Genomic DNA, 215,743 nt, shown 5'->3' with positions numbered 1-215,743 from the left:
TTATGTACTAAAGTCAAGGACTGCCTGCAGTATCCTGGGTTTTAATAATAGCAGCATAGAGTACAAGATGAAGGAGGTGATTCTGAACCTGTGTAAGTTTGGCCTCAGCTGGAATATCCATCCAGTTCTGGCTGCTGCATGTTAGGAACAATGTGATCGCATGATTGCATGTGAGTGCAAAAATGTTTCGTGAGAATGGTTCCTAAGATAAGGAAGTTCAGTTATGAAGTTAAATTGGAGAAATTAAAATTGTTTCCTAAAAAGCAAAGAAGACTGAAAGGAGGCATTCAAAATCACGAGGAGTCTGGATAAAGTGGAGTTAACTGTTCTCTGCAGAGGAAAAGAGGAAGTGAGAGTACTTAACTGTCTTTGATGTGCTCCAGGGGCTCTCAGTCAAAGCTAGATGCTTATAAAAATTGCTAGTTTCACAGCTGATGACTTGAGATCCACTCAAACATAAAGGAAGATGAATTAAACAATCCAGACTGCTGGGTGTGGGTGGAGGCTGTCAATCACAACGTAGTAAAATCAATTTCACATAGCTAGAAATGAAAGCTTGCAGATCAAAGATCTGAGGGGGGCTTAAACCAACTGACTGGTTTTCTCTTTCCAGGTATTTGCAGGTGCTGCTTCCTCTGCCTGAGCCAGCAGGTCTATTATTAAGTGAGTTTTAAAGCAGTGTTTTTTTTTCATTGTCTCTGTCTGGACTGCTTTCTAGTTCCAGACAGTGACCCCTCGTATGGGGCTTTCTAGCCTGGAGTCTCACTTATGGAGGAGATCTCTGTAATTGGGGTGCCTCTGGTGGAGATTTCTGTAATTGGGGGACTCTGGTGGCGGTCTCTCTTATGGGCACTCTCTGGTGGAGGGGGGGGGGGCGGGTAGAGGGTCTTGTGGGGGTGGAGTGGGCTGGATTTGCATTGTGTTGTGGAAGGTGGCCCTCCAATTGACTTTGGAGGCAACTCCTTTAAAGAAAGAGCTCCACTGCGTCAGGGCCGTGCTTGTAAATCCCTGCACTAATTCCCGCCTATGTGAATCCTGGCCCAGAGGATCGGAGAATCACGTGAGCTTGGAGAATATGGGGCGGGATTGTCCCGTACACGGCTGGGCGGGGGGACCCGGCGGGACGGAGTGGCATGAACCACTCCGGCATCGGGCCATCCCAAAGGTGCGGAGGTGGGGTTAGGCCCTCCCCGGAGTGGTTGGCGCCCCGCCGGTCGGCGTGGAAGCCCTTTGGCGCCGCGCCAGCCGGGGCCGAAGAGACTCCACCGGCCGGCGCGGGTCCGCGCATGTGCGGGAACGTCAGCGGCCGCTGACGTCATCCCCGCACATGCGCAGGGGAGGGGGGAGTTCACCTTCGCGCCAGCCATCGCGGAGGCTTACGCGGCCGGCGCGTAGGAATAGAGTGCCCCCACAGCACAGGCCCGCCTGTGGATTGGTGGGCCCCGATCACGGGCCAGGCCACCACGGGGGCACCCCCCGGGCCCAGATCGCCCTGTGCCCCCCCCCCACGCCCGAGGACCCCGGAGCCCGCCCGCATCGCCAGGTCCCCCGGTAAGGGACCAACTCCAACTTACGCCGGCGGGACCTGCATAGAACCGGGCGGGACTTCGGCCCATCCCCCCCCAGAGAATCGCTAGGGGGTGCCCGCCGACCGGCGCAGCGTGATTCCCGCCCCTGCCAAATCTCCGGTGCCGGAGAATTCGGCATCCGGCGGGGGCGGGATTCACGCCGCATCCCGGCGATTCTCCGACCCAGCGGGGGGAGAATCCCGCTCATGGTTCCCAGCCAGTTAATACCCGTTGGTATTCGAATCTCCATTCCACTGCCAGAGGGGTATCAGAGCATCAGAATGCGATCAGCGCCTGGCGCCAATCCCGTTTGTTGCCCGATGTTGGATTCTCCACTGCATTGGGAACTCTGCCACCAGAGACGGAAGGTAGCAAATCCAACCCATCGTCCCTAATTATCTACTCCCAGAAATCATCACAAAAATCCATTAGGCTTGTCCTTTCATACATAAGCATAGTTCAAAATAAGGATGATCTAATTTTTACGATGCTTAATTATACCTTCTGTAGCCACAGTGCCTGTCTGTCTTTTAAACCAGGATTTAAAAAAATATTACTGCAGCAGATATATACGCATAATAACCCAGGCTTTTAACCGTTACTGCACCAGATACATATAATACAATAAATATCTGAAATTCCTACATTCATCACACAAACTTGTCCATTTTGGCAGGAAGGACAAATAAACAGTATATTATTTAACTTGAGAGAGATTGCAGAACTCTGAGGTACAGAGTGATCTGGGTATCCGAGTACTTGGATCACAAAAGGTTAGTATGCAGGTACAGCAAGTGATTAGGAAGGCAAATGGAATGTTGTCGTTTATTGGAAGGGGAATGGAATATAAATGTAATGATGCTTTTCTTCTATTGTATAGGGTATTGGTGATATCACATCTAGAATACTGTATACAGTTTGGGTCTCCTTATTGAGGAAATGACATAATTGCATTTGATACAGTTCAGAGAAGGTTCACTCAACTGATTCCTAGAATGAGGGGGTTGTCCAATGAGGAAATGTTGGGCTGCCTGGTCCTGACTAGATTGGAGTTCAGAAGAATGAGAGGTTATCTTATTGAAAGATATAAAATCCTGAGGGGACTTGACAGGGTGGACACTGACAGGATGATTCCCCTGTGGGATAAACTAGAATGAGGGGACACAGTTTAAAAATACGGGGTCTCCCTTTTAAGATGCAGATGAGGATATTTTTCTATCTCTTAGGGGCCATGAGTCTGTGGAACTCTCTTCCCCAGAGAATAGTTGAGGCAGGGGCTTTGAATATTTAAAAAGCTGAATTAGCTAAATTCTTTTTTAAAATAAATTTAGAGTACCCCCAGTTATTTTTTTTTCCAATTCAGGGGCAATTTAGTGTGGCAAATCCACCTAAGCTGCACGTCTTTGGATTGTGAGGGTGAAACCCACGCATACATGGGGAGAATGTGCAAACTCCACTCGGACAGTGACCCAGGGCAGAAAAGGGAGTCATGGGTCAGAGGCAGACTTACAATGAAACAAACCATGCCTGGGTACAGGGCCCTGACCAATGCGGTGGGCCCTGTACCAGTCGGTGTCTGAGGGCACTAATCAGAGCCTGATAGCTTTGCATTTTCTGATTGGCTCTACAAATGCAAATGAGCCTATTAGCAGGCACTGCAGAGCGATTTCAGACTCTGATTGGTCAAGTCCCCTTCGAGCGGAAAACACTGGTGAATGCTGAGGTGACTAAGAGGGAGAGAGGTAACTGTCAAGGCGAAGATCTCCTGTGTTTACCTCTTTAACATTTTTGCAAATTGGCAAAAGAAGCCACAAAGGAGGGAGGTGGTGAGCCAGCCAGCTGGTCAGGACTCGGGAGCAAACCATCATTGAGGGGGACTTACGTGTTGTTGTCAGTCTTCTTTGGGACTACCTCGAAGATGACATGATAAGTCATCACTGTCAACTCGAAGAGATAATTTTTTAGCCTGCCTTGAATATCTCAGTGAATTTGATGTGTTTCTCAAAGAACTTTTGAAAAGTTATCAACATTGTGGCTCAGGGAAAACCAACGTTTTAACGCACAGAACCTACGATGATTTCTCACTATAATGGCAGAGCAGCTCAGACACCAATTCACCAATGAAGTAAAAGAACATAAAACATACAGTGCAGGAGGAGGCCATTCGGCCCATCAAATCGGCACTGACCCACTTAAGCCCTCATTTCCACTCTATCCCCATAACCCAATAACCCATCGTAACCTTTTTGGACACTAAGGGCAATTTATCACGGCTAATCCACCTAGCCTGCACGTCTTTGGATTGTGGGAGGAAACCGGAGCACCCGGAGGAAACCCACGCATACACGGGGAGAACTTGCAGACTCCGCACAGACAGTGACCCAGCAGGGAATCAAACCTGGGACCCTGGCGCTGTGAAGCCACAGTGCTAGCCACTTGTGCTATCGTGATGCCGAAGATGGCAAATAGAATAATAATAATAATCTTTATTATCATGAGTAGGCATACAATAATGCTGCAATGAAGTTATTGTGAAAAGCCCCAGGTCGCCACATTCCAGTGCCTGTTCGGGTACACTGAGGGAGAATTCAGAATGTCCAAATTGCCTAACAACACGTCTTTCGGGTCTTGCGGGAGGAAACCAGAGCACCCAGAGGAAACCCACGCAGACACAGGGTGAATATGCAGACTCTGCACAGACAGTGACCCAAGCTGGGAATCGAACCTGAGACCCTGGCGCTGTGAAGCAACCGTGCTAACCACTGTGCTACCGTGCCGCCTTTTGGTGAAAGGACCAGGAAGAGTGGGGTGCTGGGGTGGACGGAGCGGAGGGGAGAGGAAATTATTCCATAATAGTTGATTAAACACCACATGTGAGTCAGGTGGACCAATTAACATTCATTTTAAGATATGTAACCTGTGATGGTGAAGTTGTAGAGCAATTTCTTTGTTTAGTCCAGCTACAATCCCACACTTCTGGGTGTCTGCTGACAATTGTTTTGGAAGTCATTTCAAATTTATGTTTGGATATCGAAAATTCTCATGGGCAGAGTTTCAATAATGCCGCAAATATGGCCAGAAAATATTCAAGCCTATAAGAAAGACTGAACAATGCAGGCCCCTTTGTATTATTTATCCCATGTTCCGTCACTCCTTGAATTTAATCTGTGATGCTGCAGCTGAATCCTGTCAGGCAGCTGTGCATTTTTTCACTTTGTTCAAAGTGTATGTACCATTTTTCCGGCTTCCACGCATCAGTGGAATTTGCTTGGAGCAGGCAAATGCAAAACATTTGATGGCCAAAGGAATTTGTGACACCAGTGGTTCACTCGTGCAGATGGTGTTTTGGCTTTGAAAATGAACTTTGCTGATATAAAGGAAATCTTATCAGATACAGCCGCATAAAATTCTGAAAAAATACATGGAAAAGGTGAAGCAAAATCTGTAGCAGATTGGTTTGAAAAGTACAAAATTGCTGTTTGTACTGTTTTTGTGGAACCGTTTACTTCAAATAATTAATGCCATCAACAAATTGCTGCAAAATGTTGATACAATTTTATTGACTGCTGCACAACTGTTAGCCCCATTAGCCATTTTGTCATGGAAGATAGAAATGGGTAAAGCTCACTGGAAGCAGAGGCACTAACATTATCAAAGAATATAGGTCCCACTAATGATGAGAAGCGTACAAGATGCAGGAAGTTATTTTTCAATGACTCTAGAGACAATGAAGTCACTTTAAAAGGGAAAGAGAAGATCATTGTTGCGACTGTCAATGTTACTTGTGACACAATAATGGAGCAATTGCAGTGTGGAAGTGAATCTCTCAAGAAAATTGTTGATTTATGTTGTGTGCTGTTCAACAAAAGTTTAGATGAGAATGCTAAAAGCAACTGCAGTAAGAAATTAAGTGAATTCCACGGGGGGACATAGACACAAATCTTTTTGAATTGAAGTGGAAAAATTCATTCATTTCATCGATAATGATGAGCTTTGTGCTTCGAGATCACCAGCTGATTTGTACAGACTTGTACTTGATGGTTTGCAGGCAACCTTTCAAAATGTGAAAATATTTTTAACAATACCTGTCACAAATGCTTCTGGTGAATGATTTTTCTCTGTATTGAAAAGAGTCAAAAATTATTTGCAAAATACACATTTGATAAGCTCAGTAATATTGATGATTGAAACTATGTCGTTACAAGGTTTTACCTACAATGATGCAATTGATGATTTTGTGAAGAAAAAGTATAGATAAAAAGCTATCTAAGGAATGCAAGAAAATCTTTAAAATCTGTCCGTCATCCATATTCTCTTGTTTAAATACAGTTTTTCAAAATGGACCATTGCTGGTCGGATATAATGGCTGCAGCTGGTCACATGCTGATAGTTCCAACCACCATCACTCTCAGGACTGGCCTTCAGAAAGTCTCTTCTAGGACAAAGAATGGAATCCTGCAGACAGAGCCATTGATATCGGACATCGACTCACTGGACATTCCACTCTCATGGATTGATGACAATAACTTCTTTGATTTTTTTAAAAATGAAGTTAACTTTTGAGACTCTGAAATATACTGAACGGCAACATATGCATCTTGTTGATTGGTGTATTTTCTCCTGCATTAGACTGGTTCATTCTGCATTAAGCAGATAGAACATGGGACACAGTATCCCTACAGTGCAGAAGGAAGCCATTCGACCCATCGAGTCTGCACCGACCCTCTGAACAGCACTCTACCTAGGCCCATGTCTCCACCCTATCCCCATAACCCAGTAACCCCACCATTTGGACATTAAAGGGCAATTTAGCATGGCCAATGCGCCTAAACCGCACATCTTTGGACTGTGGGAGGAAACTGGAGCACCCAAAAAAAACCCACGCAGACGTGGGGAGAATGTACAAACTCCACACAGACGGTCACCCAAGGTTGGAATTGAATGCGGGGCCCTGATGCTGTCAGGCAGCAGTGCTAACCACTCTGCTGCCGTTCTACTCTCTGTCCTGTACTGGCATGTGCTGCAGTGATGTTATTGGCTTATTTTCCCATCTCGTTGCTCATCAACAATTTCATGTTACCCCGCCTGAAGATACACACATTGCAATATCAACTATCTTTACCATCATTCTGACAAGAGGTAAGCTTGGATTTCAATTTAGCGATTATTCATACAAGAGTGTTTTTACAAATTAAAAAGCACGAAAGCAGTTAAGCAGCGATAAATTTGTATATATTTGTGGCTTGCGCCTTTGCGTTCTGTGGTACGAGGGGCCATTACATCATTGGGGGAGGGGCGTGACATAATTGGGGGAGGAACGTAATATCATTGGGGGGGTGGGGGCAGAAATGAAGGTGAGCGCAGGGCCCCAAAAAGTCTGCCACTGCAAAGGGTATAGGGTGTATATGGAAGGAAAGTGGAGTTGAGGCCACAGTCAGTCAGCCATGATCTTATTGGACAGAAGAGCAGGCTCGAAGAGCAAATGGCCTGCTCCTGCTCCTAATTTGTATGTCAGGAGTGTAGGAACATAGGAACAGGAGTAGGCCATCCGCCTCCTCAAGCCTGACCCACCATTTAATGAGATTGTGGCTAATCACTAGCCTAACTCCATGCCTTTGGCTCATACTCCTTAACACATTTGCTTACAAAAATATATCTCAAATTTAAATGGGAAGTATTTGTTAGTGTGTTCACAGGGTCCGAGTGCAACACAGACTCAAGTCCAGGTTTTGCTGCTCTGAACACTAAGATTTGGGCCTTAAACTTGTCCCAAATTCTCATTTTGAATGGGCATATTGTGTGCTATCTTGTCCTGCAAGACAGAGGGAACAGCATAATTGAGTGAGCGTTCCGCAGTGTGTTTGTGTGACTCACCTGTCGAAGTTGAATAGACAGAAGCTGGAAGATGTGAGTGTGGGACTTGCAACTGTGGCAAGTATGTCAGCGTGAGGTGGAGGTTGTGAATGTTGGGCGTGAGTCCTGATTGCTAGAGATTGCTAATAGATGAGTAATGAAGGCGTGTGTGGCTGATTGAGAAGTTGGTAATGCAGTGGGCACGAGATGGCACTGACCGTAACAACTGATGTGGGGGTGTCTTGAACTTATTCCGGTATTGCAGCCAGGTTCTCAGGGCCAGAATCCTTGCTTTGACCTCTGTGATTGCTTCCTGGCCTCCTGTGTAAAAAAGAACTCTCTCCTTTTCACCTCCTGCACTGAGAGACTGCATTGGAGAATCTGGGAGCCTTGGCTTGGCGCTTCTTTGATCCCCTTTCCTCCTTGTAAGAAATACTTGTACAAGCATTCCAATGCTTCCTACAGCCAGAATACACCACCACATAGATTATCATAGAATTTACAGTGCAGAAGGAGACCATTCGGCCCATCGAGTCTGCACCGGCTCTTGGAAAGAGCACCCTACCCAAGGTCAACACCTCCACCCTATCCCCATAACCCAGCAACCCCACTCAACACTCAGGACAATTTTGGACACCAAGGTCAATTTATCAAGGCCAATCCACCTAACCTGCACATCTTTGGACTGTGGGAGGAAACCAGAGCACCCGGAGGGAACCGACGCACACACGGGGAGGATGTGCAGACTCCGCACAGACAGTGACCCAAGCCGGAATCGAACCTGTGACCCTGGAGCTGTGAAGCAACTGTGCTATCCACAATGCTACCGTGCTGCCCAGATAGAGAAGAGCCGTCTGGTTTTAACTGGTATTAGCCTTGCCTGAACCTGAGCCCTCTTCTGAGCATGCAACCAGTCAGCAGTGAGTCTGGCTTTGGGCTTCCGGCTGCAATCATGGACATGAGCAGATATTAAAGCAGAAGTTTGTGTGCTTCCTTTATCACGTCCATCTGGCATGGAGTGATCATGCATCATGACCCATGCACCCGCTAACTTGCGATGTCAGATTTTTAAGCTCTGATATTTTCAGGACACACTTCACAGGGTGAGTTGTTCATTTAAAAAAATTGAAACACAAGGTGGGCATCATTTGCAAGACTTCTTGCCCACCCTTGAGAAGATGGTGGCGGTGAACCATCGACTTGAACCGCTGCAGTCTGTGTGTTGAGGGTACGTTCACAGTTCTGTCTGGTAGGTAGTTTCAGGATTTTGTCCCCCTGGTGATGAAGGAATGGCACCATGTTTCCAAATTAGCAGAGTATGACTTTCATGGATTTAATAGACGCAGGATTGCCAAAAATTAAACGATCCATTGCATCCATATCTTGGTGTTGTCTTGAAACTAGGGTCACCAATCGAAGACCCAGCTTGACTTTAGACTTGGTTTGAATACAGGAAAGACAAAATGTGAAAGAATAGGAGTAAAAAGATATGGTAATAATGTTGGAATATGAGGTTAAAAGAGTTACTTCCCTGTAAACTTGACAGCAGTGGGAGCAGAGAATCTCACTGCCAGTGAATGGTGCTCCACCTCCCACCACTAAGAAACATGATGCTGGGGGGAGGGGGCAGGAGAATCCCGCCCATTATTTATTTTTAAAAAGACAAAAAGCAGCTTAGAAAAGACAATTTAGGGCTCAGCTAACTTCACAACAATGTGGCGTCACTGATAACTGGATATACTCACCCATAAAATTGTATCATATTCTTGTTGATTCTACAAGCAGTCGGTAAAACATATGGTGGGAGCAGTGTATAGCAGAAAATGGATGTTTGGAAACATTGTTCTCTCTCCTCTGTGGGTAAATTAGACGTGGAGTGTTGTTGGTGTAGCTGTTTGTGGTGCAGGTCTGGCTCACACTCCTGATACTGTGTCACCTGAGCCATCTTCTACTTTATCTGAAGGTCAAGGGTAGCTTGTGCCCACAGGGGCATCATGTACAAAGCTCTGGATAGAGGGTGGAAAATCATACCCAACATCACCCTCATCCTGATGGTCACCTCCATCATCAATGCTTGAACCCTCGGTACGCAAACACCAAATATCATTGCATGTTAATTTTCTAATTGTCCCCAGTGTTGCAAAGGATGGGTCTGGTCATTTTGCTGTGGAATGCTTGCTGTGTCACCTGTCCCTCATGGTAAGGTTTGTACAGTGTTAGGACTGGCCTCCAGGCAAGGTCCCCCAATTTATGATTCCAGATGAGATACCCCAAAATTGTTATGTTCCTAGTTGAGGAGGGGTGAACTGGAATCCCTTCTTTATTCAACCCCCTTGGTTGGTCATAGTAAGATTAATTTGAAATGGCTCCATTCCCTCCTGGATACCTTTTCCCAGTCCAAATGTATTTATGTTTTAAAGAAAGCCAATTTAACCAGGGTTTATTGAGTTAAAGAAAGAGTAAGTTTACTAGTTACTTAAATGCGGGAGGAAAATAATAAAAACATACATATATACACGCAGATCAAAATCCAAAAAATAAAAAGACGTATGAATCAGCATTTGGTTTGTCCATGAGGTGCACATGGAAACACGTTGCGGTCATTAAGTTGAGTGATTCTGATCACTGACTTTTTGCGGTGGGGAGGAGACACATTGCACTCCTCCGTCGCAATGAAGGCCTGGAAAGAGATGCCATGGTCATTGATGAGGTTTTTCGTGAGCATCTCCATCACACATGACTCTGTTTGCATGGGCTATTCCCAGAATTGCACACCAAGATAAACATCACCTGTGGCTGGAAAGATGCCCATTTGTCTTCCAGTGCAAAGAGTTGTCCCCGACCAATTGTTGCAGACTGGCACATTCCAAGGTCCAGAGATATGTGCTGAGGGATGCATTAACTCTTGGGGCAGCCAGCGCAAAGACGCAATGGAAAAAGGCCACCTACTAATACCCTTACAAGATAGTGCATCGAGAGACTGGTAACTGTATACTTGCCATTGAATGTATAAAGTAAATGCAATTGTATTGACCTCACGAGTCCAACAGATTCTATGGAGAAAGGTAAATATTAATGGACTTTCCATACTGTTCAGTTTGAAATGTTTTTCAATGATCTTTTAGATATTTTATGAATAAAGTATAATTTTGGAAAAAATACAATGTGGGCATTGACAACTAAAACCACAATCAGATAGAAGAAGTATAGTGTCTGAGAGGCATTATCACACTTGAAACTATCCTATGACTAAGGAAACATGTCGACAAACATAACTGGACCTCATTCCAAAGACACGTCAATATAAACTCAGAGAATTGGACGATTACATCAGGTGCAATAGGTGGTCTTTTCACCAAATATGGGAAATTAATAGGGGTGGCCTCACTATGAATAAATAAATACCTGTTTGAATTAGAATTTACAGTCTCAATGTATTATAAGTATCGGAAGGCAATTCAGAGGGATTTAGATGTGTTTCAGGGAAGCATGGTAGCACAGTGGCTAGCACTGTGGCTTCACAGCATCAGGGTCCCAGGTTCGATTCCCTGCTGGGTCACTGTCTGTGTGGAGTTTGCATGTTCTCCCCGTGTCTGCGTGGGTTTCCGCCGGGTGCTTCGATTTCCTCCCACAGTCCAAAGATGGGCAGGTTAGGTGGATTGGAAGGGCTAAATTGCCCTTCATGTCCAAAAAGGTTTGGAGGGGTTATTGGGTTACGGGGATAGGGTGAAAGTGAGGGCTTAATGTGGGTCAGTGCAGACTCGATCGGCTGAATGGCCTCCTTCTGCACTGTATGTTCTATGTTCTATGAACTGAGTGCATTTCATTCACTGGGGAATTGAAGTAACCTTACTTCAATATTTGATGGATATCCTTCTTAAAATATTATCCCTGTAACAAGTATAGCTTAAACTTGGATTCTGTATTAGAAATAAGACCTAGCTATTTTTCTTTTCCTGGATCTATCTAGTGTTGTGATTTTTGTGTTCTACCTAAGCATTGAATTGCACGTTTGGTTCTTTGAATAAACTTGTATGTACTCTATTGTCTCACACAGTTTTCTGTATCAATATCTCAAAGAGCTCGACTCCGTACTCCCTTCTGGTCAGGGAATACATAATTGATGTTGTGCCAAGTAAAGACATGGCAACATTTTCAACTTTCAATATGGACTGAGCTTGTATGGAAGCTTCCGGTACTATATTTTATTTGTTTAAAATGGACACTGATAAACTGTTCAGAGAGCTGCCAAAGGATCAGGATATTTTGTTATTCAACACAGACTATCAAGCTTTCAAAAAGTTCTGAGTTTTCAAAAATTGATTAAGCCTGAGTGGGGCCACCTCCTCCGGAATGGGTATATACAGACAGCACCCCTCTGTGGAATTCATGTGTACCATTGTTTGAAGATTACTCAAAACACATAATCAATGGACTACTAGATTCTATGTCTCCAGGTTCGCAATTTAACACACAAAAGCTGTTGAGACCAGTTATCCACAATTTAAATGTGAAAGACCACCACCTATCTCCAATTGTGCATTGATGACTCTGGATTTCCAAACCATTCTGGTTGAAAGATGCCGGCATTGATCATGTGATCAAAATCAGCTTGAGGGAACAAGTTTTATCCAAAGCCAGTAACACGTTGGAGAATGGAGCTTTAGCAGTGGACTCCTCTCCCTCTTAACTCTCAAATTCTGATGAGAGGTCATCCCAACCTGAAATGTCAAATCTGTTCCTGTCCACCGATACAGCCCAACCTGATAGGTATTTCCAGCGTTTTTGTTTTTTATGTCCAGCTCTGCAGTATTTTGCTTATGCTTCAATCATAGATCTTTGTTACTTTCTAAATCAGTGACATGGGTTAATATATTTGTACATGTTGTGTGCAGGTTATCTTTGCCTGTAAAATTTAGAAGATGAATTAGAAGGGGCAGCACAGTGGTTAGAACTGCTGCCTCACAGCGCCAGGGACCCAGATTCAATTTGGACCTTGGATGAGTTTGCACTTCCTCCCTATATCTGTGTGGATTTCCTCCGGATACTCCGGGTTCCTCCCACAGTCCTTGGATGTGCAGGTTAGGTGGGGTTACGGGGATAGGGTGGGGAGTGGATCTAGGTAGTGTGCTCGTTCAGAGGGCTGGTGAAGACTGGATGGACCGAATGGCCTCCTTCTGCACTGTAGGAATTCTATTATATGAGAGAGATTAGGACAGCCTGCAGAAAAACACTGCAGAGGCATCAACTGCTGAAACACAATGTCTTCTCTGCCTTTTAAGAACCAACCTCCTAAATATTCAACTACAAGCCAACCTGCTGTGAATCCTTCACTTTGCAAGCCTCCCACTTCAACATTAATATCAGCAAATGCATTCAACAAACCACAGGCCTGACACATGGGAAACTATAAATTATAAATCAGAGACCGAACTAACTGTCATCTGTAAAAATGCACTATCTTTATCTGTATACATCTTTGTATGTGTATGCACACGTGTGTGTTGTTATGACCAGTGAGAACATATGTCAGGACTCGACCTTTCTTTACCATTCCCTGATTGATCATCACAGGGTTTTTTTATAAGGATGGAGGTATCAATTTAGTATCGGTACTTAACCGTTTAAATGGTGATTGCAAATAGCTCAGTCTGACAGGCTTTCTTGAATCTAAACACAAAGGGGTTAGTTTTTATTGAGCAAAAAACCCACTCTAACTACCCAGCCTCACCATTTAAGAAACACAGTGGGAGGGATTCTCCGATGGGCGACTCCAAAATTGGGAAATGCGATTGGGCAGAGAATCGGTTCTGATGGCAAAATCGAGGCGGGCGCCGATTTGACACCAAATCGCAATTCTCCATCGCCTCGACAGCGGCGCCAATGTAATCCAGAACGCACGTAAAGTAAACACCATTTGCAAATCATTGGCAGGCCTGACATGGTATTCTCCGGGGCCTCCGCGATTCTCCACCTCTGATGGGCTGAATTCACAATGCCGAGTACCCAAGTGGCCAGGGATGGGGGGCATGCGAGGGCAGAGCCCACACTGCCAACCGGGGCAACTGTGTAGCACGTTGGACCTGATTTGGAATGGGGATATGCACCATGCTAACATGCCGGCATTTCACCCCTTGCAGACAATGGATATTGGAATTCAACCAGCAATGGTGGCCTTACTGCTAGTCGCCATAGCCCTGGGGGATGCCCTGCGGCTGTTCAAGCTGGAGCTGCTCGAGGAGGAAACTGCATCAGCGGAGAGTGAAGCAGCAGAGCCTGCCCCAGTGGAACAGGTGACAGCCGCCCAGGATGGAAAGCCGGCCGCCCAACAGGCCAAGCAGGAAGAGCTGCAAAGGAGGTGCCGCATGAGGCCTCGTGTGAACCGGCAGCGCCTGTCATTCGAGGACCTGCCGGGTGAGCAGGGAGACAGTGTGACATATCTGCCAGATCATGGTGTACCTGGAACCGCGTGGGAATGGGGGAGGACACCCGCTCTGGTGGCCGTCAAGGTGACGGTCACCCTGAATGTTTACACCATGGGGTCCTTCCAGACACCGAGTGGGGACCTGTCCTGGATCTCATAGGCCTCCACGCCGTCATGGAGGCCCTAATGCCCAGTCGGCACAATATATCCACTTCAATGTGGACCAAGCCCACCAGGATGCCCAGGGCCGACATGCTCTGGATCCAGGGGGTGATCCAGGGTGGGATGCCTGACCCTTACGAGCAATTACAGATGACAAGCCTTTCTATTCAAGGCGAAAGGGGTTCCACTTGAAGGTGCAGCTGATATGTGACCATGAGATGTGCATCATGCACTTCTGCACCCGATACCCGGGCAGTTTGCACGACGCCTTACCCTGCCACAGTTGATGATTCCTGACGCACCCTCCTAGTTGGGGGGTTGGCTCCTGGGCGGCAGGGGTTAACCACTGCCATTGTGGCTGATGATGCCACCCGGAGGCCACAGACTGATGCGGAAACCCACTACAATGACGCTGCAGCGAGCAGGGGTGTGGTCGAGCGGTGCTTTCCTTATGCCTCCTTTATGTGTTTTTTCTCCTTTCCCTGCTTCTGTACTTACTTAAAACCCGTCTAATTTGGTTCAGTTCTGACAAAAAGTTCATTGAACTGAAGTGATAACTTTGCCTTCCTTTCTTCACAAACACTGCTTAAAGTGACCTGTTGAGCATTTCCAACATTCCCTGCTTTTAATCGAAGGCTGCGCTTGCCGAAAGCCTTGCATGTTGTCTCACACCATGATGCCATTGCGAGTGCTGGAGTATAAATAGCCACATGTTAGCACAACGGCAATGAACACATATGTGTTTGTCCAAACTGAAAGTTCAGTACTGTATTGTCATTTACTGATACAAGTAGCTCATAGAGTTACTCGGTATTAATAGCACAGGGAAAGAAAACACGACTCTTAAACTTGTGTCCATTAACCTTCAGTCCCAGAAGAGTGCAGAGCCAACGATTACTTTGAAATAATTGAACCATTTAACAAAATTGCTTGAACATGCGGACAAGTGCGCGTGCACAAACAGGTATCAGTGGTCATCTGGCATGGCCACCTTTCTTTCATTGGCAGCATTGTTTTTGAATTAGAGGAAATATTATTGAAGAGATTTACTTCAATGTGGCACTAGGTGGTGCTATTGCACATTATATATGGAGAATGTAGGAAAGGTTAATTAAAAGACTTCTATTGATGGGAAATGCAATGGCTGAGTAATTACACTGTTCAATAATACTTTACCCTTGCATATATTTCTAAAAAGATTAGTCATGTCTTAAAACAAGGAGTTGACTTGCATAAGGGGCAGCATGGCAGCACAGTGGTTAGCACAGTTGCTTCACAGCTCCAGGGTCCCAGGTTCGATTCCTGGCTTGGGTCACTGTCTGTGCGAAGTCTGCACGTTCTCCCCGTGTGTGCGTGGGTTTCCTCCGGGTGCTCCGGTTTCCTCCCACAGTCCAAAGATGTGGATTGGCCATTCTAAATTGCTCTTAGTGTTCAAAACGTTTTGGTGGGTTTACTGGGTTACGGGGATAAAGGGGATAGGGTGGAGGTGTGGGGCTTAAGTGGGGTGCTCTTTCCAAGGGCTGGTGCAGACTCGATGGGCCGAATAGCCTCCTTCTGCACTGTAAATTCTATGATTCTATAAATAAGATAATTTGTCATTTGAGGAATAGATTCACTGCAGACTCAATTCAATGAGGAAATCAAGAATATTCAGGCCACAAGAGCTGCAAATAATTGACTTGTCCTACAGACTAAGGATAAAAGGAGCAATATTCATCTGTTCATCATTGAGTCTGTTGCCAAGGCAACTCGTACCTTTTGAGTCCAAATTTCCTACCTCTTCTCCCTATTTCTTAGTGGTCTTAGTTACCAATTAAGTATTAAGCTCCTTCTGAAATTCTTCAATTTATTTAGTATCTTTCATCTCTATTGATGCCTTCAACATTTTAATTTCACTTTTTAACTGTCTTACAGTTATCTCTTATGTTAGTGTTTCTCTTGTTCTAGGTTCCACTAAGAAATGGAAAGGCCATTTATAACAGTTCATGTCGTTGCCTGGAGCACCTCAATCACTTCATTTTTTCACCTCATTATCGGCAAGGAATTTAACACACCTTTACCCACTCTCTCATCGTAGCTTGGTTCCCATTCTGCACAGAATCAGAATCATAGACTTGTTACGTTGCAGAAGGAGGCCATTTGGCCCATCGTACTGCACTGGCTCTCCAAATGGGCAATTCACTTAGTGCCATTCTCCTGCCTTTTCCCCGTAACCCTGCACATTCTTCCTTTTCAGATCGCAGTGAATGGTTCGATTGAACCTGGCTCCACCATACTCTCACGCAGTGCATATCATTCCAAACCCTAATCACTCACTGCTTGGAAAAGTTTTTTTCTCATATCTCTTTTGCCAATTATTTTAAATCTATGTCCTCTCATTCTCAATCTATTCATGCGCCAGAACAATTTCTCCCTATCTAGGTTGTCTACCCCTTCATGATTTCAAATGCCTCAAATCTTCTCTCAGCCTTTTTTTCTGCAAGGGAAACAGTCCCAACTTCTTCAATCTATCTTCACAACAGAAGATTCTCATCCCTGGGACCATTCTTATGAACCTATTCTGCACTCCCTCCATTGCCCTCTCATCCTTCTTAAACTGCGGCACCCAGAACTGAACGCAATACTCAGCATAAACTCTTGCTTTTGTTCATACATGAAATGTTCTGCATCAAAAGGCAATTACTTTACAAGTAATCAAGCATGCGCACCCTTCTTAAGCTACTTTAATTGATTTCAAGAAACTCCCACTGCAGTGAGGTACTTCAGAGGTACTTCAAAGCGTCACGGTTTAAATGGAATTATTCCCCACCCCACAATTGTCCCAGTCTGTTTTTCTTACTGTGGTAATAATGTAACAAGTTAACTTACAGAGAATGGAGAAATGCAGTAAAAGCTCCTTGCCCCATTATTCCATAAAATCCATACAGTGCAGATGGAGGCCATTCAGCCCATCGAGTCTGCACTGACCCTCCGAAAGAGCACCCTACCTAGGCCCACTCCCCTGACCTATCCCCATAAACCCACCTAACCTGCGCATCCCTGGACACTAAAGGGCAATTTTATCATAGCCAATCCACCTAACCTGCACATTTTTGGACTATGGGAGGACATCGGAGCACCCGCGAGAAACCCACGCAGACAAGGGGAGAATGTGCAAACGACACACAAAATCCACCCAAGGTTGGAATTGAACCCGGGTCCCTGGTGCTGTGAGGCAACAGTGCTTTTTAAAAAAAAAAATTCCAATTAAGGGGCAATGTAGCGTGGCCAATCCTGCACATCTTTGCATTGTGGGGGTAAAACCCACGCGCACATGGCGATAATGTGCAATTTCACACAGACAGTGACCCGGGGCTGGGATCGAACCCGGGCCTTCAGCACCGTGAGCCAGCAGTGCTAACCACTGTGCCACAGTGCCGCTCCTGATGGATCTGATTCAGATGGATCATTTTTGCTCCATCACTTATGACGATGAAATGTCAAAGAAATATTCCAGATTGAGATCAGACTATCATTATGTGTAATTGTTGCATTAGTTCCTTGTTTTTATATTTATACCTGTTGAGATGAAGCCTACCTGCCCATTAGACACTTTGATCACTTTTTCCAGTTTATGAGCACTTAATGACTCAAGTACTTCGTCCTGAAATCCTATTGTTTGTTTATCTCTCATGAAATGTAGTTTCATATTTTTGACAGTAAACGACTGTTACGTTGCTTGAGATTTTCAACCATCTTTTCACAGAAGTGATTTGAAAAAATGGATTACTTTTAAATGTTGTAGTTTTATAAGGAAGTGCATTCAGGCATTGTAGAAGAATAATTGAAACAGTAAGTATTTAACATGTTCGCTCATGAGCTAAGCCTTGCTGCTGTTTCCCCACACATTGCCAATATCAAGTGTTTTGTCATCAATTGAGAAACACCTCACGCCCACGCCTTCCCTCTGGCCATGAACAGAGCCAAATACAAAAGCAAGAAAGCTTCAAGGATTGTTAGGTTCAGTAAAACCTGTGAAATCGGTCAGGCTTTTAGCTGAAAACTATGAGCGTAAACTTTGCATATGTTCAGAAGAATGCAGATGGGTAGTTAGAAATTATTGAAATATTTAAATGCAGAGTAAAATCCTCAAGTAAATGAATGATAAATTAAAATTTTAGAAACTCTATAAATACATGAATTCTCTATCAAAACTCTGAAATGTGCCCAATTATACAAAAGCTGATTTCTCCTAACCTTGATCCTGATCTACCCAGACATCAAAAAATAGGACATTCTGAAAGCCAGAATATAAATAGTTTCAAGCATCTTTTTGTCTAGAATCTTTACCATTGGCCTATGACCACGATCTGGATGAAAAGCCTGATGCTGAAACGTGCAAAAATCATCCCCTACCCCCAAAACTCTATGTCTGCTTTGGATGATGATGAACAATAGACGGCTACATGCCCATCTTGACGCCAAAGTCAGCTCATCTCGATCCCTTAGCAACAGACAAAAAACTACAAATATAACAATAAAAAATATATTACAGATAAATGAAAAAAAACCAAAAGCAACAGACATTCCAATGCGTATATTATCCAAACTAAACTTTAAAACCTTTACAATTCAAAAGTTTTTTCATGATAATAAAATAGTAAAAAGGAACAAGAGACCTTGGGGTGATTCCCCCATGCCGCGCAGTCTGGGAGAATCGCTGCTCACGCCAGTTTTTCGCGCGACGCCGGTCCGACGCCGTTCTGCCATTCTCCCAACCGGTGAGAACGGCTTCATCGGGGTCGGCGCCGCGCATGCCGGAGAATCCGCCGAGCAGGCAGTGCAGCCGATTCTCCCAGACCCCGCTATTCTCCGGCCCGGATGGGCCGAAGTCCCGCCGGCGTGACCCCAGGTCAAGCCGTCGCCGTTCACCCCTGCTGAATAAATTCGTCAGCCAGCGGAAGAGGGAGGTGCGTAGGCGGGCCCATCCCAGCAACCAGGAAGTAGCGTCCATGGCCGGTGATGGCGGGTGGGGGGGGTGGGAGAGGGCTGTAGGAAGCGTCTGACGCGATCCCCCATGGGGGGGGGAGGAGGGCTGGGGGGTTGGAATGGGCTGGGGGGGGAAGGGCTGGGGGGAATGATCTGGGGGGGGAAAGAGCTGGGGGGGGGGAAGGGCTGGGGGGGGTTGGGGGTGGCATGGGGGGGAGTGGCGAAGGGTGGACGTGGTTGTGGGGAGGGGGAGAGAGGGGGGAAGTGTGGTTGGGGAGGGGGGAGTGGGGAAGTGTGGATTTGGTTGGGGGGGGAGGGGGAGTAAGGGAGGAAGGGTGGACGTGGTTGGGGGGAGGGGGAGAGAGGGGGGAAGGGTGGACGTGGTTGGGGAGGAGGGAGGACTGGGGAAGTCTGGACGCTGTTGGGGGGGAGGGGAGAGATGGGGGAAGGGTGGACGTGGTTGGGGGAGGGGGAGAGATGGGGGAAGGGTGGACGTGGTTGGGGGGAGGGGGAGTGGGGAAGAGTGGACGTGGTTGGGGGAGGGGTAGAGAGAGGGGGGAAGGGTGGACGTGGTTGGGGGGAGGGACGGAGTGGGGAAGGGTGGATGTGGTTGGGGGAGGGGGAGAGAGGAGGGAAGGGTGGACGTGGTTGGGGAGGAGGGGGGACTGGGGAAGTCTGGACGTGGTTGGGGGAGGGGGAGAGATGGTGGAATGGTGGACGTGGTTGGGGGTGGGGGGGAGTGGGGAAGGGTGGATGTGGTTGGGGGGAGGGGTAGAGAGAGAGGGGAAGGGTGGACTTGGTTGGGGGAGGGACGGAGTGTGGAAGGGTGGATGTGGTTGGGGGGGGGAGTGGGGAAGGGTGGACGTGGTTGGGGGAGGGGTAGAGAGAGGGGGGAAGGGTGGATGTGGTTGGGGGGAAGGGGAGAGAGGGGGGAAGGGTGGACATGATTGGGGCGGAAGGGACGGAGTGCGGAAGGGTGGATGTGGTTGGGGGGGGAAGGGGAGAGAGGGGGGAAGGGTGGACATGATTGGGGGAGGAGGGGTTTGGGATGGGTGACGTGAGGGCTAAGGAGAATGTGTAGTGTAAAGGGGTGCAGGGAAGGGTGGCTGGGGTAGGAGAACGGCGCGGTGGTGAATGATTGAGAAGGGGGAAGGAGGGGGGGGTGGGGCAAAATATGCCACCATCCTGCCGGGTTTGGGGGGGGTGGCGCGCGGCCCCCCACAGTTGCCCCCGGGACCGGGACCCCCAGCTGGAATGCCGTGGCAGGAAGGTGACGAGGACACCCTTCCAAAGCGAGGGCATGGTGAAGGGCTGTGTCCGCTGGCGCTGCGATGAGGAGGGACGGGGTGAACTTTGGGGGATACGGATACTGTCGGCAGCTGGCACGGTGCGTGCCTGAATGAACAGTGGCCAGGCAGCCGGGGCACCCATTCATCTAAAGGGCCCTGGCTGCCTACCTGCCCAAGCGCCCTCCTAACAAATGTCGTATCCTCTCCCTCCCAAAAAACAAATCCCCCCCCCCCCTTCAAGTTGATGATGTATTCGCAGCAGCCATCGATGTTCGCCGCCGTGGAGGCAGCGGCAGCCATGCAGATGTCCAACCGTCAGGGCCGAGCAAGGCGGCTCAGGGAGGGTGCTGCAGAGGGAGTGGCTGCGGAGGGCCCCGTGCCAGCCGCTGCTGCTGCAGGCCATCATGCCCGACAACTACAAGAGGAGGCGGAGGGTGCGGATCACCTCCACGTCGTCGCCCAGGAGGAGGGTGACGAAACCAATCCTGATGGGTCACCAGGGGATGACGAGCAGGTGGTTGTGCCAAGGCAGCGGAAGCGTCCCATGCGTCACCGTGTGTACAGGGACCGCATTTCCTTCGAGGACCTAACGGAGGTGGCATGCAGGAGGAGACTCCGAATTGAGCCTTGAGACGGTCGACCATATATGCCACCTAATGGTGCACCTGGAACCATGTGGAACTGGGGGAGGACATGCCATCCCAGTGAGGGTGAAGGTGCCCTCCCAGTGAGGGTGAAGGTGCCCTCCCAGTGAGGATGAAGGTGCCCTCCCAGTGAGAGTGAAGGTGCCCTCCCAGTGAGGGTGAAGGTGCCCTCCCAGTGAGGGTGAAGGTGCCCTCCCAGTGAGGGTGAAGGTGCCCTCCCAGTGAGGGTGCGTGTGCCCTCCCAGTGAGAGTGAAGGTGCCCTCCCAGTGAGGGTGATGGTGTCCTCCCAGTGAGGGTGAAGGTGTCCTCCCAGTGAGGGTGAAGGTGCCCTCCCAGTGAGGGTGAAGGTGCCCTCCCAGTGAGAGTGAAGGTGCCATCCCAGTGAGGGTGAAGGTGCCCTCCCAGTGAGGGTGACGGTGCCCTCCCTGTGAGGGTGAAGGTGCCCTCCCAGTGAGGGTGAAGGTGCCCTCCCAGTGAGGGTGAAGGTGCCATCCCAGTGAGGGTGACGGTGCCCTCCCAGTGAGGGTAAAGGTGCCCTCCCAGTGAGAGTGAAGGTGCCCTCCCAGTGAGGGTGAAGGCGCTCTCCCAGTGAGAGTGAAGGTGCCCTCCCAGTGAGGGTGAAGATGCCCTCCCTGTGAGGGTAAAGGTGCCCTCCCAGTGAGAGTGAAGGTGCCCTCCCAGTGAGGGTGAAGGCGCCCTCCCAGTGAGGGTGAAGGTGCCATCCCAGTGAGGGTGAAGGTGCCCTCCCAGTGAGGGTGACGGTGCCATCCAGTGAGGGTGAAGGTGACCGGCGCCCTGAATCTCTTCGCGACCGGCTCCTTCCAGTCGCCGAGCGGGGACCTTTGCGGTATCAGCCAGGCCTCGGTGCACCGGTGCATCCGGGCAGTCACCGATGGCCTTTATTCAGTCGCGGCACGATACATCAATTTCCCGGAGGACCACGCGCACCAGGCTGCCAGAGCATTGCAATTCGCCTCAGTGGCCGGCATCCTGATGGTACAGGGCGTCATGGATGGGGTGCACGTAAACTTGCATGCACCAACGCGGGACAGGGACGTCTTCATAAACAGGAAGAGCACATATTCTATGAACGTCCAGGTGGTGTGCGACCAACGGATGAGAATAATGCACGTGTGCGCCCAGTACCCAGGAAGCGTGCATGCGACTTTATATCGGCGCAGTCGTACATCCCCGCAAATTTTGAAGGACACCCACCCCGGATGAGGAGCTGGTTGCTGGGAGACAGGGGTTATCCGTTGCTGATGACACCCATACGGAGGCCACAGACCAACGCGGAGTGCCGGTACAATGAGGCCAATGCGGCAACCAGGGATGTAGTGGAGAGGTGTTTTGGCCTCCTGAAAATGAGGTTCCGGTGCCTGGACCACTCAGGGGGCGCCTTGCAATATGACCCCGACAGGGTCAGAAGGATCGTCGTCGCCTGGTGCATGCTCCACAAGCCCCGTTGCACCACCGACACCTGTCACTGCCAGTTCTGGAGGCCCACTGTGGAATCGACCAGGGTCTGAACGTTCCCGGCGATGGAGCTGAGGGAGTGCGACATCCCTGTCAGGGACAGCGCTACCTCCCGCTGGGTTTGGGCGACGCCATCCATCATGTGGACAAGGCCGCCGATGCTCTCAGCTTTGGCCTGCTGGGACAGGGTCATGGCCTGCTGAGACTGGGCGATGGCCTGCTGGGATAGGACCATGGCCTGCTGGGACTGGGCCATGGCCTGCTGAGACTGGGCGATGGCCTGCTGGGATAGGACCATGGCCTGCTGGGACTGGGCCATGGCCTGCTGAGACTGGGCCATGGCATGCTGGGATAGGACCATGGCCTGCTGGGACTGGGCCATGGCCTGCTGAGACTGGGCGATGGCCTGCTGGGATAGGACCATGGCCTGCTGGGACTGGGCCATGGCCTGCTGAGACTGGGCGATGGCCTGCTGGGATAGGACCATGGCCTGCTGGGACTGGGCCATGGCCTGCTGAGACTGGGCCATGGCATGCTGGGACAGGACCATGGCCTGCTGGGACTGGGCCAGACCCCAGAGCGCGGCGGCAATGTCCATGTGGAGCATGGCTGTCTGTGAGTGGGCAGCCCTGTCATGGGCACGGATGACGCGTGGGCAGCAGCTGTTTTCTGGGGCCGATCTGCCCTCCGACCGTTCAGCCCCTCGGCTGCTCCTACCTTCACCTGCTGTACCGATTCGGCTGTGTGGTGCGCACCAGTCTGTGAACCAGAAGGCTCGTCACTTACTTGCCCAATCGAGGTGAGTGTACCTGCGACGTTGGAGGGTGTGGGTGACAGCAGTGCCGCGGCCGCTAGGTCCTCGTCTGTCCCCAGCTCTGGTGGAACCTTGGCCCGGTGCATTGAGACCACGGCCGATGCCAGGTGCCGTGCCCCTGTGCCTCGAATGTCGCGACGTCCTCTGTGGGGCTGGTTCAGAGTCAGGTGGTGGGGTGTGAGGGTGTGGAGTGTGGGGCTGGTGCAGTGTCAGGTGGTGGGGTGTGAGGGGTGGACTGTGGGGCTGGTGCAGTGTCAGGCGGTGGGGTGTGAGGGGGGTGGGGAGAGATGGGATGAGGGACTGCATGCATACAGTGGATTCTCGCTTGGAGTTTCCCTCCGACCTGGCACGGTGCTACCTCCCGGCTGGCGGCTCCCCCAGCAAGGTCCAGAGCCCTCTGCTCGTAGACGGTCAGGGGGTGCAGCTCAGGTGACCCCCCTCCGGTTCTTGCCCGCTCCCTGTAATTGTGCGCTGTCTTGTCCTTGCGGGGGGGGAGGGTGGAAGGAGATGAACCTCAGGGTTAGGCGGACATTGGCAGGACACACACATGAACAAAACATTATCACAAGGTGGGGACACTACGGCCCACGCCATGGCACCTGCCCACTGGGTGGGGTGGGGGTTCCACATGTGTCCGGGGAGCAACGTTGGGCCCCACCGCCCCCACCCCCCCCCCCCCACCCCCGGCATGGGCGGGGGGCGGGGGGGGGGGGGGGGGGGGGCTTTGTCCGGGGTAGTGTCAGGGTACTTACCCTCGCTGCCCTCATGAGGTTGTGCAGTTTCTTCCATGCGGGGGATGTGCCCCACAGCGCTGACTGCCGTCCCGACCTCTCGCCATCCACGCCTCATGGTGCTGCATGGCTGCCGGTGTCCACGTCTGGGGAAGAGGATGGCCCGCCGCTCCTCCACTGCCTCCAGGAGTGCCACCAAGTCGCTGTCCCGGAAGCGGGGTGCGGCGCGACGGGGCTCTTCCATGTCGGGCCTCAGTGTGTCTGTGCACCCCATGCACTTCCTTATACGTAGCGCGGCATCATCGTGGCGCCGCGCGATGACGCCGCCGTTCCTGCGTACCGCCCACCGTGTTTCTCGCAGCGCTGCTGCTGGCCCCTTCTCAGCCAGTGAATCGGTCGCGGTGGGGGCCCCTTCGCGCCATCGTGAAACGCGACGGCATTCACGACGGCATGGGCACTTAGTCCGCGGATCGGCGAATCGCCCCCCATAAGTTATTACCTTGTGCAAATATCTAAAAGAAGTAAAAAGAAAAAACAAAATGCAGTAACAGACATGCACATCCTTACATCGTCCTAACTAATTTTACTTCCTTGACTTTAGATCTGCAATTTTCTTACAGCATTTTCCACGTTTACTTTTCATTTCCTTTGACAAGTGTAATAACCTGTACAGGACACATCCAGCTGGGGATGATGTTTTTCCCTATGTTCATTGGGACTGCAAGCTCCCCCGCTATGGGCAGGGTAGCTTACCAGCACTGGTATAAAAAGTTAGCCAGTGTGGAGCCGACCAAAAAGGAGAGAACACCCGGTGAGGTGTAACCGGGCCTCGTGTAGATAATATTGTTGTTAAATAAATGCTTTACTGCGACTCGCTATGGACTCCCCGTGCCCTATTAAACTGGCGACGAGGGTAAAATTGTAGCTGTCAATGTGCAACCTGTCCAGCTGATCCACCTCCCTGAAATTTATTTTTGGATGTAGGTACAGAGTTTTTTGATTTATGTTGCTGCTGTTTGGGTGTTTGGATGTTTTTGGTATTGCCTGGAATCGGTGCTCAGAGTGTCTGCGGCGCTTTTTCAGAATCAGTAGTGCCGTGGAAAATGAGCGCAGGGTCGAGGATTTGCTGCCGGTCTGTGGAGCACGTACGTTTAGAGTGGTCCAGGGCGTTTCGTGTCCAGTCGTACCGGATGCGATATGATCTGACCGGCCTATCTTGATGGTGACGCAACATTTCAGTCCATCATCTTTTTGTGATACTCGTTCAATGCGGCAGAGTGGTCTACCGGGGTGAGCATTGTCGAGTTTGCTGCTGGACTTTTGTAACATCGCCGAAGATGTGAGATGTGAGTGCAGCACTGCGTTGGCTGACATCTTCAACGACTGATTGGTCTGCCAGATGCACAACAATGACATTCAAACAGAGAGCTGATGATTATCATGCGGCTGCACGTTTTGCAAATAGAGACGCTGACGGATTCTGCGCTGCAGGAGCAGGCGATTAGTGCACACATGCGCTGACCCTCATTTTGAGCGTGTTGAAGGGTATTATCGAATGACTGATATGCATATTGATGACACAATTATCATGGTGTTGTCTGGACTGTTCTGAACAGGAATGCTAACCATGTGGCAGTGTACGACAAACTGCTATTTTATTGCAATATGGGGCGGGATTCTCCGCCCCCCGCCGGTTCGGAGAATCGCCGAATTCTCCGGCAATGGATATTCGGCGGGGGCGGGAATCGCACCGCGTCGGTCGGCGAGCCCCCCCCAGGCGATTCTCAGCCCCACGATGGGCCAAAGTCCCGCTCTGGAATGCCTGTCCCACCGGCGAGAATCAAACCACCTCTCTTCCCGGTGGGACTAGGCGGCGCGGGCGGACTTCGGAGTCCTAGAGGGGGGCGCGGGGCGATCTGGCCCCGGGGGGTGCCCCCATGGTGGCCTGGCCCGCGATCGGGGCCCACCGATCCGCAGGCGGGCCTGTGCCGTGGGGGCACTCTTTTCCCTCCGCCTCGGCCACAGTCTTCACCATGACCGACATGGAAGAGACCCCTCCCCTGAGCATGCGCGGGGATGATGTCAGCGGCCACTGACGCTCCCGCGCATGCGCAGACTTCCGCCGCCCGGCGAAGTCCTTTCGGCCCCGGCTGGCGTGGCGCCAAAGGCCTTTCCCGCCGGTCGCCGGCCCGCCAACCACTCCAGTGAGCGCCTAGCGCCTCACGGTGAGAAACCCGCACCTTTGGGGCGGCCCGACGCCGGAGTGGTTCACGCCACTCCATCCCGCCGGGACCCACCGCCCCGCCGGGTAGAGGAGAATCCCGCCCCATGAATTTTCTGTGGGATGCGGGACGGACAATGAGCTTCGGGGGACAGCTTCCTGACGTTTCGATAGGTGCTCCAGATCTCCTTTATCCACGGTAGCGTTGTAAGGGACAATCAGGAGATACGGGACTTGGCGCTCGACGTTGTCGGGCACTGCCCCCCACACGGTCCCTCTGTGGTTTGGAAGGAAGAAAGCGGTGATTTGAGTCGATGGGTCAGATGCCATGCCGCACGCCATCCCTGGGGTTGGCTGTTAGCGACTTCGCCCCGCTTTGTGAGACGTGGGTTGGCCGTAATCATCGACAGGGTATACACCGACCGATCCTGCTCACCTGCTCTGTGGCAGCCTACTTGGAGCCGCAATGCTTTTATTTCTTGTGGTGAATGTATTATACCAATAATCCACCATTGTATCTGTACCATGCTTTGCCCTTGTATTTGTATCTGTGCTATGATGTTGCCCTTGTGGGCTCCACCTATGGGCCATTGTATGGCATTATCCATAGGGGAACATGTTGGAGCATGTATGGGCTCCGCCCATGGCTCCTCCCTTTGAAGGGAGGTATAAAGAGCAGTCGACCTGTAGGCGGTTCTCAGTATTGAATCAGTCGCAGGCAGGCACTGTTCTAAGTTGATTAAAGCCACAGTTTACTTCTACTCTTGTCTCGAGTTAATTGATGGTCGCATCTTCTTCGTCTGGTCACTACAAGGGCTGCACCAGTTTTTGTCCTCTTCTTTTTCCTCGCCCTTTTCGTCTTCATCATCTCCACCTCCACTTCATCCTTTTTGAGGGTCTTTGGACTTTGGGGGGGTGGAATGTCATAACCTGCACGGGACACATCCAGCTGGGGCTGATTTTTTTTCCCAATGCTCATTGTTACTGTGAACTCCCCCACTATGGGTGATACCAGCACTGGTGTAAAAGGTCAGCCAGTGTGGAGCCGACCAAAAATGATCGAGGACCTGATGAGGTGTAACTGGGCCTCGTGTAGATAATACCGTTGTTAAATAAATGTCTTTACTACAACTCGCTGTGTACTCTCCGTGCCTCCTTAAAACAAGATTACAAGAGAATTTGGTCACCCCCCCCACGTAGAAATTCCCCCCTCTCCGGTGCGATGTCACGTCGGTGAGATTTACAACTGCTTTTGAAAAACATGACCCAGGCGAAGGCAACCAGCCAGGGGTGCACAGCCAAGTATACCCCCAGGGGGAAATGGACGTGCCCAGGCAGTACCCTGCCACCCGGAACTGCATCGGCACTGCCCCATAGAAGTCCTTAAATAGGTCTCTGAGTTTCAGCTTTCTGGAGCTGCTTCTTTCTGTGGCCACAGTTATTGGATTTGTATGCAATTCCCTAAATGCAACCCACAGATTTGGCATTACATCCTACAACTTGTTAGTGTCGATAAATCTAACTGCTGGCATTGGGGACTTTTCACCTTCCGGGAACATTACATGTGGAATTTCCACTTCACCCAGTAAGTTACAGCCAATAATATCACTGATTTCTTGATACCTAAACATACCCTCGAACCTTTGACGTACATTTGTTTCTGAGCAACGAAGGATAGGCATTTCATATTTGCAAGGATGACATTTTAGTGCAGTAAAGAATAAAACTGTGGTTTCTCAGAAGATATAAATTGTGAAAATATATACCATCCAACCTTACCCACCACATGGCCTGCATCACCACTAACATTACTAGTTTAAGCACAATGTGAGGTATATGAATCCCTCTTATCTTGTATAAGTATAGTCGATAATTGTTGTTCACAAGCACAATATGGGCAAAGGGATGGCTGGGTATGGTAACGTGGCCCCTTTAAGAGGTGATACTTTGCAGGCTACTGCCTCGTCGATTGTCTCGTAATATAACACCGCACTGCCCCACCCTAAGTCACATGATGGATTAAGGCGACTTTAAGTGTACTGTGGGTTAATGTAAAGCTAAATCAAGATTGTAATGCAGTATCAAGTACCTTGGATAATTCTATTTATTAAGTGATTCATTTTATTCATTTATTTATTTTCTCTCTCCCTCTCTCCGTTTTCAGCAAACGACCTTTCGTGAAGATCAGTGAATTAAGGAAAACAAATCCCTCCGCATCCGCCAGGGCATCATTAACGTCCCTCACCTCTGCTTGAAGCCCTTTTAGACCCATTCACACAAGCTCAGGCAATGCGATTTCAAGTCTGAAGAAGCTTTCAAAAAATGACTGGTCCTCACAAGAAGTCACAAGCAAAAACCTCGTGAAAGATCCACACACAATGCCCATGATTTTGAATTCCCGTGAGGTTCATGGGCATTCCTAAACAGCATCCATACCAACCTTGGAAGATGCGGAAACCTCATTCACAAATGGAAAATTAAAAACTCTCCTTTGTGTCTGTGGCCATCAAGAAGAGGCCATGGAACACATGATGACCCATAACTACGGAGGAGAATTATAGTGATACACATTGCCACTCTTAATGTAATATCTTGACTTGACCATCTTGATGTAAAGTTATAGTTGCTGCTCTTTCTTCAGCCATACCAAAGAAGAAGTCAAGAATTACCTAATTAATATCAGGCTTGTTGAACTGTGGAGTACTTTTCCTCTATACTAGTCCTCTTTATATCTCTTCTCTATTTCTACCTTATTGTACCGTCATTATTTAGTGGCTTCTGGTTTAGCACAATGGGCTAAATCGCTGGCTACCAAGGCAGGCCAGCAGCACGGTTCAATGCCCGTACCAGCCTCTCTGAACAGGTGCAGGAATGTGGCGACTAGGGACTTTTCACAGTAACTTCATTGAAGCCTACTTGTGACAATAAGCAATTTTCATTCATTTTCATTCATAATTTGGTTTATCACACTATAGTCCGAGTGTTGTTGGTGTTGCAGTGGCCCCTCCCAGCTGGAGGCCAGGGGCACCCCCACCTCTGCAATTTGCGGGAGCCCCGGCAGGATTCTATAGCAATCTGCGTCCTGGCCTTCCGCCCCTTAAAGGGATGAAAGCAAAGCCCATCTTCAGGAGCTGCTGACCACTCGATGGGCCTGCAGTTCTTCACCCCAGCAGTGCCACCAGAAGCAGTGGTCCCTGCTGGTAATGTGCCCAGCCACAGAAGCAGTATTGACACTCACCTTGGAAGAAGGTAAGTGGGGTCAGGGCTGCTGGGGTCAGTCAGGCAGGTTCTGACCAGAAGGAGTTGATGCAGGGGTGCCTGAAGAGGAGGATCCTCCACCCCAAGCCCACAGAGAGGGAACCAGGGTACACTAGATAGTCTCCACAAGGAGTGGAGGGCCCCCCTTCTACTGCTAATAAAATGACAATGGCAATGGGAAACAGGACCTTAATTGGCTGCTTAAGTGTCACAAGTGGCCTTTGGGCAGGAGACTTGTCTTCCATCTTCCCTGCCACTGACAGAATGCCATGATAGAAGAAAGGCAACGGCATGCCTCCCCCTGCTGTCCTTTCTGAATTTTTGGCCCTTATTCCCACCCACTCCCGCATCCCTCTAACCCGACCTCCCAGCCTCCCCTTAAAATTCAGTCACATTTCTGTTAGTCTAAAAGACACTCATTAGTAGAGATTACGTATTTATGGTTTTTTTTCTTTATTCATTGAAGGGATGTGAATGTCGCTGGGAGGGTCAGCATTCATTGCCCATCCCTGAGAGCATTTAAGAGTCAACCACATTGCTATGGGTCTGGAGTCAAATGAAGGTCAGACCAGGTAAGGTGACACATTTCCTTCTCTAAAGAACGTAAGTGAACCAGATGGGTTTTATGGCAATTGACAATGGTTTCATGGTCATCTTAGATTTTTAATTCCAGATTTTCTATTAAATTCAAATTCCGCCATCTGCCTTAGTGGGATTTGAACCCAGGTCCCCAGAGCATTACCATGGCTCTCTGGCTCCAGCAACAATACCACTACACCACTGCTCCCACAAATGGGAAAACCTGCATTATTATATATTTTGTTCCACTATCATGTTGTTAGTCAAATTCTATTTTTAAAAATTATTTTATTTTATTTTTATTCGGGCGGCAGGGTAGCACAGTGGTTAGCACTGTTGCTTCACAGCGCCAGGGTCCCAGGTTGAGGCACGATCAATTTGGCTGGAGACGAAGTTGAATTCAAACCGAGGCTTTATTAGTATCTGAAGTGTGGCCTCCTACAGCAGCTGACGGAATGGCTGTGAGCTGAAGGCCAAGCATATTTATAACCCGGCTCCTGGTCGGAGCTAGCATGCAGGGGCCCAGGTGAACCTGTAGTGCAGGTTCTACCGTACAACCCTTAATATAGGAACACAGTGGTTTACCACATTCACCCCCTGTTAAAATTGAGTCCGGCGGGGGTGGTGGATAACTATATACAATTCACAATCTTTAATATTTACAGAACAGTGAGAAAAAAAATGTCTCTGGTCATCCGGTGGGCCGGTCAGAGGTTCAGCCGGTCCGGCGCCTTGATCGTCCTCTGGGATCGACGAAGTGGAGCCGGCGATGTTGGTGCTGTCGTGGTCGAAGTTGGCTCCGGGAGCGTGCCAAAATCCTCTTCATCAATGGGGGTGGGCAGGGGGAGGACGGACAGTCCTAGGGGGGGTGGCGGGGGAGGGGAGGGTGGCGCCGGGGGTGACAGGGGTGGTGTGGGGGCAGAACCTGTCGGTGCCAGCTCCCTCAGGGATACAGTATCCTGGCGGCTGTCGGGGAACGCCACGTAGGCGTACTGTGGGTTTGCGTGGAGCAGCTGCACCCTTTCCACCAACGGGTCTGCCTTGTGAAGCCACACACGGAGAAGCACGGTTCCCGGAGCTGTGAGCCAAGTTGAGAGTGATACCCTGGATGTGGACTTCCTGGGGAAGGCAAAAAGATGTTTGTGCGGTGTATTGTTAGTAGCAGTGCAAAGTAATGAGTGAATGGAATGTAGTGCATCAGGAAAGACCTCTTGCCAGCGGGAGGCCGGGAGATTTCTGGACCGCAGGGCCAGCTGGACTGCCCTCCATACCGTCCCATTCTCCCTTTCTACCTGTCCGTTTCCCCGGGGCTTGTACCTCGTTGTTCTGCTGGAGGCGATACCCCTGCTGAACAGGAACTGGCGTAGCTTATCACTCATGAATGAGGATCCCCTGTCACTGTGGATGTAGGCGGGGAAGCCGAACAGAGTGAAGATAGAATTAAGGGCTTTAATGACGGTGGCAGACGTCATGTCGGGGCATGGGATGGCAAAGGGAAAACGGGAGTATTCATCGATCACACTGAGGAAATACGTGTGTCGGTCGGAGGAGGGGAGGGAGCCTTTGAAATCCACGCTGGGGCGTTCAAAGGGGCGGGCGGCCTTCACCAGGTGCGCGCGTTCCGGCCGGTAGAAGTGCGGCTTGCACTCCGCACAGACCTAGCAGTCCCTGGTGACTGTCCTTACTTCCTCGACGGAGTAGGGCAGATTCGGAGTTGGTCTACCTGTGCGCTGGCACATGTACCCTGGAATAGGGCATCTGGGGGCTCGTTGAGTTTGCCAGGGCGATACTTAATCTCGTAGTTATAGGTGGAGAGCTCGATTCTCCACCGCAAGATTTTATCATTTTTGATCTTGCCCCGCGGTGTGTTGTTGAACATGAAGGCTACCGACCGTTGGTCAGTGAGGAGAGTGAATCTCCTGCCGGCCAGGTAATGCCTCCAATGTCGCACAGCCTCAATGATAGCCTGGGCCTCCTTTTCGACGGATGAGTGCCGAATTTCGGAGGCATGGAGGGTGCGGGAAAAGAATGCCAAGGGCCTGCCTGCCTGGTTGAGGGTGGCGGCAAGGGCGACGTCCGATGCATCGCTTTCTACTTGGAAAGGAAGTGTTTCGTCTGCAGCGTGCATTCCAGCTTTGGCAATATCAGCTCTGATCCGGGCGAAGGCCTGTTGGGCCTGTGCCCTCAGGGGGAAATGAGTGGACTGTATGAGTGGGCGGGCCTTGTCCGCATAGTTTGGGACCCACTGAGCGTAATACGAGAAGAACCCCAGGCAGCGTTTGAGGGCCTTGGGGCAGTGGGGGAGGGGAAGCTCCATGAGGGGGCGCATGTGGTCGGTATCGGGCCGCAGAACTCCATTCTGGACCACGAAGCTGAGGATGGCTAAGCGTTTTGTACGGAACACACACTTCTCCTTGTTATACGTGAGGTTGAGGAAAGTGGCGGTGCGGAGAAATTTAGCAAGGTTGGCGTCGTGGTCCTGCTGATCATGGCCGCAGATGGTCACATTGTCTAGGTACGGAAACATGGCCCGCAAGCCGTACCGGTCGACCATTCGGTCCATCTCCCTTTGGAAGACCGAAACCCCATTAGTAACGCTGAAGGGGACCCGAAGGAAGTGATATAGCTGGCCGTCTGCCTCGAAGGCGGTGTATGGCGGGTCCGATTTACGGATGGGGGGCTGGTGGTAAGCGGATTTCAGGTCCACCGTTGAGAAGACCCGGTACTGTGCAATCTGGTTAACCATGTCAGATATGCATGGGAGGGGGTACGCGTCGAGCTGCGTGTACCTGTTGATGGTCTGGCTGTAGTCCACGACTATTCAATTTTTCTCCCCAGACTTAACCACGACCACTTGAGTTCTCCAGGGGCTGTTGCTGGCCTCGATGACTCCCTCCTGAAGCAACCGCTGGACCTCGGACCTGATGAAGGCCTTATCCTGGGTGCTGTACCGTCTGCTCCTGGTGGCGACGGGTTTGCAATCTGGAGTTAGATTGGCAAAGAGGGAAGGAGGATCGACCTTTAAGGTTGTGAGGCCGCACACAGTGAGGGGTGGTAAGGGTCCGCTGAATTTAAGGGTCAGGCTCTGGAGGTTGCACTGAAAATCCAGGCCAAGGATAAGTGCAGCGCAGAGGTTAGGGGGGACGTAGAGGCGAAAACCGCGGATCTCTATGCCTTGGACTGTGAGCGTGACCGTGCAGTACCCCCGGATCGCTACGTGATGGGATCCGGAGGCCAGGAAGATACTTTGGTTGGTAGGGTGTACCTTAAGGGAGCAGCGCCTTACCGTATTTGGATGCATGAAGCGCTCGGTCCTCCCGGAGTCCAGTAGGCAGGTGGTCATGTGGCCGTTGACTTTCACGCTGGTGGATGCATTGGTCAGAGTGTGTGGTCTGGACTGGTCGATTACCATGGATGCGAGTCGTGGTTGATCGTCGGGTAGTGAGGCGGCCGCCGCGTCGGCGTCCTGAAACGCCGTTGGCCTCCATGTGCTGTGGGATGGACAAGATAGCAGCACCTGGAGGTCCTGGGTGTCACAAAATGGCGGCGCCAATGGAACGCACGTTGCGGGGGTGGAGGAAGATGGCGGCATTCATGAAACGCACGTGTTGTGCGGGGGAGAAGATGGTGGCGCCCATTGCTCGCACATGGCCTGGGGAGGAGGGGAGGATAGCGGCGCCCATTGTCAGTGACCGGGGGGGGGGGGGGGGGTGGGGGCGACCGCTGCCGCTGAGCGGGCCTGGCACACTGCTGCGTAGTGGCCCATCTTCCCGCAGGCCTTACAAAGGGCAGCGCGGGCCGGGCAGCGTTGTGGGGGTGTCTTTGTTGGCCGCAAAAATAGCATCGGGGCCCCCCCGGAGATCACTGGCTGGCGCGTAGCGCAGGCGTACTGGGTGGGTAGCGCCCCCGCTGGGGCAGCTGCCTGTGGGGCACATGAAGCGTAGGAGGAGTGGGCTGCGCGGTTGGGTGTGTAGGACTGTACATTGCGCAGGGTGACCGTCATGGAAAGCGCTAGTGTTTTAGTCTCTGCGAGGTCGTGTGTGGCACCTTCTAGGAGCCGCTGCCTGATAACATCGGACCCAATCCCAGTTACAAAAGCGTCCCTCATAAGGAGATCTGAGTGCTCCTTATCTGTAACGGCCTGGCAGTCACAGTCCCGAACTAGTGGGATCCGGGCCCTCCAGAAGTCCTCGATTGACTCACCAGGTAGTTGAGTACGCTTTACGAGCGCATGTCTGGCGAAGAGCGTGTTCGTCTTCTGCTCATAACTCTCTTTGAGTCGAGTCATAGCGTCAGCATAATTGGGCGCATCCTGGATCAGTGGGAAGATTTTAGAGTTGAATCTTCTGAGCCTCTGGAACAGGGGTCGGCACCGCGTTGATATACGCTTCAAAACAAGCTAGCCAGTGCTGGAAGTCCTTTCTGGCGTCGCTTGCGTGTGGATCCAGCTGCAGTCGATCTGGTTTAATCCGGAGGTCCATCTTCTGAATCAGATACTAATAAATGGAGGCACGATCAATTTGGCTGGAGACGAAGTTGAATTCAGACTGAGGCTTTATTAGTCTCTGAAGTGTGGCCTCCTACAGCAGCTGACGAAATGGCTGCGAGCTGAAGGCAACACATATTTATAACCCGGCTCCTGGGCGGAGCTAGCACGCAGGGGCCCAGGTGAACCTGTAGTGCAGGTTCTACCGTACAACCCTTAATATAGGAACACAGTGGTTTACCACAAAGGTTCGATTCCTGGCTTGGGTTACTGTCTATGCGGAGTCTGCACATTCTCCCTGTGGGTTTCCTCCGGGTGTTCCGGTTTCCTCCCACAAGTCCCGAAAGCCACGCTTGTTAGGTGAATTGGACACTCTGAATTCTCCCTCCGTGTACCTGAACAGACACCGGAGTGTAGCGACTAGGGGCTTTTCACAGTAATTTCATTGCAGTGTTAATGTAAGCCTACTTGTGACAATAAAGATTATTATTAATATTATTAAATACACCAAACCACGACCCGGGTTCGAATCCCGGCTCAGGGTCACTGTCCATGTGGAGTTTGCACATTCTCCCCGTGTCTGCGTGGGTTTCACCCCCAAAACCCAAAGATGTGCTGGTCAGGTGGATTGGCCACGCCAAATTGCCCCTTAATTGGAAAAAAAACAAAAAATTCAAAAAATACAACAAACCTCATTCTAATGGTTTGATAATGAAGTGTCTTAAGTGCAAAGCTACCGGTTAGAGACCTTTGGCACCGGTTGGTTCAGCTTTGCTTTAAGTCAGGGGCCGGGAATCTCCGAGCCTCCACGCCGCAATCGCGCGCATCGCGGGGGTGGAGAATGGGCGTCAGACCCGTGATCGGGTCCGATGCAGCTCCCGCAATTCGCCGGGGACCGGAGAATCGCCGCCAATCGTGCGCGCGAGGTCGACGTGGCGCCGGTCGGGGGCCATTGAAAGAGGCCCCCACGGCGATTCTCCGCCGACAACTGGCCGGGTTCCCGCCAGCGTGGTTCACTCATGGTTCCACCCGGTGGGAGATCGGAGTGGTGGCTGCGGACTCAGTCCGCGGCCACCCTGTTGGGGGGGGGAGTTCATCTGTCACCGGGGTGGGGGAGCCTCCAGGACGGCCAGTCTCGCGCTTGGGGGCCACCGATTGGCGGGCGTGCGCGATCTCGGGGGGGGCCTATATTGTCGGGGCCAGCCCGCGGTGTGGGTCTGCCATGTTGCGCGAGGCTGCCGGAAGTGCAGGACCCCATATCAGCAGCTGGAGCTGCAAGGAGCACTCGGGGGCTCTGCTAGGCCCTTGCAAAACGGAGAATCCTGGAGAAAGTCCAGAGTGATTCGCGGCCGTTTTCTCGCGGATGTGGCGACATAGCCCCGTTATCAGAGAATTCCGCAGGGCACTACCCGCGGGTGGGCCACGGCGGCTGTCAGAGCGCTTGCAGCGATCAATTCTGTACATTACAGGGAGAAGCTGCTCGCCTGTAAAAACAAGAATTTAACAAGCCATCGACTTAATATAAAGTTCAGGGGTAACACCATTGAAGAGTGTAAGTGTGCCGCAGCCACCGGCACTCCCGCACAGTGTCAGTGTAGCCATCTGGGATGGCCACTTCCAGAATACAAAATGGATGTTTGCAAAGATTGCAGGGAACTATGGACAATGCTAAGAAAGCAAGCAGGCACAGGGCCTGTATGTGTATTGGAACCTCAACTCCCAGACGAGACTGAAACTATAGGTCCATTAGCATATTGATGGCCCATCTCCGGGAACAAGGGGAGATACTCAAGTAACCGATCTGGCTCCAGACCTCACGGCGCCAGTTCCCCAAACCGAAAGCACAAACAAAGCCAGGCCAGCGGCCACCTAGGACACGCCCAGCCATCAGGGCACCCACCCCTTTATTGGTCAAGATCAATACAAGTGATCAAGATTGGGGCCAAGTTCAAGGCCCGCCCAAAAACGCGCAAAGCCCCTTCGGGTATAAAAGAAGGCCCCGAAAGAGAATCGCTCTCTTGGAATCTGCTCTCAAAGCGGAGAGACCCTTCCACCAGCTACACCAGAAGCAGGTAAGTCCAAGGTCAACGCACGCTACCAGACGGACGACCTTAGCTGTTCCCCTTCACCAGTTCGACCCCAGTAGCCTCAGATTCGAACAACGGCCATTGTTCCTCTGACTGAGTGGGCGCCCGAAGCTAAGTATAGGCTTTACAGTAGTAATAGTTTAGTCTGTAGTATTTCGTGCATGAGTAGATATTATTCTGTGTGTAAATAAATAGCATTGACTTTGAACTACTAACTGGTGTATCGGCTCTTTGATCAGTATTCGGGTTTGAACCTTGTGGCGGTATCGAAAGATACCTGGCGACTCTAAAGAAAACATAATTAGGATTAAGGAAGGCGACCATATTGACCGCCATATTGAGAACCAAATAAACAGAGCAACACCAAGCCACTCGACATTCCACAACCATTTCTCTCAGCGACTGCCCGGTTCCAGTTGTAGCTGCCACTAGAATGCTGCATTCAAAATCCGTTCCCTTCCCAACAGCCCCCCTCTCCTCCCTGAGTTAGCATAGCAACAATCTCCAGGTGTTAGCACTTTTGCTATAAGCACAAAGGAATCTTTGATTGAAAGCCAGGTAGAACGGTCTTTCATTTCCTTGTCTTCGCAACTGCGACAAATGTTTGGACTGAATATTAAATTCAATGGACATTAGGCGAACCCACTTGATTTTTCACTCAATCACTGGTCACAGGTTTGTTTAATAGTGAGAACCACATTCTGTTATTGGCAGATTTTTTTTGACATGCTTGACTTGCAACACATTGGAATAAAACAACATTGCCACAGAATGTTTCCATTTCGGTGCCTTGAATGAGCTTTGTTCTGTACAATTGGAAAGTCTTCTGGAAAGCAACTCCGAGTGGGCAGTATACACTGGTCATGCAGTGAGTGGACGGTGCAAACTCTGTGCACAAGTCCCCCAGGTATTGCTGATGGGAAATGGTGCAGCTGGTGGTTTGCATTGGACAGAATGATTTCAACAACCAGTAGTGTGGAGCTGTTACTGAGCTGTTATCCAACTTAAATTGGATAATGGTAAAACTTAGACTGGTCTGGGGAAAGGAACATCGATGTAGTTCGCTTGTGACCTGAATCTTTGATTTGTAAAAGGTGAATGTTCTCATGTTCCAGTTTGAGTTCCACGGTGGAGGGGAGAGATAATGTGGTCCTGGCGGGCACGGGGGTTGACGGGACCGGCCAAGGTTGTTGCCATGGAACCGGAGGGATCGAGCGAGTCGGCCCAATCTTTAATGGAGAAAATACCCTGCAAGAATATGCTGCTGCTCCTCTGCTTCCTGGGAGTCTTCATCCGTTAGTTTTATTCCTGGATTTTACAGGAGATGATGTAAGTACTCGGAGCCCAAGACAGAAAGCACCCGATGAAAATGGATCTTTCATTGAACATACACAAAATGTCCTTCCCCCAAGGATGAATGATTTATTAAGGCAAAATACTTCCAGTATCTCTCAAGAGTAACCATTCTTCATGTGTGACCCTGGACAGTGAACCTTTATAGATAGGAGGCATGTCTAATTCTGTCCTCACTCAATACTGACATAAATTCAATGCACTAGGGGGTTACTGAATAATGATTAATAACAGGAAAACTAGATGATTTTCTTTCCTTCCCTTGCCTTGGGACAAGAAAACTTTAGTGTCCCAAACACTGCTTTGACTCAGGATAGACTGGGTAAGCAAATATGGCATAGGTCCCGAAGGTCAGCCGGCATGGGTCCCGAAGGTCAGCCGGCATGGGTCCCGAAGGTCAGCTGTCGTGGGTCCCAAAGGTTGGCCGTTGCAAGTACCGAAGGTCAGCCAGTTGGCAAAAGTGGGTCCCAGGGAAAAATAGATGAAAAAACACAGCTTTAAGCGAACACGAAGGTCAACAGGCATATATATGTGTAACTACTTTAACAGATCATTTGATATCCTTTAGATGCTGAAAGAAGATAGACCCCAGCTGATACAAACAATTAGTTTATTTCTTTCAAAACAAACCAGCCATGAATCCCAAAACCATTAATTATTCTTTTCAGGTCTTTGCGAATGATCATGCTTTTACTGTCTTTTGTAAATAAAAAGCTTAAATTTTCATGATGTGAGCAGGTGCAATGTACAATTGTTTGTAAAAGAAAATGAAATAACCAAAGCACATAGGGGAAATAATGACTAAAAAAATAGTGAAACATGGGGCGAAATTCTCCCGAAACGGCACGACGTCCGCCGACTGGCGCCCAAAACGGCGGCAATCAGACGGGCATCGTGCTGCCCCAAAGGTACGGAATGCTCCGCAGCTTTGGGGGCCGAGCCCCAACATTGAGGGGCTAGGCTGGCGCCGGAGGGATTTCCGCCCCGCCAGCTGGCGGAAACGGCCTTTGTTGCCCCGCCAGCTGGCGCGGAAATGACATCTCGGGGCGGCGCATGCGCGGGAGCGTCAGCGGCCGCTGACAGTTTCCCACGCATGCGCAGTGGAGGGAGTCTCTTCCGCCTCCGCCATGGTGGAGACCGTGGTGGAGGCGGAAGGGAAAGAGTGCCCCCACGGCACAGGCCCGCCCGCGGATCGGTGGGCCCCAATCGCGGGCCAGGCCACCGTGGGGGCACCCCCCCGGGGCCAGATCGCCCCGCGCCACCCCCAGGACCCCGGAGCCCGCCCACGCCACCTTGTCCCGCCGTTCAAAAGGTGGTTTAATCCACGCCGGCGGGACAGGCAATTTATCGGCTGGACTTCGGCCCATCCGGGCCGGAGAATCGAGCGGGGGGGCCCGCCAACCGGCGCAGCCCGATTCCCGGCCCCGCCGAATATCCGGTGCCGGAGACTTCGGCAACCGGCGGGGGCGGGATTCACGGCAGCCCCCGGCGATTCTCCAACCCCGCGGGGGGTCGGAGAATGACGCCCATGGTGCGAAGAACATAGTGTAGCGGCGAAAACGCTACGTCCAGGATACTCCATTGGCTGATGCCGAAAACACAAAACACGATTGGGCGGAGAATAGGTTTTGAATCCGTTCCGTCGGGCAGGATGAGACGTGTTCGCATTTCTTCTTCTAAAAGGTACACAGAGAGAGCTCTGTGATCAGCAGCCAAAAGAATTACACTCAGTAACGCCATTGCAATCTGACATTTTGAGGACCAGCAAATCCTTTTATGCCAGTCTGTATGGTGTGAAGCCCATAGACAGCATGGCCTCTCAGTCCTTCGTCCTCTACCACAGAAGTCTTAGAGGACAGTGAGCGGGAGAGATGGGATATACCCTTGACTGTGCATGAGATGGTTAAGGCCCTTGAGCCCTTGAAGAAGAGTAAAACCACCGGAAGAGATAGCTTACTGGCTGCATTGCAATCGGTTCTGTGGGACTGGATCGACGCTGACCTGCAAGAAGCTTATGCGAGTATGCTTCTGGCCGGGAACATGTCAGAATCCATGAGGAAAGGAATCATTACCCTCATCTCCAAGCGGAAGGGGGAAATGGAAGAAATTAGAAATTGGCGACCCATTTCATGTTGAATGTGGACTATAAAATTATAACCAAGGTCATCCCCAGTAGGGCCAAGTCTTGGTGGGTACCTTCTTCAGATGGTCATGGAATATTTGTGTGTGGTCCAGCCAGACTCAGGACGGGGGTCACTAGACTCAGCTGACCAGACAGCACTCCAAGTGCAATGTGCTAAGGGGTGCCAGAAAATGGAGAGGAGAGAGAAAAAATAAATGAGTAAAAAGAAAATAAATTAACATTTTAAAAAATCTTGTTTATGATACTGCATTACAATCTTGATTAGTATTATTTAACTTTATATTTGCCAATAGTACACTTAAAGTTGCCTTAACCCATCATGTGATTGGTGCGGGTAATTGTGGGAAAGAGCGGGTTATCCTTGTGCACATATGTGCTTGTGAACAACAATTATATGGGTGCATGTCAAAGGTTGGAGGGTACGTTTAGGTATCAAAAAAGCAGTGATTTTATTGGCTGCAACGTATAGAGAGAAATTCCACATGTAATATTTCCCAAAGGTGTAAAGCCCCCAATACCAGCCGTTAGATTTATTGACACTAACACGTTGCTGAGGTTATGCCAAATCTGTGGGTTTCAGTAAGGACAATACGCGCTGTTCCATTAACTGTGGTCACAGGAGAAAGAAGCTTTAGTAAGCAGAAAATAATAAAGACATATTAAAGGATTTCCATGGCGCAGTGCCAGGGACAGTGTCAGATGGAAGTGCCAGGGTACTGCCTGGGCATGTCCCTTTCCCCTGGGAGCTATACTTACCTGTGCACCGCTGGCTGAGCACAGAGGGCAGGCAAGTTCTTCAATTATATTCTAATTTGTGGAAATTAGATTCCGCATTACATCACCAGCAAGGTTCTTGTTTTCCGAGTCTCACGAGGTTTTGTGCACGACGCCATCAGCGCTCGCGGCTGACGCAGGCGGAAAATTGCCACCTCTGTCTCTGAAAGTTGCTTGACAGGTGGCAATCACTTACCATTTTAAAAGGCTTGATTAGATTCCCACTCAACCCTCTGAACCACGATAAAAATAAACCAGATTGAAGCAAACATTTCTCATAATTTAACCCTTTAAGCTCTGGTACAATTCTGGTGAAACTGTGCTCTAGCCCCTTAAAGGCTGATATAACTTTCCTTGGGGAAATTTTTGCTGGATTTGTAAGTAAGGGGCCCATAAAATTCCCCAGGTTTCACTGTTTTCCTGCCTGCCCCTGACCTGTCCACAAATCTTTGGGAGAACAGATGAGGCCTAGGGAAGCCCACCTACCCTCACCCCAGTTGAAGCTCTTAAGTGTCCATATAATGAATGGCTAAAACATTTTTTGCTGGTAGGAGGCCTTCATGGATGGGTTGTGGGAGAGGGTCATTCCATCAAGTTACCTTGCTTGGGTTTCGGGCAGGGCGGGGATGGTGGTGCCAGTAGTATACAAGCCCTCTTTACAATAAGGTGCTCCTACCACAAGGTATGGGTCTTCGGACCCCACCTGCCCTCCAAATCATGAGCCTGTCCCTTTAACCCCTGGATCTCGCCTCCCATCCCAACCTTGCCAATACTTACCTGCATTCTGGCTCCAGCCTGCTGACAAATAGTGATGGCACGGGGACTGTAGAGCAGCCAGCCAACCAGATTCTATGGAGCTCTAAATGGCTGTAGGGCAGCAGTGGACTGCAGGAATGAGACCTGCACCAACATCTCCCATAATGGGATGGGGAACTGTGCCATCCAAATTTTTTTTCCCTGAGGTTCAGTGTGCAAAAATAAATCTAATGTTCCGGATGGAATCTGACCAAGACTCTGTACATTACATTCTCATGTTTGTATTACAACTCTTGTGCGATAATGGCCAACTTTCCATTCGCCTTCTTTGATTACCATTTGATCATGTGCACTAGCTTTGAATGGATTTGTGTGCATAGAAGCCTAAATTCCTTTGCTCCTTGACAGCTCCTAGTCTCATTATTATTTGTCTTTTAGATTTGTCTTTCTCCTATCCAAAGTGTATGATCTCATTCTTAGTAATGTTGAATTCCATCTATTAAAGTTTTGATTGCATACTTCGCCTGCTTATGTCCTTTTGTAACTTTCTGCTTCCGTATACACAACTTATTGTACTTTGTGATTTATCGTAATCTGTAAACCTAGATTATGCAACTTTTATTCAAGTCATTTGTATATCTGGTGAAAAGTGAGGTTCCAGGCCAGATCCTTGGACGCCAGTTGTCACATTCCATCAATCATAGACCGTTTCCTTTATTCCGACTCCCTGCCTTTTATGTTCCAACCTATTACCAATTAGTGTCAATTCCGCTTTCCCCACATTCACACAGTGTTTGCGTGGGTTTCGCCCCCACAACCCAAAAGATGTGCAGGGTAGGTGGATTGGCCACGCTAAATTGCCCCTTAATTGGAAAAAATTAATTGGGTACACTGAAGTGGGAAATGGTTCAGAAGGGCACTTGGCACAGAAGATGGCTGCCTGACACACAAGATGGAGACACAGAGAATAAAGCAGACATACCTGATGCCTGGAGCCCAGCGGGGTGCCAGTGGGACAGATAGGAACAGATCCAGGACAAAGGGAGACAGACAGGAAGATTAAGAAATACATAAATGCGGGACACCACTTGAATAAAGCTGACTTCAGCCAATGTGTACACAATGATATGCTAATACGAATGTCTTGGGCCATTTCCTAAAACAAAGGGACAATCGATACTGCTTTCCTGCTGCTACCTGTAACCTGTAAAACCTCTTTAACTATAACCATGTGTAAATGGCAAAACGCTTACAAATAGCGATGTACAATCTATAAAATGTTTAAAGATAACAAGGTGATAATTGTTTTGTATCTGGGCTCATTGTGAACCCAAAGTATAAAATGAATGACTGCCATTCAAACCATGAGAAAGGTTGGCTACCGTACCGCGGGGTATGTACGCTTTCTCCCGAAGCTTTGTGTAACAATAAACTGCACTGATTGAACACAGCAAGTCTGACTCCCCAAGTGGTTGATTTTCCCACAACATACATTAAATTTATTTATTTAAAAAAAAAAATTAAATTCCGCTTTCCCAATGTTGCTGTTCTGTGGAGAGATACTTTTGCTGGTACTGACTCTGCTCCTTGTTCTTACAAATAACACTTTTCAGTGTGTAAGGCAGACTTAGTTACTTACATATATTATAATATGAAATCCAATGAGAAACTTTGCTGAACTTTGATTTATTAAAAAGCGCTGTATAATAACACAGATCTAGAAACCACACTGAAAAGTGAACCTGTAGTTCTTTGGATGTAAATAGTTGGTATTCCTCTATTAAAAAGATGAAGTATATTGATGTATAATAATTCATCAGAGAGTGTTTCTGTGACCAGTAAAGAGGTTTACTTGTGTATTAGCAGAAACATATCTATTGGAGCCAGCTGAACCATATTTCATATGAAATTATTTCCATATTTTAAAACATTTTTGTACAAACGCAATACAACTCTTACTTTGTTAGCATTTAAAATAAACCTGAAATATTTAATGTTGCATATACAATATTGAAAATTAATTTGTAAAATTAATGTAATGTAAAAATGTAATTTATACACTGCTGTCACACACATTTTTGTGTTGGAGCCTCAGTCTCAGCTGCATTTACACAGGATCGTGGGAAAGGGTAACTTATTGGTGCTTAAAATCTCAAATCCCACCCACAGAAGATTTCCAGCAGATTTACAAATGCCTGTTTAATCTATTTGAAATTCAAATTGTTAAAAAGACGTTTAAATAAGTGTTTCCTGTCAGTTCTTTCAGGAAAATTGGCTTGATCGCTATTAAGACAGCCCGCAGTTTAAAGGGTCAGGTTAACTTGCCTGGTGATGTTACTCAAAATGGTGATGACTTCATTATTTTCGCTAGATTTTTCTTTGGACAGTCAAGCAGTTTATGGGCTTGAGCAATTTATTTTTCCTGCTGTACCAAAATATAAAACTTTTCCCCCTTATCTCTGGTTGCACGTGGGAAGCTCGCATCAATGAATAAAATTGGATGCAGAATGGGTGAAGGGAGTGGGACTATTGGGGTGTGAATTACCAGCCACGTCGTGCCTGACTTGGTGTCACGATGAGGTCATTGAATCTCGCGAGAAGCCTCTCGTGAGATTCTCGATGCTCACGAAGTCCCGCGTGATTCAACCAAACCAACGTCGCAATCTGGATCTTGCCCACGCTGTGTGAGATCCAGATCAGCTTATTTAAATTATCCATTAGGTTCATTTAAATATGCTCCTGCCAGATTCTCCCGGGGCCCGGGATTCACCGGCCATGCTTTGGAGACCTTGTTAGGACGCCGTTTATTACTGGTTCACACAAACGTGGACCAGGCCATTGGAAACCCCTGGATCGTGAGGGACATGGTGGCACCCTGGCACTCCCATTGGTACATGGGCACCTTGGCACTGCCAGGCTGGCAGGGGCACTGTCATGATTCCAGCTTGACAGTGCCAAGGTGCCCGGGTGCCAGGTTGGCCATGCCAGTAGTCAGGCCCTGGAGTGCCTTACCCATAAATGGTGGGGTGAGGGAGGGCTTGAGGATGCCAGAAGAGGTAAGGTGGGTGAAGTGGGGTGGGGGCTGGGGGCTCCAGAGACCCCAGTGGGGTCACTGAAAGGGGGTCGAAAGATCTTTAAAAATGGCGCCAGATTCTGATTCCTGAAATTACTAAAGCGCGGCCTTGACGGGGAATTCCTCGCTGAAAAAAAACGGCAAAGTGCTGTTGAATAGCAGGGTCTTTCTCGGCACTGAGAATCACCCTGCTTTTCCATTGAATCGCACCCTTGGCCTCTCTTCTGATTTTCATTCTTTAAGTATTTGTGAAAAGACTGCCACCTTAGTCAGGCAATCATTAATCTTCCCTTTTTAAGAAAAGGATCCTGCAATCGTTTACTAACATAGAGGGAATGGAAGCGAGCTACACACAAGTATCAGGTTCAATTTAATTGGTGTCAGCTGACACACCACAACCAGACCTGGTATCCTCAAACCTGGGGAAAAAATTGGCGGTGTTCCTCCTCCAGACCGCTGGTGGGATCCGTTGGAAAATAGACATTGTTTGCAGTTGGCATAGGACCAGCAGTAATGGTAAAAGCCCAATTAATACGGTAAAAAGCAGTTATTTTGATGCAGTTTAGGAAGGGACTGCAATGGCCTGGGGTGCCGTACCCCAGTCGGATTTCAATTCAGGAGAGAAGGTGTGAGGTGAGAAAATTCAAACGCACGATAAAAATCCTCTCAGCCGGAGTTCTGTTTTAAACAAAGCCTCTGGTCCCGTGTTCCAAGCAGGCAGTACAAAAATTATTTCAGCTGTTACTTGTTGGGCCCCATATATCACTGGAATAAACATTCAACTCATCCATCACTCAGAGCAACAGTAGCCAGAAATGTCACCCTGCAGACAATGACATAATTTAATTTGTTAGCTGAAAACAGTCATGGGAACCCATAAAAGCACAAGACAGAGAACAGGGTCACGGCTCATCGAATAGTTACACCTCCAAAGCTGGCCTTTCAGCCCATTGTTTCTGTGCTGGCTCTCCAGAGGAGCAAATCACCTACTGCCACTTACTGCCACCACCAAAGGTAAGCCTAGGCCAATGTTTTTTCTATTTGGCACCTGGTCTTTGTAATTGTGGAAAACATTGTGAAATTATGGCAGTTGCGTATGTCATTTCCCCATCATCAATTTCAAAATTCCAGAAGGGCTTGTGGTTCATAAGGAGGAGGTGTTAGCAATTCTGAAAAGTGTGAAAATAGATAAGTCCCCTGGGCCGGATGGGATTTATCCTAGTATTCTCTGGGAAGCTAGGGAGGAGATTGCTGAGCCTTTGGCTTTGATCTTTAAGTCATCTTTGTCTACAGGAATAGTGCCAGAAGACTGGAGGTTAGCAAATGTTGTCCCCTTGTTCAAGAAGGGGAGTAGAGACAACCCCGGTAACTAGAGACCAGTGAGCCTTACTTCTGTTGTGGGCAAAATCTTGGAAAGGTTTATAAGAGATAGGATGTATAGTCATCTGGAAAGGAATAATTTGATTAGAGATAGTCAACACGGTTTTGTGAAGGGTAGGTCGTGCCTCACAAACCTCATTGAGTTCTTTGAGAAGGTGACCAAACAGGTGGATGAGGGTAAAGCAGTTGATGTGGTGTATATGGATTTCAGTAAAGCGTTTGATAAGGTTCCCCATGGTAGGCGACTGCAGAAAATACGGAGGCATGGGATTCAGGGTGATTTAGCAGTTTGGGTCAGAAATTGGCTAGCTGGAAGAAGACAAAGGTTGGTGGTTGATGGGAAATGTTCAGACTGGAGTCCAGTTACTACTGGTGTACCACAAGGATCTGTTTTGGGGCCACTGCTGTTTGTCATTTTTATAAATGACCTGGAGGAGGGCGTAGAAGGATGGGTGAGTAAATTTGCAGATGACACTAAAGTCGGTGGAGTTGTGGACAGTGCGGAAGGATGTTACAAGTTACAGAGGGACATATATAAGCTGCAGCGCTGGGCTGAGAGGTGGCAAATCGAGTTTAATGCAGAAAAGTGTGAGGTGATTCATTTTGGAAGGAATAACAGGAAGACAGAGTACTGGGCTAATGGTAAGATTCTTGGCAGTGTGGATGAGCAGAGAGATCTCCGTGTCCATGTACATAGATCCCTGAAAGTTGCCACCCAGGTTGAGAGGGTTGTTAAGAAGACGTATGGTGTGTTAGCTTTTATTGGTAGAGGGATTGGGTTTCGGAGCCATGAGGTCATGTTGCAGCTGTATAAAACTCTGGTGTGGCCGCATTTGGAGTATTGCGTGCATTTCTGGTCGCCGCATTATAGGAAGGATGTGGACGCATTGGAAAGGGTGCAGAGGAGATTTACCAGAATGTTGCCTGGTATGGAGGGAAGATCTTATGAGGAAAGGCTGAGGGACTTGAGGCTGTTTTCGTTAGAGAGAAGAAGGTTAAGAGGTGACTTAATTGAGGCATACAAGATGATCAGAGGATTGGATAGGGTGGACAGTGATAGCATTCTTCCTCGGATGGTGATGTCTAGCACGAGGGGATATAGCTTTAAATTGAGGGGAGATAGATATAGGACAGATGTCAGAGGTAGGCTCTTTACTCAGAGAGTAGTAAGGGCGTGGAATGCCCTGCCTGCAACAGTAGTGGACTCGCCAACACTAAGGGCATTCAAATGGTCATTGGATAGACATATGGACGATAAGGGAATAGTGTAGATGGGCTTTAGAGTGGTTTCACAGGTCAGCGCAACATCGAGGGCCGAAGGGCCTGTACTGCGCTGTAATATTCTATATTCTATGTTCTTGTTTAAATCCTTCAATGACATCACACTTCCCTGTTTCTGTGACCTGTTCCATCCATCTCAATAACCTGCCCCAAACTCTCCATTCCTCCGTATCCTTCCAATCCCAACTCCATCTACCCGCTCATTGACTCATCATGCTTTCAAACAACTAGGCATCATACTCTGGAAATCAGCCCCCACCGTCCTCCCATCTACATTTCAATGTCTCGCTGGCTTTAAATTCTCCTGGAAACCCACTGCTATGACAAAGCTTTTAGACAACCTTCCTAATATTTCCATCTTCGACATGATGCCCATTTTAAAACTATTTCACTATGAAGCACTAGGGGTTTGACTGCTCCATTTTGGCGTGCTTTTACTTTTTATTACTGTCAACATAATGGGACAATCAGTCTGACCCTCAGCTTCACAGCAAGAACAACTTTCATCAAGTGAAAAGATTTTGGATGTAGGGAAACTGAATATCCATTGTGGGTTTTATGGCAGTTCTCAATTGAAAATACTTACTCTTTGGCAATATCTTAATCCGATGAACAGGACTCAGGCTCTTGAATGGAATATTATTTCTGAACTGATACATGCATTTATTTTAATTTTATTTTTAAAATAAATTTAGAGTATCCAATTTTTTCCCTCCAATTAAGGGGCAGCTTAGCGTGGCCAATTCACCTACCCTGCACATCTTGTTAGTTTGTGGGGTTGAGACCCATGCAGACAAACTCCACACAGACAGTGAGCCGGGGCCGGGATCGAACCCAGGTCCTCAGTGTCGAGAAGCAGCAGTGCTAACCACTGTGCCACCGTGCCGCCCTGATACATCCATTTATAATAATATATGTAGGTCCAGCATTGTAGGTCTATTGATAATATTTTATTGGTCAACTTACTGTTGTTAAACCGGTGTGTATCACTCTCAGTAAAACATATCACTTTTTAATATATTTGGCTTTTTTTCCTTAATATGACTGGTAACTTTATGAAAATACTGTGACATTAATTAGGCTTTGTACTTTTGTAAATAAGATCTTTAAAAAAGAAAATATAAATAAGAATAATTGTTAAGAAGCAACAATAAGTACTGAGTCTGAATTACAGAATGTGTGTAGATGGCCAATAGGTGCCACACTTTACTTGTTGAGTATACCAGAGCTCTGTACTGTAGTTAGCACCATGAGTACAGGAGGATTAACATAAACAGTCCAGTGGATGGGAAAAAGAACCCATTCAACAACAAAAAATGAATATTAATATTTAGCGTATATCTCAGTTATGATCTTCAGTTTTATTCCAGAAACCCAAAGTAAACGTTTTATCTCTGGGAATGACAATCTGTAAGCATTGCAAGTTTGGACGAATTTTGCTGTGTGCCTTTTCTTCCCCAGTGTGTACGATTGCTCCAGTAATTGTTATAGATCAGTCGGCTCATTCAGATGATCAGGAATTTTGACTTGCAGAAGTTAGTCCTTAAAACTGGCTTGCAACTTCTGACTCTTCTGACATGCACCATTGGTTTTGAGGACATTCTTTGACCCAATGCGGCATGTGTCTCTGTTGAATCAAGAAAAAAAATGATAAATGCATGACACTTCCGCTGGAACCTTGGGCCCTCCCCATGGCACGTTCGGTTGCGAGGGCCACATATCAAAAGGGAGGGGGGTGAGTGGGGAATTATTGATACTTAAAGAAAACGGTTTATCACTATTTTCACACCAATTGTGCATTGAACAATCCTGTTTTGATTGGGTAATGATCTTCCAAAGAAAAGTGAAGTGGCATCAAACACATGAGCAATAAGATCAAAAGATTGAAAAGCGAGAAACACTTCACCTTCAGTCATGTTAACATTTGTGAAGCCGCTTTATACGATGAAGTAAGTTTGGTGTGAATATATATCTTAGGCATGGGACATGAAACAAGGGTAGTTAAAACAAGATAAAAACTTTATGGGAAATGTAATAGCCCTCACTGGGCGGGAGTGATTATCTTCTCCGTGGTCCTTGCGGAGTGTCTGCTCCCTTGCTAGGGGAGGGGGATCGCTATGAAAGCTCGGCCAGTAATGCACTGACCATAACAGGAACACGGTAAGGGTTTACTGGGCAGTGTATATATCGTGTTGTAAATAAAACTACATTTCTTTATTTTACTCAGTGTGAAATCCTTGTGCCCTTATTAAACAGGAAAAATGCAATAGGAAAGCATGCATAGGTCCAAGAAAAGATTATTTTCAGAGGCTTTCGGAAGCAGCTGCTGACAGATCTATGGAGGAAGTTCTGGAGTGATCGGACATTGTTCTGAAAGAACGATCATGAGAGTTGGACAATAAGGAGCAATCTGCTGTCAATGAAGCCAAGGTTGCACGCAGGGACATACCTGGAGCAGATCACTAAGGCAGGTTGCAGAGGGATTTTAAAGCAAAAAAATAGAACAACATCAGGGTGGTGTTCAGCCTTAGCTGCATGCCTGAACAATATGGAATTACAAAGCAAAGATGAACTCAGATGACCCTTGAAATGGAATGTGACCTTTGGACTAGTATAGCTATAGACATTTGCATGCACATTTAACCCTTTATTTCACATAGTTTCCTTTATCTGGAGCAAATTGCAATTTTGTGTATTAGCAGAACGTATTATTATTTATCAAGGCTTCGGTTCTTTCAATTCTGAACCTTTTTCTTTTGAGGTCAGTTAGTATTACTCCCTCCTTCTGAAGGTGTTAAGCCTTGTTCGACTATGGCTTCAGTTGAAACCAGCAACCCCTCCCCCCCACCCTCCCCCCCAGTACGTGGGACCATTTCTCATGTGTCTGTCTGGCCATTGTGTGTTGCCAGGCCATGCAAACAGGCGAGATTCTCCACTCCCGCGCCGGTTGGGAGAATCGCCTGGGCCGCCAAAATTTCCCGGGACGCCGGTCCGACGCCCTCCCGCGATTCTCCCAAGCGGCGGGAACGGCCCGGTCGAGTTCCGCGGGCCGCAGGCCGGAGAATCGCCGGAGACACCCAAAATGGCGATTCTCCGGCACCCCCGCTATTCTCAGGCCCGGATGGGCCGAGCGGCCAGGCCAAAACGGCGGGTTCCCCCCGGCGCCATCCACACCCGGTCGCTGCCGTCGTTAACGGTGCGTGAACGCTGGGGGGGGCGGCCTGCGGGAGGGCGAGGGGGGATCCTGCACCGGGGGGGTACCTGAAATGTGGGGTGGTCCGCGATCGGTGCCCACCGATCGTCGGGCCGTCCTCTCTGAAGGAGGACCTACTTTCTTCCGCGGCCTCGCAAGATCCGTCCGCCATCTTCTTGCGGGGCGGACTTAGAGAGGACAGCAACCACGCATGCGCGGGTTGGCACCGGCCAACCCGCCAATGCACGGATGACGGCAGTAATGCGGCGCCGGCCGCGTCATCTATGCTGCGCCGCCTTTACGCAGGCGACAAGGCCTGGCGCGTGTAGATGACGCGGCCCCGATCCTAGCCCATTGTCAGGGCCTGAATCGGTCGGGATCGGGGCCGTTTTGCGCCGTGGTGAACCTCGGGCGTCATTCTCCGACCCCCCGCCCCGTGTGAATCCCGCCCCCGCCCCCGCCGAAGTCTCCGGTACCGGAGATTGGGCGGGGGCGGGAATCGGGCCGCGCCGGTTGACGGGACCCCCCGCTCAATTCTCCGGCCCGGATGGGCCGAAGTCCCGCCCAGAAATTGCCTGTCCTGCCGCCGTAAATCAAACCTGGTATTTACCGGCGGGACCAGGCGGCGTGGGTGGGCTCCGGGGTCCTGAGGGGGGCGCGGGGCGATCTATCCCCGGGGGGGCCCCCACGGTGGCCTGGCCCGCGATCGGGGCCCACCGATCCGCGGGCGGGCCTGTGCCGTGGGGGCACTCTATTCCCTTCCGCCTCCGCCACGGCCTCCACCATGGCGGAGGCGGAAGAGACTCTCCCCACTGCGCATGCGCGGGAAACCGTCGGCGGCCGCTGACGCTCCCGCGCATGCGCCGCATTTCTGCGCCAGCTGGCGGGGCACCAAACGCAATTTCCGCCAACTGGCGGGGCAACAAACGCCATTTCCGCCAGCTGGCGGGGCGGAAATCCCTGCGGCGTAGGCCTAGCCCCTCAATGTTGGGGCTCGGCCGCCAAAGATGCGGAGCATTCCGCACCTTTGGGCCGGCGCGATGCCCGTCTGATTGGCGCCGTTTTTGGCGCCAGTCGGCAGACATCGCGCCGTTGGGGGAGAATTTCGTCCCTCGACGCCGTTCACGACGGCGCGGCCACTTCGGCGCGGGAATGGAGAATCCGTTTCTCATGCTTTCAGCTGATTCTCACTTCCAATTGTAGCTGCCTACCTTCTTTCCCACCAATCATCTCCTTCAGTTTTTTGTCCAAAGGCAGCTCTGACCGACAGCACCAAAATCTGCACCGTGAGTTAGGCAAGGAGGCATGTTCCGAATCCACTTCAACCAGAACGGGATCGAACCCTGTGCTGTTGCCACCAATCTGATCCACACTAGCAGTCCAGCCGTGAGCCAACTGGCTGCCCAAGGAGTCCAAGTTGCCATTGCAACATGCAGTTTTACATGCATGTTGCAGCCTTGGAACTACAAATAGTGATGGAAGTGGATCCAATTTTCTTTCCATTACATGGCTGTCCGGGAATCTCTCCCACTCTTGCAGCCGCCAGTGCCATGTTTTGAATGTATTTACAAGTTGACACTCAACCTGTTTGGTCACTTAATGAACCTGCCTTCTTTGGCCAGCGGGATTTGAACCCAGAGCTTGTAGATCAGTGGCTGAGGTGCTATCCAGTGCTCCCCAATACCTCCTTTGCCCCAGAAACATTTCTTACAATTCCAGTCAAAACTTGCTTGTTGTTATTAATCTTTTGACAACTGCACATGAATTTATACAATTGGAGCGGGATTAACCGGTTGTTCACACCAGCGGGTTTCCTGGCGTCGAGAGGTGCAGTCAACGGAAAATGCTGTTGACAACGGCGGGACCAGTAAATCCTGCTGACAGGCTGCCTCTGCCACCGAAAAACATGCGGCAGATTGGTTGGTAAATCCCGCCCTTGGTTTCTGCCATGCTACGTAGGCTGGAAACTTTTATGTTTGGATGCGGTTTTATGCATCCGAGAATGATCTGCTCCCATCACGGCGTCCAAAATGATGGGAAGTAATATGACAGCCGCAGAAAGTTCCAGCACCTGGAAAGATCACCTTTAATTTCAATGGGACTGCTATTTGTTCTAGCTTGCTTTGTATGCTACGAGTAGAGGTTGCTAAGTAACACTACAACCTTTAAGCACGCATTAAAACCCACATCAGTTGAGAACGGGTGATAAACTTGCCTGAACACAGGTCTACTTTGAACTAAATTGAATTGCTCAATTAAAACGTTTCAAGCTGGAAACTGTAGCACTAAGAAAAATTCTGAAAATAAACTGTAAAAATGCATATTAAGTAGTTTGATAAAGTTTGATACGCGGCATGATTTTGCTTGTGATTTTGATTGCAAGTAATCATTTTTTTGCTACCATTTTTGTTCAACTCAGTCTTTTGGATCGACTCGTTAAACTGAGTGGTTTATCTTATTCCCTTTTAAACAAAATTGTGTTCTGATTTACTGACAAAATCAATGGTTCTGGTTTAACCAAGTTGAGGTAATTTATGTTCACAGACCAAAAAGACAGATAAGGAGTTCAGAATGAACAGGGACTTTGTGAAAAAAAAAGCAGAATGCTCAGCAATAATAAAAGAAAAGCAGATTGCATTAAGATAAAACACTTCACGTTTTCTCAAATAAAGTAACTATTGCTTTTTGTTTTAAGGAGTTCAGGTTATTTCTGCTGGTGGGTTTGCTTTAACAAGCGTTCATTTTATGCTTATTATTAATCTCCTTTTATTTTTTCTTTCAGCATGTCCATTATAATTTTCAGCACGGTGGCACAGTGGTTAGCACTGCTGACTCACAGAGCCAGGTTTCTGGGTTCAATTCTGGCCTCGCGTGACTGTCTGTGTGGTGTTTGCACTTTCTCCCCGTGTCCGCGTATGTTTTCTCCCGGTGTTCCGGTTTCCTCCCACAGTCGAAAAATGTGCAGGTTAACTGGATTGGCCATGTAAAATTGCCCCTTAGTGTTCAAATATGTGCAGGTTAGGTGGGGTTATGGCATTACGGGGATAGGGCGGAGCAGTGGGCTGTGGGAGGGTGCTCTTTCAGAGGGTCAATGCAAACTCAATGGGCCGAAGGGCCTCCTTCTGCACTGTAGGAATTCTATGGATCTATAAGACCAGAATTTTCCGTCTGTTCACGCCTGAGGGATCTTCCTGCCGACGGTACACACCCACCACGGGTTCCACAGTGGTGAGGGGTTCATTCAGTGGGAAATCTCGTTGACGACTGTGAGGCCAGAAGATCCCACCACTGTCTAATGGTAGGCGGCCTTCACTGCCATGTGTTGCGTAGAAATTCCTGCCTATGGGTTCTGAATTGGGGTTGGCACGGTGGCACAGTGGTTAGCACTGCTGCCTCACAGTGTCAGGGACCTGGGTTCAATTCTGACCTGTTGTGTGGAGTTTGTATTTTCTCCCCGTGTCTGCATGGGATTCCTCTGGCTGCTCCGATTTCCTCCCACAGTCCAAACGATGTGCAGGTTAGGTGGATTGCCCGTGCAAGAATTGTCCTCTAGTGTCCAAAGATGTGTGGGTTAAGTGTGGCTACGGGGATAGGGTGGGTGATTGGGCCTAGGTAGGGTGCTCTTTCAAAGGGTCGGTGCAGACTCGATGGGCTGAATGGCTTCCTTCTGTACAATGGGGATTCTATGGATTTTCATAGGGTAAGACAGGATCTGGCCAAAGTGGACTGGGAGCAGCTACTTGTAGGAAGATCAACATTAAAGCAGTGGGAATCATTCAAAAAGGAAATAGAGAGAATAGAAAGCCAACATGTTTCTGGAAAGGTAAAAGGGTGGGACCAAAAAGTCCAGGGGCGAAATTCTCCGTAATCGGTGCGATGTCCGCTGACCGGCGCCAAAAACGGCGCAAATCAGTCCGGCATCGCGCCGCCCCAAAGGTGCGGAATCCTCCGCATCTTGAGGGGCCGAGCCCTAACCTTGAGGGGCTAGGCCCGCGCCGGACTGATTTACGCCAGCTAGCGGGAATGTCTTTTGGTGCCCCGCCAGCTGGCGCGGAAATGACATTGCCGGGCGCGCATGCGCGGGGGCGTCAATGGCCGCTCACGGCATCCCCGCGCATGCGCAGTGGGGGTCTCTTCCGCCAACCGGTGCGGCGCGATTCCCGCCCCCGCCGAATCTCCGGTGCCGGAGAATTCGGCAACCGGCGGGGGCGGGATTCACGCCAGCCCCCGGCGATTCTCCGACCCGGCGGGGGGTCGGAGAATCTCGCCCCAGATGTCAAGGGAAATACAGAATTGGATAAAGGATAAAAAGGGAGGATTATGGCAGATGTAGGGGGCTCAAATCAGTGGATGCTGTGGAGGAGTCTAGAAAGTGCAGTGGGGAAGTTAAAAAAGAAATTAGGAGATCATGGGCGGGATTTATCCGACCCCCCCACCGGGTCGGAGAATCGCCGGGGGGGGCGGCGTGAATCCCGCCCCCGCCGACCGCCAAAATCACCGGCACCGAAAATTCGGCGGGGGCGGGAATCGCACCATGCCGGTTGGCGGCCCCCCGCCCGGCGATTCTCCGGCCCGCGATGGGCCGAAGTCCCGCTGCTGACACGCCAGTCCCACCGGCGTGAATCAAACCACCTACCTTCCCGGTAGGACTGGCGGCACGGGCGGGCTCCGGTGTCCTGGGCGGGGGCGCGGGGCGATCTGGCCCCGGGGGGTTCCCCCACGGTGGCCTTGCCCACGATCGGGGCCCACTGATCCGCGGGCGGGCTTGTGCCGTGGGGGCACTCTTTTCCTTCCGCCTCGGCCACAACCTCCGCGATGGCCGATGCAGAAGTGACACCCGCCCCTGTGCGCATGCGCGGGGATGACGTCAGCAGCCACTGATGCTCCCGCGCATGCGCGGACTTCCGCCACCCGGTGCAGTCCCTTCGGCCCCGGCTGGCGTGGCGCCAAAGACCTTTCCCGCTGGCCGGCGGCGTGCCAACCACTCCGGCACGGGCCTCGCCCCTCAAGGTGAGCGCTTCGCCCCTAAAGGTGCGGAGAAATTCGCACCTTTGGGGCGGCCCGATGCCGGAGTGGTTCCCGCCACTCCATCCTGCCGGGACCCCCTGCCCCGCCGCGTAGGGGAGAATCCCGGCCCATAGAGTATGCATGAAAAAACACTGTTGGGCAAAATAAGGGAAAATCCCAAAGTGGCAACCTGTGTGTGGATCCAGAAAACGTAGGCGAGGTATTAGAGGAATATTTTGCATCTGTGTTCATTATGGAGAAGGATGATGTTGATATAGAAGGCAGGGAGAGGAACTGTGATATCATTGAACAGATTAGCATTGAAAGGGAGGAGATGTGAACGGTTTTAGTGGGCTTAAAAGTGGATATATCCCCAGGCCCAGGTGAGATGTATTCTCAACTGCTGTATGAGGCAAGGGAGGAGATTTCAGGGGATCTGACGCTAATTTTCAAATCTTCTCTCGCCATACGAGAGGTGCCAGGGGATTGGAGGACCAGCTAATGTGGTACCATTATTCAGAGAGAGAAGTAGGGAAAAACACAGTAAGTGAGTCTAACATCAGACTGAGGGATATTCTGAGGGATAGAATTGATCTCAACTTGAAGAGGCAAGAATTAATCAAGGATATCAACATGACTTCATCAGAGGGAGATCAAGTCGAACAAATTTTGCAAGGAGGTGACTAAGCTATGTAGGGAGGCTGGTTTAGCTGGAGTTGTTTTCCTTAGAGCAGAGAAGGCTGAGGGGGGACCTAATTGAGGTGTACAAAATTATGAGGGACATGGATAGGGTAGATAGGAAGAAACATTTCCACTTAGTAGAGGGGTCAATAACCAGGGAGCATATATTTAAGAACAAAGAACAAAGGACAAAGAAATGTACAGCACAGGAATAGGGCCTTTGGCCCTCCAGGCCTGCGCCGACCATGTTTCCCAACTAACCTGAAACCGTCTACACTTCCGGGGCCCGTAACCCTCTATTCCTATTCTATTCAAGTATGTGTCAAGATGTCCTTAAATGTCACTATTGTATCTGCTTCCAACACCTCCTCCAGCAGTGAGTTCCAGGCACCCACTACCCTCTGTGTAAAAAACTCTCTCCCTAACAGCACGCTGGGTGTACCTATACCACATAGATGGCAGCAGTTCAAGAAGGCAGTTCCTCCCACCTGCTCCAGGGAAATTAGGGATGGGCAGTGAATGCTGGCCTAACCAGCAAAACCCCATTTTTTGAATGAATGAAAATAAGTAATTTAAGGCCATTGGGATATGAAGCAAACTTTCTACAGACAACCCCCCCCCCCCCCCCCCCCCCCCATCCCAGGAGGCCTCAGGTCCCAACAGCAACACCAGCTACAGCCACCAGCAAGTAGCACCCAGTGGCGATCGTTGATGGAGCTGGGTGCAAATGTAAGCCGGGGCGGGGATATCACCAGGAATAGGCAGTCAGATTTGGTGAAAGGACCAAGAAGATTGGGGTGCTGAGGTGCTGAGATGGACAGGGTGGAGTGGAGAGGAAATGGTGTTGGTGGGAATACATGGCGGGGCCTCCAATGAGCTCAGTGTTCCATAATGGAGGTACCTCCTCCCTCCTCCCATCCCTCTGACCTGGCCACCAGTCCAAGCAGTGAAAGCTTCTGGGCTTTGCTCTTGACACCAGTTGCCACCCAACATAGGTCAAACCCCAGTAGCAAGTGTGAGGTTATCTATTTTGGACCAAAAAAGGATAGAGGAGTATACTTTCTAAATGGGAAGAGGTTAAGTACATGAGATATCGAAAAAGACTTGGGGTTCAGGTGCATAGATCTTTGAAATTCCATGAACAAGTGCAGAAAATAATTTAGCCTAATGGAATGCTAGCCTTTATATCGAGAGGATTGGAATATAAAGACACAGGGGTTATGCTGCAGCTATACAAAACCCTGGTAAGACCCCACTTGGAATACTGTGAGCAGTTCTGGGCACCACACCTGAGGAAGGATGTTTTGGCTTTGGAGGAAGTGCAATGTAAATTTACAAAAATGATACCTGGATTACAGGGGTTGAGTTACGAGGAGAGATTACACATATTAGGCATGTTTTTGCTGGAATTTAGCAGGTTAAGGGATGATCTGATCAAAGTCTTCAGATATTAACAGGAAAAGACAGTGTAGATAAAGATAAACTATTTCCACTGGTTGGAGATTCTAAAACTAGGGGGCATAGTTTAAAAATTAGAGCCAGACCGTTCATGAGAGATGTTAGAAAACACTTCTTCACGCTAAGGTTTGAAACCCTCTCCCACAAGCAGCAGTTGAAGCTAGAATATTGTGGCAAGGGCAGATAGGTAGGTACTTAGAATGGTGCTCATGGCATGGTGCCCAATTTTACACCCACTGCTCTACCCCCTCCCTCTCCCAACCTGCCAACCTGTGCCACACCTGGGCCGGTGTTGGGGGGGCGAGGGGGGCAGAGGGTGGGGAGGGGGAGGTGGGTGAGGAGTAAAATTTCACCAATAATCTCAAACTGTTCAGCATTGCCGGATCCAGTTTCACGTGCACCACTTTAGAGATTACCCTAAACACCTCCTTCCAGTAATCCTCCATCTGGACTTATTTTAATGGGTCAATGCTGAACAGTTTGAGATGCAGTTTTGGTTTTGGTGAGGTATTGAACCAAGCCCCCTCAAATGCACATTGAATATTCTGTGGCTCTTTGCAAAGATGAAGAGATACGTTCTCCTGGCCAATATTTATCCTTCAACCAACATTACCAAAGTGAATTATCCAGTTTTTAACTCATTTGAGTTTGTGGTATGTTACTGTGGCTGCCATCTTCTCCTACAATACGATAGTGCCAACACTTCAAAAGTGCTTTATTGTCTGTGCATTGCTTTGGGGCATTTGTAGATTACGAAAGGCTCTAAAACAGTGGGCAAAATTCTCCAGAAACGGCACGATGTCCGCCGACTGGCGCCCAAAACGACGCAAATCAGTCGGGCATCGCGCCGCCCCAAAGGTGCAGAATGCTCCGCATCTTTGGGGGCCAAGCCCCAACCTTAAGGGGCTAGGTCGGCGCCGGACGAATTTCCGCCCCGCCAGCTGGCGGAAACGGCCTTTGGTGCCCCGCCAGCTGGCGCGGAAATTACATCTCCGGGCGGCGCATGCGCGGGAGCGTTAGCGGCCGCTGACGGCACTCCCGCACATGCGCATTGGAGGGAGTCTCTTCTGCCTCCGCCATGGTGGAGACCGTGGCGAAGGCGGAAGGGAAAGAGTGCCCCCACGGCACAGGCCTGCCCGCGGATCGGTGGGCCCCGATCGCGGGTCAGGCCACCGTGGGGGCACCCCCCGGGACCAGATAGCCCTGCGCCCCCCCCCAGGACCCCGGAGCCCGCCCGTGCCGCCTTGTCCCGCCGGTAAGGTAGGTGGTAACGCCGACGTGACAGGCATTTTAGTGGCGGGACTTCGGCCCATCCGGGCCGGAGAATCGCGCGGGGGGGGGGCCCGCCAACCGGCGCGGTGCGAATCCCGCCCCCGCTGAATATCCGGTGCCGGAGACTTCGGCAACCGGCGGGGGCGGGATTCACGCCAGCCCCCGGCGATTCTCCGACCCTGTTTCATAATACGAAACTCTGCACAGGGGGCATTACATTATAATAGTTATCTATCTTGCAGAAGAGGAGGAAAAGATTAGGAGAGAGAGAGAAAAATAATATGTACATACTAATCAGCCATAAGGAATGTCTCTGACACGATACACTCTGTGAGATGTGATAAGAATTCACAATTTAAAACAGAAAATTCTAAACCTGTAACAATAGTCAGTCATTGGATTGTTAGGCATTATGGGGAGTCCAGACCTCTTTTTATTTTCAGTTCCTCGGCCTCATACTTCTTTTTGCTCTGTGCCATTCTTAATTAATACAGCGTGTATATTCGGAAAAGAATTATTCATGAGTAAAATATTTCAAATGGCTGGATTTTTCAATTCCTACATGTGTTGGCCTCAAATTGCCTCAAAATCCTTTTAGATTCACAGCCATTAAAATAAGTCCAGATGGAGGATTACTGGAAGGAGGTGTTTAGGGTAATCTCTAAAGTGGTGCACGTGAAACTGGACCCGGGTCCCCGGGAGGCCATATTCGGACCAGCCGGGGTTGGAAATGGGCGCGGAGGCAGATGTAGCCTTCGCCTCGTTGATCGCCCTGAAGGCGGATCCTGTTAGGGTGGAGATCAACCTCTCCACCCTGTTCCCTGGCGTGGAGGGGGGACCTGCTGGAATTCTTGACGCTTGAAAAGGCCAAATTTGAACTGAGGGGAAGGATGGAGGCATTCTACAATTCATGGGCGTTATTCATTATGCACTTTCGAGAATTGGATCACATCGAACATTAGGGGGCTTGGAGGCTGGGAGGGTTGGGGGGAGGGGGGAACTGTATGTGTTAATGGTGACTATGGGTGATTCCTGATTCCTCTTTGTCATTTGTTTATGTTCCCATGCGGGCTAATGTTTGGGGGTTTGGTGGGAATATGGGATCGTTGTTATTGATATGGGGATTGACATTACATTCATTACTGATTATTGTTTATTGTTGGGTGTAAATTTGGGAGAAAATTATACCATGGCCACGAGGGGCCAACGCCTATAAAGATCTCCATACTAGATCTATGGATCTATAGTTCTGCCCAGTTCATTACAGGTATGAAATATTTGTTTTGTATAGGAACAGGAGGTGGCCATTCAGCCCGTCAAGCCTGCTCTGTCATTCAATACTATCATGGCTGATGGGACATTTTAATGTCTTTTGCACTATCCCCATACCCCTTTTCGTATTGTTAATCAGAAATCTGTCAATGTCTGCTTTAAATATTCTCAATGACTGAGCTTCCACAGCCCTCCTGGGTAGAGAATTCCAAACATTTGCAATCCCCTTTGTAAGGACATTTCTTTTCATCTCTATCCTAAGTGGAATCTCCTTTATTTTGAAATTGTGCTCCCTGGTTCTAGACTTCCCAACCAAGGGAAACAGCTTAGCTGCATCTACCCTGTCTATTCCTTTTAAGTATTTTTAGATTTCAATTAGATCACCTCTCATTCTTTGAAACTCGAGCGAATACAGGCCCAGTTTGCCCAATCTCTCTTCATAAGACAGTCCCGCCAACCCCGGAACAAGTCCGGTGAACTTTTGTTGCACTCTCTCTATGCCAATAATATCCTTTAAGAGATAGGGGACCAAAACTGCAGACAGTAGTCCAGCTGAGGTCTAACCAAGTTCTTATATAACTGAAGAAAGACTTCTCGACTCCTGTAGTCAAATCCTCTTCCGATGAAGACTAACATTCCATTAGTGTTCCTAATAGCTTGCTGTACCTGCATGCCAGACCGCCAGACAAGGACTCCCAGGTTCCTTTGTACATCGACACTTTCCAATTTCTAACTATTTAGGAAATACTCTGCACGTCTGTTCCTCCCACCAAAACGGATGACCTCACATTGTTCCCCATTATATTCCATCTGCCATGTCTGTCAAAATCCACTTGTAGCCGCTTTACATCTTCCTCACAACACACATTCCCACCTAACTTTGTATCATCCTCAAACTTGTAAATATTACATTTGGTCCCCACCTCCAAATTAGCATGCACAAAATTATAAGCTATTTCCACATGCAATCAGGAACAGCGCAAAGTTAAAATTCTACTTTATCGGAGCTTATTATTTAGTTTCACTTAGATTATATCCAGGTATGTCTATTTATTTTAGCTCATTTACCTGATCCACTCAATCTTCTAGAAATCTCTCCCTTTTTCATAGTCTCACCTGACCAGCGTAAATTGGCCGACGCATGTACTGCTCTCGACCTCTGCCCTGCGTACGTGGACCACGAATGGCGCCCTGTCTGTCCAATGAGTGAGGACGCCCGTTCCTCTGCCTGCTTCGTTCATGCCATGACTGTAGCTCCTCTGATACAACTTCCCTTAGCAAACCCCTGTTAGGGTATTCTTTTAGAGAAGGAGTCCGTACGATCCTGCAGTGGGACGGTGTAATTCGCTGCACAGTCAGTGAATTCTTCTCATCAGTGAATTGGCACTCTCGGTATAGTGAAGGGTTTAAGTATTGTACAGTGGTATATTGTCGATTTGGATCCTTTTCCCACAGGTGGCCCGGTGCGTTTCCCTCCGTGCGCTCAACTGCTCTATAGTGGGAGAAAGGTTGGCTTGGATTGTAGTGATAAAATCCACTGCCGTGTAGCATGGATGCTTCCATGTTTACAGGTGAGTTGTACATTTGCCAGTGCCTGGGTGCTGCTGCATTATGTTCATGTGATATTGGCATATATGTTGGAGTAGAGGTTCCGGAGCTATTACACTCTGAGCTGGCGTATCCACTCAAAGAATATGGCATTGTATGTAAATGATCACTGTTCTTACTCCCCACGGCTCGATAATCTGGCACAATAACAGTATAATTTGTCGGTCTTCTCTGGGGGAACAGGCTACGGCCTCTTTGATCAGGAGGTGCTGAGAAAGGATTCACATCCACGTATCTGTTTGGCATCAAAAAAGGTTGAATAAGTTAAATATAACTTTATATTGACTTTAATTAAATGCTCTAGTCATTTGTCCATTTATCTACAAACACAAAACAATTGACTCCAGTTAAGGTCTCCATTGCAGTAAATAATTAGTTCATACCTGGCTATTCCTGTGTTCTAATGCTGTAGCCCAGGGCTACTGTATATTCAAGATAATGGGTGCAATTCTCCCATCGGGAGACTAAGTCCCGGCGCCGGAGTTAAAACCGGAGTGTTTCACTCCGTTGAGTGAAACTCCGTTGGGTCGGCCGGCGCCAACCCGCCCATGCGCGGTTGCCGTCCTCCCCGCAGCCGCCCCGCAAGAAGATGGCGGATCAATCTTGCGGGGCAGCGGAGGAAAGGAAGTCCTCCTTCAGAGAGGCCAGCCCGCCGATCGGTGGGCCCCCACCCACCAGCGTTCCCGCACTGTTCCCGCCGGCAGCGGCCAGGTGCGGATGGCGCCGGCAGGAACCTGTCGTGTCGGGCAGGCCGCTCGGCCCATCCGGGCCAGAAAATCGCCGCTCGCCCATTACCAACGGCAAGCGGCAATTCTCCCAGCGGCCAGCCGTGATTCGCGCCGCGCCGGTTTGGGGGGGTGGGTGGGAGAATCGCGTGCGGGCGTCGGGACGGCGTGGCGGGACTCGCGCGGCGCCCGGGCGATTGTCCCACCCGGCGTTGGGGGGGGGGGGGGGGGGGGGGGGGGAAATTCCGCCCAATATGTCTAACTCATGGTATAGTTCACTTTTTAGTCAAAACACAAGACCATTTTTATATTTAAACATAAGCCACCTTAGACCTTCATGGTGATGAATCCTCAAGCCTTGCATTTACTCTATATTTAATTTTCTGAGTGAAATGTTATTGTATAATTTCTTGGGGAAAATCGTGTTTAACTAAGTTGCTGGAGATTTTTGAAGAGGAAGCAGAAAGGCTTGATAAGTGTAATGCTGTTGATGTGGTGTACATGGACTAGACCCAGATGACCATAGGCTGCTTTCCCCTTTGAGGAGAGCTGACTAGTGTTGGTTTAACCTGAGGATCAACACACCTCATGCGAGGGCAAGGTTGAGAAGGCAGGGTCTTCATGAATAACCTCAGCCGGAAGGGGAATTGAACCCACGCTGTTGGCCTTTATGGCGACTTTGACTTTCCGTGCGCTTTCAAAAGGCATTCGATACAGTGCCACATAACAGACTTGTTGAAAAGTTCCAGCTTATGGAATAAAAGGGACAGTAGGAACATTGATGTAGAATTGACTGAGTAATAGGAGCAGAGAGTAATGGTTAATGGTTATTTTTCATCTGGAGAAAGGGCCGGGATTCTCCGAGCCCGCTCCGGCTCAGAGAATTGGAGATGATGCAGAGATGGCCTGCGACACCGGTCTGACGGCGGGACTCAATTCTCCGGTGACCAGAGAATCGCCGCCAGCCGCATGCGCGCGGTCGGCATGGCGCCGGTTCATCGGCCTCCGCGGCGATTCTCCGCGGTCGACCAGCCAAGTTCCCGCTGGCGTGGTTCTAACATGATTCCAACCGGCGGGAGCTTGGACCCACGGCCACGGTGGCTGTCCTGGTTGGGGGGGGGGGGGGGCGGGGTTCAGACCACGGGTTGGGGGGGGGGCTCCACGACGGCCAGGCCCGCGATTGGGGGCCACCGATCAGCGGCCGTGCGCGATCCGTGGGGACCTATCTTCTTCCGCGCCGGCCCGCTGTGTGGCTCCGCCATGTTGCGTGCCGCTGGCGAGCAAGCGGCCGCCGCACGCATGTGTACAGCAGCGCAGAGCAGCGCAGAGCACTCCAGCACCGTGCTGGTCCCCCTGTGGGCAACAGAATCGCTGGGCCAAGAGGTCCATTGACGCCGGCGTGAAACACTCCGGTGTTTACGCCGGCGTCAACACTTGCCCACGTTTTCAGAGAATCCAATCCAAGGTTTTCAGTGGAGCTTCCCATTGGGGTCTTTCCTTTTCCTGATATATGTTAATATGATCGATCTTAGTGTGCAGGGTGCAATTTCAGAGTTTGCCAATGATTCAAAACTCAAAAGCATTGAAAACCATGAGGAGAATAATGCAGTACTTCAAAAGGTCGTAGGCCAAAAATGCACGGTGCTCGGGCGGGTGCGGAGCCGCCCTGGATGCACATGAAATGGTGCAAGAAGTCGTCGGGCATGCGTATTATTTTGATAGAGGTGTTCAAAATCATGAGGAAACTGGTCACAATAGATAGGGAGAAACTGTTGCCGCTTGTAAAAGGATCAGAAATGAGAGGGCACAGATTTAAAGTGATTTGTAAAAGAAGCAAATGTGATGTGAGGAAAAAACCTTTCCACATGGGACTGGGATGTGCTGCCTGGAAGTGTAGTGGAGGCGGGTTCAATTGAGGCATTCTAGAGGACATTCGATCGGCACGGTGGCACAGTGGTTAGTACTGCTGGCTCATAGCGCCAGGGGCCCAGGTTCAATTCTAGCCTTGAGTGACTGTGTGAAGCTTGTACGTTCTCCCCGTGTCTGCGTGGGTTCCCTCCGGGTGCTCCAGTTAGGTGGATTGGCCATGCTAAATTGCCCCTTGGTTTCCAGAAGGTTAGGTGGGATTCCTGGGTATCCGAGCTTAGGGTGCGGTGTGGGCCATTGTAGGGTGCTCTTTCAGGGGGTCCGTGCAGATTTGATGGGCCGAACGGCCGCCTTCTGTACTATAGGGATTCTATGATTCGACGATAATTTGAATTGAGACAATATTGAGACAGTACGGCGAAAAGGTAGGAGATTGGCACTGAGTGATAACGCTCACTTGGAGAACAGGGTGGGCTAAATGGCCTTTTTCGGCACCATAACACTTGTGATTCTGTGAAATTTCAATGCCACACTTTAAAAATAAAATAATTTTTTTAAAAACCATTTGATGGCCCAAAAGTTGTAGGCTCCTCTCAAATAGTCCAGGTGCTTTTCTCTTGCTAAGCTGCTGCCCTAGATGTGGCGGAGTTTAATCGTGCAACATTTTTATCTCTCTGCAAAGCTAAATCTTACATGTATATTAAAGTATTGTGTCCATCATACTGCCATGGGGTAGAACCATGACCAACAAGCAACTTTGAAATGATTCATCACTGTCTAATTCTAGGAAGGAATAGTTACCACACCTTTCAGCTTTAAAAGGTACAAAGCTGCACCATTAGCAGTAGGCTATTACATTAGGTTTTGCATAGTACATTGCTCTGATCTTTGCAAAACTGTTTAGCCACCTTAGACACCGTAAGAGCTTCACTAGTGTATGAGCTACGTCAACTAGCTATCAATCTGCCCAATAAATGCCACTGATTTAATGTCAGCTGGTTCCCTAAATGTATTTAAAGAAATCCATCATTTATTTTGTGCATTTTTAGCCTCCCTTCTAGGCTGTGATATCAATTTTCCCACACACTTCCTATTGAGTGCAGACCAGCAGCTCTGAACAGGTTATAACTTGCACAAGTTAGCAATCCTGTTCAGAGATGACAAAAGAATGGCTGACACAGGAAATTGGGAAAATAAAATCACACCAATGAGTTTGGGTGGAATATAATAGAGTATGCATGATTTTCATTTTGCTGCATCATGTCTGACCTGGAAGTATTTGATGACAAAGATGCTCAGGCTGCTTATGTGATGTCAGCAGCAACTCAAAGTACTTGCATTTCATTTTTGGCCAAGTTTTTATTCAGCATTTCTAACACCTGGACTTAGGAATATAGTTGAAGTCTGTTGCTTTGGAACATTTTGTTTTTGATAGACAAAGAAGAAAGATTTGCATTTGCATAGCACCTTTTATGGCCCCAGGATGTCCCAAATTGCTTTACACACATTGAATTATTATTTCAAGTGGTAGGAAACATGGCAGTAATTTTGCACACAGCCAACTCCCACAGACATCAATCTGATAATGTATTTTTGTTTAGTTATAAAAGCAAATTACTGTGGATGCGGGAATCTGAAACCAAAGAGAAAATGCTGGAAAATCTCAGGAGGTCTGGCTGCATCTGTAGGGAGAGAAAAGAGCAAGAGTCCAGGTGACCCTTTGTCAAAGAGTCTGGACGTGTAATGTTAGCTCTTTTCTCTCCCTACCGATGCTGTCAGACCTGCTGAGAGTTTCCAGCATTTTCTCTTTGTTTCTTCTTAGTTATAGGTTGAGGAATAATTATTTGTTGGGACACTGAGGATAAGCTATGCCCACCCCCACCCCCACCCCACTCCCTACCTCCACACATGCACCACACACTCTTAAAAATAGTTCAATGTTTTTTTAGCTACCTAAGAGGAAGCAGCACTTTGTTTCACCGTTTCATCTGCAAGACAGTACATCCGACATTGCAGCCTCCATCAGCTCAGGGGCCATGGTGCTACCAGCTGAACCACTGCTGACTCTGTTTTGAGTATTTGTCAATACTTGATGAACATGCTTTAAATTAGGGGCGGCTGCTGCCTCACGCCGCCGAGGACTCGGGTTCGATCGCAGTCCTGAGTCACTGTCCGTGTGGAACATAGAACATAGAAACATACAGCACAGAACAGGCCCTTCGGCCCACGATGTTGTGCCGAACCTTTGTCCTAGATTAATCATAGATTATCATAGAATTTACAGTGCAGAAGGAGGCCATTCGGCCCATCGAGTCTGCACCGGCAGTTTGCTCATTCTCCCCTTGTCTGCGTGGGTCTCCTCCCCACAACCCAAAGATGTGCAAGGTAGGTGGATTGGCCATGCTCAATCGCCTCTTAATTGGAAACATTTTTTTAAAAGAAAATTGAGAGAAATAAGAAAAATTAATCCCCGAATTTACAGGTGATGGTGATTGATCCATTTTATGGTTTGCTAGATTTTTTTTGTATATAAATCTTTTGTTGCGGTGCAACTTGGAAGCCTAAGTCTGGTTAGTTTGATATTGCATATCTAAGGTAATCTGTAGCTACTCAGGGCATGTTTACAAGTTTCACACATAAACATTCAGCATAACAGGACTTCAATACACACATAAGTGGCAATATATGGAGGGATTTGCTGGCAGATTATCTAATGTTTACCCCACAGACAAGCTAAATGGCTCTTTCATAGAGTTTTAGAATATACTTGCATCTAGTGCTGCGCTGGTTAAAACGGATTCCTGTTACGAGATCAATTATTTATCTTATTCCTTCTTACCTCGCTGTTTGATGGTGGATACGCCCTCGCAGTTCTGGGGTTGCTGGTGCACTTACTGAGTTTTGATTCTGATACAGATTGTTCCTCATTTCAAAATGTTGAACAGTTAAGAGATCACCTAGTACAGAATCTGATGGAGTCACCGTTGGACTGCTGAAAATTTTTAAAAGAAAAAAATGACAATGTAAATACACAGGTATCTCTTAAAAGTATAATTATATGAATTGTACCTCAGGTTTTGGAGAATTGTTTGTCAATGGACCATCATGGGAACAAAGGGGAAAATATTCAATCATGCCTATCGTCTGAATTGTGAAAACTTCCACAAGTTTAGTAATACACTGAGCTTTTAAGGTAATGCTAAACACAGAGTACGATGTTTCACCAATAATGTTTTTCTGCAAATAAAAACTGGAGTTTATTGTACTAATATCATTTTTGAAGTTATTGCTAAGCTATATAAACATCACACATGTAACCTTCGTAGATTCCAGACTGACAGCAAAATTGTTAACTCTCAGTTGGCCTCTGAAATAGCCCAGCAATTCACTTAGTCATCTCAAAATTGTTCCAAAAATCTATAATAAGAATAACATTGGACAGACCACCTTGACACCAGGTTTGGACACAACAAAGACACACCATGCTTAGTTAGCCTGGCAAAGTCCTCCTCACTAAGATCTGGAGATTTTTGCCAAAACTGGGAGAGCTGTCCCACCCATAGACCAGTCAAATAAATGTCTGGCATTGCCATACTCACAAAATCATATCTTTTAGCCAATGTCCCAGACTCCTCAATCACCAAGTGGTATGCCCTGTCTGACTGGCAAATGAACCCACCAGAGGTGGTGGCACAATGGAAGACAGTCGGAATGGGGATCTTCAATATTTAATGGACTCCATGAGGTCTCATGCATCAGGTCCAAAATGAGAAAGGAAATCACTTACTAAATACCACTTATTGTTCTTCCTCAGCTGACGAATTAGTCCTCCAAATTGCTTGGAAGAAGCAAAGATGCGAGTAAGGGCACGGAATGTACAATAGGTGGGGAAATTCAATGTACATCATCTAGAGTGGCTCAATAGCACTCATTATTATTGACCAAGCTAGCTGAGTCCTGAAGGGGTATCTGTCAAACTGGCCTGTGGTAGGTGCTGAGAAAAGATAAGGGGCCGAATGGTCTACTTCTGGTCTTATTTTGTTTGTTTGTATGTATTTGACCTTGTTCTCACCAAACTACCTGTCATAGATACATCTGTCCATGACAGTATTGGTAGAAGTCACCACAGCACAGCCCTTCTGTGAAGGAAGTCCTGTCTCCTCTGGACACACTTTCAATCATGTTGTGAGGCACTACCGCAATGCTAAAGTGTTGTGGGCCATCAATGAGGTGTTGTGGGCCATCAGCAGCAAAACAATTGTATTCCCCTTCATTCCATAGCCTCATATTCCTCATTTTACCATTATCATCAAGCCAAGGGACCAATTGCGGTTCAGTGAGGACGAGTGTAGGAGACCATGTTGGAACATCACTAGGCATACCTACAAATGAAGTGCCAACTTGGTAAAGGACTACGTGCATGCTAAACAGCAGAAGCAGCATGCAATATACATGGCTAAGCAAATCCCCAATCAGTGATTAGAGAAATCTCTGCAACCTGCCACAACCAGTCATGAATTGTGGCGGACAATTGAACAACTAACAGAAGGAAGAGGTTCCACGAATAACATCTTCAATTGGTGAAGGTCAGCATGTACTTACAAAAGGCAAGGCTGAAGTGTTTCCAAACATGTCAAGTGAACCATCCAACTTGGCCTCCTGCTGAGATCCCCACTCTCACAGAAACTAGTGGTCAGTCAATGCAGTTCACTCCATGTGATATCAGAAAATAGCTGATTGCATTGGATAAAGCAAAGTCTGTGAGCTATGACAATATCCCTGTTGGAGTGCTTGTTATGGGCCAGGGTTTAGAGAACCCCAAAGTGTATCATGGAGTTCACCTGACCCACAACTTTTACTAGATTGTGGTATGGGGAGCACATGGCCCACTCTACAGGTGTGGTGGAGCAGAAATGGAAAAGTATTTTTTAAAGCAAAACAAGGTTTATTCTATGAACTCAAGTTAACCTTTTTAAAACACACAGTGAACATCTTAGCAACCATCAATTCAAATACAACCTCCAAAGAATACTTAATAACTTCCCAAACACCATCCAGAAGACAAAAGAAACATCTTTTAACAGAAACACATCAGGTTTACATTCACTACTGAAACCATTTATAATTCTGAATTCACAAAATGATCAAGAGATAGTCTTTTAATGGCAGAGAGAACAACAGTACACCTGCTTTGTCTGGCTTCATCTCCAACACTGAAAACAAAACTAAAACACACCCTGCAGCAAACAGCCTAAAACGAAAGTACAAAGCTGACAGACAGTCCAGCTTCACCCACTCTCTGACATTACTGCAGTAATAAACATCCATTTCTTAAAGGTACTCACTACAGGGGCGAGATTCTCCGACCCCCCGCCGGTTCGGAGAATCGCCGGGGGCTGGCGTGAATCCCGCCCCCGCCGGTTGCCGAATTCTCCGGCACTGGATATTCGGCGGGGGCGGGAATCGCGCCGCGCCGGTTGGCGGGCCCACCCCCGCGATTCTCCGGCCCGGATGGGCTGAAGTCCCGCTGCTAAAATGCCTGTCCCGCCGGCGTAGATTACACCATCTACCTTACTGGCGGGACAAGGCGGCGCGGGCGGGCTCCGGGGTCCTGGGGGGGCACGGGCCGATCTGGCCCCGGGGGGTGCCCCCACGGTGGCCTGGCCCGTGATCGGGGCCCACCGATCCGCGGGCGGGCCTGTGCCGTGGGGGCACTCTTTTCCTTCCGCCTTCGCCACGGTCTCCACCATGGCAGAGGCGGAAGAGACTCCCTCCACTGCGCATGCGCAGGAATGCCATCAGCGGCCGCTAACGCTCCCACGCATGCGCCGCCCGGAGATGTCATTTCCGCACCAGCTGGCGGGGCACCAAAGGCCCTTTCTGCCAGCTGGCAGGGCGGGCCTAGTCCCTTAAGGTTGGGGCTTGGCCCCCCAAGATGCGGAGCATTCCGCACCTTTGGGGCGGCGTGATGCCCGACTGATTTGCGCCGTTTTGGGCGCCAGTCGGCGCAATTGCGCCGATACCGGAGAATTTCCCCCCCCAGATACTTATATACACACCCATTTATAAACACCCATTTCTTAAAAGTACTCTCACATGACACCTCCCCCCCCAAGAAAAAATAAATAAACCATCAACTTCAAGATGGTTTCAAGAAGCACATCAGATTTATGTTCACTACTGAAAACATTTATAATTTGAATTCACCAAATGATCAAGAGATAGTCTTTTGATGGCAGAGAGAACAGCAGTACACCTGCTTTGTCTGGCTTCAGCTCCAACACTGAAAACAAAACTAAAACACACCCTGCAGCAAACAGCCTAAAATGAAAGTAAAAGGCTGACAGACAGCCCAGCTCCACCCACTCTCTGACATTACTGCAGTAATAAACACCCATTTCTTAAAGGTACTCTCACTACAGATACTTACATACACACCCATTTGTAAACACCCATTTCTTAAAGGTACTCTCACATGACATGCTAAAGACCTGTGCCCCTAGCCACCCTGTTCCAGTATAGCTGTAACACAAAAGTTGAAAATTGCCCATATGCATCCTGTCCAGAAAAAGCAGGACAAATCCAATCCAGCTAATTACTGCTTCATTAGTCTAGTCACCAGTAAAGTGATGGAAGCTGTCTTTGACAGTCCTACTCATAGCTGGCTTACCTGGCACTCAGTTTGGATTCTGCCAGGATCACTCAGCTGCAGTGTTCACCTTCGCCTTGATCCAAATGTGGGCGAAAGTGCTGAACTCAAGAGGTGAGGTGACAATAGTGACTGCCCTTGACACCAAAGCAGCATTTCACCAAGTGTGGCATCAATGATCCCGTTATAATGAAGTCAATGGGTATTGGAATGGAAACTCTCCAGTGGTGGAAAGCATATGAAGCACATAGGTTATGGTTACTGGAGATCAATCATTTCAACCCCAGGCATCGCTACAGAGGTTTCTCACGGCAATATCCTCGGCCCAATCAGCTTCTGCTGCTTCATGATGACCTTCCTTCTGTGTTGGTCAGATTAATTTCATTTCTACACCAGTGCAATGGTTCTTCCTGTTTATTCCCTTATTTCCTCTTTCTTTTATTTGGCCGTTATTATTTTTGATCCATGGGTGATTAATGGACATGTACCTTTAAGGCAAGCAGCAGAATTCAGCAGTTACAGGACAGAACACTCTGCTGGCCTCCGCTGGTTTAAACAGGAGCTGCTTCTCGGCAACAGAGGGAGAGATCGGGTGGGACTTGGTTTGATTGATTGGCTGGTGGGCAATGAAGTGACCCAAAAGGCCTTACTCTACCCGGTTACAGGATGTGATTTGGTCCTATCCCAGTGAATGATTTCAGAGTCCCAAGGAGTTTCAGTTTGACTCCTGGCAGCACAAAGACCATGGGTGGGATTCTCCCCTACCCGGCGGGGTGGGGGGTCCCAGCGGAATGGAGTGGCGTGAACCACTCCGGCGTCAGGCCACTCCAAAGGTGTGGATCTCTCTGTACCTTTAAGGGCCAAGCCCTCACCTGTAGGGGCTTGACCCGCGCCGGGTGGTTGCCGTCCCGCCGGCTGGCGGGAAGGCCTTTGGCGCCACTCCAGCCAGGGCTGAAGGGACTCCGCCAGCCGGCAGAAGTCCGCGCATGCGCGGGGGCTTCAGTGGGTGCTGACGTCATCCCCGCGCATGCGCAGGGAGGGGGTCACCTCCACGTCGGCCATTGCAGATGCTATGGCCGACGCGGAGGTGAAAGAGTGCCTCCACGGCACAGGCTCGCCCGCGGATTGGTGGGCCCATTACAGCAGCGGGACTTCGGCCCATTGTGAGCCGGATAATCGCCGGGAGGGGCCCGCCGAATGGTGCGGCGCGATTCCCGCCCCCGCCGAATCTCCGGTGCCGAAGAATTCGCCCGCCGGCGGGGGCGGGATTCACACCATCCCCTGGTGATTCTCCGACCCAGCGGGGGGTCGGAGTATCCCGCCCCTTCTCTCTCTTTCTCCAGAAAGGCTGTATTCTTGGGCTGCAGTGAACCTGAAGGAAGGAATCTACAGGAAAAACATTACAGGCTGCAAAAAAAGACAAGACCCTTCTCTCTCTCTCCAGAAAGGCCTGTGAGTGCTGTATTTCTAAAACTACAGAGACTCGAATGAACCTACAGTAAAACCACAAACTGAAAGCAAGGTTTGAAAAGGAGTAAGGTTCTGGAAACCACCGTCTGAAACAAATACATTTTTTCCCCTTTTACTTATGATTTTTTTCTTACCCCTTTCTACCCCTCTGTGTTTGTCTGTCAGGTGTGTGTAGAATGTGGCGATGGGTGCTGAGTTAAAGTGGGGAATAAGGGATTAGGAATTAAATAAAAGTTAATCAGTTGTATTTGCTGAATATTCCATTACATTTCTTGTTATAAATAAACAGTAATTGTGTTTACATTTACAAACCTGGTGACTGTAATTATTGGGCAGCCAAGGACTAAAGACTTTGGGTATTTTCTATGAATTATTGGTTAATTCATTTGTGTTGTGACTCCGGGTCAAGTGGGCTGGGATTGACCACGCACTCGCCCATGGTGATAAACTGACACTAGAGTTGAAAGCCATGGTCAACCCACTTTCCAGTTCATTATCCTCAAGAGTGTCACATATCTTACTGTTTACACACAGATTCTATCAGAATATCTGATTGCATGATAATGCAGTCACGCATGAAACAACTGGTTCACAACTATAGAACAATCAGAAATTGGCAATTTAGACAGAAACTAACAACCTGTGCCTGTTTTTATTTTGGTTTTATCTGGTGTCAGACACATTTGATGTGGTTGCAGTACGCAACTTGATTTCTGATCACCAAGGTGAGATCTAATTAAAGTATCAAGAGGACAGTAACACATTTAGGGTCTTGACACTGCAGTGAATAACTCACCTCCTGATTCCCTAAAGCCTGTCCACCATCTACAAGCCAAAAGTCAGGAGTGTCAAGGAATACTCTCCTTTTGCCTGGATGAGTGCAGCTCTGTAAACGCTGTAAAGGTTTGGCCGAAGGGCTTCTTTCTGTGCTGTAAAACTCACTGACTCAATGACATCCAAGCCCACTTGACTGGCACCCTGTCCACCATCCCTAACATCCACTCCCTCCAGCACACACACACAGTGGCAGCAGTGAGTATCATCTCCAAAATGCATTGCAGCAACTTGCCTCGGATTCTTTGACAGCACATTCCAAACCTGTACCACCTAAAAGAACAAGGGCACAGACTCATGGGAACACTACCAGCAGTAAGTTCCCCTCCAAGCCACGCATCATCATGATTTGAAACTATATCACCGCTTCCTCACTGTTGCTGCTCAAAATCATGGAACTCCCTCTCAAACAGCACCATGGATATACCTCTACCACATGGAACTCATGGATAATAATAATAATCTTTATTATTGTCACAAGTAGGCTTACAATAACACTGCAATGAGGTTACTGTGAAAAGCCCCTAATCGCCACATTTCAGCGCCTGTTTGGGTACACTGAGGCAGAATTCAGAATATCCAATTCGCCTAACGAGCATGTCTTTCGGGACTTGTGGGAGGAAACCGGAGCACCCAGAGGAAAACAACACAGATACAGGGAGAACATGCAGACCCCGCACAGACAGTGACCCAAGCTGGAATCGCGCCGGCCCCGACGCAACATGGCGCAGGGCTACAGGGGCTGGCGCGGAAGAAAGGAGGCCCCGAGCCAGAGAGGCCAGCCCGCCGATCAGTGGGCCCCGATCGCGGGCCAGGCCACATTGGAGGCCCACCCCGGGGTCGGACACCCCCCCACCCCACAGGCCCCCCCCCGCCCCCTGACCATTTCACGGCAAGTTCCCGCTGGCCGAGAGCAGGGGTGGACGGTGCCGGCGGAACTCAGCTTTTTTACGACGGGCCCAGAATCGGCGGGGAGGGCCGCGTAGAAGGGCCCCCGACCGCTGACGCGCCAGCCACGCCAACGCCAATGGCACCGATTCTCCGCACTGGGAGAATTGCGTGCCGGCGTCGGGGCAGCATGGCATGATTCGCGCTGGTCACAGGGATTCTCCGGCCCGGCCCTGGGCTGTGAAAATCCCGCCCCCAATATTCACTATTGTCAGGACTGTGTGTAATTTTAAAACAGACGACATACTGCCATTATGTTGACGTTTGTGCTTTCTGTCTGTGTCTTACTTCTTCATTTAGTTTGCTCGGCTTCAGATTGAGTGTATGGTGCTGACATCTGTCAGAATGGTTTTCCGAGAAACAAAGCGCATTTGGCACGAGAAATGGTTTGTCCTGAAAGGTGTGAGCCGTCTCTAAGGAGAAAAGCCGACAGAGCTGCAGCGTCTAGGTTTTCGGGGCCTGTGACCCATTTACAAGATTGTTGTAAGAGAGAGCCATTCATAAAAAAAAATATTACATTCAACCGATGCCAGCCATCTCCAGATATGCATTACACATTAAAAGAGAGTTTAGTGAATTTTTAAAAAGTGCTGTAGTCATATTGTTAAATCTTTGACGTACATTTTCAGTTTCTATTCCAAGTTTTCTCTTGAATTATACAAAAGTTACCTGTATGTCAAGCCTGGGGCACCCTGTCAACCTAGCTTAATAGTATTTGCATCGAGATGAAACTTGTTTAATGCTAAAGTGGTCAGAGCAGGAGTGCTCCCCCACATGTATAATGTAGTCACGCTGGTCCACTCTTCAATTTCCCCTAATACACCTCTCCTTCTGACAGCTCCTCAGATAAAGGAGCTGTAACACCAGCCCTTTTGCCACCTCCTTTCTTTCTGTCCAAGGCACTAAACACCCCTTCCAGGTGAAGTAGCCATTTACTTGTACTTCTGTTAATTTCATCTACTGTATTAGCTGCTCCCAATGAGGTCTCCTCAACATTCAAACCCTCCACCACTGATGAACAGTGGCAGCAGTGTGTACCATATACCAGACGCACTGCAGGAACTCACCAAGGTTCCATAGACAGCACCTTCCTAATCCACCACCACTACCATCTAGAAGGACAACAGCAGTAGATAAATGGGAACATCACCACCCTCCAAGTCACTCACCACCCTAACTTGGAAATATATCGCCGTTCCTTCTCTGCCGTTGGGGGAAAAAAAAATCCAGGAACTCCCTCCCTAACAGCACTGTGGGTGTGCCTACACCTGAGGGATTGCAGCGGTCCAAGAAAGCACCTTACCACCATATTCTGAAGGGCAACTAGAGATAGGCAATAAATGCTGGCCTAACCAGCGACGCCCACATCCCGTAAATGAATTTTAAAAATAACATTGAGGTGACCGAACACAGGCCGGCTGACCACATGGTCAAACGATTCTATTCATTCTGCAAACATGACCCTGAGCTTCTTGTTGCCTGTCATTGTAAATAAAATCCAAACTGTACCTTGACTTGCTGCTCAAAGAGGAGCTTCTTTTCGCTTTCTCGTATGGTTCGTCAAGATTAGACTCCATCCATGCTGTGTCCATGACAGGTGATTTTTCATAATCATTGTATTGATAACAGACTGGAGTAAGCCCTTCCAGAGTCTGGGGTGGGGTGGGCCTCCTGGGCAGAGGAGGCTGCGGCGAGTCATTCCTTTGCATCACATGCCCAGCTGTCAAGAACTCTGTTGATGAATTTTGGCCGTGATGGCGACCGGCGTCTGTGGAAAGCAAACAATAACATGGATCAAAATTATTCAAAAATCATCAGTTCGATACTTAACAGCATTTTTTCATTTTGGGCAACATTATATATAAAAGAATTTTACATTTGTGACGGAGGAAATTGTGGAGTGTTTTGGTCCTACGAGCTCATTACTTTAAAAAGCATGTTTACAAACTACTTTAAAAAGTCCGATAAGAAACAAATTTTACCATCAAGTTATTAGTTACGAATAAATAATAATAGTTTTACCAAATTTAACATTACAGAATGTTTTGTTACGGGATGTCGGCCGTCACTGGCTAGGCCAGCATTTATTGCCCATCCCTGGGCCTTTAGCTCTCTTTCTACAGATCGTCCTGCCCTGTGGAGTAGTTCCAGCATTTTCTGTTTGCATTAAAGTTTAATTTGAGGGCAGCATGGTGGCACAGTGGTTAGCACTGCTGTCTCACGGCGCCGAGGACCTAGGTTCGATCCCGGCCCTGGGTCACTGTCCATATGGACTTTGCACATTCTCCCTGTGTCTGCGTGGGTCTCACCCCCACAACCCAAAAGATGTTCAGGATAGGTGGATTGGCCATGCTAAATTACCTCTTAATTGGAAGAAAAATGAATTGGGCACTTTAAATTTATAAAAAAGAAAAAAAATAAAGTTTAATTTGACTCGAATACTAAACAGAACCAAAACTTCCCCAAATGACATCATACCCTTAATGGATATATTTCTCATAGATTATAGTTATAGTAATACAGAATTAACATGTTGCACCAACTTTATAGGTGTAAAACAGACACAAAAATGACCAATTTAGCAGAATCAAGGTGTTCGGGCTGCTGCCAAATTTGTCTCAGCTCTTTTCAGGAGGCCCTGGTGCCTCTCTGAAATCAGGGCCGGGATTCTCCCCTACCCGGCGGGGGGTCCCGGCGGGATGGAGTGGCAGGAACCACTCGGGCGTCGGGCAGCCCCCACATTGAGGGGCTAGGCCCATGCCGGAGTGGTTGGCACTCCGCCGGCTGGCGGGAATGGCCTTTGGCCCACGCCAGCCGGGGCCGAAAGGACTTCGCCGGCCGACGGAAGTCTGCGTGTGCACGGGAGCGTCAGCGGCTGCTGACGTCATCCCCGTGCATGCGCAGCGGGGGGTGTCTCCTACGCGTCGGCCATGGTGAAGGCTGTGGCCGAGGCGGAAGGAAAAGAATGCCCCCACGGCACAGGCCCACCCACGGATCGGTGGGACCCGATCGCGGGCCAGGCCACTGTGGGGGCACCCTCCGGGGCCAGATCGCCCCGCGCCCCCCCCACCCCCCCCAGGACCCCAGAGCCCGCCTGCGCCGCCTAGTCCCGCCGGTAAGAGAGGTGGTTTGACCCGGCGGGGGGTCGGAGAATCCCGCCCCAGGCTCTTGTGCACATTTGAGGAATTTGTTGCTAAATTTGTTTGAATTGTTCAGTGTAAGCGTGCTCCTCTTGCTTCCATTTTAACCTCAATCTTACTTTCATCTTAATCTGGTAGCCACACCCTAGAACCCACTCTTCCAGCAGTCATCGTGTTCCCACGGCACCTTTTCATGTAACTGTAGGAGACGCTTATCTTCCCTCTTACCACTTCCCTTCTCACTGTCCAAGACTCCAAACACTGTTTTCAGGTGAAGCAGCAAGTTACATGTACTTCTTTCAATTTAGTAGACCTGTGTTTCCTGCTCATGATGTGGTCTCCTCCAATTTGGGGAGACCAAACTCAGATTGGGTGACTGGTTTGTGGAACATCGGGCGCGATTCTCCGACTGGTTTGTGGCGACGGCGCAAAACTGGCGCGGGCAGTAGCGATTCTGGCCCCCACAGGGGGCAAGCGTGGCGCTGGAGCGGTTCATGCCGCTCCAGCCTCACTTCCTGGTGTGCACTGGGGGCGGCGCCAACCCGCGCATGCGTGGTGGCCTTACTGAACGCTCCGGCCCTGCGCAACAAGGGGCCGGACGTACAACAAAGTAGTCCCGGGGGGGGGAAGAGGCTGGCCCGCCGATCGGTGGACCCCGATCGTGGGCCAGACCCCATCGGAGGCCCCCCCTGGGGACGGAGCCCCCCCCCCCCCCACAGGCCGCCCCCCGACCCTTCGTGCACGGATCCCGCCAGCAGCGACCAGGTGTGGACAGCGCCGGTGGGACTCTGCTTTTTCCGCAAGGCCGCTCGGCCCATCCGGGCCGGAGAATCGGCTGCCCCGCCGCGTATAGCGGCACGCGACGCGCCAAATGCGCCGGCGCGAAAGGCACCGATTCTCCGCACCTCGGAGAATCGCGCGCCAGTGTCGGGGCGGCGTGGCGCGGTTGCAGCGATTCTCCAGCTCGGCGCGGTGCTGGGAGAATTGCGCCCCCCATTTTTCATTCTGCAGGCGCAGTCCCGAGTTCCTTGCAACCTGTCATTTATTTCTCCACCTTGTTCCCACTCTGGCCCCACTGTCCTCAGCCTCTTGCAGTGTTTCAATGAAGCTCAACATAAGTTCAAGGAACAGCACTCATCTTTCAATCAGGTCCCTTATTGTCTTCGGGACTCAACATTAGGCTCAACAATTTTGGATTGTAGCCTCCTGTCCCTTTTTTGCCTCCTTTTTCTCTGCTGTTTTGGGTTTTTCTCATTTTTGCTTTGGGATGGCAGTCGTCATGAATCTGCCATTCACACCTCCTCTAGTCACATTTTTTTGTTTCCTTACCATTCCCTTTGATGTCGTATCACTAACACTTTTGGCATTTAATCTCTTCTGTCTTCCACTCTCTCACGCCTTCCCTCTTGTTTTTTTATCCCACCCTCCACCCAAACCCTCACCAGCATAAAACGTCTCTAACTTTTTCCCACACCTGTTGAAAGGTCACTCGCTGAAACATTAACTCTGTTTCTCTCTTCGAAGATTCTGCCAGACATGGTAGCCACTTCCAGCATTTTCTGTTCCTATTTAATATTGTGGGTCACTGCTGGCCCTTACTTGTTGCCCTCCTGTTTGCCGCACTCCTCCATCCCTGGACCTTCCTACAGACTGCGCTGAAACGTGAGAGGCCTAGGCTGACAATTTATTTCTGGGGTGGTCAAATGGTGCCAGTAGATTTATTCCACTGAGATCCAAGGTGCACCTTGGTATTCTCCATGCTGGTGTGTCATCACTGCCATCATCAAAATCATGTCCAGAGAATCCATACAGTGCAGAAAAGACCATTTAACCCATCGAGTCCATACCGGCCCTCTGAAAGAGCACTCTACCTCGGACCACTCCCCCGCCCTATCTCCATTGCCCGTAACCTCTGCTAACCCACACATCTTTGAACATTAAAGGCAATTTATCAGCCAATCCACCTAACCTGTACGTCTTTTGGACTATGGGGGGAAACCGGAGCACCCGAAGAAAACCCACACAAACTCCACACAGTCACCCAAGGCCGGAATTGAACCCGGGTCCCTGGCACTGTGAGGCAGCAGTGCTAACCACTATGCCACCATGTGCCCACTGTGTCCAATGGGTACTAACAAAAGTCGGCCCCCAGGGAAGCATAGAGGCACAAGTGAAGACTATTTGAGTCATGTAACACGTGATTAAAGCCGAAATGAGCTAAAAGGACAAGCAAAAGATTGATCTTCACAAATTTAATTCTGTCCACAATTCTGTCTCCGCATCTTTGGGGGCCGAGCCCCAACCTTAAGGGGCTAGGTCGGCGCTGGACGAATTTCCGCCCCGCCAGCTGGTGGGAAAGGCCTTCAGTGCCCTGCCAGCTGGCGCGGAAATGACATCTCCGGGCGGCGCATGCGCGGGAGCGTCAGCGGCCGCTGACAGCATTCCCACGCGTGCGCAGTGGAGGGAGTCTCTTCTGCCTCCGCCATGGTGGAGACCGTGGCGGAGGCGGAAGGGAAAGAGTGCCCCCACGGCACAGGCCGGCCCGCGGATCAGTGGGCCCCGATCACGGGCCAGGCCACCATGGGGGCACCCCCCGGGGCCAGATCGCCCCGCGCCCCCCCCAGGAGCCCGGAGCCCGCCCGCGCCGCCTTGTCCGGCTGGTAAGGTAGGTGGTTTAATTTACGCCGGCGGGACAGGCATTTTAGCGGCGGGACTTCGGCCCATCCGGGCCGGAGAATTGCACGGTGGGGCCCGCCAACCGGTGTGGCGCGATTCCCGGCGGGGGGTCGGAGAATTTCGCCCCAATCTGATTTCCAATTCGCCATTGTCCCTTGTTCAACCCAAGACCAATTGCAACCCCTTTGCACTCTACACATTGAGCACTTACCATCGTCTAGAGAACTGTCATCAGAAGCAATCAATTCTGAAAACAAAAAGGGTTTTGAGAAATGAGGATTTAATGCAGTCAAATGAACTGTTTACTCTTTATGTTTCTATTGAAGCAAAATATAATTTTGGAAATGTGTAAGTACCATATTTAATTTTCAACTGATTTTTTATTACTATTTATTGGGCCACAGTGAAAAATCTGATTAGGGTAGAAAGCTTGGTCTAGAAATTTGATCACGTCCTAAATGAGGCCTGTTGGGATGGTGCACAATGCATCTGCCCGTTCTCTTGGTTGGAGAAACTGTGTTAAATTGGTGCTGCTAGCTCATTAAGATGAATCAGATATGCAGCAGTGACACTCAATCCATCATTGGCTAAATTCTCGTACGGGTGGAGAGGGGATATCAGATTTCACTGACACCACTTAAAAGAGAACTGCACTTTAGATGTAGATAGCAAAGAAATGTTGTCAAGGTTTACGATGGCTGGAAGATGTTCAGAGAGGACACTCAGGTTCTCGGTCGCAACTTTGAAGGCCTGACTGTAGGCTGTCGCTGAGCTGGAAGACCAAATAGGTAGGGACTTTACTTGGCTTACTGAAATTTAGCCTCCCACAGATCAGCAGGGATGTACAGGCCAGTAATGGGGTTGGTTGTGGAAGGTTGATGAGAAATGATACCGTCATGATGACAACAACTCTGTACCCTGCGGCTCCATCCCCCCCGAACCAATACCCACCACACCAGCAGAAAGCAATCTAGACCCAACTGCCCTGGTGACGAATGTGATATAAAATAGTTAGTTTAAATATATTAGTTACAGTAATGTAGATGTCGGCACTTTTCAGCCCTGTCCTGGTGGTTCCTGACCATGGGCTTCTGTGATCCTTTGATTGAGATAGCGCAACCTCCCTCCCCCCATGCTGAAATTACTGAGCACCCACAGAGGGCCGGCCATCAGTATAACCAATGATTCCCTAGTTTTGGGGGGAGTATCTAAATCACAGTGATTCCCAGCACGCTTTCCTATTCATTTTACACGTCCATGGGGAAAGCAATCAATCTGTTTGATTTAGGAGACAGGGTATCAGTCAAAGCATAAACTACAGACTGATTTTATTGTGGATAACCCTGTGGAAGCCTCAAAGGAGTTGGACCTCTTTATTTTTGCCCCAGCAACCCTCTTCCTCCCCACCCTCCGAAGGACCATCTGTCACTTGTTCTTTAGTTTTGCTTTCACTGAGCACTGACCTTTGTTTTCCTTTTAATACATTCTGCTTTCTTACCTTTATGCCACCATCAGCACCTTCTTTAGTCTTTAATGCACACTCCAGATCTATGGCCTCTTTGTCAATCTCTCCTTAGCTCCCACCCATCCTTGACTTCCTATTGTGCTGCACCTCTCCAACTATATAATCCATCACATTTTTATCCCCCTTCAGCTCTGAAGAAGACTCATATGGACTCAAAACATTAACTTGGTTTCTCTGTCCACAGATGCTGCCAGACCTGCTCAGTTTTTCCAGCATTTTCTGTTTTTAGTTCATGAAACTCTTGCTGGTTTCAAATTGGTGCTTTGGCCACCAGGAATTATCTCCCACACCCTGAGAAAATCAGGATCGTTCTGCAAACCAGAACTGAAACTCCATTTTGTGCCTGCTGCTTGTCAGGTTGTTTGGGGTGGTAAAGAGATCAAAATTGCTCCATTAAGTCTAAATTATAGAATCATCGAATCTTACAGCATAGAAGGAGGCCGTTTGGCCTGCCGTATTTGTGCTTGCTCTTTGACATAACTCCACTATTTAGTCCCACACTCCAGTTTTTTCTCCATAACCAGCACATTAGTCTTCTTCAAATATGTTTGTACTGCCTTTTGACAATTACAGTCCGTGTGGGGTTGGCACATTCAACCCACGTCTGCGTCGGTTTCACCCCCACAACTCAAAAGATGTGCAGGGTAGGTCGATTGGCTACACTAAATTGTGCCTTAATTGGATACTCAAAATAATTGGGTACTCTAAATTTTTTTTTAAAAAGTTTTTTAAAAAGTGGGCATTAAGGGTGTGTCAATTGGTGGCAGTGCGGGAGAGGACAGAGTGGGACAGGGCAGAGGTAGGAAGGCAAAGGAGTCCCCAATTGACACCCTCCCACCCAATTCAACACTCTCCCCACCATGAGGGCAGGCAATGAATTCTGTCCAATGTTTTTTTCTTCACAAATGACATGGGAAAGATGGATTATTAGAGAAAAGGTAAGGTCCACATTTAAGATTGGTGATTGGGCCTGACATGAATTGCCATTGTATCTTTTGTCTTTGCCCATGTTTTCCTGGATTTATAAGCTGCCCAGTCAATAAAAATGACACCAAAGTCACATCATGGGCGAAATTCTCCCCCAACGGCGGGATGTCCTCCGACTGGCGCCAAAGACGGCGCCAATCAGACGGGCATCGCGCCGGCCCAAAGGTGCAGAATGCTCCACATCTTTGGCGGCCTAGCCCCAACATTGAGGGGCTAGGCCGACGCCGGAGGGATTTCCGCCCCGCCAGCTGGCGGAAATGGCATTTGTTGCCCCGCCAGCTGGCGCGGAAATGCGGCGCATGCGCGGGAGCGTCAGCGGCCGCTGACAGTTTCCCGGCGCATGCGCGGGAGCGTCAGCGGCCGCTGAAAGTTTCCCGCGCATGCGCAGTGGGGGGAGTCTCTTCCGCCTCCGCCATGGTGGAGGCCGTGGCGGAGGCGGAAGGGAAAGAGTGCCCCCACGGCACAGGCCCGCCCGCGGATCGGTGGGCCCCGATCGCGGGCTAGGCCACCGTGGGGGCACCCCCCGGGGTCAGATCGTCCCGCGCCCCCCCCCAGGACCCCGGAGCCCACCCACGCCGCCCGGTCCCGCCGGTAAATACCAGGTTTGTTTTACGCCGGCGGGACAGGCAATTTCTGGGCGGGACCTCGGCCCATCTGGGCCGGAGAATCCAGCGGGGGGTCCCGCCAACCGGCGCGGCCCGATTCCCGCCCCCGCCCAATCTCCGGTACCGGAGACTTCGGCGGGGACGGGATTCACGGCGGCCAACGGCCATTCTCCGACCCGGCGGGGGGGTCGGAGAATGACGCCCACCATATCATGGGCGGGATTCTCCAATAATGGGGCGATGCCACACGCCCGTGAAAAAACAGGCGTGAATCACTCCGGACTTTTTTCTAGAAAGTCCGGAATGATTCTCGGTTTTTAAGGGGGCTTTCAGGGCTCCGGAGTGCGCCATGCAGCTCTGGCTGCCGATATGGGGCTCTGCACGTCGGCCGCGGGTCCGCGCATGGCCCTGCGGTGCCGGCCCCGCATGACATGGCGGATTCACACGAGGGCCGGCGCGAAAGAAGTAGGGCCCCCCCTCCCCCCAGATCACACGCGCCTGCCGATCGGTAGTCGTGGAGGCCTACCCCTGGTGATGGTTCCCCCCGTCCCCACCAGGATGGCCACTGCAGGCGCGACTCCGAGCTCCCGCCCGGTGGTACCTTACGTGAACCACGCCGGCGGGAACTCGGCCGGTTGTCCGCGGTGGCCTCTTTCAACGGCCCCTGACTGGCGGCGCGCAACTGCCGCCAATTCTACGGTCGTGGGAGAATCGCGGGAAGGCGTCATGGGTCCGACGTCCCATTCTCCGCCTCCGCGCCGGGCGCGATTGCGGCGCGGAGTCGCGGAGAATCCCGGCCCATGCTTCTCAAAGCATTAATTGGTTCATTTTAATGAATGTGCCCCAGGATACTTGACTTTAGTCCATCTACATAGTGTGCCATGACTTCATGAAATTTGCTCAATGTGGTTAGCCTGAATGGAATGTGATGCTGATAACCTTATATTTTTATACTCCTTAAGAATTCTTAGATAGTTACTCAGTTACATAAGGTTGGGAGTGGTGTTGCACAAGGATTAGTGCTGGGCCTTTCCTATTCACCATTTGCGTGAAGAATTTGGACTTGGGAATCAAAGGTACAATTTCAAAATTTGCAAACAGCACCAAATTAATCAGAGTAGGGCTGTGACAAAATACAGGAGAACTTTGATAAATTTTCAGAAAGGGCATGGAACGATGAAATGAGCTTCAACAGAGATAAGTGTGAGGCAGTACATTTTGGCAGGATGAATACGGAGGCCACACACTCCTTGGGAGTAAAAGAGCAAAGGAATCTAGGGATACAGATATACAAGTCACTTTAAGTAGAGACATGGGTGAATAGGGCCTTCAAAAGGTACAAAGGAGTTGGGTATATTTTGACAGGGATATAACTCAAAAGTAGAGAAAATGTATAAAACATGTATAGAACCTTGATTAAACCACACTTGGAATATTGTGAACATATCTCTATATTATAGAAAGAATATAGGGGCATTGGAGAAGGTGCAAACAATTAATAGAATGATACCAGAACTGAGATGTTATATCTACCAGGAGAGATTGAACAAGTTGGTCTCTTTCCTCCAGACAAGACTGAGAGATGATCTGATGGAGGCCCTTCAGATTATGTGAGGGTTTGATAAGGTAGGCATGGAGAAAATGTTTCCACTTGTAAGGGAGACATAACTAGAGCTTAATGGTATTCACTAATAAATCTAATAGGGAACTCAGGAGAAATTCCTTTATCCAGTGTATTACAATATTGAATTAGCTATACAACAAAGAGTTGTTGAGACTTTAGATGTATTTAAGAAGAAACTCATGAGGGAGAAAATCATAAGAAATATGTGCTGATACAGTTAAGTGAAGGGTGGGATGAAGCTCTTGTGGAGCATAAACACCAGCAGTGGCCTGCCAGGCCAAATAGCCTGTTTCTGTGTTTTAGAAATACTTTGTAATACTTTTCAGTATATTCCTTCGCCACTACAAGTTTGAATGTTTTTGCAGCTGTTCATTGCTTGAAGGATGGGCTGAAATCTCTCAGTGATCTCAGCCATCAAAAGAATGCTTCAAGTGAGGCAACCTCCCTTTGTATTCTTCGCTAGGATTAGAAAGCTTGTGTGAATTGCTACTAGTGATGTCCTCATACATTTATTGGATGTATGATCAAACACTGTGCCTCCAACAATTATGTACTTTAATATGTAATGAGAGATTCAATAATGTCATTAATGCCATGCGTCGTGTAAGTATTACTAAATGATTATTATTTTGACACAGTAAATATTAAAATAACTAAACACATCTAAAACATCAAAACACACACTACAAAGTAATACAAATGGTAAAGTGATGCTGTGTTTTGAAAGCATAGAAGGTACTCAGTTGTAAGGCAATCACTTTGATCATTGATATTGGCTCAGAGTTGTGACTTCTATCTGTAAAATAGATCATGTGGTTGAAGAACTTTATCTAAATGCTTTTGAAACAAAAATAATGCATCAGTTAGGGATAATCAAGCTTCTATGGGGAACCTATCTGTTTACATGGTCAATGAATGGCTGATATGATTAATTAGCTAATTATAATGTTAATTATGCTCAATTCTGGTATGATTGTTTTGTCAACGCATAGTTGCACTGCCACTGAGTTTGATTCATGTGGTTATTTGGATAAGGTACCAGAGAGATTCTGATGCTCACTGGGCCATATCCCCACCTAAATTCAATACTTCAAAGGGAGAAATTGAAACTAAATTGAGGTTCTGGGAAGGTAAACCAATGTCCGACAAAATATGTTGCTTCACTACAGTAAAAGAAAATATGAAATAAATTATGTACAGAGCCCAGACACTCCAATCTCTGACCCTTGTTAAATGGATAATATAATAATAATAATAATAACCTTTTATTGTCACAAGTATGAAGTTACTGTGAAAAGCCCCTAGTCGCCACATTCCGACGGTAAGCTGGTATGGGAATTGAACCCGCTCAACTGGCCTTGTTCTGCATCACAAACCAGCTGTCTAGCCCACTGAGCTAATATGCAGGATTGGCTGGCCGTTGCATGTTTTTTTGGTCATCCTTCTGCACTATAAATTCTATGATTCTCTGATTCCCTGTCTTTAACCACAAACCAGCTCCTGTTACCAAAGCCTGCAGAAAAAGTTGTTCTACTCCAAGAAAGAAAACTACCTCATAATATTCTTGTGGTGACAAGTAATATTACATATCATACTGGAGCCAAGTTAAAAATGTAACATACCTTCCATTACATTACTTGTCTGCAGTGTCCTTCCACCAGCCATGTCTCTGTGCTCATTTATAGTTTTTTTGATATCGTTGAGTTTCTTTTGTTCTTTTACAAATGTGTGTTTTCTTTGTTTCTTTATGTGCCTGCTTAGATTTCCTTCTTGTGACAGGCGCTTGGCTGCCTCCACAAATTGTAACTGCAAGGCAAAGTCCCTCTCCAGACAGGCCAGTTCAGAGTCCTAGAAAACAATAAAGATTTAAAACAAACTACATGCTAGTCTTTCTTACTTTGATGTCCATGGGATTAAATAGTGAAAACCTAGGGGATCTGCACTGTCTTCCTTTCAAGGCAACTGAATGTTCTGGTTTGTAATAATCTGAATTTTGTGTCGAGAAGTCAAGTCAATTGATAAAACAAATTAAGTTTATGTGAGATCTTGGGCGGGATTCTCCCCTACCCTACGGGGCGGGGGGTCCCGGCGGCGAGGAGTGGTGAGGACCACTCCGGCCCGGTCCGCTCCAAAAGTGTTCCGCACCTTCAGGGGCTAGGCCCGCTCCGGAGTGGTTTGCGCCACGCCGGCTGGCGAGGAAGGGGCTTGGCGCCACGCCAACCGGCGCCAAAGGGCCTCCGCCTGCTCGCGCGAGTTGGTGCATGCGCGGGAGCACCAGCGTGTGCTGGCGTCATCCCGGCGCATGCGCGGGAGGGTTCGTCTCCGCATCGGCATCGTGGAGGACCACAGCGGCTGATGCGGAGGAATAGAGTGCCCCCACGGCACAGGCCCGCCTGCGGATCGGTGGGCCCCGATTGCGGGCCAGGCCCACCGTGGGGGCACCTCCCGGGGCCAGATCCTCCCGCGCCCCCCCGAGAACCCCGGAGGCCGCCCGCACCGTCAGGTCCCGCCGGTGAGGACCTACTCTAATTTATGCCGGCGGGACTGGCAAAAAACAGGCGGCCACACTGCCCATCGCGGGCTGGAGAATCGCCGGGGGGGGCCGCTGCTAGCGGCTGCTGACCGGCATGGCGCGATTCCCACCCCCGCCAAATCCCCGGTGCCGGAGAATTCGGCAGCCGGCGGGGGCGGGATTCACGCCGCCCCCCGCCGATTCTCCGACCCGGCGGGGGGTCGGAGAATCCCGCCCCTTGACTTGAGAACAGTGAAGAAATAATGGAGTATTTCAGGATTAGGTACAACATAAATCATGTCATGGCTGGGGTATTCTAGCATTGTTCCCAAATTACCTTAATTACGTCCCCCAGTCATAACTCTATTCTGTGTCATAAAATGACATATTGGTAAATCTGAGATTTGTTTTGTCCGATAGATTACTGTTTAATTGGCTAATAAGGGATTCTGACTCTAAATTAATCTTCATCAAGGTCCAGTTTTATGTCCCAACATCCTGCACATCAAGGAAGTCCGAAGAAATATCTGACCCAAAACATTTGGGCGGCACAGTGGCACAGTGGTTAGCACTGATACCTCACAGCTCCAGGGTCCTGTTTCAATTCTGGCCTAGGTGGAGTTTGCACTTTCTCCCCGTGTATGCATGGGTTTCATCCGGATGCTCCGGTTTCCTCCCACAGTCCAAAAATGTGCAGGTCAGGTGGATTGGCCACACCAAATTGCCCCTTAATGTCCAAAGATGTGCAGTTTAGGTGGGGTTACGGGATGAGGGCAGAGGAGTGGGCCTTGGTACAGTGCTCTTTTGGAGGGTTGGTGTAGATTCAATAGGCTGCGTGGCCTCTTTCTGCGCTGTATGGGTTCTATGATTCAAATGGATTTAACACTGCATTCTCCATTGTCCATGTGTCTTCCCCTTTGTACAAGTATACCATCACATTTTGAAAATGGTTCAGGTATTTCTGAATCCAAAGTGTTTTAAGTGATCAACTATTGCCCTAATTTGGACTTTGAATTTAAATGGCACTTATTGTATTTGTTTTCTTATTCTATAACAAAATGACAACTGGTCATGAAATGAAAACCATTGCTCAAACAAAGCATGTATTTTTATTTAGACCAGAAGAATGTCATACTTATCATTAGCATCAGTGCTAAAGCACTGAAAAATATAACCAACTGTTTGTACATTTGTCATGCTTGTGAGTGTAGAATCAGTCTCAGAACAACGGGTAGGCCATTTAGGAATGGGGTGAGGAGGAATTTCTTCACTCAGAGGGTGGTGAATCTTTGAATTGCCTGAGGTTATTCATTATTCATGAGGTTATGCATGAAGACCTCCCTTTCTCAAACTTTCCCCTCGCCTGAGGTGTAGTGATCCTCAGGTTTCCCTCAATGGGGAAAGCAGCCTATGGCCACATGCGACTATGGCGACTTTACCTTAGCTTTACCGTTCCCCGAGGGCTGTGGAAGTTCGATCATTGAACATGTTCAAGACAGAAATCAATATATTTCTGGATATTAATGACAGCAAGGGATATGGGGATAGTGACGGGAAATGGCTTTGAGATAGACGAGCAGCCAGGATCTGTCTAAATAGTGGAGCAGGCTCAATGGGCTGAATGGTCTGAGATGAACAGATTTTTTTAATCAGTAAAGGAATCAAGGGTTACGGGGAAAGGCAGAAAAGTGTAGTTGAAGATTATCTCATCAGATCAGTCATGATCTCATTGAATGGCAGAGCAGGCTTGATGGGCTGCATGGCCTTCTTCTTCCTACGTCTTAAGATCTTACTCCCACACTTTTATCTTACATTGTTATGAAGTCGTGGAATCTTGTTGGGATTGAAATGTTAACCTAAAGTGGGCTATAATCAAACATTGCGAATTACCTCTCCTTTAGCTATGATTGTCTCCTCATCCAACTGAAAGGTTGTTCCGATACGGCGACGGACAGTGGGTGGCTTTTCCCCTTCTGCTAATGGGTACTCTTTTGGCAAATTCCCTGTCAACTCCTAAATGTGAAAAACGTGGAAATATAAATAATTAAATTTGCATCGATAATAAAGATCTCCTTGTTTATCTAATTAAGTAATAAACTGAGAATATAAAAAACCCTCAATCAAAATGTTTAATTAAATGCATTCTTGACCTGCAATAATAATATGAACAGCTTATGTTTTCATTCAAGAGTATATTATGCCACTTATTTTTGCTTTAATGCCCAATTCACAATGTAATTTATTACTACAATGCGTTAAAGAAAAATCCCTGCCGCATTAAGTGCCAAGCAATGAGCATCTCCAACAAGAGAAAATCTAACCATCTCCCTTGGATATTCAATGAAATTACCCTGCTGAATCCCCCACCATCAACATCTGGCCAGAAATTTAAGTGAACCAGCCATGTAAATGCTGTGGCTGCAAGAGTAGCACAAAAGGCAGGAAATTCTCATGGAAGTAACTCACTTCCTGCCTCCCTAAAGCCTGTCCACCACCTACAAGGGAAAGGCAGGAAGGAGGGTAGTGGCATGCTCCTCAACTTGCCAGGAGCAGTGCAACTCTACAAAAACCCAAGAAGCTCAAAACGTTGCAGGACAAAGTAATCAGTTTGATTGGCACCCCTTCCACCACCTTAAACTTTCTCTTCATCCACCACTGACATACCGTGGTGGCCGTATATACCATCTACCATGTGCAGTGCAGCACCTTCCAAGTCCACAATCTCTACCATCTGGAAAGGCAAGGCTAGCAGATGCCTGGGAATATTGCCACCTGCAAATTGCCCTCCAAATCACAGCCCATCATGACTTTAAAATGTTGCTGCATCACAATCCTAGAAATCTCCCCCAAAATCGCGACGTAGATGTACCTCTACCATGTAGATTGCAGGGGCACATGAGAGTGCCTCACCACCACCTCCACAAGGCAATTAGGGGTGGGTAATACATTTTGGAACTGGCAGTGACACTCCGGAACCCATGGAGGAATTTGCCACAATTAACATAACCATAATTGCAAAACACTAAAATCAGCAGCCTTTCATATGCTGGTACTCACAGATTCGCGTAAACACAGTTTTTTCAGTTCATCCAAATAAATCTCAAGTGTTTCTTCCAGCATTTGCTTACGGGAAATGACAGACCGATACCTATCTTTCGTCGGTGACTGAGGACTGTCTGACCCTGTGAACAGAACACCAGTTATGAACTAATGATGATGTGAGCTTGATAGCTTCTTTGTGCACCAAGTTATTTTTGTCAGTTTTGGAAGACATTTTTTCTCATGGACCCATTTCTCCTTGCTCCCTCTCTTCCTGACCTAAGTTAAGCCACTTCTTAGCTTTCCCATTTCAGGCACATTATCGTCTCAAACCTATCCTCAGCCTATAGCTACTCCTCGGCTCCTACCTACCCTCCTGCCACAGTGCCAAGCTTGAATCTCCTTTGAATAAGCCCACATCTTCCCTTTGTTCATCTCGACCAATTCAGGAAAGCTTGTCGAGGCATTGATCGATGCTTTTCTCCTGAGCTACCCAATCCTTCCCTCTCTCAGTGACATTCCTACATAATACTGGCACTGGGGGATATCCTCATCATCCGTTTCTGTCTCTCCCACCCCAACTACCACCACCAGGGAGAATGCCAAAGACAAATATAATCAATGTCAGCACTTTCCTCCAGAATGTTCCCGACAAAGTGCTTGCCACACATTATCTTATTCTGGATGATTTAATTGATGGCTTTTTAAACTTGCATCTTATTCAAGGTTCAGCACTTATCTCTATTATCTCACAATTGCCTCCCTAGTCAATATAGTGGTGTGACTTTCATTATCAAACCACAATTGTTTTGATTCCCTGCCCCTCTGGATCCTCTTTCTCCTTCAAAACCTTCATCTTATTCAACCCTCTCATCTCGTTTTTAAAATTCGCATTCCCTCCCATGCTTTTAGTTACTCCTCCTGATATCGCCATCTTTAGCTCGGCATTTATTGATTATTTTCAGTAAGGCCTCGGTGAAGCCCATGGAGAATTTTTCCAACCATAATGGTGCCAGTTGTTTGTGCTCAATATGATTTGTTGGAAGCAATAGCCAGCTGTACTTTATGGAAGCAAGAGCAGGTGTCATCGAGGTGATCAACAAAGTTCACATTTCAAATATCTGCATATTTGCTTAAATAGTCTATTTCTATTGGAAATGTGTGTATTATTTTGAAGTTTGAAATGGGTTCACCAGCAGTTGCAAAGTTACTTTCAAGTTTTGTTCCAATCTTGGGCCCATGAACTCAGCCAAGGGCCTAATGGCGGGTAATATAATTTGCTTTGGTGCCCATAGATTAGGGAGGTATACAATTCTTCAGGCCACATTATTGCTGTTTAATGGCTCTTTTAGGAAACGCCCATTGAATGAGGACAAGGTCTGGCTTGTCTGTAATGCCTCCCATAATTAGCTATCCTGCTGACACCCTGTATTGCCTACTTTCTCCTGAGTTTGCATTTATAGGATTTAGAACTCTACCACCCACATTCTATCTTGCCCTAAGTTCTGCTCATCCTGTTTGCCCAGTCCTCTGGTTTCCTGTCCATCATCCATACTGATTTCAAAATCCTTATCCCCACTTGAAAACCTATTCACTGCATCACTCTTACCCTATTTCTCGAATCTCTTTCAATCGGTATGTCTCAGCTCCATCTAGGGCATCTCCCTGGCCCCCAGCCAGCCCTTTACCTTCAGTCATCTCTCACCTGCACTTTGGAACTTTTCTCCCAACCCACTTGTAGTTTAGAAGAATACACTAACAGCGTCCCACCATGGTGTGTTTTTTGGCAGTGGAGGGAGCACACACATTGGCCAGTGATGGGATCATCCACTCCCGCTGATGTCAACGTTGTTTTGCATTGTTCGCCAGCCAGGCCGCAAGGAAACCCATCGCGGAGGGTTGCCATTGGTGGGACCAGATGATCCTGCCAGTGGGAAGGACTGGAAAATTCAACCCTAAGTCTACCTCTTCAAAGTCTTCCCTTAAAAACTCCCTGTGACTAATGGTACTCCATTATGAAGCACATTGTGAAAGTACTATACAAATGTGTCACTCTCAAAGTTTAGAGGTGAGGAATAGCAATAGAAGCAATATGTTGGAAGGCTGCATGTTTTTGGCAAACCACATAGAATCATAGAATTCCTACAGTGCAGAAGGAGGCCATTCGGCCCATCGAGTCTTCATCAACCCTCCTAAAGAGCCCCCTACCCAGGCCCACTCCCCTCCCTATTCCCTCAACCCCATAACCTAATCTACACATCTTTGCGTAAGGAGAAATTTAGCATGGCCAATTCATCTAACCTGCACATCTTTGGACTGTGGGAGGAAACCAGAGCACCCGGAGGAAACCCACACAAACACGGGGAGAAAGTGCAGACTCTGCGCGGACAGTCACCCAAGGTCAGAATCGAACCGGAGTATTTGGCGCTGTGTGGCAGCAATGCTAACCACTGTGCCACCCATTATCTCAGCATAATGTACTGTCTTCAGGAGAGGAGGGGAGAAAATTCAAAGCAAGCAAGTTTAAAACACGCTCATCGACAAAGGCAGTAGTAACATCCGTTATGTTGCAATGAGTTTTTATGTGACTCATTGTTAAGTTGCCTATCCCATCTGTCTGTACATTTCGAGATACCATGTCTGAGCAATACTTAGATAGCTCCCTTTCATTGTGCTCAGTTAATAATTAACTCTGCAGCTGGAGAATTGAAGCCTTTTAATGACATCATAACTGCCATGATATTCATCTGTTTGTTTGTTGCTGTTACCAAGTGACTCAAGGACAGACCTAACATCCAAGAGCTTGGTTGGGCAAACAATAGTGGGATCAGGAAGTGGCCCTCTTTAGACAGACTTATGCCAGTTCATCCATCGTCTGTAGCAATTTTGTTATTGTCTCTGAATAAATTAGTTTAACATCTCCAGAATTAAAATTTCTCTAACTTGTATGAAATACACCTACATTGTGTCAGCCATTTCAAAGATGCAGTATAATTTTTAAGCAAGCGAGTTCACGTCTCAGAATGCTTTTCTGGGATTGTTAAACAAATCAAGGTAGAGATGAAATTGCTGGTAAGCAATTGTTCCTTAAAGAATACAATCTGTAAACGGAGGATAGTGAAGATAGTAATCTTTCACTGAAAATAATCGGCTGAGTGGGACAAGTTAGGTTATTAAAGACTTGATAACAAAATAGAAAATGTGTAAAAGGAGGAGAATGAAACATTTTTTTTTAAAAACAACATGATCACAAAACAAAACACCGTGGATGCTGGAGATCGGAAAAATAAACAGAGGAAGTGCTGGAAAAACTCAGCAGGTCTGGCAGCATCGGTGGAGAGAAACACAGTTAGCATTTCGAGTCCAAGGTGACTCTTCATCAGAACTCCGAGGAGGGGATTTCTGAAGAAAGGTCATATTGGACTCCAAACATTCAGTCTGCTTCACTCTCCACAGATGCTGCCAGACCTGCTGAGCTTTTTCAGCACTTTGTCTTTTTATTATAGTCTGTGGTCACTTTGTGAAGGACCCTATCAGAACAGGAAAATGTTCTTCAATGCATTTCATAAGGGTGACATTGCCAAAGATCATTCAATTCAGCAAGAACATCCTTGGTTTTGTTTTTAACCATTTTATTGTAGCAGGTGTTGTCACTGCTCTGGCAGAATCTGTTTTGGTAGCCAATATGAAAGGGTACATTCACCAAACATTCTTATTTATTACTTTGTCTTATCCCTTTGTTTAGATTATTCTCATTCACTGGCAACTATCCAATATACCCTGTTTATCATAAGTTACCATCTACTACTGGTAATTAACATACTTCATGCACAGTATCTTCAGAGATATGAATTCGCAGAAAACCTGGTGAAATCAAAATTACAAAGATAAATATTGATGTGTTGGGTGTTCTGGATCGCATACAGGTCACCAACACTTAAAATAGTGCAACACTATTTTATTGAAACGTTAACTATTTAAACATACTCAGACTGTGAGTTGATACGATACTAGCTTTAACTAAAGACCTTTGCCTTGACCTAACCAATCGATGCACTCAGCACATGGTGAATGTCTGTGTTGCAGGCTGTGAGCTCTGTCCTCCTAGCTAGCTGCTACTCGAATGAGCGGGAACTCTGATGCCCCCTGTCTTTATAGTGCGTGTGCTCTCACTGGTGATTGGCTGCGGTGTTGTGTATGTTGATTGGTCCCACTGTGTGTCCATCAGTGTGTGTCTGCACCTATACTGGTGTATATTATGACAAATATAAAATAGCCGAATAAATGCTACTGACTCTGGTACATATGCTGAAGCAGACAAGTTCTAATAATGGGTATAATGTTTTGTAGAAGAGCTTTCACTAACAATGTCAAAAGGAAGTGTTTCTTTTCCTCCTAATTTTAAAGTATCTTGTTGCTCCTTAACACTCATCAACCACCCCACCCCCCCCAAACTCCCGCCCACTGATCGCCCCCACACCAAAGAAAAAGATATTCCGTCCAGTTCCAAAGGTGTCATGTTTCATGGCCTCTGCCCAGTGGAACCATGATGATGGTGGATCAGAAAAGGAAATGCATCACTGTTCTCATTGCCAGCGTGATTGCTGCCATCTTCACTGGGTCTTTACATGGACGCTCCAGGTAGGAACCTACTTTCAATATGCTAATGAAGGTCCCATGAAATTGGCAAGAACTCAATGCAGTCTTGAGATATCAATAGATGGGGCGTGCACCAAAGATGCACTGCCGATTGATACCAGATGTACAGCGACTTAACTATGTTCTTTAAAAGGTTTAAAAGGTAGGCTGCTCAATGTAGGCCATTTAGCAGATGGCAGGTACAAGTTGATTTTTTAAATAGATTTTTATGGGACATAAATGTTCCTAACTTCTCTAAAAAATCTTTCAGTTTGACTGCATCCAAACCATCCCCTGTGGAGTTCTGAGAGGTCATCTGACTGAAACATGTAAGAATCTGAAAGGGCTTGACAAGGTACACACAGAGATTCTAGAAAACAGGGTCACAGTCTGAGGATGAAGGCCAATCTTTCCGACTGACGTTGAAGGAAGGACTATGACTCTTTGGACTTCTCTATCTGAGGGGGTTGTGTTCCATTATTGAACACAGTTAAGGCTGAAGTCGATTTTTTTCTTGGTTTCTCAGGGAATCAAAGGATGAGGGAAGCAGGTGGGAAAGTGAAGCTCAGCATTGATCGTTCTGAATGGTGGAGCAGGCTCAGGGGCCTGTATGGTACTCCTGCTCCTGTTTCTTATGTTCTTATGCAACTTAATACTTTTTTACCTTTGGGGAAGATACTAGATTTTCCACTGTTCATCGAGCTGTGGGTGTTGATTCAGAATTTGAAGATCAAATGTTAATGAGGCATGGGCCTCCAAAGAGCTCAGGGTCCATGCCAAGCACATCAGGCAAGTTGGCACAATCCCATAGTTAAAAGCCCTACAAAGCCCCAGGCCATTAAATTGTGCTGCATAAATGTTTGTTCACAAGTGATTAATATTTTCATACAAAATTCTTTTTGTCCCCCATTTTAACTGATGTTATGATTTGAATTGGATTAACACCTCTGCTAAGGTAACAGGGGTGGGATTCTCCAATCCCGCGGCAGAGTGTCCACGCCGTCGTAAACATGTCGCATTTTACGATGGTGTGAACGGGACGGCCCCACGACTAATTCTGGCCCCTACAGGAGGCCAGCACGGCGCTGGAGCGGTTCGCGCCGCTCCAGCTGCAGATCCTGGCGTGAACTGTGTGCCGCAGGATCCGCGCATGCGCAGTTGTGCCGGCGGCAACGTGGATATGCGCAGTGACAGCGGCGCCAATGCTAGCATGCACAGTGGCCTCCTTTAACGCGCCAGCCCCGACGCAACATGGCGCAGGACTACAGGGGCTGGCACGTAGGAAAGGAGGCCCCCAGCCACAGAGGCCAGCCCGCCAATCGGTGGGCCCCGATCACGTGCCAGGCCACATCGGAGGCCCCCCTGGGTTCGGGGGTTCGGACCCCCCCTCCGCCCCAAAGGCTGTCACCCGACCCTTACATGCCAAGGTCCCGCCTGCCCAGAGCAGGTTAGAATGGCGCCGGTGGGACTCGGCTCTTTTCTTACGGCACGGGGGGGGGGATGCGTAGAGCGGCCCGTGACCGGGGCCGCGCCAACCACGCCGGCGCCAATTCTCCGCTGAATTGCGTGCCGGTGCGGCGCGATTTGTGCGGCCCGCCGGCAATTCTCCGACCTGCCGCGGGGTCGGAGAATCCCGCCCCAGACGTTTAAGCATTCTTACATTAATATGTTGCTGTTAAAGAAGAGACAAACAAGTTAAGTGTAATTTCAAATGAAGGTTTGTGGCTCACAATGGGAAAGTGATTATTATGCAACCTGAAATACAGTTGGTGCAAATCATCACATATTTCCCTGGCTTCTACAAGTCACAGCACAGTACAGTGTTGAAGTAATCAAACCTCACTGAGGAAGTGAGAGTTTATGCTGCTTTTCAAAATACGTATGATTGCAACAGCTAAAGACAGGTTGTGACTTGTTTTGTCAAACATGCTAAAATGGCTAGAGGTTTGCTAAAAACCAAATGGCTTGATTAATGAAAGATTATGTGACATTTGAGGTGTGGAAATTAATATGTGACCGCGTTCCAAATTTCACTTGTGCACCAGAATATATTGACTATTTGGAAGCCTTAATACAGAGCCTTAAATTTCAAAATTAGGTATACATATTTTCACATGCAATGTCTTCTTCTATCTGACTGGGACAGTCTAATTGAAACAAAATGCCTTAAAAGATTCAGCGTCTCATGCAGCACAAAAAAAATCTAAAATGCATGACAATTCTTGATCTGCAAGCTCTTCCATTATAGTTCCAGTTCTCTGCCCCAAGGCCCGTCTGACCCACAACTTTCGCCACATATAGGCCAGGGGGAGTCAGGCCCCAAATCCTCCAAAGCGGAACAAAGGTCAAACTCAAACAAATCCATAACGGCTGTCTGGCCAACTGAGCCAATCAGCACGTCCAAAGGAATCTAAGTTGCTGTGGCAACATGCACTTTTACAGGCATATTTTCCAGAGTCATAAGCAGTGATGGTATGGGCTCTGATTTTCTTTCCATCTTGTGGCTTACCGAGGATCGCTCCCTCTCTCACTGCCTGCCATTGGCATATGTTGGAAGGATTTGCAGGTTGATGCTCAACTCATCATGTTTAACCGTGTTAAGAATGTACGTTTTTTGGGCAGTAAACCCTGGTGTGGGTCTTGAGCTCGGAGTCTCTGACTCAGAGGCAGTATAGCTACCCACTGCACCACAAGACCTCCCTGATAGTTTCCTATATCCACATTTATAATAGAAATGTTAATGGAATCTCTTGTGTAAACATGTTTCCTTGTACTTACAACCTCCCACCAGTGGCACTGCTGTACTGGCTCAATTTTGTGTTTTATAGAGGAACTCTATGCTGCAGCCTCAGTTTTTCTGCTTTCCAATTTGCTACACGTTTTTCTAATTAACTATAAATATTAATGTAATATCAAAGTATAAACAAAATTTTGGTTATACAGCTGTATCAGAGTTGCCTAAATAAATATGACAGAGGCATAGCTTGGAAATATTTTTGATATGGTGCCGATATCATAATACCACCAGCATATAGTTATCACAAGATGATAGCTATTGCCAAAGCATTCACCCACTGAAGCAGACTCCTCTCTCATTCCCTAGAACTAGATCCAGCACTATTTCCTACCTCGTGGAGTTAGAAATGTGCAGATTAAGAAAATGCCCCTGTGTAAATTTGTGGAATTCTTCACCTTCCTTGCACTTTGTTGATCAATAAATCGGTCTGTCACTGTCTAACAAACCAATATCAACCATGCCATGAGTCAGATGTAAATAAGGACCCATTCTCGCCAATGGATCTGACTCTTAATGGAAGAAATGCGCCCCTCAGTATATCAGCGTGAAATTTCCATTTTCCCAAGTTCAATAATTAATACCGGTTTAATGACCTAAAAGATAGGAAATACCACAATCAAATTGCTGTTGGCAAAATGATTAATTCAACAATGTTCTGCTAAAAGCTGGAAAACTGAAGAGCTTTCCATTGAAACAAAATGTCTTTTATAACAGAGCTGGAGGAGTGATTCAGAATATTGCCAAATATGCCATCTTCAAGCCACACTAATCTAAAAGACTGCAGCTACAGATTCCGAGTACTCTCCAACCTACCCTATTATCATGACATATGCAATACAGACACAATCAAAGCACTGTTGTTACTGTCCTTGATAGAGATGAATTGAGGTTTCACTCGCTCCAATATATTTTAAAATATTCTTTGTTTCCATTTTTTTAAACAAAATAAATCCTTTGAAGAATTTATTTTAGTAATGGAAATTTTCTTTTATATTCATGCATCAAGTGTGAAAGCATTGCTTTTTTTTTATCGGTTGAGGCGGAAGAACTTGCGGATTCTGGGCCTCTCGCAGGGGCTGGAGGGGCCGGACGTGGGGGCCTATGTGGTCACCATGTTGAACTCAATGATGGGAGCGGGGTCCTTCCAGGGGCCCCTGGAGCTGGAAGGGGCCCATAGAGTGCTGGCGAGGAGGATGACTACAATCGAGCGAAGGCGATGCTGCACAGGAAGGGGGCATGTTGCAGCCGGCGCGACTGTGGGTCACCTACAAGGACCGGCACCATTATTTTGAGTCTCTGGGCCTTTGCTCAGGCCGAGAAGTTGGACACAGATTGAGGGTCGGGATGGGCGTTTGAGGATTGCGGTTGATATGTTACTTTTTGAGGGGGGGTCCTATGCTCTTGTTTTTTTTCTTTCTGGTTTGGTGAGGGTGGTTAGGGCGGGTTGGGCACTGTTTTGGTTGGGTTGGTCGGGGGGGCTCTTGGAGGGGGGTAAGCAAATGGAACAGGGGTGGATGGCCGGCAGTGTGATGGGGCCCCACGGGGGAGGGGGAGGCCCGAGTGGGGGGGGAGGGGACTGGGACTGTAAAAGGAGCTGTGTCAAAGGTGGCGGGGCTGGCTAGGTGGTAAGCGCGGGCTTTTTCCCGCGCTGAAGACTGGAGGAGGCGGGGCCGGGGAGGGGAAGCGAGGGTTGTTTCCTGCGTTTGGGATGGAAGGGGGAGGTGGAGAGCCTGCGGAAGGGGAATGGAAGAGGAGGGTGTGTCACACAATGGGAGGAGTCGAAGGAGAGGCAGGAGTGGTCAGGGTCAGCAGGAGTCAGTTGACTTGCGGAAGTGCAATGGGGGTAGTAAAGCAGCTAGGAGGGGTCCTAGCCAGGGGTGGGGGGGAATCGAGTTGCTGCTGCTATGGTCAAGGGGGAGCTGGAGCGAGTGGGGGGGGTCGAGACGGGGGTCTGCCACCGTGGGGAACGGGCCGGGCAAGGGGTGCGGGTGCGTGGCTGGCTGAGGAGGGGTTATGGCTAGTCGGCGGGGGAGGGGGGCGGGTAGCCCCCTGATCCGGCTGATAACCTGGAATGTAAGGGGACTGAACGGGCCGGTCAAGCGGGCCCGCGTGTTCGCGCTCCTGAAGGGGCTGAAGGCGGACGTGGTCATGCTCCAGGAGACACACCTGAAGGTGGCAGACCAGGTAAGATTGAGGAAAGGGTGGGTAGGTCAGGTGTTTCATTCGGGGCTGGATGTCAAAAATCGAGGGGTGGCGATCTTGGTGGGAAAGAAGGTGTCGTTCGAGGCGTCGAGCATTGTGGCAGACAATGGCGGTAGGTACGTAATGGTTAGTGGTAAGCTGCAAGGAGAGAGGGTGGTACTGGTCAATGTGTGTGCCCCGAACTGGGACGATGCGGGTTTTATGCGGCGCATGTTGGGACGGATCCCAGATATGGAAGTGGGTGGGCCTGATAATGGGGGGAGATTTTAACACGTTGGATCCGGCACTGGATCGCTCCAGGTCTAGGACAGGTAGGAAGCCGACAGCGGCTAAGGTGCTGAGGGGATTTATGGACCAGATGGGAGGGGTGGACCCTTGGAGATTTGCAAGGTCGGAATTTTCATTCTTCTCACATGTCCATAAGGCTTATTCACGGATCAACTTTTTTATTTTGAGCAGGGCGCTGATAGCGAGAGTAGAGGATACTGAGTACTCGGCGATAGCCATTTTGGATCACGCCCCGCATTGGGTGGACTTAGAGCTGGGGGAGGAGAAGGACCAGCGCTCGTCGTGGCATTTGGAGGTGGGGCTGTTGGATGAGGAGGTGAGTGAGCAGGTCCGAGAGGAAGTTTAAAGAGGTACCTGGAGGCCAACGATAATGGGGAGGTCCGAGTGGGGATGGTATGGGAGGGGCTGAAGGCGGTGGTTAGGGGAGAGCTGATCTCCATTAGGGCCCACAAGGAGAGGAGGGAGCAGAGGGAGAGGGAGAGGCTGATGGGGGAGATGGTGAGGGTAGACAGGAGGTATGCGGAGGTGCCTGAGGAAGGACTGTTGAGGAAGAGGCGCAGCCTCCAGGCCGAATTCGACCTGGTGACCACCAGGAAGGCGGAGGTGCAGTGGAGGAAGGCCCAGGGGGCGATTTATGTGTATGGGGAAAAGGCAAGCCGGATGCTGGCGCATCAGCTTCGGAAGCGGGACGCAGCTAGGGAGATCGGGGGAGTTAAGGACCGGGGAGGGAGTGTGGTGCGGAGTGGGGTTGGCATCAATGGGGTCTTCAGGGATGTCTATGAGGAATTTTATCGGTCCGAGCCCCCATTGGAGGAGGGAGGGATGGGCCGCTTTCTGGACCAATTGAGGTTTCCGAAGGTGGAGGAGGGACTGGTGGCGGGATTGGGGGTCCCAATTGGGCTGGAGGAGCTGACCAAAGGGATAGGGAGCATGCAGGCGGGGAAGGCACCAGGGCCGGACGGTTTCCCGGTCGAATTCTACAAAAAATATATGGACCTGTTGGGCCCGTTGTTAGTTAGGACCTTTAATGAGGCAAAGGAGGGGCGGGGGGGGGGGCTTTGCCCCCGACGATGTCCCGGGCACTGATATCCTTGATCCTGAAGTGGGACAAGGATCCCCTGCAGTGTGGGTCTTACAGGCCGATTTCGTTGCTAAATGTAGATGCCAAGGTGCTGGCGAAGGTCTTAGCCACGAGGATTGAGGATTGTGTGCCGCAGGTCATCCACGAAGACCCGACGGGGTTCGTGAAGGGGAGGCAGTTGAACGTGAATGTGCGGAGGCTTCTGAACGTTATCATGATGCTGGCGAGGGAGGGGGAGGCGGAGATAGTAGTGGCGATGGACGCTGAGAAAGCCTTCGATAGGGTAGAGTGGGGGTACCTGTGGGAGGTGCTGAAGAGGTTTGGGTTTGGGGAGGGATTTGTCAGGTGGGTCAGGCTGTTGTATGAGGTCCCAATGGCGAGTGTGGCCACGAACAGGAGGAGGTCTGAGTACTTTTGGTTGCACTGAGGGACGAGGCAGTGGTGTCCCCTGTCCCCCCTGCTCTTCGCACTGGCGACTGAACCCCTGGCTATGGCACTGAGAGAGGAGAGGAACTGGATGGGGTTGGTGCGGGGTGGGGAGGAGCATAGGGTGTCGCTCTATGCGGATGACTTGCCGTTATATGTGGCGGACCCGGTGGGGGGAAATGCCGGAGGTAATGAGGATCCTCAGGGAATTTGGGGATTTCTCGGGGTACAAGCTCAACATGGGGAAGAGCGAGCTGTTCGTGGTACACCCAGGGGACCAGGAGAGGGGGATTGGCGAGCTCCCATTAAAAAGAGCGGAGAGGAGCTTCAGGTATTTGGGGGTCCAGGAGGCCAAGAGCTGGGGGGCCCTGCATAGACTTAATTTCACAAGGCTGGTGGATCAAATGGAGGAGTTCAAGAGGCGGGACGCGTTGCCGCTGTCCTTGGTGGGTAGGGTGCAGTCAGTCAAAATGACGGTGCTCCCAAGGTTTTTGTTCTTGTTCCAGTGCCTCCCCGTGTTTATCCCAAAGGCCTTTTTTAGGCATGTCAACAGGAGCATAATGGGGCTTGTGTGGGCGCGAGGGACTCAGAGGGTAAGAAGGGTGTTCCTGGAGCGGAGTAAAGATGGGGGGGCTGGCGCTGCCCAACTTCTGTGGGTACTACTGGGCCGCCAATGCGACGATGGTGCGCAAGTAGGTGATGGAGGCGGAGGGGGCTGCATGGAAGAGGCTGGAGACGGCGTCCTGTGTGGGTACGAGTCTGGGGGCGCTGGTAACGGCCCGCTGCCGCTTCCTCCAAGGACTTATACCACGAGCCTGGTAGTGGCGGCTGCCCTCAAAATCTGGGGGCAGTGGAGGCGGCACAGGGGGTAAGTTGGGGCCTCGGTGTGGACCCCAATACGGGGGAACCACCGTTTCGTCCCAAGGAGGACAGATGGAGGGTTTTCGGGGTGGCACAGGGCAGGGATATAAAGGTTGGGAGACCTGTTTGTGGACGGGAAGTTCGCGAGCCTGGGTGAGTTGGAGGAGAAGTATGGGCTCCCCCCGGGGAACACTTACAGGTAAGGGCGTTTGCCAGGCGGCAGGTGGTGGAATTCCCGCAGCTGCTGCCACGCACAGTATAGGACAGGGTGCTCTCGGGGAGGGTGGGCGGGAGTGGGGAAGATCTCGGAAACTTACCAGGTGATGCAGGAGGAGGAGGAGGCCTCGGTGGTGGAGGTGAAAGGTAAGTGGGAGGAGGAGTTGGGAAAGGAGATCGAGGAAGGGACGTGGGCAGATGCCCTAGGGAGGGTGAACTCTTCATCTTCGTGTGTGAGGCTCAGCCTCATACAGTTTAAGGTGCTGCACAGGGCACACATGACCGGGACACGGATGAGCCGGTTTTTTGGGGGTGAGGGCAGGTGTGTTAGGTGCTCAGGGAGCCCAGCAAACCACACCCATATGTTCTGGGCATGCCCAGCGCTGGAGGAATTTTGGAAGGGCGTAGCGAGGACGGTGTCGAGGGTGGTAGGATCCAGGGTCAAACCGACTGGGGGCTCGCAATATTTGGGATGGCAGAGGAGCCGGAAGTGCAGGAGGCGAAAGAGGCCGGTATTCTGTGTGAAAGCATTGCTAACCTAAAATAACGTGGGCGGGATTCTCTCAGCCCACGCCGGGCCGGAGAATCGCGTGACAGCGGTCCGCCGATTCTCAGGCGAGCAGAGAGCGGCATGGGTCGCTCCAGTGCCGTGCTGGCCTACTGAGGGGCTCGGAATTGCTGCTCCTGAGGCCCTGTTGATGCCGTTGTGAAACGCGACGGCATTTACGACGGCGTCAACACTTTGCCTCAGGATCTGAGAATCCCGCCCATGTTCTGCTGCAATTTATCATTAATAAAGACATTGAAATTACACTGTGGACTCCTAGTGTATGAATGAAGAGCATTTCATCTGAAATTTCTCACTCTACTGTTTGGTGGAGGATTATCCTTATTATCTTAAGAAGGTTGGGACCTTCACTGGAATAGTGGAGGGTGGAAATTGAGGTAACTGTGTTAAACAGTCAGACCCCAATGTTAACAATAATGATGTTAAATTGGATACAGAGCATGGCCATATAATGGCAAAAATCTGTTCATGAAGCTCTCTCATTGATGAACATTTGCTTAATGAGACTGTTTCCAATTCTCTTCCTGCACCAATGAGACTGTTTACTCAGACACTAATTTTTTGTATTCCATTCATAGAATCATAGAATCCTTACTGTACTGATAGAGGGACATTCAGCCCCTTAGGTTTGCACCGACCATCTGGAAGAACACCCCACCTAGGTTCACTCCCCCTGCCCTATCCCCATAACCTCACCTAACATATACATCTTTGGACAATAAGGGGAAATCTTTTAGCTTGGCCAGTCTACCTAACCTGAACATCTTTCGACTATGGGAGAAAACCCACGCAGACTTGGGGAGAATGTGCAAACTCCACACAGACAGTCACCCAAGGCCGGAATTTGACCTGGGTCCTTGGTGCGATGAAATAGCAATGCAAACCACTGTACAACTGTAATTCGGTAATGTTTGCTTAAAGTAATGATTGGTTGAAGCTAAAGTTTGCATTTTTCAGTTATTTCAACAACTATGGCTCCTCTACTGTACACAGATAACAAGAGAACCATTTTTTAAAAGTTCTGTGCAATATCATTGCACAAAGGCTAAAGAATCGACTTACATACTGAAATTTAGCTTCAAATAACCAGACCTCATGAAGTCTTAATTTTGACTGTTCAACAATTCTCACTGACTATCGTAGTATTTTTAATTGTCATGTGCAAATTATCAGAAAATCCTCTGATGCCCACTTCTCATGTTTATATTTGTGTGAAAATTGTCAAAGCATGCAACTAAAACTTTACTGAGTAGGCAAACAAGAGGACTTTTCAACAACTCTGCAGACAAAGGACAAGTTGCATAATAGAGTTATGTATCTGGGAACACATTGCTGGTTCTGCATTACATGATGTACAGTGACATCAGCAGAGCGTTTGTGGAGCTTTGGAGCAGATCACTATCTTGATTGTATGAGCAAATACTTTAGTAAGCCTCTCATTGTGTTTTTGCAAGAACCCAAAGTGTGGCCACCTTCATAACTTTTCTCTTTGCGGCAACAAAGAAATATAATAGGAGAGAAAATTGGCGACAAGGATTGAGGCAGAAAGATTGCTGGAAAGAAGAATTTTGTCGCCTAATTGTGGACGGCAGCGGGAGCAAAGTTAGATACTTGGGATCGAACCCACGCTCACAGACATCAAGTGAATCACTACCGCTGATGTGAAGGTTTAAAAAAGATTTTTGACAGAAAATGTGTGTTGAAGTGAGTAGGGTAGGGGCTGCAAGGACCGCGCACGTGGCGAAGCTACATGGGTTGTGGGGAACGGGGATTTTGAAGTCTGCAGACTCTGCACAGGCCACTATTCAGAAGAAAAGTCAAAATACTCAGGGAAAAGGGGGAAAGATTTACTTGTTGCTTGTTCAAGGGATTATTGTGCATACTTTACATCACAGTCGGAAAGGAGGAAGTGTAGACCCTAGGAGCCTGGATCCATAAATGGTGGGAGAAACAGGTGCCATGGACGTGTTTGGTGAGCTCAGTTGGCCATAAAATGTTTATGCCGCTACAGAATCTTGTTCACCCAGCATTACCTTTATGGGCTCCATTTTACTCTTTTGAAAGATCATCAGCCCTTGACTGCAATCTTTGGGTCATATAAAGATAAACCTTCTTTGGCAGCTAGTAGATTGAATAGATGGTCATTGATATTGTCAACACACACTTAGGATATCCTGTATTGCAAGTCCGAGCAGCATGCAAATGCTGATGATTTATCGTGATTGCTGGTGGAAGTCAAGCATGACCCAGAAGAACATTTTGTCAATATTTTGTATTTCTTGCTCATGGATAGTGTACCTGCGACTTTATCACAAGTTCGAAGATATACACGAACCGATCCAGTGATGGAGAAGGTGATGGGCTTGGTTCACAAAGGGACGCTGTCAGATTTCCATCGGAAAAATCCAGATCTCAAGTCCTACATCACACAAAGCCTTGAGTTGACAGTACAGAATGAATTTCTATTGTGGGGAATCCATGTGATTATTCCTTTGTGCTTATGTAGTAGAATCATTGACCAACTCATGAGGAACTGGTGTGGTGAGGATGAGGTCATTGGCATGCAGTTATTTTTCGTGGCCAGGATTAGATGTTCAAATTGGAGAGAAAGTTGGGCAATGCCAATCTTGTGCAAAACAAAGGAACGTGCCACCATTACAACCATCACATTGATGGGAATACACATCGATAATGCTGGTGCACTGGAGGGACTCATGTTCTTAGTGATTGTGGCCGCACACTCAAAATGGCCAGAAGTCGCAATAATAAAGTCAATGACGACTGAGCAGACCATTGAAAAACTAAATATTCGCAAGGTTTGGAACACCGGAGCAGATTGTCAGTGATAATGGTATACAATTTACTTCAAAGGAGTTTGAGGGCTACTTGAAAGGGAACGGTATACAACCATTTCAACTCAGCTCTATATCATCCAGTAACAAATGGATTGGCTGAACATTTTGCGCAATCATTAAAGCATTCTATCAAAGCATCGAAGGATCAGGGGCATTATCAAGAAGAGTAAATGAATTTCTAATGTCTTATTGGAACCACGCAGTTCCCCAACATTGCTGTTGTTTAAGAGGGAACTACGAACACAATTTGATTTGTTATCTCCAGCTGATACATTAGAGATGGTCAAACGACAACAACAAGCACAAACTGCTAGAAGGGAGAAAATCTCTAAAAGGTGAGCATTCAACCAGGGAGAGCGAGTGATAGCTAGATGTTACACCACTAACGAGAAATGGGTACCAGCTATGGTCCTAGCAAAGACTCCAATATCATACACCGTACAGATGGATGAGGAAAGAGTTCAGTGATGTCATGCTGATCAGTTATTGCTGCATCAAAAGGTTCTACCTTTTGAAGATCTAGACAGCTATACTTTGGAATGGAGACTAGAAATAGTGACGAGTTCAGATTCTGTTTCTGAGGACTTTTCAATGCCTATAGTGACAGATATTGAAATAACTACTCAAGAAATACCATTTAAAAAAGGAATGAGGGGCGGCACGGTGGCACAGTGGTTAGCCCTGCTGCCTCATTGGATTGGATTGGATTTGTTTAGTGTCACGTGTACCGAGGTACAGTGAAAAGTATTTTTCTGCGAGCAGCTCAACAGATCATTAAGTACATGAGAAGAAAAGGGAATAAAAGAAAATACATAATAGGGCAACACAACATATACAATGTAACTACAAAAGCACTGGCATCGGATGAAGCATACAGGGTGTAGTGTTAATGAAATCAGTCCATAAGAGGGTCATTTAGGAGTCTGGTGACAGTGGAGAAGAAGCTGTTTTTGAGTCTGTTCGTGCGTGTTCTCAGACTTCTGTATCTCCTGCCCGATGGAAGAAGTTGGAAGAGTGAGTAAGCCGGGTGGGAGGGATCTTTGATTATACTGCCCGCTTTCCCCAGGCAGCGGGAGGTGTAGATGGAGTCAATGGATGGGAGGCAGGTTCGTGTGATGGACTGGGCGGTGTTCACGACTCTCTGAAGTTTCTTGCGGTCCTGGGCCGAGCAGTTGCCATACCAGGCTGTGATGCAGCCCGATAGGATGCTTTCTATGGTGCATCTGTAAAAGTTGGTAAGAGTCAATGTGGACATGCCTAATTTCCTTAGTTTCCTGAGGAAGGATAGGCGCTGTTGTGCTTTCTTGGTGATAGCTTCGACGTGGGTTGACCAGGACAGATTTTTGGAGATGTGCACCCCTAGGAATTTGAAACTGCTAACCATCTCCACCTCAGCCCCGTTGATGCTGACAGGGGTGTGTACAGTACTTTGCTTCCTGAAGTCAATTACCAGCTCTTTAGTTTTGCTGGCATTGAAGGAGAGATTGTTGTCGCTACACCACTCCACTAGGTTCTCTATCTCCCTCCTGTATTCGGACTCATCGTTATTCGAGATCCGGCCCACTATGGTCGTATTGTCAGCAAACTTGTAGATGGAGTTGGAACCAAGTTTTGCCACGCAGTCGTGTGTGTACAGGGAGTAGAGTAGGGGGCTAAGTACGCAGCCTTGTTGAGGACTATTGTGGAGGAGGTGTTGTTGTTCATTCTTACTGATTGTGGTCTGTTGGTCAGAAAATCGAGGATCCAGTTGCAGAGTGGGGAGCCAAGTCCTAGGTTTTGGAGCTTTGATATGAGCTTGGCTGGGATTATGGTGTTGAAAGCGGAGCTGTAGTCAATAAATAGGAGTCTAATGTAGGAGTCCTTGTTTTCGAGATGCTCTAGGGATGAGTGTAGGGCCAGGGAAATGGTGCCTGATGTGGACCGGTTGCAGCGGTATGCGAATTGCAGTGGATCAAGGCGTTCTGGGAGTATGGAGGTGATGCGCTTCATGATCAACCTCTCGAAGCACTTCATTACGACTGAAGTCAGGGCCACTGGTCGGTAGTCATTGAGGCACGTTGCCTGGTTCTTCTTTGGTACCAGTATGATGGTGGTCTTCTTGAAGCAGGTGGGGACCTCGGAGTGGAGTAGGGACATGTTAAAGATGTCCGTGAATGCCTCTGCCAGCTGGTCCGCGCAGGCTCTGAGTGCACGACCAGGGATCCCGTCTGGGCCCGTCACCTTCCGAGGGTTCACTTTCAGGAAGGCCAATCTGACTTCGGAAGCTGTGATGATGGGTATGGGTGAATTATGGGCTGCTGGGGCACTCGCCAGCGGATTGTTGGTTACCTGCTCGAACCGAGCATAGAATGGCACCAAGGTCCCAGGTTCGATCCCAGCTCTGGGTCACTGTCTGTGTGGAGTTTGCCCATTCTCCCCGTGTTTGTGTGGGTTTTGACCCTACAACCCAAAGATGTGCAGGCTAGGTGGATTGGCCACGCTAAATTGCCCCTTAATTGGAAAAAAATAATTGGGTACTCTCAAAAAACATTTTTTTTTTAAATTTAAAAAAAGGAATGAGGGCACTTCTGAAATTGCAAGTAGCTGAGTTCAAGAGCGCTAAATTCTACCAAAAAGGAATAGGCGTCCACCACAGAGACTGCCTTATTTAATTGTAAATATGTCCAGGGTCCCAGGATCAATTCCCCGCTGGGTAAGTGTCTGTGCGGAGTCTGCACGTTCTCCCCATGTCTGTGTGGGTTTCCTATGGGTGCTCCGGTTTCCTCCCACAGTCCAAAGACGTGCAAATTAGTTGCATTGGCCATGATAAATTGCCCTTAGTGACCAAAAATGTTAGGAGGGGTTATTGGGCTACGGGGATAGGGTGGAAGTGAGGGCTTAAGTGGGTCGGTGCAGACTCGATGGGCCAAATGACCACCTTCTGCACTGTATGTTCTATGTGTTCACAGTTCCAGGGTCCCGGGTTCGATTCCTGGCTTGGGTGATGGTGTGCGAAGTCTGCACATTCTCCCCGTGTCTGGGTTTCTTCTGGGTACTCCTGTTTCCTCCCACAGTCTGAAGAGATATGCAGGTTAGATGTATTGGCCATGTTAAATTATAACTTCGTGTCCAAAAATGTTAGTGGGGTTATGGGGACTGTTGCAGGGCCGGTGCAGACTTGGTAGGCCGAATGGCCTCCTTCTGCACTGTAAATTCTATGCTTCTATGATTCTAGGAAAAGCAGAGAGGCTAATGCTTGCAGGTGGTGAATCACAGCTTGAACGCTGCTTTCAAAATACATAAACTTGATATAAAAATCCCCAACTGAAATTCGAGGAAGTTACACAAGGAAAGAGAGACTGAGATGGACAACTAAAATATCTAATGTCTTTGGATTGATTAAGACTATTATTTTGGAACAACATTCAACACTTAAATACAGGCCATCCTTCTAATGAGATAATACCCAGAACCATAAATGTAGAGGAAATTAAAGTGTAAATCAATCTTACGGGCTCCAGTTAGCAATAAGGACAATAAGAAAGTGGATTGATCCATTCAAGAATAAATGATATTATAAAAAGAAACAGAAATAAAATGGTTACCTGACTGGAGAATGACTCCACTGTCCGAATCACTGGTTTCATCTTTGCTTTCCATCTCGTGGAAGAGTATATTGTCTACTCTCCCTTTGGTCCAGAAATAATTTATCACAAGAAAGCTGGAGGCATTTACCTGATAATTAGAATAACAACAAAAAACAGATTGAAGGCACATTATTGTGTTTATGTTGTTTTGATATAAAATACACAAGGATCGGGGAGTTGAAAATATGCTTTCAAAGATAATTTTTCCTGTTTTATAACTATTTGGATTCTGCCTATGTTGACCCAATTACTAACCTCAGTGACTGCAAATGAACTTTTGTTCAAATATAAAATCAGAGGCCTTACTTATCCTGGATGCCTTTCATCTCAAGCCTAAATGAGGGATTACCTCAGTACCTAAAAAAAGCATTGTGAAAATAAACTCACAAATGCAAAGTCCAAATCATGTACATTGGTTCACATTATGAGATATGGTAGTGTTCCCAAATGTGCACCTGCACAAATGAGGACATGTACACTATCTTTAACTGTGCCTGGCAGTGCTTGGTCGAAAAGAAAACAACGTGCTTGGCAGTAGTTTTCTTTATTTTTTTTTCATAGAATTTATAGAATTTACAGTGCAGAAGGGGGCCATTCGGCCCATCGAGTCTGCATCGGCTCTTGGAAAGAGCACCCAACCCAACCCCACATCTCCACCTTATCCCCACAACTCAGTAACCCCACCCAACACTAAGGGCAATTTGGACACTAACGGCAATTTAGCATGGCAATCCGCATAACCTGCACATCTTTGGACTGTGGGAGGAAACCGGAGCACCCGGAGGAAACCCACGCACACACGGGGAGAACGTGCAGACTCCGCACAGACAGTGACCCAAGCCGGGAATCGAACCTGGGACCCTGGAGCTGTGAAGCAAATATGCTAACCACTATGCTACCAGGCTGCCCTAAACAAAAATCGAAACAAACCTGTTGGACTTTAACCTGGTGTTGTAAGACGTCTTACTGTAAACAAAAATAACAAAGCAGGTGCCAAATGTTGTTTACAATGAAGCAGTTAACACGCTTATGGGTTGTGCTTTACATTCATTTATACCGAATTAGCCAACAATCCTTCTTGATTTCAATAAATGACGGTCATTGTCTTAATTAACTTCTTATCACCTCGCCCTGTTGTTATCTGATTGCAGATGCGATTTTCAGTCATGCCTGATCTGTTTCTATAATGTATTTCGCATGGTTACTGTTCTCCTGATACGTTTTGTCACTAATTCCTGGTCATATCAAAATAGCAATGTGGAAATATTTATTCCGCGAGATCATTCTCTATATTTAAATGTAACCCAAATTTGGCCGCCAAGGTTTGTCATTGGAAACAGCTATTGCTACAATCCAAAAATGGCTTGCATTGAAAACCTGCTTGATCCCAGAAACCTTACACTTAGATATCACTCCTCTTAATACCGGTGCATCAAATATGGAGTGAGAAAAATGGGTTGGGGATGGTGGGGGTGGCAGTGAAGGGAAATGGGACAGAAGAGACCAAAAGATAAAATCCTTAGGAGACTTTTGAAGTCAAGGCAAAGTTTGTTTTGAAGACGGGTCCTGAATCGCACTGGAAGGGTAGATGAGCAGTACTCTGGAATCAGTGATTGGAGGATGCAAGTTCAAAAATGTAGATGGAGAAGGTTTTCCAAAGAGGCTTTCATGTACCATGGGGTGGATAATCAAGACACGCTCTTCATCATAACAGTAGCAAAAATATAAGAATGTAACCAATGCCAAAAAGTTCAATTGTTGGGGGATAATTTTGTTGAAAACCAGCTTGTTGGGCGGAATTCTCTGGCCGTGCCTACCCGGCGACTGGAAATTCCTGCTCGAGGTCAATGGACTCTTACATGGTCATGGCGATCATGCGGCCGGCGGAAGAATCCGGCCCGTTGTTTCCTTTTCCACCAAGCTTGGCCAACAATCATCTGAGTTGCTTTAGAATTCTGGTTATTAAATTTACACCCAAAAAGCTGAAACTAAAACATGACTGAGTGAATTAATTCCAAGCAATTACATTAGCCGACATCTGGGGATGGAGAGGTGAACACTAAAACACACAGGATAAACATTAGAGCACACATGTCATTCACCATGCACCCTTTTATTGAAATTATATATTATAAAATAAAGAATATTGCCACTTTCGTTTCTGACTGTCCTACCAAAAACTACCTAAACATTCTGCGGATTAAAAAGTCTGGACTAACTTGGCATGTGCCCAAGAAATCACTTAAACCTCCTTCCCACATAACAAATCTAATGTCGAGCATGAGAGCAAAGCTATAAGCAAACCACAAGTTGAGGTTTTTCAGATTAATGATATAATGTTAAGTCAGTGGACATGTTCCATCACATTTAAACCTGTCTGACTGAAATGCCTGGGGTAGTAACAACTATTTCTTTTTGAAACAATGATTATATGTCAATCTGTGAATCTGGGCAACTGACACTGTTACTGAAAAAAATAACCCTAGAGTGTGTTAAATGTGACAATACATGCTGTGGAAAATAATTAGGTTATCTTTTCTAAATTCTATGGTGCACCCATTCTCCTCCATCTTGTCCATATGTGCTTTTGTTCTGCAACCTCTTTGAGGTTTACCTGCAAATGTTTGCTATAAACTAGAGTGTAAGAGTATGTAAGATTGGGACGGTACATAAGAAATAAAGATTTGTTTTAGTTAGGTATTTCTTTTAGTGGCACAATTTTACAAAGTGATAGAATATGATGATAAAGCTTAAATGGTCAGTATGTAACTTAACCATCCACTGGCACCATGGACCTGAATTTCTTACCAGGAGGGTTGGTGGGGAACACATCCCTGCCGACTCCAACATGCCTGCTACCATTTTAGGCTCTAACGACCATAGATTGGCAACAGATAGGAGGCCCGACCGTCATGAGGAGGAAATCCCACCTTGGAGAGCTGCCACCAGTTTGTCTGGAAGAGGCACTGCAGCAACATACCTGGAACTTAGGGCAGATCTTTTCCAATCCCCTGCTGGCAGGTTCAATGGTGGGCGGGAGGGGAGAATTGGACAGGAAGCCCAAATATCAGTTTTACCGACATGAATTTACAACGGGACCATCCATTGGTGCCCACCATGGTGGATCGGGAAACCAGCTGGAGACTGGGTTGAAACTCATTTGTATGCCACTAATGGATGCAGTTGAAGGCCCGACCTCCAGCGTCCAATTCTCCGCAGCACCAGCAGGAAAAGATGCTGTGGCAAAACATATTTGGAAGAATGTGGCATGCACATGTTGGGACTCACCCAAACAATCCCTGAGGCTAGCTCCAGAGTTCAGGATGAAGGTCGATGGCAACTCTAGACCGCAGAATGCCACAGGAGTGGATGGGAGAGCATCGACAGGTGGACTTTCCAGATTCGGTGTCCTGGAGGGAACCCATCTTCCAATCTCAGAATGTTCCTGGAGATCTATCTTCTTTCTCAGAAGGTCCACCTCCTGCCTCAGAGTGCTCACAGAGATCCATCTTCATTTCCAGGAGGTAAGTTTTCTTTCTTCAATAGTTGGTCAGTGATGTTGAGCGTCGTTTCAATTTTGTGCCTGGATTGGAAAGCGGGCTACAAGCCATCAGGCTTGCTCCGCCATCTAATACAGCACAAAATATTAATTGCACAATGAATGAGATCAGGGCCAGAAGATTTGGCGTGTTTTCCAGCCGGCCTCTGCAGCGGGAAATGCTCTACTTTCCCACCCCTGTCACGGCATTTAAAAATGGCATCCCGATCGCTCGCTACAACGGGGAGTGCCGGCGAGCAGAGCTCCCCGTTGTAAAAAGCGGGACTATGTTCGGCCACACGTTCCCCATTCATGCCCCTTATTCAACACGGGTCGCGTTGAATATCCATGTGTTTTTCGGCACTGCGAGTGCCGGGAAACACGCGGCTAAACGCGCTCGTTCGGGGACTTTGTTCCCTTTTTGGAAGATCATGGCCGGGATTCTCCAAGCCTCCATGCCGATATCGCGCTCGGCGTGGGGGCGGAGAGTGGCGTCTCAGACCCGCGATGCCGGGTTGCGATTCTCCGCAGACCAGAGAATTGCCGCCAGCCGCGCATGCAGTCGACGGGGCGCCTGTCGGGGGACATCAAAAGAGGCCCCCGCGGCGATTCTCTGCGATCGACTGGCCGAGTTCCCGGCGAGTTCCGCCGGCATGGATCCAACCTGGTTCCACCCGGCGGGAGCTCAGACTCGCAGCTGCGCTGGCCGTCCTGGTGGGGGAGGGGGGCGGGGCGATCAGACTCCGGGTGGGGCCTCCACGACGGTCTGGCCCGCAATCAGGAGCTAATGATCGACAGGCGCGCGCGATCCGGGGGTGGCTATCTTCTTCAGAGCTGGCCTGCTGTGTGGCACCGCCATGTTGCACGGGGGCCGGCGCGAAAGCTGGAAGTGCAGGGCCCCGTATCGGCAGCCGGAGCTGCGGGGCGCAGGCCGGGGCCCTTCTAGCCCTCTTAAAATCGAAGAATCACTCCGGACGTTTTGAAAAACGCCTGGAGTGATTTGCGCCCGTTTTCCGGCGGGCGTGAGGACATTGCCCCATTTTCAGAGAATCCCGGTCCATGCCTTTGGACAAAAGAATTAGATTTAAAAAGGAGGTCAACTGGAAGGAGAGAGTTCATGGTCTGAACTTGGTCTGAATGGCGGGTGCGGGGATTCTTTCGGGGGCCTTGGAGATCGAGACACTATTTAAAAATGGCATCCCAAACTTTTGCCACAATGGGGAGTTCCGGTGAGTGGAGCTCCCCGTTGTAAAAAGAGGGGCTATGTGCAGCCTCAGCTGCGCATTCCCCGTTCAGGCCCCTTATTAAAAGTGAGTCGCATTGAATGGCCATGTGTTGTTCGGCACTGTGAGTGCCGGGAAACACGCGGCTAAATGCCGTCGCTAGGGGACTTTGTTCCCTTTTGGGAAGATCGCGCCCTATGTGTTGGCTAAATAGTGAGAAACTCCCCCGGGCCTACAAAACTGTGACTAACTGTCATTGAATCGCGGTGGGGTACTCGATTTCAGATTGCCAGGCAATGAAGGATAGACTGGAGCCTTATCTTTACAAATGGACGAGCTTTCATTTACAGAAACGTGCATTACAAACGTACGTGTCCTTTTTTGAAAATAAATTTAGAGTACCCAATTATTATTTTTTCGAATTAAGGGGAAATTTACCGTGGCCAATCCACCTAGCCTGCGCATCTTCGGTTTGTGGGGGTGAGACCCACGCAGACAGGGGGAGAATGTGCAAACTCCACATCGACAGTGACCCGGGGCCAGCATCAAACACTGGTCCTCGGCGCTGTGATGCATCAGTGCTAATCACTGCGCCATCGTGCCACCCCCCACAAACACACATCTCTTGACCCAACAACCACAGATTGTCTGCTCCTGCAGGTATGAGTCCAAGAGAATCCCCAGTTAATTCCCACCATCTGAATACAATTAAAGACTCAATATCTATACAATTAAATACCTAATTACTATAAAATTAACAGTTGCGGCCTTGGTTCAATGTTTCATTTGAAAAGGTGACACCCCAGAAGATGTACAGTGCTGGCATGGGCCTTGAACCTCACTACGTCCTGATTCAGTGGTGAGAGGGCAGCCATTGAGCAAAGCCCCCATTATTCAAGTTGTATAGATGTGGATTTAAAACCAAAGTCTGAAAAAATACATTGTTAGTTGGATAAATTGAGACGTCTTCTGAAACAAGATGAGAAAAAGTCACCTCAGACACACTGAAGTCACTCCACCACCAGTAAAAGAGATGCCTCATTCATGACTACCACTCTCAGCTGGGTTTGGATCCCCCTATACAATTGCTTAGATCCACCAGACAAATAGATACATTAGACAGTTACTCATCGAAACTGAAGAAATTCATTGCGTCACACAAAAAATAAATTCTTGGAATGAATTGTAAAATTACAGCTCCCTTGAGGGTTTGGATGATGTCATAAAGCAGGGTCAAGTTGGAGCAGTTTGTGAGAAGCTTTTAACCGCAAAGACTAAAATGCAGTCTTCAATCATTCATTTTTTGAAAACAAGAAATTCATTGAGTGATTTCTTCCTATCTATATTCAGTTTGTCACCCTTAATTAATATGACTATCAACGTTGTGATTGGAGAATGTAATACCTAGGGTTCCAATAGTAGTGTCCAACCTGAAGGTAAATTTGGATTGGTTGGGGATATTACAACTGCTAATCAATTGCTCCCTGCAGCCACCAAAGCCCTGCACAATGTTGACCCCTCCTACAAAGGTCTGGCCTGGTAGCCACAGAATAACCCGGGGAGCAACAAATATACCATTTTCTTGAAGTGCAGACCCTTCCAAGGCTTTCCCATCTGACTGATCAAATTCAGATTCATGCAAACTTCCAACGATGGTATAATGATATGGAACTCACCGTCCCCCCTCAAACCACCAGTATTTTTCATGTTTTAATAAAACTCAAACAAAAACCTGCAGATGTTAGAGGAGTGAGCAAAAAGAAAATATTAAAAATATCAGCAGAACACTCCGCACCTGCGTCGATGCTGACTGTGCTTCATGTTTTAGTTGGGTTTGAAATTACCTAAAATCACAGAATACTAGTACAGAAGAGGCCCTTCGGCCCATCGAGTCTGCACCGATGCATGTAAGACCCTGACCCTCCTCTTCCCACTTGCTAGCACTTGGCCCATAGCATTGAATGTTATGGCGTGCCAAGTACTCATCCAGGTACCTTTTAAAGGATGTGAGGCATCCCGCCTCTACCACCCTCCCAGACAGTGCATCCCAGACCGCCACCACTCTCTGAATAAAAAAGCTTTTCCTCAAATCCCCCCTGAGAATTAATAGCGTTATGACTCTTGCTTTGGATGGCATAAACCCAACTACAAAAAGTGATGGGCAATTGGTGATGATGAAAGGACACTGCAACAAAGACAAGCAAGGATTTAGACTGTTCTGCTGGTTTCAAACACTTCAAAACAACCCCGATGGCAGACTTCGCAACACTTGAATCTTCAAGCAGTCATATCACCAGAAGGTTTGTCGGAGATCAAGTTGAGGTATTCTATTACAAATAAGGGACATATAGGGTGCTATTCTCCCCCCCTCCACGCTGGGTGGAAGAATCGCCGGGGCGACCGCGAATTGCGCCACGCCGCCCCGACCCCCGCACGCGATTCTCCAACCCCCCAAAAACCAGCGGTGCACGATTCGCACCGGGCCGCTCGGAGAACCGGCGAACACCGATTCTCCGGCAGGATGGGCCAAGCGACCGCTACGACACGAAAGGTTCCAGCCGGCGCCATCCACCCCTGGTCGCTGCCGGCGGGAACTCTGAGGAACGCTGGGGGGCTCCTTCACTGGCATGGCCTCTGATGGGGTCTGGCACCCGATCCGGGCCCACCGATCGGCGGGCTGGCCTCTCCCCCCCCCGGGCCTACCTCCTTCTGCGCGCGGCCCCAGAACACCGGCCCCATGTTGGTGAGGGGCCGGCGTGCGTAAGACGTTCCCCACGCATGTGTAGGGTGGCGCGGCCCAACTGCGCATGCGCAGGTTGGCACGGCGCCCATTTGGCACCGTGTAAGGACGCTGGAGCGGTGTGAACTGCTCCAGCGCTGGGCCAGAATAGGTTGTGTCTGGGCCCTGTTTGCGCCGTCGTGAAACGGCCCCCATAATTACTAGCTAGCAATCCAACAAAATACATTTGAGTTCTCATGTTGTTACATTGCAAAGTAAATGCTTAGGTAAGTAATTAACCACAGTCCACGAAGAACCATAAGCATCTCCCCCAATTAGAGAGAGATGGTCGGAGAATGGCCGTTGGCCGCCGTGAATCCCGCACCCGCCGGTTGCCGCAGTCTCCGAAGGGAGAAAAGTCGGCGGGACGTTAATGGCGCCGCTCCCGTTGGAGAATGGCACGGGCCTGCGCAAGGCAGCCGAATTTCGGCCTGCCGATATTCTCCTTTCGGATGGGCCGAAGTCCCCTCGACGTGATGACCGTTCATGTCGACGTAAATTAAACCTCCTTTTCATCGGCGTGACCCTGTGCTCCAGGGTCACGCCGACCAGCGTGGAGGTGAGTGATGGCCTGGGGGGTTGGCTCTGGGCAGGCGATGGCGTGGCCGCAGTCTGAATGTGTGAGGAGGGGTGTGTCTCGGGTTGTGTGTGTGTGTGTGTGGCGGGGGGGGTGGTTAGAGTGTGCTGGGCTCCGGGGGAGTGCCGGGAGGGGGGTCCGTGCCGGGGAGGAGGTTGGGGTCCGTGCCGGGGAGGGGGATGGGGGGTGCGTGCCGGGGAGGAGGTTGGGGTCCGTGCCGGGGAGGAGGGTGGGGGGGTACGTGCCGGGGAGGGGGATGGGGGGTCCGTGCCGGGGAGGAATTTGGGGTCCGTGCCGTGGAGGAGGTTGGGGGGGTCCGTGCCGGGGAGGAGGTTGGGGGGGGTCCGTGCCGGGGAGGGGGATGGGGGGTCCGTGCCGGGGAGGAGGTTGGGGGGGTCCGTGCCGGGGAGGAGGTTGGGTGGGGTCCGTGCCGGGGAGGGGGAGGGGGGTCTGTGCCGGGGAGGAGGTAGGGGGGTCCGTGCCGGGGAGGAGGTTGGGGGGGGGTCCGTGCCGGGGAGGGGGATGGGGGGTCCGTGCCGGGGAGGAGGTTGGGGGGGGTCCGTGCTGGGGAGGGGGATGGGGGGTCCGTGCCGGGGAGGAGGTTGGGGGGTCCGTGCTGGGGAGGAGGTTGGGGGGGGTCCGTGCCGGGGAGGAGGTTGGGGTTGGGTCCGTGCCGGGGAGGGGGATGGGGGGTCCGTGCCGGGGTGGATGTTGTGGGGGTCCATGCCGGGGAGGGGGTTGGGGGGTCCGTGCCGGGGAGGAGGTTGGGGGGGGTTCAGTGCCGGGGAGGGGGATGGGGGGTCCGTGCCGGGGAGGAGGTTGGGGGGGGACCGTGCCGGGGAGGGGGATGGGGGGTCCATGCCGGGGAGGAGGTTGGGGTCCGTGCCGGGGAGGAGGTTGGGGGGGTCAATGCCGGGGAGGAGGTTGGGGGGTCCGTGCCGGGGAGGAGGTTGGAGGGGGTCCGTGCCGGGGAGGGGGATGGGGGGTCCGTGCCGGGGAGGAGGTTGGGGGGGTCCGTGCCGGGGAGGAGGTTGGGGGGGGCGTCCGTGCCGGGGAGGGGGATGGGGGGTCCATGCCGGGGAGGAGGATGGGGGGGTCCATGCCGGGGAGGAGGTTGGGGGGGGTCCGTGCCGGGGAGGGGAATGGGGGTCCGTGCCGGGGAGGAGGTTGGGGTCCGTGCCGGGGAGGGGGATGGGGGGTCCGTGCCGGGGAGGGGATGCGAGGGCAAGTGAGTTGGTCCACCTGGCCAGGTGCCAGCCTCCAACAGTTGGACCCATGCGGTCCATGCCACCTGGCTGGGGGGAGGAGGGGATATGGGCAATGATGACATGTCGTCGTTCCCCTCCCCCCCACCAGGCCGTCATGTTTTCCGATCATCCAGCGATGTTGGCCGCCGTGGCGGCAGCCGCTAATGTCTATGTTGCCCTGGATGAGGAGGAGGAGGAGGACGAGCGTGCCAGAGAGGCGGCGCAGGCTGCCGCAGAGGGACAGGCAGCAGCCGCCCAGGCTGGAGGGACACCTGACCGACAGGACGAGGAGGGGAGGAGGACGTCGCGGCCCCACGGCAACGGAGGCACCCGAGGGCGCCCCATGTGTACCGGCCCCGGCAGTCATACCAGGACCTCACGGACCGGGAATGCAGGAGGAGACTCCGGATGAGGCGGGAAACCGTGGCACACATCTGCCACCTGCTGGCACACCTGTCACCGCGTGGCACTGGCGGGGGACACCCTCTCCCCGTGTCCGTCAAGGTTACGGTGGCCCTGAACTTTTATGCAACGGGGTCATTCCAGGCACCGAGTGGGGACCTGTCCGGCATACCGCAGACATCGGTGCATCGGTGCATCCGGGCAGTGACAGATGCCCTATATGCCATGGCGCACCGCTACATCCGCTTCCCTGTGGACCGGGCCAGCCAAGATGCCCGGGCCGTGGGCTTCTCTGCCGTGGCCGGGTTCCCCATGGTCCAGGGCGCGATTGATGGGATGCACGTCGCCGTGCGGCGACCTGCAGATAACAGGGCCGTGTTCACCAATAGGAAGGGGGCCTATTCGATGAACATACAGGTGGTCTGCGACCACCGCATGATGATCCTGCACGTCTGCACCCGTTACCCAGGCAGTGTACACGACTCATACGTGTTGTCGCGGTCATCCATCCCCGGCATGTACGAGGGACGCCATCCCCGGCTGAGGGGCTGGTTGCTGGGCGACAGGGGCTACCCATTGCGATCGTGGCTGATGACGCCGATACGGAGGCCACGCAATGAGGCGGAGAACCGCTACAATGATGCCCATGTAGCGACAAGGGGAGTGATAGAGAGGTGCTTTGGCGTGCTGAAGATGCGTTTCAGGTGCCTGGACCTCTCTGGGGGCGCCCTCCAGTATCGGTCAGATAGGGTCGGCCGCATCATTGTGGTGTGCTGCATCCTGCACAACATAGCCCAGCAGAGGGGCGATGTGCCGCAGGCAGAGGAGGGCGGAGTGGAGGAGCAGCAGGAAGAGGCACAGTCCTGCCCAGATGAGGGGGATGGGGGTAATGGTCAGGGCAGGCGGGGCAGACACAGGCGGGTGGCTGTCCACCGTTACCGGCTGGCCCAGCGGGCACGGGACAGACTGATAGACGCCCGCTTCACTGACTAGATGGGCGTGGGAATCGGGTAGTATGGCCACAGACCGCACACCATGGCAACAGCCGACCACCCACATCCCCCACCCATCCACCCACCCAGCACCCTCACCCACCCACCCCAACCCCACACACCCCACCCGCATGCACACCACCCCCCCCCCATTGCCGATCCACCTGCGGCACAACGGGCCGGGCTCACACAGTTGCGGGTGGACGCGTGTCTATTGCAGGCCATGGAGAATGATGACAACCCGCCCTGCGGTGAGCTCCTGGCTCTACATCGTTGGACTATGTCTGACCCATGGCCACAGTACCACCATCCACCCGGACCATCCCTGCATGCGGCTGTGACACTGCAGCGCACGGTCCCGTCCTCTGCCCGGTGTTGTTGATGGCGACCCAGGGGGAAGGGGGCAGACTCACCTGTGGCTGAGGTAAGACCACCCCTCACACACACTCTTGCGCTCAATGTACATGACACCCCCGGACGCTTTGGACAGAGCACAAAGGCAGCTTCTGTAGGTGTAACATTGACTTTAATAACCAAAGGAGTTCATGCACGTGCCCTAGCCCCTAAAACTCATCTGTGCCCTGCACCCGTGCCAACTTACTCAGTGTCTAATTGTTTGGCCTTACGGGCCCTTTGACTATGTCTACGTTGTTCCCCAGACAGTACAGCTGGATGCCCTCGCACACCACGGGAGACGGAGAGACCTGGAGCAACAGGGAGACGACACCCTGATACAGAACTGGAGGTGGACTCCTGCGATTCCTGCCCTCTGACACTGGATCCCTTTGGCGGCTGTTTCTGGGGCGTCCTGGCCTAGATGGGCCAGGCTGCGGCCCGGGCGACTGGGATGGCGAGCTGCCAGCCTGTCCTGCCCGTTGCCCACCCGATGCACCTGGGACGGAAGGGGGGGGAGTCCGAGGTGTCGCGGTGTACCGGGACCTCCCCTACAGGGGGAGCCGGGACGGACCACACCACCTCCTCCTCCCTCGGGGTGCCCGATGGCCCCCAGGCCTCTAAATGGGTGGGGGATGCGAACGGACTGGCCATCCGACGCCCCCCTAACATCTGGCGCTGCCAGTCCTGGAGGCCCGTGCTGGTATCGACAGGGGTCTGCAGGTTTGCAGCCATGGAGCCCAGGGGGTTGGCAAACCCTGTCTGTGACAGTGCGACGCCGGCTCGCACATGGCCACTGGCGCCGATGCCCTCAGCGATGGCCTGCAGAGACTGGGCCATGGCCTGCAGAGACTGGGCCATGGCCTGCTGAGACTGGCCTATGGTGTTGAGCGCCTCTGCCATCTGGCGCTGGCACTGGCTCATGGCCTCCTGTGAGAGGGCAGCCATGTCCTGGGCCACAGACGCCGCCTGCACGGAAAGCCTCAGGCCTCGCAAACCGTTCCCCATGTCTGACACCGTCGCACCCATTGCCTCCACCGCGGACGCCACCCGTGCGGTGTCGGCCTGGGTGGCACGTATGACCGGCACCACTTCCAGCTCCTGGACGCGGGTGGACTCCTCCACCTGCGACTGCAGCCGCCGCAAGCCTCTTCGCTCGTCTCCGGGTCGGTGTTTGCATCGGATCTATGTGTGGGTGTGGTAACTCCAGGAACCCGGGATCCATCTGGGCGGCAGATGTTCGCTTGGGCTGGGCTGCCCTCCGACCGCCCGGCCCCTCTGCTGCTCCTACCTCCACCTGCTGTACCGGGACGGCTGTGTTGTGCGCACCAGTGAGTGTACCAGACGCCTCATCACTAAAGTGCCCAACCGAGGTGAGTGTTTCTGCGATGGTGGAGGGTGTTGGTGACAGCAGTGGCGTTGTGTCGTGCTCTTCGTCCCACTGTGAGTCCATGGCACTTTGGGGTGGGGGTTCGTCTCCACCCATCCACTCTGAGTCACTGTCCGGTATTTCGTCTTCCTGGGTAGTGCTGTCCCGGGTAGGGGTGTCCTGGGTAGGGGTGTCCTGGGTAGTGGTGTCCTGGGTAGTGGTGTCCTGGGTAGTGGTGTCCTGGCTCGGATGTGACGGGGACCTGTGGCTGCCCCCTTCGTCGCTGGGTGGTCGCTCCCGCACGTGACGGGGGTGTCGTCTCCCTGTTGCTCCAGGTCTCTCCGTCTCCCGTGGTGTGCGAGGGGCATCCTGCGGGCGTCGCATGCTCGAGGGTCCGGGTCTCTCTGTTTCCCGTGGCCTCCGAGGGGCATCCTGCGGGCATCGCATGCTGGAGGGACCGGTTCTCTCTGTCTCCCGTGGCCTCCGAGGGGCATCCTGCGGGCGTCGCATGCTGGAGGGTCCGGGTCTCTCCATCTCCCGTGGCCTCCGAGGGGCATCCTGCGGGCGGTCTGCATCTGCGGGGATGGGTGCCTGGACGTTTGCTCCTGCGATACACAATGAAGCATGCATGGTTAGACACGCAGGCAGAGATCAGGTGATATGGGGGAGGGGGATATAGGGGAGGGGGGATATGGGGATGGGCTGTCGGTGGCTCACTTGCTAGTACGCCCCCGACCTCTGCATCAGCAACCTCCCGGTCGTCAGGTCCGCCAGCCAGTTCCAGGGCCCTTTCCTCGTGTTCGGTCAGTGGCCTCTCATCAGCGGGGCCTCCTCCAGTCCTCACATGCTCCCTATTGTTGTGTGCGCGCGTCTCCTGTGGGGGGGGGCGGTGGTGGCACGGGTAAAAGGCAACACTGTTAGGCAGGTATATGAATGCACGCCATCGGTTGCGCGTGCATTGCAGAGGTTAAGGTTAGGGCTGGATTCACTTGGGGATATGGGGGATATGGGGGAGGGGGGATATGGGGGAGGGGGGATATTGGGGAGGGGGCATATGGGGAGGGGGGATATGGGGAGGGGGGATATGGGGGAGGGGGGATATGGGGGAGGGGGGATATGGGGGAGGGGGGATATGAGGAGGGGGATATGGGGAGGGGGGATATGGGGGAGGGGGGATATGGGGAGGGGGGATATGGGGGAGGGGGATATGGGGGAGGGGGGATATGGGGGAGGGGGGATATGGGGGAGGGGGGATATGGGGGATATTGGGAGAGGGGATATTGGGGAGGGGGATATGGGGGATATGGGGAGGGGGATATGGGGGAGGGGGATATGGGGGATATGGGGAGGGGGGATATGGGGAGGGGGGATATGGGGAGGGGGGATATGGGGGAGGGGGGATATGGGGGAGGGGATATGGGGAGGGGGGATATGGGGAGGGGGGATATTGGGGAGGGGGTTATATAGGGGATATGGTGGAGGGGGATATGGGGGAGGGGGGATATGGGGGATATGGGGAGGGGGAATATGGGGGAGGGGGGATATAGGGGAGGGGGATATGGGGGATGGGGGATATGGGGGAGGGGGGATATGGGGGAGGGGGGATACGGTGGAGGGGAATATGGGGGATATGGGAGAGGGGGGATATGGGGGAGGGGGGATATGGGGAGGGGGATATGGGGGATATGGGGAGGGGGATATTGGGGAGGGGGGATATGGGGGAGGGGGTATGGGGGAGGGGGGATATGGGGAGGGGGGATATGGGGGAGGGGGTATATGGGGGATGGGGGATATGGGGGAGGGGTGATATGGGGAGGGGGGATATGGGGGATATTGGGAGAGGGGATATTGGGGAGGGGGATATGGGGGATATGGGGAGGGGGGATATGGGGGAGGGGGATATGGGGGATATGGGGGAGGGGGGATATGGGGAGGGGGGATATGGGGAGGGGGGATATTGGGGAGGGGGTTATATAGGGGATATGGTGGAGGGGGATATGTGGGAGGGGGGATATGGGGAGGGGGAATATGGGGGAGGGGGGATATAGGGGAGGGGGATATGGGGGGCGGGGCATATGGGGGAGGGGGGATATGGGGGAGGGGGGGATATGGTGGAGGGGAATATGGGGGATATGGGAGAGGGGGGATATGGGGATATGGGGAGGGGGGATATGGGGGAGGGGGATAAGGGGGAAATGGGGAGGGGGATATTGGGGAGGGGGGACATGGGGGAGGGGGGGATATGGGGGAGGGGGGATATGGGGAGGGGGGATATGGGGGAGGCTCACCCTGCCTGCTCTGACGAGGTCGTTCACCTTCTTGTGGCACTGTGTGCCTGTCTGTGGTGTCAGGGCCGCAGCGGTGACGGCCTCTGCCACTTCCCTCCACAGACGCCGGCTGTGGCGTGGGGCAACTCTGCGGCCGTGCCCGGAATACAGGGCGTCCCTCCTCTGCTCCACCGCGTCCAGGAGCGCCTCCACATCCCGTGACTCGAACCTCGGGGCTGAGCGGCGGCCAGCCATCCAGTCGGGTGTTCCTGTCGGGTGTTCCGGTCGGGTGGGGGGAGCAGCGCGGCCTTATGAGCCATCACACGTGCGCAAGCGCGGATCCCGTTACGTCGCTGCTAGCCCATTTCGGGCCGGAGACTTTCGACCCATTTTTCCGACGTGACGCAAGTCGGATTTGCGCCGTTTTTTGCGCCGATAACGGAGGATTTCGCCCAATGTGTTCCCTTACCACGGTTGAATAAATGGCAGACAATTATATTTGGTTTCTTATTTGGGTGCCTTGAATATAATTTCACACAATGACTGGCCTAGGAATGTGTAATGCCATGAGGAGTTTAAAGAATACCCATAACACTTGGCTTGCATGATATGTCAGCTGTATATCTATCAATTTTGCTATAAATGCCAAAATGTTGGCCAGGGGTAATAACAGATTCTCATCCATAATAAATTCAACCAGATTTCATTCATGTTGCTTTAGCTCCAGTTATTTTACTGAATTTGGTAATGTGCAGCCAAATATTGATACCAGTAGAATCAGTACAACCTTTGTTCGCAATTTGATGCTGTATTCCTCTCAAAACTAAACTAAATTTATTTCCAATTCTGGGTCTAATTGCAGCTTATGGGCAGTACAGTACCGCAGTGGTTAGCGCTGCTGTCTCACAATGCCAGGGTCCCGGTTCGATTCCAACCTTGGGTTACTGTCTGTGTAGAGTTTTGCACAATCCCCCGTGTCTGCGTGGGTTTGTTCCGGGTGCTTCGGTTTCCTCCCACAGTCCAAAGGTGTGCAGTTTAGGGTAATTGGCCCCAATGTGTACAAAAGATTAGGTGGGGTTATGGGGTAGGGTGGTGGTGTGGGCCAAGGTAAAGTGCTCTTTCGGAGGGTTGGCACAGACTCAATGGGCCGAATAGCCTCCTTCTGCACTGTCGGGATTCTATTTTGGAGCTATGTGCTGTTCCAAAGTACACCCGAGCAACACAAATATGGTGAAGATATAAAATGTCCTATGTCATGGTAACCACAGGAGCAGCAAGCAATAAGTAAATAGATTGTGGAAATACACGAATACGCGTCTTATTACCACTTCTAAAATAATTAGATGATTTTGAAAAGCATAATTGTTACTTTTGTAAAAAGCTGTGGGATTGGATCTTCCCCTCCTTTAACTGGTAATGAGCGTTTTCTTGCTTATATGTTTCAAATTTCCTGAAAACTGTGGTATGGAGGCCCAAGTATGAATTCCTGTAAAATGATATTGACAGCCAAATAAAAGGCCTGGAATGCATCTGTTGAGCATTTCCCTGGCGTGATGATCAAGGAGTGGCACTTACAGGAACTGCAGAGCCAAGCTGAGTCACTCAACCTTCCAATCCAGAAATATAAGTGCAAAGAAAAACCCGAAGGAAGAAATAATTACCACAAGGTAAAAGAGTCTAAAAAGCTCTCAGAAAATATTATTTTAAAAATCCCCAAAAATGGAGGCCTTTATCAACAAGTCAAAATTTGGTCTCTCTCCCTCCTCTTCTGGTACCTACTAATTTGAGAACCTATCTTTGTTCCACCATTCTCACATTTCATTTAAAGTCCCTGCTTCCATGAATCTAACCCGACTTCAAGTTCCTACCCGAGAGATTTTCCATCCTTTCTTTCCTTAGCCTCTGTACTGGTCAATTCTTTATCTTCGCCATCACCACCCATATATTCATAGCTCCTTGCACCCCTCCTTCCTCATCAATCCATTTGAGAAAACAGTATCCCAAGTTGCTTAAAAATATACTTTTAAAATTAATTCCTTGATTTTTAGCCCTCCATTCATCAGGATACAACTCCCACATCTTCACCTATGCTCACTAGTCCCCAACAAATCATAATTCTCTCCAATGCTTTAGGTTCAAGAGGTACAAACATAGCTTAGTATTCTATCAGACGATCTTGCTGGGCCATCTCATAGACAACTGGAACTCAATCTCCTCTATTGAAACTATTCATTAATCCAGAATCATTCTGGAGAGCAAAGATATCCCTTGTAATCCTTTCCTTGCAAGTAAGATTTTCCACGAACCCTTCTCTTCTGTTTCTTTCAACCTCAACTCCAACAACGAAGTACAGGGAGTCCATGAATTTTCTTGTCATTCACCCGGCTCTTCTCTCCCCACCCCTGCCCTAAACATTTTGAAAAAAGTTTAGAGTACCCAATTAATTTTTCCCAATTAAGGGGCAATTCCACGTGGCCAATCCACCTGCCCTGCACATCTTTGGGTTGTGGGGGCGAAAACCATGCAAACACGGGGATAATGTGCAAACTCCACATGGACAGTGACCCAGAGCCAGAATCGAACCTGGGATCTCGGCGCTGTGAGGCAGCAGTGCTAAACACTGTGCCACCGTGCTGCCCCCTGCCTTAACCTTAACCCTTACCTGTCTTGAACTTCTCTTCCATTGCCACCCATGCACTCTCCTCTTCTATCCATTTTAATCACCTTGATCCCATTGCTATTAAGCCGCTGACCACCTAACTTCCTTTCCTGGTCCCGATGCTAACAAATATGATAAATGCAATCTAACGGAAAGGTTTCTAAGTGTCTTTGCAGACGTGTTTTGCTGGGAGTTTCTCCCGGCTCTGCAGGCGACTTCCCCACTGCTATCTAACCACACTTAGTCAATTATGTGGGTCCTGGGAAGTTTCTCTCCGGGCTAGCCCACACATAGAATTATTTTCATCACTGGGCGCTGAATGCACTCGCCAGACCGGCTCCTCAGAGATCGGGCCACCAATTAGAAAGGGTGCCCCGATTTCTAAGTGAGCTTGAGGATCACCCCAACTCTCCACCCATGGGCAATGTCACTCCCCACACACCTGGACATTACCCCATACCCCCACCAAAGTGAGGGCACCCCGCTCTGGAGTCGCGGAGGACCCTTCCCTTTGAGGCAATCCGACACCCCTTTTCGGGGCCCCTCCCATTCTGGATCCCCAACCTTTCACCCCAACCTTCCAGAGGCCCCTTCAGAACCACCATTCACCCCCTCCCCTACCTATCATAATCTCCCATAATCATAATATCACAATTTCTGTGCCCTTGACTCCGTGCTATCCTGCCCATTGTCTCAAGCTGAATCAGAATGTTTGCAACCTTACTGTCTGACTATTGATCTTAATAGTGTCTCCATCACAAAGACTGGGCGGCAGCACGTCTACTGCAAAATCAACCATATCACATCTTTAACATATTAGCAAATTAAAATGTCCAGAGGCTACCAGAGCCCATCCAAAACACCAATCTCCACTATTGTCATTCCCGTCTTCAGATTCAACTATTCCAAAGCTCCCTTAAGTAGACTTTGATGTGGGAATCCTCCACTCACCAGAAACTTCTGTTCATCCAAACCTCTGGTGTTCTACCTACATCATGTCCTACTCACTCAGCACCTCTATCCTCACTGACTTCTGTCACCTTGCCACCTCAAACTTAAATCTTTTCATGGCCTTAACCCACCCCATCCAACCTCATCCAACGTTGCATTTCTTACCCTCAAGTTTTGTATTCATATAATTCTTGTCAGGAAAGTAAAGGTAGTTTTAAGGGATTTATATTTGTATTGGTAAACATTAGAAATAAGATATAGTTTTAATGTGGGTTTAATTTAATGTTTCTATACCTGGAAGGGTAAAATCTATAGTTAGATGATTGCTGGATAAAGGTGTCTGTATGTGCGGGCGTTGGCTAAGTTCCAACTGTGTCTCCACTGTGCTTAAAGAGGGCTATGGTGTAAAGAATAAATTAAAGGCAGAAGCACGTGGATGCTGCTTACCAACTGGAGCCTTGTATGGTATAGAAGGTTTTGAGTTTTAGTTTTAGCTAAATTTGTGGGCAGTTGGCGACACGACACTGGGGTGCGAACAGCTCTCAACTATGTCAGGAGACATTGGACAGGACAAGGGAGCTGCAAAAGTACAAGCTTCCCAAGTACCAAGATACAATCCAGATAACCGGGGAATTGGAACAGAAAGAATGTTTAAGACACCTGAAGTTAAGAGAACAGAGAACATGGTATTGTTCAGAAGAATTCTAGGAAGAGTAAACAAAGCATTCTGAGTTCAAGGGACAATTGCAGTAACTAGATTTCAAGTGGGACAGCAGAATTCAAAGGTAGATAAAACATTTAATGTTGTTTTAATACATTCTGGGAATCGAAAGTTAAAGTGATTGTGAGCAGTTTGCACTGCAAAGAAGATAAAGAAATCCTAAAGGGGTTGGTGTGAATCCCTGAAATGAATTCACTGTTAAAAGTGGAGTAGAAGCTTTGTTCAAAAGTATCATTTGCAAAACCTGGACTGGATTTTGCAAAGCAAACCACGAAGGGAACATAGAACATCAAACATAGAACATTACAGCGCAGTACAGGCCCTTCGGCCCTCGATGTTGCGCCGACCTGTGAAACCACTCTAAAGCCCATCTACACTATTCCCTTATCGTCCATATGTCTATCAATGACCATTTGAATGCCCTTAGTGTTGGCGAGTCCACTACTGTTGCAGGCAGGATATTCCATGCCCTTACTACTCTCTGAGTAAAGAACCTACCTCTGATATCTGTCCTATATCTATCTCCCCTCAATTTAAAGCTATGTCCCCTCATGCTAGACATCACCATCCGAGGAAAAAGGCTCTCACTGTCCACCCTTTCTAATCCTCTGATCAACTTGTATGCCTCAATTAAGTCACCTCTTAACCTTTTTCTCTCTAACGAAAACAGCCTCAAGTCCCTCAGCCTTCCCTCATAAGATCTTCCCGCCATACCAGGCAACATTCTGGTAAATCTCTTCTGCACCCTTTCCAATGCTTCCACATCCTTCCTATAATGCGGCGACCAGAATTGCACGCAATACTCCAAATGCGGCCGTACCAGAGTTTTGTACAGCTGCAACATGACCTCATGGCTCCGAAACTCAATCCCTCTACCAATAAAAGCTAACACACCGTACACCTTCTTAACAACCCTCTCAACCTGGGTGACAACTTTCAGGGATCTATGTACATGGACACCGAGATCTCTCTGCTCATCCACACTACCAAGAAACTTACCATTAGCCCAGTACTCTGTCTTCCTGTTATTCCTTCCAAAATGAATCACCTCACACTTTTCTGCATTAAACTCCATTTGCCACCTCTCAGCCCAGCTCTGCAGCTTATCTATGTCCCTCTGTAACTTGTAACATCTTTCCGCACTGTCCACAACTCCACCGACTTTAGTGTCATCTGCAAATTTACTCACCCATCCTTCTACACCCTCCTCCAGGTCATTTATAAAAATAACAAACAGCAGTGGCCCCAAAACAGATCCTTGTGGTACACCACTAGTAACTGGACCCAAGCTGAACATTTCCCATCAACCACCACCCTTTGTCTTCTTCCAGCTAGCCAATTTCTGATCCAAACTGCTAAATCACCCTGAATCCCATGCCTCCGTATTTTCTGCAGTAGCCTACCATGGGGAACATTATCAAACGCTTTACTGAAATCCATATACACCACATCAACTGCTTTACCCTCATCCACCTGCTTGATCACTTTCTCAAAGAGCTCAATAAGGTTTGTGAGGCACGACCTACCCTTCACAAAACCGTGTTGACTATCTGTAATCAAATTATTCCTTTCCAGATGATTATACATCCTATCTCTTATAAACCTTTCCAAGACTTTTCCCACAACAGAAGTAAGGCTCACTGGTCTATAGTTACGGGGTTGTCTCTACTTCCCTTCTTGAACAAGGGGACAACATTTGCTATCCTCCAGTCTTCTGGCACTATTCCTGTAGACAAAGATGACTTAAAGATCAAAGCGAAAGGCTCAGCAATCTCCTCCCTCGCTTCCCAGAGAATCCTACGATAATTCCCATCCGGCCCAGGGGACTTATCTATTTTCACACTTTTCAGAATTGCTAACACCTCCTCCTTATGAACCTCAAGCCCTTCTAGTCTAGCCTGTTTCTCAGTATTCTCCTCGACAACATTGTCTTTTTCCTGTGTGAATACTGACGAAAAATATTCATTTAGCACCTCTCCTATCTCCTCGGACTGCACGCACAACCTCCCACTACTGTCCTTGACTGGCCCTACTCTTACCCTAGTCATTCTTTTATTCCTGACATATCTATAGAAAGATTTTGGGTTATCCTTGATCCTACCTGCCAAAGACTTCTCATGTCCCCTCCTGGCTCTTCTTAGCTCTCTCTTTAGGTCCTTCCTAGCTAACTTGTAACTCTCGAGCACCCTAACTAAACCTTCACGTCTCATCTTTACATAAGCTTCCTTCTTCCTCTTGACAAGTGTTTCAACTGCTTTAGTAAACCACGGTTCCCTCGCTCGACCACTTCCTCCCAGCCTGACAGGTACATACTTATCAAGGACACGCAGTAGCTGTTCCTTGAACAAGCTCCACATTTCCATTGTGCCCATCCCCTGCAGTTTTCCTCTCCATCCGATGCATCCTAAGTCTTGCCTCATCGCATCATAATTGCCGTTCCCCCATACTGTGTCAGGAAACCCTCCTGCACACATTGGACAAAAACGGACCCATCTAAAGTACTCGAACTATAGCATTTCCAAGTCAATATTTGGAAAGTTAAAGTCCCCCATAACAACTACCCTGTTGCTTTTGCTCCTATCCAGAATCATCTTTGCAATCCTCTCCTCTACATCTCTGGAACTTTTTGGAGGCCTATAGAAAACCCCTAACAGGGTGACCTCGCCTTTCCTGTTTCTAACCTCAGCCCATACTACCTCAGTAGACGAGTCCTCATCAAACGTCCTTTCTGCCAGCGTAATACTGTCCTTGACTAATAATGCCACCCCTCCCCCTCTTTTACCACCTTCCCTTAGCTTACTGAAATATCTAAACCACGGCACCTGCAACAACCATTCCTGTCCCTGCTCTATCCATGTCTCCGAAATGGCCACAACATCGAAGTCCCAGGTACCAACCCATGCCGCACGTTCACCCACCGTATTCCAGATGCTCCTGGCATTGAAGTAGACACACTTTAAACCACCTTCCTGCATGCCGGTACACTCCTGCAACTTTGAAACCTTACTCTTGACCTCACTTCTCTCAACCTCCTGTATACTGGAGCTACAATTCAGGTTCCCAATCCCCTGCTCAATTAGTTTAAACCCTCCCGAAGAGCATTAGCAAATTTCCCTCCCAGGATATTGGTACTCCTCTGGTCCACGTGTAGACCATCCCGTTTGTAGAGGTCCCACCTACCCCAGAATGAGCCTCAATTATCCAGGAATCTGAAACCCTCCCTCCTGCACCATCCCTGTAGCCACATGTTCAATTGCTCTCTCTTCCTATTCCTCGTCGCGCTAGCACGTGGCATGGGTAACAACCCAGAGATAATAACTCTATTTGTCCTAGATCTATGTTTCCACCCTAGCTCCCTGAATTCCTGCCTTACATCCCTATCCCCTTTCCTACCTATGTCGTTGGTACCTATGTGGACCATGACTTGGAGCTGCTCCCCCTCCCCCTTAAGGATCCCGAAAACACGATCCGAGACATCACAGACCCTGGCACCTGGGAGGCAACACACCAACCGCGAGTCTCTCTCGTTCCCACAGAATGTCCTATCTATCCCCCTAACTATGGAGTCTCCAATGACTAATGCTCTACTCCTCTCCCCCTTCCCTTCTGAGCAACAGGGACAGACTCTGTGCCAGAAGCCTGTACCCCATGGCTTACCCCTGATAAGTCCCCCCCCCCCCCCCCCCCCCCCCGCAACAGTATCCAAAGTGGTATACTTGTTACTAAGGGGAACGGCCACGGGCAATCCCTGTACTGACTGCTTCCTCCCAGCCCCTCTCACTGTCACCCATCTATCTTTATTCTTCGGAGTTACTGCATCCCTGAAGCTTCTATCTATGACCAAAAACGGAAAGCATACTTATGAGAGATGATTATAAAGTGGAGTTGGGACATTCTCACATGAAAATCGTCCGGGGGGATTCCGAGGAGACATCCACAAACAGTCACTTGGCATTCAGGGTGGAGAATGTGTTTGCCCAAAGTCATCTTGCGTGCTTGAAAAGAACTGTTAATGAGACCCGTGTAGCTTTAGATGTACTTTGCAATCTGTGTTAATCCTAAAACCTGGGTGTAATTGTTAAGCTAAGAGGGGAGTAGAGATCTATTGTATCATAATACATTTTTTGCATGTTTAATAAATGATTTTATCCTGTTGTTAAAACTAATTGGCAGTCCTATGAATCTGTTCCTCTACATTTTATCAAAAAAATGTTACGGGCTTTTGAACCAGAGTTGCATTCTGGGATCTTCCGATCCAGTTGTAACATCAACTGGGATCATGACATTCTGAATGTTTGAGCTTCCTTGCTTCCTTTGCCTTATCGTGGTCTTCAAACATCTTAGTCCCACTGCCAGAAAATTCTTCTTTAAACCATTCCATCTCCCTTTCCGAGTTTACGTGAAACTTTGACTAAGATTTTGGTGACCCATCCTAATTATTCTTTCTTTGGCATGAGTGTTCCATTCTCTGATTATGTGAAGAGTGATGGAGCTTTTATATAAATGCAAATATAGGGCGCGATCTACCGGTCGCGTGCGTCTGAACGGGGATGTACCGGAGCCAGTATGTGTTGGGAGAGGCCTCCCCAGACTTCTGATGACCGTTGAGCCATGCGAGTTCTAATGGGAGGACCAAATTTAAGAACCCACTTAACCATGCCAACACTCGATCTAACCGGCTCCTGGCATCTATCGGCCTTCATAGAATTTGATTATCATAGAATTTACAGTGCAGAAGGAGGCCATTCGGCCCATCGAGTCTGCACCGGCTCTTGGAAAGAGCACCCTACCCAAGGTCAACACCTCCACCCAATCCCCATAACCCAGTAACCCCACCCAACACTAAGGGCAATTTTGGACACGAAGGGCAATTTATCATGGCCAATCCACCTAAGCTGCACATCTTTGGACTGTGGGAGGAAACCGGAGCACCCGGAGGAAACCCACGCACACACGGGGAGGATGCGCAGACTCCGCACAGACAGTGACCCAAGCTGGAATCGAACCTAGGACCCTGGAACTGTGAAGCAATTGTGCTATCCACAATGCTACCGTGCTTCCCAGGGAGACCCCAACTGGACGCCGAGTAGTACTGGTCCACGCAAATGTGGACAGGTGGAATGGCAACTGGGGCGTCTTCCAGGCCATTGGAGGCCATTGGGTGGTCAAGGACAGGGCGGGGTGGCCCCTTTGCTCTTCCCTGGCATCGGGCACCTCGGCACTGCCAGGATGGCAACTTGGCACTGCAGCCCTGGCACTGCCAAGATACCTGGGTTGCGCTGTCAGGCTGACAGGAACACTGCCAGGGTTCCAGGGTGGCACTGCCAAGGCTCAAGGCCTGAGGGGGGCCATGCCCATGAAAAGAGAGATGATGGGGGTATGAAGAGTGGGGGGATTGAAGAGCAAGTATGATGGGGCCTCCGGAAAGTTAGGGGATGAAGAGTGAGGGTCCTGGAAATGTGGGGGCACAAAAGGAGGGGTGGGAAGGCATGAAAGGGGCCCCATAGCAGGGTGTCCTCACTTGGGGGGGGGGGGAATAAAATCCATGTGTGTAGGCTGTGACATTTCCCATGGGCGGGGGGTGTGGGGGACCCTCAAACTAACTCAAAGATGGAGGCACACTTTCAAAATGGTGGCCTGATCTCTGAGGAGCCTATCTGGCCAATGGGTTCAGCTCCAAGTGATGAAAATAATTCTAAGGGCACGATCTAACGGAAACTTTTATGGAGGAGATCTACCACCCATATTGCACTCGAAAAGCATCTTGGCACGGCTGGTAGATGCTGGGAGAACCCTCTTCCGGTATCTACCCGGCTTGCCACGACTCGCAAGACCTAATGTGATCTCGTGAGACGTCGCAATGTGAATCCTGCCCATTGTGGGCATGATCACTTACTGGCAAATCTGCATATTAGTGTGGGACTGTTAGAGAGGTGCAGGGATGTGGTGGGCAAGCCCCCCCTTATAGGTACATTGGGGCTTGGGGGGTGTTGGGGCATCACATCACAAATGGCATCTCAAATGACATCTCAATCTCTCCCTATACTGAGGAGGTTTAGTGAGTGGAGCTCCTCAATGCAGAAAACGGGACTACGTTCGTCCTCAGTTGCCTATTCCACGCTGAGGCCCCCAATTTACATGAGTGACCGTACGATAGCATGGTGTTTTAGGACGCTCCGAGTACTGGGAAAAACCTCGCAAACAAGCACGCAATGGGACTCTGTTCCCATTCGGGTAGATCACACCATACAAGTCTCATTCGTGCGGGTTTTGCTGGGAATTTCTCCACGATTCTGTCAGCGAGTTCCCCACCACTATCTAGCCCCATGTAGTCACTTTTTCAGGCCCTGGGGAGTTTTCTCCCTGGTCAAGCCCACACTTAAAATGATTTTCATCCCTGGGAGCTGAACTCGCTGGTCAGATTGGCTCCTCAGAGATCGGGCCACCATTTTGAAAGAGTGCCCCGATCTCTAAGTGTGCTTGTGGATCCCCCACGGGCAATGTCACCCCAACACATATGGGCATCCTAGAATGATGACACCCCTCAATGGAGTCACTGAGGGCCCCCCTTTTCAGGTCCTCCCACACACCCTTTGCCCCCCCTTCCAGGACCCCCAGCCTTTAGTCCCCCAGCCTTCCAGAGGCCCCTTCATACCCACTTTGAACCCTCCTTTCATGGGCATGGCTCCCCTCAGGCCCTGACTCTTGGCAGTGCCACCCTAGCAGTGCTCCTGCTTTGCAGTGCCACCCGAGCACCTTGGCAGTGCCAAGGTGCCATCCTGGCAGTGCCAAGGTAGCCATGTTCTTGGTGAGGGTCAGTGGGCCACCCTCCCCTGTCCCAGATCACCCCAGGGCATCCGATAGCCCGGGAGACCCCCCGGGTGCCATTCCACCTGGCCCACGTACTGAACGGTGTCCAGCTGGGGACTCTTGGGAATGCCATTAGATGCGCGGTGGCTGGTAGATCCTGGGGTGAGTGCGCCTAAGTAAGTTTAAAACCTACCTAGAAGTGTGCAGCTGTGCCCCCCCATTATGGGCAGCATCGTGATCGCACGGCCTTGCGAGGTCCGGGTAGATCCCGTGACATGTACTGGCTGCCGGGAAGCCCACGGGAGGTCGGTAGATCACGTCCTTAGTGTGGGCTAGCCTGGAGAGAAACACCCCAGGGCCTGAAAAAGTGACTGCCTGTGGTTAGATAGTGGTGGGGAACCCGCTGACAGGGTCAGGGTGAAACTCCCAGCAAAGCCCACCTGAAACGACACTTACAAACCTTTCCGATAGATCATGCCCATAAAGCTGTTGCTGTGAAGGTTTATCACAAATTGTACATCGGACATTATTTCAAAAATCTCACAGTGTCGAAGCACAAAGAATTCAGATCCACAGAAGCACCATCAGGACTCAGATATCATGGGTGGACTCATATATTTAGAACCCTTCCTATTTATTCCCAAAGCTACCCTAAGAGATCATATAGCAAACTTCACCCTGAAGCTCCCCTCCCCCACCAGCAGCCACCAAAAAGAGCAAGCAGATGTAATGATTTAACACTTCTAATTCGCATTGAGGCCTCTATTTGACATATGCCGAACACAAGATTGTTCTCTGCAAGTTTTCTGCTTTCAAGTACTGTTACCGAAACAGCAAGAAGTAAGTCATCACAAAGAGTAGTAGTGACAGGAAGCATGGTTGTGCTGTGGTGCTGCAGGAAGCAGGCAGTCTCAACAGCAAGAAAGCCCTTCCCCACAAAAAAAAGTTTGTTCCCTGCAATCTCATGAATTTGAGAAGCTGACCCTTGCTGTGGCTGTAACAAACTCCTGCTGACAATGGACTTTTGAAAAACACAATATATTATGTGATACACTTATTCAAGCCATAATGCCATGTGGCAAGCACTTATAAATAATCAGTCGTAAAATATATCAATGTCACCTATTGATTCCTGCTGTTTATTTTGTTAAGCGGTCTTTGTTAAAAATAGTAAATCACTAGATACTAGCCACATTAATTAACTGTGCAATTTACATGACTGTGGGCCCTGTTCTTGTGGCTTTCAATTTTCACTTGAGATATACCTCTCGTCTGACTTTTTAAAAATTCAATTAGCGTTAGTAACAGGATCATTACTTTTCAAATAGTTCAGTGTCAACTCTTAGCTACATGGTTATCAGTGATTGCAACATGACCAATCCCAAGTATTGTTAAGTTTGATTGTATCAGTATTTAGTCATTCACCTGAATCATTGTTTAGTCAGATGTCTCGGTCTGATTTCACAATTTAGAGCAGCTTTTTAAAATGGTAATCTCCACATTAATAATCGTATTAAATTTTCCCGTCACAGAAAATAGTACAAAAATCAACTTAAGATGAAGATAAGTAATTATTCTGGAGAAAGAAAACCTGCAATTTATATTTTCCTTAAAGAGTCTCCAACTCACAGAGATCTAAAACCAAATGTTGTATAATTTAAGAATATCTCTCTCCTTTCCTGAATGCAGTGGCTCAAGTTGGGCTACAGTTCGATGGGTTATGGGAGCACCTCAGTCAAGAGAGCATTACCGTGTGAGAGGTTGGACGTTACATGCTGTCAGGTGAATCTCTCTTGGAGATTTTTCATTCAAGTGTATTAATAATTAAAACATCATTGAAGCAAATGCAAATAATGAAGAAATTAAAATACAGGAACAATGCTCAAACGAACGAATCTCAATGTTTAAGATTTGTTTACCGCGTTTCAGTTGACATAAATTCGTCATAAAAACAGACGTACCGAAAGCTCAAGTGTTGTTCTGACAATGCTTATTGTTTTAGAATCCAGATTCTTTGTTTCTCCTTCAACTAATGCCAATCTCCAGAATACAATCAAATGTTCCTCAGTTCACACAAAATAACACACTTATCCTTAAATGTTGTCATTGGTTTGTGATAAAGTAGAATTACAATAATTCCAGGACAATTTTGCTTATGTTTTAACACAGCCCCAGTATGTACTGGGACCACTACCAACTGCTGACCTTGCAAACTGCCTGCACATTAAAATATCTAAAGTTATTTTATCAGATTCACTTTGAAGCAGTGATGTGAACTGGCGGAGGCATGGTAAAACTGCACCCGAAAGGTGCGCCCAGTCTGTGAAGCAAACAGTCTTTAAGATGCCAGAGTGAACGTGTGCTCGGAATCTAAATATTCTTACCTGCTTATGTCAAACGTGCCTGGAACACAATTCTAAATCACCACGAAAGAACTTTCCAGCAGGAGAAATCTAGAAGATACAACAAAAACGTCTGTTCAATCCCTCAAATAAACAGCTGAGTTGACCTAATTCACCGTCTCCACTGTGTACACTCCTGAAAATCACTAACCTGTTGCAACTTGAGTGTGAGGGAGGAGCAAAATGTAAAATCTTATCAGCAGTAAATCGTCCAACTGAAACGACAGGATTAAACAAACACCAACAGTGGAGGCTTAATGAAGAACCCCCTTCCACGACGTGTTTCATTAGCTGAATAGATGAGTGAGACGCAAACCAACAAGTCCATTGTTGTTTAATTTAGATCATTTCACAAATGTAACTTTAAGGTGCAAAGTATGCACTGGATTGGTTCTGTACGATGTAGTGTGTCATACATTCCAAGCACTACATTAATTCTCTCCCACTCAAACCAGGACAAAGCAGCCTTTACACAATTTCACAAAGTGACTGCTGTCAGCAAGGCTGGAGACTCGGGACCTGTATTTTCTCATTCTTTCACAAGCTACAAGCCAATGGAGCATATTTAATGGCTGGTGTTTTCAGCTTTGTATATGCACAACTGGACACCACTTACCATCAAAAACTACACTGTGGGTTGTACCTTTGAACATCAATTGTCACTGGAGGGTCATTGACTAAGTGAAAGACCCTCTTTGATCTGCCTTCTAGTGCAACGGGCTGACCGGGTGTTTCAGACTGGCACACCCCAAGGTCCAGAGCTATGTGCTGAGACTTGCACTAAAACATGGGGCAGCTATACAGGCTCAATGGGGAAAGCCACTATAGCCCTCCCACCATATAGTACACAAAGAGTGGGATTTTCCATCCCCAACCCCACAGTGTGCTTTGCGGCATTGGCAACGGATTTTCCCGTTGTTTGCACCCTCCGCCGCCAAAGAACGCCTGGCGGGGGCCGGCCATCAGCATAACTGGAAGAAATTGAGCGGTATTGCACTTTGTGTCACATTTAAACTATTATGTCATGTGCGTATCAAAATTTTACGAGTGAAGCAATTTTTCGCAAAAAAGACTCCCAAACCTCCCAGCCGAGAGGAAAAGGACAAAGATTGGGATTATGGTTTGAATTTTGACACTGAGAGAGGTGTTTAATGTGTGAATTATTCAAGGCTCCTGACCAATGCTGAGAGGCAATTGCAAAAGCAGATAGGATGTAATGTCAGGACAATTACATATTAAACAAGAATAAGACCTTGGTCAGGTCACATCCAGAATACCATTTCCAGTTTGATCTCTATGTCGATGATAGAGGACATTGAAGCTCTGGAAAACACTCAAAATGTGGCTATCAGATTGGTTAATAGTTCCCAGGTTTAATAAGAGGAGTCTGCACGTTCTCCACCTGTCTGCCTGGGTGTCCTCCGGGTGCTCCGGTTTCCTCCCATAGTCCAAAGATGTGCAAGTTAGGTGGATTGGCCATGATAAATTGCCCTTGGCAAAGGTTGGGTGGGGTTACAGGGTCATGGGGTTACGGGGATAGGGAGGAGGCGTGGGCTTAAGTCGGGTACTTTCCAAGGGCCAGTGCAGACTCTATAGGCCAAATGGCCTCCTTCTGCATTGTAAATTCTATGATTATATTCAATCTGTATCAATGAAAACTGGATAGATTAGTGAGTGGCAGTGATCATGGGGTCCTGAAGCCCTCATGATTGCAACTGGAGATCAAAAAAAAATTCTTGATCCCTTTCTGAAATTGGCCTAGGTTTTCTCTTTCTTTATGTCCTTCCCTGGATGTTGTGTGACTGTGTTGATGAATGATGCTGTGAGGGTGATGGAGTATAGAAGGCACTCCGTATGCCAGGTTGAGGCAGGTAAGGTCAAATGTGTTTTGCAGCTGACAAAAAGTATTTGTAAATTTTAATATAGATATGAGACGCCTTGAAACATATAACATATAAACATATTGTGGGAGCAAAATGTCAAAGTGGCCATCTATTTTGTAAAATAACTGTTGACATTACATTTGGCACGGCTTTCATTTGATCACTTCATATTTTCTACACCTTCCAATGAGATGTTTAAATGAGACCTCTCATGATATGACATATCTTGTGTCATTATTTCAAAGAAGGGGGAGGTCTCCCTGGCCAATATTTATCCCTTGACTAACATCACCAAAACAAGTGAATCAGTAATTAACTTCACTGCTAAATGTTGGACTCTGCTGAATGCAAAACCGGCTGCCACATTTTCATACGTAACAGTGAGTGCATTTCAAAAGTAATTTGTTGATTGTAAAATGTTTTGGGGCATCCTGAGAATGTGAATTGCATAACAATGCACGTTTCCAATGCAACGCTGGCTGGCTGGTCTCCCACATTCTCCTCTCCAGAAACTTGAGGAACTCTACAGCCGGTGTCTTAATTCACAGCAAATTCCATCCTCCTATCCCCCCTGTACTCGCTTACCTATATTGGCTTTCAGTCAAGCAACGTCTTGAGCTCAACATTCCCATCCTTGTTTTCAAATCCCCCATGGTCCATAGACCTCCCTAACTCAATAATCTCCTCCAGCCCCACAACCTTCCGAGATATCTGCACTCATCTAATTCCAGCATCTTGTGTATCCCCAATTTTAAATGTGTCACCATTGGTGATCACGCCTTCAGCTACCTGAGCTCTGGATTAACCTCCCTACACCTTTCTGTCTCACTTTCATCCTATTGGAACCACTCTTTAAAACCTACTCTTTGACCAAGCTTTCAGTCATCTGGCCTAATAGCTCCTTATGTGGCTCGGTATCATACTTTGTTTTGCAATAGAACATAGAAAACCTACAGTGCATAAGGAAGCCATTCGGCCCATTGAGTCTGCACCGACCCTTTGAAAGAGGATCCTACCTAGGCCCACTCCCCCACCCTCTCCCCGTAGCCCCATAACCCTGCCTAACCTGTACATATTTGGACACCAAGGCATAATTCAGCATGGCCAATCCACCTAACCTGCACATCTTTGGATTGTGGGAGGAAACCAGAGCACTTGGAGGAAACCCACACAGACGCAGCAAGAAAGTTCAGTAAGGCTGGAATTGAACACGGGTCCCTGGCGCTATGAGGCAGTACTGCTAACCACTCTGCCACCATGCTGCCCTCATGCACATGTGAAGCACTGTCATTTATTATATTGAAGACATTATATTAAAAAACTGTACTATCCAGTCCAGGAAGGCGACAGTAAACATTCAAATTTTCTTCTATACAAGTGGTACATGTTTAAGGACAGAGCTAACTCAATGTCCTTAATGATGGAACTAAATTTGCGACAATGTCCAAACCACACTAGGGTATAAATAACATCAGCTAACATGTTACAACGTTCTCCAAGCAAAATCTCAGAAGTGGCTACATTTCTTCCTGATCTTAAAAAGACAGGGGTTTAAGTAAATTATACTTTTAAAATATGTATAAACAATACAGACTGCCTTGGTAAATATTCCTCTTTTTTGTTATTATGTGAGAGCATTTCATTTTTCTCCCCTTCCCTTCTTTAAGGTATTTCAGCATTCTTTTTCATAATTTCTCTGCCTGAAGACAGGCCGACCCACAGCACCTTCACCTCCAACAGAGATAGGGTAAGGAGGAATGCCCTGAATCCACCTCAGTGGATTCTGTGCTACTGGGTGCTTGTTTTGATGCTGAATGGCTGACTACCGAACACTCTTGCTGAACATGCCAGCTGGTCTTGCCGAATGTGATATAAAATAGTTACTTTAGAGATACTAGTTAATGTAATGTAGAAATAAGCCACTTTGATTCTGGCAGTTAGGGACACAGGGATTTGAGACCGCATGGAAAAAGCAGGAAGAGGTGTGTCTATGAGAGTGATGCTTCATTGATAGGGGCCAGAGAAAGGGATTGGAAGTGAGCCAATCAGAATAGATCAAACAGGTCAGGAGGGATATAGGCTGACCTATGGGCGTCGAGTATGTGAAACTTGATACCATTTGAATTGATTTGCAGAGATCCCTTTGTTTCTTTGTTCATTCGCTTTCTGGGATATAGGAAACTGGATATCTCTTATGTTTCTATGAAATGAATCAAGCTTGCAAGCTAAATAAATAACTTCTTTTTACGTGCGAATCCATCTCAACTTTTATTGAGGCCAGACTGACAGAGAAAGAAATTTGGGAATCAACAGTCTTGCAACACTACCAATCGGGGAAATGGGCTGACAGGTCCTGGAAGCATCTATAACCGGTTGTCAAATATTCACTTTGGCAAATGTGCTGGGGTGGGAGATTTGGGATGCTGTGCAGAGGCTGCGGATATAAGCTTGCTTTAAAAGCTGTTTCCCTTTGGGACCCAGACTATGATGCCAGGCTCACCCTCGGTGAGAACTCATGATATAATGAGCTCCTCCAATGCCTCATCTCACAATAGCTTTTCAGTGTGTCTGATATCCCAGCCTAATTTAAAGTGGGGGTACGTTAAAATCCTGGGTGATTCGGTAGATCAGGGGCGTCATTCTCCGACCCCCCAGAGGGTCGGAGAATGGCCGTTGGCCGCTGTGAATCCCGCCCCCGCCGGTTGCCGAAGTCTCCGAAGGGAGAAAAGTCGGCGGGGCGTTAATGGCGCCGCTGCCGTCGGAGAATGTCACGGGTCTGCGCAAGGCAGCCGATTTTCGGCCTGCCGATATTCTCCCTTCCGGATGGGCCGAAGTCCCGTCGACGTGATGACCGTTCACGTCAACGTAAATTAAACCTCCTTTTCATCGGCGTGACCCTGTGCTCCAGGGTCACGCCGACCAGCGTGGAGGTGAGTGATGGCCTGGGGGGTTGGCTCTGAGCAGGCGGTGGCGTGGCCTCAGTCTGAATGCGTGAGGAGAGGTGTGTCTCGGGTTGTGTGTGTGTGTGTGTGCGGCGGGGGGGTGGGGGTGGTTAGAGTAGGCTGGGCTCCGGGGGAGTGCCGGGAGGGGGTCCGTGCCGGGGAGGGGGATGGGGGGGGTCCGTGCCAGGGAGGGGGATGGGGGGGGGTCCGTGCCGGGGAGGGGGATGGGGGGTCCATGCCGGGGTGGAGGTTGGGGGGGGGTCCGTGCCGGGGTGGAGGTTGCGGGGGGGTCCGTGCCGGGGTGGAGGTTGGGGGGGGGGTCCGTGCCGGGGTGGAGGTTGGGGGGGGTCCGTGCCGGGGTGGAGGTTGGGGGGGGGGGTCCGTGCCGGGGTGGAGGTTGGGGGGGGGTCCGTGCCGGGGTGGAGGTTGGGGGGGGGTCCGTGCCGGGGTGGAGGTTGGGGGGGGTCCGTGCCGGGGTGGAGGTTGGGGGGGGTCCGTGCCGGGGTGGAGGTTGGGGGGGGGGGGGGTCTGTGCCGGGGTGGAGGTTGGGGGGGGTCCATGCCGGGGAGGGGGATGGGGGGGGGTCCGTGCCGGGGAGGGCGATGGGGGTTCCGTGCCGGGGAGGGGGATGCGAGGGCAAGTGAGTTGGCCCACCTGGCCAGGTGCCAGCCTCCAACAGTTGGACCCATGTGGTCCATGCAACCTGGCTGGGGGGAGGAGGGGATATGGGCAATGATGAAATGTCGTCGTTCCCCTCCCCCCCCACCAGGCCGTCATGTTTTCCGATCATCCAGCGATGTTGGCCGCCGTGGCGGCAGCCGCTCATGTCTATGTTGCCCTGGATGAGGAGGAGGAGGAGGAGGAGGAGGAGCGTGCCAGAGAGGCGGCGCAGGCTGCCGCAGAGGGACAGGCGGCAGCCGCCCAGGCTGGAGGGACACCTGACCGACAGGACGAGGAGGGGGAGGAGGACGTCGCGGCCCCACGGCAACGGAGGCACCCGAGGGCGCCCCGTGTGTACCGGCCCCGGCAGTCATACCAGGACCTCATGGACCGGGAATGCAGGAGGAGACTCCGGATGAGGCGGGAAACCGTGGCACACATCTGCCACCTGCTGGCACACCTGTCACCGCGTGGCACTGGCGGGGGACACCCCCTCCCTGTGTCCGTCAAGATTACGGTGGCCCTGAACTTTTATGCAACGGGGTCATTCCAGGCACCGAGTGGGGACCTGTCCGGCATATCGCAGACATCGGTGCATCGGTGCATCCGGGCAGTGACAGATGCCCTATATGCCATGGCGCACCGCTACATCCGCTTCCCCGTGGACCGGGACAGCCAAGATGCCCGGGCCGTGGGCTTCTCTGCCGTGGCCGGGTTCCCCATGGTCCAGGGCGCGATCGATGGAATGCACGTCGCCGTGCGGCCACCTGCAGATAACCGGGCCGTGTTCACCAATAGGAAGGGGACCTATTCGATGAACATACAGGTGGTCTGCGACCACCGCATGATGATCCTGCACGTCTGCGCCCGTTACCCAGGCAGTGTACACGACTCATACGTGTTGTCGCGGTCATCCATCCCCGGCATGTACGAGGGACGCCATCCCCGGCTGAGGGGCTGGTTGCTGGGCGACAGGGGCTACCCATTGCGATCGTGGCTGATGACGCCTATACGGAGGCCACGCAATGAGGCGGAGAACCGCTACAATGATGCCCATGTAGCGACAAGGGGAGTGATCGAGAGGTGCTTTGGCGTGCTGAAGATGCGTTTCAGGTGCCTGGACCTCTTTGGGGGCGCCCTACAGTATCGGTCAGATAGGGTCGGCCGCATCATTGTGGTGTGCTGCGTCCTGCACAACATAGCCCAGCAGAGGGGCGATGTGCCGCAGGCAGAGGAGGGCGGAGTGGAGGAGCAGCAGGAAGAGGCACAGTCCTCCCCAGATGAGGAGGATGGGGGTAATGGTCAGAGCAGGCGGGGTAGACACAGGCGGGTGGCTGTCCACCATTACCGGCTGGCCCAGCGGGCATGGGACAGACTGATAGCCGCCCGCTTCACTGACTAGATGGGCGTGGGAATCGGGTAGTATGGCCACAGACCGCACACCATGGCAACAGCCGACCACCCACACCCGCCACCCATCCACCCACCCAGCACCCTCACCCCCCTCCCCAACCCCACCCACCCCACCCGCATGCACACCACCCCCCCCCCCCCCCATTGCCGATCCACCTGCGGCACAACGGGCCGGGCTCACACAGTTGCGGGTGGACGCGTGTCTATTGCAGGCCATGGAGGATGATGACAACCCGCCCTGCGGTGAGCTCCTGGCTCTACATCATTGGACTATGTCTGACCCATGGCCACAGTACCACCATCGACCCGGACCATCCCTGCATGCGGCTGTGACACTGCAGCGCACGGTCCCGTCCTCTGCCCGGGGGATGTTGATGGCGGCCCAGGGGGAAGGGAGCAGACTCACCTGTGGCTGAGGTAAGACCACCCCTCACACACACTCTTGCGCTCAACGTACATGACACCCCCGGACGCTTTGGACAGAGCACAAAGGCAGCTTCTGTAGGTGTAACATTGACTTTAATAACCAAAGGAGTTCATGCACGTGCCCTAGCCCCTAAAACTCATCTGTGCCCTGCACCCGTGCCAACTTACTCAGTGTCTAATTGTTTGGCCTTACGGGCCCTTTGACTACGTCTACGTGGTTTCCCAGACGGTGCAGCAGAACTGGAGGTGGACTCCTGTGACTCCTGCCCTCTGACACTGGATCCCTTTGGCGGCCGTTTCCTGGGGCGTCCTGGCCTAGATGGGCCAGGCTGCGGCCCGGGCGACTGGGATGGCGAGCTGCCAGCCTGTCCTGCCCGTTGCCCACCCGATGCACCTGGGACGGAAGGGGGGTAGTCCGAGGTGTCGCGGTGTACCGGGACCTCCCCTACAGGGGGAGCCGGGACGGACCACACCACCTCCTCCTCCCTCGGGGTGCCCAATGGCCCCCAGGCCTCTACATGGGTGGGGGATGCGAACGGACTGGCCATCCGACGCCCCCCCAACATCTGGCGCTGCCAGTCCTGGAGGCCCGTGCTGGTATCGACAGGGGTCTGCAGTTTGCAGCCATGGAGCCCAGGGGGTTGGCAAACCCTGTCTGTGACAGTGCGACGCCGGCTCGCACATGGCCACTGGCGCCGATGCCCTCAGCGATGGCCTGCAGAGACTGGGCCATGGCCTGCAGAGACTGGGCTATGGCGTTGAGTGCCTCTGCCATCTGGCTCTGGCACTGGCTCATGGCCTCCTGTGAGAGGGCAGCCATGTCCTGGGCCACAGACGCCGCCTGCACGGAAAGCCCCAGGCCTCGCAAACCGTTCCCCATGTCTGACACCGTCGCACCCATTGCCTCTACCGCGGACGCCACCCGTGCGGTGTCAGCCTGGGTGGCACGCATGACCGGCACCACTCCCAGCTCCTGGACGCGGGTGGACTCCTCCACCTGCGACTGCAGCCGCCGCAAGCCGCCCGTCACCCTCTTCGCTCGTCTCCGGGTCGGTGGTTGCATCGGATCTATGTGTGGGTGTGGTAACCTCCAGGAACCCGGGATCCATCTGGGCGGCAGATGTTCGCTTGGGCTGGGCTGCCCTCCGACCGCCCGGCCCCTTTGCTACTCCTACCTCCACCTGCTGTACCGGGACGGCTGTGTTGTGCGCACCAGTGAGTGTACCAGACGCCTTATCACTAAAGTGCCCAACCGAGGTGAGTGTTTCTGCGATGGTGGAGGGTGTTGGTGACAGCAGTGGCGTTGTGTCGTGCTCTTCGTCCCACTCTGAGTCCATGTCACTTTGGGGTGGGGGTTCGTCTCCACCCATCCACTCTGAGTCACTGTCCGATATTTCGTCTTCCTGGGTAGTGCTGTCCCGGGTAGGGGTGTCCTGGGCAGTGCTGTCCCGGGTAGTGGTGTCCCAGGTAGTGGTGTCCCGGGTAGTGGTGTCCTGGGTAGTGGTGTCCTGGGTAGTGGTGTCCTGGGTAGTGGTGTCCTGGCTCGGATGTGACGGGGGCCTGTGGCTGCCCCCCTCGTCGCTGGGTGGTCGCTCCCGCAAGTGACGGGGGTGTCGTCTCCCTGTTGCTCCAGGTCTCTCCGTCTCCCGTGGTGTACGAGGGGCATCCTGCGGGCGTCGCATGCTGGAGGGTCCGGGTCTCTCCGTCTCCCGTGGCCTCCGAGGGGCATCCTGCGGGCGTCGCATGCTGGAGGGTCGTGTCTATCCATCTCCCGTGGTGTGCGAGGGGCATCCTGCGGGCGTCGCATGCTGGAGGGTGCGGGTCTCTCCGTCTCCCGTGGTGTGCGAGGGGCATCCTGCGGGCGTCGCATGCTGGAGGGTCCGGGTCTCTCCGTCTCCCGTGGCCTCCGAGGGGCATCCTGCGGGCGTCGCGTGCTGGAGGGTTCGTGTCTCTCCGTCTCCCGTGGCCTCCGAGGGGCATCCTGCGGGCGGTCTGCATCTGCGGGGATGGGTGCCTGGACGTTTGGTCCTGCGATACACAATGAAGCATGCATGGTTAGACATCAGGCAGTGATCAGGTGATATGGGGGAGGGGGATATAGGGGAGGGGAATATGGGGACGGGCTGTCGGTGGCTCACTTGCTACTACGCCCCCGACCTCTGCATCAGCAACCCCCCGGTCGTCAGGTCCGCCAGCCAGTTCCAGGGCCCTTTCCTCGTGTTCGGTCAGTGGCCTCTCATCAGCGGGGCCTCCTCCAGTCCTCACATGCTCCCTATTGTTGTGTGCGCGCTTATCCTGTGGGGGGGGGGGGGTTGGCAGGGGTAAAAGGCAACACTGTTAGGCAGGTATATGAATGCACGCCATCGGTTGCGCATGCATTGCAGAGATTAAGGTTAGGGCTGGATTCACTTGGGGATATGGGGGCTATGGGGGAGGGGGGGATATGGGGGAAGGGAGGATATGGGGAGGGGGATATGGGGAGGGGGGATATGGGAGAGGGGGGATATGGGGGAGGGGGGATATGGGGGAGGGGGGATATGGGGAAGGGGGGATATGGGGGAGGGGGGATATGGGGAGGGGGATATGGGGGATATGGGGATGGGGGGATATGGGGAGGGGGGATATGGGGAGGGGGGTATGGGGGATATGGGGGAGGGGGGATATGGGGGATATGGGGAGGGGGGATATGGGGAAGGGGGATATGGGGGAAGGGGGGATATGGGGGGGAGGAGGGATATGGGGGAAGGGGGGATATGGGGGAGGGGATATGGGGGAGGGGGGATATGGGAGGGGGATATGGGGGAAGGGGGGATATGGGGAGGGGGGATATGGGGGATGGGGGGATATGGGGGAAGAGCGAATATGGTGGAGGGGGGATATGGGGGAGGGGGGATATGGGGAGGGGGATATGGGGGAAGGGGGGATATGGGGGAGGGGGGATATGGGGGAAGGGGGGATATGGGGGAAGGGGGGATATGGGGAAGGGGGGATATGGGGGAGGGGGGATATGGGGGGAGGGGGGGATATGGGGGAAGGGGGGATATGGGGGAGGGGGATATGGGGGAGGCTCACCCTGCCTGCTCTGACGAGGTCGTTCACCTTCTTGTAGCACTGGGTGCCTGTCCGTGGTGTCAGGGCCGCAGCGGTGACGGCCTCTGCCACTTCCCTCCTCAGACGCCGGCTGTGGCGTGGGGCAACTCTGCGGCCGTGCCCGGGATACAGGGTGTCCCTCCTCTGCTCCACCACGTCCAGGAGCGCCTCCACATCCCGTGACTCGAACCTCGGGGCTGAGCGGCAGCCAGCCATCCAGTCGGGTGTTCCGGTCGGGTGTTCCGGTCGGGTGGGGGGGAGCAGCGCGGCCTTATGAGCCGTCACGCCGTGCGGCGCGTATGACGCTGCACGGCGTGAACCACTGCGCAAGCGCGGATCCTGTTACGTCGCTGCTACCCCATTTCGGGCCGGAGATATTCGACCCATTTTTCCGACGTGACGCAAGTCGGATTTGCGCCGTTTTTTGCGCCGATCGGCGGACTTTCCGCCGATAACGGAGGATTTCGCCCCAGACCTCCCCTCAAAAATTTCCAAAAGCATGGCCCTGCTGGAGGTTTAAGCTGTGATGGCAAAATCAGTTTTTACATTTATGTGCCGCAATTAGAGTGTCCCCCTGTGGATTTTTATGGCCATAGTTGTTAAGTAATGCTTTGACAAAGAGTCATCCAGGCTCAACATATTAGCTACCTTCTCTTTCCACAGATGCTGTCAGACCTGCTGTGATTGTCCAGTATTTTCTGCTTTTGTTGTTTAGTAATGTATGCTTGTTTAGGGGTATGTGGGCTCATTGTTTTTTTCCCCTGAAAACTGCTCTTACAGCATTTGGTTGCACATTGTCGACTTCTACCTCAAATCATTCAAAAGATCATCAGAAATACTTTGTTGTCTGATGTCAGGTTGTGTATTGAAATCTTTTGTTCGCCTCGAGAATCAAGGTGCAAGAATGGTAATTAACCGGAGTTCTCTGAATGGATCATCTCAGTCTGTCATCTCGAGCTGACTCTGTCTTGGAATAGATACTGTAAAATCTGGAGCTCATGATCGCCAGTTTTACAGGGGATAGAGACAGGGGATTTTATCAAAATATGCAAATGACCACAGAGACATTTGAGTTACAATGGTAGATTGATTGAAACTGCTTCAGTTAAAGTGTCAAATCCAATTGGGGAAAGACTCAAAACAGTACAATGGACAATTTGGTAGGTTGCATAGTGGTGGGATCTAGTGCTGAGACGAGGGAATCCGTCAAAAAGATCACTGAAATTAGTTTTATTTTAATTGGAAACAATTTAGCTTCTCTGTACATCATAAATCTACCTTCACAACCAACATGGCTGTGTCTAATCGAAATTATTCATGTGTAATGTTCTCGGGACCAAGTTTCATCTAAAACAACAGCAATGTCTTACTGTTACTGATGTTAATTGCTTTGCATTACCTCTTTGTCGGTATGTGTACTACGATTTTAATCAATCTACCATTGTAACTCAAATTTCTCTGTGTACTACGATTTTCACACTTGCACTCATGTTTTAACAGTGAAAGGGCAGGGAACGGGTTTGAGCTCCCATCTTTTGGCATTAATGGAAATAAAATCACTAGCTTTATTCCATATTGGTTATGTTTAAAAATACTATGAAAATGAACTGAGTGCAAACTTGGACTTTAACCCAGCTTTCGGAAGAGCGGATCTCAGCAAAGGCCCAGCCCCTAGTGAACAGTTCAAACCCTGTTGTCCCCCTAATAATATAGGTATTCTTCGTCTAATCAATAATGGCTGGTCATTCAAATAGTCTCAATAAGTGAGAAATACTAATTACATAGCAATTGGACAGGTTTATCACTGTTAACACCTGTAGGGATGGAAATCAGGGCCATTATGTTTATTGCTCATTGTTAGATATCAGGAGGAATGACACAATGACTGAGTAACTAGATTGGTTTAGGCATAGTGATACTGAGTGTAATTGTAATTTTGGCTGGAAATTGCCTCTGAAAATCCACAGCACATTCGCTAAATTCTATTTGCTATTATGCTTATTAATGTAATGTCACAAACTCAAAAAAGGACTTGAAAATCAGAGGCAACTCCAAGAATATTACTTGGATAGGTCACTAACGGAATGCGAGGAAGTAATTCAGGAAAAGGATACATTTTATTTAAATTTATTTATGAGATGTGAGCATCACTGACAAGCCCAGCATTTATTGCCCATCCCCTGATTTCCCTCGAGGTACAACCGAATGGTTTGCTAGGCAATTTCAGAGGGCAGTTAAGAGTCAAGCACATTGCTGTGGTTTTGGAGTCATGTTTAGTCTGGTCCAGGTAAAGATGGCAAATTTGCAGAAAGACATTTGTGAACCAGATGAGTTTTAGTTAGTTTCATGGGGCGCGGTCTCCCAAAAAATGGCAGAGTGTCGTTTTGGATGGGGAGCATGGGGTGAGTCAAAGAACAAAGAAAAGTACAGCACAGGAACAGGCCTTTCAGCCCTCCAAGCCTGTGCCAATCATGATGCCCTAACTAAAAAAAAAAGCTTCTGCCCTTACTCGTTCCATATCCCTCTATTTCCTCCCTATTCATATATCTATCCAGATGCCTCTTAAATGTTGCCAATGTGCCTGCTTCCATCACATCCTCTATCAGTGCATTCCAGGCTCTGCTGGATGGATTCAGATCGCAGTCCATCCACACTTTAGTGCAAAAGATGAATCCCGTGAATCATGCTGAGCCAGAGTCCCAGGCATCTGATTCACCCAATTTGGGGCTCAGCTGTTCATTGCTAACAAGGGGGAGCTCCATTTCCATGGTCCCTCAGCACTCACTCCCAGCCAAGTCAGGAGGATGGCAGCGCAGAGACCTGGTCCTTGCTTTCTGGATGCAGACCTGGGCAGTCTTCTGGATGCCATGGAGGAGAGACGAGGCACCCTGTATCCCCAAAGGGGTAGGTTACCATGGCAATGTGACCAATCCCGCCTGGGATGCAGAGGTAGCTGCAGCTAGTGCCTGCAGCACGACAAAGACGACTGGCATCCAAATGTAGGAAGGAGATGAATGACTCCTACGAACTGCAAGGGTAAGTCTCTCTCCTCCTGGCATCAGTCCTGCAATGCAAAGGAGGCCATTTGGCCCATCAAGACTGCATCGACCCTCTGAAAGAGCACCCTACCTAGTCCCACTCTCCCACCCTATTCCTGTACCCCACCTAACTTGCACAGCTTTGCACACTAAGCGGGAATTTAGCATGGTCAATCCACCTAATCTGCACATCTTTAGATTGTGGGAAGAAACCGGAGCACACAGAGGAAATCCACAGAGACGCGGGAAGAATGTGAAAGGTCCAATTGACAGTCATCTATGGCTGGAATTGAACCCGAGCTTTTAAAAATGTCATCACAACCGGCTTTGAAGAATACTGGCCGTCCCGCGCGTGCGTGCTCCCCTCAGCCGGATCTAGCAGAGCGCAAGCTTGGAAACCAGCCTCCTCTTGACGCTAGTGCACTGTCCCAAGATCAGATTTTTTTAAAAATCAAAGTAGGCTCTGGGCATGAAAGCACAGAGGAGAGATTCCTCCATTTCGTAGCATCCAGCAAGTAAGTAACAGGACTATGTGAAGTACTTAAGATGGATCATTTTGTAATAAAGAAAGAGAGAGCCAGAGATACAAACCCGTCAAGATCTCACAATTGAATCTGTTGGAGACAGCTTATCAGGAGAGTCCATGGCAGGACAAAGCAGTGCTGGTGTGAGCAATATGCAGAGTTCCAGAGCCTCTGGTGAACAAACAATTTAGAAGTAACTGAAATCAGGAACAAAGCTCTATAAAGATGATTTCTTGAGGTATGACATTGTTAATTTTGCCATTGCAAATTAGGATGCAAAACCCACGTGTGTTATATGCAGGGAAGTACAGGCAAATAAAAGTTATAAACCCTCAAAACCTCAAAGACATTTGAAGACTAAGCATGGCAAGTTCGAGGACAAACATCTTGATTCTTTTCAAAAGGTGCAGAGAGAACTTAAAACCTCAGCTGAGTTCCTTAGCAGAAATGTAACATTGAATGACAAAGCAATTGAGATTGTGAGGACCAAGCAGGCGCATTAAAGGTAAGCAATAATGATGTGTCGCGAAGGTTAACTGTAGTGGGTCATGAAGGTTGGCTAGTGAGGGCGGTGAAGGTCGGCCGCGTGGGTTGCAAAGTTTGGCATGGGTCCAGAGGGTCAGCCGGTTGGTAAAAGTGATCCCAGGAAAAAATTTTTTAAAAATACTGCGCTCGACTTCCTGCACATTTGTAGAGTTCACAGTGTCAGCAATAGCTTCAACTTTCCCTGGATCAGGTGACACTCCTTCAGCATTGAACGTAAGACTGAAGAATTTGATTCTGCTTTCATTGAACAACTGTTTGTCTTTGCTCAAAGTGCGGTTACATTCTCGAAAACATTGTCGGCATGCATGTAGGTGTGCCTCAACTTCACTTTCAGTGCGACCAAAGATGAGAGTGTCAGCACTGGTTTTCACCGTGCCTTCAGGTCCTTGGACTGCAGACTGAATGATGTGCTGAAACACCTCAGCTGCTGAACTGATTTCAAAGTTCAGCCTCTTGTATCAAAAATGTCCGTTAAGTGGCGAATACTGTGAGATGTCTTGATTCTTCAGCAAGCTCAATTTAATAGTAGCCCGTATTGAAGTCAAGTTTGGCAAAATGTTTAACACCATTCACTTTGGTTTGGTAAGGGGAACACATAGGGATGACTTGTTGATGACTTGGAAGGGTGAGACACAAGGGGTTGCCTCACCCTGACTTTTTCAATGATGTTAAGGTCCAGTAGGTTCCGAAGCTCCTTCACTCTCTGCTTGCTGACATGAAATGGCATTCCTCGCCATTGACAAACAACTGGGGCAGTTTATGATCCACATGCAGTTTGCCGGTGCCAGTGAAGTGGTCAACATACAATTTGAGAATGTTTTTGGTATGGGTAGAAATCGTGCATGTGACTTCAATCATGTGCAGATCTGTTGCTATTTGGAAATTGATAAATGTGTCACATTCTCCAGGTGTGACATACAACAATAATCTATATTAGTGTCGCAAGTAGGCTTACATGAACCCTGCAATGAAGTTACTGTGAAAATCTGTATACTGAGGGAGAATTCAGAATGTCCAATTCACCTAATAAGCAAGTCTTTCAGGACTTCTGGGATGAAACCGGAGCACGCGGAGGAAACCCACGCAGCCACGGGGAGAACGTACAGACTCCGGGTCCCTGGTGCTGTGAAGCAACAGTGCTAACCACTGTACTATCGTGCCACCCATACATCATTCATTCTCATGTCTTTGAATGAGACTGGTGTTTCAAAAGTCCTGAGAACTTTCAGTACTTTGCCATTGTTGACAGGGGAAATCATGGTATTCTTGGTTTTCAGAGAATGGGGCAATGCTGAAGTATCTTGAAGGGTTTGGCTGCCATGACATTGATAGATACTGCTGTATCTGTGAGAGCATCTACGTTTGAGCAGCCAATGGTCATTGTCACATGTGCTTGGTCGCTGTGTCCAAAAGAGAGCACAAACGTGTTTTCAGGGTTGTCCATCTCTACAGTGATTACTTTCTCTTACCCTTTTACTGTGGCATACTGTGGCATGCTTCGGGTGGTATTGGTCTTGTTGATGAGTGACAAGTACTGGCAAAGTGGTTGAATTTTCCACAAGCTTTACATTGTTTACCAATAGCAGATCACCCTGTGTGGTGTGGATAAGCGCTGTCAAAGGCGAAACATTGGCCCAAATCTTCTGATCAATGTTGGAACCATTGCACCCGACACTCAGACAGAAAAGACCCACTTAGCTGGATACGCTTCAAAAGGCCAGACTTCCAATCAGTTCATTGTGGAGAGTTGTACGAGTTATTAGCGGGTTAGTGTACACTTACCCAGGAGTTAGACTAAGGTTTTTCTGTCGAACATTTCCTGGATAACTTTCCAGGTAAGTAAATCATAACTCTCATGGAGTCAGGTGATCCAGAGGCCAGAAAGTCTGGGCTATTGTTTGAACAAGTCACAACTTTCTGTTTGTGAGACAACGGTTGTTGATTTGCAGGTCGTTTCCTGGTACTTGAGCAATAAACAATGTTCACATGAGTTGAATTTAAAGTGTCTTAGTTACTATTGGCAGCCTCAGCTTCAACAGCACTGGACTCTGAAAGTGTACATGACCTTGCCGTGTTCTTCAGCAGTTCTTTCTGCCACTCTTCCAGTGCTTTGTTGGCATGGCTGACTTGAAAACCATTGATTATTTGCACTTTGATTTTGATATTCAACATCATCAAAGTCACAAATGACTGTGAGTTGCCTCAATTGTGAGCAACATTGGTCTGTGTTTCATTTGCTTCTTGTTCAGTACGTTGGAAGACAATTGGTTTGTATATTGTAATTTTCTTGAGTGTGAAATAGGTTATTAGTACTGTTATGATCCCAGCTGATGTTAATACTGGGCATGCCAGATTCCAGGTTGGAACCTGGTTTGATAGAACCTAACTTTTATTTTTTGTTTAAAAGCATAGGCATTGGCTACTTAACGGAGTCAAGGGGGGAGGGCGAGGAGGGAGAGGGGGGCTCATCTTTAGGTGGATCTTTCAGATTCAGTGTCCTGAACAGGATCCATCTTCAAACACCTGTATGTTCCTGGAGATCCATCCTCTTTCTCAAGAGGGCCATCTTCCAACCTCAAAATGTTCCCAATATTCCATCTTCATTTTCAGGAGGTCCACCTTCTTTCTTCACTAGTGGATCAGTGATATTGGGTGCCTTTCCAATATGGTGCCCAGGTAGGACAGCAGACTACGCGCCATCAGGCCTGCCCCATTCTGGAAAAATGGTGCAAAACAGCTGGTTGTATAATTAATGAGGTCGGGGCTGGAGGAATTGATGTGTTTTCCCATTGGCCTCTGCAACAGGAAACACTTCACAGTTCTGTCCCACCACGGAACTTAGTTGCAGGATGGGAGAATTCCACCCTCTGTCTTTCTCACAAGGGCTTTTGGTCTCCACGTTCAAAGAACTCGCCTTGAAATTCTCTCCCAAATTGTGCTTTCACTCAGACGTATTCAACAAGGCTCCACCTCCAGCTTTTCAACCTCTCTTCCCAATATTCCTTTCTCTTGGACCTCTACGTGCATTCAAGCTGCACCTTCCATGCACACTCCCTGATATTCAGCCATGCCAAGCAGAACACTACTGATCCAAAAGTCCACAGTAAGGAGTCAATGACTTTTGGCTGTCTCCTTAGATCATCTGGCTTCTCACAAGTCCTATTTGTTCCAAATCTGCTCACTGCAGCCCTGTCTCTTTAATTCAGAGGCTTTCACTCTGCTCGTCACTTTCAATTCTACTGAATAGGACCTATTTCCAATTCCTGTCCTTGTTCCTGACTTGGTTAGCTTCTTGGGATCTCTTTCTGTCGAACTCCCTGATTCTTGGGACTTTCTTCTTTTCTTCGGCACCTGTTCGCTGCAGCTCCCATCCTGCCTCTTCTGGTACTTTGTGAAATGGCATACCTTTCTCGGTCACCTGACTCTTTTCTTGTGCTGTGCACACAGGGCCATTTACCAGTCGGATTTCTATGCTCATTGCGATTCAATTTTCACGCCGGCAGTGCAGCCCTGCCAGCAGGTTTCGTGCTTGTGAGGCGTGGCTACAATGGGAAATCCCATTGACAGTCAGTGGGAAGATAGAATCTCGCCCCCAGCAAATGGCACGCGGCTGAGAAACGCGCGGCTGGAGAAAATCCCGCCCAAAGCTTCTCTGTGATAATTCAAGATTTTTTTCTGATTGAATGTTAATTTTTCCAAAATCAGTGTGTGTGTGTTTGCATGCTTTGCAGGCCTTCCTCTTGTTAATTCCGAGCTGGAGTGCCTCAACGTGTGTCTAAAAGCAGGTGGCCGCCTCAGTGTGTTCTCTTAAAATCCTGCCTGCAGAGAGCGGATAAACATCTTCCAAAAGTTTTATACCTTAATGTGATGTTCCCTATTTTACATCCCCTTTCCCACCATTGTGAAGCTCTTGGGAAGAAATAGTAAGATTCAGTAAGGAGCATTCCGAATCAGAATTGCTGCATGTGCTGTTAAAGTGTGCATTCTTTTATTCTCCATCTGGCCTCCTTTATGGGTATGCTAGTCACCTTAAGTGGACAAAGTGCACAATGCAATTTTCAATATCCTCCAGGATATTGAGGGCGTGTGTTTGTTTTCTGTCGCCATAACGAGCTCTGAACATTTTGGTGTACAGAGAAAGGTCAAAGTCTGACCAAAATCCAAATTTAGCTACATTTTCTGATAAGAATACAAGTGCTGCTATCAACCGATACTGTACTTACAAGGTAATCCATCGACAAATACTTGAGACTTTGTTACAAGCTTCAGAAAGTCAAATAATTAATGTGTTACCATAACTGTTGGTAGCAATTCTAGAATAGTTTTAAGAACTTCATTTCAATCCCGAAATGTGTTTTTTTTGTTCAAAATGTATGATTGTTAATTTAACAAATATATGGATTCAAAGAATTAGGTGCACTAGGTTCTGTGCTTAACAATGTTACTTTGTAAAATATACAAGGAAAAACAAAAATGATTCAGCCTGCAATCAATGCCTTCTACTCTTCATGTTAAATTTCCCCTCTTACGGGCTTCATCCAAACCATTCAATTTCCAAAAGGAGATAAGAATAATTCCTGTAAGGGCGGCATGTGGCGCAGTGGTTAGCACTTGGACTACGGCGCTGAGGTTCGAATCCCGGCTCTGGGTCACCGTCCATGTGGAGTTGCACATTATCCACGTGTTTGCATGGGTTTCATCCCCACAACCCAAAGATGTGCAGGTTGGTGGATTGGCCATGCTAAATTGCCCCTTAATATGAACAATATAATTGGGTACTCTAAATTTATTTTTAAAAAGATTAATCCCTGTAGAAAGTTAAAGCTGAGTGATATTGTTACCTGGCTCTGAATAGGTAATTGACTGAAACATCAATCTAAGCCAAACACCGTTCAACATCAATTAGTCACTTCTGCAGGATATGCTGACATAGAATTTACAGTAAGAAGTCTTACAACACCAGGTTAAAGTCCAACAGGTTTGTTTCGATGTCACTAGCTTTCGGAGTGCTGCTCCTTCCTCAGGTGAATTTACAGTGCAGGAGGAGGCCATTTGGCCAATCGATTCTGCACCGGCCCTTGGAAAAAGCACTCTACTCAAGCCCATGCCTCCACCCTATCCCCATAACCCCATGATCACAGACCGACTTAATGTACTTGGTAAAGTATACTTGATCATTGTCGTCCACACTCATCCTTACAGTTCTCAATTTCATCAAAATAGTGAAAAGTTTGGCTGAAAGAAAACCAATCAAAGTGATTAAGAGCAACAAATATGTAATTGAGGTTCATTGCTTGTTACATTACTGTAGTTTGTGATGGTACATTTCTATTTTTAGATTGTACTCATGAAGGAACTACAATCTAATCATTTGTCTTCGCATCAATGATTTGATTCTATCTTCATTTGTTAACTCAAGCTTGTGAAAAAGATGAGTAACAATTTAGTGATTTAGCCAGAAACACTTTTTAAAAAGCACCCTAATTATTCTTGGAATATCACATACTAGAATGTAAGCACCTTGATGGCATGTATGTTTTTCAAATAATTGACTAAAGTCAATTGTTCGCCTTTAGTTTCTCCCATGTCAAATGAACAATTAGCAGAAAGTGAATTGGACCTTTTATCATCTGTTCACTTGACAGAGAAAAAAACATTGTTACGTATTTATTTAAATGGCACCAAATGTCGTTGGAATAATTATTCTTTAGCATGTTATCGGCGGGATGTTCCTTCCTCTCCGTGATGAGTTCTGCAGTGATGGAGAATGACTCCCCAGTGGCCGATGGCAGGATATTGATCCCGCGGCTGTCAATGGGGTTTCCTATTGTGATGAATGTAGGAATTTCAGGTATATTGTAGTATAGATATTTGGTGCAGCAATCATATTTTCAAAGAAATCCTAGTTTGAGAGACAACAAAACTTTTGGGAGCCAGGGTGAAATTAAACCATCGTAAAAAGCTTGGGCTAATGCAGTTTTGTTTGGAGTAAAGGGATTCCCTGTGGAGTTAATTCAATTTCAGCTTGGTAAAATGATGTAATTACTGGGTGGAGCTAAGTTGTCAGGCATTTTGCAGAAAAAGCAGGTTCAGTTGTGAGTTAGATGAAGCTGTGAACAGAAGTCAAGCAGTTTGCTCCCTGCAGTTCAGTTAATGATATGCCTATAGAAATATTAGCTGTCTTTCAAAGCAATTCAGACCTGTCTGATTAGAAGGTGAGCAGAAGCAGCTTCTGAAGAAATACAGCTAGAGTTTCTGCATGGTCCTGACAGGATTCAGGTATTTTCTTTAATGCAATGTCAAAAGATCTCTCTTTCTCAAAGAAAATCTCTGTATAGCTGGTAATCCTATGTCCTAATGATACTTAAAGTGGATTGACAGCAGTTATTTTTAAAAATAAATTTAGTGTATCCAATTCTTTTTTTTTCCAATGAAGGGACAATTTAGCGTGGCCAATTCACCTACCCTGCACATCTTTTGGGTTGTGGGAGTGAGACCCATGCTGACATGGGGATAATGTGCAAACTCCATATGGACAGTGACCCGGGGCCGGGATTGAACCCAGGTCCTCAGCTATGTGAGGCAGCAGTGCTAACCACTGCACCACCGTGCCACCCTTTTTTCTTGTTATCTGAGTGGGAATCAACATAGCAGTTAAGGGTATTGTATTCACTGTATTGAGTAGCATTGTTTAAGGAGTAATCGGAAGCATTGTTTCTGGTGTGATGTTAAAGATATTTTAATTCTGTGTTAGTAATAAAGTTTGTTTTAATTTATCATATCCCTATTTCTTTCTGGAGCGAGGTATCCTTTCCTCACAGTCTTACAGTATTAAAATAAAATATTGGGGTTTCTGTCCAGTATTCTACCCACTGTTGTCGCCTGGTCTGGGATCGTAATACTGTTGAATGTACCCCTCGCCGCTAGAAAATCCACGGTGGAGGTGTGCCATTGGCAGAACCGTAAGATTCCCCCAGGGTAAACTGCAAGAAAATCTCGCCGTTTATTTCTATTGATTTATTGGACATTAGTAGCCTAAATTTACCTTTCAGCAGTGAAGGAAGACCTTTCATTCACCTTGGGTGCAGTTGCCCATTGACCTTTCATGCACCTGTCAGTGGAGCTTTCCACTAACCTGATGCTATTTCTTTTTTAAAAAAATATTTTATTGAAAATTTTTGGTCAACCAACACAGTACATTGTGCATCCTTTACACAATATTATAACAACACAAATAACAATGACCTATTTTATAAACAGAAAATGAATAAATAATAAATAACAAAAATGAAAACTAACCCTAATTGGCAACTGCCTTATCACAAGTAACACTCTCCAAAAATATAATTTAACAGTCCAATATATAATTATCTGTAGCAACGACCTATACATATTATACAGTATATATTAACAACCCTGAGAGTCCTTCTGGTTCCTCCCCCCCCCCCCCCCCCCCCCCGGATCCTGGGCTGCTGCTGCTGCCTTCCTTTTTCCATTCCATCTATCTTTCTGCGAGGTATTCGACGAACGGTTGCCACCGCCTGGTGAACCCTTGAGCCGACCCCCTTAGGACGAACTTAATCCGCTCTAGCTTTATAAACCCTGCCATGTCATTTATCCAGGTCTCCACCCCCGGGGGCTTGGCTTCTTTCCACATTAGCAATATCCTACGCCGGGCTACTAGGGACGCAAAGGCCAAAACATCGGCCTCTCTCGCCTCCTGCACTCCCGGCTCTTGTGCAACCCCAAAAATAGCCAACCCCCAGCTTGGTTCGACCCGGACCCCTACTACTTTTGAAAGCACCTTTGTCACCCCCATCCAAAACCCCTGTAGTGCCGGGCATGACCAAAACATATGGGTATGATTCGCTGGGCTTCTCGAGCACCTCGCACACCTATCCTCCACCCCAAAAAATTTACTGAGCCGTGCTCCAGTCATATGCGCCCTGTGTAATACCTTAAACTGAATCAGGCTTAGCCTGGCACACGAGGACGACGAGTTTACCCTGCTCAGGGCATCTGCCCACAGCCCCTCCTCGATCTCCTCCCCCAGCTCTTCTTCCCATTTCCCTTTTAGTTCATCTACCATAGTCTCCCCTTCTTCCCTCATTTCCCTATATATATCTGACACCTTACCATCCCCCACCCATGTCTTTGAGATCACTCTGTCCTGCACCTCTTGTGTCGGGAGCTGCGGGAATTCCCTCACCTGTTGCCTCGCAAAAGCCCTCAGTTGCATATACCTGAATGCATTCCCTTGGGGCAACCCATATTTCTCGGTCAGCGCTCCCAGACTCGCGAACTTCCCATCCACAAACAGATCTTTCAGTTGCGTTATTCCTGCTCTTTGCCACATTCCATATCCCCCATCCATTCCCCCCGGGGCAAACCTATGGTTGTTTCTTATCAGGGACCCCCCCAAGGCTCCAGTCTTTCCCCTATGCCGTCTCCACTGTCCCCAAATCTTCAGTGTAGCCACCACCACCGGGCTTGTGGTGTAGTTCCTCGGTGAGAACGGCAATGGGGCTGTCACCATAGCCTGTAGGCTAGTCCCCCTACAGGACGCCCTCTCTAATCTCTTCCACGCCGTTCCCTCCTCCTCTCCCATCCACTTACTCACCATTGAAATATTAGCGGCCCAATAATACTCACTTAGGCTCGGTAGTGCCAGCTCCCCCCTATCCCTGCTACGCTGTAAGAATCCCTTCCTCACTCTCGGGGTCTTCCCGGCCCACACAAAACCCATGATGCTCTTTTCGATCCTTTTAAAAAAAGCCTTCGTGATCACCACCGGGAGGCACTGAAACACAAAGAGGAATCGCGGGAGGACCACCATCTTAACTGCCTGCACCCTCCCTGCCAGTGACAGGGATACCATATCCCATCTCTTGAAATCCTCCTCCATTTGTTCCACCAACCGCGTTAAATTTAACCTATGCAATGTGCCCCAATTCTTGGCTATCTGGATCCCCAGGTAACGAAAGTCCCTTGTTACCTTCCTCAACGGTAGGTCCTCTATTTCTCTACTCTGCTCCCCTGGATGCACCACAAACAACTCACTTTTACCCATGTTCAATTTATACCCTGAAAAATCCCCAAACTCCCCAAGTATCCGCATTATTTCTGGCATCCCCTCCGCCGGGTCTGCCACATATAGTAACAAATCGTCCGCATACAAAGATACCCGGTGTTCTTCTCCTCCTCTAAGTACTCCCCTCCACTTCTTGGAACCCCTCAACGCTATCGCCAGGGGCTCAATCGCCAGTGCAAACAATAATGGGGACAGAGGGCATCCCTGCCTTGTCCCTCTATGGAGCCGAAAATATGCAGATCCCCGTCCATTCGTGACCACGCTCACCATCGGGGCCCTATACAACAGCTGCACCCATCTAACATACCCCTCTCCAAAACCAAATCTCCTCAACACCTCCCACAAATAATCCCACTCCACTCTATCAAATGCTTTCTCGGCATCCATCGCCACTACTATCTCCGTTTCCCCCTCTGGTGGGGGCATCATCATTACCCCTAACAGCCTCCGTATATTCGTGTTCAGCTGTCTCCCCTTCACAAACCCAGTTTGGTCCTTGTGGACCACCCCCGGGACACATTCCTCTATTCTCATTGCCATTACCTTGGCCAGGATCTTGGCATCTACATTTAGGAGGGAAATAGGTCTATAGGACCCGCATTGTAGCGGGTCCTTTTCCTTCTTTAAGAGAAGCGATATCGTTGCTTCAGACATAGTCGGGGGCAGTTGTCCCCTTTCCTTTGCCTCATTAAAGGTCCTCGTCAATACCGGGGCGAGCAAGTCCACATATTTTCTATAGAATTCGACTGGGAATCCATCCGGTCCCGGGGCCTTTCCCGCCTGCATGCTCCTAATTCCTTTCACCACTTCTTCCAACTCGATCTGTGCTCCCAGTCCCACCCTTTCCTGCTCTTCCACCTTGGGAAATTCCAGCCGATCCAAAAAGCCCATCATTCTCTCCCTCCCATCCGGGGGTTGAGCTTCATATAATTTTTTATAAAATGTCTTGAACACTCCATTCACTCTCTCCCCTCCCCGCTCCATCTCTCCTTCCTCATCCCTCACTCCCCCTATTTCCCTCGCTGCTCCCCTTTTCCTCAATTGGTGAACCTGATGCTATTTCAATGAGGTGCCATCTACAATGGGTTTAACTTTCTTTTTGATCATTTGTTATGTGGTGCAAGTGGGCAATTAGCCAGGTTCACACCATTACATCGATTATGAGCAAATGTCATTGTTGAAGCTGCAACAGCGCAGCCTGTTGTGGAGCAGGGTATCACTGTCAGCTACTTCCAGATATCTGCATTTAACTTTGCACTTGGCAGATTCCAGACGTTGCTATCCCGTTTACTATGTAAATGTAAAAACAGCAAATGCTGATAACCTCACCTTTAGTATTACAGCAAAATGCAGACCAATACAATCTGTGTTTTTGGTTCCAATAAACAGCTCTGACTGGAATTCACGACTGAAACATATACAACAGCATGACACAAGGGCAACTTTGTACCAAATTCTCATTTATCTCAGTTGAAGGTCAGATGGATTCTGCATCATCCGAGATAAGCAGCACAATCTGTGTTTCTGTGTTCCCTGAGCACAAGATTCCTTTGTTCAGTAACTGAGACAGTTACATTTTATTTTTCTAAGACACATGCCAACATTTACATGAGTGACTCTTATGCAGCCGACCCTTCCTATATTTCATGTGAATAGGTATTGTGATAACCTCCATTCGGTTAATAGCAAACTTTCAAAACACCAAAGAAAATTAATTCTCCGACCTTTAAAAAACAATACCACAAACTAATTTGAATCCAGTTTGTTCTTTTCGACAGCCTAACGCCAGCTCCCATAGTTGAGGAATGTCTGTGCGTTAACAACTCGATGCTTCAAAAGCCTGCAGTGCATTGCTCATTATAGGCCTTCTCAAGAACATCATCATAATAACCCTCAAGAAGCCCATGGGGGCGACCCAATTGATCTCCCCATCGAGCTCATGGAATACAAAGCCCCCCCCCTAATGGGGGGAGGCCCATCAGCTGGGGGCTCTAGAACCACCTTTTAAAAGTTGGCCAGAATTGGGTGTGTGTGATCAGTAGTCCCGGTTGGGACCTTTGTGTTGTATGTTGCTTTGTGGCCTTTTCTTATGGTTAAAAATAAATTGCCATGTGGATTTACTTTCTCGGGTCTACTGAGCGTTTATTGTCATTGAGGGGCTATACAATGGAACTGAACATGGTATTAAAAATAGCTTAGATTTCAGACTTGGGGTCTAATTTTACCATTCCAAATTATGTACATAGAATACCTACAGTGCAGAATGAGACCATTTGGCCCATCGGGTCTGCACCCTCTGAAAGAGCACCCCGCCCAAGCCCACTCCCCCACCCTATGCCCGTAACCTCACCTAATCTTTAGACACTAAGGGGCAATTTAGTATGGCCAATCCGCCTAAACTGCACATCTTTGGACTGTGGGAGGAAACCGGAGCACCCGGAGGAAACCCATGCAGATAGGGACAGAATGTGTAAACACCACACAGACAGTCACCCGAGGTCGGAATCAAACCTGGGTCCCTGGTGCAATGAGGCAGCAGTGCTAACCACTGTGCCACTGTGCCGCCCATTGGGAATGCTTATTCCAAATAGGGATGGAATGAGGGCAAGATTACAAAGGTTATTGCATCAGGGGTCTGTTGCCTCCGACTCTACTGACTTTCTCGAGGATGGAGGATGAGTGAGTGGCGGGCAGGAAAGTGAAGTTCGGCATCTCGCTAGTGGGCATATTGAGGTCCAAGGCCTGACTTCCTGAGATTTATTTGGCAGTGGGCCACCAATAGAAGATGTGTGAAGCTGACCATCATCAACCTGGTGCAAACATAGGCAGCAGCGTTGAAACAATTTTATTTGATGGAAAATAGTGCAAACTTGAGTAAAAAGAAACTGCTGAGTAGCAGTTTAGCAACCAATCTGTCTCTACCCAGTCTTGGGTCCTAGCTCTCCATTTGCCCTGACACTCCTTGATGACAGCTACAGCAATGACTGTCAATTTGGGCCAGAAAGTATCCCACTTCACTGGTGCCCTGGCACCATTTCCACCCACCCCCCTCTCCACTCCCCCACAGCTGCTAATTGGGAGGCAGGCTCGGGTTATTAAAACCCCAACCTCACAAAAAAAACATTTCCCAGCAGGTTGGAGGCGGAGGCAGGAATGCGTTGCAGGATCAGTGCCGCCTCCCGATTCCTGCTTCCTGGACACAGGAGTCCACACTGCATAAAATAGGATACAAAGTTTTATTTACGCAAACGACATGTACACTACCGATTCGTCCTTACCGGGCTTCTATTCTGTTCGGTGACTTACTGGCTGACCTTTTATACATTGGTTAACGGATATACCTCACCTTTAGTGGGTGAGCTCATACACTGCAAGGGGTATGGGGCAGATAAGCATTCCCACTCTGTAGGTCCCGTATGGGATATTACACTCGCAGCCCTTGGGCCTCAGCACTGGGGCTATCCAAGGTGAATGTCACCAATCTAATGACTGAAGTATAAGATGTTGATTTGAATGTCTTGCCGATTAAGCTGGTCCCTCTGTTAATGATCAACCCCTTAAAACATTACAACAATGCAAAACCTGCATACATCTGATACTTTAAAAATAAACGTTTTCAGTGTGTGGGATGTTTGCAAGATTAACTGTTCTAACTGAGGCAGGCTCATTGATGAGGAAGACTGTATAGCGATAAATGTTGTGCGTACGTTTGAAATACATTTCTTAGTTGTAAGTTAATTGTTATTAATTTGTGCACGTATGTATAACCCAGCAGCCGTATGTTCTTTCTGTGGCAAAGTGGAGCCCGTGTTCCACGTTTATGTAGATTTCTTGAAGATGTAGCTCCTTTTCAGTTATTTGAAGGGCTTGCACTTCAATCTTTCGTTGCATTTCAGCCTGATGCTCCTGATCTTTGGTCACCCGATACGAAAGTGGGATGGGGAGGGAGGGAGATCTCCTCGTAAGCCCAATCTTAGGCCTGGCCTAGATGGCTGACAATAGATGTAGGTGGCGATTAGTTGAGGTGCATTGTCCGTCCCACCCATCTGCCCTCTACCACCACTATGTTTGCGGCCAGTTGGACCGTGACAGTGTCTATCGGTACATTTCAAGCCTTTCACAAGTGTTGGGTACCATGGGGCATGGGGTGCAACATCACTCCCAGAAATTACATTTTAGTTCAGTTAGTAAAGTTTTCTTTCAGCATGGTGGCACAGTGGTTAGCACTGCTGCCTCACAATGCCAGGGACCCAGGTTCGATTCTGACCTCGTGTGACTGTGTGGGGTTTGCCCATTCTTTCTGGTGTCTGCGTAGGTTTCCTCCAGGTGCTCTGGTTTCCTCCCACAAGATGTGCAGTTTAGGTGGATTGGCCATGCTAAGTTGCCCCTTAGTGTCCAAAGGTTGGGTGTGGAATGGGGTGGAGAATTATGCCTGGGTAAGTTGCTCTTTCAAAGGGTTGATGCAGACTCAAAAGGGCCAAATGGCCTCCTTCTGGACTGTAGGGATTCTATGATTCTTCTTAGGGGATGAGGGTGTCACCGGTTGGGCCAGCATTTATTGCCCATCCCTAATTGCTGTGGATCTGGAGTCACATGAAGGCCCGACCAGGTAAGGATGGCAGATTGCCTTCCTTAAAGGACATTTGATGTTTTGCTTTGGTTACAGTGCCACTTCAGGCAAAGTCACCCCCTGTAATCTTTGTTTAATTTATTGATTTTTGTTTTATTAAAAAGAGTATAGCCCAGCAGAACAACAATGTCATGGTGTACAGGACTGTTATATCAGAAAGTTTTGCATTAAAGAGGAAGTAATTAATTAATGAATATTTATATAGCAAAATACTTTACAGCCACTTTTGTATTTATCACTGCTTCAATGTAGGGAAACATTTCAGCAAGTATACACACAGCAAGGTACTACAACCAGCAATGAGATAAATGAATAGATCATGGAGTAGAAATTGGGTCTGGTCCATTTTTGTGTGCTTAACCAATGGTGTGAATGCCTGAGGCCCACCTGAAATTAAACCTGATGCTCCTTTTGCTTAATTTGGACTCGCTCCAGCTCCGGTCACATGTACACAATGCAGCTCACCCACTCTACCTGGACAAACGTCGGGCTCTTTGCCTCGCTAGCAGCCACCCAAAGGTAAATCCCAGGATAGCGTAAGGGAGGAGAGGAGGGTTCAGCAGCAGCAAACACTGTGCAGCTGGGGTCAGCGGTGGTGAGAGAAACAGAGTGAACATTTCCGGTCGGCAACCTTCCATCAGAATCGGAAGAGACAAACATAAATTCCATTGTAAGTATTGCCACCTTGGTTCCCCGAGGATATGAATATCATAGGTACTTCCTGCAACAGGTGTCATGCCAAGCAGAAGCCATAGGTAATGGTCACACATCCTTTGGCTGGCCATGGGGTGGTTGCTGTAATTTTCCCAATGAAGTCATGGAAAGTTACACCTGAGTAGTCAAATGGCAACAGACTAAGATTGCTCTGCGGAGTGCAGCACCTTTCAAAAGATTCTTGTGTATCTATTCCTGCTGTATCCAAATGATGAATTGGGCAGCACGGTGGCATAATGGTTAGCACAGTGGCTTCACAGCTCCAGGGTCCCAGGTTCGATTCCCTGCTGGGTGACTGTCTGTGCGGAGTCTGCACGTTCTCCCCGTATCTGCGTGGGTTTCCTCCTGGTTCTCTGGTTTCCTCCCACAGTCCAAAGATGTGCAGATTAAGTGGATTGGCCATGATAAATTGCCCTTAGTGTCCAAAAAAGGTTAGGAAGGGTTATTCGGTTACGGGCATAGGGTGGAAGTATGGGCTTAAGTGGGTCGGTGCAGACTCGATGGGCCAAATGGCCCCTTTCTGCACTGTATGTTCTATGTTCGATGAACTGAATCTAATAATAATAATCTTTATTAATGTCACAAGTAGGCTTGCATTAACACTGCAATGAAATTACTGTGAAAGTCCCCTAGTCGCCACACTCCGATGCCTGTTCGGGTACACTGAGGGAGAATTCGGAATGTCCAATATTGAAGCAGGGAATCTGGGGTCTCTGTTGCCAGTCGTGGATCAACCTTGGCCAACTGTTTGGGCCTCGCAGCTGCTTCTGCATCTCCTCATCCCACTCCAAAATGTCAAAAAGTGAGACTACCTGAGATATCTGTGCTGCTGATTGCACTGGACCCATTGAACCAGTCTTCATAATGTCTCCTGCTCTGCTTTGCACTGGATCTCTGCCAACTCCCTTCCTGTTTCAATGCCACCATTAAGGTGGGAATCATGAACGTAACGTGAGCTTAAAGGAAAACAGGAGCAAAGGTACACTGCTTTTCATTGATGCAAAACAAGCTGTTGATTAACCAAAAAGCATTAACAATTGTCCTGTATGTTCGGATGCATGAAACCAAATTCTCCAGATGACAGCAAGGAGACTGGGCAAACAAATGTCACTTCTGTCACAAAAGAATTTCCATCTAGTTAAACAACTGGATCTCCTATTTCTCTCTCACCAAAATATATGAAGCCTGAAGCTCAATAAAGAACTGAGCCAAGAGATTCTGTTTGGGATACAACTGATGATGCAGTGCAAATTTAATTTTAAATTGTGCTCATTTTAAACCATGTTCTTTTTTAACTAACCTTCCACTCAAATATGCATTGTATATGACCAAACATTAAATATTCTAAAAAATATTTTCAGAGTAGTGATCTGGTGTGGTTTTATTGAGACTGCTGACAATTGAATTATTGAAAAAATAACAATTTTAATTAGTGCTGTGAGTTGTCTGATTTTAAATAACTGAAAATGGTTTTTAAAAATTGTACAAAACAATTTACTCATTACATTGCTGTACAGTTAGATTTTTTTTAAAAATTAAAAGCTTTTTAAAAAGTGCATGTTCGTGCACTTTGCCAATTCATCCTGAAGTCAGTTTGTGATGGAGGAAACCAGATGCCAATCTTTTACTTAACTCTCAGCTTGTTTACAGAACGTAACATTGCAAATGTCTGCCGACTTCCTTACCAACACCAATGTCAGAGGAGTTTCCCTTTATACTCCTTTGAAGCCCCACAAAAACCAAATGAAATAAACAAATGATCACCCCGTGGAAAGGGTAAGGTCTCTCTTTATACTCGTGTTCTCTGGCGGTGTAGGCAGTTCATTCTTGGCCATTGCTGGGATATCACAGTCCTGCCCATGTCTCTGGCGTTTTGCGTGGTTCACCCACCCCGTCACTGGGGAACAAGCAGCAAAGGGCCAGAAAATCCCACTCTATGCCGACATTTATATAACGTCCTTCAAAAACGCATGTGATTCCACACTGTAAACACTAGGTGAAATTGTGTTCTTTTTCCCAAAGATGGGTCAAAATGCTGTGTGAAAATCTATTTTCTGAAAATGTTTGATCACTTTCTCCAGTAGATAAAATTACCAGTCTTCCAACAAAGTCAGGGTGGTGGGCAAAACAAGATTACCGAGCCCTGAATGTCAGGGTGGAAGGTTCCAGCTGTGAGAACACAGACAGAAAGTGGGAAGAATTTCAACTTTTACTCCTGTACGTAACGCACGGCGGCACAAAGGAGCAAACCACAGACGTTTCTCCTTGGTCGCTAACAGCTGTTCCTGGGAGTTCAGTCTTTCTCTCGTTCAGACAATCTGGCCTTGGAACCCTCATGTTTATATGAGCAAAAACTATGCCCCTGGTCTTCCTGTTCGGCCTCCCCACCCTCAACCCCATCACCCACTCAGGGAGGCTAGAAAGCAGACTCGACAAGCACTCAGTACTGGGAAAGGGGAGCCCAGCAAAAAATCACCCCCTTGGCCTTTCCTCCACTCCCTCACCTTTGAGACCCTCCCTGTGACCCCCTTCCCACCTTCACTTACTTTTCTCCAGGGATCTATTGATGATCCGCGGTGAAAGCCCCAGTGCATTGTTGACAGCACTAACCACTCGAGATAGTTCTGCCAGTAATGGAGAGCAGTCAGCCTCTGCTTGGCTGCCAGGTCTCGATGGCGGGGGCGGCGGGGGGGGGGGGGGGGGGGAGGGGGAGGGCAGGGGGGGGGGCGTGAATGGGTATGGAGTGGGGAACATTAATGTCCCCATGGAGCCAGGAGCCCAGGCAGCTGGGTTCTGCTGCCAATTAGCGAATTAATTTCCTCGGAGCTCCCAGCTATTGGGTCGGCCAGAGTGCCAGTTTCAGTGGCAGCCATCGGCCTCCTTCCGCTGCCCTCATTAAATTCCATCTCTTATGTCTGTGTAAGGAAGGCGAACAGGAAAAAAATGGCATTGAACTAATTACATAATTCTGTCTTACAAATTTCAGAAACATACTGGGCGGGATTCTCTGGTCCGCCAGCCGCGTTTTCTAGTGTAGCGCGCCCCCGCCGGCAGATGGATTCTCCGTTCCCACAGCCGGCCAATGGGGTTTTCCAATTGTGGGCACCTCAGGTCATTGGGAAACTCGCGGGTGTGGGTGTGATGTCGGCAGACCGGAGGGTCTTGCCAACAGAGAACTTCCTCATTCTAATATTAACTTACTTGTCTGAAAAAGCACCAGTATAATCTTGAAGTCCATGAAATCATTAACTCATCTATATTTTGCTGACAGTTATGAAAGGTAAATGATCTAATGATTTGAACATGGGACAAATATTCTCATTTCTAAACTTTGTCAGTCACATATAAAGACAGATTTTTGAGTTGTCACCCGATTGTAAAGCCAATGTTATGGATCAACCACCTCAAACAGATATCAGGTAAAAAAAATGACGTCTTTCCTCCTCCTAACTTGATGTCTTCTTAGAAAAATAATTAATTAGAATTTTGAAAACTGACAGAACTTCTAGCAAAATAGATGGGAATGTAGGGCAAAAGAGATAGAAGAGGAAAATAGATGGAAAATGAGGGAGACTTCTGGCATTCTGGTCTCTTGCCACACAACATTGCAGGGAGGGACTAGGGTACCAAATGATTTTTAGAGGATTGGAAGGAGATTGAAAGGTGCAGTGAGTGACAGAAAAACAAAGGAGTTGACAATACAGGAGTTGAGCGAATTGCTCAAAGAAGATGAGGTGTGATTAATGTTGAGTGTGACGGGTAGGCAAAATCATGAGCAACAGATGGAAGGGATGAGGCCAGAGCTGTTTAGGCCACAATTTCCATTCAATTCACAACCCAAATGCAACCTGCAGCTATGGGTGCCTACTTTCCTGAGCATGCCATCTCATACCAGAGGATAAAACAGAAAGAGGTGAAGAGAACTTAGAGAAAAGCAAAGATTTGACCAAACGTAAGCAGAAAAGCAGAGACATAAGCATAACATCGAAACATTGACCATGCTCGATCAGCTCCGCTGGTGGGCACATCGTCCGCACGCCTGACACGGGGCTCCGAAAACAAGCGCTCTACTCGGAGCTTCAAAATGGCAAGTGAGCCCCAGGAGGGCAGAAGAAACGCTTCAAGGACACCCTCAAGGCCTCCTTGAAAAGGTATAACATCCCGACCGACAGCTGGGGATCCCTGGACCAAGACTGCCCGAAGTGTAAGAACAGCATTTGGGAAGAAGCTGAACACCTCGAGTTTCATCGCCGAGAACAAGTTGAAGCCAAGCACGACAGCAAAAGGAGTGCAGGGTAACACGGGCACCCCACCCACCCGCCCCTCCAGCCACCATCTGCCCACCTGTGACAGGGACTTTAGGGCACTCATAGGACTTCTCAGTCACCTGCGTGCAAACTTATTTTTAGTGAGAAAACAAGTAATCCTCGACCCCGAGGGACTGCCTAAGAAGGAGAATGATAGAGGGAGGTGAGACAAAGGAAGCCAGTTTCTCAGACCCACTATTTGGAATGCCACAAGAGAGCAACTAAAATATAAAGAAAATGTAGAAATTCACTCCCCTAAATGGCTCAGCCGGGAAGCACAATGTTCTGGTGGACCTGAACCGTGCATATCAGCAACCCACGGTTGCGTTCACTTGTCTGGGTTAAGTTACCTTATCTCTGCTTAGTTAGCAACAGGGAGGATACAGCGTAGTTCAGAATGCCCAGGCTAACGGGAAAACCATCAGCTCAATGTTCTCACACTTAGTCACTGTCCAGTGGCTCCTGCTGGGAACAGCTTGTACTTGGACATCATGTCAGGATGCATTTGAACAGTCTGCTGATACTGACCCACAAGGCTCACATGGAGAATGGCCACTTGGACAAGGCACAGCCAGATGCGAGATGAACTCTGGCTAAAAGAAGTTCCTATGAAAGTGGGAGGGGAGAAGTGGGGGGAAGAGGGGAGAAAGCCGGAAAGGATTCAGAATGGGAAACAATCCATAAATGTACATATAAGAAACATGTAATAATAATAATAATCTTTATTGTCACATTAACACAACAACAAAGTTACTGTGAAAAGCAAATATCAGGTCCTGTGGGTTAACAATCAGAAAACAGAGGAGTTTAATTCAGCAGTAAGGAAAATGACGAACTAGCAGTCTTATAATCAATGTCCTGACCTTACTTCACTACCTAGTTGCAGGTTTAACCACCAAATTCATACAATATCAACATTAGAAAAATGTATTTGTCAGTAGATGGAATAATGATGGGAAGCACTGTATTGCGCCTAATAGGTGCTGAGCATTTCACCTGGGGCGAAGGAAAAATTGGCACTGTTCACCTTTCCCCACTGTGCACGTGGATTTTATCAAGTGATCAGAGAGCAGGGCCCAAGGCAGTGTTACTTGAGTAACTGCTTTATGATGATCACCATCAACTGATATCATAGTTGATACACAAGCCATGCATGATGTGACATATCTTCAGGGCTTTCCTAAGGTCAGGTTTGCTGACATTTTTCTAGTTCCATTAGAGCTCTGTGAAACCAAATTTCACCCAGCCCATCATCCATAATAAGCAGTCACCGAAAAAGACAAAAAGCTATTGTACTTGCAGCGAAACTTCAACAGCTAGTCAATATCTGACAATTATCAAGAATTTCATATCTATTTTAAGAAACTGCAAGAGTATTGCTATAATGTTTCATGCAGAAATGTATACTGGAGCCTTACTGCTTTCAAATATATATTCGATGTTTACATATAACTAAATACCTAAAATAAAATCCACTCTTATACTGTCATCATGGGTTCAGTTTTTTTTTCAGATTCTCAGCAAAAGACACCTTGTTTACATGAAAGCACACCGTACTGTGAAAAGACTTCTGTCGGCACACATTTGGCAGCGCTTACCTGCTGCACCTCTGGAATACGTTGAAGTTTTCTACCAACTTGTCTAAGTTTTTTTTGAACAGGAGCAAAGCAGTCACATCACCGAATGAAGGCGCATGTAACACACAGTTGTTCATGTGCTGCATCTTAACTTGCCTGCTACTGAGGACATCTGTCTCTGGAATGTACTGTGTCTGTGAAGAGGGAGAAGGGGTTCTCATTATGTGTTCCAGTGCCTTCAAAATGCCGCATACATACTTTGGAAGAACAACAAACCGAGTGTAAAACGTACTGAATAATGTCATTAAAGTTCTACGACACTAGCCAGAATTGTATTCTGGCACAAAATATTACCTTCAAAATTGTCCCTCTCCCCGCCTGCAAATCTGCTGCTCCAAAGGATCAAGAGTTTTGTGATTGAATGAGATCCTTCAAGCAGTGCTTAAGTCCCCCGGGGAGCATTTTCTTCTCCTTTAAAGTACAAAGTGCAATTTTTTAAAAAAATTACATATAGCACGATCAGTGAAGGTTTTCCACGCTCAAGTAGATTCTGCATGTATTGTGGGGCAGGGGAGGTGGGTGCACAAGTAATTGTACTGGTCAGGGAATCATCGTCAAAATCTGTAAAAATGTCTGTCCCCAGTATAAAGCTTTCTCTGTAGATCCTTCACAAACTGTCGCTGTGTGTATTCCTACTGCAGAAATGGTGGAGGTGCCAATTTGCACAGACCCATACAGCAGTCTTTCAGAAAGCTGCTACTGGCGCTTTGAATAGAGTCTGGTATCCTGTATTTTCACTGATATAAAAAAACAATGATCCAATTGGTCGAGAGTGTGGAGTGTGGCATTGGGGGGGGGGGGGGGGAGGATTGGAGGGGATGCCATTCCAGGACCTGAGCCAGCTAAATACCGCAGCTCTTCATTCACTGTGACACAAGTAATTGTCCCAACAACAATGAGGTTGTGCAATAATTAAAAACGGTTTTAAAAGCTCCTCAATACTCTGAAATTTATCATTTTGTCAAAATTGTTAATTTGGCTTTGTGGAGGATAACTGGGTACTAATAGTCTTATTGTGGGAAACTATTTGTCTCATTGTCAAAAGTAGCCTTCCAGTATGTTGTTTCTTCACATGGAACAAGGAAACTGAAGCTGATTAAGAAACTTGGCTGGACTTTGTGCCTTAATCAATTCTTGATTCCCTGGGCCAACAGAAAACATTGTGAAGCATTCATTGTATCCAACACAATTGTCTGTTATGAAATTGCATTCTAAAGACTCTTAGGCATTAAAATGGAAAGAGAATGACAAATTGATTTGAAATGAATACAGAATATTCATAAAATACATTTGAATGTCTAGTAAATCAGTGTACTTTCAGCAAAGTGGCCACGAACAAAGATCACTGTCTAAATGACTTTAAAAATACAATTTGACTTACACTTATTAGTAACACGGTAACTGAATGGAACAAGCGCCTTGGCTTCAAATTTTAAAAATGCACTTTCAGTTGGCTAGATTTTGGCTTTTGGGAGGCCCATTCTGTGGGCAAAGTTGGACTCCACACACTTGGCTGGTTACAGGATGTCCAGGAACATGTTAAATAAAAACTTGCTGGTGTGGGAGCTTTGGGCTTGAATTTCTGATACCAGCTCCGAATACATGTCAGAAAGCGGATTGGGCATTGTCATAGCCCCCACGGAGGACCACGGGGAAACCATTGTCGAACTCCCCATGGGACCCGTGGAATACGAGCTTCCCAGGTAGGGGGTGGAGTCCACCTAGCTGGGGCTCGCCAGACCTACATAGAAAAGCCGGCCTAAGCAGGGCCCGGAGCTGTTGGTTGTCCGATCAGGAACTGGATTGGGAGAGAGTTACTGCCATGGGCAGAGTATTGTACACAGTTCAAAATAAATCCTTATTCCACTACCGCTGGCTTTCTCAGTTCCTAAACTGGCAACGAGGACAAAGGACACTCTGGGCTCGCTTTTGGAACCGCCCAGCTGCCCCAGATGAATATTATCCCAGAACATGTGGACAGAAAGTTTGAGATGCCACTGTTAGGTAAGCTAGAAGCCTTTGATGCAGGCCTGGAAGACTGGTGCCAATATGCTGAGCATGAGGTACTTCTTCCAGGCTAACTGTATTTTGGGGGAAGACCGTCAGAAAGTCATCCTCTTGACCACCTGCAGGGCCCCGACTTTTGGAATTATAAACAGTCTCACTTACCCGGCTGCATCAGACTCCAAATCATTTGACAAGCTGGTCACATTGGTAGCTGAACATATCCATTATCACGCAACAGTATAGGTTTAATGTGACGGTGCGGTCTCCAGGTGAATCGGCCATTGGCCTTTGGCCTTTGGCAGAGCATTGCGAATTCGGGCAGTCCCTCTCGAAACATTGAGGGGCATGCTGGTTTGTGGGATAAACAACACGGCCACACAGAGGGAGCCCACCTTAGAATTAAAACAGGCCATTGAGCTGTCACTGTCCCATGAGCATGTAGAGAAAGGGGTCAAGAGCTATTCGGGTCCATGGACTATGACATCCATAGTTTTTCCCGCCCTCTGTTTGAACTCCCGCTGTGTCATGGACAATGCTAGCCAGGCCAGATCACCTCCCAAAGCGCAACCCCAGAGGCAATTACACGCTTGGAGTGTCCTGAAAGCCTCAGAGATGTTTGCCTGATGCTCCTCCTCCTTTTAGGTGTCCTAGGGGCACCCCGGCTCCTTAAGAAAGGGCACCTTGATGGAGCTCAAGGTGTCCCATCTCCCTCTCATCAGCAATTGCACAATATTACCCATGGCTAGAGCAATGGAGTTCAGGACAGAGTGCCTATCCGGCAGAAACTCTGCATTCTGTTGGACCAGGGTCTCCATAGTGTATGCCGTCCTCCCCATGGAGACCACCATGCACTCACGTGCCAGAGGCACAATATCAGAGAGTGCGCGGACACACCCCTGTGTCACTCTACTGTGGGTCTCTAACACTTCTGCCTCATGTTCCACTGCATCTCTTTGATACTCCAGCATCTTTTCTATGACCACTCCCAGACGCTCGTCATTTGACTCAGACTTAGCAGGGGCCTCTTTCTCCAGCAATCTTCTGAGAGCCAGAGACCTTGGCTGGCACTGCCTCCTCCTGCCGTGGGCACGTGTCTTTGTGGTGACCACCAATGTGAGCCTGAGCCTAAATAGATCCATGAGTCACTGAGCTGCGTATCTCTGGGCTTGTAGAGGGTACTGGTGAATGCTGTGATGGCTCTACAGGAGAAAAATCATCGTCTTCCAAGGTCTCCTGTGAGCTCGGCCTGACTTCAGGGGTGGGGACTGGCTTCACCCTCTTCCTGCTGCCACCCAGAAAGGAGAGACACGAGAATAAGTGACTGCCTGGGGTAACTCAAACTTGTGTAGCCATCTGGGAAATGGACAACGTGAGACATGGACATTCGCAAAGCCTAACGGAAAATATGGACAATGAGAGATTCAGGCAGGCTCAGAGCCTGAATGTATATTTGTGAGCAACCCCCAACCGATTAGCATTTTGATGGCCTATCTCCGTAAGACAAAGGACTGATACTCTAGTAACCGATACAATCCCAGACATTTCGGCGCCACTCCCTTTACTCAGGAAGCATCAACAACAGGGTCAATGACCGCTTTGATCACGCCCAGCCATCAAGGCACCCGCCCCTTTATTGACTCAGATCGAAGGCAGTGATCGAGAACTGCCCAATTAGTGGGGTCCAAACCTAAGGACCGCCCAAAAGAGCGCAAAACTCCCGAAGGATAAAGAGACACTGCCATGTGTTCGAGCTCTTTTGGACCTGGCGCTCCGGCAATGTCCACCTCTAATTGCAGCACCGCCAGAAGCAAGTCCAAGTTCAATGCCCGCTACCAGACGGATGAGCCCAGCTGAGCAGCAGTGACTTCTCCAGACCCAGTAGATCCAGATTCGAACAAAGGCCACTGTTCCTCTGACCTAAGCCGGGTGCTTGAAGTTAAGTACAAGTTGTCATAGTTGTTAGGTGTAGTTTAACTAGTAGTGTTTATGTTGCATGTGTAAGTTAATCTTGTTAGTAAATAAAGTACCATTGATCTTGAACTAACTAACTGGTTGTTTGGCTATTTGATCGATTTGTGGTGGTATCATTTGATACCAGGCGACTCTGAGAGCATATCATATCAATATCTAAGGAAAGAATGGCAAACTTATTGACTGCCATATTTATAGCGAGTAAAAAAGGCAAGAGTTACTGGCGACATCTGACGGGACTCGACCCAGAAGTGACTGTGTCACTCCGAGAGAACCCACAAAATGTTTGAATTGGGAATCCAAATTGGAAAAGTAAAAGAAACCACAAGAGTAAGACCAGTATCGATCAAACCTCCAAGATTCGGAAGTGTGTAATTTGCATGTGTACTAACAGGGATATAAGGTAAACTCGATAGCTTTTGTTGCGTGAAACTTTCGTGAGTTGTGTGAACCGGAAAATAGCTTATGCCGTACCCGCTGTTTGCACCACCGCTTTATTCCCCCCTGTCCCAAATTCCCGGTAGAGATACAGAGATAATTGTAGAGATGGCAATGAAGGCAATGGAATGCCTTATGCATTCACAAGAACCCGAGGTCGCAGCGACCAACAGAGCTGAACAGTGTCATCTGGGAAGAGGAAATTAGGAAGTACCTAAAGGGGAAAGGATGGCCTCTATGGTCTGAGTTTTGTGCAAATGAGGAGACTGGTCCTGGTAGTACAGGACAAACTTGGTGGGATAACCTGACCGAGATCCATAAGAAGAATTTAAGTAGAGTTCGTAAGCCAATAGCAATCGTGTCCTGCTTGGCACAATAGCGAGGCACAGAGGAGGTCGTGAGGACACTCGCAGACAGCTTGAAGAGAAAGAGAGGAGTAGTGAGGGAAATGTTCGCGAGTGTGAGAGTGTAAATGAGCAACTCCGAGAGCAGTTAGCAGCGAAGGACAAGGAGATGGCTGATGTCGAACGGGCACACCAATCTTGTCTCACTCACCTAAGTAGCTTTCAGATCCAATATGATAAGGCCTACGCGCAGTCTTTGTAAGAGAGGAAACAGAACACAAAGCAGAACGGTAGCCTTGTGGATAGCACAATTGCTTCACAGCTCCAGGGTCCCAGGTTCGATTCTGGCTTGGGTCACTGTCTGTGCGGAGTCTGCACATCCTCCCCGTGTGTGCGTGGGTTTCCTCCGGGTGCTCCGGTTTCCTCCCACAGTCCAAAGATGTGCGGGATAGGTGGATTGGCCATGATAAATTGCCCTTAGTGTCCAAAATTGCCCTTAATGTTGGGTGGGGTTACTGGGTTATGGGGATAGGGTGGCGGTGTTGACCTTGGGTAGGGTGCTCTTTCCAAGAGCCGGTGCAGACTAGATGGGCCGAATGGCCTCCTTCTGCACTGTAAATTCTATGAAATCTATGAAACAATTGAGAAAGCAATGCGAGGACTTAAAGGCAGCCCTACGAGCGCTCCACAGTTCCACAACGGAACAGCGGCAGAGTTCGGTAGACCATGCCAAGTGCCGGAAGCAAATTGCAAGATTGCAATCACTGCTCTCAGTTCAGAACGGGTTCAGAGACACCTTTGGCCCACAGTTAGATCAGGAAGATGGCCCCGATTGGCAGGGACTTAATGGAATGGCCCATCGATATGTAAACAAAACAGAAATTCAGAATAGAGCCCCCCAAGCCCCGAAAAGGAAAGCACTCGCACCACCGACTGCACAGACAGCACCCAACCCTATGAATCCAATCACCACGCAGCGTAGAGTCCCAACAGAAGACCAACCTGATTTTGTGTACACCAGCCCACTAACCATCACCCAGTTAAGGGATGCCCGTGGTAAAATAGAAACCTTTCACCCCACGTCAGACCCACACCACATTTTCGACGAGTTAGGCAACAGACCGTCATGTACGGTCTGGACGAGCAGGAAGAAGTAAAACTCATAGTGATGAGCCTTGACCCGTCTGTTAGTTCAGCCCTTCCCGACCCACAAAATGTAGAGGAGGTAGCCTGCAAGACATGAAAACAGCCATCTTAGACGCAATTGGCTATAATAGAGGAGATCCAGTAGAAGGACTCAACCGATGTAGACAGAAGAAAGGAAAGCATCCAACAGCATTTGCTGGACGCCTCTGGATACACTTCACGGCAGTATTCGGTGATTTAACACGCGCCCATTTATCTGCAGACAATATGGCCAAATGGACCCGTATTTTAGTCTCCCATACCACGGAGTGTGGGTCCTGAAGAGACTATCTAGAGCTTGGGAACAATCCCTACAGAAAAAGGCAGAGCAGGAGAAAGTAGAGGCAAACATGAACCCCGTAAGGACACACCAAGACCCCGCATGGGTAAATGTAGGTAGAAATAACACGCAGCACCCTAAAGCGCAGGAATGCTACAATTGTGGACAGAAGGAACATTACGCCCGAGAATGCCAAGCCCCCCTGAAACAGCAACGGAATGAGCCCACAAATGCCCCACCTAGGAACAATGCCAGACCTATCCACAGCGGTAGCGCCCGTGCAGCCAATTTGGCCATAAATGGCACCGATTGACGGTGTTCGGACTCCCCAACTTGGGTCTGCGGCACACTTTGGGACAAGTCCGGAAGACCGGTAGTTTCAGGCACAGTCTGGGGACACCCTGTAGAGTTCCTTTGGGACACAGGAGCGTCTCGAACCACGTTAAACTCCTCCATGATGTACCAGCGAGATATATGGCTCACTACAGACGCTATCACTCTTAGTGGCTTTACAGGACATCTCCGGCAGGGACACATTATGGCCCTTGTGGATATCCAGATCGGTAACATTAAATCCAAGCACTCAGTCGTTTTGGTAGATTTACCCCAGACAGCAGAGCGCATCTTGGCGCTAGGTTTTATGAGCTCACACAACCTTTCTTTTGACCCCGTAAATAAATGTGTGTGGAAAATGGCTAGCGCAGCATGAGTCCCCGCCACGCTCACAGTAGGAGACTATGCACACAGGATTATCTCAGTGGGAGAGTACTGGTTTGATCCACAAACCATTACCATGGACAAAACAGTTAGGGAAGTCTTGAAGAGACACAAAGCATCTTTTGCCTAGCACAAGCACGATTGCGGTAAAATTCCAGGAATGGTCACCATTACAGGTCCCGATCCTCAGCCCCAGAAACAATATGGTTTTCCACAGCAAGCTGAGGGAGAGATAGCTAAAGTAATCCAAAGTTTATTGGATCAAGGTGTAATTCTGCGCGTAGCCTCAATGAACAATGCCCCGATTTGGCCCGTAAGAAAACCAGATGGTTCATGGAGACTGACCATCGATTATAGAGAATTAAACAAAATAACTCTGTTAGCAGCCCCTACCATTGCCACGAGTCCCGAGACCATGTTAAAGCAGGGACTTCAGTCAAACATTTTCACGGTTCTGGACATTAGCAATGGCTTTTGGTCCATTCCATTGGATAAAAAGTACCAGTATAAATTTGCGTTCACCTTCCAGGGACAGCAGTATACGTGGACCTGCCTTCCACAAGGCTTCCACAACTCCCCCTCCATTTTTCACAGACTATTGGCAAATGGATTAGCAACATTTTCCCGACCCGAATGCCTCGTTCAGTATGTGGACGACTTGCTTCTACAGACTGACACCAAGGAAGAGCACATTTTGCTTCTTTCTGAACTATTAGCTGTCCTGAAAGAAATTGGATGTAAAATGAACCCCCAAAAAGCCCAAATTCACCAAGAACAGGTCACTTATTTAGGTACAGTCATAACGCATGATAAGCGTGAGATAGAACAGAGATTTATCGATTCAATTGTAAAATTGCCACAAAAGCAGCCCCCCTTTCCGAGCTCCTTAAGAAACAGGCCCCCATGGAAATGGCTTCCACAGCACACGGATGCCGTAGATGCATTGAAACGCGCCCTAAGTACAGCCCCCGCTTTGCAGGCACCAGACCCACACTCCCCACACGCAATAGAGGTAGCGACCACCGACCGAACACTTTCGGCTGTACTTCTCCAGGAAAGGCACGATCATTTAGGACCGGTAGCCTATGTCTCACGAGTTTTAGATCCGGTAGAGCAAGGATTTTCTGCCTGCGAAAGGCACTAGCTCGCAGTTTTTTGGGCTGTTCAATACTTCTCGTACATAACAGGACTCAACCCCGTAACCATTTTGACCGAGCACACCCCGACACAGCTACTGTTAGACGGTAGGCTAAAAGACGGTACAGTAAGCCAAATTCGAGCAGCACGCTGGACCCTACTCCTACAAGGATGCGACATTACAGTAAAGAGGACAAAGACACATACGTTTCTGGCCGATAATTTAGAATATGCAGGAACCCCACATGAGTGTGAAATCATTGCAGCCAAGCACAACACAGGATCCTTTGTTCCCAAATCGTTACCGAAAAAGACAGGCATCAGACCACTGACAACCCAGCCCACAGATAAAGCTCTAAAAATTTATGTAGGTGGCTCCTCCACCATTCTGAATGGAAAAAGGATTACAGGATGTGGCATTTATGTAGAGGACACGCAGGGACGCGCATTAGAGGAAATCGCATTAATGTGGCCAGGACATTTAGGTTCGCAGGCAGCCGTGTTAGCGGCCATTGCATACATTATGCTGCACCCAGATTCGTTCCCGACCCCAGCAGACATATATTCAGACAGTTTATATGTTTGCAACAGCTTGACAGAATTCCTGCCCCTGTGGGAACCTAGAGGATTTATATCCGCCGACGGAAAGCCCCTACCCTCAGCACCATTGCTAAAACACATTCTCAAAGAAGCTGAAGATCGCAAATATGGAACCATAAAGGTGAGAAGCCACCATCGTTCTTCCCCACCCGGTAACGTGAAAGCAGACGGCCTAGCAAAAGCAGGCTCACGACATGGTCACTTTTGGCAACCCGCGAGAGTCCCCCAGTACACGCGGTCCAGGTCTCACAGACCAATATTCAAGATTTGGCACAGGCACAAAAGGAAGACTACACGCTTAAAGAAATTTTCAAAGGAAACTTCCCAGCTCCCTATGATAGGTTTAAAGACACTTAACGATACACGAGGGAATCATATTAAAGGATGGTATTTATGTGGTCCCCACCCAGGACAGGAACCAGATTATTTGTCAATTCCATGACGGACACGGACACCAAGGGATAGAATCCACCCTTGCCCACCTCAGACCTCTCTGCTGGTGGCCCGATTTAAAAACTGACGTAACCCATTACATTGAGAATTGTTTGATTTGCGTCCAGAACAACCCAGACAGATATGCAAAGAAAGGTCAGCTAAGCCACACCCGCCCTGTTAATGGCCCATGGACGAACTTGCAGTTAGATTATATTGGTCCCCTCCATCCCTGCAGAAATGGATTTAAATATGTGTTGGCCGTGATCGACACCTTCGCAAAATGGGTAGAAGCATTTCCCTCCCGGACAAACACGGCCAAAGCAACAGCAAAAATTCTAACCCAGCAGATTTTTACGAGAGTAGTATTGAGTCGGACCAAGGTTCGCACTTCACAGGAAGAGTTATGAAAAACTTCCTAACAATTTTCGGAATTAAACAGGAGTTTCACATTGCTTATCACCCACAATCCAGCGGCATTGAGGAGCGCATGAACCGAACCCTAAAGGCAACACTTAGGAAGATGGTGCAACAGCACAATATGACATGGGACACAGTTCTCCCATTCGCACTGATGTGTAATAGAAACACGGTGTCAAGTTCGACAGGATACACCCCCCACACCCTCATGACCGGACGACCCATGAAGGGTACCGAGTATTTTATTTGGAATTGATTTGGCCAGCCCCGCAGTCACCGCCCTTACCCACGGAAATGCGGTCCAGAACATAATGGAGAATATTAAAGCAGCACAGCTCGCTGCAGCTGTTCAACTAGGCGCTTGGAAAAATCAGAGTAAGGCCTGCTTTGATAAAACAGTACACCCGGTAGAGTATACAGTCGGACAGCAAGTCATGGTCCCCCTGTACAATCCTACTTCATTCCTCTCCCCCAAATTTGCAGAGCCCTACTCAATTTCCGATAAAGCAAGCCCCTCAGTTTACAAGCTCACGTATCCAAATGGAAAGTCAGGATGGTTTCATATAAACCAGCTTAAGGTTTATGGAACTCAGTGCAGCCACTCACACCACATTTCACTGGTAATCATAAATTATCTTAGAATTTACAGTGCAGAAGGAGGCCATTCAGCCCATCGAGTCTGCACCGGCTCTTGGAAAGAGCACACTACCCAAGGTCAACACCTCCACCCTATCCCCATAACCCAGTAACTCCACCCAACACTAAGGGCAATTTTGGACACTAAGGGCAATTTATCATGGCCAATCCACCTAACCTGCACATCTTTGGACTGTGGGAAGAAACCGGAGCACCCGGAGGAAACCCACGCACACACGGGGAGGATGTGCAGGCTCCGCACAGACAGTGACCCAAGCCGGAATCGAACCTGGGACCCTGGAGCTGTGAAGCAATTGTGCTATCCACAATGCTACCGTGCAGGAGAATGGCAGACAACGAAGACCCGCCCACTGGCAACCCAATCCAGCCCTCCCCCAGCCAGGACAGCACGTCCACAGACACGACCTTGACTCAGCCCCCAGAGGCGAGTTTCCGCCTCACACTTGATTCGGCCGCTAGCGAAAGCGATAGCGACAGCGAAAGCACGAAGAACATCCTTGATATTTAACTAATGCAGCAGGGGCATGGGAACCTGGATTGTAGTTTTAGGGTAAGGGAGAATGAGAGTATAGAGGTCAGGAGCACAGATTTGACATCGCAGGAGGGGGCCAGTGTTCAGGTAGGTGGTTTGAAGTGTGTCTACTTCAATGCCAGGAGTATACGAAACAAGGTAGGGGAACTGACAGCGTGGGTTGGTACCTGGGACTTCGATGTTGTGGCCATTTCGGAGACATGGATAGAGCAGGGACAGGAATGGATGTTGCAGGTTCCGGGGTTTAGGTGTTTTAGTAAGCTCAGAGAAGGAGGCAAAAGAGGGGGAGGTGTGGCGCTGCTAGTCAAGAGCAGTATTACGGTGGCGGAGAGGATGCTAGATGGGGACTCTTCTGCCGAGGTAGTATGGGCTGAAGTTAGAAACAGGAAAGGAGAGGTCACCCTGTTGGGAGTTTTTTATAGGCCTCCTAATAGTTCTAGGGATGTAGAGGAAAGGATGGCGAAGATGATTCTGGATATGAGCGAAAGTAACAGGGTAGTTATTATGGGAGACTTTAACTTTCCAAATATTGACTGGAAAAGATATAGTTCGAGTACAATAGATGGGTCGTTTTTTGTACAGTGTGTGCAGGAGGGTTTCCTGAAACAATATGTTGACAGGCCAACAAGAGGCGAGGCCACGTTGGATTTGGTTTTGGGTAATGAACCAGGCCAGGTGTTGGATTTGGAGGTAGGAGAGCACTTTGGGGACAGTGACCACAATTCGGTGACGTTTACGTTAATGATGGAAAGGGATAAGTATACACCGCAGTGCAAGAGTTATAGCTGGGGGAAGGGCAATTATGATGCCATTAGACGTGACTTGGGGGGGATAAGGTGGAGAAGTAGGCTGCAAGTGTTGGGCACACTGGATAAGTGGGGCTTGTTCAAGGATCAGCTACTGCGTGTTCTTGATAAGTATGTACCGGTCAGACAGGGAGGAAGGCGTCGAGCGAGGGAACCGTGGTTTACCAAGGAAGTGGAATCTCTTGTTAAGAGGAAGAAGGAGGCCTATGTGAAGATGAAGTGTGAAGTTTCGGTTGGGGCGATGGATAGTTACAAGGTAGCGAGGAAGGATCTAAAGAGAGAGCTAAGACGAGCAAGGAGGGGACATGAGAAGTATTTGGCAGGAAGGATCAAGGAAAACCCAAAAGCTTTCTATAGGTATGTCAGGAATAAGCGAATGACTAGGGAAAGAGTAGGACCAGTCAAGGACAGGGATGGGAAATTGTGTGTGGAGTCTGAAGAGATAGGCGAGATACTAAATGAATATTTTTCGTCAGTATTCACTCAGGAAAAAGATAATGTTGTGGAGGAGAATGCTGAGCCCCAGGCTAATAGAATAGATGGCATTGAGGTACGTAGGGAAGAGGTGTTGGCAATTCTGGACAGGCTGAAGATAGATAAGTCCCCGGGACCTGATGGGATTTAGCCTAGGATTCTATGGGAGGCCAGGGAAGAGAATGCTGGACCTTTGGCTTTGATTTTTATTTCATCATTGGCTACAGGAATAGTGCAAGAGGACTGGAGGACAGCAAATGTGGTCCCTTTGTTCAAAAAGGGGAGCAGAGACAACCCCGGCAACTATAGGCCGGTGAGCCTCACGTCTGAAGTGGGTAAAGTCTTGGAGGGGATTATAAGAGACAAGATTTATAATCATCTAGATAGGAATAATATGATCAGGGATAGTCAGCATGGCTTTGTGAAGGGTAGGGCATGCCTCACAAACCTTATTGAGTTCTTTGAGAAGGTGACTGAACAGGTAGACGAGGGTAGAGCAGTTGATGTGGTGTATATGGATTTCAGCAAAGCGTTTGATAAGGTTCCCCACGGTAGGCTATTGCAAAAAATACGGAGGCTGGGGATTGAGGGTGATTTAGAGATGTGGATCAGAAATTGGCTAGCTGAAAGAAGACAGAGGGTGGTGGTTGATGGGAAATGTTCAGAATGGAGTACAGTCACAAGTGGAGTACCACAAGGATCTGTTCTGGGGCCGTTGCTGTTTGTCATTTTTATCAATGACCTAGAGGAAGGCGCAGAAGGGTGGGTGAGTAAATTTGCAGACGATACTAAAGTCGGTGGTGTTGTCGATAGTGTGGAAGGATGTAGCAGATTACAGAGGGATATAGATAAGCTGCAGAGCTGGGCCGAGAGGTGGCAAATGGAGTTTAATGTAGAGAAGTGTGAGGTGATTCACTTTGGAAGGAATAACAGGAATGCGGAATATTTGGCTAATGGTAAAGTTCTTGAAAGTGTGGATGAGCAGAGGGATCTAGGTGTCCATGTACATAGATCCCTGAAAGTTGCCACCCAGGTTGATAGGGTTGTGAAGAAGGCCTATGGAGTGTTGGCCTTTATTGGTAGAGGGATTGAGTTCCGGAGTCGGGAGGTCATGTTGCAGCTGTACAGAACTCTGGTACGGCCGCATTTGGAGTATTGCGTACAGTTCTGGTCACCGCATTATAGGAAGGACGTGGAGGCTTTGGAGCGGGTGCAGAGGAGATTTACCAGGATGTTGCCTGGTATGGAGGGAAAATCTTATGAGGAAAGGCTGATGGACTTGAGGTTGTTTTCGTTGGAGAGAAGAAGGTTAAGAGGAGACTTAATAGAGGCATACAAAATGATCAGGGGGTTGGATAGGGTGGACAGTGAGAGCCTTCTCCCGCGGATGGATATGGCTGGCACGAGGGGACATAACTTTAAACTGAGGGGTAATAGATATAGGACAGAGGTCAGAGGTAGGTTCTTTACGCAGAGTAGTGAGGCCGTGGAATGCCCTACCTGCTACAGTGGTGAACTCGCCAACATTGAGGGCATTTAAAAGTTTATTGGATAAACATATGGATGATAATGGCATAGTGTAGGTTGGATGGCTTTTGTTTCGGTGCAACATCGTGGGCCGAAGGGCCTGTACTGCGCTGTATTGTTCTATGTTCTATGTTCTATGTTCTATTCCCGACCAATGGAAAAACAGACCAGGCCCCAGTCACTACAGCCCCAGTGACACCAACCACGATATGTTCGGCCCCTCAGAGACCATTTATCTGCCACTACCAGAACCTGACACACCGCCCGACGATAACGATCCCCCCCTTGCCCCTACCGCCCTACAGGATTAGAGACAATGGCATCGCGACAATTCTTATCGACTGATAAGAAACGACGAGCTGGATCCCATATCGGCCCACGCCGCATTGTCACAGAAACTCCAGTCCCGAGTTTGGCAACCAGGAGATGGTGATGACTCAGAGTCTGACTCCCACCATGCTAACCCCTTTAAGACCCTTTTTGGAATGGAACCCTGAGGTGTCCAGATGATGAGAGAGGAACTGATTGAGATTTACGGTGTCCTATTCCCTGATGGTACCTGCCCGCTTTGCTTTTTGTTAGTTTGTTTTTTAAATGTTGAATGTTTGTCTCTTGTACGACTTTGTGTGTCGACCTCATGCAACATTTCTTGATACAGTTATGACTACTCCTTTGACGCCACATGGTAGTTGAAGGGACAAGTTTGACGGAAGTCCATAGCAATTCAAATTCTTACCGTTCTTGTAAGGTCACCCAGGCAGTGGAGTAACGGCACTGGTCCCCGCCCTGCCTGAGGACCCCCTATGTATTTGGTCAGCCAAGCTCGGGTAGTGGAGCAACAGCACTGATCACCTCCCTACCCAGGGATTCCACCCATTCTTGACCTGCCGCGGCTCATACGCACCCCATTCTGAAAGTTCTTTTCGAAACTCTTTTATTGTTTTTTCATAGTATGGTTTAAATAATGTACTTAGCCACAATTTGTGTTTGCTTTCTGGCGACCCTTCGGTTGCTAACCCCCACCTGCTATTTACATGTTAAAACACTTGGTTGAAACAAATTTGCACTGGACGGAGAAATTGTCCGCCCACTCAGCCCATCGAACACAGGCTGCGAGAGTGCTCACACTGTGACAGAATTTCTTTTTTGGATGTCTTGTCTACCAAATGGTTGATTTAAAAAAAAAAAATGAGGGAGTCACATATGGTGACGATTCTAAACGGGAAATTGATGTTAAGGAGAAACAGACAGACAAACGAGATATTAAACAACAAGATAATAACGGATATTATGCTTGTACCCCCAGGAAGATACGAATATACCAGGAGACAGAGGAAGACAAAGACAAAATGAAGACGGACCTGATGACCTGCATCATGATCGTTGTTGGATCACTACAGTTGCGCGCGTTATCAGCCCCTATACCCCTCACCACACAGGCGCTAAACATGACCACCCAACACGATACCCCTAGCCCGGACACTACACCACACATAGACACAGCCACTGATACCCCCACATGGTGCGATAATATCATAAAGTGGCAGTCCCTTTCTTATACGGTAGAAGCCCTATTGATTATAGCGATACTTTGCAGTGTCATCCAGACACTCAGACTTCGGAAATGGCGAAGGAGAGCCACCCACCCTCCAGTATACACACTCAGAGCCCCTTTTCTCGGACTTCAACAGACCCCACACTCTTTTTGAACCCTTTTTCTCCCTAATAAAGTCCGCGGTTTTTAATAAAATTACTTTCTCTGTAAATTGACGTAAGTGTTAAGTAGAAATGTAATGCTGCTATTGTTTATTTTGTACTGGAATATAAGTTCCTTTGGTTATTAGATAGCAGCATAAGTGTAGTTTAGGTAAGGACAGTCAGAGGTTCCACTTTGTGTAAAGAAATTGAAATGCATGATTTACTGTTATAGTGCTCCCTTAGAATTTTTTATTGATGTGTGATGTGTTAAAACTTAGGTAAATGTTCTGATCCATAGGACAGAACAGGATAGAACCTGTCCTTGATTGAGGGTGCCCAGCATACCAGAGAACAGGAGACGATTCAGTAATATGATCCATCACGCTTTGTGTTTAGGATCAAGAGGACGGACTGTAGCCATCTGGGATGGCCACTTACAACAAGAAAAATGGACGTTCGCAAAGCCTAACGGGAAATATGGACAATGAGAGATTCAGGCAGGCTCAGAGCCTGAATGTATATTTGTGAGCAACCCCCAACCGATTAGCATTTTGATGGCCCATCTCCGTAAGACAAAGGACTGATACTCGAGTAACCGATACAATCACAGACATTTCGGCGCCACTCCCTTTACTCAGGAAGCATAAACAGCAAGGTCAATGACCGCGTAGGACACGCCCAGCCATCAAGGCACCCGCCCCTTTATTGGCTCAGGTCGAAGGCAGTGATCGAGAACTGCCCAATTAGTGGGGTCCAAACCTAAGGACCGCCCAAAAGAGCGTGAAACTCCCCAAGGATAAAGAGACACTGCCATGTGTTTGATCTCTTTTGGACCTGGCTCTCCGGCAACGTCCACCTCCAATTGCAGCACCACCAGAAGCAAGTTCAACGCCCGCTACCAGACGGATGAGCCCAGCTGAGCAGCAGTGACTTCTCCAGACCCAGTAGATCCAGATTCGAACAAAGGCCACTGTTCCTCTGACCTAAGCCGTGTGCCTGAAGTTAAGTACAGGTTGTCATAGTTGTTAGGTGTAGTTTAACTAGTCATATTTATGTTGCAAGTGTAAGTTAATCTTGTGTGTAAATAAAGTACCATTGATCTTGAACTAACTGGTTGTTTGGCTCTTTGGTCGAAACCCGGTTGAACCTTGTGGCGGTATCATTTGATACCTGGCGACTCTGAGCAATATCATATCAATATCTAAGAAAGGAATGGCAACCTTATTGATTGCCATATTTATAGCAAGTAAAAAAGGCAACACTTGCATTCCTCAATCACCTTGGTGTTCCGAGTTTGTCTGGATTATGGATGCTTCCTGAAGAGATGGCTGGAGGAGGCTAACCTCAATGTCACCACAGGCACAGTCTCTGTTCTATCCTGTAGCCCTACAGCCTGCTGCTCAAACTATGTGAGGGACCCGAGCTTAGACATTCCATCTCTTGTTTTCTCTCTCTCTTTCTCCTGTTGTGTGCTATCTTCTCCTGCATAAAGGATTAAGTGTAAGAACATTGGATGAAAGAGCTGGTCGGAGATTGGGATTTCTGTGGCCACTAACCCACCTCCTGACTCTTCAAATCCTAAGCATTGCCTATAAGATATAAATCAGGGTGTGATGGAACACTTTCCACTTGCCTGGATGAGTGCAGCTCCAGAAATTCTGAAGAGGTTCAACACCATCCACGACCAAGAAGCCCACTTGATTGGCACCCCATCCACCATCTTCAACATCCATTCCCTCCACCACCAACGCACAGTGGCAGCCGCGTGCACCCAACAACTCACAAGGATGTCTAGTGGAAATGTGCAAGGCATCATGGTCCGAATAGCATCGGATGGAGCTTTAGTAAATGTGCAGGTCCACATGGGTGATTCAATGCTCATCTCAAATTGCCTTTGAGAACGCTGGTGGTGAGCCGCTTCTTGAACCGCTGCAGTTCATGTGGTGAATGTGAAACCTATCAGTTATCTTGGTGCAACGTGATAAATCTGTACAAGGGGAGGCACAGCTAAACAGATGTATCACAAAGCTTAATATAAATCTCATCATTGCACCAGGGCTATTAACATGTTATTAAGAGGACTGTCAAAATTTACCTCACATGTTGACACTCAACCCTCTACTAGCATGTAGCACGATTAAATTTTTCTCATGCAACACAGACATTAACGTTGTGGAGTTGAACGGGACATCCTCAGCAACAGATGCATTTGTGGATTGTGATGTAAACAAGTTATTTCTTCTGAACCGATCATAAGAGTTGATGACTAACGTTGCAGTTCACTCTTCTTGTTCTCTTTGTTCACTATGTTTTCTTCAGTTGGATAAATCTCATTTCATTTTCATTGCAAGGGTGCCAGCCGCCTCCATTTCTTAATATACATGCACTTAGATCATTATTGTGTTTGTTGGCACATGTTTATTTTGGATCAAACGAAGTAAATGAAGGTCTTGTAACAACTGACGACTTAATGCAGCTCCTGAATTCCTGCCTAATTTGGCTGCACCCATCTTCAGTACTTAAATAATCGTCACCCTCACTAAATATTCCTTAGGTTTGAAGCTATGGGTTGCCGTGTAAAATAATAACAATTATCAGCCTCAGTGTGGCAAGCTCTGCTCAATTGCTTTTTTTTTGTAAAACAAAGAACAGCACAGTGTAGGCTGGGAGGAATTTTCAATACTTCTTCCAAGAACGAGGCCGAAGTTGGCAACATTGCCGCTCAAATCTTACCTCAGGAGACCCAAACCATTCTCGGGCTTAGGCTCAGTTGAAAGTAGCTGGTAAGCAATGAAATTCGAACTTGAGCCTTCAGCTCACTCATTGTGCTTAGCTCTCCCTGCTCCCACATATATGAAAGGAAGAATAAGTTTGGTATCTCTTGTGGAGTCCCTTTGAAGAAAGCTTGTTAAGCTGCATGCAGCCTCTAGTACAAGAGAATGCAACACATGTGGTGCATGATCTACTAATTTACAAAGTTATGTTTTGGGTACTGCACTATCCCAGGATGCCAGCTTGCATATATTAATAATGTCCTGCCTGAAATGGGTCATGTACTCTGTTCCTCTCTGCTTGGTATTATGCATCTGGCTAGCTTGCAGTGGACTTCAAAAACATAATTACCTTCACAGTAGTGACTGTTTTATAGTTTGATCAAAGAATACAATACAAGATAGAAGATTTGACTTTATGTACTGTAATTAGAGCATCTCATTTAATTCACTTAGAAAGAAGGACTGAGGGCAGCAAGGGTGCAAAATGTACTCTGGGTGGGGGATGTCCAGCACCAAGAGTGGCTCGGTAGCAGCATCACAGAACGAGCTGGCCCAGCTCTAGAGGACATAGCTGCTAGACTGGGTCTATGGCAGGTGGTGAGGGTACCAACAAGAGGCAAATTTGACTTCATCTTCACCAGCCTGCCTGCTGCAGATGCAACAGTCCGTGACAGTATCGGTGGGAGTGACCACCGCATAGTCCCTGTGGAGACAAAGTCCCATTCTCACATTGAGGATACCCTACATCATGTTGTGCACTACTAGTCTGCTAAATGGGATAGATTTTGAACAAATCTAGCAACTCAAGACTGGGTATCCATAAGGCGCTGTGGATCATCAGCAGCAGAAGAATTGTACTCAATTTGTAACTTCATGGCCCAGCATATTCCACACTCTACCATTAACCCCTAGCCAAGGGATCAACTCTGGTTCAATGAAGAGCATGCCTGGAGCAGCATCAGGCACATCACAAAATGAAGTGTCAGCCTGGTGAATATACAACACAGAACTACTTGCATGCCAAACAGCTTAAGCAGCAAGTAATGGACAGAGCGAAGCAATTCCATAACCAATGGATCATATCTAAGCTATGCAGTCCTGACACATCCAATCCAATGAATGATGGTGGACAATTAAAAAATTGAGGAGCAGGGTCCATAAACATCCCCATCCTCAATGACGGAGGAGCCCACCACACCAGGTCAAAAGATAAGGCTAAAATATTCACATCAATCTTCAGCCAAACATGCCGAGTGGATGACCTATCTCGACCCCCTCCGGAGGTCCCCAGCATCATAGATGTCAGTCTGCAGCCAATTCAATTCATTCCATGTGATTTCCCAGCTATGTCCTGTACTCAATAAATAGGACAACTCCAACTCGGCCAATTAGTGCCCCATCCGTCTACTCTCGAGCATCAGTAAAGTGATGGAAAACGATCATCAACAGTGCTGTCAAGTGACACTTACTCAGCAATAACCTGCTCACCAACGCTCAGTTTCGGTTCTGTCAGGGTCACTCAAATCCTGACCTCATTTTGGCATTGGTTCAAACATGACCAAACGAGCTGAATTCCTGAGGTGAGGTGAGAGTGGCTACCCTTGACATCAAGGCAGCATTTGGCCAAGTGTGGCATTAAGGAGCCCTAGCAAAACTGAAGTCAATGGGATTCTGGGAGAAAAGTCTCTTCTGGTTGGAGCCATGCCTGGCACAAAGGAAGATGGTTGTGGTAGTTGAAGTTCAATCATCTCTGTTCCTTGACATCACTGCAGAAGATCCTCAGGGGTGTGCCCTAGGCCCAACCATCTTCAGCATCTTCATCAACAACCTTCCATTCAGCTTAAGGTCAGAAGTTGCAATGTTCGCTAATCATTGTACAGTGTTCATTTTATATTCTCAATGTGCTCCAAAGAAAAAAGATACGGAGGTGCCACAAACTTGGGTTTCTTCCTCACATGATGCAAGGTTAACTTCGGAGATGCTGCTCATACAATACTAAGATGGAGAACTAAAGCTCGGGCAAACAATCTGCTGACATCACTACAGATCATGTGACGTTCCACCAGCAGGGATGTAAGTACATAACATCCCTCCCCCTTTACTTCGTTAGTACAAATGACAAATTTTCTTGACGGTTAAACAACAGACCCGACTTCCAGTTGCGGCGATGCATTCCTAAGCCGCACGTTTCGGCACCTCCCGTTTCAACGGACTTTTGGGCTCTTATCGGGAGCCCCAACGGGAACTTTTTTCGGCCAAACCCACTGTGAGGTGACAAAGGAAGGAGTCCCCCCGGGTGTGGATGGAAAGGAACGGCAGTAGTGGCCAGATTGCGGAGGATCCTTTGGAGCAGCGGCAGAGAAGAGAAGGGAGAAGCAAGATGGCGGCCGAGGGAGCCCAGATGGTATGGGGCCCGGAACAGCAGGAGTTCCTCCGACGATGTGTGGAGGAGCTCAAGAAAGAGGTGCTGGTGCCGATGTTACTGGCAATCGAGGGACTAAAGGAAACACAAAAGGTCCAGGCCATAGAGCTCCGTGGAGTGAAGGCAAAGGCAGCCGAGAACGAAGATGAGATACAGGGCCTGGTGGTAAAAACGGAGACGCACGAGGCACTAAATAAGAGGTGCATAGAAAGGCTGGAAGCCCTGGAGAACAGCTCGAGGAGGAAGAACTTACGGATTTTAGGTCTCCCCGAAGGAACAGAGGGAGCTGATGCTGGGGGGTATGTGAGTACGATGCTCCATACTCTAATGGGAGCTGAGGCCCCAACGGGACCCCTGGAAGTGGAGGGAGCATACCGGGTCCGCGTGAGAAGACCAAAGGCAGGGGAACCACCAAGAGAAATAGTGGTGAAGTTCCAACGCTACAGGGACAGAGAGATGGTCCTGAGCTGGGCTAAGAAGACACGGAGTAGCAAATGGGAGAACGCGGTGATACGCGTGTACCAAGACTGGAGTGCGGAGGTGGCGAGAAGGAGGGCGAGTTTCAACCGGGCCAAGGCGGTGCTCCATAGGAAGAAAGTCAAATTTGGGCTGCTGCAGCCGGCGAGACTGTGGGTCACGCATCAGGGCAAACACCACTACTTCGAGATGGCGGAGGAGGCATGGACATTTGTTCAGGATGAGAAATTGGACTAGACTTGAGAAATTGATGTCCGGAGGGAGGTAGCGAGGTGGTGGCACAGAAATGTAAAGTGGGGAGAGGGGAGGACTACTGTATGTTGGACGGGGAATTTTTCTCCCCCCGATGGGGGGGACACGAAGAAATGTGGGCGCCGGTGGAAAAGGGGACAGGGAAGGGGAATGAGGGAACTGCGCCACGGGGGAAGCCGAGGTCAGCCAGAGTTAGCTGACTTCCGGAAGCAATATGGGGGGAGTAATCAAGCTAGAGGGGATCTAGCGGGGGGGGGGGGGGAGGATTAACTGGGTTGCTGCTGCTGAGGGTAAGGGGGAGCTGATGCGAGACGAGGTGGTCGGGACGGGAGGGCACCGTCTGGGGGACAGACAGGTGCGTGAGACCTGGGCGAGGAGATGGCTTAAAAAAGGGGATGGTTAGTCGACGAGGGGGGGGGGGTAAATGGCCCCCCAATTCGGCTGATCACGTGGAATGTGAGAGGTTTAAGTGGGCCGATTAAGAGGGCAAGGATGTTTGAGCACTTAAAGAGACTGAAGGCGGACGTAGTCATGCTCCAGGAGACGCACCTGAAGGTGGTGGATCAGGTTAGACTAAGGAAAGGATGGGTGGGACAGGTATTCCACTCAGGGTTGGACGCGAAAAACAGAGTGGTGGCAATACTGGTGGGGAAACGTGTATCGTTCGAAGCCAAGACCATAGTGGTGGATAGTGGGGGCAGATATGTGATGGTGAGTGGCAGATTGCAGGGTGAGGTGGTTGTGCTGGTGAACGTATATGCCCCGAACTGGGATGATGCGGGATTCATGAAGCGAACGCTGGGACATATCCCGGACCTGGAAGTGGGAAACTTGTTAATGGGGGGGGACTTCAACACAGTGCTGGACCCAGGGCTGGACCGGTCCAGGTCCAGGACCGGGAGAAGGCCGGCAGCGGCCAAGGTGCTTCAGGGATTTATGGAACAAATGGGGGGAGTAGATCCGTGGAGATTCACCAGACCGACGGGTAAAGAGTTTTCCTTTTTCTCCAACATCCGGAAGGTATACTCCCGGATAGACTCTTTTGTTTTGGGAAGGGCACTGATCCCGCAGGTGGCAGGAACGGAGTACTCGGCTATAGCCGTGTCAGATCACGCCCCGCATTGGGTGAATCTGGAACTAGGAGAGGAAAGGGAGCAGCGCCCACTCTGGCGATTAGACATGGGAATACTGGCGGATGAGGGGGTATGCGGAAGGGTGAGGGGATGTATCGAAAGATACCTGGAGGTCAATGACGATGGGGAGGTCCAGGTGGGGGTAGTATGGGAAGCGCTGAAGGCGGTGGTTAGAGGAGAGCTGATTGCCATCAGAGCCCACAAGGGGAAACAAGAGGGTAAAGAAAGAGAGAGATTAGTGGGGGAAATTTTGAGGGTGGATAAGAAGTATGCGGAGGCCCCAGACGAAGGGCTATACAGGAAAGACGAAGATTACAGACGGAGTTTGACCTGCTGACCACGGGAAAGGCAGAGACACAGTGGAGGAAGGCACAGGGGATACAGTATGAATATGGGGAAAAGGCGAGCCGGCTGCTGGCCCAACAACTTCGGGCGGCGAGAGAGATCGGAGGAGTTAGGGACAAAACGGGAAAGATGGAGCAGAGAGTCGGGAAAGTGAACGAGGTGTTCAAGACATTTTATGAGAGGCTGTACAAGTCCCAACCCCCGGAGGGGAAAGAAGGAATGATACACTTTTTGGATCAGCTAGAGTTCCCGAGGGTGGAGGGGCAGGAGGTGGCAGGTCTGGGGGCGCAGATTGAGGTGGATGAGGTGATCAAAGGAATAGGGAACATGCAAGCAAGGAAGGCCCCGGGACCAGACGGGTTCCCGGTGGAATTTTATAGGAAGTATATGGACCTGCTGGCCCCGCTCTTGGCGAGAACCTTTAATGAGGCTAAGGAAAGGGGGATATTACCCCCGACAATGTCGGAGGCGACGATATCGCTAATTCTGAAACGAGACAAAGACCCGCTGCAGTGCGGGTCATACAGGCCCATCTCCCTCCTAAATGTAGACGCCAAACTGCTGGCCAAAGTGATGGTGACAAGGATAGAGGATTGTGTCCCAGGGGTGGTACATGACGACCAGACAGGGTTTGTAAAGGAGAGACAATTGAATGCCAATGTACGAAGGCTGCTGGGAGTGATGATGATGCCCCCACCGGAGGGGGAGGCAGAGATAGTGGTGGCGATGGATGCAGAGAAGGCATTCGATAGGGTGGAGTGGGACTATCTGTGGGAGGTGCTGAAGAGATTTGGGTTCGGGGAGGGGTTCATTAGATGGGTTAGGCTCTTGTACGGGGCCCCGGTGGCAAGCGTCGTTACAAACAGGCAAAGATCGGGATACTTTCGATTACATAGGGGTACAAGACAAGGGTGCCCCCTGTCCCCGTTACTGTTCGCGTTGGCAATTGAACCATTGGCCATAGCGCTGAGGGACTCTAAGAGGTGGAGGGGGGTGCTTAGAGGGGGAGAGGAACATCGAGTGTCACTATATGCAGATGATTTACTGCTAGATACTCAGGGAGTTTGGAGAGTTCGTGGGATACAAATTAAATATGGGAAAGAGTGAGCTTTTTGTGATGCACCCCGGGGAACAGGGCAGGGGGATAGATGCTCTGCCGCTGAGGAGCGTGGCAAGGAACTTTGGATACCTGGGGATTCAGGTGGCCAGGAACTGGGGAACCCTACATAAACTTAACCTGACACGACTGGTAGAGCAGATGGAGGAGGACTTTAAGAGGTGGGATATGGTGCCCCTGTCATTGGCGGGCAGAGTACAGGCGGTTAAAATGGTGGTCCTCCCGAGGTTTCTTTTCGTGTTTCAGTGCCTCCCCATCCTGATTACAAAGGCCTTTTTCAAAAAAATAGACAGGAGTATTATGGGCTTTGTGTGGGCGGGAAAGACCCCGAGGGTAAAGAGGGGGTTCCTGCAGCGTAGTAGGAACAGAGGGGGATTGACACTGCCGAGTTTGAGTGACTACTATTGGGCCGCCAATGTGTCGATGGCCTGTAAGTGGATGAGGGAAAAAGAAGGTGCGGCGTGGAAAAAGCTGGAGATGGCATCCTGTAAGGGAACGAGTCTAAAAGCGTGGTGACGGCGCCGCTACCGTTCTCCCCGAAAAGGTACACCACAAACCCAGTGGTGGTGGCAACCTTGAAGATCTGGGGGCAGTGGAGACGACACAGGGGAGTGACGGGTGCCTCGGTGTGGTCCCCGATAAGGAATAACCACAGGTCCGTCCCGGGGAGGATAGATGGGGGATTTCAATGTTGGCAGCAAGCGGGAATTAGGGAGCTGAAGGACATGTTTGTAGACGGGACGTTTGCGAGTCTGGGAGCATTGGAAGAAAAATATAAGTTGCCACCAGGGAATGCTTTCCGATACATGCAAGTGAGGGCATTTATGAGGCAACAGGTGGGGGAATTTCCGCAGCTCCCGACGCAAGGGATCCAGGATAGAGTGATTTCGGGGGCATGGGTTGGAGAAGGTAACGTGTCTGAAATATACAGGGAGATGAGAGACAAGGGGGAGGCGATGGTAGAAGAGCTGAAGGGAAAATGGGAAGAGGAGCTGGGGGAAGAGATCGAGGAGGGGCTGTGGGCAGATGCCCTAAGTAGGGTAGATTCTTCGTCTTCGTGTGCCAGGCTTAGCCTGATTCAATTTAAGGTTCTACACAGAGCGCATATGACGGGAGCAAGACTGAGCAGGTTTTTCGGGGTGGAGGATAGATGTGGAAGGTGCTCAGGAAGCCCGGCGAACCACACTCACATGTTCTGGTCGTGTCCGACACTGCATGAGTTCTGGGAGGGTGTGGCAAGAGTGATTTCAAAGGTGGTGGGGGTCCGGGTCAAACCAGGCTGGGGGTTAGCTATATTTGGGGTTGCAGAAGAACCGGGAGTGCAGGAGGCGAAAGAGGCCGACGTCTTGGCCTTTGCGTCCCTAGTAGCCCGGCGAAGGATTCTACTTATGTGGAAGGAAGCGAAGCCCCCGGGCGTGGAGGCCTGGATAAACGACATGGCAGGGTTCATAAGACTGGAACGATTAAAATATGCGTTAAGAGGATCGGCTCAGGGGTTCACCAGGCGGTGGCAACCGTTCCTTGACTATCTCGCGGAACGATAATGGAAAAATAGAAAGGACAGCAGCAGCAACCCAGGGGGGTGGGGGGGGGGGTGGAGCGGGGGGGAGTATTATCCCGTGTTTTTGTTTTTTGCCAGTTGTTGATATTTGCCTTTTGTTTATCTTTTTTTTTCATTTGTTGTTAGTTTAATATATTATTTGAATAACGTTTAATGTATATTCCTTTATTAAGTTGTAAAAACGGAAAATTTCTGTTTGAAAAATTTCAATAAAATATATATTTTTAAAAAAAAACAACAGACCCAATTATACATTAGATAAATTACTTTGCACCGTTATCTCTATTATTTTATTATGTACAACTTAATAAGACAATCTCTCAGGTGGACATCTATTTCTTTTGGGTTGTATTTAATGTTCTGGAACCAAGGTATTCAAGACCTTTGAAGTGTCTTATTTTTCTTCTGTTAGTAATACTTCCTATGAAGTTACTTCAGTGCCCATCCCCATTGGTGTTGAAGGTTCCTCAGAAACAGAATCTGAATTTGTCTCTGTGCTGGTTTCTGTTCCGAAGAATCACTCCTTAGATTTTCTGATGGAAATATTTCTTGGGAGGGTTTAGTAATTTCACTTTGTGAAGCTAGTAGTCGGTCAGCATGACATTGCCAAATGCTATCATCATCCATCTGTACAGTGTATGGTATTGGACCTGTTGTTTTGTGAGGATAACTACAGTTACCCATTTCTTATTTGTAGTGTAGTTTCTTGCTAGCATTCATTCTCTTTTTAGAGTTTTGTTCCCTCCTAACAATCTGTGCTTATTGTTGCCGTTTGACAATCTTTGAAGTATCATGTGGTATCAAAAGGTCAAACTTTGTTCTTAACTTTCTTTTGAAAAGCTGGTGAACTCCGTGTCGTTGCATGTGTGTTGTCTCGGTATGACATCAAGAAGCTATTCACTCATCTTGACAATGAGTTCCATTGTTACTTATGACCTGCTCCAGTCTACCAAATCTTGCAGGTACTTCGTCCAACTTATCAACAGTTTGTTCCATCATTGTGGATTTCAGGATCACTACTTCCAGGTATTTTGAATGTGCATCCACAATCACTAGGAACATGTGTCCCTCAACTGGACCAACATAGTCTATGTGTATTCTATGCTATGGCTGTTTTAGCCACTCCCACGGATGTAAGAGTTGCAATGGTGGAGCGTTTCATAGTTTTACACAGGACTGACAGTATCCCACTTTCCCATCGATTTGAGCGTCTAATGCTGGGCACTAAAAGTAACTGCGTGCCAATTCCTTCATCCTCACCACATCAGAATGTCCTTCATGTCACTGGTCAATTATGCAAGCACTGTGGAATACTCAATCGGATTCCCCATAATGAAACTCCACTATGGACTGTCAACTCAAGTCATCGTGTGATGTAGGGCTTGAGGTCTGAATTTTTACGATGTACGTCTGTCATTGTTCCGATTAGGACCATGCCCATAACCTTCCCCATCACTGGATTCGTTCTTGTGTATCTTTGTACCTGAGATGAAGTCACTGATACATTATCCACCTGTGAGGAATAGTGGGCGGGATTCTCCCAGCTCTGGGCCGGGCCGAAGAATCCCCGCAACCGATCCATGCCGCCCCGACGCTGGCACACGATTCTCCGCAGATGGAAATCTCCAGTATCGGAACAGACCTTTGTGCATCACGATATTGAGTAGCAGCTGTGATTTTGTAGCCACATTCATTTATAAATATGCCAGTTTTATCTATTTTACTGAATTTCTGACTTCCAGAAAGCCCAGCAAACAAGTCTTCAATCTTAGCGATGAAGAGAGATTGGATAGACTGGGGTTGTTTTCCTTGTAGCAGAGGAGACATGATTGAGATGTATAAAATTATGAGGGGCATAGATACAGTAGACTGGAAGAAACCTATCCCCTTGGTGGCGGGATCAATGACCGGGGAGCATAGATGTAAGGTAAGGGGCGGGAGGTTCAGAGGGGATGTAAGGAAAAGCGTTTTCACCCAGAGGTTGGTGGGAGTCTGGAACTTGCTGCCTGAAAGGTGAAGGCAGAGATACTCATAACATTTAAGAAGTATTTAGTTGTGCACCTGCAACGCGAAAGCATGTAAGGCAATGGGCAAAGCGTTGGAAAATGGGATTAGAATAGTTAGGTGGCTGTTTTTGACCAACGCTGATGGGATGCGCCAAAGGGCCTTTTATGTGCTGCAGACCTCTATGACTCTAATCAGCAGCAGTGGATAGTGATCAGTGCACAGTAGCGGGTTTATAGTTTGTGGTGAACCACTGTACACCTGTATTAGGGGATGTAAAGTAGGACCTGTACTACAGGTTCGCCGGTAGCCCCTGCCTGCTGGCTCCGCCCAGGAGGAGGAGTATAAATATGCATGTCCTCCATTCAGCTGCCATTTCACCAGCTGCTGTAGGAGGCCACACATCTTACTGTAATAAAGCGACAGTTGTACCCAATCTGAGTCTTTGTACAATTGATTGTGCATCATACTTGTCTTAAAATCTCACCATATCCTCACCGAACCAACTCATTTTAGTACAGGAACTATTTGATTGATTGATTTGATTTATTGTCACATGTCCCGAAGTACAGTGAAAAGTATTTTTCTGTGGCCAAGGGAACGTGCACAGTATGTACATAGCAGACAAAAAAAGAATAATCGACAGAGTACATTGACAAATGGTACATCGACAAACTGATTGGTTACAGTGCGGCACAAGGGCCAAACAAAGCAAATACATGAGCAAGAGCAGCATAGGGCATCATGAATAGTGTTCTTACAGGGAACAGATCAGTCCAAGGGAGAGTCGTTGAGGAGTCTTGTAGCTGTGGGAAGAAGCTGTTCCTATGTCTGGATGTGCAGGTCTTCAGACTTCTGTATCTTCTGCCTGATGGAAGGGTCTGGAAGAAGGCAAAGCCTGGGTGGGAGGGGTCTCTGATAATGCTGTCTGCCTTCCTGAGGCAGCGGGAGGTGTAGACAGAATCAAAGTGAGGGTGGCAAGCTTCTGTGATGCATTGGGCTGAGTTCACCACACTTTGCAGTTTTTTGCATCTTGGGCCAAGCAGTTGCCTCACCAGGCAGAGATGCAGCCAGATAGGATGCTCTGTATGGCACACCTGTAGAAGTTTGTGAGAGTCGATGCAGCCATGCCGAATTTATTAGCTTCTGTAGGAAGTAGAGACGTTGTTGGGCTTTTTTGACTGTTGCGTCAACGTGAGTGGACCGGGATGACTGTTGGTGATGGTGACCCCAAGGAACTTAAAGCTATCGACCATCTCCCCTTCGGAGCCATTGATGCAAGGGGGGGGTTTGTTGTGCCACCACTTCCTGAAGTCGACGATCAATTCCTTGGTCTTTCTGACATTTAGAGAGAGGTTGTTTTCGGTACACCATGCAACCAAGTGATTATCTCCCTTCTGTAGTCTGATTCGTCGTTGTTTGAGATATGACCCACCACAGTCACATCATCCACAAACTTATAGATTGAGTTGAAGTTAAATCTTGCCACACGATCGTGTGTGTATAGGGAGTACAGTAGAGGACTGAGCACATATCCTTGTGGGGCCCCGGTGTTGAGGAGGAGGTACTGTTACCTATCCTGACAGATTGCGGTCTGTTGGTGAGGAAGTCAAGGATTCAGCTGCACAGGGAGGGGTCAAGTCCAAGATTGCAGAGTTTGGTTATAAGTCTTGTTGGGATAATGGTGTTGAAGGCGGAGCTGTAGTCTATGAACAGCAATCTCACGTAGGTGTCCTTGTTGTTGAGGTGTTCGAGTGTTGATTGTACAGCCGAATCATTTGTAGTAACTGATTCAATGACTCCTGTTTCATCTAGTTTTTCTAGTTCTTCGACCTTTGGCCTGATGGTGTGTGGTACGGTTCTAGCTTTGAGCTTTGAACTTTGTCTATCATCTTGTAGACTCGAGTAATAGGCTGAAATGTTTTTGTCCTCTTACACTTCTTAGATGTTGGTGAAGCTTGCTGTGACAAGCATGCTTTGGCAAGATGGCCTTTTTTGCCACAGTTCTTGCACTTATTTTCTTTAATCTAGCATTTCCCTGCTGAGTGTCCAACTTGTGCATATCGATGAAATGGCTTCACCCTTGCTAATTTGTTATTGGCGGCCTCAACCTTGTGGATTTCCGCTCCAACTCCAACTGTGAAGCCTCTTTTGCTGCTAGCTCCATTGACATGGCAATTTCTACACCTGATTTAAGAGCAGTCATTCACAGTAGGCATCTTTCTCTGAATAGCTCCGTTCCGGAGTCCACATACCAGCCTATTACAAAGGGTGTTGTCTCGTGTTGCACCAAACTTGCAGTATTTGGCTAAGCTTTCTAAGGTCACCATGAATTGAAAATGAAATGAAATGAAATGAATGAAAAATGAAATGAATGAAAAATGAAATGAAATGAAATGAAAATGAAATGAAAATCGCTTATTGTCACGAATAGGCTTCAATGAAGTTACTGTGAAAAGCCCCTAGTCGCCACATTCCGGCGCCTGTTCGGGGAGGCTGGCACAGGATTGTAAGATTCTTTCACCTTCTTCTCAAATACGGTGGTGGAACCAAAACTCTTCTGTAATTGTAGGTGGTCTTCATCAATTCATTATAGGTCTCATCTCCTCGCTTTATTGGATGGATTGAGCTTTGCAGTAGTTTAAAATTTTCCTGCCCTGCCAAGCTAAGAAATGCTGCAACCATTATGTCCTCCAGTGTTTGATTAGATATGAGATAAAAGTTGAAATCTCTCTTCATACGAGGTCTTCTAATCCACAATGTAAAATATAATTCTTTTTTCTTTTGCCTGGACTATGGTTTGTCTAATTCGAATAGTAGCTGGGACAGAATCAGAAAGACTTTTGAATCGCCATTGCTATAGCACATTTCCTTCACCACGTGCGCAGTCCCTGCAGCCTAGAGCCTACCCACTTCCAACGGCAAGCAAGTTTTAGAAACGTTTGTTCTGCTTACTCACAGTTGTGCTTCGTTTCTTTTTGGGTCGATAGCTTTTAAGTTCCTGGGGGTCACCATCACCAACAGTCTGTCTTGGTCCACTCACGTTGATGCAACAGTCAAGAAAGCCCAATAACGTCTCTACTTCCTATGGAAGCTAAAGAAATTTGGCATGTCTGCGTCGACTCTCACAAACTTCTACACATGTGCGATAGAGAGCATCCTATCCAGCTGCATCACAGCCTCGTATGGCAACTGCTCGGTCCAAGGTCAAAAGAAACTGCAGACATAAAAACAGCTTCTTCCCCACAGCTACAAGACTCCTCAACGACTCCCCCTCGGACTGATCTGTTCCCTGTAAGAACACTATTCACGATGCCCTATGCTGCTCTTGATCACGTATTTGCTTTGTTTGCTTTATTTGGCCTCTTGTTCCGCACGGTAACCAATCACTGTTTTGTCGATGTACCATTTGTCAATGTTCTCTCCTTAGGCAGCACTTTCCAAACTCACAAACACTACCATCTAGAAGGACAAGGGTAGCAGACATAACGTGGATGGGAACGCCACCAACTGGATTTTCCCCTCCAAGTCACTCACCATCCTCGCTTGGAAATATCTCGCCGTTCCTTCACTGTTGCTGGGTCAAAATCCAGGAACTCCCTCCCTAACAGCACTTGCGGGTGGATCTAAACCACATGGACTTCAGCGGTTCAAGAAGGCAGCCCACCACCACCTTCTAAAGGGCAATTAGGGATGGGCAATGAACGGTGACCTAGCTAGCAATGCCCACATCCCGTAAATCAATTTAAAAAGTAGGCCCATGCTCACCACGATGAGAAAATTTGGGCTCAGCTGAAAATCTGCAGTGAACTACATGAGGAAACATATGGTGCATGATTCAACAGAAAAAGATCAATGTCGGGTTTTGAGCGTGTTTAGTGGGGTGCTTCTCTGCAGCTGCAGTGCCGAGAAATACCCTGCTACTCAATGGCACTTCGCCATTTTTTTTGGCCTCGGGAGTTTCTCTCCTTTGAGGCCGCACTTGAGCCATATCTTGCTGGCGAGTCCAGCAGGAAAGCCTCCTGGCAGATCGGGACACCATTTTGGAAGGCTGCCCCGATCTTTCCCCCTTCAACACTACCACCCCCCCCCCCATTTTCAACCCCCCCCCAACCTCGGTAAAGCCCTCAGGAACACCCCCTCACCCCCTTCCACCTGGTAAGTCCCCGGGCCCGGTCCCTGGCAGTGCCACCTAGCACCTGGGAAGCACCAGCCCCGCCCCCTGGAAGTGCTCCTGCAAGCCTGCCAGCGCCACCTGGGCAACATGGGTGGCACTGCCAGGGTGCCCAGGTGGCACTGCCAGGGTGCAACACTAGCAGTGCCAAGGTGCCAGATGGAGTGCTCGGGTGTCATGCTGCCCTATCCTCGGCCACCCAGGTGTCTCTAATGGATTGGGAGATCCCCCAGGTGCCATTACGACTGGTCCACGTTTGTGGAAACCAGTGCTAAACAGTATCCTGGCAAGGTCCCCCGAGGGGTGGCCATAAGGTCCCAGGCGCCGGGATAATCCCATCAATACATATTTAAATGAACTTTAAATATGCAGATCTAGATCACGGCCAGTGAGGTCGAGATTTAAATCGCGATGTCTCGCGACATTCTGTTACATCTTGCGAGGCGTTTCGATCATCGCAAATCCTACGAGAGGCTGCTCATAAGATTCATTGGCCTCATCCTGACACCAAGTTGGGTGTGATGAGGTCATTGAATCGTTTCCTTGCAAATACCAAACTTAGTGCTCAGTGGCAGAGATGTGTTCTGTCGAATTGTGACATAACTTCCCACCTGTAAGGAGGGAAAAATAATCTCTCCACAGATCTACCATGTTTTATTCCATCCTTAATTTGGTCTCATAAAGATTATTTATATTTGTATCTTGAATCACAGCTATAAAGATAGATGTATCTATTTTACATTTGCTTTGAAAATGTGTACTTATTCTTTAACCTTTTGTGAGCACACCCAATTGCTTAGGGCCTAGGAAGGGGGTGAGGGGATGGGGGTGAGGGGGCTGCAGCTTTGGACTTACCTACTGCCTATCCATTTTCCGTGGCAGCCTAGTGCCGAGCTATGTACTGATACCCTTAGCTGTGTCAGCTTTTCTGAGGGCCAGAATGGGGAGTGATGTATTATGTACTCTGGGATAACACAGGCTGCAACTGGATGCAGCTTTAACCAAAAGATATTCCAGACCTTGAAGTTAGTTCAATCTGATTTATTGAACCAGTAGCACAGTTAGCACAGTTCTCTATGGGTCTCTGCTAACCTAAGTGTGGTTACTCTGTCTGACTGAACCTGACTAGCTCTTAGCCACGTGCTGGAGGTGTGATACTGTACATACACCCTGACTCACTCTGTAGATGTTTACCATTGGAAAGAGACGGAGTGTGAGTGCCTCGTGCCTTTTATAGTGAGATACCACCCCTGAGTGTCCTGCCTGCTCATGTCCTGTTGGTCATGTCCTGTTCTCTGTGTTCATTAGCTGCCTGTCTGTATATCAATATCTGCATGTCTGCATATCATGGCAGGGAGGAGGTAGGGTGATTCCTGGGGGTGCACAGGTAGCATTTTTCACAGTACTTAAAGTGGGGCAGAATGGAGTTGGCAGGCAGAAGAATGAGAGCAGCTTAAAAGTAGACCAAATGTGCATCTGGCGCACTGAACCTCAAATTATGCAAGATTACTGTCTGTGCATGCGGTGGTATGTTTGCCCAGGTGCATCCAGACAGGCTTGCTAACTCATGATTTATTTGATCACAAGACTGCTCCGAACTACATTTCTGGAATTATTGATATGTGCCATAATTCTATCATTTTAATTGGTGCTAAACACGGCAGTGTGCAGTGCGGCATTGGAGCTCAATGCTTAAGAGTTGGGATTACCTGTGCCATACTCAGAAAATTTCACCTGAAAGCAGCTGTTGACCTGATGTCACTTTGTGCCAACAGTTCCTGCCAATCTTACTGGAATATGAAAACCAGCTTCAGGAATGGAAATTTGTTGGATCTTATGAAATTTCTGAGCTCACACCATGGGCAGGAATTTCTCTCTGGGCTTCAGGGCCATTTTCAGGCTCAGCCGGGGGTCAGAAGGCCGCACAGTGTGGGGAACAGTTACACATCTGTGATTTTCTCAGAATTGGCCAATTAATGGCCAGAGGGTGGACTCGCTGTCAAATTAAGGGTGGTAGGAGGGCTTTTGAAACTGGAGGGCCGATAGGAAGCCCTCCTGCTTGAGAGCAGCAGCAGGAAGACCCCCTCACAGGTGAGTGAGAGAGAGGGCAACCAAAGATCGAGGTGTTCGCTCTCTTCATTTTTCCCAAATCAATGATGGCAGCCGGGCCAATGTTATGGCGGGAAATTCCTGCAGTAACTTTCCCCAAATTGGTGACCTCGGGGCCATCAAATAAGAACATAAAAACATAAGAACTAGGAGCAGGAGTAGGCCATCTGGCCCCTCGAGCCTGCTCCACCATTCAATGAGATCATGGCTGATCTTTTGTGGACTCAGCTCCACTTTTCGGCCCAAACACCATAACCCTTAATCCCTTTATTCTTCAAAAAACTATCTCTCTTTATCTTAAAAACATTTAATGAAGGAGCCTCTTCTGCTTCACTGGGCAAGGAATTCCATAGATTCACAACCCTTTGGGTAAAGAAGTTCCTCCTAAACTCAGTCCTAAATCTACTTCCCCTTATTTTGAGGCTGTGCCCCCTAGTTCTGCTTTCACCCACCAGTGGAAACAACCTGCCCGCATCTATCCTATCTATTCTCTTCATTATCTTATATGTTTCTATAAGATCCCCCCTCATCCTTCTAAATTCCAACGAGTACAGTCCCAGTCTACTCAATCTCTCCTCGTAATCCAACCCCTTCAGCTCTGGGATTAACCTAGTGAATCTCCTCTGCAGACCCTCCAGCGCCAGTACGTCCTTTCTCAGGTAAGGAGCCCAAAACTGAACACAATACTCCAGGTGTGGCCTCACTAACACCTTATACAATTGCAGCATAACCTCCCTAGTCTTAAACTCCATCCCTCTAGCAATGAAGGACAAAATTCCATTTGCCTTCTTAATCACCTGTTGCACCTGTAAACCAACATTTTGTGACTCATGCACTAGCACACCCATGTCTCTCTGCACAGCAGCATGTTTTAATATTTTATCATTTAAATAATAATCCCTTTTGCTGTTATTCCTACCAAAATGGATAACCTCACATTTGTCAACATTGTATTCCATCTGCCAGACCCTAGCCCATTCACTTAGCCTATCCAAATCCCTCTGCAGACTTCCAGTATCCTCTGCACTTTTTGCTTTACCACTTATCTTAGTGTCGTCTGCAAACTTGGACACATTGCCTTTGGTCCCCAACTCCAAATCATCTATGTAAATTGTGAACAGTTGTGGGCCCAACACTGATCCCTGAAGGACACCACTAGCTACTGATTGCCAACCAGAGAAACACCCATTAATCCCCACTCTTTGCTTTCTATTAATTAACCAATCCTCAATCCATGCTACTACTTTCCCCTTAATGCCATGCATCTTTATCTTATGCAGCAACCTTTTGTGTGGCACCTTGTCAAAGGCTTTCTGGAAATCCAGATAAACTACATCCATTGGCTCCCCGTTATCTACCGCACTGTTAATGTCCTCAAAAAATTCCACTAAATTAGTTAGGCACGACCTGCCCTTTATGAACCCATGCTGCGTCTGCCAAATGGGACAATTTCCATTTGGATGCCTCGCTATTTCTTCCTTGATGATAGATTCCAGCATCTTCCCTACTACCGAAGTTAAGCTCACTGGCCTATAATTACCCGCTTTCTGCCTACCTCCTTTATTAATCAGTGGTGTCACGTTTGCTAATTTCCAATCCGCCGGGACCACCCCAGAGTCTAGTGAATTTTGGTAAATTATCACTAGCGCATTTGCAATTTTCCTAGCCATCTCTTTTAGCACTCTGGGATGCATTCCATCAGGTCCAGGAGACTTGTCTACCTTTAGCCCCATTAGCTTGCCCATCACTACCTCCTTGGTGATAACAATCCTCTCAAGGTCCTCACCTGTCATAGCTTCATTTCCATCAGTCACTGGCATGTTATTTGTGTCTTCCACTGTGAAGACCGACCCAAAAAACCTGTTCAGTTCCTCAGCCATTTCCTCATCTTCCATTATTAAATCTCCCTTCTCATCCTCTAAAGGACCATTATTTACCTTAGCCACATTTTTTTGTTTTATATATTTGTAGAAACTTTTACTATCTGTTTTTATATTCTGAGCAAGTTTACTCTCATAATCTATCTTACTCTTCTTGATAGCTTTTTTAGTAGCTTTCTGTGCCCCCTAAAGATTTCCCAGTCCTCTAGTCTCCCACTGATCTTTGCTACTTTGTATGTTTTTTCCTTCAATTTGATACTCTCCCTTATTTCCTTAGATATCCACGGTCGATTTTCCCTCTTTTTACCGTCCTTCCTTTTTGTTGGTATAAACCTTTGCTGAGCACTGTGAAAAATCACTTGGAAGGTTCTCCACTGGTCCTCAACTGTTTCACCATAAAATCTTTGCTCCCAGTCTACCTTAGCTAGTTCTTCTCTCATCCCATTGTAATCTCCTTTGTTTAAGCACAAAACACTAGTGCTTGATTTTACCTTCTCACCCTCCATCTGTATTTTAAATTCCACCATATTGTGATCGCTCCTTCCGAGAGGATCCCTAACTATGAGATCCTGAATCAATCCTGTCTCATTACACAGGACCAGATCTAGGACCGCTTGTTCCCTCGTAGGTTCCATTACATACTGTTCTAGGAAACTATCGCGGATACATTCTATAAACTCCTCCTCAAGGCTGCCTTGACCGACCTGGTTAAACCAATCGACATGTAGATTAAAATCCCCCATGATAACTGCTGTACCATTTCTACATGCATCAGTTATTTCTTTGTTTATTGCCTGCCCCACCATAATGTTACTATTTGGTGTCCTATAGACTACTCCTATCAGTGACTTTTTCGCCTTACTATTCCTGATTTCCACCCAAATGGATTCAACCTTATCCTCCATAGCCCCGATGTCATCCCTTACTGTTGCCCGGATGTCATCCTTAAATAACAGAGCTACACCACCTCCCTTACCATCCACTCTGTTCTTCCGAATAGTTTGATACCCTCGGATATTTAACTCCCAGTCGTGACCATCCTTTAACCATGTTTCAGTAATGGCCACTAAATCATAGTCATTCACGATGATTTGCGCCATCAACTCATTAATAAAGGACAGTGAGTGGGCTTTCAAAGCTGGAAGGCTAACAGGAGCCCCACTCCCCTGAGCATGAAATAAGCAACAGCCTGCCTTTTGAGATGAAAGAGAGACAGACAGACAAACAGACAGTAGGAACCTCCCTCAACATTTTAAACTTGAAAATGCAAACGAGACTCAGCAGCCAGGCCATGCATGGAATGCTAACCCCCACCCCTGTCTGTTACCAGGAGGCCACATCCAGGCAGATGACTCAGTCCCTGAAAATTCCAGTTGTTCTCTGACAATAGATCAGAGTGAGTCTTCAATTCACCTGCAATGACGGCTCACCGCTTTTGGGTGAACAGCTTTGGCCTGCCACCCTCATCAAGCCTCCAGGAAAATGGCTCGGGGACAGGATGCTGCTGGCAAACTGACACACGCAGCAGGCAATGTGAATTTCATGCCCCCCCGTCCCGTCCCGTCCCTCCCCACCTGACTCCAGTAACTTTCAATCCTATCCAGTTCCCTTTCCTTTGCTTGCATGCTGGATTCAGCATAAACAGTTACTGGAGATGCCAGGCATCATTTTGAAGCCAACCCCACCCCCCTGGCTCTCCTCTCAATGAGGGAGAACAAGGATGCGGGTGGGCCTGAAATTCATTTTGTCGGCTGCGTGTGCCAGTTTGCCCGCACCATCCTGCCCCTGAGCCAGTATAAATTGTTAAACGCATCCCCAGGGACATATTTCAGTGAGCTCCCTGAACTCCATAGAATTATGATTCTTTTTCAGTGCAATTATAATTCGAGAATGTGGTGAAATTGATGCCAACGAGGATGACATTTGGACAGGGTGTCAGATATTTGTCCATTCACCATTGCCTCTTTTGCATTATTGACGATGATATCCATTTTAATTTTTTTTTTAGCTTTTATACTTTTAAAGCAAGAAAATAAAATCGGAGTAAGGTTTCTACAACAATATATTTCTTGGAGGGCGGCGGAGTTTTGCAAAGGAGTAAAATTAGATAAAGAGAAAAGAACCGTCTGGAACATTCCTGTTAGCATAGCTTCTTTATTTTTAGATTTTTTTTCTGCTCTTTATCCTAATGTAGTTTACTCAAAAGAAGCAGAGCATGTTCAAATATATGAGTGTTGAAAGAACGAGCTTTGTGTTGTCAAGGCTGCCTTGTTGAGGGGTTAGCCCGTGCACATATGCAGAACCAACATGAAACCATTTCCCAAGGGGTGGGGAAACAAAAACAAGAGACTTTTCCTCAACTATTCCTAAGCCATTAGTTACATAGTATCATGCAAAGGCCTACGTGTAGGCCGTGTACCTGCTTACTTGCTCTGGAAAGAAATGTAGTTTAGAAAGAAGTGTCAAATGATAAAAAAGACGGGAGCAGCACAGTGGCGCAGTGGTTAGCACTGCTCATGGCGCTGAGGACCTGGGTTCATAAATGAAGCTGAACTGAGCTGGGGGGGGGGGTTGTAAAAGAAGAGCTGGTATTGCAACTTTGATCAAGGAGTCCATTACTGCAATGAGGAGGGATTATACCTTAGCAGGCTCCTCAATTGAGGCCACATGGGTGGAACTTAAAAATAAAAAGGGAGCAATCACGTTACTGGGAATGTACTGTAGGCCCCAAGGAGAGATACAAGAGCAGATATATAGGCAAATCTCAAGAGAGCTGTAAAAATAATACGGTGATAGTAGTAAATGATTTCAACCTCCCCAATATTAATTGGGATAAGCAAAGTACGCAAGGCTTAAAGGGGTGGAATTCTTAAAGTACACCTCGGAGAGCTTTTTCAGCCAGCATGTGGGAAATCCTACAAGAGAGGGGGGGGGGGGGGGGGGTTGCGGGGGGGCTGCTACTTGACCTAATTTTAGGGAACAAGGCCGGGCAGGAGGTAGAAGTGTCATTCGGGGAGTGTTTCGGTGATAGTGACCAGAACTCAGTAAGATTTACAGTAGTTATGGAAAAGGACAATGATTGACCAGAAATAAATTTGCTGAACTGGGGGAAAACCGATTGTAATTGGATAAGACAAGATCTGGCCAAAGCTGACTGGGAGCAGCTATTTGTAGGAAGATCCACATCAGAGCAGTGGGAATCATTCAAAAAGGAAATAAAGAGGGTACAAAGCCAATATGTTGCATAAAGGTAAAGCGTGGGATCAACAAGTCCAGAGCACCCTGGATGTCAAAGGATATACAGAATTAGATAAGGAAAAGAAGGGAGGCTTATGGTAGATTCAGGAGGCTCAAAACAGTGGATGCCGTAGAGGATTATGGAAAGTGCAGGGTACTTAAAAAATAAATTAGGAGAATGAAGAGGGGCATGGAAAATGAGTAGCGGGCAACCAGGGAAAGAGTAGGGCCCATTAGAGACCAAAGTGGCAATCTGTGTGTGGAGCCGGAGGATGTGGGTGAGGTATTAAATGAGTGGTTTGCATCTGTGTTCACTATGGAAAAGGATGATATAGGTATAGAAATCGGGGAGGGAGACTGTGATATAATTGAACAGATCAGCATTGAGAGGGAGGTGAATTGGGTGGTATAATCAATAAGTTCGCAGATGACACAAAAATTAGTGGTGTGGTAAGTAGCGAGGAGAAAAGCCTTAGATTACAGGATGATATAGAGAAGCTGGTCAGATGGGCAGAAAAGTGGCAAATGGAATTTAACCTAGAAAAGTGTGAGGTGATGCATTTTGGGAGGCCTAACACAGCAAGGAAATTCACAATAAATGGTGGGATGGTAGGAAGTACAGAGCACCAGAGGGACCTTGTCATGCATCTTCAAAGATCCTTGAAGGCAGTAGGACCGGTAGTTAAAATGATGAAGAAGGCATATGAAGTACTTGCCTTTAATAACCGAGGCATAGAATATAAGAGCAGGGAGATTATGATGGAGCTGTATAAAACGTTTGTTAGGTCACAGCTAGAGTACTGTGTGCAGTTCTGGTTGACACACAACAGGAAGGAAGTGATTCCACTAGAGAGGATGCAAAGGAGATTCACCAGGATGTTGCCTGGGTTGGAGCGTTTCAGCTATGAAGAGAGGTTGGATAGGCTGTGGTTGTTTTCCTTGGAGCAGAGAAGGCTGAGGGTGCACCTCATCGAGGTATACAAAATTATGAGGGATATAGATATGGTAGCTAGGAAGAATTTTTTCCCCTTAATAGAGGGGCCAATAACCAGGGGCATTGATTTAAGTTAAGAAGCAAGAGATTTAGAGAGGATTTGAGGAAAACCTTTTTCACCCAGAGGGTAGTGGGAATCTGGAACTCACTGTCTGAAAGGGTGGCAGTGAGTTCCCAAATACTACACCATGCCTGCATTTCAAAAACACTTAATTGGTTGTGAAGAGTTCTGGGTTTCCTTGAAGTCATAAGTTCTATATTAATACAAATTCTTTATTTACTGAAGTTTTGCACATTCAAAAACAATATTTTCTGTGCAAATCTTCTTCTTATGCTGACATCTATGACTTTTGTGAATATAATTATGTGCAGATTAATTTAAATGGATCCACAACCCCCAACAGTTTATTAAAAGATTGGAATTAGAATATAGATTTGACTCCACCAAAGTCCACAATTTTCACCTTTGAAATATGAGCGATAACTCCAATTCTCACACATGCTGCATCCTTTATTCTCCAGAGTCACATTCACTAATGCAGCCTCACGCATTCATTAATTTGTGACCTTGGACAACAGGGAGTGCCCTGTAGGAGACCATCATTCTGGAATTAAATTAAAACTAGTTTCTTACAGGCAGGAGAAAGAACACTGTGAATTCAGTGTAAAACGGGTACTAGTGAGGGTGTCTTTCTACACGAGAAGAAGCACGTATCAGAATAAATTTGCTTTAATAGTGTAATATCGTTTGTTTATGGTACAAAGGTGCTGGTTTAAGATGAGGAATTAAAATAGGAAACTTTAATCAAGTTTATTAATATTCTACATTTTCTACATGCATTTATTTAAGCAATCCTGTAATTCGAAACAAAATCAGATTTGGATTTTGTTTTCAGTCAAGTTTGTGTGTCTGATGATACACTGTGTTTCTCGTAGCAGGTTGGTATTCCGATCAGTGGATTCCCAAATAGCTGGAAATGCCCCCATGCCTCATTTGCTGACTACTTTTAAGCTCCAAGAACAGATGGCTCTGTTTCCTCTCCTTTGTGCAGGTTTGCAAAGGCTTCAAATAATGTTTTCTCTTTACTAAGCCTGCAACTGATGGCCTGTGAGAATTAGCATTTCAAGGAAGTTATTTATTTGCAGAGATCACAAACATGTAAGCACTCCCCACTCAGTCCCTGAATGAAATATCTCAAGAAAAAGTAGAAATAAGGAATTTATAACTAGGCCTGTGCTTTTAAACAGAACAGAACTGTGACATACGAGGGAACCCCCAGAGTTTTAACATTGCTGTGCTGTTCTCCGAGATATACAACTAACTGGCGTGGGTCTTCCAGCCGTGTTTGTCTTACTGTGGCAGCTGCCATTCTGGTATAAATCATTGGGCCGCAGGTCACACCTCGATCTGCCATTTGGATTACTGCAGGTTGATGCAACAGGTCACATGAGGCCTTGGTTTAACTGTTCAGGTGAAAAGTGTCAATCATACTTCAGAAGTATATGCTTCACAATGTGTTTCACAATAGAGCAATAAAAAGCAGTTCACAGCAAACCGTTTTAGAATGATTTGTTATTTGGCATCCTTTTATGTTAAATTAAATTTGACATAAGCTCTTCTTTGATGATCCCTTTAGTTGAATGTAATTTGCTGTTTGAACTAAAACATGAAGAAAGATGATGTGGAGATGCCGGCGTTGGACTGGGGTGAGCACAGTAAGAAGTTGTGGTAATCACCACTGTTGTACATATTAGAAGATGTGTGGTAAGACCCAGTACTACAGGTACAGTGGTAGTCCCTGCCTGCTGGCTCCACCCAGTAGGCAGAGTATAAATATGTTGCTCCCTAGACAGCAGCCATTTCGCCAGCTGCTGTAGGAGGCCAAACATCTTAGTGTAATAAAGCCTCAATTGTATTCAACTCTCGTCTCTGAGCAATTGATCGTGCATCAATTTATTACTCTAGGATTTTCAGAAGATGGACCTCCGCATCAAGCCGGATCGCCTGCAGCTGGATCCACAATCAAGCGACGCCAAAAAGGACTTTCAACACTGGCGAGCTTGTTTCGAAGCTTACATCAGGTCTGCACCAGACCCAATCCCGGCAGCTCAGAAGATCCAGATACTCTACTCGCAGCTGAGCTCCAACGTCTTTCCTCTTATCTAAGACGCGCCGAACTACGACAAAGCCATGGCGCTACTGAAAGAGAATTACGCCCAGCAGACGAACATGCTCTTCGCCAGACACATTCTCTCTACTCGCAGTCAACTCCCTGGTGAGTCCGTAGAAGATTTCTGGCGTGCTTTAATTCCCCTGGTCAGAAACTGTGACTGTCAGGCCGTCACGGCCACGGAACATTCAAACCTCCTCATGCGGGATGCCTTCGTTATGGGGATAGTGTCAGACCTCATACGCCAGCGACTTTTAAAGGGGGCCACGCTCGACCTCGCAGCAACAAAAAAACTGGCACTATCGATGACGGTCACCTCGCGCAGTATTCAGGCCTACACCCCCAGCCGCGCGGCCCACCCCTCCTACACATCGTGGACTCCGCAGACGGCCGCCCCACTGGGGCCTCACCCAGTCAATACGCCTGTGCCACGCGCCAGCCAGCCAACCCCAGGGGCCCCCGATGTTACTTCTGCGGACAACAGAAACACCCCCGCCAACGCTGCCCGGCCCGCACCGCCCTTTGCAAGGCCTGTGGCAAGAAGGGGCACTTCGCTGCAGTGTGCCAGGCCCGCTCAGTCGCCGCTATTGCCCCGACCCCCCTCGCATACGGACAATGGGTGCCGCCATCTTCACCTCCCCGGACCACGCGCGGCAAGTGGGCGCTT

General features: G+C 48.6%; 1 protein-coding gene across 4 annotated transcripts; it reads right to left on the bottom strand.

Moving 5' to 3' along the window:
• Positions 1-48,249: 48,249 nt before the first annotated feature.
• On the bottom strand, positions 48,250-173,880 carry LOC140393840 (innate immunity activator protein-like). Of its 4 annotated transcripts, XM_072480355.1 has the most exons (12): positions 173,496-173,880; positions 173,163-173,335; positions 138,283-138,351; positions 109,929-110,058; positions 90,431-90,555; positions 89,264-89,386; positions 86,484-86,709; positions 80,332-80,367; positions 75,814-76,072; positions 67,243-67,395; positions 61,321-62,047; positions 48,250-48,948 (listed from the first exon to the last, which is right to left on the bottom strand). In XM_072480355.1, the coding sequence occupies exons 4-12, from the start codon at positions 109,981-109,983 to the stop codon at positions 48,865-48,867; spliced, it is 1,788 nt and encodes a 595-aa protein (XP_072336456.1). In that variant the 5' UTR covers positions 109,984-110,058; positions 138,283-138,351; positions 173,163-173,335; positions 173,496-173,880; the 3' UTR covers positions 48,250-48,864. The 4 variants fall into 4 exon arrangements, with proteins under 4 accessions (XP_072336456.1, XP_072336457.1, XP_072336460.1 ...); XM_072480356.1 differs by lacking the exons at positions 173,163-173,335; positions 173,496-173,880 and adding an exon at positions 138,452-138,634; XM_072480359.1 differs by lacking the exons at positions 173,163-173,335; positions 173,496-173,880 and having other exon boundaries at positions 61,273-62,047; positions 138,283-138,441.
• Positions 173,881-215,743: the final 41,863 nt, after the last annotated feature.

The sequence above is a fragment of the Scyliorhinus torazame genome, chromosome 17 (genome assembly GCF_047496885.1).
Source record: "Scyliorhinus torazame isolate Kashiwa2021f chromosome 17, sScyTor2.1, whole genome shotgun sequence".
Classification (NCBI taxonomy): Eukaryota; Metazoa; Chordata; class Chondrichthyes; order Carcharhiniformes; family Scyliorhinidae; genus Scyliorhinus; species Scyliorhinus torazame.
This window is presented reverse-complemented; position numbering and strand designations above follow the sequence as displayed.

What these genes read in the sequence shown, in the direction of transcription:
- LOC140393840 (XM_072480355.1), bottom strand. Translation starts at nt 109,983, where the DNA reads ATGGAAAGCAAAGATGAAACCAGTGATTCGGACAGTGGAGTCATTCTC. An exon ending in AACTGTGTTTACGCGAATCT is followed by an intron (nt 89,387 to 90,430) that starts GTGAGTACCAGC and finishes TTTCACATTTAG; the next exon opens with GAGTTGACAGGGAATTTGCC. An exon ending in TGACAGTTCTCTAGACGATG is followed by an intron (nt 76,073 to 80,331) that starts GTAAGTGCTCAA and finishes TGCTTTCCACAG; the next exon opens with ACGCCGGTCGCCATCACGGC.